Source organism: Quercus robur, chromosome 9, assembly GCF_932294415.1.
Source record: "Quercus robur chromosome 9, dhQueRobu3.1, whole genome shotgun sequence".
Lineage (NCBI taxonomy): Eukaryota > Viridiplantae > Streptophyta > Magnoliopsida > Fagales > Fagaceae > Quercus > Quercus robur.
In genome coordinates, this window is record NC_065542.1 from 53,870,316 (window position 1) to 54,158,673 (window position 288,358).

The 288,358-nt window shown below is 33.9% G+C and overlaps 10 protein-coding genes, 2 long non-coding RNA genes and 1 pseudogene across 69 annotated transcripts; 8 read left to right on the forward strand and 5 right to left on the reverse strand.

The window, feature by feature from the left end:
- Positions 1-3,899: 3,899 nt before the first annotated feature.
- Positions 3,900-11,408, forward strand: LOC126699123 (uncharacterized). Of its 4 annotated transcripts, XR_007646685.1 has the most exons (5): positions 3,900-4,428; positions 8,181-9,605; positions 9,776-10,084; positions 10,235-10,275; positions 11,270-11,391. XR_007646685.1 is itself a non-coding variant. In XM_050396711.1 (3 exons), exons 1-2 carry the CDS (start codon positions 4,190-4,192, stop codon positions 9,571-9,573), a joined length of 1,632 nt encoding a protein of 543 aa, XP_050252668.1. In that variant the 5' UTR covers positions 3,900-4,189; the 3' UTR covers positions 9,574-9,605; positions 9,776-10,220. The 4 variants fall into 4 exon arrangements, 2 of the variants coding, with proteins under 2 accessions (XP_050252668.1, XP_050252667.1); XR_007646686.1 differs by lacking the exon at positions 10,235-10,275 and having other exon boundaries at positions 11,270-11,408; XM_050396711.1 differs by lacking the exons at positions 10,235-10,275; positions 11,270-11,391 and having other exon boundaries at positions 9,776-10,220.
- Positions 11,227-16,878, reverse strand: LOC126699121 (membrane protein of ER body 2-like). 3 transcript variants are annotated; one of them, XM_050396707.1, is made up of 9 exons: positions 16,624-16,875; positions 15,231-15,638; positions 14,862-14,900; positions 14,321-14,422; positions 13,868-13,990; positions 13,412-13,534; positions 12,868-13,083; positions 12,140-12,201; positions 11,227-11,780 (listed from the first exon to the last, which is right to left on the reverse strand). In XM_050396707.1, exons 1-9 carry the CDS (start codon positions 16,775-16,777, stop codon positions 11,307-11,309), a joined length of 1,701 nt encoding a protein of 566 aa, XP_050252664.1. In that variant the 5' UTR covers positions 16,778-16,875; the 3' UTR covers positions 11,227-11,306. The 3 variants fall into 3 exon arrangements, with proteins under 3 accessions (XP_050252664.1, XP_050252665.1, XP_050252666.1); XM_050396708.1 differs by lacking the exon at positions 13,868-13,990 and having other exon boundaries at positions 16,624-16,877; XM_050396709.1 differs by lacking the exons at positions 13,868-13,990; positions 14,321-14,422 and having other exon boundaries at positions 16,624-16,878.
- Positions 16,879-30,710: 13,832 nt separating this feature from the next.
- Positions 30,711-75,571, forward strand: LOC126699129 (ankyrin repeat-containing protein BDA1-like). Of its 2 annotated transcripts, XR_007646688.1 has the most exons (3): positions 30,711-31,525; positions 34,394-35,211; positions 75,477-75,571. XR_007646688.1 is itself a non-coding variant. In XM_050396761.1 (2 exons), exons 1-2 carry the CDS (start codon positions 30,881-30,883, stop codon positions 35,129-35,131), a joined length of 1,383 nt encoding a protein of 460 aa, XP_050252718.1. In that variant the 5' UTR covers positions 30,711-30,880; the 3' UTR covers positions 35,132-35,410. The 2 variants fall into 2 exon arrangements, 1 of the variants encoding a protein (XP_050252718.1); XM_050396761.1 differs by lacking the exon at positions 75,477-75,571 and having other exon boundaries at positions 34,394-35,410.
- Positions 47,097-143,057, forward strand: LOC126699130 (ankyrin repeat-containing protein BDA1-like). Of its 5 annotated transcripts, none has more exons than XM_050396762.1 (3): positions 47,097-47,926; positions 83,241-83,453; positions 142,330-143,057. In XM_050396762.1, exons 1-3 carry the CDS (start codon positions 47,282-47,284, stop codon positions 142,846-142,848), a joined length of 1,377 nt encoding a protein of 458 aa, XP_050252719.1. In that variant the 5' UTR covers positions 47,097-47,281; the 3' UTR covers positions 142,849-143,057. The 5 variants fall into 5 exon arrangements, 4 of the variants coding, with proteins under 4 accessions (XP_050252719.1, XP_050252722.1, XP_050252721.1 ...); XM_050396765.1 differs by lacking the exon at positions 142,330-143,057 and adding an exon at positions 129,211-129,866; XM_050396764.1 differs by lacking the exons at positions 83,241-83,453; positions 142,330-143,057 and adding exons at positions 51,332-51,544; positions 129,211-129,848 and having other exon boundaries at positions 47,099-47,926.
- Positions 102,376-105,065, forward strand: LOC126699132 (uncharacterized). Its single transcript, XR_007646690.1, has 3 exons — positions 102,376-102,646; positions 104,485-104,628; positions 104,750-105,065. It is a non-coding gene; the product is annotated as an uncharacterized LOC126699132 (long non-coding RNA).
- On the reverse strand, positions 114,339-182,388 carry LOC126699125 (membrane protein of ER body 1-like). 44 transcript variants are annotated; one of them, XM_050396715.1, is made up of 19 exons: positions 182,017-182,384; positions 178,303-178,647; positions 177,198-177,236; positions 176,130-176,174; positions 175,970-176,014; positions 175,454-175,498; positions 175,321-175,365; positions 175,057-175,101; positions 174,921-174,965; positions 174,788-174,832; positions 174,661-174,705; positions 174,525-174,569; positions 174,391-174,435; positions 174,264-174,308; positions 174,128-174,172; positions 173,839-174,048; positions 172,926-172,987; positions 171,692-172,009; positions 114,339-114,550 (listed from the first exon to the last, which is right to left on the reverse strand). In XM_050396715.1, exons 1-19 carry the CDS (start codon positions 182,243-182,245, stop codon positions 114,404-114,406), a joined length of 1,890 nt encoding a protein of 629 aa, XP_050252672.1. In that variant the 5' UTR covers positions 182,246-182,384; the 3' UTR covers positions 114,339-114,403. The 44 variants fall into 44 exon arrangements, with proteins under 44 accessions (XP_050252672.1, XP_050252671.1, XP_050252673.1 ...); XM_050396714.1 differs by having other exon boundaries at positions 114,339-114,474; positions 171,616-172,009; positions 182,017-182,383; XM_050396716.1 differs by lacking the exon at positions 171,692-172,009 and having other exon boundaries at positions 114,339-114,868; positions 182,017-182,388.
- Positions 121,133-126,375, forward strand: LOC126699133 (uncharacterized). Of its 2 annotated transcripts, XR_007646691.1 has the most exons (5): positions 121,133-121,369; positions 121,635-121,718; positions 122,471-122,530; positions 123,639-123,819; positions 126,150-126,375. It is a non-coding gene; the product is annotated as an uncharacterized LOC126699133 (long non-coding RNA). The 2 variants fall into 2 exon arrangements; XR_007646692.1 differs by lacking the exon at positions 126,150-126,375 and having other exon boundaries at positions 121,151-121,369; positions 123,639-124,263.
- Positions 182,389-190,626: 8,238 nt separating the features above from the next.
- On the forward strand, positions 190,627-191,253 carry LOC126701213 (uncharacterized). The gene has a single exon (XM_050399324.1). It carries the CDS (start codon positions 190,627-190,629, stop codon positions 191,251-191,253), a length of 627 nt encoding a protein of 208 aa, XP_050255281.1.
- Positions 191,254-203,684: 12,431 nt separating this feature from the next.
- LOC126701214 (probable LRR receptor-like serine/threonine-protein kinase At3g47570) lies at positions 203,685-214,613 on the reverse strand (annotated as a pseudogene).
- Positions 214,614-223,394: 8,781 nt separating this feature from the next.
- Positions 223,395-228,437, reverse strand: LOC126699136 (probable LRR receptor-like serine/threonine-protein kinase At3g47570). The gene is made up of 3 exons (XM_050396767.1): positions 225,624-228,437; positions 224,906-225,319; positions 223,395-223,660 (listed from the first exon to the last, which is right to left on the reverse strand). The coding sequence occupies exons 1-3, from the start codon at positions 228,325-228,327 to the stop codon at positions 223,647-223,649; spliced, it is 3,132 nt and encodes a 1,043-aa protein (XP_050252724.1). The 5' UTR covers positions 228,328-228,437; the 3' UTR covers positions 223,395-223,646.
- An 18,904-nt stretch (positions 228,438-247,341) lies between these two features.
- LOC126699138 (glutathione S-transferase T3-like) lies at positions 247,342-254,030 on the forward strand. 2 transcript variants are annotated; one of them, XM_050396770.1, is made up of 3 exons: positions 247,342-248,550; positions 249,373-249,801; positions 249,901-250,564. In XM_050396770.1, the coding sequence occupies exons 2-3, from the start codon at positions 249,376-249,378 to the stop codon at positions 250,381-250,383; spliced, it is 909 nt and encodes a 302-aa protein (XP_050252727.1). In that variant the 5' UTR covers positions 247,342-248,550; positions 249,373-249,375; the 3' UTR covers positions 250,384-250,564. The 2 variants fall into 2 exon arrangements, with proteins under 2 accessions (XP_050252727.1, XP_050252726.1); XM_050396769.1 differs by lacking the exons at positions 249,373-249,801; positions 249,901-250,564 and adding an exon at positions 252,558-254,030.
- A 10,079-nt stretch (positions 254,031-264,109) lies between these two features.
- LOC126699137 (probable LRR receptor-like serine/threonine-protein kinase At3g47570) lies at positions 264,110-269,115 on the reverse strand. Its single transcript, XM_050396768.1, has 3 exons — positions 266,271-269,115; positions 265,583-265,996; positions 264,110-264,306 (listed from the first exon to the last, which is right to left on the reverse strand). The coding sequence occupies exons 1-3, from the start codon at positions 268,966-268,968 to the stop codon at positions 264,293-264,295; spliced, it is 3,126 nt and encodes a 1,041-aa protein (XP_050252725.1). The 5' UTR covers positions 268,969-269,115; the 3' UTR covers positions 264,110-264,292.
- Positions 269,116-274,027: 4,912 nt separating this feature from the next.
- Positions 274,028-285,325, forward strand: LOC126699139 (oleoyl-acyl carrier protein thioesterase 1, chloroplastic). Of its 3 annotated transcripts, none has more exons than XM_050396773.1 (8): positions 274,028-274,678; positions 275,945-276,078; positions 276,168-276,281; positions 278,518-278,613; positions 280,333-280,420; positions 280,496-280,564; positions 283,915-284,199; positions 285,062-285,325. In XM_050396773.1, exons 1-7 carry the CDS (start codon positions 274,337-274,339, stop codon positions 284,191-284,193), a joined length of 1,122 nt encoding a protein of 373 aa, XP_050252730.1. In that variant the 5' UTR covers positions 274,028-274,336; the 3' UTR covers positions 284,194-284,199; positions 285,062-285,325. The 3 variants fall into 3 exon arrangements, with proteins under 3 accessions (XP_050252730.1, XP_050252729.1, XP_050252728.1); XM_050396772.1 differs by lacking the exon at positions 285,062-285,325 and adding an exon at positions 284,577-284,675; XM_050396771.1 differs by lacking the exon at positions 285,062-285,325 and having other exon boundaries at positions 283,915-284,621.
- Positions 285,326-288,358: the final 3,033 nt, after the last annotated feature.

A 288,358-nucleotide genomic window follows, 5' to 3' on the forward strand; every position in this document is an offset into this window, starting at 1 on the left:
AACTTGACCAGAACCACCAAATTCAGCAAGCCATGTCTCTGATAAAGAAAATTTTTTATTCTGTTTGGGCAAAACAAATTTCTATGGGTTCGACCATTACCAGCTAGCCAAAATGATCAATTATTGACCATCTCTATTATGCTTATTGATCAAGGCTTCATCAAGATTTCTTTTAGGCATTGTATCAAACACTTTGCGAGAAAATTTTAATGTTACAGTTTAAAAATTTTAATGACATTTTTATGTGGAAAATAAATAAATAGAGAAGTCCAATTATTGTTGTGAATGTAGAGAAGTCCAGCTTTCTTTCAATGAGAATGAAATGTTACAGAGCAAGAAACAACAAAATTACAATCACAACTGAAGACTTAATACCACTTTAAAAAACTGAAGGCTTGTTATAATCACAGCCAGAAAATTTTACAGAAATTTGACCCATTTGGCTAACTTTTATTGTCAAAAAATGAAAATGAATGATGAAATCTTTAATCTTTTCACCATTTTGCATCCTAAGAAACAAAAATACCCAAGCAGCAGTAAAATGGGTTCTAAAAAAAAAAAAAAATCATTCCCTGCCATAGTGTTCGTCTAGTTTGAAAACAAATGGTGATTTACTAGGATTCATATTCTTAACACTTCACCCATCAGAAACCCACAAAACAAATACAAAACAGAAAGAGAAAAATTACTTCTCTGTCGTAATCCCATTTTTCGACGATGTGCGACGGCGGGGAGAAGAAAGTGAGCGTCTCTGCCTCCGCCTCTGCCCTCTGCCCTTTGCCTGCCCTCCGCCCTCTGCCCTCTGCCCTCTGCCTCCGCCTCTGCCCTTTGCCTTCGTCTCCGCCTCCACCTCCGCCTCCGGTGTGTGACAGTAATATTCTTCTTTCTACAAAACCCCTAAATCTGCTTATGTTCTGAATTTCATCTAATCGTTAGTTTTGTTTTCTTAATCTTTTTATTTTTTTTTTGTTTTCTTTTCCTAGTCAGATTATTTAAGTTTTCCAAGTCAGATTATTTAAGTTGTGTTTTGTGACTTGATAGTGACAGGTAAGTAATGTTGTAAAAATGTTGTAGAATTGTTGTAGACGTAGCATTTCTTTTAAAATATTATTAAAAAAATTTTGTTAGCATTTTTTAAATGCCACATCAACATTTTATTTTATTTTTTAAACTACATCAGAGAATTTATTAAAAAAAAAAAACTAGTATAATATTTATTTTTATGCCTATTATATTCATTGGGATAAGTACTTTTTTGGCAAAAATATATTTTTGATTCCTAAATTTTAGGTAAATTCTTGCTTTGATCCCTAAATTGATTTTGTTTTTAAGTCGATCCCTTAAATTAGAAAATCAATTATATTTTGGTCTTTGTCAACCCAATAATAGAAAATACATATGTATCAAACAGAATGCACTGTTGGCATGTTATATGCTGATGAAACTAATAAAATAATAATAAAAAACCACATCAGCATGCCGTGTCATCATCTAAAAATAAGAAGACATAATAAATCCTTTGTGCAACCTGTGCCCTATCTTTTTTTACTTTTCTTTTTTTGGCTCTTTTTTTTCTTTTTGAAGGAGAAACATATCTATTTCCACTCATTTGTTTGACACAAAGGCATAGTTGTTATGCAAAGATAGCCTGTTTGGTAATGTTGTTCTAGTAACGTTGTTTAAGTGTTATGGAAATACATGTGAGTAAAAAAAATATTGTGAAAATACGAGTGAGTAAAAAGTGTTGTGTTGTTTAAATAACGAAATCTGTTATTTAAACAACACAATCAAACAACCCATAAATTTAAGGAAATATCATTTCAACCTCGTAGTTAGCACGTCCCATGCACTAAATGCTAGGGGATCTAAGGAGAAATAGTTCGAGTTGTAGGACTAATAACATAATGTAATTATCTATAAATAAATAAAATAAAAAAACCATGTATTTTCATAATTAATAAATTAAACTAATTTTAAAAAACAACAAATTAAATCCTATTTGTTCAAAAGTGACAAATTAAAGCTTTAGATTTTAAAATGTAACAAATTAACTCATCATCAATTATTTTTGAGGTTTAAATGTAAGTTGAAAGTTTAATTTGTTACTTATAAAAACTTTTAATTTAATTTATTACTTTAAATTATAAAATTTAACTTATTATATTGCTTAAATTTTATTGTTTAAAATGAAAGTTTAATTTGTTACTTTTTGAAATTGTGTTTTTAAAACACGATTGTAAGGACACATAAATTAAATAGCCCAAGTCCATTTAGAATAGCGAGGGAGGTACAGCTCAACTAGGCCCAAATCAATATATTTGTAAAAGAGTGGATCAAACAAAAAGGGAAGGCTTAGCCCGAGGATAAAAACAAGGAAAAAAGACTAAGGATCATAGATTGAGTGGATAAATGACTTATTACAAGTTCGCCTGAGGAGGCCAATGATACTCAAAATAGTACATTGTTCATGCTCTTCTCTCAATATTCTTACTCTAACTCTTTTCTTTCTGATGCCTGTGCCTTCCTCCTCCTTAGTCTGGAGATTTCCTTTCCTTTTATTTACTCCTTTTTACTTCACATATCAGCCCCCCATCTTTACCTAACCAGACTCACCTCATGACACTTGTCCTCTTAAACATCTGTTGAAGGTGGTAGAATGAACTGCTTAACTGTGAACTACACTGTTCATGTCACTTTCTCATCAATGTAACTGATAAAGCTGTTACCAACAATTTAATGTGGAGACAACATGCTACTTCTCACTGGAAACTTCCCCTGTCCTCCACGATTCTCTCTCCTCACCCTGTCCTTCACAACTGGATCTCCTAATAGTCCTTTGCCTCTTCCCTTCCTCGGGTAGATTCCTTCTTTGGGCTTATGATACCTTAGTAATAATGATAACAACCCAACAATCCATTCCTCAGTCCTCGGCTCCCACAACTATTTTAGTTAAAATTATAAAATACAATTTTAGTCATTTGACAATGTGTATACTATAAGTGTTTAGCAAAGAGTGTGTCACTGTCAATGCTTTGAAATGAAATTTTATTTATTTTGTTGAACACACATATTCATGATACATGTAATGTATAAGAAAAAAGCCTAACACGACAAAATTTTTCACAATTTCTTACCACAACTATGACGTGATAGAGTGTAATTGATAAAGAAAAAATTGTGGGTTTATGTGTGGGTGATGGTTAACTAATAACCACTCACACTTTGCCACATTAAAATTGTGACAAAAAAATTATGGAATAATAATAATTATTATTTTTAGAATAAGGGTCTGTTTGAATACCGTTTATTTTGTTGAAACTGAAAACTTATTACTGAAAGTATTATAAATTAAGGTAAAAGTTAGTTAAAATAGTACAGTAGAGTCTATGAATAGTTGCAAAAATAAGCTAAATAGTGAAATAAATTATAATTTTTATTACTTCCCAAATGCACACTAAGCGTGTGTTTGGCAAAAATTAAAAGTCAGTTTATTTTATTATTCAGTTTATTTTTGTTATTATTTATGGCTCCATTGTACTTTTTAGTACTATTCATGAGTCTTACTGTACTATTTTAGCTAACTTTTATAATTATTTACAATACTTTTAATAGCAAATATAAACTAAATAGTAAAATAAGTTGACAAAAATAATTTTACTAAATAGACACTCAATAAAATAAACGGATCTCATATAGACTCTAAATTATAGAATAATTTGTGTTCCTAGAAGATTATTATTTACTGGGATATGATTTTCAAAAAAAAAAAAAAAAAAAAAATTACCGGGATATATAATCCAAAAATACAACCAGTCACTCGACCCAACACCACACCAACAGCACTCCCCACTTGTCTGTCCAGTTCCAAAACAAATATATGTCATCACTCATCATCTCTCTTTCATTACTCCCACTACTGTTTTACTTCTTTTACTCTCTCTCTCTCTCTCTCCCTATCTCAAAGACAACACTCTCTTTCACTTTATTCTTATAAAAAAAAAAATCCAGCTCGAACTGTGTAGTCTTTACTCATTTCACGACCATCTCGTCCTTCCTTTCTCTCTCTAAACGCAAACCCATCTCTAGTTTTTATTTTTATATACTGCTCATTACTGCAATGCCAAGTTTGGTCATGGTAGATCCACCATTCTGAGCAAAACCCATTATTTCTAAGACCATTTCCACAAACATGGGTGTTCTGGTTGAGTCTTGGTGTTTCTGCAAAGGTGTAGGAAAGTCTGAGAGAATGAAAGCTACCATTTTTACTAACAAAGCTTCTGCCATGGCCAGAATCTCTGACGGCACTGGCTTCTTGATCCACCGGAATCTCCTCTTGACCACTCATGCTAATCTTCCCTCTGTGACTTCTGCCGAGAGCTCCGAGATCCGCCTCCAAAATGGTGTCGCCGCCACTCTTGTTCCTCACAGGTATTATTGCCTTTCTGCCTTAGAAAAACGTAGTATTTCCGTTTTGGGTTATTTTTATTCTTCATTATTTTTTTTTCTGTGTTTTATGTTTATTGTGGGAATATGTGGTTATATGATGGGATTTGACCTTTTGAATTTTTTTTCCCTTTTGCATTGTTTTGTGTTTCAGATATACAACAAATTTCACAACTTTTTTCATATCTGTTGAGGTCGCAGGTTGTGATTGGTTTATGATAAAAGTGATGTCGGTGATGCTCCCATGTGAAAATTATGTTCCACTAAGATGTCGTGAAGAAATTTTTTAAATTTGCTGTATATTTAGGTTGGTTTATGGCAATAGGTTGAAGAACTTACTAAAAAAGGAATGAGCAAAGCAGTTATAGTAGGTGGCATAGTTAGAGTAGAGGTTTTTATTTTTGTGGGTCCCAAAAATTAAAATTTATAGGTTTATTTTGTTTGCATCAATGGGGATTGATATCTTTTTTTGTTTTATTAAGTGATTTTGTTTTCTGTTTCTTATGTCCATGTTTGTGTGTTTTACTGTGCGTATGTGTTTTTCTTTTTTTTGGTTAGGTTGTTGCTCTTTTTTTTTTACTTGAGATGTGAGTTGAAGTAATGGTCAAATTTATAATTATTAAAACTATTATTGTGATTTTGGAGTGTCCTGCTGGTATAAGGATCTTCTCCATTTGAAATCCATTTCATGATTCATATCAAATGTGCAAATCTAAAGGTGTATCTAGTGCCAAGTCATTTAAATTTGCACTTTGTAGCTTATTAAAAAAAAAAAAAAAAAATCACTTTGCAGTTTGTACACAGTTAGATTAAGGAAATAAAACTTACTGTGAAATGGACCTGCTTGAGTGAAATGAAGAGGATCCTGTGCTGCAGCTGACTTACTGGCTGTATTTGTATAGAATTTCGGTTGTACTATGGTCTCTGTCATTTGGTAAAGTATAAAACCAGATTCCAAAACCTTCTGCTTATCATAAGCTCATAAAAGAAAGTTGAGTGACTTGTGAAAGAAGAGTGGAAAAGAAGAAATCAATAGAATATAGAAAATGTATGCACAAAATTCGGTTTGGGCTTATGGTATAATATGAAGAGAAAGAAGATGGATTTCTAAATTGTTCGAATGCTATGACTATGACTTTTGAAGTTACTTTGAGCTATTAAAACACCCCTAATTCTGCACTGATATGTGATACCTTTTACTAAGTGTTGGAATTCGAGGTGGATCTAAGGAAATTCGCAATGGAACTATTTTAATAACTTTGCGTTGTATGGGGCGTCTTATTTTTTTCATTTGTGTATGTGTTGTGGTTTAAAATTTAAGAAATGAATGATTCTCCTGTTGTCAGTGGCATCTTACTGGATAGCCATTATTTGTTGCATATATCTTTTTCCAAAATTGTCAGTCATGGAGACATTGCATTGTAATTGTTTCTTTTTCATTACCCTCTAAATGTTATTCACGAATGTCTTCACGGTCATAAACAGATAAACTAGTAAATATTGACATAGCAATGGAATGTATCCATCAAGTCATATCTTTTACACTCAAGGCATGTTTGTTGGTTACATGTATTACTGTTGGTGTAACAAGACATATCCCACTCCATTTCTTATTTTGTGATGCATTGGATATGCTTCTAATATAGATGAATATACTAGGGTAATTGTATTGAAAAATAAGATATAAAAGGATCACAAGTAGCAGCTTTTTATGTAAGTGTTACCTATAGCACCTACTGCAAGCCAAAGAAAATCAATAGGAATCAGTGAAGCAACCTATCAAATGATATTTTTCTTTTTTGGTAAAGCATTACTACTTTCAGAATTATAATTGACCATTTATTAATTATAACTCAAACTTGGGTAATTGATGGAGTGTGGTCCAAGTGACTTTTTGTGGACAATTGAATGAGTTCTTAGCAGTAAAGCCTTTTTTCCCCCATTCTGTTTTAGATGAGTAGTAAAGCCTTTTTTTCCTATGAATAAATATTCTATTTGGATTCATGTCATATACCTAAGCACAACTTAATTTCTTTTGTCATCTGAACTTATATAAAGTATTAGTAGGTTTTTTTCCCCCTCTAGTGCATGTGTTTCGGGGTTTGTGCCAAAAAAAATGGTTTATGATGCTCTGTTGAGGATCCATAGCTGACACCAAAATTTTTGGGAATAAGGCTTGTTTGTTGTAGCTAACTATCTATAATGCTAATTTTCTCCAGTTCGAGATCACACTGCCATGCCTTTGAAGATATGGTAGCTTTGAATGCTTATGTCATACACATATGTAATATTTATGTACAGAAAGTCACTTGGAAGGAGGGGCTGGCTATAGCATTTTCAAGCTTTTTGCACAATGTTAGCTTCATAGCCCCACCAGCACCTTTACATTATCACCACTGCTATTACCACTCTTTAAACCTCTCTCATGATCGCTTTGACGGCAACATATGCAACTGCGTTATGCACCTGCTGTGTGCTCTATTTACTAGCCTAAAAATTAGGTTTAGTTCTTTCTTTGATTAGATATAAGCAAATATAGTTTTGACTTTTTTTAACATAGAATTTTGAATGTAGCAATGAATACAAGATAAAGAAGCAGTAACTGGTTCCTGGGTTAATTTAATTGGATTCTGCTCAGTCTTTGATTGATATTATAGACAGTGACAACCAATAGATTCATTTTCTTCTGGAATATTATTCTTTTTCAATATCATTGAAACATGTGTAATATGAGTGATAGAGCTGTTAAATTGGGTTAGACATGTGTTGATTGTAAATTCCTTGGTTATCCAAATTAAATAAATTCTTCCTTTTCTTTGCTATAAGTTCTATGAAAGAGACTAATATGACTTGTTTTTCTATATATATATATATATATATAAATATTTTTTAAATATGCAACAAAACTTCTCCATGATCATATGGAGTCATTGAGAGAGGAACTCTAATGTCAATCGGTATTCCTTGGCGGAGTCTTCAGGTGGGAAAAGACTACAAGGCCCATTGTTCAATCAGGACTCTGGAGGATTGTCTTTGTATATCTTTTGGGCCAGGGTTCTAACATTTCTTTGTACTATGATCACCTAGTTTAGCTTTTTGTTAGTAACTGTTATCGTAGTTGATGTTTTTCCCAATGAGTAGCTATATCAGAGTGTGCCTCCCAGAGTGGTGTCCCATTCCCAATATCTCTTAAATAAAATTTTAGATGAATTACAATTTACCTCACTGTAGGCTCAATAACAGTTTATGTCCTAAAACTTGAAAAAATTGCACTAGACTAGGTCTCCTTATTTGACATCCTATTACACAATCTTTCTTGTTCTTTTTCCTCAAATGGTTCATCCAAAATATAATAACTTAATACACTCCACAACAGCACCACGACAGTTGAGGAAAATGAAGAATGAATTTATAACAATTAAACCCAAACTATAAGAAGGCTTAACATAATTTTGTAAAAGTCAAGGAGGTAAAGTGTAATACAGCCCAACCACAGGAAGGTAAATCACTAATTCATAATGGAAAAGCATCATTAGCATTATCATAATGATGAAAGCCTCTTGCATAATGTGATGGATCATGCACGTCTGGTTCTCTTCTTGTAGGGCAAATGTAATGACTGGATAAATATAAAATATTTTGGTGACTTTCTACTGAATTTTGTTACGGATTATGCTAGGCTTAGTATTATTAGGAATTCTCCAATGTATTTTCTCATGTTTGTTAACTGGTTTCAGGTTTTTCGTAACAAGTTCTGTTTTAGATCTTACAATTGTGGGTTTAGATGCCATGGATGGAGATTCAAATGCCCAGGGGCAGCAGCCTCACTACTTGAAAACCTGTTCTAAACCAAATCTGGATCTGGGAAGTGTAGTTTACCTCTTAGGCTACACGGAGAAAAAGGAATTAACAGTTGGTGAAGGAAAGGTAGTGATTGCCACTGACAATCTCATAAAATTGTCAACAGAAGGAGTAATATGGAGTCCTGGGTCTGCTGGATTTGATGTACAAGGCAATCTTGCATTCATGATCTGTGATCCTATGAAACTAGCCACATCGCCAAATACCAAGTCTTCCTCAACTTCATCATCATCCTCATTGTCGTGGAAGAAGGATCTTCCTCTGCAATTTGGTATTCCTATTCCCATCATCTGTGATTGGTTAAACCAGCATTGGGAGGGCAGCCTTGATGAACTTAACAAACCAAAGTTGCCAATCATTCGATTAATGTCTGCGGGCCAGAGGAGTGAGCATTCTTGTGCTTCATTCACACTGCGTCAAGTATTTAAGTCAACCGAAAATGATAATGATGGAACCTCATCTTCATCCAATATAATCTCTAAAGCAAGGGATCAAACTGGGCCAACCTGTTCTGCTCCAGCAAACAATGCTGAAGGAGAAACCCTGACAAATGATTTGCATTCAACCCATGTGCAAGGAATTCCAACTCCAGAAATATATGAATCACCCAAGTTAACTTCAGTTCCTGTTAGGAAGAAAGAAAGTGTACAAATCCAGCTTTTAGATATTAATTTCCCTCCAAGGATTTCCAAAGCAGCAGCAGTGACACAGTCAGCCAAACGACTGCCACTTAGCTTCAATGATAATTGTGTTAATGAACTTCCTCCACAGAGCCCACTGAGAGAAGACCAAATCAAGCATAAAGGTGTCACTAGTGCTGGTGCAGATCCTGAGATTTCCTCAACAGCTTCTGTAAATGGGGTGCAAAGTGAGGTCCAGTCTAGTTCATCTCCAATAGAAGTTTCAGAGATGCAGCATGGGTATAGCAGTGAGGGAGAGACTATGTATTCTGCAGAAACTGCCGAGAGTCGAAACTATACAAGTCCTAGAGAGGGAAAGTTTCAGCAAGTGGGACGGAGCCAGAGTTGCGTAATTTACAATAGATCGGGGATTGTCCAAAGGAACTCAGTGGCTCGGAGAACATTACTAGAAAAGCAGAGAAGTTTTATCCATGGAAGGAAGATGTATTCACAAGCGACAACTTCTCAAAGGAGTAACGACTACTATAGCCCAACTGTATCCTCAATTATGAAGAAGCGGAACAACTCAGAGCAGCCCAGCAGACCCCGGCAAAGTGCTGTTCATTCTTCCCCAAGATGGATGTTTTAATTGATTCTTGAAAAGCGTGATACCACAAAGAGGTCAACAACAAAATTATAGTGTTTTTAGTGTTTTAATTAATGCTCATTTGATTTTGCACTTCGGTATATACTGTAACTAATTTGTTGTAACTGTGCAGAAACCTATTCAAGGTGAATAAGAAAATTCAGCCATGTTACTAGTAACTCTTACATTTTTTTTTGTTTTATAGACATAAAATTCCAGGTTGGTGATATTTATATCTGGATGCTTCAGAAATCTTAACAAAACCTGCTTGAACAATCTTCTCCAAGCAACTGTACATGGGGGGCATACTATACATGTTTACAAAGTAACTTGGAACTGGTGTATCGGATATAACTCAGGGAGTTGCTAGGTACTATAAAGATGAATTGAGGAGATGATTGGGAACAAGTAGGACTAGGCTATATGCCTGCCCTACAAGAGCTACACGGCCAAAACCATGGGCTTCTGACAGGATTGCCTTCCCACATTTTGTTGTTGTTGACTGGCTATTTAGGTATTGCACTTGGAAATTGTTTTAAAAAAAAAGTAGTTTTATGGTCTCCCTTATGATTTTTTTTTTGGGGCTAGCAATCCCTTAAGACTTGACCATGGTCTTTGCAGAGATTAAAATGCACATATCCAATTTTTTATTTCTCTTTTGCAGATAATATGTTTTACATGGTTAAGTGCTTAAACTTTGAACAGGTCAGTTTTAGAGAAAGTTACATGTTTGAAAACATGTTCTGTATTTTTCTTACTATTTTGTTATTCTTCTTCTCTGGGTTCATTCACAATCTGGCCTTGGTTCTCTGTCATGAAAAGGGAAGGAACTGGGCAAAAGGAAACTTTCAAGCATAGAATTTCACAATTATTTTAGGGTTGGAATGAGAGTTCTAATTGTTCTGTTTAGCAAATCCGGGTTCCTCTTTTCTCCACTTATTAGTAATCAAACAGAGCAGAAGCACATATTATGCTAGGAATTAGGGGGTCCTTAATTTTGGGCCAAAAGGTTATTGAGAAAATTCTTCAATGTAATCCTCTACCAACCTGTAGTCCTTGTTACTTATGATGCAGGCACAGTTAGGCTCTAGTTGATCTTTATTACCTGTACATGAAGTTTGTGTTGATTTCACTTGTGAGTATTGCTTAAGAACAAGATAAATGGGAGGATATAATAAATAATAAAAAAGAAGTAAAGCACATTAATGAACGTATGGATCCAAATAAACAATGAACTCACTCACTCAGTCCCTCTGAAAATGAAGAAGTGACCTTTGATTCTTAGAAAGTAAACTTGTGGCATTAGAATATTATTCAAAATCCACTGCAATAGCCAGTGCTATCACTAGGACACCATTGTGGCTCAGGATTGGCATCATACTTCACAACACCATGATAATAATACTTGATTACAGCCACCCAAAAAAAAAAAAAAATCATTAAAAAAAATACATTGTTAATGATGAATACAAAATTTTTTGTCCCACTTAGTATTTCACTTTATATTCCTTTATTCTTGTAAAAACCATGTGTCTAATTTTCTTCTCCTCTTTTTTTTTTTATTATTATTTTTATTTCATTTTGATTACTTTAATAAGAAAAAAAAATCTGTGTGTGAAAAATTGTAATTAGTAGAATATAAAGTGGAATATTCAGTGTGGAACAAAGAATTTTTATTTGCTAATGATGATGTTTGCAGCCACGTGGCATCAATAACATGTTTGGATCCCATGAAATCAGTAGGATGCCCAAGCAGGTTTCACTAAATTCATCTCAGGAAGGGACAGAGTGGCAGCTACATTTGACTCAAACCAACCGAGCTTCTCAATGAGTTTTCTAACCAAGTAACCTGCTAAGAAAGAAATGCCAGAGACCCCAAGCGCAATTGCCAAGTAGTACAATATATTTGTGATATAGTTGTACCAATCGGTTGGCTTTTGGATGTAAGCCTTCACAATGGCAAGTAGTGTGATGCATAAAAGAGAAGCTGCTGCAACTGCTGCAAGCTTAAGGTCCCTATTGTCACTCTCATAAAAGGAGAAGCCATAGACCACAGGGGGCACTAAGCCAAATACAAGGAAGGATAATATGGCAACTGAGGCATGAAGAATGAAATTCCTTTTCTGCCCCAATACTTCTTGGTACCGATCCACTTCTTCTTCTGTTCCATTCGAGGCCACTCTGGATGGATCATTCTTCAATTCCTTAAGCTGTAATTTTATAGTATTAGTTCAAGATCAAGGTTAAAAGCTATTCTTAAAGAAACAAGTTTCATACCACATAACATATTTCAAATTATCAGCTAAATTTAAGACGTGTTGTACAATATTTACAAAAACCTCTAATTAAGGATTTTTAATTGCATAACTTAACCGTATAGGAAAATTTATGTCAAGATTTAGAGAATTTCATAATGTATCATCTGAGGCATTACTGCAACTGTTTTGTTTATTGATCAAATTGAAGAAGTTTCTGGGGACAAAAATGGAAAGAAGGTGTATGAATTGATGAATTAAGCGATTTGCATTGGAAGTTTTGACAAAAAATTATACACAAATAAAAAACTCACATTATGACCAATGACGAAAAGTCCACCAACTAGGTTTGCCAATGCCAAGGCTATAATGTTCACTGCAGTTAGGAAATAGTTAATAACTAACAAACATATGCTAAATAGAAAAGTTTACTGCCAGAAATGAATGATAGGTTGGGGTAGATGATTCAATCAGAAACAAGAAGTTAAGATTAGTATAATAGTATTAGGCTCAATATGGATTAGATAAGCTACTATTTACCAATCTAACTTTTTATTATTATTATTATTAGTTTTAATTTTTTTAAATATTATAAATAATCAACAAACATATTTTGTTAAGTACAGGCAAATCCAAGAAGAGGAGTAAAACTTAGGTAGAGTTCCTTAGCTTCTCCAATTAAATCCAAACACATTGTTGCATTGAATTTAATTTTCTTTGAAAAATATAACATTGTCTTTGTTGCATTTGTCAATACAAACTTAATTTTACTTGTGTTTAAGCGAAGAATGGTTCAATTAAATTATAAATTATAAACGATGGCCAATTCTGTTAAATAAAGACATGAGTTGATATGATAGTTACATGGCAAAAGTATGACAGATATAATCAACCATATACCAAGTCACTATACTGGAAAAGTCCTAAAATCAGACAGAAAGTAGTTGCAATTGTTTCATATACTGAGTTTGCTTGTTTTGTTTTTGTTATTTGTTTTTACCACAATAAAAGAAGTAAAACAAACAAAATTGTAAGCACTTACTTGTAGTAGCATCAGCACTGGCTGCAGATGTCACAACACCTAAACTTGTGATTGACTCAGTTAAACCACCGAATACAATACTTTTCAGGATTTCATGCTTTACTGCACTAGCAGGAGGTGGTGGCGATGTCAACGGTGGAGATAGTGGTGGTGCTGTTTGCACTTGCACTTTATTATTTGCCATTTTGTCATCGGATGGAATCTTATGATCATTTTCTGCATAAGAATGTAAGGAAGATGCCATCTGAGAATTGTTGCTAATGATGAGAACACAACGTGCTTGAGATACAGCAATTTACTAGGATCATCAGAAATTTCAATTTAAAGATAAGAAAATATTGTGTTCTAGATTTTTTGGACCATTATGGGCCTTAGACATCATGACTAGTTTACCCTATGTTCTTTTCTTATAGATGGAGAGGGTCATTTAAGCTAAAGATTATTATAGAAGAAAAACCAATCTTGATTTGATTTTGAAACAAAATAGATCACTAGTTAGTCATTTAAGCTAAAGTTTATTACAATGGAAATGCTATGAGCTTACTTGAAGCAGCATCAGCACTTACTGCAGTTGGCCCAACACTTAAACTTGTGATTGAACCAGGTGATGGTGGTGCCACATTATTATTTGCCTTTTTGTCATCGCATGGAATCTCAGGATCATTTTCTGCATAATAATGTATGGAAGATACTGTTTGAGAACTTTTGCTAATGATGAGAACAAAACATGCATTGGATATAGCAATTTACAAGAATCATCACAAATTTCAGTTTAACGATAGAATTAATTTGATGTGTTCTAGATATTCTGGACCATTATAGGCCTTAAACATCATGACTAGTTTACCCTATTTTCTTTTCCTATAGAGGGAGAGGGTGTCATTTGAGCTAAAGTTTATTATAGTGGAAATCATTTTTGATTTGATTCCAAAATAAAATATAGCACTAGTAGTTGTCATTTAAGCTGAAGTTTATTATAGTGGAAATGCTAAGCGCTTACTTGTGGCAGCATCTGCACTGGCTGCAAATGGAACAGCACTTAAACTTGTGATTGCACTAGTTGATGGTGGTGCTGCATTATTATATGGACTTTTGTCAATGTGTGGAATCTCGCGATCATTTTCTGCATAATAATGTATGGAAGATACCATTTAAGAACCATTGCTAATGATGAGAACATAACATGCATGAGATATAGCAATTTACTAGAACCATCGCAAGTCTCAGCTTAAAGATAGAATTTGTTTGATGTGTTCTAGATATTTTGGACTATTATAGGTCTTAAACATCATGACTAGTTTACCCTATGTTCTTTTCTTATAGAGGGAGAGGGTGTTATTTAAGATAAAGTTTATTCCAGTGGAAATCACTTTTGATTTGATTTCAAAACAAAATAGACCTCTAGTAGTCATTTAAGCTAAAGTTTATTATAGTGGAAATTCTAAGAACTTACTTGTAGCGGCATCAGCACTGGCGACAGATATAACAACACCTAAACTTGTGATTGCACTATTATATGGCCTTTTGTCATCACGTGGAATCTCAGGATCATTTTCTGCATAATATTGTATGGAAGATACCATTTGAGAATGAGAACATAACATGAATGAGATATAGCAATTTACTAGAATCATCACAAATCTCAGCTTAACTATAGAATTAGTTTGATGTGTTCTAGATATTTTGGACCATTATAGTTCTTAAACATCACCAATCTTCATATATATAGTTAGTAGGCTTATAGCCCAATGGCACCTTCCCCCTACCCAAATGTAAAAGCATCTTATGAGATGGTCTCATGAGACCCTTCTCTCATAGCATGTGTGAGTGAGAAGATGGTACCATGAGGTACCCTCTCCACACACATCCCCCACCCCTGCCTACCCCCCAAAAAAGTTGGTAGAATTTCACAGAAAATTAGAAGTTGAAATTGCCTGAACCTATGAAAACAGAATATTTCCCAACATTCTGAAATATCACAGCATATGTAATACCTCGTTTAGAAGATTTCCACTCACCAAAGATCCATTCGCCTGTTAAAGTGAGATAATATAGTTAATAAAGTTGTTGTCTGTATTATATATAAGAATTAAAGGGAAAAAATGTCATAGCATGCCAAAGTCATTCATGAAATACATCAGAAGTGGAAATCGTGACACAATAGGGCAATTATTTTTTAATTTATAAGAAAGTAGTGTCTTAGCCTTTGGCTAAACAATTACACTCCATGTTTATAAGACACCCTAGAAACCCTGAATTACATGACCATCATGAGTGAACACAACACAACCAAACGTTGTTGATTAAATCTAGCATGTAGAAGGCAAATAAAGTTTTTCCAATGAGGTTAGAATGAAAATTACCTATAGGTTTGAGGAATTCGAAGCATGTTGGGCACTTCACTTCTTCACTACGAATAAGGACCTTGTCGATGCAAACTTTACAATTAGGGCAGTAGAAATCGTGTTTGCCAGGTTTCTTGTATAGTGTTTCAAGATACAGTTCTGTCTCTTTCAGTTCACTTTCTATTTTGATAGAAATATCCTTTGCATTTTGGTTCTGAAGTGAGTTCTGGGAGAGTGGTGGAGTAACAACATAGGTGTCTTCATTCTTACACTTATCCTCAACTTCAAGGTTAATTTCGCCACCATTTTGAATGCCAGAATTTTCTGCTGTGAGTGTAACATCCAGTGTGACATGTCCAGGACTTGTCTTAGAATCCCAAAAATCAACACCATTTTTCAATCCAGAATATCCCTTGGAAAATTCACCTGAAACCATGCAGCACATAAGCTTTTTATTAGCAATAAGGCTACAGACAACAAAAATTCATAAAAATTTCACAACATTCTCAGATTAGCATATCACCTCACACATAGGCCCACTACAATCTATAACAATCTCATGGAAAAATAAACTGGAGAATTTGGTGGTGGGAAGCTTGTGTGGTTGTTTTCTTTCATTACTTGAGTGGGAAATTGTTTTAAGAGGGAGATTAAGGTCCTCTTTATTTTTCCTGAAAGAAAATAGATGCATTTCATGGTTCAGAATATATTTTCATGAATTTAATGGTGTACATGATACCACATCATTTAGAATTTCATTCTATCAAATAAAGAATGATAATGGTGTAACACTATATTCATCCTTAGATTTATAAACCACCAAATCTTTACAATGAAATAGAGATATTCTTTGACAGGAAATGGGGCAGGAGAGTAGAGAGACAATGAACAGGCAGAATAAGAGAGTAATAAGAAAGAGTCATTTCAATTTTCAACCGTTAAGATGTTTTTGATTTTTTTTCTTTGAGAAGGAGACAAGTGAATATAAGTATTATAGGTCTTAAGCCAAACAATCTTCAAAAGAGATTTCAAACAAAAACAATCCTCAAAAGAATTATTTTCACATTCAAGGTAAGTTGAACACTAATGAACTCAAACCTTTTCATCACTCTTTAATAATGGAACTTAGCCAAATAGCTATGTGCAATTGACATAATTGATTTTGCATTAAAGAAATAGATATGCAGAGTTTAGACAATATATTTATGCACATAACATTATATCATGCGATAGTTACAACCTTGGGTACAGCAGGACTTCGTTTAAGTGCATATTACTCAAAAGAATCTAATGGCTTTGCCAGTTTGCTACTCAAGCCATTAGTGTTGCTTTTGCTTTAGAGTTCTGTTTCTTCTATTCAATCATGAGTGAGGAAAAAAACAAGAAAGAACTACTTTTGGTCTTTCTTTACCTGTTTTTTCAAGGAGAGACTCAGTTCCACCATTATGCTCTGAGGACAAACCATTGCCATTAGTGCTGGTAGAACCATGGTGATATGTTGGTGAGGCCACCTTCCTAGAAAACCCATTCTGGCTTTCAGTGCCTCTGCTTCCAACTTCCTCCATTGACCTTTGTGTGCCTGATTTCCTAAGAAAGCCTTGTTTCTATTTTCTACATGTCATTGCTGCTAGTAGTGTCTCACTTTATTAGCTGTATGTCATTGCTGCCAGTAATGTCTCACTTTAATAGCTGTGTGAGTGTGAGTGTGTTTTTTTGAAACCAATAGTTGTGTTTGAGTCAATGTTAAATAAAATATCAATTACAACTTGAATATGGGGCATTTTATTAATGGAAATATGGAATGGATGGACTCCTTAATTATTTATTTATATGGGTTTTTCATGTGACTACTTAAAAAATTATGCAAGCATTAAAAGTTGAAACGTGATCTTAGGCTGACAAAGTGAGATTTAGTCATTTAGGCCATGTGCCACCGTCTTCTGTTTAAGGCTTTAAGGTAGTATATCTCCAATAATAAATCTAAAATAATCCATGTATCTCTTATCCCTATCACTCTTTGACCCCAAAAAAAAAACTAAAATTAAAGTTGTGGTAGAAAATAATTAAGAGTCAGGATAACGAGGGCCCTTAGGGTATTGGTTAAGAATACAGTTATAGAAAGTTTTGACATCACTTTTATGGGAAATGAAAAAAATTGCCAAAACATTAATTGCTTTTTTTTTTTTTTTTTTTTTTTTTTTTTTTTTTTTTTTTATAAAAACTTTCTTTAATTGGATTCTTAACCAGTCCCTTAAGGGCACTCGTTAGCATTTTCCATTTTGACATCACTTTATGGGAAATGAAAAAAGCTGTCAAAACATTAATCGTTTTTTTTTTTCTTTTTCCATAATTTCTTTAATTGGATTCTTAACCAGTACTCTAAGGGCACTCGTTAGCATTTTCCATTTTGACATCACTTTTATGGGAAATGAAAAAAGTTGTCAAAATATTAATTGTTTTTTTTTTTTTTTTTTTTTTCATAAAAACTTTCTTTAATTAGATTCTTAACCAGTGCCCTAAGGGCATTTATTAGCATGACCCTTTATTAATAAATGTTGAGCCACCCCCCCATCAAGGCTCCTCCAATTTATCCTTGCTGGTACTGTTTTTACTCTACTCTCTAGTGCTGCTCTCTTCTTATGGTAATGATTAAGTTAAGAATAGGTTGGATTTTTAATTTTTTTAATATTTTATTTTATTATTATTAAATTCTATTTTTTTAGTTTTTTTTTTTTATTTTTTTTTAAGAAGAGAGTAATAGGTTGGAATTATTTTATTTAGGTTTCAATTAATTCAATTGGTAAAGTCTGTTGTCATCAAAGAGCGGAGGTTAAAAAAGTTTGAATTGTTTTAACAATTCTATATGTAAGTTGGACGCACCATTTGAAAAACATATTTAGGTTGGGAAATCTTAGGTTGACAAAATGGCTGATTGTAATTTTGTGTGTTTTTTCTTGGCAGTTCCCAAAAGAAAAATCATTTAAGCAAATCGTGGCCCTCCAATTAGAGCTTCACTTCTGAGTGTCTTTTTTAGTTATATTTAAAAGACGAGGGGAAGGGCCTAAACTATCTCAGAGATATTATAGGCATGTCCAAATTATAATGAGCAACCCAATTTGCTTAATTGTGGGCTAAGAAATTTAAATTTCAAGGTGCAAAGAAAAAGTCTCAATAAGGAAGGAAATTTAGAGAAGCATTAAGAATATGGAATAATTGGTAATAAACAAAGAAGAGGACTATAGGTCTATAACCCAAAGAAAATCAAACTTGAAGCAGACTTTCTGGAAAAATATATGGAGTATGGAGGTGCTCAGTAAGATTAAAAATTTAATATGAGTGAGCGTATAGAGAGGCTGATGTTAATGCTTTTAATGATCACTTTAGAAAAAATTTCTAAAGCTACCACTGATTTCTCCATCTAAACGTCTTTAACCTTTTTCAAATTTTCCAATGTTCATTTTTCCTAATGATTTGTTTTTAAGCGTCATATTTTTAAGATGGTCATACATTTGCATTTTGTAGTAAATTGTAATTTGAAATTTATCAAATTGGAGTTAGTTTTTGTGCTAATCCTTTAAACATTCCATGAATCCATGTAATTTGAAATTTGGAATGAATTTATGTAAGAGTAATTAAATTTTTGGCTTGTTTTATTTTATATTTCTAATACTTTGCGCATGTAATTGGTTTTGTTAGGTTTTTGGTTTCCAAAAGGGGCATAAATTACTAACTTTGGTGTCCATTGTGATTTTTGCCTAAAGTCATAGAAAGTGAGCGGAAAGACACTATCAATGTCCAACCAAATCTTTGTTAGTAAGAAATTTTGGCTATATATTGTGGATTCACATTTGAGATTTGAGTAACATGTGCCTCTCTAAAAGCTGGTGATATTGTTTTGTAGTTTTGTGATTTGAAACTTGGTTTGTTTTGACTGCAATAATAGGAAATTTCTTCTCTTTTTCTCTTGATTTCCATTTGATTCTTTTAAGTCTTTTAGTTCATTGTTCTTTATATGTGATTTTGGAAAGGAGATATTGAAAACGAGCCATAGGAAGAATCTTGGTAAACAGGCAAAATTTGCTGAACAACATCTTTTTAGAAAAATATTAGATAAATAGCATGCATCTGAAAGTATTTAGTTTTGGAACTCGAGTTTGTCAAACTCGAGTTCCAACCCAAAATCGAGTTTCCCAAACTCGATTTACTCTTGGATAGTTCATCTGACGTGGATTAACAAAAAAAAAAAAAAAAAAAAAAACACGTGGAACTCGAGTTCCATTTAAAAAAAATAACGGAACTCATGTTTACTACACTTGAGTTCCATCTGGGTTATCTTTTTAGTAAACTTGAGTTCCATGAGGTCTTTTTTTTTCCTAATCCCACGTCAGACTTATATTGGTCGGACCTCGAGTGTAGGAAAGTCGATTTTGAGGTGATCATTAGTGGTAATGTATTTAAGCTGGAGATCACAACGAAGCACACGCTCACGAACAAAATGGTAATCTACCTTGATATGTTTTGTTCTGGTGGAAGACTAGATTAGAGGCTATAGCCAAGGCCAAGACATTGTCACAAGAAAGCTTAGGTGGTGTAGTTAGAAAGATAACCAAATCTTTCAGAAGTTGGCGAAGCCAACATAATTCAACAGTGGTGGAAGCCAGAGCTTGATATTCCGATTGAGTGGAGGAATGAGAGACTGTCAGTTGTTTCTTTGCACTCTATGTAATTGGGCTGTAATCCAGGTAGATCACGAAACTAGTTGTGGAATGACGATCATATGGATCTCCAGCCCAATTAGAATCAGAAAAGGTAGGGAGATGGAATGGACTAGGTTGAAGAAAAACCCCAAAATTTGAAGTCCCATTGAGATATTTTAGAATCCTCTTAGCAGCAACAAGATGCACATTAGTGGGGCAAGACATAAATTGACACACTTGATGAACATCAAAGCTGACATCAGGCGTGTAAATGTAAGATAGTGCAAAGAACCTACCAAGCTCCGATAAGGATGAGGATTAGAGAGTGGAGTGCCGTTATTAGGAACAAGTCTCAAATGGGGAGCACAGGAAGTCTTAGCCGGCTTAGAGGTAAGCGTGTTGTGTTTGAAAAGTAAATCATGGGCATACTTAGTTTGATTGAGAAATTAGGCCCTTGGAAGTTCTGGTAATTTGGAGACCAAGGAAGTAGTGCAAATCGCTTAGTTCTTTGAGTTCAAAGCTTGACTAAGTTGGTTGATTGGAATATTAAGGAAGATAGTATTGTTGCCAGTGAGGACTATGTCATCTACATAGACCAGTAAATATGCCAGAATCTTGTCATGTCTATAGATGAATAATGAAGAATATGCCAAAGAGGCATGAAAACCCAAGTGCAGCAATAGTAGAAAACCTCTCAAACCAGGCCCTTGGGGCTTGTTTGAGACCATAGAGGGATTCTTGGAGTTTACAAACATATTGAGGATGATGTGTATTAACATACCTAGGGGGCTATACCATGTATACCTCCTCCTTAAGTACACCATGAAAAAAGGAATTTCGAACATCCAATTATTTGAGAGGCCAATTGAACTGAACTGAACAGCTAAAGAAAGAATGATTCTCACTGTAGGTGGTTTGATCACAGGGCTAAAAGTCTCATCAAAGTCCACCCATACTACTGGTGAAACCCTTAGCCACCAACCTAGCCTTGTATCTACTAATATACCCATCATTGTTATGTTTCAACTTGAAGACCCACTTGCAGCCAACTATATTTTGAGATGGGGAAGGAGGAACTAGAATCCAAGTTCCTTGCCTTTGTAAAGCATCAAACTCCTCATCCTTTGTAGAACACCATTGTGGGTATTGAGTAGCCACTTTATAAGTGGTAGGCTCAGTCAGAGTATGGTCTAGGGGAGCAATTTTAGTGACAAAGGCCTTTGGCTTGTAAATTCCATGTTTGGATCTAGTAATCATAGGATGAGAGTTTAGTGTAGGTGGAGGGTCAGTAGGATTGGTTGAGGGATTGGAGTTAGAAGGTAGAGCTGAGGAAGGGTTTGTATCAAGTGGAGAAGAATGAGAAGTAGAAACTAAATGTGATTCAGGAAGGACAGTAGATGGTGTTAGTGTAGGCATAGGAAGTTCAGAAAGTAGGGTAGGTATGACAGGAGGAGAATTGAGTGCAGTAGATGGTAGTGTAGAAGATGAGGCACTTGGGGAAGATAGCTGATTGCCTTGGGAAGGCTGTGATGGATATGCAAAAGATGGAGATGTATGCAAAAGAAAGGACAACCAAGCAGGAAAAGTGGAAAAATGTGATGTTGATGTAGATGCTAATGGACCATGGTAAATTAAGATGATTCAGGAGATAAAAACTCTTGTTCATTGAATAAAACATGCCTTGAGATGTATATACGAAGGATAGTAGGTTCAAGACAGATATAACCTCTGGAATAAGTTGGATAACCAAGAAATATGCAAGGCCTAGTGTGAGGTTGAAGTTTATGACTGTAATAGGGTCTTAATAGAGGTGTTGAATAGAAGCTCCCAAGGTGATTTTTGATGTAACAAAGTGGGAAGTCTATTAATGCTATGAGTAGTAGTGGCTATTGCATAAGACCAATAAGAGATTGGTAAGGTGGAATAAGATTGCATTGCGAGAGAGCACTCAATAAGGTGTCTATGTTTTCTCTCTGCAACCCCATTTTGTTGGGGAGTGTGAGGATAAGAAAACTGATGAATAGTACGATTGGAAGATCAAAAATTAGTGAAGGCTTTGGATGAGAAATCACCTTCACCATCTGATCTAAAGGTTTTGATTTTTAGATTGAGTTGATTTTCAACTGTGGCCTTGAAGTACTTAAAAATGTTAAAAACATCAGATTTGAACTTGAAAAGGTAAACCCATTTAAACTCAAAGAAATCATCATCAAGAACAAGGAAGTATTTAAAGTCATTCACAGAAGTTACAGGTGCTGGACCCCATACATCATTATGAATGAGTTCAAGAGGCATAGTAGAAATAGAAGTATATTTATTAAAAGGAAGTTGATGCATCTTGCCACTAAGACAATGTCTACAATGTGTTACAACATCATTGGTTTTATTGAGTACATCAAAAAGATTCAAGAAAAGATAAGGCTGAATGAAGAACCTTATCACTAGGATGACCTAGTCTAAAATGCCACAACTGCCATTTATTTGGTCTATTGACACTGAATGCAGAAAGTGAAGGAGATGAAGTTGCTTTTGCAGAAGAGGTATGTGTGAGAGATGAATGCTTTGGAAGAAGCTTTGAGTAGATAGGATAGACACCATTATCACTCAAGCCCTTGTAGAGAAGTCTCCCCTTGGAAATATCTTGAATTTTGAGTTCATTGGCATCAAAATGACAGGAAAAATTGTTATGGAAACAAAACTTATGGACAGATAAGAGATTCATAGCAATTCCGGGGACATGTAAAACATATTTGAGTAAGAATCTATGATATTTGGTGTGAATAGAAGAGTTACCTATATGGCTGATAGGGAGGGATTGGCCATTTCCAACTGTGACCGAGGGGTTAGATTGCTCAGACTAGCTATGAGATGATCTGAAGTACCAGAGTTAGCTAACTATGGATCTTGGTTGCTGGTGATGGCAGCATTAGAAGCTGTAGCCATAGCTACAAGTTTAGTTGCAGGATTTTTACCTTGATAGGCAAAATCCATTCTATGGTAACAATCTAGTGCTTGATGTCTAGATTTACCACAAATCTGACATATGGGACGATTACTATCATTCCTATAGGATTGATTACCAAACTGAAAGTTGGATTGATTCTGATGAGGAGAGTAGTTCTGGTGAGGAGAGTAATTCTGTGAAGGACCACAATTGTTATTACCATAGTTGTCAAAATCGCGATTTGGATTGTAGGATCGCACGATTTTACGATCCCACCTTACCAAAACGTTTAGGATCACATTAGGATTGTAAAAATGGTTGGATTGTACGTAGGATCGTATGAGATCCTACCGATCCTACCAAAAACAAAAATTTTTGGTTTTATTTTTATTTTTTTAATGAGATAAATTTTTTGTTTTGATGAAGTTTTAAGGGTTTTTATTTTTTTTCATGTTGTGATGGTATGATTTTTTTATTTTATTTTTATAAAATTATGTTAACCTAAGCAAATGTTTTCTAGTTTTTAGTTCACTTGTAATCAAAATGAATGAATGCTTCATCTTTTCTAAATGAAGAATTTGATGTTGGCTTTGTTGCCTTTTAAGCTATAATGTTATTAAATTTATTTGATCAATACACTAATTTGTGTTATAATATTACTAAAATATTTTTTTATATATAATTTTATCAGTTATGCTTGTATTTGTATATTGATTGATTGATTTTTTTGAACATGCTCTTTAATTGTTATTGAATGGTATAACTTAAATAGTTGAGTGTGAAATTGTATCTTGATGTCTTTTGCAGCTCTAGTATACAAATATATAATATCTACATAGATGATGAAATGAATGATGATGATGGGGAATGTAGGACGGTGGTTATAAGAACCTTAAAATGAGAATAATTAAATGTTTACTTCACCTTAATATTCATCTTACTTTTGGATTTCATATTATAGTTAGCTAGTTTCCGTTTACTAACTTATTTTGGATTTCAAACTTGGAACTTAAAATTTGGAAAATATTTTCCATATGTTTTGATAAATATTTTGGTATTTGGTTGCTAATTAAACATTTATTAGAATTATTAGATACATTGAGTCAAAACTTATATATATATATATATATATATATATATATATATATATATATATATATTTATATGTTTTGTTAGTATAAAGAAACTTGGAAAATGGGTTAGATGGATCAGATTGGGTAAGAAACTAGTCGTCCTAAATGCTATGTAAAACCTATAATCCTCATCTAACTTTTAAGGATTGAGTCAATTATGGTTTGTATTTATTTTAGTGTTTTAAAAAAAAAAAAATTGTATTGAAATGAATACAAAGACAATACTATCAAATTAAAGTTTCTTTTTTGATGATAATAATAATAATAATAATATTATTATTATTATTATTTTGGCATAGCGATGTATGACATGCATATTACATCATATGATGCAAATGTTAGTTTTTTTTATAAATGAATTTATAATTTACATGATTATTCAACATACAAAATCATTATCAATGTGTTTTTTGCTTTAAATCTGAAAATGTGTAAGATCTTACGATTCACGATTCACGATTCGATTCTACTATCTACGATCCTACATAAGATCCCGATTTTGACATCCTTGGTTATCATATCCATTTATACCTCTCCCTCTTCCATTGGAGCCATGTGTTTGAGTGCTTCCTCCATTATTCTTAGTATTTGATGCAAACATGGCAAGAGAATGAGGTATTGCCTCTGAATTCTCTACCATAGCCTGTTCTTCACTCTGCAACATGATTGAGAGTTGTTCATAAGTGATAGGATCACTTCTGGTACTGACTGCTGAGAAAAAGTGAGCACACTAGTCTAACTAATTCTGTTACTAACTGAACATCATAAACTACAAGTAGTTTTATATCTTGACACTGCTACAGATCGTCTTGGGTTTGGTCTCCTTCTGAACTTCTTTAGCATTCTGAGCTTTTAAATAATGGAGATTGTAGTTGAGGAGTATGGGCTAAAGATGGTGAAGTGGTGCTGGATGTGGAGGCAGTAGTAGAAGCAGTAGAAGCCATGGATAAAGGCTCTGATACCATGTGAGAAAGCTTTGAAGCTCAGAGAGAGAAAAGAAAGAACAAGATGGAAATGAAAGAACAGAGAAAGCTATATTGAAAAACTTTAATTGAATTTCTTAGCTTGAGAATACAAGCAGTACAGGGAGAGACTATATATAGAGCTCGAATAAATGAAAACATTGAACACGTGGGAAATTCCACTTCTAACAATCTCTATAAAAATCTTAGCTGGTTGTTACAAAAATATCTAACAGAAAATATCTGGATCAGTTCTAGAATGAAGAGCCTCGAAGCTTGATGTTGAAGAAGAGGCTGAGATGAAAATAGAGCCCCTTAGCTCCGATGATAATCGTGTCAAGGAATTTCCTCACTTTGTATATTCTGCAGAAACTGCCAAGAGTCGAAACTATACAAGTCCTAGAGAGGGAAAGTTTCAGCAAGTGGGGCAGAGCCAGAGTTGTATAATTTACGATAGATCAGAGATTGTCCAAAGGAACATTACTAGAAAAGCAGAGAAGCTTTATCCATGGAAGGAAGATGTATTCACTATTGGCAGCTTCTCAAAGGAGCAATGACTATTTCAGCCCAACTGTAACCCCGGCCAAGTGCTGTTCATTCTTCCCCGAGATGGATGTTTTAATTGATTCTTGAAAATCGTGATACCACAAAGAGGTCAACAACAAAATTATAGTGTTTTTACAGTGTTTTAATTAATGCCCATTTGATTTTGCACTTTGGTATATACTGTAACTAATTTGTTGTGACTAAAGGTGAATATGAAAACTCAGCCATGTTACTGGTTACTCTTACATTTTTTGTTGTTGTTGTTTTTCTTTTATAGACATTAAGTTTCAGGTTGGTGATACATGTATCTGGATGCTTCAGAAATCTTAACAAACCCTGCTTGAACAATCCTTTCAAAGTAAGTTGTGCATGGGTTATACTACATGTTTACAAACTAACTTGGAACTGGTGTATTGGATAACTCAGGGAGTTGGTAGGTGTTACAAGGATGAATTGAGGAGATGATTGGGAACAAGTAGGGCTAGGCAATATGCCTGTCCTATAAGAGCTACACGGCACCACGGGCTTCTAAAAGGATTGTCTCCCCACATATTTTGTTGATGGATGCTGTTTTAGGTATTCCACTAGGTTAAATTAAAAGAATTTAGTTTTATGGTCTCCCTTATGACTTTTTTTTTTGTTGTTGCTTGCGATCCCTTATGACTTAACAACGGCCTTTGCAGAGATTAAAATGCACATATCCAAATTTATATTTCTCTTGTGAAGATTATCTGTTTTGCATCGGTATGTGCTTATTAACATGTTCTTTATTTTCTTCTTATTATTTGTTATTGTTCTTCTCTGGTTTCCTTCACAATCTAGCCTTGGTTCTCTTGTCATGAAAACAGGAGGAACTGGGCAAAAGAAAGCTTTCAAGCATAGAATTTCATAATTATTTCAGGGTTGGAATGGGAGCTCTAATTGTTCTGTTTAGTAATTCCGGGGTTCCTCTTTTCTCCACTTATAAGTAATCAAACCAGAGTACCAGCACATATTATACTAGGAACTAGGGAGCCTTTAATTTTGGGCTAAAAAGGTTTTGAGAAAAGTCTTCATGGGAGTTTACAGTTAGACTATAGTTGATCTCTTTCTTTTTATTTTTTTATTTTTATTTATTATTTTATTTTTAATACAAGATAAAATTTCTACTCTAATATAATCTAAGTGTATATATGCGTGAAGCTTTCTCCTGGAGACTTGAATCCCGACTCTTGCATCTCATACCCTACAAGTACTTATACTTGTAGAGTGACTACCGCACCAAGGATATGCGATGGTATAGTTGATCTCTTTTAAACGTATAGTTTTGTTGATTTCACTTGTAAGTTTTGCTTTGGGATGAGATAAACAAGTGGATATAATAAATGAAAAAGGAAAAAACTGGGAGGAGCAAAGCACATTAATGAACTTATGGATCCAAAGAAACAATAAGCGAGCTCATTCAATCCCTCTAAAATTGAAACCAGTGACAACTGGAGGCTTAAAAAGTAAACTTGTAGCATTGGAATATTATGCAAAATCCACTGCAATAGTCAATGCCATCAATAGGACACAATGGTGGCTTAGGCCTTTGCCTCATACTTCACAATACTATGATAATAATAATAATATTTTTATTTTGGCTTCAAAAATTTTATTAAAAAAAAAAAATACAAATTTTTTGTCCCTCAGTGTTCCAGTGCCTATAACAACTGCAAAATTTCATGTCTATAATTTTTCTTTCTTCATTTTAAACTTTGATTATTTATCTTCTCAAAATAAAATTAAAAAAAAAAAACCTTTGGTTCTTTATAAGTAAACAAAATTTAAAATAAATGTGATAAACTGTGATTGATGAGATATAAAATAGAACGTAGAGAAATTTTATTCCTTAACAACGTTTTCAGCCATGCAGGGTAAATAACAGAGACAAAAACTTCAGGTTTGGATCCCATGATATTAGTGGGATCCCCGAGCAATTTTCACTAAACTCATCTCAAGAAGGGATAGAGTGGCAGCTACACTTGACTCAAACCAACCTAGCTTCTCAATGAGTTTTTTAACCAAGTAACCTGCTAAGAAAGAAATGCCAGAGACCCCGAGCCCAATCGCCAAGTAGTACAATATATTTGTGATATAGTTGTACCACTTGGTTGGCTTTTGGATGTAAGTCTTCTCAATGGCAAGCAGTGTGATGCATAAAAGAGAAGCTGCTGCAACTGCTGTGAGCTTAAGTTCCCTATTGTCACTGAGGCATGCACAATGAAATTGCTTAATTTTCTGCCCCAACACTTCTTGGTATCGATCCACTTGTTCTTCTGTTCCATTCGATTTCAAGGTCACTTTAGATTCATCCTTCCTCAATTCCTTAAGCTGTAATTTTATAATTTTAGTTCAAGATCATTAGGGTTAAAAACTATACTTATAGAAACAAGTTTCATACCACATAACATACTTCAAATTATCGGCTAAATCTAAGACATGTTGTACAATATTTACAAAAAATCTAATTAAGGATTTTTTAATTGTATAACTTAGTTAAAAAACACAATAATTGTTATCTCACACCTGTTAATGTATACTCTGTATGTACAATATCCACAATTTCACACATGATGTCCATATATATATATATATATATTTTATTGATGTTCATATTTAAAATGTGAAATAAGTGATGTGTATGTATGATGTACAATAATGAGTGCCTAAGAATCAATGCCCTAAACCATATAGACAATTTATGTCAAGATTTGGAGAATATCTGAATGTATCGTCAGAGGCATTACTGAAATTGTCTTGTTTATTGATCAAGTTGAAGGAGAAGTTTCTGGCGACAAAAATGAAAGGACCTTGTATGAATTGATGAATTGTGAGACTTGAAATGGAAGTTTTGACAAAAAAGTTATACATAAATAAAAAAAACTCACATTATGACCAATGACGAAAAGTCCACCAATCGGGTTTGCCAATGCCAAGGCTATAATGTTCACTGCATTGAGGAAATAGTTAATAACTAAAACCAACATATGTAAAATAGAAAAAGTTAACTGCCAGTAGTATTCATGGCTGAAAGGAATGATAGGTTGGTGTAGATGATTCAATCACAAAACAAGAAGTTAAGATTAGTATGAGGCCCAAATATGGGGTATGTAGATGATATATGCACCTATATGGTTTTTATTTTTTTTATTTAAAATTTTAATAATAATGAATAAAAATATTTTATTAATTAAATAGGTTTTTTTTTTTTTTTTTTGGGAAGTGAAATAAGTAGGCTAATCCAAGTACGTATGAAAATATAGAAGAGAAGAATAAAATTTAAAGAGTTCTTTAGGTTCTGTACCTTTAACTTCTCTAATTTAATTTCTAAAAAAAAAAAAAAAAAACTTCTCTTATTAAATCCAAATATATAATTATATTAAATTTAATTGTTTTTATTACATTGATCAATGCAACTATTTAGTCGGAAGTTGGTGTTGGGGAGAGAAACACATTTGGAAGACTTTAATTAAGTAGTTAATATAATATATAGAGACACATTTAATCAAAAAGCCTAAACTCATTAGGTATAAGCTCAACTATATTATATTAACCACTATTTATTTTCATTAGTATCTAATGTGAAAGCTTACTATTTTTTTTTTTTTTTGAGAAAATGAAAGTTCACTACTTAACCAAGCATATTACTCACATGTGAATATTCCAACCGTCAGAACTTTAATCTTACTTGTATTTGAGCCAAGAAATAGTTAAATTAAATTATAAATTAAAAAGATGGCCAATTATGTTAAATAAAGACGTTAGCAAAATTTCTCAGTTTCGAAGTAATCACCAAGTTTTAGTTACAATCCACACCACATATGGAAAACCATTAATGATAATGGGACTTTTCTTGCTGTGATAGCTCTTCCTATCTTAGCTATCTTTTATATTTGTTTTATTTACTTCTTTCGTGTCCTCTCTCTAATGACTATTGTGTCTGAAATATTGCACCCGAAAATAAAAGAAAAAAAAGCCAACTCCTAAAAACAAGTGGACAGAAGTATCAAGGTGAGAAGAATAGTTAGAGTTTTTTTAACTGACAAGACTCGAAACAAAGAGCCCCGGAGATTTCTTTGAAAAGACCCTCCACCAGTACAAGGGCATCAAAACCCAAATAACCAATGACAGTCCATCTTTAGACTTTATATAATGGACTTTATTAATTTCTATTTTTGAAATTTTTTTTTTTGAGAATTAAAAAAATAATGATAGTTTTTTCAATTCTAAAAAAAATATTTTTAAAAATAGAAAGTTTAATGTGTGCCCTAAAAGCACACATTAACCCGACCCTTATATAATATATGTCCAATATATCCAGCCTCATAAACAAACATTAAACCCAACCCAATCAGTCGGATCTTGAATCAATAATCTCCATGGAAGTACCTATTAAAAAAAGACATTTCACTTTCACTTCACTTTACTACTAATATATAATATATAATATTCTCAGCAATATATATATATATATAAATAGAATTGATATTGATGTTTATAAATAAATAAATAAAAATTGATATTGATGTATTAAATAATAAAGATTTTACTAAAATAGGCCTTAAATAAATAGTCCTAATCATTATACTTTTTTTTTTTTTTTTTTTTTGAGAAATCCTAATCATTATACTTGTAGTAGTGTTATGATGTGTGGGCAGAGCACACAAATCGAGTAAGTATTAAATAGTTATAATGTTATATAAAAAAAAAAAAAAAAGGGTAGAGTTTGAATTTTGGAATGATGTTCACGAAGAAATTCTGTGTGTTTTCGTTGAATGCTTGTTCACCCTCACATGCAGTGGACCGCACAAGTCATGCAACGGAAACACACTATACCATCCCCAAGTTCAAGTGGATTGTCAGTTACTTGTCACTGTTTGTCAATTGTCACCACACAAAACAACAAAAGTTAAAAATTAAAATCAAAAGAAACATCACTTCAAAAAATAAAAAGAAACATAAGAGGTAGAATAAAAAGAAGAAACATATGTCTGAGCAGACAAAGGAGGAGGAGAAAGAGAAGCTGAAGAGAAGAGCAACGTGGTGGTAAAAAAGAGACTTCGGGTCCACCGCTGGGCCTCGGGTCGGTCGGACCCGGTCGGTTTGGTCGGATCTTTTATCCGCTGGACAGCACTATGCAGCTTTTATAAAAAGAGACCCCTAGCTCTTGCAAAGAACATAATTTGCTGCTCATCTCCAGTCTGGCAACTTTTATAAAAAGAGAACCCTAGCTCTAGCAAAGAACATAATTAGTACTCCCATCATTTTGTTTTTATTTTATTTTATTATATAACCATTAAATTTTCATTATCTTCTTTCATACCAAGGAAACCCTAGGCCTTAATATATCAGCCTTCTCTATAAAATGGAGGATGAGAGAGTTGAGAAGTTGAACCAGGCTGCGAGAATTGAGAGGTTGAACCAGGCTGCTCTAGAGGGGAATATTAATGATTTTTACAACTTGATTAAGGACGATGTAAAACTTTTGGAGCACATCGATGAGCTACCATTTGTTGAAACTCCTTTGCACAAAGTTGCATCTGCTACGGAGACGCATATCCCATTCGCCATGGAGATGCTCAGATTAAAGCCCTCATTTGTCAGGAAGCTGAATCCAGATGGGCTTAGCCCCATTCACGTTGCTTTACTGAATGGGAAAACCCAGTTGGTGCGTTGGCTTCTAAAGGTTGATGGGGACCTTGTTCGTGTCAAAGGAAGGGAGGGTATGACTCCTTTGCATGATGCAGCAGCAACAGAGGATCACCTTGATCTATTGGCCGAATTTCTAAAAATCTGTCCTGATTCTATTGAAGATGTGACGATTAGAAATGAGACTGCTTTACATGTTGCGGTAAAATGCAAAATGCTAGAGGCTTTTAAACACTTGGTGGAATGGCTCCGACAAAACAAGTCTAAAAAAACCATGTTATGGAAGAGGAAAATACTGAACTGGAAGGATGAGGAAGGCAACACTGTGTTGCACGTTGCTGTATCTACAAATCAGCCCAAGGCAAGCTCTCTCCTTTTCTCAATTATTTACTAACCTGAAATTTGTGTTGTGAATGATATGAAGCAAGTGTCCTAGCCATTGCTATCCGGTATCCAATGATCAAAACCATAAATACATGTCAAAGATTTTAGAGCAGTGCTAATTATACAATATTTTTTACAACATATTTCAAAATTGACAAATTGAAATTTGTTTCTCCTATATATATGGATACATACATACATCATTTCGATGTTTACCATTTAAAACTTGCCACCTGAATGTTATGAAAAAATTTTGCCAAAGAAAAAGTTGAGGGTATAGATTAATTTGAGTATTTTGGCAACAGGTTTCTATTTTTTAAGAACCAAACCACTAGATTATTTTGGCAAAAAAGTCGTGGGTTAGATTTTGATGCTTGTTTTGGAATCAAAAGTATTTATTCTTAAAAGAATTAGGAGTTTCAATTAATAAAATATAAGTTCATTTGTTTTTTTAACACAATAATTATTACAATGAGGAATGAATGATTTGAATCTTGATTTTCTCCATTGGAAAAAAAAAATACCAATTATAAAATATTAATAAAATAAATAAAGTTTCATTTTATTTTTTTGTCATAACAAATATAATTTTTCATTGTATGATTTTATTTTAATCACTAATTAGTCTTCACTCAAAATAAAATAAAAATTTTGTTAGAAATTGTGAAATATTTGTTTTCCGTTTAATTATGCCATGTACTTGAAGGATCAACTATATTATCTTGTTATTTTATTTTCTCAAGTATATATGTTTGAAAATTATTCAATTTTTATTAGTAGATAATTTTTTTAATCAAGGTTACTATTTTTTACAAATTTATTTTATTTAGTTAATATCAAATTAGTTATGACATTATTGCGGTTGAACTCTGGTTAGATCTCAAAACTATCAACCTCTCCATTTTACAATTCTTTCAAAGATTTATGTTTTTTTAGACCTTGCTCTCATATTAGCATTTTTAGCAAATAAAGTTTTTTAAAAAATCATATAATATGGATACAAAATTAATGTAACTTTTCTTGTTCCCACTCAACTTCAAAGATCAATGTTAGCTAACTTCACGGGAAATCCAACAAAAATTAAAAGATGAGGAAAATTAAAGATAGATAGAAAATGAACTACATAAAGGTTTACCAAGAGATTAAGTGAGCGTTTGGATAGGAATTATCTTGCGTCTGGCATCTTGCGGTTTTTTTTTTTTTTTTTTTGATGCACGCGTTTCAGCTTTTAGAGACAAAGTGCACTGTTCACGCATTGTTCCGCACTATGCATGCGTTTCAGCTTTTAGAGACAAAGTATACTGTTCATGCATTGTTCCGCACTATTCATGGGACCTACAACCACTTTATTCAGAAAAAAAAAAAAATTAAAAATAGATCTCACGGTACTATTAACACATTTAAAAATTATTTTGCTACAGTACTTTTAATTTTCAGTAAAATAAACTGTATCCAAACGGACCCTAAATGAGAATTTAAAAATAAAACAAAGTGAAACAAACCTTTTGAGTTATTTGGTTATCCTGAAATAGGGCAAATTACAGATTACCCACCTGTGATTTGACTAGAATTTAAGTTGCCTACTTGTAGTTTAAAAATTGATACTTTATCCACCTAAGGTAAGTTCCGTTAAAGTTCCGTAACTCACCTCATTTATTTTTTCCTTAAAACATAAGATGAGGATGATAAGAGATGTGGTGATGGAAATAGAAACAGTGGTTCTTCTTTGTTCATTTGCTTCTCTCCAATTTCTCTGTTATTTATTTATTATTTTTTTGTGGGGTTTAATTTTCTTGCAAAGAGTTTGGAATGGTTTGTCTGAATTTTGAAGAAGCTTGTGATAGAGTAACGGTGGAGATGGGCTTGTGGTTTTCCTTTGAATACTGGGGGTTTTTCGAAACTTGGATTGTTTTCTTATTTTGCAGCTGCGATTTCTTATCTTCTCACGGTGGGGTGTGGAGCTTGATTTCTTGTCTTGTTTTAAATTTTGCTTGATCTAGATACAAAGTTGTTGTGTATACAGATTGTTATTGGTCTGTTTTTTGTTTTACCTCTTAATTGGATACAACTCATAACTTTTAGAGTTTATACTTTATATTGTTCGATTGAAGTTCATGAGCCCAAGTTTCTTTACAAATGCTACTTTGATCTTCTTTTCTTTGATTTTGTTATTTTTTATTTTTATGTTTGAACGGAAAAAGTAATAAGGTGGGGGCAATTTTTTTATTTTTTATTTTTATGTTTAAACGTAAAAGTAATAAGGTGGGGGCAATGTGTCAATTTTTAAACCACAAATAAACAACTTAAATTCAGGTCAAATCACATATGAATAACCTGTAATTTGCCCAAAAAAAATAATCTGACCATGTCACTATATGTCTTAACAAATAATTTATCATTTGTTGCATTTTTGGTACGAGTAGCTGACTTTGGGCTTTAAAGCTGAAAGGAAAATAAAAGTTAATTTTGTATAATTAGGAAATTTCAGTAACCTTCTTTAAAATAATTTTAAATTTTAAATAATTTCAAACATATTATACAAGAATAGAAAAATATAAGATAATATAGTTAATCCTTAAGATACTATAAGATAATATATATTTTTTAATTTAAAAATATCTCTTGCACTTTCCCGCTCTCGCTCTCTCTCAATCTTGCTCTGTTTATAGTGTACTGCCTACAGACTTTTTATTATTATTTATAATCTACTGCTACAGAGTATAGACTAATGGTTAAAAAGTTAATGCATTTGGATTAACAAAAGGGATGGTATCAACTATATATCAAGACTTGGATAATTCACATTGATGAAATTAGTGACGGTGTATCAGACTACATTATGCAGGCTGTGAGGCTGTCACTAGATTCTGGTGTTGATGTAAATGCCAAGAATTTAATGGGTGACACAGCAGGGGACATCTTGGTAAAACGACAAGAAGAAGAAGTAGAGTACAGCAGAAGCAGCATGGAGATCAGTGAAATGTTACAGCGTGCTGAAGTTACTAAATGTGCACGTTACCTACGTTCCATAGTCTTATCTCTCGAGGAAAGACGATTACTCCAGGTTGATAAATGGGCGAAAATATCGGACGACAGGCGCAATGTGGTTTTGGTGGTTGCTACCTTGCTTATGACAGTGACTTATCAAGGACTGCTGAGCCCTCCAGGGGGACTTTGGCAAGAGTACTACAATCCATGGAGCGATCTGCCCAATGCTACAAAACCATATTACAGAGGTTTCAATGAAACTTCTCCTTATATTCAAGACATGGCAGGGACAGCCATTCGCGGTACATCTTTATTTTTTTCGGTATTCCTGATAACAAATACTTTGACATTTATGCTCTCATACACAATAGTTCTTCTCATCATTCCATCCGGGTATGTTATACTCCGCGCAGCCCTTGGCTCCTTCACTCTCTGCTATATTACTTCGCTGGCAGTCATATTCCCGATTTCTTTTACATATACCTATTCTTTAATCCTTGTGATTCTGTTTTCTGTTATTTACGCACTATCTATATCTGCAATACGGTCGACGCTGCATGTCTTTGTGCTGATTCGTTCATGGAAGAAGAATTGATGGGAAAATAAAAATAAAGCCAAACTTGGACCTGAATGCAATTGAAAATGTGTGCGTCAAGGTTTATTTTTACTTTATAGGTGTAAAATAAAGCTTTTGTTTCGAAGGGTATAATTGAGGTTTGAGGTACGGGTACGACCCAATATTGTAATCCTCGAATGTTATTTATATTTCGATAAAGTTGTCTAATTGCCATCGGATTATTTATATAAGTTATGAATTTGTTAAGAATTTGTTATCAAATTTGTAATCTAAATGTTGTTACATTTATGGCTTTAATTAGCATGAGCAAAGTAGTCTTTTTGCACGTGATTAAATAATTTCTAGTAATTGTTATTGATTGTTCTTATCTTCCAAATCCCCTTTGGTCCTTTAAAGAATAAACTTTTTATTATTATTATTATTATTATTATAATTATTTTTTGAGAAACAAACACACACACATAAGAGAGAGAGAAGGGGGTTCTAATATAAAAGCATATCACAACTCTACTAAAAAACTATGGTAACTCTTTAGGGAGGGTCTTTAAAGAATAAGCTAATGGTGAGTTTGTGGCTGAAGTTTTTTTTTTTTTTTGAAAGCAAATACATTATATTTTAGTATTAATTATTAAATAAATTTAGTAGTAATATAGTTTATAAGTTGGCTAGGGAGAAGCTTGGTCCTCCATACTATAATAAATATATAAATAAATAATGAAAGGAAAAGGTTTGAAGATGAATCTTACAAATTAAAAGTGAATTTTAAAAATCTAATAATTGGATTGCATGTTTATTATGTTCATAACCCACATGTCAAATTGTGACTTGTTATGGTAAATAATGCTTTCATAAGGTCTTCTAATAAAATGATTTGTTTGTTTGTTTTTATATTATTTTTTCAATGTTTGATTATGACTCTAAAAATGACCTAATTATTTTATTTTATTTTAAGATTGACTCACATGAAAAACAATTAATATTTTATGTAGACATAAAAGTGACAAAAGTGATGGTGGTGGTGGTGATGGTAGTGTGTCAGAGTTAAAAGTAGTGTGGTGGTAGTAGCTGTAATTATGATGGTGTGCTAGTGGAGAACGCAATGGTGATTGTAGTAATGGAGATACTATTGATGGTGGCGGTGGAGGCCGTGTTGAAAATGGTGTTTATGTTGGCGACACAAAGTAATGATGGGGTGATCATCACTTGTGCCATCACCTAGAAAGCACCGACACGGCTACAGGAGTGCCGCACCAGCATCCGATGCAGCCTGACGCGAGGTGCGATGGGTGATGCCACTGTCGCGTTAGATTTTTTTTTTTTTCCTTTTCTGGATAGCACCGATTTAAGTCGAATTAGATCGTATCAGCTGGCCGAAACCAACTGATTCAGCCCGTATTGGCCAATACCGGCTTTGAATCAGCCAGAAATTCAAGTAAAAATTATTAAAAAAAAGAAAAAAGTGCAAAAACATCTTTAACCAAAAATACCCTAAAACCATCACTACCTCTTTGCTCTCTGCCTCTCTTTGCTCTCTGCTCTCTGCCCCCCTCCCTGTATTCTAATTTTAATGTTTTAGCTTTAAACTTATGAATTGTATTTAATTTATGAACATCATGTTTTAGTTATATCTACTATCGCTCTGAAATTTGGTATATGTTTATATAATGTGAAAAAGTATACTTAGCAATATATAGAAAATATAAATAAAAATATTTTTTATAATTTTTTAATCGCCATACCCGTACCTTACTTTTTCAAAAATTGCCAAGTCTCACACTCACACCCGAATCCAGAAACGCACCAGTGCTTCATAGGCCATCACCCAGTGATGGCACAAGTGACCGATGGAAAACATTTTCCTCCACTTAAAAGTGAAGTGGTTTTCAACTTCTTTGGAAAAAAAATGTTCCATCTCATTAGAGAATACTTTTCTGTCAATTGTATTTTATAATGTGTTATCAACCCATCAATCTTATAATCCTGAGGCTGGAACTTTATAAGAATGGAAATTGACTTAAATAATGTATGCAAACAGTTAAAACATTTGAGAATATGCATGACCTGGTTCAGAAGTTGCCGGCTTCCGAAATATCCAGTCTCCTGTTAAAGTGAGACAATTTAAATTAACTCGATTCCGTTAGTATTATAATAGATCAGCCATGAATTTGAAAAAAAAAAAGAAAAAAAAAAGGCGAAACTACACTATTGGTCCCTTAAGTTTACTCTGTGTGCGTAATTGGTCCCTCAATTTTCAAGTGAGCACAATTGGTCCCTCAAGTTTTCAAAATGAGCAATATAAGTTTTTCTGTTAACTTCTGTTAATAGTATTGCTTACGTGGCTGATGGTATAATGACCTGTCATTTTTTTAATGACTTGGTATTTCTTTTTATTAAAAAAATTACAAAAATGAATTTACACGTAAAAATATATATATATATATATATATATATATATAAAACTGTTTTAATTTAAGTCTTAATTCTAACCCGGTACCAAATTAAAACTGATTTGCAATCTGATTCACAAACCCACAAAATAGAGATTGAACAATTCCTAAGCCCTAGCCACTAGTGACACCGCTGCCCTCTGCTGGAGACGGTGGCCTTTGCCTCCCTGCTTCTCTCACACAAGGCATAACTATAAAATTTAGCAACTGTCCAACCCTGCAATAACGTACTTGAAAATGGCTTTCATATCTGCCAAATCCAGATTGTTTCTCAATAAAAATCACAATATAGAAAAGGAATTCTCCTCTAGCATCAACACATTTGGCGTTTTGTTAATGCTATTCCCAGTTGAATTATGACCTTCCCTTTACCGCCATAAGCCACACATGGCACCCCCATAATCACTACTATCATTGCCGGCCGTTTCTGGGACTAATCTTCTTGCTTGCTAAAAACTCCATCTAGATTTCTGGGTTCCAATACTTTTTAGCGGTCCTTCATATGTGGATTCTCTTTGGTAACCTCAACAGTCATATTGTCACCAGAGGCCCCATTAACAAAGTTGATAACAATCTTATTTTCCTCCACATGCATCATGTCTGGAGCTCTGTTTGAGACTTAGAGTTATACTCCAGTATTTGAGTATTAGCGGTAGAGCTTGGAACTGTTCAATCTCTTTCTCTCGTGGGTTTGTGAATTAGATTGCAAATGAGTTTAATTTGGTACCGGGTTAGGATTAAGACTTGAATTAGAACGGGTCAGTTTTTTTATTTATTTATTTTTTTATGTGTGAATTCTTTTTTTTTTTTAATAAAAAAATGCTATGTCATTAAAAAAAAATGACATGTTATTATTCCGTTAGCCATGTAAGTAACACTACTACCGGAAGTTAATAAAAGGACTTATATTGCTCATTTTGAAAATTTAAGGGACCAATTGTGCTTACTTGAAACTTGAGGGACCAATAGTGTAGTTTCGCCAAAAAAAAAAATGCAACTTCCTTGGCATACCAAAGTACATTAATAAATGAAAGAAAACTTTTTGTTGGTGATCACATTACATGCACATATCAGATACACAGTGCCCAAATGCGTGCCCAGTTAATAGAAAACTTTTTGTTCTTAAGAGCTTGAAATTTTTATATATTATGTGATCACGTGAAACCAGCTATGATGATGAAGATTTTTATCCATACGTGTTAGATATTACAAGAATTGCAAATTAAGTTGATGTGTATGTAATCAACGTTGGATAGAAGGATAAGTTTGAAGAAGAGTAAAAAAAATCATGCATCTTGAGAGCCAATGACATTATTGGAGTATCAATTATGAAAATTTTTAGATGTGTAGCTAGTAATTAGTAAATAATGGCTCCCTCTCACATTATAAGAGGGATTTGTACTGCTATTGTCTATTACTAAAGTATCATACACGGTAAATTATAAATTATATATATATATATATATATATAAATTATAATTTGACACCTGAGGAGCTTATTACAAACACACCTAGTAATATTAATTCTCTATGTAGAAGTATATTTTTAGACATGTATACATATAAATATATAATATTATATACACTTGTGAGCTTATTTGCCAACTTATAAGTTTCTTGTTGGCTTTTGTTAATGGGTGCTGCATAGCGCCCGTTAAGTCTGCATGATTTTTCTAAATTAGCTTGGGAAATCAAGAAAAACAACAACACATTAACGATGCGTGTCAGGCAGCATAAAAAACAACAAATATTGCATGCTTTTACTTAAATACCCTTTCAACCATTTTTACCATCTCCTTTCTATCTCTCCCCCATCCTTTGGTTTCTTCATTCATCCTTATTTTTTTATTTTTCCCCCCTTTCCTACACAGCTGTGTCAGGCGTAACATGAAGGTAACGTCAACCATTTGGTATTATTATTATTATTATGCTTTAGCCTCCAAAAAAAATAACTTTTTAAAAAAGAAATAAGACTCCTAAATTCAAATATTCATGAGATGGAACATTTAAAGAAAAAATTTATCTAAAAAAAGAAAAAAAAGAATGCATAGATAAAATTAGTGGCATAGTAAAAAAAAAAATTCAAAATAAACTTACATATTTAATCTCTTATAAACATACATGGCTCTGGTTATATATGTTCAATCTCTTGCAAGCACTCTCTTTTCAATATATATTATTAAAATTCACATAATATGCCTAAATATATTACAAATTTCTAGATTCTTCAAAACCAATTCTCAAAAATAGATCAAACTTAAAATTAAAATAAGGGTAACAAAATAAACTTAAAAATATGGTGGGTTGCTTTGAGTTAGATGAATTAAAAAAATTATCAATTCAAACTTGACACAACTTAAGACTTAGATTACATCCTTCCTATATACTTCTTTTACTTTGTCTTTAAATTGTAACTAGGAAAAAGAATCTTGCATTTTCTCTTATTTATGTTCATTTGTTTAACAAATAAACCAAAATTAAGCCAAATTTAAGCTTGACTATTAAACAAGCTAAACTCAAACATAATAATATATCTGTGAATAAGCTTGTGAACATAATAAAAGTTTTATAGTTAATTATAATTAATAATTCCATTCGTAGTAAAATTCATTGATTTGTGAAGGGGTAAAAATAGGTAGTCAGTGGTTTTACTATATATGAGAAAGGCTAAAGTATAAAATACACCCCTAAAATTTGGGGTCTTGTAATTTTTCTCCCTAAAGTAGGGCTACTTTAGTAAGACGACTAAGATCGTTCATGTTGAGGATTGTAAGTAGGATCGGTAAAATTTAACTGATCCTACATTCATGAAAGATCCTACTAAAAGCCCAAATTTGCTATAGGTTGGTTTAAAAAAACAAAAACCCAATCGACCTAATGGATAGAAATAATCCAATGGGCCTTAAACAATGTTGAAGTGTTGAAAATACCTCTATGTAAACTAAAAATATCAAAAACAAATTTCACTTTAAATTACAAACTTATTCCATATAGTCTTAGTTATGTGGGATCAAAAAATGATTGTCTTCCTAAGTATTTATTTATTATATGTTTATGTTGTTAGAAATGAGATAATTGTATTCTTTTGAGCTTAGCTATTGTGTGTCACTATAAAATAAGCATTTAAATTTTCTAATTTTTTTCGTTAGGATAGATGCATCAATTTATGGAATAGGAATTAAATCTTTTTTATGCAATTTTTTTGATTAATTCTATCAAGATCAGTTGTGCACAATGTTGTGAAAGAAAAGACCAACAATTGTATTATAGCTTGGTTGATTTAGTGGATAACTCTTTGTGTGAATTAAGATGGAAGAGATTAAGGTGGAGCTATTCCAAGAGGAAAAGAAGACTACTTGATTAAGGTAGGAGCTATCCCAAGAAGAAAGAAGATAGTTGAGGACAATTGATGGAATTTGAGTCAAGGTGGAGATTGTTGGGAAATTACCTCAAATTCCAATTGTGACATGGAAAGTCAATTAGGTTTTCTAGTTGAAGATGGAAAAATTAATTTGGATTTCCTTATTGTAGAAGGAAAGACTATTCCTTGGTGTGAAGGGGAAAAATTAATTTGGATTTCCTTGTTGTAGAAGGAAAGACTATTCCTTGGTGTGAAGGAAATCTATATTCCTTGTTAAAGAGGTAATGTATTCCTAATCCAAGAGGGAATAGATTCCTTATTAAAGAGGTAATGTATTCCTAGTCCAAGAGGGAATAGTAAAAGAGTCTTATAAATAGACAATACTACAAAGAATTTGATGGTTTTGGCCTAAGGGTTCTCTTTATGGGGAGAGGGAAAATAGAGCATGAAACCAAGAGAGAGAAAAGAGATTTTCGCTTGGGAGGAATGCAAGAGGAAAAAGAGTGCAAGGTATTGCCGCCTTTAAGAAGATAGCCAAGGAGGAGAGAGTAAAGGGTTGCCGCCTTCAAAAAGATAGCTGAGGAGGAGAGAGCAAAGTGTTGCTGCCTTTGAAAGAAATAATTAGTGTGTGTGAGAGAGCAAAGAAAAATAAGAGAGATTTTTCTTTAGCCATGAGACATACACAAAAATTATTATAATTGATTTGATTATAGTGAAATTATTCGGAGTTTGTCCTGCAGTTTTTTCCCTTCAAGAGAAAGGGTTTTCCATATAAATATTTGTATTCTTGTGTGTGATTGCTATTTTAGATTGCTAATATTTGTGATAATATTATATGGAACCCAACAATGATAATATGGCATGTGAGGCATGCACAGTGAAATTGCTTTTCTGCCCCAACACTTCTTGGTATCGATCCACTTGTTCTTCTGTTCCATTTGATTTCAAGGCCACTTTAGATTCATCCTTCCTCAATTCCTTAAGCTGTAATTTTATAATTTTAGTTCAAGATCAATAGGGTTAAAAACTATACTTATAGAAACAAGTTTCATACCACTTAACATACTTCAAATTATCGGCGAAATCTAAGACATGTTGTACAATATTTACAAAAAATCTAATTAAGGATTTTTTAATTGTATAACTTAGTTAAAAAACACAGTAATTGTTATCTCACACTTGTTAATGTACACTCCATATATACAATATCCACAATTTCACACATGATGTTCATATTTTTTATTTTATTGATGTTCATATTTAAAATGTGAAATGAGTGATGTGTATGTATGATGTACAATAAGGAGTGCCTAAGAATCAATGCCCTGAATCATATAGACAATTTATGTCAAGATTTGGAGAATATCTGAATGTATCGTCAAAGGCATTACTGAAATTGTCTTGTTTATTGATCAAGTTGAAGGAGAATTTTCTGGGGACAAAAATGAAAGGACCTTGTATGAATTGATGAATTGTGAGACTTGAAATGGAAGGTTTGACAAAAAAGTCATACACAAATAAAAAAACTCACATTATGACCAATGACAAAAAGTACACCAATCGGGTTTGCCGATGCCAAGGCTATAATGTTCACTGCATTGAGGAAATAATTAATAACTAAAACCAACATATGTAAAATAGAAAAAGTTAACTGCCAGTTGAGCTAGGACTTAGAGTTAGGGACGGCAAATGTATAAACATTTAAAAAAAAAAAAAAAAAAACTCCAAGTAAGCATTCATTTAGAAGAAAAATGTTATGTTCACAACATTTTTACTATATTTTCACAACAAATCATAAGTGGTAGGTTATTAACTGTTGTTATAAGTGAACAAAAAAGTAATTTAAGTTGTGGATTCAAATTAGAACCAATAACAACTTACCGCATGTGATTTGTTGTAAAAATGTTGTAAACGTAACACTTTTCAATTTAGAAAGTTAAGCTTTTTTTTTGGTGTCTTGTGTGTTGGTGTTCAAATGTGTGTGGGTGTTCACTTAGACTAGTTAGAATTGGCTTAGGAATTTTTTATTTTATTTTATTTTTTGTTTGTGTCTTGTGTGGGTTTGTTTTGGGGTGTTGTTTGGGATTAAGTTTGTTATTGGTAAATTTTTTTGTTAAGCTTGTTAAATTTATTTCAAATTTTAGATCAATAAAATTTTTTATAGCTTTTAAAAAGATCAATAATATTGTTGAGAGGGCAAAGAGCAAATTTATTGAAACAAATTACTAAAATTAATACACATATATATATATATATATATATATATACACTAAAAAATATTTGAAAAAATTTAGGTGGGGCCAGTGCCCCCCTAGTCCAACTATAGTTCCGTCACTGCTGCTAGTAGTATTCATCGCTGAAAGGAATGATAGGTTGGGGTAGATGATTCAATCACAAAACAAGAAGTTAAGATGAGTATGAGGCCCAAATATGGGGTATGTAGATGATATATGCACCTATATGGTTTTTAAAAAAAAAAAAAAATTAATAATAATGAATAAAAATATTTTATTAATTAAATAGGTTAATCTTTTTTTTTTTTTTTGGGTTTTTCATGTGACTCCTTAAAAAATTATGCAAGCATTGAAAGTTGAAAGGTGATCTTAGGCTGACAAAGTGAGATTTAGGCCATGTGCCACTGCCTTCTGTTTAAGACTTTTTTTTTTTTTTGGAAAGCGCCTTCTGTTTAAGACTTTAAGGTAGTATATCTCCAATAATAAATAAAAAATAATCCATATATTTCTTATCCCTGGGAACCTGTAACTCTTTGACCCAAAAAAAACTAAAACTAAAGTTGTGTTAGAAAATAATTAAAGGAAATTACACTTCTATCCAAAAATAAAAAATAAAAAATACGCTTGATTTAGAAAATAGAATTTTCCAATTTTTTTTTTCTTTATACAAGCACAGCATGATCATAATGGTACATGCCTACATGGGTAAGTTTTTGTTGCATTTAAAATTCCTCCATATCGTGACATAATAAGGTTGGCAGTTGGCACAATTAATAAGAATAGGATAACTGTTATCACTTATGAATTTATTATTATTATTATTGAGCAAATATTAACATGGATATGTCGTGGATCCAAATAAGTTAGTTTGTTATTCAGCCAAAAAAAAAAGTTAGTTTGTTCTTCTCAAAAAAAAAAAAAAAAAAAAGTCAAAACTAGCAAGTTTTTAACAAATTCAATAATGTATTATTACAAAACTTTTTTTTAATAAGAATATTAGTTTGGAAAAATGTCAGAGTTACAAAGCTTTTACAAATTACTGATGTGGTGAAAGATTATTAGTTAGTAAAAAAATAATATAAATAGTGAGCTCATTTGTGAACCAGTAAGAAAAGTATCAACCACTTGTTCTTCTGTTCCATTCGATTTCAAGGTCACTTTAGATTCATCCTTCCTCAATTCCTTAAGCTGTAATTTTATAATTTTAGTTCAAGATCATTAGGGTTAAAAACTATACTTATAGAAACAAGTTTCATACCACATAACATACTTCAAATTATCGGCTAAATCTAAGACATGTTGTACAATATTTACAAAAAATCTAATTAAGGATTTTTTAATTGTATAACTTAGTTAAAAAACACAATAATTGTTATCTCACACCTGTTAATGTATACTCTGTATGTACAATATCCACAATTTCACACATGATGTCTATATATATATATATATATATATTTTATTGATGTTCATATTTAAAATGTGAAATAAGTGATGTGTATGTATGATGTACAATAATGAGTGCCTAAGAATCGATGCCCGAAACCATATAGACAATTTATGTCAAGATTTGGAGAATATCTGAATGTATCGTCAGAGGCATTACTGAAATTGTCTTGTTTATTGATCAAGTTGAAGGAGAAGTTTCTGGCGACAAAAATGAAAGGACCTTGTATGAATTGATGAATTGTGAGACTTGAAATGGAAGTTTTGACAAAAAAGTTATACATAAATAAAAAAACTCACATTATGACCAATGACGAAAAGTCCACCAATCGGGTTTGCCAATGCCAAGGCTATAATGTTCACTGCATTGAGGAAATAGTTAATAACTAAAACCAACATATGTAAAATAGAAAAAGTTAACTGCCAGTAGTATTCATGGCTGAAAGGAATGATAGGTTGGTGTAGATGATTCAATCACAAAACAAGAAGTTAAGATTAGTATGAGGCCCAAATATGGGGTATGTAGATGATATATGCACCTATATGGTTTTTATTTTATTTATTTAAAATTTTAATAATAATGAATAAAAATATTTTATTAATTAAATAGGTTTTTTTTTTTTTTTTTTGGAAGTGAAATAAGTAGGCTAATCCAAGTACGTATGAAAATATAGAAGAGAAGAATAAAATTTAAAGAGTTCTTTAGGTTCTGTACCTTTAACTTCTCTAATTTAATTTCTAAAAAAAAAAAAAAAAAACTTCTCTTATTAAATCCAAATATATAATTATATTAAATTTAATTGTTTTTATTACATTGATCAATGCAGCTATTTAGTCGGAAGTTGGTGTTGGGGAGAGAAACACATTTGGAAGACTTTAATTAAGTAGTTAATATAATATATAGAGACACATTTAATCAAAAAGCCTAAACTCATTAGGTATAAGCTCAACTATATTATATTAACCACTATTTATTTTCATTAGTATCTAATGTGAAAGCTTACTATTTTATTTTATTTTTTTTGAGAAAATGAAAGTTCACTACTTAACCAAGCGTATTACTCACATGTGAATATTCCAACCGTCAGAACTTTAATCTTACTTGTATCTGAGCCAAGAAATAGTTAAATTAAATTATAAATTTAAAAGATGGCCAATTATGTTAAATAAAGACATTAGCAAAATTTCTCAGTTTCGAAGTAATCACCAAGTTTTAGTTACAATCCACACCACATATGGAAAACCATTAATGATAATGGGACTTTTCTTGCTGTGATAGCTCTTCCTATCTTAGCTATCTTTTATATTTGTTTTATTTACTTCTTTCGTGTCCTCTAGTCTCTAATGACTATTGTGTCTGAAATATTGCACCCGAAAATAAAAGAAAAAAAAGCCATCTCCTAAAAACAAGTGGACAGAAGTATCAAGGTGAGAAGAATAGTTAGAGGTTTTTTAACTGACAAGACTCGAAACAAAGAGCCCTGGAGATTTCTTTGAAAAGACCCTCCACCAGTACAAGGGCATCAAAACCCAAATAACCAATGACAGTCCATCTTTAGACTTTATATAATGGACTTTATTAATTTCTATTTTTGATTTTTTTTTTTTTGAGAATTCAAAAAATAATGATAGTTTTTAACCCGACCCTTATATAATATATGTCCAATATATCCAACCTCACAAACAAACATTAAACCCAACCCAATCAGTCTGATCTTGAATCAATAATCTCCATGGAAGTACCTATTAAAAAGAGACATTTCACTTTCACTTCACTATACTACTATTATATAATATATAATATTCTCAGCAATATATATATATATATATATATATAGAATTGATATTGATGTTTATAAATAAATAAATAAAAATTGATATTGATGTATTAAATAATAAAAATTTTACTAAAATAGGCCTTAAATAAATAGTCCTAATCATTATACTTGTAGTAGTGTTATGATGTGTGGGTAGAGCACACAAATCGAGTAAGTATTAAATAGTTATAATGTTATATATAAAAAAAAAAAAAAAGGGTAGAGTTTGAATTTTGGAATGATGTTCACGAAGAAATTCTTGTGTGTTTTCGTTGAATGCTTGTTCACCCTCACATGCAGTGGACCGCACAAGTCATGCAACGGAAACACACTATACCATCCCCAAGTTCAAGTGGATTGTCAGTTACTTGTCACTGTTTGTCAATTGTCACCACACAAAACAACAAAAGTTAAAAATTAAAATCAAAAGAAACATCACTTCAAAAAATAAAAAGAAACATAAGAGGTAGAATAAAAAGAAGAAACATATGTCTGAGCAGACAAAGGAAGAGGAGAAAGAGAAGCTGAAGAGAAGAGCAACGTGGTGGTAAAAAAGAGACTTCGGGTCCACCGCTGGGCCTCGGGTCGGTCGGACCCGGTCGGTTTGGTCGGATCTTTTATCCGCTGGACAGCCCTATGCAGCTTTTATAAAAAGAGACCCCTAGCTCTTGCAAAGAACATAATTTGCTGCTCATCTCCAGTCTTGCAACTTTTATAAAAAGAGAACCCTAGCTCTAGCAAAGAACATAATTAGTACTCCCATCATTTTGTTTTATTTATTTATTATATAACCATTAAATTTTCATTATCTTCTTTCATACCAAGGAAACCCTAGGCCTTAATATATCAGCCTTCTCTATAAAATGGAGGATGAGAGAGTTGAGAAGTTGAACCAGGCTGCGAGAATTGAGAGGTTGAACCAGGCTGCTCTAGGGGGGGATATTAATGATTTTTACAACTTGATTAAGGAGGATGTAAAACTTTTGGAGCACATCGATGAGCTACCATTTGTTGAAACTCCTTTGCACAAAGTTGCATCTGCTACGGAGACGCATATCCCATTCGCCATGGAGATGCTCAGATTAAAGCCCTCATTTGTCAGGAAGCTGAATCCAGATGGGCTTAGCCCCATTCACGTTGCTTTACTGAATGGGAAAACCCAGGTGGTGCGTTGGCTTCTAAAGGTTGATGGGGACCTTGTTCGTGTCAAAGGAAGGGAGGGTATGACTCCTTTGCATGATGCAGCAGCAACAGAGGATCACCTTGATCTATTGGTCGAATTTCTAAAAGTCTGTCCTGATTCTATTGAAGATGTGACGATTAGAAATGAGACTGCTTTACATGTTGCGGTAAAATGCAAAAAGCTAGAGGCTTTTAAACACTTGGTGGAATGGCTCCGACAGAACAAGTCTAAAAAAACCATGTCATGGAAGAGGAAAATACTGAACTGGAAGAATGAGGAAGGCAACACTGTGTTGCACGTTGCCGTATCTACAAATCAGCCCGAGGCAAGCTCTCTCCTTTTCTCAATTATTTGCTAACCTGAAATTTGTGTTGTGAATGATATGAAGCAAGTGTCCTAGCCATTGCAATCCGGTATCCAATGATCAAAACCATAAATACATGTCAAAGATTTTAGAGCAGTGCTAATTATACAATATTTTTTACAACATATTTCAAAATTGACAAATTGAAATTTGTTTCTCATATATATATGGATACATATATACATACATCATTTTGATGTTTACCATTTAAAACTAGCCAACTGAATGTTATGAAAAAATTTTGCCAAAGAAAAACTTGAGGGCATAGATTAATTTGAGTATTTTGGCAACAGGTTTCTATATTTTAAGAACCAAACCACTAGATTATTTTGGCAAAAAGTCGTGGGTTAGATTTTGATGCTTGTTCTGGAATCAAAAATATTTATTCTTAAAAGAATTAGGAGTTTCAATTAATAAAATATAAGTTCATTTGTTTTTTTAACACAATAATTATTACAATGAGGAATGATTTGAATCTTGATTTTCTCCATTGGAAAAAAAAAAAAACCAATTATAAAATATTAATAAAATAAATAAAGTTTCATTTTATTTTTTTATCATAACATATATAATTTTTCATTGTATGATTTTATTTTAATCACTAATTAGTCTTCACTCAAAATAAAATAAAAATTTTGTTAGAAATTGTGAAATATTTGTTTTCCATATAATTATGCCATGTACTTGAAGGATCAACTATATTATCTTGTTATTTTCTTTTCTCAAGTATTTATGTTTGAAAATTATTCATTTTTTATTAGTAGATAATTTTTTTAATCAAGGTTACTATTTTTTACAAATTTATTTTATTTTTTGTATTTAGTTAATATCAAATTAGTTATGACATTATTGCGGTTGAACTCTGGTTAGATCTCAAAACTATCAACCTCTCCATGTTACAATTCTTTCAAAGATTTATGTTTTTTTAGACCTTGCTCTCATATTAGCATTTTTAGCAAATAAAGTTAAAAAAAAAATCATATAATATGGATACAAAATTAATGTGACTTTTCTTGTTCCCATTCAACTTCAAAGATCAATGTTAGCTAACTTCACGGGAAATCCAACAAAAATTAAAAGATGAGGAAAATTAAAGATAGAAAGAAAATGAACTACATAAAGGTTTATCAAGAGATTAAGTGAGCGTTTGGATAGGAATTATCCTGTGTCTTGTGTTTTTTTTTTTTTTTTGATGCACGTGTTTCAGCTTTTAGAGACAAAGTACTGTTCATGGGATCCACAACAACTTTATTCAGAAAAAAAAATTAAAAATGGGTCCTACGGTACTATTTACACATTTAAAAATTATTTTGCTACAGTGTTTTCAGTTTTCAGTTTTCAGCAAAATAAGCTGTATCTAAACGGACCCTAAATGAGAATTTAAAAATAAAACAAAATGAAACAAACTTTTTGAGTTATTTGGTTATCCTGAAATAGGGCAAATTACAGATGAGAATTTAAAAATAAAACAAAATGAAACAAACTTTTTGAGTTATTTGATTATCCTGAAATAGGGCAAATTACAGATTACCCATCTGTGATTTGACCCGAATTTAAGTTGCCTACTTATTGTTTAAAAATTGACACTTTATCCACTTAAGTTAAGTTCTGTTAAAGTTCCATATCCAACCTCATTTATTTTTTCCTTATTTTTTTTTTTTTGATGGGAACATTTATTTTTTCCTTAAAACATAAGATGAGGATGATAAGAGATGTGGTGATGGAAATAGACACAGTGGTTCTTCTTTGTCCATTTGCTTCTCTCCAGTTTCTCTATTATTTATTTATTATTTTTTTGTGGGGTTTTAATTTTCTTGCAAAGAGTTTGGAATGGTTTGTCTGAATTTTGAAGAAGTTTGTGATAGAGTAACGGTAGAGATGGGCTTCTGGTTTTCCATTGAATACTGGGGGCTTTTCAAAACTTGGATTGTTTTCTTATTTTGCAGCTGCGATTTCTTATCTTCTCACGGTGGGGTACGGTTGTGGAGCTTGATTTATTGTCTTGTTTTTAATTTTGCTTGATCTAGCTACAAAGTTGTTGTGTATACAGATTGTTATTGGTCTCTTTTTTGTTTTACCTCTTAATTGGATACAACTCATAACTTTTAGAGTTTATACTTTATATTGTTCAATTGAAGTTCATGAGCCCAAGTTTCTAAATTTTTACAAATGCTACTTTTTGATCTTCTTTTCTTTGATTTTGTTATTTTGTTATTTTTATGTTTGAACGGAAAAAGTAATAAAGTGGGGGCAATGTGCCAATTTTTAAATCACAAATAAACAACTTAAATTCGGGTCAAACCACATATGGATAATCTGTAATTTGCCCAAAAGAAAATAATCTAACCATGTCACTATATGTCTTAACAAATAATTTTACATTTGTTGCATTTTTGGTACGAGTAGCTGACTTTGGACTTTAAAGTTGAAAGGAAAATAAAAGTTAATTTTGTATAATTAGGAAATTTCAGCAACCTTCTTTAAAATAATTTTAAAATTTAAATAATTTCGAATATATTATACAAGAATAGAAAAATATAAGATAATATAGTTAATCCTTAAAATACTATAAGATAATTTTTTTTTTTTAATTTAAAAATATCTCTTCTTCTACCGGCGTAGCCAGGGGGAGCCATGGCCCCCTAGTTTTTTAAAATTTTCCTTAGAGTAGGTAAAAACACTTGTAGCTTTAGAAGAAAATTTGCATACTGCCCCCTTGAAATTTTCGAATTTTGCCTCTCGAAAGGTAAAATTTAGATCAAGAGATTAATTGTCTTCTAAAAAAAAAAATCATAAGATTACTTTAGCACTTGAAATTTTTAAGCAGTCCAGAAAAGAAAACCCAAAGAACTAAGTTGGTACCAAAAGAATAAAATTAAATTAGTGCAAATAAGTACTATCCATATAATGGCCCATTCACCCTGGGCCCCTGGCTGTCCAAACACTAACAAGTACTCCTTTAATATATTCCAAATCACCAGAGGAAAAAAAAAAAAAAAAACCAAATCTGTCTAGTTACTGTGTTTGTAGTGGACCTGCTCCTTTCCGTCGCCAATCATATAACCGTGAATCTGTGTTCTTCTGGGCTCCGGCTCCAGTCCAAGCCGGCGACCACCATCGCCAGTACGGCGGTACATATCTCTTGCACTCTCCCTCTCTCGCTCTCTCTTACTCTTGCTCTGTTTATAGTGTACTGCCTACAGACTTTTTTATTATTATTTATAATCTACTGCTACAGAGAATAGACTAATGGTAAAAAAGTTAATGCATTTGGATTAACAAAAGGGATGGTATCAACTATATATCAAGACTTGAATAATTCACATTGATGAGATTAGTGACGGTGTATCAGACTACATTATGCAGGCTGTGAGGATGTTACTAGATTCTGGTGTTGATATAAATGCCAAGAATGTGAAGGATCATACAGCAGGGGACATCTTGCTAAAACGACAAGAAGTAGAGCTGCTGAGCAGCAGCAGGGAGATCAGTGAAATGTTACAGCGTGCTGAAGTTAATAAATGTGCACGTTACCTACGTTCCACAGTCTTATCTCTCGAGGAAAGACGATTACTCCAGGTTGATAGATGGGCGAAAATATCGGACGACAGGCGCAATGTGGTTTTGGTGGTTGCTACGTTGCTTATGACAGTGACTTATGAAGGACTACTGAGCCCTCCAGGGGGACTTTGGCAAGATTACTACAATCCATGGAGCAATCTGCCCAATGCTACAATACCAGATTACAGAGGTTTCAATAAAACTGCTCCTTATCTTGCAAACATTGCAGGGACAGCCATTCGCGGTACAACTTTATGTTTTTGGGTATTCCTGATAACAAATACTTTGACATTTATGCTCTCATACACAATAGTTCTTCTCATCATTCCATCCGGGTATGTTATACTCCGCGCAGCCCTTGGCTCCCTCTCTCTCTGCTATATTACTTCGCTGTCAGTCATATTCCCGATTTATTTTACATATACCTATTCTTTAATCCTTGTGATTCTGTTTTCTGTTATTTACGCACTATCTATATCTGCAATACGGTCGACGCTGCATGTCTCTGTGCTGATTCGTTCATGGAAGAAGAATTGATGGGAAAATGAAAATAAAGCTAAGTTTGGACCTGAATGCAATTGAAAATGTGTGCGTCAAGGTTTTTTTTTACTTTATAGTTCTAAAATAAAGCTTTTGTTTCTAAGGGCATAATTGAGGTACGGGTACGACCCAATGTAATCCTCGAATGTTATTTATATTTCAATAAAGTTGTCTAATTGCCATCGGATTATTTATATAAGTTATGAATTTGTTAAGAATTTGTTATCAAATTTGTAATCTAAATGTTGTTACATTTATGGCTATAATTAGCATGAGCAAAGTAGTCTTTTTGCACGTGATTAAATAATTTCTAGTAATTGTCATTGATTGTTCTTATATTCCAGATCCCCTTTGGCCCTTTAATGAATAAACTTTTTATTATTATTATTATTTTTTGAGAAACAAACACACACATATAAGGGAGAGAGAAGAGGGTTCTAACACAAAAGCACATCACAACTCTACTAAAAAACTATGGTAACTCTTTAGGGAGGGTCTTTAAGGGAATAAGTTAACGGTGAGTTTGTGGCTGAAGTTTTTTTTTTTTTTTTTTTTGAAAGCAAATACATTATATTTTAGTATTAATTATTAAATAAACTTAGTAGTAATATAGTTTATGAGTTGGCTATGGAGAAGCTTGGGTCCTCCATACTTTAAAATTTTATATAATAATAAATATATATGATGTGCAACGAAAATTCGCTAAGTCATCTCCCGTCCATATGCGTCGTCCAAAGGATAGACGAGGTAAGTCTTTGCTAACTCGTCCGTCTGTCCTTAAGGACAGACGAGCTCACTATCGTCCGTCTGTCCTTGAGGACAGACGGGCTTTTTAGCGTTCGTCCGTCCTTTAAGGACAGACGGGCTTTTTAGCGTTCGTCCATCTGTAAAGGACGGACGAGCTTGCTACCATCTCCTCGTCCATAAAGGACAAGGGAGGTTACTACGTCTCCGCCGAGTGGAAGAACGAACCGTCGCCAGTCAAGCCCAACCGTTGTGAAATACAAACTTCTACGTCAGTTACGGAAGTTACTTCCGAGCCTGTTGGATTCCTCAACTGTAGGAGCGGTTACTAAACAAGTAACCGCTTCCGCATACTATATAAGTACACGCCAATGAAAGAGTAAGGCATTCTGTTCTTGAGAAATTGAGTTTACATTTTTCAGTCAGAGACTAACTTCACCATCGGAGGGTTCTTGGCCGGCTTCCACCGGTCTCCTCTGAGTTTTTACTTGTTTTCTCAGGATCCAGTCGCAAGTTTATCAAGGCCCGGTATTTTCAGTCCACTGATATCCCAGAGTTCATCAATATAAATAAATAATGAAAGGAAAAGGTTTGGAGATGAATCTTTCAAATTCTTCATTGATTAAAAGTGAATTTTAAAAATCTAACCGTTGAATTGCATGTTTATTATGTTCTTAACCCATATGTCAAATTTTGACTTGTTATGGTTAATAATGCTTTCATAAGGTCTTCTAATAAAATGATTTGTTTGTTTGTTTTTATATTATTTCTTCAATGTTCGATTATGACTCTAAAAATGACCTAAATTTTTTTTTTTTTTTTTAGATTGACTCACATGAAAAAAAATTAATATTTTATGCAGACAAAAAAGTAACAAAAGTGATAGTGGTGGTAGTGGTGATGGTAGCGTGTCAGAGTTAAAAGTAGTGTGGTGGTAATGGCTGTAATTATGATGGTGTGCTAGTGGAGAATGCAATGGTGATTGTAGTAATGGAGATACAATTGATGCATGGTGGCAGTGGAGGCCATATTGAAAATGGTGTTTAGGTTGGCGACACAAAGTAATGATGGGGTGATCATTACTTGTGCCATCACCTAGAAAGCACACGCGGCTACAAGGGTGCTGCACCAGCGTCCGATGCGGCCTGACGCGGGGTGAAATGTTGGTGAGTTTAAAAAAGTTGTACAGATATTGTATCTAACAAAATGATAAGGCATTAGAGGTTTTACACCACCCGCGTCAGATAACACTATTCCTCATAGTCACATTTGGCAGGCAGAGACAAAATAATAGAACACCGTACGTACAAATAATATGATGCGCACATTTTTCTCATACCATGTAAAACAAAGCAACTATGGGCCACATAGAGGCACCAAAAGCTAAAGCCAATTTGTTTTTCAAGAGAGACAAATTAACTTATGCATATTGATGTAAAGAATTTAAGGTTAGTAACTTATTTAATAGCTAACCCATTTTGACACATGACACATATGATGACATGATATGTAATTAATTTAGCTAGTCTACAAATTAATTTGATTTTATGTATGTATACAAATATGTAAAATTATAGAAAACTAGTTTCTCAAAAAAAAAAAGATAACCCTGTGGGCTCTTTAAATGAGCTTTTATTGTATGATCATGGACTTTTTATGAGTTTGGGTTGGATAAGTTTACTAGTTTTATGAAAGTCTTTTGTGTGTGTGTGTATATATATATTTTTTGGTATTGAAATTTTTGTTCCAATTGGCAAATTGGAATGAACATTGAAAATATCTTTCTTGAAAATCTATCGGTAAAAAATGAATTTAAATTCTGAATATTGTTGTTGAAAATATAAATATTAATGTGTCAGTAGAGCTATAAAGTTCTTGATAATTATAGAACCGTAAATATTTAAGAACTGAATAATTATAAACTTATACTTAGGTTGAAAGTGCAGGATTTTATCTCTTGGATCTAGTAACGCATCAAGTATATAAACCTTTTTCATGTGAAAAGAGTCAAAGACCTAACTAATGTTCATTATTCTTAGGTTTCTATACTTGATGTGCTAGTTGATCCAAGAGACGTAAAACCCTGCACTTTCTTAAGAGTTTGAACTTGTATGTATACTTTTTCGCTTACAATTTTAATTCTATAATGAATATTCTTTTATTTCAAGTAAAGATACATATAATATATATATTTTTTGTTAATATAGGCAAGATTCATATTCAACTTTATTATTTAACGATAATAATCTTTATTTATTTATTTTTTTGAGAGACATAATAATCATTATTAGTTGAATTAACCGAAACAACTTCTTTATATTTACCTAACACACAAAAAATATCTTTCTCAAAAAAAGAAAAAACACATACAAAAAAATGGACCAACCATTCATGAAAATTGCTAGTAAAATGAAGGAGAGAAGAAATGTTGGTTAGTTTAAAAAAGTTGTACAGATATTGTATCTAACAAAATGATAAGGCATTAGAGGTTTTACACCACTCGTGTAAGATAAAACGGGATTGGTGGGATGGTTTATTCGTCCACTAGCCCCTCTTCTGGACAACACTACAAAAAAAAAGCCTATCAGCGACCTAGAATTTTTGACGGACCCAAAAAGCCCTTTCAGAAAATCTTATTTGTGATGGCAAAATAAAGCCCTCGCAAATACTTGGTGAAATGTGAAATATTTGTGACCAACAAGAAAAGCAGTCACAATTATGTGTTATGGCCGTCACAAATACTAATATTTTGGAGGGAAATTTTCCCTCCATATTATTTGTGAAGGACAATTAAAAATCTTTCACAAAATGTGTATTATTTGTGACGGTTAAAAAAAAGCCGTCATTAATACTAAATTATTTGCGAGGGATAGGATCGACCTTCACAAATAATCATTAAAATGTCAAAAATTTTGGAGGGAAATGTTCCCACCAAATTATTTCCAAGGGACAATAAAAATCCCTTGCAAAAAGTTTATTTTTTGTGTGGGTTAAAAATATGCCCTTACTAATACTAAATTATTTGTAAGGGCCATGATTGACCTTTGCAAAAAATCATTAAAATATTAATTTTTTTTTTGGAGATAAAAGTTAATCTAAAATTAAAAGAAAAATAAAAAGAAACTTATAAACATATAGCACTTTATACTCTTTAGATGAACCTTTTGTTTACGGTCTAAAAGAAAAACATTTTATATACATCCTATATAAGAAAGGTCAGTCCTTATTTTCTAAACAATTGTACCCATAAAAAAATAATAGCACTTTCAACTTCAAAATGGTAGCCTAAAATTCAAGAATTTCAGCATTTTGTACTCTCTCTCTCTCAAAAGTGAATAAAAACTTCTTCCAATTAAAATAATACATAAAGGATGAGTTTATAAATCAAATGGTAAATTACATCTGATTGGCATGAAAATTGGCATGCATGTTAAGAACACATAGAATATGTAATCCGATAGTTGGATTTTCAAAATATGAATTCAATAATAAGTTATTGAGTGATGTAACATTTTTTAGAGTACATCACGTGTAACTTGAACCCAACTCTATATTTCTTAATTCAATGTGAATTTTGACAAATCCACCGTTAGATTACATTATCTTCATATATTTTTCATGTTTATAAAATTTCAAGGTGATCAAATATTAATTGCCATGTCATCAATCATATGTTTAAATTCAAGATTTTGTAGCTTAAAATAATGCATAAAAGATGAGTTTATAGATCATACGGTAAATTACATCCGATTGACATGAAAATTGGCATGCATGTTAAGAACATATAGAGCATAAAATCCAACAGTTGGATTTTCAAAATATGAATTCAATAACAAGCTATTGGGTGGTGTAACATTTTTTAGAATTACGTTACGTGTAATTTGAACCCAACCCAATATTTCTTAATTTGATGTGAATTTTGACAAATCTACCGTAAGATTACATTATCTTCATATATTTTTCATGCTTACAAAATTTCAAGGTAATCAAAGATTAATAGTCATGTTATCAATCAATTGTCTAAATTCAAGTTTTAGTAGTTTTAAATAATGCATAAAAGATGAGTTTGTAGATCAAATGGTAAATTACATCCGATTGGCATGAAAATTGGCATATATGTTAAGACCATATAGAGCATGTAATCTAACGGTTGGATTTTCAAAATATGAATTCAATAATAAGCTATTGGATGATGAAACATTTTTTAAAGTTACGCCAGGTGTAACTCGAATCCAATCCTATATTTCTTAATTCAATATGAATTTTGACAAATCTACTGTCAGATTACATTATCTTCATATATTTTTCATGTTTATAAAATTTCAAGGTGATCAAATATTAATTGTCATGTCATCAATCATATGTCTAAATTCAAGATTTTGTAGCTTAAAATAATGCATAAAAGATGACTTTATAAATCATACAGTAAATTACAACCGATTGGCATGAAAATTGGCATGCATGTTAAGAACATATAGAGCATGAAATCCAACAATTGTATTTCAAAATATGAATTCAATAATAAGCTATTGGGTGGTGTAATATTTTTTAGAATTACGTTAGGTATAACTTGAACCCAATCCTATATTTCTTAATTTGACGTGAATTTGGACAAATCTACCGTGAGATTACATTATCTTTATATATTTTTCATGCTTACAAAATTTTAAGGTAATCAAAGATTAATAGCCATGTCATCAATCAATTATCTAGATTCAAGTTTTAGTAGTTTTAAATAATGCATAAAAGATGAGTTTGTAGATCAAATGGTAAATTACATCTGATTGACATGAAAATTGGCAGGTATGTTAAGACCATATAGAACATGTAATCCAACGGTTGTATTTTCAAAATATGAATTCAATAACAAGTTTTTGGATGGTGTAATATTTTTTAGAGTTACGTCAGGTGTAACTCGAACCCAACACTATATTTCTTAATTCAATGTGAATTTTGACAAATCTATTGTCAGATTACATTATCTTCATATATTTTTCATGCTTACAAAATTTTAAGGTGATCAAAGATTAATAACCATGTCATCAATCAATTGTCTGAATTCAAGTTTTAGTAATTTAAAATACCGGGAGAGCTTTAAGGCACTATGTTTGAAATATATTTTAAATATAAGCTTGGACATGTGTCTATCTCTTAGGCATTAATACATGTGTATTTTTGGAAGAGTTGCTATAATTTATTTTGTATGCAGCAAATCCTTGCCCTAAATAAAATTAAAAAAAAAGATAACCCTGTGGGCTCTTTAAGGGTGAGTTTGGTTCAGCTTTTTGAAAAAGTGCATAATGAAAAAGTGGAGTTTTGTAAAAGTGCATAATGAAAAAGTGGAGTTTCAAAAAGCTGAGTGTTTGGTAAAAGCTGTTAAAAAGTGCATAATGAAAAAGCTGAGTGTTTGGTAAAAACTGTTAAAAGTGGCTTTTTGAGGGATAAATGACCAAAAAGGACAATGTATATATAAGGGATATTTCAAACTTTTGTTTTTTTTGTTTTTTTTTTTGTGGATGTGAGTTTATTTCATACTTATTATAAATCATCTATTTCATATACTTACTAAACAATAATAATAATAATATTAATTAAATCTAAATAATTTCCATCAACATGAAGCACAAAATAAAAATGTAAAAAGATGATAAAATATACACCAATAATCTAAGTTTAAATTGTACTACATAAAAATGAGGAAGAAGAAGAGAAATCATAAAAATCATTACAGATATTGAAATATCAAGAAAAGAATAATTGCACTTTATTACATTCTCTTGGTTTATACTATACATCATTGTAAGGGTTTTTGTATACATAAACAGGGACACTCAAGTGTCAAAATTGAACGATACAACATAAAACTCAAGCAAGTCTTTTTTGTCTCATTACATGTTTCGAAGTAAAAAGAAGTTCACTCATATCAAGTCTAAAACTTTAATGACACTGGAGCTCTATGCTCTATCATCCTGCAACGTTAAAAAACAAATTTCAATCAATACAGTAACATCTTAGAAGACCAACCCTCTATTTACTTGTAAAAATCTTAAATGATTCGTTGGTTTCAAGTGAAATAAACCAACAATTTGACTGGAACTTGAAACATAATTGCTATATATAAGTACTTTTCTAGTGCCCCACACAGCCCACACCTTTTGAAATTAGAACAACCCTTATTTCAAGCTTGGCTAAGAACCGACAGAAATTTCCATGACAAAGACAACCCAACAGAAGAAAAACTACATCTACCAAAATTCAAAAATTTATCTATAATTTACTGCAATTAGAGCAAAAGTTAGCCTAGCTGCTGTATACTTGAACAGATGCACCCCCACCATTTGTAATTGCACTTTGAACCAACCAAGTGATGTAAGAAAACTGCCAACTTATGCTCAAATTGTAGTGGCAACCGAAGCAACTAAAGAGTCTAAGACAATGCATATCTCTACATTATTAACATTTGAGGAACTAAGGAGGCAATATTAACATGATAAATTCTAATATTTGGAAGAAAAATATCCTCTTTGCCAACAAATGGGATTTTCACAAACTTCACAATGTCAGGTAGTTGAACGGAAATAGTAGAAGAAACAGCCTTGTCTATGAGCACATTCTTGGCAAAATCAAGACCAAGTGTGATGCTTGCACATATATGAAGCCTTCCTCCTCAGATTGAATTTGAGTGTTATTAGGAGTTAGTAAAAATGATAGAACTATTAACAAATTAATGGGTGAAATTAATAAGAAAAACTCAAAAGACAAGTTGTTCGAAGGAAAACCAAGAACCCAAACACTCAAATTACAGTGATCTTCTCTTGAAGAAACTACGAGAGCAACACGTAGAAAATCAAAACAAAAATTTTCCAATTGGTACTACCAGTGACATCAACTACAGACGAAATTCTTCATTTTTTTTTTTCCATCCTAACCCACACAATCATAGAGAAAAACGAACAAGTGAAACTTAACCAAAAAAAAAAAAAAAACCCAATCCATAATTCCGAGCAAAACAATATACCCATCAACAATTTCTTGGCTCTTAGTACAAATCACCTCCGTGAGAATGAAAAATTGTAAAAAAAAAAAAAAAAAAAAAATCACAACTTTACCCAAAAAAAAACACCCAGATTAAAAGAACCCATAAATCCATAGCCAAAAAACCCACCATCAGATTTCAATGCCTAAGCTCAAAACCAACTTTTAAAAAATATATATATAAAAAATTGCAATGTCAATTTATTTTCTATCGTGTTCTCAATTTATTTGCAATGTCAATATATATTCCAATCAGCAAGATCCGAAAACAATACCCATTATATATTCATCAAACTAACACTTCATTATATATTCCAATCAGCAAAAACAAATAACAAAACAAGTAAAGGAACCCACACTCGGTAAAAAAAAAAAAAAATCAGATCAGTGTTGGTACCTGGTTTTTGGTAGCAGATCAGTGTTTTTGGTACCTGAGAAATCAAAACCCACACACCAAAAGTGAGAAATCAACCAAAGAACAGAGAAATCAAACCCAGATCCATGAGAAATCAACCAAAGAACAGAGAAATCAAAACAAAAAAAACCCAAATCAGACCCATGAGAATCAACCCCGGTTCGGTCCAAATCAAAACAACCCATACCCATGACAAATCAACCCAAAGAACACACAGAAAAATCATTACCCATAAAACAAACCACAATCCAAAACTACAGAAAGACTTACGGAGAGGAAGAACCAGAAAGAAAGAAAGAAAGAAGAAGAAGAGGAAGACGAAGCGGAAGAAGAAAAGGAAGACAAAGAAAAAAGACAGAGAGTAGAGAGACTTACGAAGGCAGAGCAAGGCAGAATTGTCGTTATGGAGGCGTCAAAAATGCGAAGGGAGAGCAGAGATCAGAGATGAGGGGCGAATGTGAGTGTGGGTATTTCGGTCTTTCAATGTGCTAGATTTATGGACAGCTGATGGTCCATAAATCAAGCGCGTTTTGTCTTCAGTATTTGTAAAAGTTGAAAGCGCAACTTTTATAAAAAAGTTGCGTTTTCAACTTTACCAAACGCAGAACGTGGCTGGGCTTTTTTGAAAACGCCCGTTATGGGCTAAAAGTGGAACCAAAAGTGGAACCAAACGGGCTATAAATGAACTTTTATTGTATGATCATGGACTTTTTATGAGTTTTGCTTGGATAAGTTTACTAGTTTTATGGAAGTCTTTTTTGTGTGTGTATATATATATATATATTTTGGTATTGAAATTTTTGTTCCAATTGGCAAATTGGAATGAACATTGAAAATATCTTTCTTGAAAATCTATCGGTAAAAAATGAATTTAAATTCTGAATATTTTTGTTGAAAATATAAATATTAATGTGTCAGTAGATCTATAAAGTTCTTGATAATTATAGAACCGTACATATTTAAGAATTGAATAATTATAAACTTATACTTAGGTTGAAAGTGCAGGATTTTATCTCTTGGATCTAGTAACGCATCAAGTATATAAACCTTTTTCACGTGAAAAGAGTCAAAGACGTAACTAATGTTCATCATTCTTAGGTTTCTATACTTGATGTGCTAGTTGATCCAAGAGACGTAAAACCCTGCACTTTCTTAAGAGTTTGAACTTGTATGTATACTTTTTCGCTTACAATTTTAATTCTATAATGAATATTCCTTTATTTCATGTAAAGATACATATAATATATATATTTTTTGTTAATATAGGCAAGATTCATATTCAACTTTATTATTTAACGATAATAATCTTTATTTATTTATTTTTTTGAGAGACATAATAATCTTTATTAGTTGAATTAACCGAAACAACTTCTTTATATTTACCTAACATACAAAAAATATCTTTCTCAAAAAAAGAAAAAACACAAACAAAAAAATGGACCAACCAGTCATGAAAATTGCTAGTAAAATGAAGGAGAGAAGAAATGTTGGTTAGTTTAAAAAAGTTGTACAGATATTGTATCTAACAAAATGATAAGGCATTAGAGGTTTTACACCACTCGTGTAAGATAAAACAGGATTGGTGGGATGGTTTATTTGTCCACTAGCCCCTCTTCTGGACAACACTACAAAAAAAATGCCTATCAGCGACCTAGAATTTTTGACGAACCCAAAAAGCTCTCTCAGAAAATCTTATTTGTGATGGCAAAATAAAGCCCTCGCAAATACTTGGTGAAATGTTAAATATTTGTGACCAACAAGAAAAGCAGTCACAATTATGTGTTATGGCCATCACAAATACTAATATTTTGGAGGGAAATTTTCCCTCCATATTATTTGTGAAGGACAATTAAAAATCTTTCGCAAAATGTGTATTATTTGTGACGGTTATAAAAAAGCCGTCATTAATACTAAATTATTTGCGAGGGATAGGATCGACCTTCACAAATAATCATTAAAATGTCAAAATTTTTGGAGGGAAATGTTCCCACCAAATTATTTCCAAGGGACAATAAAAATCCCTTGCAAAAAGTTTATTTTTTGTGTGGGTTAAAAATATGCCCTTACTAATACTAAATTATTTGTAAGGGCCATGATTGACCTTTGCAAAAAATCATTAAAATATTAAATTTTTTTTTTGGCGATAAAAGTTAATCTAAAATTAAAAGAAAAATAAAAAGAAACTTATAAACATATAGCACTTTATACTCTTTAGATGAACCTTTTGTTTACGGTCTAAAAGAAAAACATTTTATATACGTCCTATATAAGAAAGGTCAGTCCTTATTTTCTAAACAGTTGTACCCATAAAAAAATAATAGCACTTTCAACTTCAAAATGGTAGCCTAAAATTCAAGAATTTCAGCATTTTGTACTCTCTCTCTCTCAAAAGTGAATAAAAATTTCTTCCAATTAAAATAATGCATAAAAGATGAGTTTATAAATCAAATGGTAAATTACATCTGATTGGCATGAAAATTGGCATGCATGTTAAGAACATATAGAATATGTAATCCAATAGTTGGATTTTCAAAATATGAATACAATAATAAGTTATTGAGTGATGTAACATTTTTTAGAGTACATCACGTGTAACTTGAATCCAACTCTATATTTCTTAATTCAATGTGAATTTTGACAAATCCACCGTTAGATTACATTATCTTCATATATTTTTCATGTTTATAAAATTTCAAGGTGATCAAATATTAATTGCCATGTCATCAATCATATGTTTAAATTCAAGATTTTGTAGCTTAAAATAATGCATAAAAGATGAGTTTATAGATCATACGGTAAATTACATCCGATTGACATGAAAATTGGCATGCATGTTAAGAACATATAGAGCATGAAATCCAACAGTTGGATTTTCAAAATATGAATTCAATAATAAGCTATTGGGTAGTGTAACATTTTTTAGAATTACGTTACGTGTAATTTGAACCCAACCCTATATTTCTTAATTTGATGTGAATTTTGACAAATCTACCGTGAGATTACATTATCTTCATATATTTTTCATGCTTACAAAATTTCAAGGTAATCAAAGGTTAATAGTCATGTCATCAATCAATTGTCTAAATTCAAGTTTTAGTAGTTTTAAATAATGCATAAAAGATGAGTTTGTAGATCAAATGGTAAATTATATCCGATTGGCATGAAAATTGGCATATATGTTAAGACCATATAGAACATGTAATCCAACGGTTGTATTTTCAAAATATGAATTCAATAATAAGCTATTGGATGATAAAACATTTTTTAGAGTTATGCCAGGTGTAACTCGAATCCTATCCTATATTTCTTAATTCAATATGAATTTTGACAAATCTATTGTCAGATTACATTATCTTCATATATTTTTCATGTTTATAAAATTTCAAGGTGATCAAATATTAATTGTCATGTCATCAATCATTTGTCTAAATTCAAGATTTTGTAGCTTAAAATAATGCATAAAAGATGGGTTTATAAATCATACAGTAAATTACACCCGATTGGCATGAAAATTGGCATGCATGTTAAAAACATATAGAGCATGAAATCTAACAATTGGATTTCAAAATATGAATTCAATAATAAGCTATTGGGTGGTGTAATATTTTTTAGAATTACATTAGGTATAACTTGAACCCAACCCTATATTTCTTAATTTGATGTGAATTTTGACAAATCTACCGTGAGATTACCTTATCTTTATATATTTTTCATGCTTACAAAATTTCAAGGTAATCAAAGATTAATAGCCATGTCATCAATCAATCATCTAGATTCAAGTTTTAGTAGTTTTAAATAATGCATAAAAGATGAGTTTGTAGATCAAATGGTAAATTACATCTGATTGACATGAAAATTGGCATGTATGTTAAGACCATATAGAACATGTAATCCAACGGTTGGATTTTCAAAATATCAATTCAATAACAAGTTTTTGGATGGTGTAATATTTTTTAGAGTTACGTCAGGTGTAACTCGAACCCAACATTATATTTCTTAATTCAATGTGAATTTTGACAAATCTACCGTCAGATTACATTATCTTCATATATTTTTCATGCTTACAAAATTTCAAGGTGATCAAAGATTAATAACCATGTCATCAATCAATTGTCTGAATTCAAGTTTTAGTAGTTTAAAATACCGGGAGGGCTTTAAGGTACTATGTTTGAAATATATTTTAAATATAAGCTTGGACATGTGTCTATCTCTTCGGCATTAATACATGTGTATTTTTGTAAGAGTTGCTATAATTTATTTTGTATGTAGCAAATCCTTGCCCTAAATAAAATTAAAAAAAAAAGATAACCCTGTGGGCTCTTTAAATGAGCTTTTATTGTATGATCATGGACTTTTTATGAGTTTGGGTTGGATAAGTTTACTAGTTTTATGGAAGTCTTTTTTGTGTGTGTCGCATATACATTTTTTGGTATTGAAATTTTTGTTCCAATTGGCAAATTGGAATGAACATTGAAAATATCTTTCTTGAAAATCTATCGGTAAAAAATGAATTTAAATTCTGAATATTTTTGTTGAAAGTATAAATATTAATGTGTCAGTAGAGCTATAAAGTTCTTAATAATTATAGAACCGTAAATATTTAAGAACTGAATAATTATAAACTTATACTTAGGTTGAAAGTGCAGGATTTTATCTCTTGGATCTAGTAACGCATCAAGTATATAAACCTTTTTCACGTGAAAAGAGTCAAAGACCTAACTAATGTTCATCATTCTTAGGTTTCTGTACTTGATGTGCTAGTTGATCCAAGAAACGTAAAACCCTGCACTTTCTTAAGAGTTTGAACTTGTATGTATACTTTTTCGCTTACAATTTTAATTCTATAATGAATATTCTTTTATTTCAAGTAAAGATACATATAATATATATATTTTTTGTTAATATAGGCAAGATTCATATTCAACTTTATTATTTAACGATAATAATCTTTATTTATTTATTTTTTTGAGAGACATAATAATCTTTATTAGTTGAATTAACCGAAACAACTTCTTTATATTTACCTAACATACAAAAAATATCTTTCTCAAAAAAAGAAAAAACACATACAAAAAAATGGACCAACCAGTCATGAAAATTGCTAGTAAAATGAAGGAGAGAAGAAATGTTGGTTAGTTTAAAAAAGTTGTACATATATTGTATCTAACAAAATGATAAGGCATTAGAGGTTTTACACCACTCGTGTAAGATAAAACGGGATTGGTGGGATGGTTTATTCGTCCACTAGCCCCTCTTCTGGACAACACTACAAAAAAAAATGCCTATCAGCGACCTAGAATTTTTGACGGACCCAAAAAGCCCTTTCAGAAAATCTTATTTGTGATGGCAAAATAAAACCCTCATAAATACTTGGTGAAATGTGAAATATTTGTGACCAACAAGAAAAGCTGTCAAAATTATGTGTTATGGCCGTCACAAATACTAATATTTTGGAGGGAAATTTTCCCTCCATATTATTTGTGAAGGACAATTAAAAATCTTTCACAAAATGTGTATTATTTGTGACGGTTATAAAAAAGCCGTCATTAATACTAAATTATTTGCGAGGGATAGGATCGACCTTCACAAATAATCATTAAAATGTCAAAAAATTTTTGGAGGGAAATGTTCCCACCAATTTATTTCCAAGGGACAATAAAAATCCCTTGCAAAAAGTTTATTTTTTGTGTGGGTTAAAAATATGCCCTTACTAATACTAAATTATTTGTAAGGGCCATGATTGGCCTTTGCAAAAAATCATTAAAATATTAATTTTTTTTTTTTTGGAGATAAAAGTTAATCTAAAATTAAAAGAAAAATAAAAAGAAACTTATAAACATATAGCACTTTATACTCTTTAGATGAACCTTTTGTTTACGGTCTAAAAGAAAAACATTTTATATACATCCTATATAAGAAAGGCCAGTCCTTATTTTCTAAACAATTGTACCCATAAAAAAATAATAGCACTTTCAACTTCAAAATCGTAGCCTAAAATTCAAGAATTTCAGCATTTTGTACTCTCTCTCTCTCTCAAAAGTGAATAAAAACTTCTTCCAATTAAAATAATACATAGGATGAGTTTATAAATCAAATGGTAAATTACATCTGATTGGAATGAAAATTGGCATGCATGTTAAGAACACATAGAATATGTAATCTAATAGTTGGATTTTCAAAATATGAATTCAATAATAAGTTATTGAGTGATGTAACATTTTTTAGAGTACATCACGTGTAACTTGAACCCAACTCTATATTTCTTAATTCAATGTGAATTTTGACAAATCCACCGTTAGATTACATTATCTTCATATATTTTTCATGTTTATAAAATTTCAAAGTGATCAAATATTAATTGCCATGTCATCAATCATATGTTTAAATTCAAGATTTTGTAGCTTAAAATAATGCATAAAAGATGAGTTTATAGATTATACGGTAAATTACATCTGATTGACATGAAAATTGGCATGCATGTTAAGAACATATAGAGCATGAAATCCAACAGTTGGATTTTCAAAATATGAATTCAATAATAAGCTATTGGGTGGTGTAACATTTTTTAGAATTACATTACGTGTAATTTGAACCCAACCCTATATTTCTTAATTTGATGTGAATTTTGACAAATCTATCGTGAGATTACATTATCTTCATATATTTTTCATGCTTACAAAATTTCAAGGTAATCAAAAATTAATAGTCATGTTATCAATCAATTGTCTAAATTCAAGTTTTAGTAGTTTTAAATAATGCATAAAAGATGAGTTTGTAGATCAAATGGTAAATTACATCTGATTGGCATGAAAATTGGCATATATGTTAAGACCATATAGAACATGTAATCCAACGGTTGGATTTTCAAAATATGAATTTAATAATAAGCTATTGGATGATGAAACATTTTTTAGAGTTACGCCAGGTGTAACTCGAATCCAATCCTATATTTCTTAATTCAATGTGAATTTTGACAAATCTATTGTCAGATTATATTATCTTCATATATTTTTCATGTTTATAAAATATCAATGTGATCAAATATTAATTGTCATGTCATCAATCATATGTCTAAATTCAAGATTTTGTAGTTTAAAATAATGCATAAAAGATGAGTTTATAAATCATACAGTAAATTACGCCCGATTGGCATGAAAATTGGCATGCATGTTAAGAACATATAGAGCATGAAATCCAATAATTGGATTTCAAAATATGAATTCAATAATAAGCTATTGGGTGGTGTAATATTTTTTAGAATTACGTTAGGTATAACTTGAACCCAACCCTATATTTCTTAATTTGATGTGAATTTTGACAAATCTATCGTGAGATTACGTTTTCTTTATATATTTTTAATGCTTACAAAATTTCAAGGTAATCAAAGATTAATAGCCATGTCATCAATCAATTATCTAGATTCAAGTTTTAGTAGTTTTAAATAATGCATAAAAGATGAGTTTGTAGATCAAATGGTAAATTACATTTGATTGACATGAAAATTGGCATGTATGTTAGGACCATATAGAACATGTAATCCAACGGTTGGATTTTCAAAATATGAATTCAATAACAAGTTTTTGGATGGTGTAATAATTTTTAGGTGTTACGTCAGGTGTAACTTGAACCCAACACTATATTTCTTAATTCAATGTGAATTTTGACAAATCTACCGTCAGATTACATTATCTTCATATATTGTTCATGTTTACAAAATTTCAAGGTGATCAAAGATTAATAACCATGTCATCAATCAATTGTCTAGATTCAAGTTTTAGTAGTTTAAAATACCGGGAGTGCTTTAAGGTACTATGTTTGAAATATATTTTAAATATAAGCTTGGACATGTGTCTATCTCTTCGGCATTAATACATGTGTATTTTTGTAAGAGTTGCTATAATTTATTTTGTATGTAGCAAATCCTTGCCCTAAATAAAATTAAAAAAAAAAAAGATAACCCTGTGGGCTCTTTAAATGAGCTTTTATTGTATGATCATGGACTTTTTATGAGTTTGGGTTGGATAAGTTTACTAGTTTTATGAAAGTCTTTTTTGTGTGTGTGTATATATATATTTTTTGGTATTGAAATTTTTGTTCCAATTGGCAAACTGGAATGAACATTGAAAATATCTTTCTTGAAAATCTATCGGTAAAAAATGAATTTAAATTCTGAATATTTTTGTTGAAAATATAAATATTAATGTGTCAGTAGAGCTATAAAGTTCTTGATAATTATAGAACCGTACATATTTAAGAATTGAATAATTATAAACTTATACTTAGGTTGAAAGTGCAGGATTTTATCTCTTGGATCTACTAACGCATCAAGTATAGAAACCTTTTTCAAGTGAAAAGAGTCAAAGACCTTACTAATGTTCATCATTCTTAGGTTTCTATACTTGATGTGCTAGTTGATCAAGAGACATACAACCCTGCACTTTCTTAAGAGTTTGAACTTGTATGTATACTTTTTCGCTTACAATTTTAATTCTATAATGAATATTCTTTTATTTCAAGTAAAGATACATATAATATATATATATTTTTTGTTAATATAGGCAAGATTCGCATTCAACTTTATTGTTTAACGATAATAATCTTTATTTATTTATTTTTTTGAGAGACATAATAATCTTTATTAGTTGAATTAACCGAACCAACTTCTTTATATTTACCTAACATACAAAAAATATCTTTCTCAAGAAAAGAAAAAACACATACAAAAAAATGGACCAACCAATCATGAAAATTGCTAGTAAAATGAAGGAGAGAAGAAATGTTGGTTAGTTTAAAAAAGTTGTACAGATATTGTATCTAACAAAATGATAAGGCATTAGAGGTTTTACACCACTCGTGTAAGATAAAACGGGATTGGTGGGATGGTTTGTTCGTCCACTAGCCCCTCTTCTGGACAAGGAGGTTGCTTGTGTGAGTGGTGCCAGGTCCATCAATTATTATTATTTATTTTTTTTGGATGAGATGGTGCCATATCGTTATCAAATAATACAGCTAGCATGAAACATGTAAATAAAGTTTGTACAACAAGTCCAGAATGTGTTAAAAGGTACCTATAGGTTTGCGAAATTCGAAGCATGATGGCCAGGAATTCCTTGTTTTATGTAATATAGAAGAATTTTCAATAGACAAATTTTTGCTCTGAATCTTTACGCATACCATCTAGTCATTTTTTAATCTATGATATTTACTTAGGTTTTTCTTTTTTGGTAGAAACATTGACTTAGTTTTACCATAGCTTTTTATTGTACTTGATACTCTCTCCCTCATGCCGGTTATGTTAGGCCATTTGCTTTGCTTTAGCTCTTCCATTCTCATTTTTCAAGAGCCTCATAGAATCTAATTCTCCAAAACTTCTCTTTTCTGCTTATTTTATTTTATTTTTTTAAATCAAATTCTCCAAAACTTCTCAATGGAGAGACTAAATGACCTTTGTCCACAGGGGCGGAGCCAGGGGATTGAGAGGGGTTGGGGGGGGGGGGGGGGTGGGCAGTTGCCCTCCCTTCCGCCCAAAAAATGCCTTTAGTTATTTTGTTATTTTCCAAATATTTGTTGGTTATATTAATTACTATCCTGTTATATTTGTAGGTGAACTTGTATTTTGTTGTACCTGACGTTTATTATTGTTAGGCGTTTTAACTATTTATTTCAATCATTGGACTTGATCAGGTAAACTCACAAAATAGTCAATCAACCTTTTTCATTTAGTAACTTGGCTTTTAAATTGGCACACACGTTAAAAAGGTCAATTAATTTATCATATATAGACTGTTTTAAAGGGAGGGTTAAATTGCCTTTCTTGCTCTTTTTTATTGTTATAGTTTTGACACTTTTATATTGAGTTAATCTCACAGTTTATTTTGAGTACATTGATTAATTTCTTGAATTGTAGATAAATATATTGATTAATCTCTTCAATTAATTTTTATTTAATATGAATTGATTATATTTATTTATATATTATATAGTTATTTATTTATTTATTTTAATAATACAGACTAATATTTTTTAGATTAATTTTTTTTTCAATCATAACCTTGCCCCCCTTAAACTAAAATCTTGGTTTTGCCACTGTTTGTCCACAACAAATTTCTTCTTCTTGAAAAATGAAAATATAAGAAAATAAAGAAATTGCTAATATTTTCACTACCATGAATTGTATTTTATTAAAAGCCATTATCAAGCATAACTTTCAAGGAAGATGTTAAGTCATTTGGCATACCTTGACTTCAAATGTCCAATCCTTTGCCTCAATCTCCAGTCTTGCAGCTTCTATAAAAAGAGACCCCTAGCTCTAGCAAAGAACGTAATTAGTACTCCCATCATTTTGTTCACTCCTGCTAGCCGTTATATATAACCATTAAATTTTCATTATCTTCTTTCATACCAAGGAAACCCTAGGCCTTAATATATCAGCCTTCTCTATAAAATGGAGGATGAGAGAGTTGAGAAGTTGAACCAGGCTGCGAGAATTGAAAGGTTGAACCAGGCTGCTCTAGGGGGGGATATTAATGATTTTTACAACTTGATTAAGGAGGATGTAAAACTTTTGGAGCACATCGATGAGCTACCATTTGTTGAAACTCCTTTGCACAAAGTTGCATCTGCTACGGAGACGCATATCCCATTCGCCATGGAGATGCTCAGATTAAAGCCCTCATTTGTCAGGAAGCTGAATCCAGATGGGCTTAGCCCATTCACGTTGCTTTACTGAATGGGAAAACCCAGGTGGTGCGTTGGCTTCTAAAGGTTGATGGGGACCTTGTTCGTGTCAAAGGAAGGGAGGGTATGACTCCTTTGCATGATGCAGCAGCAACAGAGGATCACCGTGATCTATTGGTCGAATTTCTAAAAATCTGTCCTGATTCTATTGAAGATGTGACGATTAGAAATGAGACTGCTTTACATGTTGCGGTAAAATGCAAAATGCTAGAGGCTTTTAAACACTTGATGGAACGGCTCCAACAAAACAAGTCTAAAAATACCATGTTATGGAAGAGGAAAATGCTGAACTGGAAGGATGAGGAAGGCAACACTGTGTTGCACGTTGCCGTATCTACAAATCAGCCCGAGGCAAGCTCTCTCCTTTTCTCAATTATTTACTAACCTGAAATTTGTGTTGTGAATGATATGAGGCAAGTGTCCTAGCCATTGCTATCCGGTATCCAATGATCAAAACCATAAATACATGTCAAAGATTTTAGAGCAGTGCTAATTATACAATATTTTTTACAACATATTTCAAAATTGACAAATTGAAATTTGTTTCTCATATATATATATGGATACATACATACATCATTTTGATGTTTATCATTTAAAACTTGCCACCTGAATGTTATGAAAAAATTTTGCCAAAGAAAAAGTTGAGGGTATAGATTAATTTGAGTATTTTGGCAACAGGTTTCTATTTTTTAAGAACCAAACCACTAGATTATTTTGGCAAAAAAGTCGTGGGTTAGATTTTGATGCTTGTTTTGAAATAAAAAATATTTATTCTTAAAAGTATTAGGAGTTTCAATAATAAAATATAAGTTCATTTGTTTTTTTTAACACAATAATTATTACAATGAGGAATGATGGATTTGAATCTTGATTTTCTCCATTGGAAAAAAAAATACCAATTATAAAATATTAATAAAATAAATAAAGTTTCATTTTATTTTTTATCATAACATATATAATTTTTCATTGTATGATTTGATTTTAATCACTAATTAGTCTTCACTCAAAATAAAATAAAATTTTGTTAGAAATTGTGAAATATTTGTTTTCCATGTAATTATGCCATGTACTTGAAGGATCAACTATATTATCTTGTTATTTTCTTTTCTCAAGTATATATGTTTGAAAATTATTCATTTTTTATTAGTAGATAAATTTTTTAATCAAGGTTACTCTTTTTTACAAATTTATTTTATTTTTTGTATTTAGTTAATATCAAATTAGTTATGACATTATTGCGGTTGAACTCTGGTTAGATCTCAAAACTATCAACCTCTCCATGTTACAATTCTTTCAAAGATTTATGTTTTTTTAGACCTTGCTCTCATATTAGCATTTTTAGCAAATAAAGTTAAAAAAAAAAAATCATATAATATGGATACAAAATTAATGTTACTTTTCTTGTTCCCATTCAACTTCAAAGATCAATGTTAGCTAACTTCACGGGAAATCCAACAAAAATTAAAAGATGAGGAAAATTAAAGATAGAAAGAAAATGAACTACATAAAGGTTTATCAAGAGATTAAGTGAGCGTTTGGATAGGAATTATCCTGCGTCTTGCGTTTTTTTTTTTTTTTTTTTTTTTTGATGCATGCATTTCAACTTTTAGAGACAAAGTACTGTTCACGGGACCCACAACCACTTTATTCAAAAAAAAATATTGAAAATGGGTCTTACGGTACTATTTACACATTTAAAAATTATTTTGCTATACAGTGTTTTCAGTTTTCAATTTTCAGCAAAATAAGCTGTATCTAAATGTACCCTAAATGAGAATTTAAAAATAAAACAAAATGAAACAAACTTTTTGAGTTATTTGGTTATCCTGAAATAGGACAAATTACAGATTACCCATCTGTGATTTGACCCAAATTTAAGTTGCCTACTTATTGTTTAAAAATTGACACTTTATCCACCTAAGTTAAGTTCTGTTAAAGTTCCGTATCCAACCTCATTTATTTTTTCCTTATTTTTTTTTTTTTTGATAGGAACATTTATTTTTTCCTTAAAACATAAGATGAGGATGATAAGAGATGTGGTGATGGAAATAGAAACAGTGGTTCTTCTTTGTCCATTTGCTTCTCTCCAGTTTCTCTGTTATTTATTTATTATTTTAATTTTCTTGCAAAGAGTTTGGAATGGTTTGTCTGAATTTTGAAGAAGTTTGTGATAGAGTAACGGTAGAGATGGGCTTGTGGTTTTCCTTTGAATACTGGGGGCTTTTCAAAACTTGGATTGTTTTCTTATTTTGCAGCTGTGATTTCTTATCTTCTCACGGTGGGGTACGGTTGTGGAGCTTGATTTCTTGTCTTGTTTTTAATTTTGCTTGATCTAGCTACAAAGTTGTTGTGTATACAGATTGTTATTGGTCTCTTTTTTGTTTTACCTCTTAATTGGATTCAACTCATAACTTTTAGAGTTTATACTTTATATTGTTCTATTGAAGTTCATGAGCCCAAGTTTCTAAATTTTTACAAATGCTACTTTTTGATCTTCTTTTCTTTGATTTTGTTATTTTTTATTTTTATGTTTAAACGGAAAAAGTAATAAAGTGGGGGCAATGTGCCAATTTTTAAACCACAAATAAACAACTTAAATTCGGGTCAAACTGCATATGGATAACCTGTAATTTGCCCAAAAGAAAATAATCTGACCATGTCACTATATGTCTTAACAAATAATTTTACATTTGTTGCATTTTTGGTACGAGTAGCTGACTTTGGACTTTAAAGTTGAAAGGAAAATAAAAGTTAATTTTGTATAATTAGGAAATTTCAGTAACCTTCTTTAAAATAATTTTAAAATTTAAATAATTTCAAATATATTATACAAGAATAGAAAAATATAAGATAATATAGTTAATCCTTAAAATACTATAAGATAAATTTTTTTTTTTTAATTTAAAAATATCTCTTCTTCTACTGGCGTAGCCAGGGGGAGCCATGGCCCCCTAGCTTTTTAAAATTTTCCTTAGAGTAGGTAAAAACACTTGTAGCTTTAGAAGAAAATTTGCATACTGCCCCCTTGAAATTTTCGAATTTTGCCTCTCGAAAGGTAAAATTTAGATCAAGAGATTAATTGTCTTCTAAAAAAAAATCATAAGATTACTTTAGCTCTTGAAATTTTTAAGCAGTCCAGAAAAGAAAACCCAAAGAACTAAGTTGGTACCAAAAGAATAAAATTAAATTAGTGCAAATAAGTACTATCCATATAATGGCCCATTCACCCTGGGCCCTGGCTGTCCAAACACTAACAAGTACTCCTTTAATATATTCCAAATCACCAGAGGAAAAAAAAAAAATCTGTCTAGTTACTGTGTTTGTAGTGGACCTGCTCCTTTCCGTCGCCAATCATATAACCGTGAATCCGTGAGTCTGTGTTCTTCTGGGCTCCAGTCCAAGCCGGCGACCACCATCGCCAGTACGGCGGTACATATCTCTTGCACTCTCCCTCTCTCGCTCTCTCTTACTCTTGCTCTGTTTATAGCGTACTGCCTACAGACTTTTTATTATTATTTATAATCTACTGCTACAGAGAATAGACTAATGGTAAAAAAGTTAATGCATTTGGATTAACAAAAGGGATGATATCAACTATATATCAAGACTTGAATAATTCACATTGATGAGATTAGTGACGGTGTATCAGACTACATTATGCAGGCTGTGAGGATGTTACTAGATTCTGGTGTTGATATAAATGCCAAGAATGTGAAGGATCATACAGCAGGGGACATCTTGCTAAAACGACAAGAAGTAGAGCTGCTGAGCAGCAGCAGGGAGATCAGTGAAATGTTACAGCGTGCTGAAGTTAATAAATGTGCACGTTACCTACGTTCCACAGTCTTATCTCTCGAGGAAAGACGATTACTCCAGGTTGATAGATGGGCGAAAATATCGGACGACAGGCGCAATGTGGTTTTGGTGGTTGCTACGTTGCTTATGACAGTGACTTATGAAGGACTACTGAGCCCTCCAGGGGGACTTTGGCAAGATTACTACAATCCATGGAGCAATCTGCCCAATGCTACAATACCAGATTACAGAGGTTTCAATAAAACTGCTCCTTATCTTGCAAACATTGCAGGGACAGCCATTCGCGGTACAACTTTATGTTTTTGGGTATTCCTGATAACAAATACTTTGACATTTATGCTCTCATACACAATAGTTCTTCTCATCATTCCATCCGGGTATGTTATACTCCGCGCAGCCCTTGGCTCCCTCTCTCTCTGCTATATTACTTCGCTGTCAGTCATATTCCCGATTTATTTTACATATACCTATTCTTTAATCCTTGTGATTCTGTTTTCTGTTATTTACGCACTATCTATATCTGCAATACGGTCGACGCTGCATGTCTCTGTGCTGATTCGTTCATGGAAGAAGAATTGATGGGAAAATGAAAATAAAGCCAAGCTTGGACCTGAATGCAATTGAAAATGTATGCGTCAAGGTTTTTTTTTTACTTTATAGGTGTAATCCTCTAAGGCCATAATTGAGGTACTGGTACGACCCAATGAAATCATCGAATGTTATTTATATTTCAATAAAGTTGTCTAATTGCCATCGGATTATTTATATAAGTTAAGAATTTGTTATCAAATTTGTAATCTAAATGTTGTTACATTTATGGCTTTAATTAGCATGAGCAAAGTAGTCTTTTTGCACGTGATTAAATAATTTCTGGTAATTGTCATTGATTGTTCTTATATTCCAAATCCCCTTTGGCCCTTTAGGCTCCACTTGAGAGTTCATATGGGAAAGAAAGAGAATGGAATAAAATGATCATAAAAGAATGAGAATGAAATGTATATAAGTAAGGGAAAAGAATAGAAAAGAATGAAATAGAATGAAATTAAGTAACCTTGATTAGATGTTTTAAAATAAACGAATGGAAAGAAATGAAAATGAATGGAATGTAAGTAATCTTATTTAGGAGCAATATGGAGGGAATTAAATGGAATCATTTTATGACAATATTACTATTAGACCCCTTGTGAGAGTCCCTTTTTCGTGACACTCAGGCCCAAGGATCCTAGGCCTAAATGAAAAGGAGGATTTGGTGGACCGGGCCTTGACTCACCGCAGCTAATGAGCTGTTTAAGAATCAAGTGAAATACAGAGAATACTCCTGAAAATACAAACAAGATAACAAACAAGGATATCGTAGAATGCCAAAAATTAACAAGGTAAATTTAGGAGGAAAGAAACAGGATTAACTAAGCGATAAAAATTAGTGCTGTGGGGATCCTGGGAAATATGAAGCAAAGTTTCATTAATATATTGTCTGTTTGATTACAGAAAGCTCACTAGGACGTGCTACAAGGTTCAATCAAGCTCAAAAATTGCAGTCTTGAATGACTATTTCAGCCTTCAAAACTTGCAAAGTTTGATTCTCGTTTAATCCGAGTATGTGCAATAGTGGCTTTTACAGGATACCGGGAAGCAATATTTTGTTTTCCCTTAATATTTTCTCTTCACTCTTGATTTTTTTCTGATAGTTCTTTTTCTGGAGAATTTCTTCTTTCTTTCTCACTTTTTTCGCTGCCTCCTCTTCGCAACCCATCCCCTCCTTTTATAATAGAGTTTTCTGGGCCTCCCGGGGAACCATTGGTTCCCCTGTTTTGTTCTTTTGCGAACAGAGTATGTCTTGTCCCTGTTGTCTCGGTAAGTTCCTTTTCCGTTTCTTCTCATTCTTTCCTTCTCTCAGTTCTGATTCTTTTGAAAGCTTCTGGTTGGCCATTTTCTTTGGGAGTGCTGAGGTATGCCCTTCTCGGCATCCTCACTTCTGGCGCCTCCTATCTTTCCTATTTGGGCGGAATCCTGTTCTGCCTTTTTAAAGATCGTTTGTTATCATTCTTCTTCCCTGTCTTGGTTCCCCGAGGCCTCTTCTGTCTGTGCCATGAGAGGTCGCTCGCGCTCTTTTTTACTTTTGTTTTCTTGTTTTCATTTTTTCTGTCTTTTTTCTATCGAGCTGTCCCAGTCTTCCTTTCTTTCTTTGTGCCTGAAGGGATCCGCGCCTATTGATGGTTCCTGAGGATCCTTGCTTCTTATATTTTGCCGTGGTCTTCTCTCTCTTTTTTTCTTTGGATGCTTCTCTTTTCTGGGCTTCGGGATCCTCTGGGCCTTTCTTTTATTCCCTCATGGGTCTCCTGTATAATTACTTTGGGCTTAGTTTGAATTTTCCTTCCGGGTTGGGCTTAACTTATTCTTTTTGGGCTTATTTTACTATGATCTTTTCGGACCTCAACACCCCTATTTTAAAATAAAGAATTGAATATACAGGGGTATTTTGAGAGTTTTAGTAAAAAAATCATTAAATCTAATTTCATTCCCTCCCATTCCTCCCAATTTCGGAGGGAATGAAAATTTGAGGTTTTAAGGGAATAGAGAGGAATGAGTATTCCGTCCTACCCATTCCATTCCGACATACTTTTAAAGAATAATTTTTTTATTATTATTATTATTATTATTTTTTGAGAAATAAACACACACATAAGGGAGAGAGAAGGGAGTTCTAACATAAAAGTACACTACAACTCTACTAAAAAACTATGGTAACTCTTTAGGGAGGGTCTTTAAAGAATAAGCTATTGGTGAGTTTGTGGCTGAATTTTTTTTTTTTTGAAAGCAAATACATTATATTTTAGTATTAATTATTAAATAAACTTAGTAGTAATATAGTTTATGAGTTGGCTATGGAGAAGCTTGGGTCCTCCATACTTTAAAATTTTATATAATAATAAATATATAAATAAATAATGTAAGGAAAAGGTTTGGAGATGAATTTTTCAAATTAAAAGTGAATTTTAAAAATCAAATTGTTGGATTGCATGTTTATTATGTTCATAACCCACATGTCAAATTTTGACTTGTTATGGTAAATAATGCTTTCATAAGGTCTTCTAATAAAATGATACCTATAGGTTTGCGAAATTCGAAGCATGATGGCCAGGAATTCCTAGTTTTATGTAATATAAAAGAATTTTCAATGGACAAATTTTTGCTCTCAATCTTGACGCATACCATCTAGTCATTTTTTAATCTATGATATTTACTTAGTTTTTTCTTTTTTGGTAGAAACATTGACTTAGTTTTACCATAGCTTTTTATTGTACTTGATATTCTCTCCCTCATGCCGGTTATGTTAGGCCATTTGCTTAGCTTTAGCTCTTCCATTCTCATTTTTCAAGAGCCTCATAGAATCTAATTCTCCAAAACTTCTCTTTTCTGCTTATTTTATTTTATTTTTTTAAATCAAATTCTCCAAAACTTCTCAATGGAGAGACTAAGTGACCTTTGTCCACAAGGGCGGAGCTAGGGGGGGTCGAGGGGGGTAGTCGGCCCCTTGGTCCGCCCAAAAAATACCTTTAGTTATTTTTTTATTTTCCAAATATTTGTTGGTTATATTAATTACTATCCAGTTATATTTGTAGATGAACTTCTGTTTTGTTGTACCTGACGTTTATTACTGTTAAACGTTTTAACTATTTATTTTAATCATTGGACTTGATCAGGTAAACTCACAAAATAGTCAATCAACCTTTTTTGTTTAGTAACTTGGCTTTTAAATTGGCCTACATGTTAAAAAGGTCAATTACTTTATCATCTATAGATTGTTTTAAAGGGAGGGGTAAATTGTCTTTCTTGCTTTTTTTTTTATTGTTATAGTTTTGACACTTTTATATTGAGTTAATCTCACAGTTTATTTTGAGTATATTGATTAATTTCTTGAATTGTAGATAAATATATTGATTAATCTCTTCAATTGATTTTTATTTAATATGAATTGATTATATTTATTTATATATTATATAGTTGTTTATTTATTTTAATAATATAGACTAATATTTTTTAGATTAATTTTGTTTTCAATCATAACCTTGCCCCCTTTAAACTAAAATCTTGGCTTTGCCACTGTTTGTCCACAACAAATTTCTTCTCCTTGAAAAATGAAAATATAAGAAAATAAAGAAATTGCTAATATTTTCACTACCATGAATTGTATTTTATTAAAAGCCATTATCAAGCATAACTTTCAAGGAAGATGCCAAGTCATTTTTTAATGCTTGGCATACCTTGACTTCAAATGTCCAATCCTTTGCCTCAATCTCCAGTCTTGCAGCTTCTAAAAAAAGAGAACCCTAGCTCTTGCAAAGAACATAATTTGCTCCTCATCTCCAGTCTTGCAGCTTCTATAAAAAGAGACCCCTAGCTCTAGCAAAGAACGTAATTAGCACTCCCATCATTTTGTTCACTCCTACTAGCCGTTATATATAACCATTAAATTTTCATTATCTTCTTTCATACCAAGGAAACCCTAGGCCTTAATATATCAGCCTTCTCTATAAAATGGAGGATGAGAGAGTTGAGAAGTTGAACCAGGCTGCGAGAATTGAGAGGTTGAACCAGGCTGCTCTAGAGGGGGATATTAATGATTTTTACGACTTGATTAAGGAGGATGTAAAACTTTTGGAGCACATCGATGAGCTACCATTTGTTGAAACTCCTTTGCACAAAGTTGCATCTGCTACGGAGATGCATATCCCATTCGCCATGGAGATGCTAAGATTAAAGCCCTCATTTGTCAGGAAGCTGAATCAAGATGGGCTTAGCCCCATTCACGTTGCTTTACTGAATGGGAAAACCCAGGTGGTGCGTTGGCTTCTAAAGGTTGATGGGGACCTTGTTCGTGTCAAAGGAAGGGAGGGTATGACTCCTTTGCATGATGCAGCAGCAACAGAGGATCACCTTGATCTATTGGTCGAATTTCTAAAAATCTGTCCTGATTCTATTGAAGATGTGACGATTAGAAATGAGACTGCTTTACATGTTGCGGTAAAATGCAAAATGCTAGAGGCTTTTAAACACTTGGTGGAATGGCTCCGACAAAACAATTCTAAAAAAACCAGGTTATGGAAGAGGAAAATACTGAACTGGAAGGATGAGGAAGGCAACACTGTGTTGCACGTTGCTGTATCTACAAATCAGCCCAAGGCAAGCTCTCTCCTTTTCTCAATTATTTACTAACCTGAAATTTGTGTTGTGAATGATATGAAGCAAGTGTCCTAGCCATTGCTATCCGGTATCCAATGATCAAAACCATAAATACATGTCAAAGATTTTAGAGCAGTGCTAATTATACAATATTTTTTACGACATATTTCAAAATTGACAAATTGAAATTTGTTTCTCATATATATATATATATATATGGATACATACATACACCATTTTGATGTTTATCATTTAAAACTTGCCACCTGAATGTTATGAAAAAATTTTGCCAAAGAAAAAGTTGAGGGTATAGATTAATTTGAGTATTTTGGCAACAGGTTTCTATTTTTTAAGAACCAAACCACTAGATTATTTTGGCAAAAAAGTCGTGGGTTAGATTTTGATGCTTGTTTTGAAATAAAAAATATTTATTCTTAAAAGTATTAGGAGTTTCAATTAATAAAATATAAGTTCATTTGTTTTTTTAACACAATAATTATTACAATGAGGAATGATGGATTAGAATCTTGATTTTCTCCATTGGAAAAAAAAAAAATACCAATTATAAAATATTAATAAAATAAATAAAGTTTCATTTTATTTTTTATCATAACATATATAATTTTTCATTGTATGATTTGATTTTAATCACTAATTAGTCTTCACTCAAAATAAAATAAAATTTTGTTAGAATTTGTGAAATATTTGTTTTCCATGTAATTATGCCATGTACTTGAAGGATCAACTATATTGTTATTTTCTTTTCTCAAGTATATATGTTTGAAAATTATTCATTTTTTATTAGTAGATAAATTTTTTAATCAAGATTACTATTTTTTACAAATTTATTTTATTTTTTGTATTTAGTTAATATCAAATTAGTTATGACATTATTGCGGTTGAACTCTGGTTAGATCTCAAAACTATCAACCTCTCCATGTTACAATTCTTTCAAAGATTTATGTTTTTTTAGACCTTGCTCTCATATTAGCATTTTTAGCAAATAAAGTTAAAAAAAAATCATATAATATGGATACAAAATTAATGTGACTTTTCTTGTTCCCATTCAACTTCAAAGATCAATGTTAGCTAACTTCACGGGAAATCCAACAAAAATTAAAAGACGAGGAAAATTAAAGATAGAAAGAAAATGAACTACATAAAGGTTTATCAAGAGATTAAGTGAGCGTTTGGATAGGAATTATCCTGCGTCTTGCATTTTTTTTTTTTTTTGATGCACGTGTTTCAGCTTTTAGAGACAAAGTACTGTTCACGGGACCCACAATCACTTTATTCAGAAAAAAATATTAAAAATGAGTCCTACGGTACTATTTACACATTTAAAAATTATTTTGCTATAATGTTTTCAATTTTCAGTTTTCAGCAAAATAAGCTGTATCTAAACGGACTCTAAATGAGAATTTAAAAATAAAACAAAATGAAACAAACTTTTTGAGTTATTTGGTTTTCCTGAAATAGGGCAAATTACAGATTACCCATCTGTGATTTGACCCGAATTTAAGTTGCCTACTTATTGTTTAAAAATTGACACTTTATCCACCTAAGTTAAGTTTTGTTAAAGTTCCGTATCCAACCTCATTTATTTTTTCCTTATTTATTTATTTTTTTTTATGGGAACATTTATTTTTTCCTTAAAACATAAGATGAGGATGATAAGAGATGTGGTGATGGAAATAGAAACAGTGGTTCTTCTTTTTCCATTTGCTTCTCTCCAATTTCTCTGTTATTTATTTATTATTTTTTTGTGGGGTTTTAATTTTCTTGCAAAGAGTTTGGAATGGTTTGTCTGAATTTTGAAGAAGTTTGTGATAGAGTAACGGTAGAGATGGGCTTGTGGTTTTCCTTTGAATACTGGGGGCTTTTCAAAACTTGGATTGTTTTTGTATTTTGCAGCTGCGATTTCTTATCTTCTCACGGTGGGGTACGGTTGTGGAGCTTGATTTCTTGTCTTGTTTTTAATTTTGCTTGATCTAGCTACAAAGTTGTTGTGTATACAGATTGTTATTGGTCTCTTTTTTTGTTTTACCTCTTAATTGGATACAACTCATAACTTTTGGAGTTTATACTTTATATTGTTCTATTGAAGTTCATGAGCCCAAGTTTCTAAATTTTTACAAATGCTACTTTTTGATCTTCTTTTCTTTGATTTTGTCATTTTTTATTTTTATGTTTAAACGGAAAAAGTAATAAAGTGGAGGCAATGTGCCAATTTTTAAATCACAAATAAACAACTTAAATTCGGGTCAAACTGCATATGGATAACCTGTAATTTGCCCAAAAGAAAATAATCTGACCATGTCACTATATGTCTTAACAAATAATTTTACATTTGTTGCATTTTTGGTACGAGTAGCTGACTTTGGACTTTAAAGTTGAAAGGAAAATAAAAGTTAATTTTGTATAATTAGGAAATTTCAGTAACCTTCTTTAAAATAATTTTAAAATTTAAATAATTTCAAATATATTATACAAGAATAGAAAAATATAAGATAATATAGTTAATCCTTAAAATACTATAAGATAATTTTTTTTTTTAATTTAAAAATATCTCTTCTTCTACTGGCGTAGCCAGGGGGAGCCATGGCCCCCTAGCTTTTTAAAATTTTCCTTAGAGTAGGTAAAAACACTTGTAGCTTTAGAAGAAAATTTGCATACTGCCCCCTTGAAATTTTCGAATTTTACCTCTCGAAAGGTAAAATTTAGATCAAGAGATTAATTGTCTTCTAAAAAAAATTCATAAGATTACTTTAGCTCTTGAAATTTTTAAGCAGTCCAGAAAAGAAAACCCAAAGAACTAAGTTGGTACCAAAAGAATAAAATTAAATTAGTGCAAATAAGTACTATCCATATAATGGCCCATTCCGTCTAGTTACTGTGTTTGTAGCGGACCTGCTCCTTTCCGTCGCCAATCAAATAACCGTGAGTCTGTGTTTTTCTGGGCTCCGGCTCCAGTCCAAGCCGGCGACCACCATCGCCAGTACGGCGGTACATACCTCTTGCACTCTCCCTCTCTCGCTCTCTCTCACTCTTGCTCTGTTTATAGCGTACTGCCTACAGACTTTTTATTATTATTTATAATCTACTGCTACAGAGAATAGACTAATGGTAAAAAAGTTAATGCATTTGGATTAACAAAAGGGATGATATCAACTATATATCAAGACTTGAATAATTCACATTGATGAGATTAGTGACGGTGTATCAGACTACATTATGCAGGCTGTGAGGATGTTACTAGATTCTGGTGTTGATATAAATGCCAAGAATGTGAAGGATCATACAGCAGGGGACATCTTGCTAAAACGACAAGAAGTAGAGCTGCTGAGCAGCAGCAGGGAGATCAGTGAAATGTTACAGCGTGCTGAAGTTAATAAATGTGCACGTTACCTACGTTCCATAGTCTTATCTCTCGAGGAAAGACGATTACTCCAGGTTGATAGATGGGCGAAAATATCGGACGACAGGCGCAATGTGGTTTTGGTGGTTGCTACGTTGCTTATGACAGTGACTTATGAAGGACTACTGAGCCCTCCAGGGGGACTTTGGCAAGATGACTACAATCCAGGAAGCAATCTGCCCAATGCTACAATACCAGATCACAGACGACATAACATTGCAGGGACAGCCATTGGCGGTAGCTATTTATGTTTTTGGGTATTCCTGATAACAAATACTTTGACATTTATGCTCTCATACACAATAGTTCTTCTCATCATTCCATCCGGGTATGTTATACTCCGCGCAGCCCTTGGCTCCCTCTCTCTGCTATATTACTTCGCTGTCAGTCATATTCCCGATTTATTTTAAATATACCTATTCTTTAATCCTTGTGATTCTGTTTTCTGTTATTTACGCACTATCCATATCTGCAATACGGTCGACGCTGCATGTCTCTGTGCTGATTCGTTCATGGAAGAAGAATTGATGGGAAAATTAAAATAAAGCCAAGCTTGGATCTGAATGCAATTGAAAATGTGTGCGTCAAGGTTTATTTTTACTTTATAGGTGTAAAATAAAGCTTTTGTTTCTAAGGGCATAATTGAGGTACGGGTACGACCCAATGTAATCCTCGAATGTTATTTATATTTCAATAAAGTTGTCTAATTGCCATCGGATTATTTATATAAGTTATGAATTTGTTATCAAATTTGTAATCTAAATGTTTTTACATTTATGGCTTTAATTAGCATGAGCAAAGTAGTCTTTTTGCACGTGATTAAATAATTTCTAGTATTTGTCGTTGATTGTTCTTATATCCCCTTTGGCCCTTTAAAGAAGAAACTTTTTATTATTATTATTATTATTATTATTTTTTGAGAAACAAACACACACACATAAGAGAGAGGGAAGGAGGTTCTAACACAAAAGCACATCACAACTCTACTACAAAACTATGGTAACTCTTTAGGGAGGGTCTTTAAAGAATAAGCTATTGGTGAGTTTGTGGCTGAATTTTTTTTTTTTGAAAGCAAATACATTATATTTTAGTATTAATTATTAAATAAACTTAGTAGTAATATAGTTTATGAGTTGGCAATGGAGAAGCTTGGGTCCTCCATACTTTAAAATTTTATATAATAATAAATATATAAATAAATAATGAAAGGAAAAGGTTTGGAGATGAATTTTTCAAATTAAAAGTGAATTTTAAAAATCTAACTATTGGATTGCATGTTTATTATGTTCATAACCCATATGTCAAATTTTGACTTGTTATGGTAAATAATGCTTTCATAAGGTCTTCTAATAAAATGATTTGTTTGTTTGCTTGTTTTTATATTATTTTTTCAATGTTCGATTATGACTCTAAATATGACCCTTTTTTTTTATTTTTTAAGATAGACTTACATGAAAAACAATTAATATTTTATGTAGACATAAAAGTGTCAAAAGTGATGGTGGTGGTGGTGGTGACGGTAGCGTGTCAGAGTTAAAAGTAGTGTGGTAGTAGTGGCTATAATTATGATGGGGTGCTGGTGGAGAATGCAATGGTGATTGTAGTAATGGAGATACTATTAATGGTGGCGGTGGAGGCCATGTTGAAAATGGTGTTTATGTTGGTGACACAAAGTAATGATGGGGTGATCATCACTTGTGCCATCACCTAGAAAGAACCGACGCGGCTATAGGGGTGTCGCACCAGCGTTCGATGCGGCCTGACGTGGGGTGCAGTGGGAGATGCCACTATCGCGTTAGATTTTTTTTTCTTTTTCGGATAGCGCTAATTCAAGTCGAATTAGATCGTATCAGCTGGCCGAAACAGACCAATTCAGCCCGTATCGGCCAATATTGGCTTTTAATCAGTCCGAAATTCAAGTAAAAATTAGTAAAAAAAAAAAGAGTGCAAAAACATCTTTAAACCAAAAAAAAAAAAAAAAAAAAACCCTAAAACCATTATTGCCTCTCTACTCTCTGCCTCTCTCTACTCTCTACCCCCTTCCCTGTATTCTAATTTCAATGTTTTAGCTTCAAACTTATGGATTGCATTTAATTTATGAATATCATATTTTAGTTATTATCTGCTATCGCTCTTAAATTTGGTATATGTTTATGGCTTTTGTTAACGGGTGCTGGACAGCACCCATTGAGTTTGCATGATTTTTCTAAATTAGCCTGGGAAATCAAAAAAACAACAGCACATTAATGATGCGTGTCAGGCTACATAAAAAAACAACAAATATTGCATGCTTTTACTTAAATACCCTTTCAACCATTTTTACCATCTCCTCTTTATCTTTTCCCCATCCTTTGGTTTGTTCATTCATCCTTATCTTTTGATTTTCCCCCCTTTCCTACACTGCTGTGTCAAGCGTAACATGAAGGTAACGTCAACCATTTGTTATTATTATTATTATTATTATTATGCTTTAGCCTCCAAACAAATAAATTTTTAAAAAAGAAATAAGACTCCTAAATTCAAATATTCATGAGATGGAACATTTAAAGAAAAAATTTATCTAAAAAAAAAAGAATAAATAGATAAAATTAGTGGCATAGTAAAAAAAAAAAAAATCAAAATAAACTTATATATTTAATCTCTTATAAACATACATGGCTCTGGTTGGATTGGGTCGATTGGTTATACTAATATATGTTCAATCTCTTGCAAGCACTCACTTTTCAATATATATTATTAAAATTCACATAATATGCCTAAATATATTCCAGATTTCTAGATTCATCAAAACCAATTCTCAAAAGTAAATCAAACTTGAAATTAAAATAAAGGTAACAAAATAAACTTAAAAATATGGTGGGTTGCTTTGAGTTAGACAAATTGAAAAGATTATCAATTCAAACTTGACACAACTTAAGACTTAGATTACATCCTTCCTATATATTTCTTTTACTTTGTCTTTAAATTGTAACTAGGAAAAAGAATCTTGCATTTTCTCTTATTTATGTTCATTTGTTTAACAAATAAACCAAAATTAAGCCAAATTTAAGTTTGAATATTAAACAAGCTAAGCTCAAACTTAATAATGTATCTATGAATAAGCTCGTGAACATGATAAAAGTTTTATAGTTTATTATAATTAATAATTCCATTCGAAGTAAAATTCATTGATTTGTGAAGGGGTAAAAATAGGTAGTCAATGGTTTTACTATATATGAGAAAGGCTAAAGTGTAAAATACACCCCTAAAATTTGGGGTCTTGTTATTTTTCTCCTTAAAGTAGGGCTACTTTAGTAAGACGACTAAGATAGTGCATTTTCAGGATTGTAAGTAGGATCCTACATTCATGAAAGATCCTACTAAAAACCCAAATTTGCTTTAGGTTGGTTTAAAAAAACAAAAACCCAATCAACCTAATGGATAGAAATAATCCAATGGGCCTTAAACAATGTTGAAGTGTTGAAAATACCTCTATGTAAACTAAAAATATCAAAAACAAATTTCACTTTAAATTACAAACTTATTCCATATAGTTTTAGTTATGTGGGATCAAAAAAAATGATTATCTTCCTAAGTATTTATTTATTATATGTTTATGTTGTTAGAAATGAGATAATTGTATTCTTTTGAGCTTAGATATTGTGTGTCACTATAAAATAAGCATTTAAATTTACTGATTTGTTTTGTTAGGATAGATGCATCAATTTATGGAATAGGAATTAGATTTTTTTATGAATTTTTTTTTTTATTTTTTATAAATGAATTCACAATTTATATGATTATTTAACAAGCAAAGTCATTACTAGTGTGTTTTTTGTTTTTGTTTTTGTTTTTTTTGTTTTTTTTTTGTTTTTTTTGTTTTTTTTTTTTTTTTCTAAAAAAGGTATGATCTTACTAGCCACAATTCCACCAACCTCCCATAATCCTATTTAGGATTCCGATTTTGACAACATTTCCTAGAATGTCCCTGACATTTGGATTTTAATCCTTTCTCAACCCAATCAATTACATTTTTGCCCCTCTTTTTGTAACGTTGAACATGGACATCTTAGGTAACCATTGGCATTTGACTCTGTTTCAACCAACTTAGTAATATTTTCTTATTTTTTGGTTCATGTTGTTCATAAATTTTTTATTTTCCTTTTATTCTTTTTTTTTTTGCCCCACCTTTTGTCTTTTTCATCTTTTATTTTTCTGTTTCTTCTATTCAATGTTCGTTCACTTCATTGTTTTGGATTTTTGTGTGTGTGTGTGTGTGTGCTCATTTCAGAACTAAAAACCTATAAATAATAATTTAAATTTAATATTAGGAATATAATCAAAATTATTCATAATAATCTAAAATTAAGAAACTAATACAAATCATAAATTAAGATATAAATGTAGAAAAAGAGCAAAGAATGTACTTGTTTGTTTCCTCTATCACTTTGAGAGATGAAAGTGTGAGTATGTAACGAAATCCAGAACTAATTATTGTAGAAGAGAACAATGAGCTGAATTCATGAATTTAAGTACGCGTGAGAGAAGTTTTTATTAATTTTTTTGAAGTTAAAAAAAATAGTTTAAACAAAATGAAAAAAATAATTGTAAGGGCTGAAATTGGATTGGACCTAGTATAGGATTGGGTTTTAGCCTAACAAGCCCAAACAATGAATTTGTAGAGCGTGGGTGAAAGAACTAATTCTATTCCAAAAGGAAGACAATAATAGTTACTGATTTAATAGCATTAAACACAAATAAGATAACAAAATCTGTCCTCGGCACGGCCTGAGGAGCTATGTTATAATGTCTTGTTCATGAACAAAGTTACAAAAGTTCAAAGTATTATTACAAAGATTTTTTGGTTTTTCCAATCCCCTTCCTTTAGGCCACCTTTCCATGCTATATACTACAATCTTGGTATCATCTCTACCATATACGTGTAGGTTAGATTCTAGGAGCTCCTTCTTGTCCCATCCAACATCTCCCAGAACCATCAACTAGTAGCTGTAAGGCTATTTGACCACTGTTCAGGTATCACCTCCCCATTAATGCGGCCAGAGAGTTAGTTGGGAGGCATTTAATGTGAAGGTAGCAGTTATTGAAGATATTTGTTGCCTCCCTTTGCTCATCCCTTATCCAATGTCCGACTCTTAGTTGTGATGCAACCTTGAAGAATGTCCAGGATGATAAGACATTCTTACTGACCTCGGATCTCCGTTTCTGAGATGACTTTTCTTCTCAGACGTATTTTGGACTATCACATACAATCTTTATTTCTTCTTCTTATACCATTCCCATTATAACCTTATTTGACCATCCTCGGATTGGGCCGTAGGCCCAATTCATACAGTTTTAATAGTACTTTCTAGATAATTGGCCCCCCACAATAATAATGAAGAAATAATGCTTATCGGCATTGGCAATTGCCATAGGATTTAGGCATTCACATATGGGAGTAAACTTCACTCCAGATATATATAGGTAGAGTTCTACTTGATATAGAATTTAAATCCTATTGGAATTAAGATTTCTAATCAATGTGTTTTGTTGCTATCCCATAAAAAAGTGGAATAAAAAAAGTTCAAACGAATAGAAAAAAGGAAACGTTGATGTACGTACGTTATTTACAATTTATTTTTACTTTATCCAAAAGATAGTTTGGTTACAAATTTTTTTATTTTATTTTATTTATTTTATTTTTTTTACTTTATCCAAAAAATAGTTTGGTAAACCAGTATGAATAGATAAACTTGGGTTGTTGGGTTTTTTTTTTTTTTTTTTTTTTTTTTTTCTCTAATGAACTGTATACTTGTGTAGTAATATAATTTAAGTAAAAATAAATAGTAAAGATTTTGGATTGTAATATAAAGATTTTTAGTAACTTTGAAATTATAGATAAATTAATAATAAAAGGATTAGATGAAGAATTTGAATTGTAATCAAATTAAAATTTTATCATCTTAGAAATTATAGAAGAAGAAGATAATGACAAAATATATATATATATATATATATATTTTTTTTTTTTAAAAATCTAACAAAATTTCTGCAATTTAGTGAAGCTACTTGGCACAACCACGACTTCTAAACCTAACTTTTATTATATAGTATAATTTATATATATATATATATATTACTTTTTTTTTCTTTTCAATTTCGTGAATAATTGAATTTAGAATATCTAATTGACCACTTTAAATATATTATAAGATTTGTTATGAAAAAACTGTTTTCATTATATTTTTGTTTTAAAAATAATGGGAGCCTAGTATTACCCTTTAAAAAAAAGGAAAAAAGAAACGGGAACATCTACTCCTCTAGAAGGACAAAAAAATAAAAGTTAGTGACTTTAGATATAAAGGCATAAAGCTAATTGGTTTTAGATGAAGGTATTGGAAAAAATTAAAGGGTATTTTGGTTTGATTACAAAATAACTTGATTTCTCCAACAAAGTTGACACAGGTCTAACACATAGTTAGCTTTTTCCTACTACCCATAAAACATTAGTATTTTATTGAAATTTTATACCATGTTAACGGGTGCTGTGTGTAGCACGCGTTAACAAGACCCTAAAAATTATGATATATAATAAAAGTTAAGCTTAGAAGTTGTGGTTGTGCCAAGTGGCTTTACTATAACTTGCAGAAATTTTGTTAGATTTTAATATATATATATATAGTCCTTATCTTCTTCTTCTATAATTTCTAAGTTGATAAAATTTTAATTTGATTACAATTCAAATTCTCCATCTAATCCTTTTATTAGTAATTTATCTATAGTTTCTAAGTTACTAAAAATCTTTATATTACAATCCAAATTCTTTACTATTTATTTTTACTTAAATTATATTACTACACAAGTTACAGTTCATTAGAAAAAGAAAAAAAAGAAAAAAAGCAACAACCCAAGTTTATCTATTCATACTGGTTTACCAAACTATTTTTTGGATAAAGTAAAAAAAAAAAAAAAATTTGTAACCAAACTATTTTTTGGATAAAGTAAAAAAAAATTGTAAATAATGTACGTACATCAACGTTTCCTTATTTCTATTTGTTTGAACTTTTTTTATTCCACTTTTTTATGGGATAGCAACAAAACACATTGATTAGAAATCCTAATTCCAATAGGATTTAAATTCTATATCAAGTAGAACTCTACCTATATATATATCGAGAGTGAAGTTTACTCCCATATGTGAATGCCTAAATCCTATGACAATTGACAATGCCGATAAGCATTCTTTCTTCATTATTATTTTTTTTCATTTTGTTTAAGCTATTTTTTCTTAACTTCAAAAAAATTAATAAAAACTTCTCTCACGCATACTTAAATTCATGAATTCAGCTCATTTGCTCTCTTCTACAATAATTGGTTTTGGATTTCGTTACATACTCACACTTTCATCTCTCAAAGTGATAGAGGAAACAAACAAGTACATTCTTTGTTCTTTTTCTACATTTATATCTTAATTTATGATTTGTATTAGTTTCTTAATTTTAGATTATGAATAATTTTGATAATATTCCCAATATTAAATTTAAATTATTATTTATAGGTTTTTAGTTGTGAGATAAGCACCCAAAAAAAAAAAAAAAAAAAAACCCAAAACAATGAAGTGAACGAACACTGAATAGAAGAAACAGAAAAATAAAAGATGAAAAAGACAAAAGGTGGGGTGAAAAAAAGAAGAAGAAAAGGAAAATAAAAAAGTTATGAACAACGTGAACTTAAAAAATAAGAAAATATTATTAAGTTGGTTGAAACAAAGTCAAATGCCAACGGTTACCTAAGATGTCCATGTTCAACGTTACAAAAAGAGGGGCAAAAATGTAATTAATTGGGTTGAGAAAGGATTTAAACCCCAAATGTCATGGACATGCTAGGAATTGTTGTCAAAATCAGAATCCTAAATAGGATTATGGGAGGTTGGTGGAATTGTGGCTAGTAAGATCATACATTTTTTAGAAAAACAAAAAAACAAAAAACACACAAGTAATGACTTTGCTTGTTAAATAATCATATAAATTATAAATTCATTTATAAAAAAAAAAATTGCATAAAAAAGATTTAATTCCTATTCCATCAATTGATGCATATATCCTAACGAAACAAATCAATAAATTTAAATGCTTATTTTAAAGTGACACACAATAGCTAAGCTCAAAAGAATACAATTATCTCATTTCTAACAACATAAACATATAATAAATAAATACTTAGGAAGATAATCATTTTTTGATCCCACATAAATAAGACTATATGGAATAAGTTTGTAATTTAAAGTGAAATTTGTTTTTGATATTTTTAGTTTACATAGAGTTATTTTCAACACGTCAACATTGTTTAAGGCCCATTGGATTATTTCTATCCATTAGGTTGATTGGGTTTTTGTTTTTTTAAACCAACCTAAAGCAAATTTGTATTTTTAGGATCTTTCATGAATGTAGGATCCGTTAGATTTTAAAGATTCTACTTACAATCCTGAAAATGCACGATCTTAGTCGTCTTACTAAAGTAGCCCTACTTTAGGGAGAAAAATTACAAGACCCCAAATTTTTGGGGTGTATTTTACACTTTAGCCTTTCACCCGCCCTTTTATAATTATAATTCGATCAAGAACGGCCTTTTGGTTCTAATACAACAATGCGTGCATCGCGAATATTGATTATTTTCTTCTTTGTTCTCTTTCTTTCGTCGAAAACTATCGGCTAGTCTTACTTCTTACTGGACAACTAACCAAAAACATCTTCTACAAACACAAAAAGAAAGAATATTTTTTATATTTTGGATCTAATTGAATTGTAGGTGTAGGAGAATGGAATATGATAATCCCACTTGCGAATTATTTGAAAGCAACCCGTTGTATTCACATTTTATCTGATCTTCAGTTTCTAATCCGAAGCCGATAATGGAGAGAACCCTTATAATCAATGAATTTTACTACGAATGGAATTATTAATTATAATAAACTATAAAACTTTTATCATGTTCACGAGCTTATTCATAGCTTTATTATTATGTTTGAGCTTAACTCGTTTAATATTCAAGCATAAATTTGGCTTAATTTTGGTTTATTTGTTAAACAAATGAACATAAATTAGAGAAAATGCAAGATTCTTTTTCCTAGTTACAATTTAAAGACAAATTAAAAGAAATATATAGGAAGGATGTAATCTAAGTCTTAAGTTGTGTCAAGTTTGAATTGATAATCTTTTCAATTTGTCTGACTCAAAGCAACCCACCATATTTTTAAGTTTATTTTGTTACCCTTATTTTAATTTTAAGTTTGATTTATTTTTGAGAATTGGTTTTGATGAATCTAGAAATTTGGAATATATTTAGGCATATTATGTGAATTTTAATAATATATATTGAAAAGAGAGTGCTTGCAAGAGATTGAACATATATAAGTATAACCAGTCGACTCAATCCAACCAAAGCCATGTATGTTTATAAGAGATTAAATATATAAGTTTATTTTGAATTTTTTTTTACTATGCCACTAATTTTATCTATGTATTCTTATTTTTTTTTAGATGAATTTTTTCTCTAAATGTTCCATCTCATGAATATTTGAATTTAGGAGTCTTATTTCTTTTTTAAAAAGTTATTTTTTTGGAGGCTAAAACATAATAATAATAATAATAATAATAATAATAATAACAAATGGTTGACGTTACCTTCATGTTACGCCTGACACAGCCGTGTAGGAAAGGGGGGGAAAAATCAAAAGATAAGGATGAATGAAGAAACCAAAGGATGGGGGAGAGCTAAAAAGGAGATGGTAAAAATGGTTGAAAGGGTATTTAAGTAAAAGCATGCAATATTTATTGTTTTTTATGCCGCCTGACATGCATCATTAATGTGTTGTTGTTTTTCTTGATTTCCTAGGCTAATTTAGTAAAATCATGCAGACTTAACGGGTGCTGCACAACACCCGTTGACAGGACCCTTTTTTTTTTTTACACTTATTTATATTTAATATTTTACACTTTTTTTTTTCTTAAGGAACACATGCATATTTATAAATTATAACTACAGTAATATTCATATTTTAACACATAAAAGGTGATGTGAAAAAATGTAAAATAATAGATTTGTGAGAATTAAAACATATAAAAAAAATGTTTTTATTAACAAAAAATGGATTTGTCATGGCATTTTATTTTCCAATTGAACTCGAACAATTTGACTTTAAAAATGAGTAAAAGTTCAGTTAACTATACTGATAGATTTTTTTATTTTATTTTATTTTATTTGAATGGGATTACCACATTCAAAAAAAAGAGGAAGAAATTTATCTCAATTAAAAGTTACATATATACTTAGATTATTTTAGAGTAGAATTTCTATTTTATATAAAAAAAAAAATCTCATTTCTTTTTCTCAATTATGAAAATTCCATTACTTCTTTTATACATTATGTGCTGCCTTGCTGGCACATCGGTTAATTATTGCTGATATTCAATTCCTCCGTACCATCATGACAAAACAAGGTTGGCATATTTACAAAGAATGGGTCATTTGCCGTTTGGAAGGTTACTGCTATTTATTTTAACATAATAATTTATTTTTTCTAATTTACACAATCAATTTAAAACTCTTATATTAAATTATTTATTATACATTCTATTTTATTTAAATAATTATTTTTTAATTTTATCTTCATATAAAGAAAGAGAATCTGATAACAATGGCTGAGCCAGAGGGTGAGAGGGGGCAACTACCTCCCTTGACTGCTCCAGAAAAGTTTCCTTGTATGCTTAACCTATGTCTTGAGAAGATATGCCCCTCCTAACATAAATAATTACAAAGCAACACTCTTCAATTCTAAATAAAAACAACTAAAATTAAGCGTATAATTACTGGAAATATAAAAAAGGAATGAAGCTAGCATGGTACAAAAGGGAGCAAAAAGCTCCTACAAATGAAAATATTTTGTAAAATTTTTGTTTGTGACTCTAGAATTATTTCAATTTTTTATGTCTCATGCCATTTTAATTAATGGGTCCCATATTTTACAAAAAATAAAATAAAATAAATTTTGTTTGGCAGTTACATTAGTTTACAATTATTATTATTTTTTATTAATATTTACTAATATTTTTCAGATTAGCTTTATTTTTAATCTTGTCCCCCTTACACTAAAATCCTAATCCCGCCACTGTTTGATTAGACCAAGAGGTGGAAGAAAAAATATATTAAATAATGAAATACAAAATTACAATAACTGTGTATATTTAAAAGATTATTGTAGCAAATATCGAATTTTTTCATAATTTTACATTAGCTGATGTTGGAGGTTTTTGGGGTTAGTTGAGTAAAATGAGGGTTTTTTTTTTTTTTTTTTTTTTTTACAAAATTGAGGAATTTTTTTTGGAGTGATATTTTGGATATTTATTACAAATTTTACGATATATGTTTTATAAATTGACATGTCATCAATCATGAAAAAATAATTCAATCATTTGTATATATTTAAGCTCTTTGAGGTAAAATTTGTATTAATTTAGCATTTCTCTTTTTTGTGTATGGTCATGTGTAAGTTATTGGAAAATTAGTCATGTTACACTGGGATTTATTTAGAGATTCAAGCTCGAAACTCAATATTGGCAGTTATTGATGCACTTTTAAACCTACAAAAGAAACTAGACTCAAATCTAAGAAGGAAAGTGCGAATAATAATCATGTGTTTGGCTAGAGAATTTGGAATCGAAATTTGGGGAATGGAATTTAATAATTCCTTCGTTTGAAGATATTGCAAATTTAACAACGGAAAATAATTCTGGGATTTGCAGGTTACAAATTCTGGATTTATATCCTATTAAGATAGGAGTAATTTGATAAATTTGCTGAATGCAGGATTTGCTTTTGAGTGCAACAAGTTCGTGTTGGCGGTATTGCCTTCTTCAAGTGTTACCAGCCCAAATTGCCACTATTTATTACAGTTTTCTAGCCATCTAATTCCTACTTATTGCCGGCTGTTTTAGCAAAAATTATTAGGTGCTCTTAGAGCATAATGACTCAGTGCATGCTGCAAATAATTAGTTATATCCAGAGATGGCTCTATAGCCAGCCTAGGGGGTTCAAATGAACCCCCTGACCTGGCCAAAAAAAGAATTATACATATAATTTTTTTTTTTGTTTTGACCTCTAAAATAAAATTTTGAACACCCTAACTCTAAATTTTGTTTAATCCCAGTTGAAATAATCTTGAATATGATCATCTTAGTGCTACTTTCACAATATTATTTTTACAATAATTTTACAATAAAGGTTAAGTGGCAAGTTTTAATTGGTTTTTATTTCGACTCACAAATAACATCACTTTTTTACATATCTTTAATAACTTGCCACCTAGATTTTGTTATGAAAGTGTTGTGTTAGTAGCTTTACTTTGAAAATTGCTGTTTCGTTTTTAAAAATAAATAAATAAATAAACCTTCTCTCTGAACTCTAGCTTACTTTTCCATTGGTTACGGAATGAAATTGTTTTTCCCTGCACTTTTCTTCTTCATTAGCAAAAAATTACACCACTTTTAGCACACAAAAATTATAACACTATTGACCCCTTAGAAAAAATTCCTGGAACCTTCACTAGCAAGATCAGATTACAAGCATTCAAGTATAACCATTTTTACAAGCTGTCTGTCGTTACATTTACACGTAAATGATATCAAGCAATACAATACAAATCAAGCTTACACCCTTTCTATTAAAGCTAGTTGTCACACTTGTTGTCTCAAAAAACAAATCATGGTTTAACCTTTTTTTTTTTTTTTTTTTTTTTAATGAAAAAAAAAAAAGTAGAGGGGGGGACCAATGTGGCAATTTTACCTAGGTGTAACCATAGTAATACCCTATTCACTAGGTTTAAGGCCTTGTTTGGGTGCAGGGGGACTGCAGTGAGCCATAACTTCCCAACTTTATAAGAGACACTGGTGAACCTTGAGCTGTTGAGGGAGGTGATTAACGTGGCAATCATGTTTTAACCTTTCTATCACTACGAATGTGGGCGCCATATCGTACGCGTACCATTATTATGGGCTAGCATGGGTTTCGTGAATTAATTTTTGTGTGTGCTTAGAGCATTACCATCAGGTGTGTTAAATGCCAAAGACACACCTAACACCAAAAAATCACTCTCATGAGATGTTCTAAATGCCAAAATATTTGGCATGAATGAATAGTGCCATCTCAAATATAGAAGCATACGGACAACAATTGTAAAAGTTTTATTATTATTTTATTCTCTTTTCTCTCTCCTCTCTCACCTGTCTTTTCTCTCTCCCATTTGCCTGAGTCTCTCTTCCTCACTCATTCTCACTCTCAGCTTCTCCTTTCTTCCTTTCTCTAGGGCACACCACCAACCACCAACACAGCCACACCAACCCATCCCAACCCATGAACTTGACCACCAACATAGCCACAACAACCTATCCTAACTGCCATGACACAGCCATACCAACCCATCCCAACCCACGAACCCGACCACTAACACAACCACACCAACCCATCCCAACCACCACAACATAGCCTAACCAACCCATCCCGACCCACAAACCCGACCACCAACACAGCCACACGAACTCAACCCACCACATCCACAGCAACCCATGGCCTGATCACCATGCCATGCCACGCCGCTGAGCTTGTTGTGCCATCCACCACATCATCAGAACCTCCCACCATTAGATCTTTGTCAATTGGCCTGTAGTGGTGGGTTTTTCTTTTGGGTTTGTTTGATTTGGGATGGATTTTGAAGTTTGTGAATGTGATGGATTGTGGGTTAGTTGTGGCAATGGTACTGTGGTTGTGGTAGCAATTTGGTGGTTGTGGTGGTTATTTTTTGGGTTGTTGTGGATTTTTTTTTAAATTTTTTTATAAGGTGGTGTTGGTGGATGTGGGTTTGTGCTGGTGGTGGTTGTTAGTGTTGTTGCGGTTGTGGTTGTTGGTGGCCATTGTTGCGGCAGTGGTGGTTGTGCCATTGTTGTTGTTGTTGTTGTTGTTGTTGATGAGGAGGAGGAGGAGGAGGAGGAGTTAATATATTATTTTAATGTGTTGTAAATATTATTTTAATGTATAAAATTGAAGAATAAAACATGTGATGTGATGAATGAGATATTGTAAAATGATGTGGTAAAATAATAAAGTGGATTTTTGATGTGTCAAAATGACATTTTTATAGAAGAGCGGATGAGAATGCTCTTACAACGGCTCACCTCACTACCTAACTTATTGACATTTTTTGTGACCAATGGTCATTGTATTTATTGTATAGAGCTCTGACTTACTTTGTGAGTATATTTAATGAAATTATTATGATAATTCTTGATATTAGTACTTGATATGATTTTATTTGGATTGAATTGCCAAAAGGAACAAAATCTACTACCGGTACCTTTGAGATGTTTTTCTCATGCTTTGGACCCTTTTGGGTTCGGAGTGTGACACAAGCAGTGTGATGCATAAAAGAGAAGCTGCTGCAACTGCTGCGAGCTTAAGTTCCCTATTGTCACTCTCATAAAATGAGAAGCCATAGACCACAGGAGGCACTAAGCGAAAAACAAGGAATGATAATATGGCAACTGAGGCATGCACAGTGAAATTGCTTTTCTGCCCCAACACTTCTTGGTATCGATCCACTTGTTCTTCTGTTCCATTCGATTTCAAGGTCACTTTAGATTCATCCTTCCTCAATTCCTTTAGCTGTAATTTTATAATTTTAGTTCAAGATCTATAGGGTTAAAAACTATACTTATAGAAACAAGTTTCATACCACTTAACATACTTCAAATTATCGGCTAAATCTAAGACATGTTGTACAATATTTACAAAAAACCTAATTAAGGATGTTTTAATTGTATAACTTAGTTAAAAAAAACAGTAATTGTTATCTCACACTTGTTAATGTACACTCCATATATACATATCCACAATTTCACACATGATGTCCATATATATATTTATTGATGTTCATATTTAAAACGTGAAATAAGTGGTGTGTATATATGATGTACAATAAAGAGTGCCTAATAATCAATGCCTTAAACCATATAGACAATTTATGTCAAGATTTGGAGAATATCTGAATGTATCGTCAGAGGCATTACTGAAATTGTCTTGTTTATTGATCAGGTTGAAGGAGAAGTTTTTGGGGACAAAAATGAGAGGACCTTGTATGAATTGATGAATTGTGAGACTTGAAATGGAAGTTTTGACAAATAAGTTATACACAAATAAAAAAACTCGCATTATGACCAATGACGAAAAGTACACCAATCGGGTTTGCCGATGCCAAGGCTATAATTTTCACTGCATTGAGGAAATAGTTAATAACTAAAACCAACATATGTAAAATAGAAAAAGTTAACTGCCAGTAGTATTCATGGCTGAAAGGAATGATAGGTTGGGGTAGATGATTCAATCACAAAACAAGAAGTTAAGATTAGTATGAGGCCCAAATATGGGTTATGTAGATGATATATGTACCTATATGGTTTTTTATTATTATTATTTATTTATTTATTTAAAATTTTAATAATAATGAATAAAAATATTTTATTAATTAAATAGGTTAATCTTTTTTTCTTTTTTTTTTTGGGTTTTTCATGTGACTCCTTAAAAAATTATGCAAGCATTGAAAGTTGAAAGGTGATCCCGAAACTAAATAGCAATTACTGCTATTTTAGCTTACCGTTATACCAAAAACGGCCGAGCAGCAGTGGAGGCATAGGTATAAATTTTAGCTAAACTTGTAACGACCCAAGGAAAAGCGCTAGTCACATCTGCGCTATACCTCAAAAGGATTAGTCACACTTGAGGCTCCTTGCAGTTGTTAATAAAGCCCAGTTCAACCCAATAAATACCCGATGTGGGACTCATCACACACCCCACACACATCACACAATCAATTAAATTGGGGCATCACAATCTCCCCCACTTAAATCCCTAACGTCCTTGTTAGGGCCCACTTTGTGGGGTAGTGTCTCTGAGCCCACACGGGATTACTGAGCTGGCTCTGATACCATATGTAACGACCCAAGGAAAAGCGCTAGCCACATCTGCGCTATACCTCAAAAGGACTAGTCACAATTGAGGTTTCTTGTAGTTATTAATAAAGCCCAGTTCAACCCAGTAAATACCCGATATGGGACTCATCACACACTCACACACATCACACAATCAATCAAAATTGGGGTATCACAATCTCCCTCACTTAAATCCCTAACGTCCTCGTTAAGGCCCACTTTGTGGGGTAGTGTCTCTGAGCCCACATGGGATTACCGGGACGGCTCTGATACCATATGTAACGACGCAAGGAAAAGCGCTAGCCACATCTGCGCTATACCTCAAAAGGACTAGTCACAATTAAGGCTCCATGTAATTGTTAATAAAGCCCAGTTCAACCCAGTAAATACCCGATGTGGGACTCATCACACACCCACACATCACACAATCAATCAAATTGGGGCATCACAATCTCCCCCACTTAAATCCGTAACGTCCTCGTTAGGGTCTACTTTGTGGGATAGTGTCTCTGAGCCCACATGGGATTACTGAGCCGGCTCTGATACCATAAGTAACAACCCAAGGAAAAGCGCTAGCCACATCTGCGCTATACCTCAAAAGGACTAGTCACAATTGAGGCTCCTTGTAGTTGTTAATAAAGCCCAGTTCAACCCAGTAAATACCCGATGTGGGACTCATCACACACCCCACACACATCACACAATCAATCAAATTGGGGCATCACAATCTCCCCCACTTAAATCCGTAACGTTCTCGTTAGGGTCTACTTTGTTAGCGTGAACCTTTAACTCAAGTGGGGGCATGAAAGTGTTGGAACATTGACTTGGTTCTAGTTGGCTGGGAGTGATTGTGGCTTCTTTACTGGCTCGCCCATTCCAAGCCAGGAATTGAGCTCTGAGACTTGAGCGAAGGCTCTGGGTCTCGTTGCTTCTAAAGAAGACGGCACAGCGTGAGGCTGGACTCACAGAGCAGCGACTACCTCTCCTTCCTGGCAGTGGAAGGAAAACGAGCTAGTGCCACTCACACCCAACATGGCCTTATGGGCTGATCTCAATTGAACCAACTCTTTTTCATGAAGATTGTGATGCCCCAATTTAATTGATTGTGTGATGTGTGTGGGGTGTGTGATGAGTTCCACATCAGGTATTTACTGGGTTGAACTGGGTTTTATTAACAACTGCAAGGAGCCTCAATTGTGACTAGTCCTTTTGAGGTATAGCGCAGATGTGGCTAGCGCTTTTCCTTGGGTCGTTACATATGGTATCAGAGCCGGCCCGGTAATCCCGTGTGGGCTCAAAGACACTTCTCCACAAAGTGGGGCCTAACGAGGACGTTAGGGATTTAAGTGGGGGAGATTGTGATACTCCAATTTGATTGATTGTGTGATGTGTGTGGGTGTGTGATGAGTCCCACATCGGGTATTTACTGGGTAGATCTGGGTTTTATTAACAACTACAAGGAGTCTCAATTGTGACTAGTTCTTTTGAGGTATAGCGCAGATGTGGCTAGCGCTTTTCCTTAGGTCGTTACATATGGTATCAGAGCCGGCCCGGTAATCCCGTGTGGGCTCAGAGACACTACCCCACAAAGTGGGCCCTAATGAGAACGTTAGGGATTTAAGTGGGGGAGATTGTGATGCCCCAATTTGATTGATTGTGTGAAGTGTGTGGGTGTGTGATGAGTCCCACATCGGGTATTTACTGGGTAGATCTGAGCTTTATTAACAACTACAAGGAGCCTCAATTGTGACTAGTCCTTTTGAGGTATAGCGCAGATGTGGTTAGCGCTTTTCTTTGGGTCGTTACAGAACTGCTACAGTGCACATCTATCTTTAGATGTGCACTGTAGCAGACATCTAAAAAAAAAAAATTAATTGTTTATTCACCCCTAGATTAAAATAATATTGCTTTGGTTACTTTTTTCATTTCTTTTATCTCACCGTCCTCTCTCTCAGTAACTCTCAAGCTCCCAAAGCTCTCATCTCTCATCGCTCAGTTTACCGCCGTCCCAACCGCCGTGGTTGTGGTTTTCTTTTGTTTTTTTTGTTTTTTTTTTCCTATGTTGTGTTGTGGTTGCCGTGGTGGTTGTGGCCGGTGATGGTGGTGGGCTAATGGTATAGGTGGTTGTGGATGGTGCTGTAGATTTTTTTTTTTTGGTAAGATATATTATTTTATTGTAAATAATATATTATTTTAGTGTAGATGATATATTATTTTACTGTGATGTTTATATTATTTTATTGTGTTGAAAGTTAAAATAGATCCACTGCTGTAGCATGTCTATAGGTAAAATAGATAAAGTAACTTTTGGTGGAGTTAAAAAGCTAAATTTTTAACTCCACTGCTGTGAATGCTCTTAGGCTGACAAGGTGAGATTTAGGCCATGTGCCACTGCCTTCTGTTTAAGACTTTAAGGTAGTATATCTCCAATAATAAATCTAAAATAATCCATATATCTCTTATCCCTGGGAAGTGGGAACCTGTCACTCTTTGACCCAAAAAAATACTAAAAGTAAAGTTGTGTTAGAAAATAATTAAAGGAAATTACACTTCTATCCAAAAATAAAAAAATACACTTGATTTAGAAAATAAAATATTCAATTTTTTTTTCTTTATACAGCACAGCATGATCATAATGGTACATGCCTACATGGGTAAGTTTTTGTTGCATTCACAATTCCTCCATATCGTGACATAATAACACTACAATAAACTTGAGTTTTTTCAACATTTTTTTATTTACGGTTACTAAAAAATGTTAATAAAACCCCTAAGTCTCTACAGTTGTACTCAACTGTTGATCAAAATAAGGAAATTAACTTACTTATTTCTGCAGTTGGCACAACTGTTGAAACAAGTGTTAAAAAATATTAAATAAAAGTTTTATCCTCGGGTTTGATGAATGTAGAAGATAAACCACATCTTTTATCTACGGTTGTCAGTGTTGAAAATTAGAAACACGGAATTTATATAAAGCTACAGAACAAATCAAAGTTTGATAGATAGCTCTCACAGTTTCTCATTTTCTCTCTAGTAGCTCAAATCTCTCTCACACAAAACTTAGAAATTTCAAAGCCAATTTCATAGATTTGGGTAATTTTGTGTGATTCTAAGATGCTTCATTCACTGGTTATTGTGGATTTACCCATTCCCTCATGACTCGTTCCCTTGAAGCAATATTGATCGTGTTGATTTTTCATAAAGCTATCTCTCTGGTATTTTGAAATTTTGGGTATTTTGTTTTTAATAGTGTTATTTATTTATTATGGTAGTTGTAAATAGTTAGTTTTGTATTGGTTCAGTAGTTTTTTTTTTTTTTTTTTTTTTTTTTTGGGGGGGGGGGGGGGGTGGGATTATGAATATGGGACTGATACTATTTTTTATTGTGATTATTATTCGAACTTTCATAAGGTTTTATTGAAGGATTTGGTTTGAATTAAGGTTAGGATTTGGGGATATGGTTTGCTTTTGGGAATACTTGCTGTGGACCCATTGTGTTGACTTTTGTATATATTCAATATGGTTAATGTGCAAGAGGTGTTGGGTTTTGAATTGCCTTGCCAAGCTTATGATTGGTTGCTCTCTTATGACAATGATTAGGACTATGTGAAAGACGAGCAAAGAATGTATTTGACACTGCAAAGTTTTCAAATAATGAAATGGCTTGTTTTATTTTTTTTTGATTAAGTAATGAAGTGGCTGGTTTTATTGAAATGGATTTGTATACTTATTCTTGATGTTTACGCTTTCTTGGATTAGCACTTCCTATGCAATGTTTACTCTTCTTGGATTACAGGATTAGCGCTCTATATAATGTCCATAATTAGAATTGTTTATCAAGAACTCGGTAGGCAGAGTTTAAAGTTGGTAAAGTACATGAGTCAACTAGGCTATTCTTCACTTGTCCATTTCGTTGTTGTTGTGATTAAGGCTATAAGCTTGGCCTTGATTTTTGATTTGATTGGCTGTGTGAATTATTATCAGGCATGATTTAAAGTCGGTATTGTAAACGAGTTGAGAATGGATGAGGATAGGTTGATATTAGGTATAATATTGAATTATCTATTATTGAGTGGCATGACAGGCAGTTGTTTGACATGGGAAATTTGTTGCTTCATTCTTTTAGATTTATATGTCAAAGCTCTCTGTTAGTTTGGTTTGGATGTGCCACACTAAATTACTCCTGAGATGATTGCGTTTTCCGAGGAACCAGCAGTATATTTGTAATGATAGTATCTGAATGGGTATCATGAAAAAATTAAGTGTATTAGAAATCAATGCAATTTTAGTGTATTTAATCTTAATCTGCATTTGGTTGCTGCAGAAAAGTGAGCTCCATAGCTACATGTGGTGATGTTTTGTCCTATGCAGATTTTTTTTTGTCCCCTAATCTATGGACACCAAATAAAATCTTTTCTTAGATTTTGCTTTCATTTGAAACTGGCTACTTGGTTCTTCTAGTGAATGTTTAGGGCTGCATTAAAAAATTGTCCTATAACTGTATATTGACTTATACACACACACCAAAAAAAAAAAAAAAAAAAACCTGTATATTGACTTATATAATTTTCATTGTGAGGCTGGTGGTCTTCCTGGACAGAAGGCTGCTTGTAGAATGAACTCCAAACAGAGTAGAAATTATCTTGTAGTGGATGGAAATTGGAATTGGTTATGGGATAAACCTGCCCATTTATTGTGGTTGTTTAATTTTGCTAAAAATAGATTCTGAGTTGATATGGATCATGTTGATATGAATTAATGGAATTAAATGTTTCAAAATGAAGGTTTGGTTTGAATTATTTCTGTACTTTGGATAAAGTTGTTGACCATTTGATTTATTTTCCAATATCTACACTCAATACCATACTTTGAAGGCTTTTATTCAGTTAGTATGTTTTGTATCTATTCAAATGGTCTTTGCCTTTTCTTCCTAATGATATCCAAGAGTTTAGGATAGAGACTTACCTATTGGTTTCATCCTTCTAAAAGTTATTGATTTTTAGATTTGAATTTTTTTGTACTAGTTTAATGTTTGGATTTAAATGTTTGGCAGGTCATCCTGCTTTGATTGCACGCCACCGACCATTCCCTATCACGCATCGAGTTGCAGAGAGGTGGTTACATCACATGCAACAAGCATTGGATGGCACCACGGATATTGATGCTGACTCAAAAGTCAGAATGACGAATTTTTCAGGTATAAAATTTTCTGACTCAAAACTTTCTCTCATATATATTTCACATCTTGTAATATTAAATTTTCTTTCTTTTTGAGTTCAAATTTCATTACACTTTATGCCTATCTTTATGTTTTTCAGGCACATAGCATTCTTTCTTGTAGCTGGAGATGAGTTGAAGAGTCAGAACCAACAACCTCAATGTTAAGCATGGGACCAGCAACCAGACTCCATGTAAAAATTTTTAACAAATATTTCCTAATTCAGTTGTGAGAAGCAACAAAGTTACTATTATTCATCAAACCTCCTTAATGTAAAAGGAATACTTCCTTACACCCTTTTCTCAATAAATCTTATAATGTCTACATTCGCTTAACTGTTTTGTTATTATGCAAAATTCTAGTGTTTATATTTGCTTCATGGTGGTGAGCTCATGAAGTTGGTTCCCATTTCCCAGTAGTGTAAACTTGAAATTGCAACAACACACTGACAGTGGGAGTTGTGTAGTCTGTAAACAAATCTTTCCACCCAATGAGTTGCAAATACTTCAATATTCACATATCATAGTTAGATATTTGATTTCCTAGGGTAATCAATTATTTATTTATTTTTGAGAAAAGGCGAAGACCATTTGAATAGATACAATGGATAAGCAGAGATTATCCATTGTATTGGTAATTTTTTTTTTTTTTTTTTATTGTGTTAAAAGAGTAGTTGATTGGTTGTTGCAAATTTAATTAGGAATTGCACAATTGTGTTTACATTATATTTTGAATTAGGTTATTAAATTTTGATCAATGTAAAAAGTGCATCCAAATTTATTTATTTTAAAGAAAATACTTATTTCAACGTTTACAAACCGTTGAAATTTATTTCAAGATACCCTTTATCGACGGTTGAGTATGTAGAAAAAGTAATAAGCATCTTTATGTGTTTATGTTTCAATGGCTTTTAATAATACTTCGACGTTTATTAACCATTGATAAAAGTGTAACATTTTTTTCGACGGTTGCATAGGCCGTAGAAAAAAAATTTCGACATAGTTTTTAATGGCGGTTCTCGACAGTTACTTTAACTGTCGAAAATAGTATTTTCAACGGTTTTAGCTGTTGAAAGTAATCAAATTTCTTGTAGTGAGAGTGGCAGCTACACTTGACTCAAACCAACCTAGCTTCTCAACGAGTTTTTTAACTAACCTGCTAAGAAAGAAATGCCAGAGACCCCAAGTCCAATTGCCAAGTAGTACAATATATTTGTGATATAGTTGTACCACTCAGTTGGTTTTTGGATTAAGTCTTCACAATGGCAAGTAGTGTGATGAATAAAAGAGAAGCTACTGCAACTGCTGCGAGCTTAAGTTCCCTATTGTCACTCTCATAAAATGAGAAGCCATAGACCACAGGAGGCACTAAGCCAAAAACAAGGAATGATAATATGGCTACTGAGGCATGCACAATGAAATTGCTATTCTGCCCCAACACTTCTTGGTATCGATCCACTTGTTCTTCTATTCCATTCGATTTCAAGGTCACTTTAGATTCATCCTTCCTCAATTCCTTCAGCTGTAATTTTATAAAATTAGTTCAAGATCAATAGGATTAAAAAATATACTTATAGAAACAAGTTTCATACCACATAACATACTTCAAATTATTGGCTAAATCTAAGACATGTTGTACAATATTTACAAAAAAATCTAATTAAGTATTTTTTAATTGCATAACTTAGTTAAAAAAACACAGTAATTGTTCTGTCGCACTTGTTAATGTACGCTCTGTATATGTAAAGTTGTGATTTACAAATTTGTATTGTGTTGGCTTTTATTCCGTGTCAAATTTGATTATAATTTTATTCAATCTTTTGTACCCTGTATTTGTTGTGGGAATTTATTGTAAGGGTTGTGTGATAGTGAGAGAGAGTGTGAAGACTCAAGCTATTGAAGAATGAAGTGTTTTCGCAGGTAGCTCGCGACTTAGCATCCCACAAAGTAACTCATGTGCCTTGCACATGCTGGAATGCGAAGAGTCAAGCCAGGTGGAGACAACTGTGTCTCGTGAGTATATCGCAGGTAAGGCCTTCCCGCGAGACACCCGTGAGACATTCTGTTCTGCCAACCTGTCCATTCTGATACGCACTTTCTGTGCCTACACTATTTATACCCATATTACCCACAAATGCTTAAGAGAGCTTCTGAGAGAAAACCCTAGCTAAAACACTTGAGAGTTAGAAATTGTTAATCCAACAATTCTCTATACCTTTGTTTGTGGATTTTCCTCATCTCCTACCTCTCCATTTCCATACCATTGAGAGGTCAATAGCCCAAACACTTACCACACCTTTTAAGAGTGTCCAGTGAGGTTTTGGTGCTGCTGGGAAACATTGGAAGAAGCCAAACATGGCAGATGCAACATGGAGCTTGTTGCGGGATCCGGAGAGCTAGACAAGACACAGTTCCGATAAGCCTTGTTGAAGTAGGAGCTTGGAGGGCTTAGGTACAGAGGGTAGATTAGGCTTAGAGGGTTTCTTGCTCACCCATGTATCCCAACTAATTCTCTAGTGGATCGATTTCCGCTTGGAGGGCGGCGAAGAGGTTTTTCGCCGAGTTCTTCGGTTTCCTTTTCGATAACATGTCTCGGTGTTATCTGTGTTTGCATCTCTCTTCCCTACTCTTGTTTATTTTATTTTACTGCTGTGTTGATTTAAACATGAATTAGAGTAGTTTGCTTGCGTTTACACTATTCCGCACTTAGTATTAAAACAACCAAGCCGTAATTTGAATTGAGGGTCTAAACGAGCTCTAGTGTTTTCACACATTTCGAGCTTTCAGTATATACAACATCCACAATTTCACACATGATGTCCATATATATATATATATTTTTTTATTGATGTTCACATTTAAAATGTAAAATGAGTGATGCGTATGTATGATGTATAATAAGAAGTGCCTAAGAATCAATGCCCTAAACCATATAGACAATTTATGTCAAGATTTGGAGAATATCTGAATGTATCATCAGAGGCATTACTGCAACTGTTTTGTTTATTGATCAAGTTGAAGGAGAAGTTTCTGGGGACAAAAATGAAAAGACCTTGTATGAATTGATAAATTGTGAGACTTGAAATGGAAGTTTTGACAAAAAATGTTATACACAAATAAAAAAACTCACATTATGACCAATGACAAAAAGTCCACCAATCAAGTTTGCCAATGCCAAGGCTATAATGTTCACTGCATTGAGGAAATAGTTAATAACTAAAACCAACATATGTAAAATAGAAAAAGTTAACTGCCAGTAGTATTCATGGCTGAAAGGAATGATAGGTTGGGGTAGATGATTCAATCACAAAACAAGAAATTAAGATTAGTATGAGGCCCAAATATGGGGTATGTAGATGATATATGTACCTACATGGTTTTTTTTTTTTTTTTGAAGTGAAATAAGTAGGCTAATCCAAGTACATATGAAAATATAGATGAGAAGAATAAAACTTAAGTAGTTCTTTAGGTTCTGTACCTTTAACTTCTCTAATTTAATTTCTCAAAAAAAAAAAGTTCTCTTATTAAATCCAAATATATAATTATATTAAATTTAATTGTTTTTATTACATTGATCAATGTAGCTATTTAGTTGGAAGTTGGTGTTGGGGAGAGCCACATTTGGAAGACTTTAATTGAGTAGTTAATATAATATATATATATATATATATATATATTTTTTTTTTTAAGCTGTGATTTTTGACTTTTCCACCTGTGCACTATTCATGCACTATTCATAGGACCTACAACCACTTTATTCAGAAAAATATTAAAAATGGGTCCCACAGTACTATTCATACATTTAAAAATTATTTTGCTACAGTGTATTCAATTTTCAGCAAAATAAGCTACATCTAATCGGACCCTTAATCAAAAAGTCTAAACCTATTAGGTATGAGTTCAACTATATTATATTAACCACTATTTATTTTCATTAGTATCTAATGTGAAAGTTCACTACTTAACCAACCACACTACTCATGTGAATATTCCAACTTTTGGAACTTTGATCTTACTTGTATTTGAGCCAAGAAATAGTTCAATTAAATTATAAATTAAAAAGATGGCCAATTATGTTAAATAAAGACATTAGCTAAAATGATAGTCACATGGCAAAATATGACAGATTTAATCAACTCTATGCCAAATCATTATATTTGAAATGTCCAAAAATCACGCAAAAAGTAGTTGCAATTGTTTCATATGGAAAGTTTAGCTACAAAATTGGTTATAGTTGCAATTGTTTCATATGGAAAGTTTAGCTACAAAATTGGTTATAGCCTTAGGCTATAACCTTAATCTGATATAACTAAAGATTGAGTAGCTTTTCATATTTTTATTATAGATTTTCTTATTGTATACTTATTTGTCTTCACCAAGCATGTAGGGTTTCTCATTCTGAAGAATAAGGAATTGAACTTGAAGGCTGAAGCTAGCAGTATCACAAATCAGAAAGATGAAGCAAGAACTAGAAACGAAGAGGAAATGTGCTGAAGAGCTTAAGGACATAGAGGGGCATGCACACATGCATGCTAGAACTGTATGTACTATGTAGATTTGGAAAAAGAATTTTTTTTTCTTTTATAAATATCAAAATTTATTAACTTAAAAAAGAAATCATCATGTCTACTAGAAAAAAAAAAGGTCAATGCTAAAAGTTTTTTTTTTTTTTTTTTTTTTTTTTTTGAGAAACCAGACCCAAGGGCCTATTAGATTAATAAGAAAAGAAACTACAAAGTATCACGAGATACAAGAGGAGCTATATCGTCAGGAACGGATTCAATTCAAACCTGAAACTCATTACCAAACTTGGACTTTCTGGCAAGAAAATGGGCGACTAAATTACCTAGTCGTTTTACATGAGAGAAATTACAAAAATGTAAGTCACTAGCTAGGACAAGGGAGTCATTTTTGACATGACCGAACTCAGGATAGTTATGAACTCAATTTAGGGTGACTTTCTGTAATTAATCTTAAGACTTTTTATCCCAACTAATAAAAGAAGAGCCCTCATCACATAATAGGTACCATGCAATGCAGAGATCCACTGCCACTGTTGTTCAGTGTGTTCTAGATGATGTGGTGGAAGAAATCCTGGGTGGGCTAACAGTGAAAATTGTGAAATCATTAATCCGATTTACGTGCGTTTCCAAATCTTGGTACTCCATCATCACCCACCCATCTTCATTACCAAACACTTGAATCTCAACCAAACCTTAGCCAAATCATTAATATCCACTAACAATCACTGTGGTTATCTGTTACATGCTCCTAAAGTAACGGAAAATAATAGTTCATCTTCCAAAGAACTGTACAGGGTTTGTAGAAATAACGACCACAAATACAAACGGACCCAGATTTCTAAGTGCAGCATAGTTGGCTTTTCTAACGGCATTTACTGCCTAGCTAGTTATGGCAGAGATCGTAGTGATATATATTTGTGGAACCAAACATTAGAAAGTTGAAGAAGCTTAAACTAGCTACTCCCTGTCCTGACAAGTACAGTTATGTTGGTTTTGGGTTTGTATTTGATTCTCAAAACGATGACTTCAAGATTCTGAGACTTGTGGCTGCTTGTGTGAGCGAGATTTACACATTGAGTACGGATTCGTGGAGAAATGTTTTAAAATCGGGGTATGGATGTATTGATTTTAAAGTCACCCTTCATATTTTGTAATGGAGTTCTGCACACTATAGCACATACTAACTACTTTTTTCATTGTATTTTGTCCTTTGATTTCAATGATGAGAGGTTCCGTAAGATAATGGGGCCTCGTAGGTACTCATATGGAATAATTCTATTTTCTTTTCAACTAGTGGTTTTCAAGGGATCACTGGCTTTAATTACAACATATGGGTGATGGAAGATTATAGTGTGGCTAAGTCTTGGACTTAGAAATGTGTTGTATCAATAGATTGGGTTCATAAGTTCTATGGCTGCATTGACAAGGGTGAACTTCTAATTAAGAATGACATTGGTGTGGTTTCAATTTATCCGGAGAGTCTAAATCAGAACATTCTTGCAATTAAAGATGCTAATTGGTTGGCTTACATAGCTAATTCAGTGGAGAGCTTGATTTTACTTGGGGTGCGTTTGAATTGACTTCAAACTAATTCCGGAAATGATTTTCCGGAAAATTCGGTGTTTGGCTGTCACGGAAAATGTTATTTTCCGGAAAATCATTTCCGGTTGACCACGAATTTTCCCTTTGACCACGGAAAATGATTTCTGCCTTCATTTTCACTTCATTTCACTTCCGGAAAAAGAGAGAGAGAGAGAGAGAGAAGAGAGAGCCCAGATCAGAGAGAGAGAGGGACGATCGCGCCGACAAGCGGCACGATCGACGATCGCGCCGCTCGTTCGACGATCGCACCGCGCCGACGAGCGGCGCGGTGCACGATCGCGATCGTCGATCGAGCGGCGCGATCGACGAGCGCGATCGTCTCTCGTCGATCGACGAGCGCGCTCGTCTCTCGTCGATCGACGATCGCGATCGACGAGCGCGCTCGTCTCTCGTCGATCGACGATCGCGATCGACGAGCGCGCTCGTCTCTCGTAGATCGACGAGCGCGATCGACGAGCGCGTTTGTCAATCGCGATCGACGAGCGCGTTCGTCGATCGCGATCGTCGATCGACGATCGTTCGTCGATCGCGCTCGTCGATCGACGAGCGCGCGTTTGAATCGACGAGCGCCGCTCGTCGGACGCTGGTCGGACGAGCGTTTCGCCGGATTTGATGTATTTTCTGGTAAAATGATTAAATGAACCAAACACCAAAATTAATTTTCCGTAAAATGAATTTTGTGACAGCCAAACACATAAAAACGTTTTCCTTTCCGGAAAATAGCATTTCCGGAAAATAGAATATTTTCCGGAAATGATTTTACGCGAACCAAACACAGCCTTGATGACGGTAAGTAAATGTGAAAATTTACTTCAGCTATTATTTCGCTTTCAGTTTTTCCATCATCATTGTATACATAAAACTTGAATTAGTGGTTTTCCTATTCTATATAGTTTTTATTATTATTGTTTTTTTTTTTATATATATGTTAATGATACAACATCATTAATTAATTTTTTTGGCAAATAACAAAAAGTACTACATCCACAACATTTTTACAACAAATTATAGATGGTTAGTTAATATTGGTTCAAATTTGAACCTAACACTAAGATTACTTTTTTGCCTTAACAATAACAACTAGTAACAACCTCTTACTTAGAATTTATTGTAAAAATGTTGTGGACATATAATTTCTCTATTGAAATTATATCAGAAAAATATGTCAAGGTACTTATTTTTATTAAATTTGAAAAAAAAAAATAAAAAAACAAAAAAAAAAATTTATACAGTACTTGGCTTTCTAGAAATAAAGTACCGTGTAAAAAAAATTGAATAATATGCTAAAGATACTTTATCTCCCAGAAATCAAGTACCGGCGAAAAAAAAAAATTACATGGTACTCGGCTCGCTAAATATCGATTACTGTGTAAATAAAATTTAAATTGTAATCGATTTTCTAGAAGTCGAGTACCCTGTAAATAAAATTTAGATGGTACTTAGATCGACGTTCAAGTGAGGTCCAGTCTAGTTCATCTCCATTAGAAGTTTCAGAGATGCAGCATGGCTGCATGGGTATAGCAGTGAGGGGGAGACTCTGTATTCTGAAGAAGCTGACGAGAGAGGAAATTATACAAGTCCTAGAGAGGGAAAGTTTCAGCAAGTGGGACAGAGCCAGAGTTGTGTAATTTACAAAAGATCAGGCATTGTCCAAAGGAACTCAGTAGCTCGGGGAAAATCACTAGAAAAGCAGAGAAGCTGTTGCTGTGCAGAAACCTATTCAAGGTGAATAAGAAAACTCGGGCCATGTTACTAGTTACTCTTACATTTTTTGTTGATGTTGTTTTTCTTTTATAGACATTAAGTTCCAGGTTGGTGATATATGTATCTGGATGCTTCAGAAATCTTAACAAACCCTGCCCGAACAATCCTTTCAAAGTAAGTTGTGCATGGGTTGTACTACATGTTTACAAACTAACTTGGAACTGGTGTATTGGATAACTCAGGGAGTTGGTAGGTACTACAAGGATGAATTGAGGAGATGATTGGGAACAAGTAGGGCTAGGCAATATGCCTGTCCTACAGGAGCTACACCCAATCTTCTTGATTTTTTTTTTTTCAGCTAGGCTCAGGGTTTCCTTCTGCTAAGAACATGTGTCCTTGGCCCTGTTCTAATAATTCAACCTTGGAGTTCATACTATCACCAATGCTAATTTCTTCTCTGTTTCTTTTCTTTTCTTCGCAATCAAACAGTGACTGTGATAGTTAGAATTGTGGAGACAAAGTTCAATAATAATTAGCTTTTTTGTTTGCTTGATTTCATTCTGTATTGGCTTTGTTTCAATTCTCATTTTGTTTGTTTCCTTTTCTTTTTTTCTTGCTCTTGCCTCAGCCTGGTTGCTGAAAAAAATGTAGAGGATATCAGACAACAAAGAAGAAAGGAGCAGAGAATAAGAAGACTGAAAGGAAGAGTAAAACGACACTACAAATAAACTAAGCTACAAGCCTACTTAGAAGAGCAGCTAAACGGCATGTAGTCTTGGTTGATTATTTAACTCAGATTATGGCACACGTATTGTAACTAACTCCCGCACGTGTTGTAACTAACTCCATTAGCTCCTTCTCCCATTTCTGTTATTCTTTCTGTTATTCCGTTGCTCTCTGTTTTGGGTATTTGATTTCAGAGATGTATATAAGCTTGATGTATGTACAGATTCATTCAATACAGAATTTAGAGAAAGTTTCTTATCTCTTCTCTCAATTTCTCTCTCTGTTCTTCTTGTGTGTTCACACATCAGTTTCTTCCTTTATTTCTATTCTGTTATAGAGGAAATGATTGTTAAGTCAATGTTAATATTAGTTTCTGCACTACCAGTTGATCAAATTAACATCAGTAGGGGCTAGAGAGACTCTGGAGGTTTCAAATATTAATAGCTTCGCTGTGTTTTTGTACTGTATATAGGCAGGAGAATTGTTTACTTGTTTGTGCCCGTGTTTGGTGAAAGTAACTGTGGGTGGCAATGTGTATTGTTGAGTTTTGGGAAAATTTTCTTCGAGTACCATCTACTTTAAAAAAAAAAAAAAAAAAAAAAAGATTTTGTGCTTATTGCCCGGAATGTCCAGCAATTTTGTGTACATTGTAGGTGTTATTAGTGTCACAAGTAGCAATGAGACGCTTTCAGAGTATTCCACGGTACTTAGCAACTCACGAGATGTGCTCAAATGGATATTTCATATAGCTAAGCGATTCTGTTCTATTGTGCTTTTGCCATTGACCATTCAAAAACCCTTGGCTTGCTTAGCAATGCTTAGTTCCATTGCTATTTGTGATAGAATATAGTTGTCACATGTTCGCAATTGTCACTTGATGGTTGCACATTGCAACATGCCAACATGCTTTACGTAACCCTTGTGCCCAGTTACAATTTGATCTTCAGAAAGTAAATTTATGGCTTTAAAATATTAGTCAAAACCACTGAAATGCCGATGTTTCATATCCAAAGACATCAATAGGCACCAGTTGCTCAGAAGTCAGATCATACTTAACAGCACTGATGATAATAATATAGGACTACAACTTCAAAAAAAATAACAAAGGTGGAAAAAAAAAAAAACTAACTGCTAATGACAATGAATGCAACCCTGCAACATCAATAACAGAGTCAAGCTTCATGTTTAAAACCCATGATATTAGTAGGATTCCCACGCAAGTTTCTCAAAACTCATGGGCTGAATGGTAGCTACACTTGACTCAAACCAACCTAGTTTCTCAATGAGTTTCCTGACTAGGTAACCTGCCAAGTAAGAAATGCCGGAGGCCCCGATCCCAATAGAAAGGTAGTAAAGTATAGTTGTTATATAAATGCTCCACTTGGACGGCTTTTGGGTGTAAGCTTTCACTATGGCAAGTACTGTGATGCATAAAAGGCCAGCTGCTGCAGCTACTGCGAGCTTAAGGTTTCTGTTGTCACTCTGATAAAATGAGAAGCCATAGACCACAGGAGGCACCAAACCAAAAAAAAGGAATGATAATATGGCGACTGAGGCATGGAGAACAAAATTCCTTTTCTGTCCCAGCAATTCTTGATACCGATCCACTTGTTCATCTGTTTTGTTCAAGACCACTGTAGATTGATCATTCTTCAATTCTTGAAGCTGTAAGTTTATAGTATTAGTTCAAGAACAGTAATGTTAAGGCTATTTTAACAGAAACAAGTTCCATACCACAAAACATAGTTTAAATTATCGTCTAAATTTAAGTCATTCTGAACAACCTTTATAAAAAAAATCTAATTAATGATTTTTAATTTGATAATTTATTGAATTATCTCTAGTTCAATTTACTTCAAGATTTGGAAATATCTGCATGTATTTTCAGAGACATTACTGCAACTATTGTGTTTAGGCTAATACATAACCAATATATGGCATGGCATAGCAATATGTTGCAACCTAGTGAATTTAGATTAGATCCATCTGACAAAATAGATATTCCCACATAATGAATTTAGAATTGAAATTGGTAATTAATTTTGATGAAACTTTATCTTAAATAGTCACTTGATTGATTTAATGAGTAATTGATTGCACTTAGGGAGCATAGCTTAGTCTCTGCTATTTGTAATTCCATAGAGGGTGAAGGGGTTCTAGTTGGGTGGAATGGAAGACTGAAACAAAACAGCTACATTATGATACAATGTCTATTTACTGATGAATCTTGACTGGTATAGCAGTGGTTAAGTGTAGTGGCTTGAAAGAAGAAGATTTGAAGGAGTCCTAGTATGATGTTCAGCTGTCCAGCAATGCTATACTGATTTTATCTTCAAACTGTTTATATCAGTGTAAATTGATTTGAAAGTCGTGGCCTAGTGACATCATATACCTTTCTTTAATTATACATTATACATTATACATAAATTTTGGCCTAGTCAATATATGCAATATCTCTTTATACATTATGCAATACTGATTGTATATAAAGAGATATTGCATACATTGATCTGCTATCTGTCTCCCTTTCTTTATTTATTTTTTATTTTTTTGTTCCTACAGGTTGGATTTGCAAAATATGCTTCATAGAATATAGCTATCTGATACAGAGTTCAATGGGATTTCATGGCATGAATTCTTGGAGAAGCAAGTTCATAAAATAAAAATAATGAAATGATGATTCTGTATGAATTGATGCATTTGTGAGACTTTAAATTAAGTTATAAAAACAAAGGGCAAAAAGAGAGGTTTTGACAAAAAGTAAAGAAGTAAAAAAACTCACATTGTGACCAATGAGAAAAACTCCAGTGATCAATTCTGGATTAAAGTACCGGGAGAGCTTTAAGGTACTATGTTTAAAATATATTTTAAATATAAGCTTGGACATGTGTTTATCTAAGGCATTAATACGTGTGTATTTTTGTAAGAGTTGCTATAATTTATTTTGTTCGTAGCAAATCCTTGCCCTAAATAAAATTTAAAAAAAAAGAAAAAGAAGAAGAAAAAAAAAAAAAAGATAACCCTGTGGGCTCCTTAAATGAGCTTTTATTGTATGATCATGGACTTTTTATGAGTTTGGGTTGGATAAGTTTACTAGTTTTATGAAAGTCTTTTGTGTGTGTGTATATATATATTGTTTGGTACGGAAATTTTTGTTCCAATTGGCAAACTGGAATGAACATTGAAAATATCTTTCTTGAAAATCTATCGGTAAAAAATGAATTTAAATTCTGAATATTTTTGTTGAAAATATAAATATTAATGTGTCAGTAGAGCTATAAAGTTCTTGATAATTATAGAACTGTACATGTTTAAGAACTGAATAATTATAAACTTATATTTAGGTTGAAAGTGCAGGATTTTATCTCTTGGATCTACTAACGCATCAAGTATAGAAACCTTTTTCACGTGAAAAGAGTCAAAGACCTAACTAATGTTCATCATTCTTAGGTTTCTATACTTGATGTGCTAGTTGATCCAAGAGACGTAAAACCCTGCACTTTCTTAAGAGTTTGAACTTGTATGTATAATTTTTTGCTTACGATTTTACTATAATGAATATTCTTTTATTTCAAGTAAAGATACATATAATATATTTTTTTTGTTAATATAGGCAAGATTCATATTCAACTTTATTATTTAACGATAATAATCTTAATTAATTAATTTATTTTTTTTGAGAGACATAATAATCTTTATTAGTTGAATTAACCGAAACAGCTTCTTTATATTTACCTAACATACAAAAAATATCTTTCTCAAAAAAAGAAAAAACACATACAAAAAAATGGACCAACCAGTCATGAAAATTGCTAGTAAAATGGAGGAGAGAAGAAATGTTGGTTAGTTTAAGAAAGTTGTACAGATATTGTATCTAACAAAATGATAGGGCATTAGAGGTTTTACACCACTTGTGTTAGATAAAACGAGATTGATGGGATGGTTTATTCGTCCACTAGCCCCTCTTCTGGACAAGGAGGTTGCTTGAGTGAGTTGTGCCAGGTCCATCAATTATTATTATTTTTTTGGATGAGATGGTGTCATATCGTTATCAAATAATACAGCTAGCATGAAACATGTAAATAAAGTTTGTACAACAAGTCCAGAATGTGTTAAAAGATACCTATAGGTTTGCGAAATTCGAAGCATGATGGCCAGGAGTTCCTAGTTTTATGTAATATAGAAGAATTTTCAATGGACAAATTTTTGCTCTCAATCTTGACGCATACCATCTAGTCATTTTTTAATCTATGATATTTACTTAGTTTTTTCTTTTTTGGTAGAAACATTGACTTAGTTTTACCATAGCTTTTTATTGTACTTGATATTCTCTCCCTCATGCCGGTTATGTTAGGCCATTTGCTTAGCTTTAGCTCTTCCATTCTCATTTTTCAAGAACCTCATAGAATCTAATTCTCCAAAACTTCTCTTTTCTGCTTATTTTATTTTATTTTTTTAAATCAAATTCTCCAAAACTTCTCAATGGAGAGACTAAGTGACCTTTGTCCACAAGGGCAGAGCCAGGGGGGGTCGAGGGGGGTAGTCGCCCCCCTTGGTCCGCCCAAAAAATACCTTTAGTTATTTTGTTATTTTCCAAATATTTATTGGTTATATTAATTACTATCCAGTTATATTTGTAGATAAACTTCTGTTTTGTTGTACCTGACGTTTATTACTACTGCTAAACGTTTTAACTATTTATTTTAATCATTGGACTTGATCAGTTAAACTCACAAAATAGTCAATCAACCTTTTTTGTTTAGTAACTTGGCTTTTAAATTGGCCTACATGTTAAAAAGGTCAATTAATTTATCATCTATAGATTGTTTTAAAGGGAGGGGTAAATTGTCTTTCTTGCTTTTTTTTTTTTATTGTTATAGTTTTGACACTTTTATATTGAGTTAATCTCACAGTTTATTTTGAGTATATTGATTAATTTCTTGAATTGTAGATAAATATATTGATTAATCTCTTCAATTGATTTTTATTTAATATGAATTGATTATTATTTATTTATATATTATATAGTTGTTTATTTATTTTAATAATATAGACTAATATTTTTTAGATTAATTTTGTTTTCTATCATAACCTTGCCCCCTTTAAACTAAAATCTTGGCTTTGCCACTGTTTGTCCACAACAAATTTCTTCTCCTTGAAAAATGAAAATATAAGAAAATAAAGAAATTGCTAATATTTTCACTACCATGAATTGTATTTTATTAAAAGCCATTATCAAGCATAACTTTCAAGGAAGATGCTAAGTCATTTTTTAATGCTTGGCATACCTTGACTTCAAATGTCCAATCCTTTGCCTTAATCTCCAGTCTTGCAGCTTCTAAAAAAAGAGACCCCTAGCTCTTGCAAAGAACATAATTTGCTCCTCATCTCCAGTCTTGCAGCTTCTATAAAAAGAGACCCCTAGCTCTAGCAAAGAACGTAATTAGCACTCCCATCATTTTGTTCACTCCTACTAGCCGTTATATATAACCATTAAATTTTCATTATCTTCTTTCATACCAAGGAAACCCTAGGCCTTAATATATCAGCCTTCTCTATAAAATGGAGGATGAGAGAGTTGAGAAGTTGAACCAGGCTGCGAGAATTGAGAGGTTGAACCAGGCTGCTCTAGAGGGGGATATTAATGATTTTTACGACTTGATTAAGGAGGATGTAAAACTTTTGGCGCACATTGATGAGCTACCATTTGTTGAAACTCCTTTGCACAAAGTTGCATCTGCTACGGAGACGCATATCCCATTCGCCATGGAGATGCTAAGATTAAAGCCCTCATTTGTCAGGAAGCTGAATCAAGATGGGCTTAGCCCCATTCACGTTGCTTTACTGAATGGGAAAACCCAGCTGGTGCGTTGGCTTCTAAAGGTTGATGGGGACCTTGTTCGTGTCAAAGGAAGGGAGGGTATGACTCCTTTGCATGATGCAGCAGCAACAGAGGATCTCCTTGATCTATTGGTCGAATTTCTAAAAATCTGTCCTGATTCTATTGAAGATGTGACGATTAGAAATGAGACTGCTTTACATGTTGCGGTAAAATGCAAAATGCTAGAGGCTTTTAAACACTTGGTGGAATGGCTCCGACAAAACAAGTCTAAAAATACCATGTTATGGAAGAGGAAAATACTGAACTGGAAGGATGAGGATGGCAACACTGTGTTGCACGTTGCCGTATCTACAAATCAGCCCGAGGCAAGCTCTCTCCTTTTCTCAAGCATTTACTAACCTGAAATTTGAGTTGTGAATGATCTGAAGCAAGTGTCCTAGCCATTGCTATCCGGTATCCAATGATCAAAACCATAAATACATGTCAAAGATTTTAGAGCAATGCTAATTATACAATATTTTTTACAACATATTTCAAAATTGACAAATTGAAATTTGTTTCTCATATATATATGGATACATACATACATCATTTTGATGTTTACCATTTAAAACTAGCCACCTGAATGTTATGAAAAAATTTTGCCAAAGAAAAAGTTGAGGGTATAGATTAATTTGAGTATTTTGGCAACAGGTTTCTATTTTTTAAGAACCAAACCACTATATTATTTTGGCAAAAAAGTCGTGGGTTAGATTTTGATGCTTGTTTTGGGATCAAAAATATTTATTCTTAAAAGAATTAGGAGTTTTAGATAATAAAATATAAGTTCATTTGTTTTTTTAACACAATAATTATTACAATGGGGAAGGATGGATTTGAATCTTAATTTTTTCCATTGGAAAAAAAAAAAATACCAATTATAAAATATTAATAAAATAAATAAAGTTTCATTTTTTTTTTTATCATGACATATATAATTTTTCATTGTATGATTTTATTTTAATCACAAATAATCTTCACTCAAAATAAAATAAAAATTTTGTTAGAAATTGTGAAATATTTGTTTTCCATGTAATTATGCCATGTAAGTGAAGGATCAACCATATTATCTTGTTATTCTCTTTTCTCAAGTATATATGTTTGAAAATTATTCATTTTTTATTAGTAGATAATTTTTTTAATCAAGGTTACTATTTTTTACAAATTTATTTTATTTTTTGTATTTAGTTAATATCAAATTAGTTACGACATTATTGCAGTTGAACTCTGGTTAGATCTCAAAACTATCAACCTCTCCATTTTACAATTCTTTCAAAGATTTATGTTTTTTTAGACCTTCACTACAAAAAACGCGCTTTGGAGCTGCGTTTTTTAAAAACGCAGCTTCAGTATACTGTTTGAGCTGTGTTTTTTAAAAACGCAGCTTCAGGATACTGTTTGAGCTGCGTTTTAGAAAAACGCAACTCCACCATTGGACGTATAGCTGCGTTTACTAAAAAAACGCAGCTCTAGACCCATCCAGGAAATTTTTTTTTTTTTTTTTTCAATATTTCCTAAAGCTGCGTTTAACAAACGCAGCTTAAACTGATATAGAGCTGCGTTTTATTAAACGCAGCTTAAAAACGTCTGGAGCTGCGTTTAATCAAACGCAGCTTTATATAAATGTATAGAGAGCTGTCTGGAACTGCGTTTGATTAAACGCAGCTCTATAAGGCTGGGTTTGGATCCAGCTTTTTGCGTTTGCGTTTACGTTTCTTCACTACTCTTTTTTTTTTTTTTTTTTTTTTTTTCTGCTGCTGCGCACTCATTTAGGGAACAACGGCTACTGTTCATGTGAACAGTAGCCGGTAATTGTTGACTTCTCAGTCTTTTTATTAGTTCTGTGGGTCCCGTGAACAGTGTACGGAACCCACAAATCTCACTTTTAAGTAATTTTTTCATTAAAATTGGGTCCCATAATACTATTTACACATTTAAAAATTATTTTGCTACAGTGTTTTCAGTTTTCAGTTTTCAGTTTCAGCAAAATAAATTATATCCAAACAGACCCTAAATGTATAGAGCTGCGTTTGGTTAAACGCAGCTCCAGATATGTTTAAGTTGCGTTTAATCAAACGCAGCTCTAGAATTGCTATAAAATTAAAAAAAAAAAAAAAACCCCTAAATCTCAACACAATTGATCCGAAACCCTTGAAAAATCACTCTCAGCTCTCTCAACCTAGCTCCCCGATCTCTAATCTGGCCGCCGTGCCCGCACAACCTCTCGCCGCCGTGCACTCAACCAACCCACAAGCCTCACGCCTTTTAGCCTCCCTCGTCAATCGGTAAGCTCTCTCTCTCTCTCTCTCTCTCTCTCTTTCTCTCTCATAGATCCTCTCTCTCAATACCCATGTTTCTGTTTCTCTGTTTTCATTGACACCCTTCAGGAAAAATTTGATCTTTTTGTGCTGCATATTTGTTTTCTCCGATGGGATTTAGATCTGTGTGATTTAAAGGTATTTTTTTGATTTGCTAAATTGTGTAGTATGGTTTAATGGGTACTAATTTATGTTGGGTTTATTATTGTTTCTCGTTTTTGGATTGGTATAGGTGAGGATTCAATTGGGTCAGGGATCAGCAGGCTCGGTAGCGAGGAACATGCTTAAGGAGGAGGGCTTTGGTGCCTTTTACAAGGTTTGGTTCTACAAAATAATAAAAAGTTTGGATTTTTATACAATATGATCTGTTTATCTCAGCTATAAAGACATGTATGTGTTTTCAAGTATCGAACTTGGTTTTTGTTATTCAAGATCTGTATTAAAAAAATGGATCTTTACAATGATTTAGTTGAGGATTTAAATTTATCATATAGTGTGTACATTAGGGTGATATCCTCATTATTTTCAAATGAGCTATATGGTTTGGATTGTGTTAAGTATTTGCCCGTTGTTTAGTTTGGTGTATGAATTTATGTAGAGGGTGCTTGTTTAAATGTCAGAATAAGAGGCTAAAGTATCAAATTGTTTATGTAATATGCTTTAGATTTTATATAATTTCGTTGATTTTAATTTATGGTTTTTGTGTGATAAGAAACAAATAGGATTGGATTTTGATGTAATGACAAGTACTTTTTATCCAAATGATGATTTTTAATGTTCAAAGTTTGGAGTCAGATAACATCATAACACTATTTGCTTACCAATTTTTTCAAACCTCACACAAGTAGAGCCCTATCTATTGTCAAACTATTGTTGTTTTGCTCTCGCTGCATATGTTCTTAGGTCCACTCTGCCATCTTTTTCTTAAGTGTATTATGAATGGCTTTCATTTGTACTAATAAGAGAAGTATGATAACCAAGTTTTATATGTATTATTTTAGGTGCATCATCAATTCCTTATTAGAGTGTCTCAAATTCTTTTTTCGATATCGTGTTTGTGTGTTACAGCATTGTCTATATGTACTACTGTTGGAGATATGGCTCACAAACTTGCATACTTTGTGCCTGGTAAGCTCTAATTTTTATGTCAACTTGGGGTGAGAATCATATGCTCAGTATAGTGAAAAAAAACTGAATAAAGGTGGATAGCAGCCTTATATGACATGATATTCTTGGTCAATAAAACAATAGCATAAACAAATCTCAATAGAAGACCATCAAAACACTACAAAAAATATTAGAGCACCTCAAAATTCTGTTTAAGTATAAAGATAAACAACATGCTATGGCAATGCATTGTGTGGGATAATATTGTCACCAAGCTTATCAAGTGCTTTGACTAGAGTCAAGGTGGTTGAGCGATGAGGCATGGATTTGTTGATTTTTTTTTTAAAGAGATAGTTTTAATATATGGCATCCGCTCTTGATGATTGTTTTTATTGAATTCTTAAATTAGTTACGCTTAAGGCAAACAACTGATTTTTATACATAGTTGGGGTCTTCAAAAATTATCAACAAACTCAAGAACAATAAAAAAAATCCACCAGTCTTTTTTTACTTTTATTTTTTTGGTGAATTAGGTAGAACATGTAACTTTCCCCCAAAGTTTAACCAACACAAACCTGAAAAGAAAGATGTTTTATTTATCTTACTCAAATACTTTAAGGTGTTTCCCTACTTCTTTCAGATCTTTTGGTGCAATAGGGCGGTGCCACCTCTTTGGAATTTTATGCTATAGATGCCAACTTATCCAAAAGTTAATTGACTCAAATAAGCCTCAATTTTTATTTTATTTTTTGGGGGTGGGGAACCCTTTAGCGTTGGCTAGAACTTGTACTCAACAGCCAAGGATTGCACACCCTCTAATGAAAGCATCTTAAAAATCAACCAAATAGTTGCTATGTCACTTGAATTTCCATTCTTTTACATTTTGCATGAATTGTCTGATTTGTTGATCAAACTTTTGACTTTCCTGTTCCATGGGTCAAAATTTTGCATTAATATTCTGTTTAGTTGACAGTTCTGTGACTCTTCATTTCAGTTAGTTTAATTCAGTTATTAGTATTTATTGGTGTGCACCACAATTTTAACAGACTGTCAACATTATTTTGATGTGTGTGTGTGTGTCTAAGCTATAAAGTTTTAGTGTATTATATCATATTTATTGGTTTTGCAGATTCGATGTCAGTCTGGAATCTTCTTAGAGAGTTCCAAATCAGGAAAGTTCACATGTCTGTTGTCCTTAATGAATATGGTGGAACTGAGGGAGTGTTTGATGTGGATGCAAACACTTCGATGTGGATGCAAACACTTCTATTGATTAGCTTTCTGAAGATTTAAACGTCAAAATGCCTGAGGTATATTACAACTCTATTGATTTAAATTATTATTCTGAAAAGTAAAATGTCAGGGGTACATTATTCTTTTTTAAATGCTAAATTCTTTTTCTTGGTCTGCATTATAAAGTATCAGTGCCCATGCCTATTCCCTCCTGGTTTCTCTAGTCCAACTACAATTGGTTGAAGGAATCTATCTAGTCCAGCCATTTCTTTGTGGTAGTTCACCTGTTTAACCATTATTTATGAATTTGTTACTAATAGTTGTAACAATTGTTTCTCTAATTTTTAAAGATATATTCTTTTGGAAATGTCTAGTTGAAATGAGAATATTAAGAAGGATAAGTGAAAGTACAAGGAAAAATAGGATTTAAAATGAAGAAATATGCTTAAAGATAGGGATGGCCCCTATTGATAATGAAAATATTTTTTTGATAAATCTGTTGATAATGAAACTTTTTCCAATGGCTTTGTGTTGACTCCAACCAATCCTAGGTGTTGATTCCTAGGTTTCTATAGGGCTTGGTGCTGATTTTAAGCAAACCTAGGTGTTGATTTGTAGGAATTATATCTGATTGATGATGAATTGACACTGTTCCCTTCTCTAATAGCTCTTATGTCTTGATAACTTGAAATACAATAGGAGATGATAAAGTGAAATTCACACCTTTATTTTTAAAGCCTTTTTAGATGATAAAGTTAGTGCCTCCCTTTTTGAAACTGAATATTTTTGCTTTTCACAGATAGTATCTTGGTAAATCCTTAGTCCTACCTTGTCTGACTGTCAACAATCTTGGTAAAATTGTGTCTTCAATAATTCAATCTTGATTGGTTTTAATATTTTTTTTTTGTTATTATTATTTTTTTATAGGATTTTTTGTTATTATTATTGAAATTTGAGTATGTGATGGTTGATGGGTTTTAATGAGTATGGTCTGGTTAGTATGTGATGCATTTTATTTAATGTTATAACGTATAAATTATTGTTATTGGGTCTGATCATAATAGGGATCACCAAACTTCCAATTAACTTAAGAAAAAACATAGGAGAGATTTTGTTAAAGTGGAAATGACAAAAACAACTTCAGCCGTGGTTACCTACCTGGAGCACCATACACACACACACGCCACACTCCTAACTCTAACTCGAGCTCAGTTGATGTTTTATTTTCTTAGGAATTTAAATTCAGAATGAGGACAATAATGTTTGTGACTCATTGTTTATAAAATGAGTTATGTTTGCAAAGGAAGATGATACTGAGGAGCAAAAAATGGCAATGAAAGTATTGTGATTAGGCAATATTGGGATTGGGCTGGAAAAAAAAACTATAGCTGCGTTTTCTACAAAAAAACGCAGCTATAGGCAAAAATCTATGGGAGGCTGTAGCCGTGTTTCTAAAAACGCAGCCCAAAGCAGGTCTATAGCCGCATTTTTTATAAAAACGCAGCTATAGGTCTCAGCTTATGGGTTGTGTAAAAAACGCAGCCATAGGGTGTAGAAAACGCAGCTATAGACCCGGTTTGGGCTGCGTTTTTAGAAACGCAGCTCTAGGTCCCCGCAGGGGGCTATGGCCTCGCTGCATAGGCTGTGTTTGGAAACGTAACTATAAAAACGCAGCTATAGCCTATAGCTGCGTTTTTTATAGGCTATAGCTGCGTTTTTCAAATGCAGCTATAGCCCTCTTTTTTTGTAGTGCTTGCTCTCATATTAGCATTTGTAGCAAATAAAGTAAAAAAATCATATAATATGGATACAAAATTAATGTGACTTTTCTTTTTCCCATTCAACTTCAAAGATCAACGTTAGCTAACTTCACGGGAAATCCAACAAAAATTAAAAGATGAGGAAAATTAAAGATAGAAAGAAAATGAACTACATAAAGGTTTATCAAGAGATTAAATGAGAATTTAAAAATAAAACAAAATGAAACAAACTTTTTGAGTTATTTGATTATCTTCAAATAGGGCAAATTACAGATTACCCACGTCCATATGTGATTTGACCTGAATTTAAGTTGCCTACTTATAGTTTAAAAATTGGCACTTTATCCACTTAAGGTAAGTTCTATAACCCACCTCATTTATTTTTTCCTTAAAACATAAGATGAGGATGATGAGAGATGTGGTGATGGAAATAGAAACAGTGGTTCTTCTTTGTCCATTTGCTTCTCTCCAATTTCTTTGTTATTTATTTATTATTTTTTTATGGGGTTTTAATTTTCTTGCAAAGAGTTTGGAATGATTTGTCTGAATTTTGAAGTTTGTGACAGAGTAACGGTAGAGATGGTTTTGTGGTTTTCCTTTGAATACTGGGGGCTTTTGAAAACTTGGATTGTTTTCTTATTTTGCAGCTGCGATTTCTTATCTTCTCACGGTGGGGTTGTGGAGCTTTGATTTCTTGTCTTGTTTTTAATTTTGCTTGATCTAGCTACAGAGTTGTTGTGTATACAGATTGTTACTGGTCTCTTTTTTGTTTTACCTCTTAATTGTATACAACTCATAACTTGTAGCTTTAGAAGGAAATTTTCCTTACGAGTAGGTAAAAACACTTGTAGCAACTTAAAACTGAAAACTGAAAACACGGTAGTAAAATAATTTTTAAATGTGTAAAAAGTACCGTGGGACCAATTTTTCATATTTTTAATGCGTAAACATTGCTGATACAGTATATGAACAGTGCTGCTACAGTATATAAACAGTAATTTTTGTCTCTGCACAGTAAATTTACTGTTCACGCGCTGAAAAAAAAAAAAAAAAAAAAAAAGACGGAAACGTGAAATGAAAACGTGAACGTTAGTTTTAGCTGAAACCAAACGCTCACTTAGAGTTTATATTGTTCTATTGAAGTTCATGAGCCCAAGTTTCTAAATTTTTACAAATGCTACTTTTTGATCTTTTTTTCTTTGATTTTGTTATGTTTTATTATTTATTTTTTTATTTTTTTATGTTTGAATGGAAAAAGTAATAAGGTGGGGGCAATGTGATAATTTTTAAATCATAGATAGATAACTTAAATTCAGGTCAAACCATGTATGAGTAATCTGTAATTTGCCCAAAAGAAAATAATCTGACCATGTAACTGTATGTCTTAACAAATAATTTATCCTTTGTTGCATTTTTGGTACGAGTAGCTGACTTTAGACTTTAAAGCTGAAAGGAAAATAAAAGTTCATTTTGTATAATTAGGAAATTTCAGTAACCTTCTTTAAAATAATTTCAAACATATTATACAAGAATAAAAAAATATAAGATAATATAGTTAATCCTTAAAATACTATAAGATAATATTTTTTTTTAATTTAAAAATATCTCTTCCTCTACTGGCGGAGCCAGGGGGAGCCATGGGCCCCCAGCTTTTTAAAATTTTCCTTAGAGTAGGATAAAACACTTGTAGCTTTAGAAGAAAATTTGCATACTGCCCCCTTGAAATTTTCGAATTTTGCCTCTCAAAAGGTAAAATTTAGATCAAGAGACTAAGAGTGCGTTTGGGAAGCGCAAAACGTTTGCGTTTCAGATTTTTTTTTTTTTTTCCCAACAGTAACTTTTTGACTTTTCTTCTGTGAATAGTGTTCTAGTGCACTGTTTATGGGTCCCACAAATTACACTTTTCAGCAATTTTTTCATTAAAAATGAATCCTACGGTACTATTCACACATTTAAGAATTATTTTGTTACAATATTTTTTAGTTTTCAGTTTTCAACTGTATCACCCTAATTGTCTTCTAAAAAAAAAATCATAAGATTACTTTAGCTTCTGAAATTTTTAAGCAGTCTAGAAATCCCAAAGAACTAAAGTTGGTACCAAAAGAATAAAATTAAATTAATGCAAATAAGTACTATCCATATAATGGCCCATTCACCTTGGCCCCCTGGCTGTCCAAACACTAAGAGCATTCACATCAGCTCGTATAAATTTATCATCTATTTTACATCGAAAAAACTACATTTTCTATTTTACACATCTATTTTTACAAATTACCCACATCAATTAATCTATTATACATCATATTTTATATAAATAATATTTTTATATTCTTTTTTTAATATTATTTTACCTACTGTTTCTTTTTCCAATACATCCTTTTATTTCTTCTTTCTTTCTTTTTCTTTTATCTCTGCCGTTTCCTCTTTCTCTTCTTCCTCTTCTTTCTTCTTCTTTCTCTCATGGTCAAAACCCAGAGGCACCAGAGCAAGGACTCCATCAACACCACAGCCATCACAAGCACCACAACACCTCTCTAATCCACCAATCTCCGTCAACCCAGAAGCACCATCACAAGCACTCCATCAACACCGATCTCCGTCAACCCATCACAAGAACTCCATCAACATCGATCTCCAATAAAATCGAACTCCATCAACATCGGTCTCCATCAACCCATCACCGATCTCCATCAACACCGATCTCCATTAAAACCGATCTCCATCAACACCGATCTCCATTAAAACCGATCTCCATCAACACCGATCTCCATCAACCCATCACCAATCTCCATCAACACCGATCCAAATCGCCTCTCCAATCCACAATCTACAATCACCGATCACTGATCAAACGATTTTGTTCTAGTGGTTGATTTTGTTGTTGATTTTGTGGTTGATTTTTGATGTTTGTAGTTGATTTTTGATTTTGTGTCTGTGGGAGTGTGAATCAGAACAAGAAAGAACATGATGAGGGATGGTTAGTTGTGCAGATGGAGAAGAGAGAGAAAAAAAGGAGCGAATCAGAAATTATTAAAATATTGTATACACGAGCTACATGATTATACAAGACTTTGGAGCACTAATGTACAGCAATTTTGAGACAAAATGTGTAAAAATGGAGGTTTTTTCCTATTATACAAGAGTTTCCACCCACTGATGTGGATGCTCTAACAAGTAACAAAACCTAAATTACTCCTTTAATATATTCCAAATCGCCAGAGAAAAAAAAAAAAAAAAATCCCAAAACAAATCTGTCTAGTTACTGTGTTTGTAGTGGACGTGCTCCTTTCCGTCGCCAATCAAATAACCGTGAATCCGTGGGTCTGTGTTTTTTATTATTATTTATAATCTACTGCTACAGAGTATAGACTAATGGTAAAAAAGTTAATGCATTTGGATTAACAAAAGGGATGGTGTCAACTATATATCAAGACTTGAATAATTCACATTGATGAAATTAGTGACGGTGTATCAGACTACATTATGCAGGCTGTGAGGCTGTCACTAGATTCTGGTGTTGATGTAAATGTCAAGAATTTAATGGGTGACACAGCAGGGGACATCTTGGTAAAACGACAAGAAGAAGAAGTAGAGTACAGCAGCAGCAGCAGGGAGATCAGTGAAATGTTACAGCGTGCTGAAGTTACTAAATGTGCACGTTACCTACGTTCCATAGTCTTATCTCTCGAGGAAAGACGATTATTCCAGGTTGATAGATGGGCGAAAATATCGGACGACAGGCGCAATGTGGTTTTGGTGGTTGCTACGTTGCTTATGACAGTGACTTATCAAGGACTACTGAGCCCTCCAGGGGGACTTTGGCAAGATGACTACAATCCAGGAAGCAATCTGCCCAATGCTACAATATCATATTACAGAGATTTCAATGAAACTGCTCCTCTTGAAAACACTGCAGGGACAGCCATTGGCCTTAGACTTTACTTTTTTTCGGTATTCCTGATAACAAATACTTGACATTTATGCTCTCATACACAATAGTTCTTCTCGTCATTCCATCCGGGTATGTTATACTCCGCGCAGCCCTTGGCTCCCTCTCTCTCTGCTATATTGTTTCGATGGCAGTCATATTCCCGGTTTATTTTACATATACCTATGCTTTAACCCTTATGATTCTGTTTTCTGTTATTTACGCACTATCTATATCTGCAATACGATCGACGCTGCATGTCTCTGTGCTGATTCATTCATGGAAGAAGAATTGATGGGAAAATGAAAATAAAGCCAAGCTTGGACCTGAATGCAATTGGAAATGTGTGCGTCAAGGTTTATTTTTACTTTATAGGTGTAAAATAAAGCTTTTGTTTCTAAGGACATAATTGAGGTACGGGTACGACCCAATGTAATCCTCGAATGTTGTTTATATTTCAATAAAGTTGTCCAATTGCCATCGGATTATTTATATAAGTTATGAATTTTTTAAGAATTTGTTATCAAATTTGTAATCTAAATGTTGTTACATTTATGGCTTTAATTAGCATGAGCAAAGTAGTCTTTGCACTTAATTAAATAATTTCTGGTAATTGTCATTGATTGTTCTTATATTCCAAATCCCCTTTGGCCCTTTAAAGAATAAACTTTTTATTTTATTATTATTATTATTTTTTGAGAAACAAACACACACACATAAAGGAGATGGAAGGAAGTTCTAACACAAAAGCACATGACAACTCCACTAAAAAATTATGCTAACTCTTTAGGGAGGGTCTTTAAAGAATAAGCTAACGGTGAGTTTGTGGCTGATTTTTTTTTTTTTTTGGAAAGCAAATACATTATATTTTAGTATTAATTATTAAATAAACTTAGTGATAATATAATTTATGAGTTGGCTATGGAGAAGATTGGGTCCTCTATACTTTAAAATTTTATATAATAATAAATATATAAATAAATAATGAAAGGAAAAGGTTTGGAGATGAATTTTTCAAAATTTTTTTTTTGAGAGAAATGAATTTTTCAAATTCTTCATTGATTAAAAGTGAATTTTAAAAATATAATAGTTGGATTGCATGTTTATTATTGTAGGGACACGATTATTTAACGGCCCGGGAGTGACGTTGGGCTCGTACAAAAAAGATCCCTCACAATATGATTTGTAGAGAGTGGGCTTAAAAGGCCTGCCTTTGATCACTGGGCGATGGTCTGGTCCTGATTTTTAGGGGGACTAATGTAAAAAAGGGGTTCAGCCAGGACATCCAAGCCCTACAGCTTCGTAGCCTGAGGGATTGGACTCCTCGGACTTGGTCCGAGGAGCATTAAGGTCTTCCCCCGGTTACCCGGCGGTGGGTTTTTTGTGGTGTGCATACATCATTAAGGTGTTTTCACCCCTGGAGTATTTCTCCTGGAGGTGGGATGGGAGGCTCTACTTTTTGGCCATTTTTTCCAGCCCCTCATTCCTGATTACTCTACCTTTTCTTTTATATTAGCCTACGTTTGCTGTCTTTCGTCCACGTGTAGGGTCAACCTTTCCAAGACTGATATTTGTCTCGTCAGTCTAATCCCAGAATCGTTGGGGGTGGTCGAAAAAGCCGAAGAATCCGGTTCTGTTAGGTGCAGAGTCTTATCTGGGAAGGGTAGTAAGGGCAGCTTTCCCGAGATATTTTAGGCTTTCTTTCAAGTTTGTTCCTATCCCTTTTTTACCCCTCTTCTTAATGGAGCTTTTGGGTCTGCCGAGGACTGAACTGTCCTCGGTTGCATCTCCGGGCCATTTTGTGCTTTATATTATTGGGCTTGGGCCATAGCCTTCTTCGGCTTGGGTCTTTGGATTCCCCATGAGTAAGTGGGCCTGGCCCATAAATTATCGGGCCCCACAATAGCCCCTCAAAACCCTGCTGTCCGACCTCCTGGTTGGAGAGGGGGGTTTTGGTAATACCAAGCCTTTATTATGGCTCATTTAATTCAGCCTTTGACCGGCGTTGGCGATTCTTCGCCTGCCCAGGAAATGTACCGGTCTACGAGATGTTCCTCTTAATTTGTTCACGATGCGCTCATGCCGTTTGGTTATCCGGAGCGTATCTTTAATAGTTTCCTTTCACGAGACCCCTCATTTAATGGTTACTGATGGTGTGGGGGAGCGGAACGGGCATATTCTTGTTGGCGGATCTCCTTGGAGATCTGAACACATTAAGTACCCTCTTCTTCGTCCCTCATATAAAGAGAAAAAACAAGAGTTGGTTCTCTCATACCTGAATCCCTTAGATTCCTCCCAGAGTTTACTTTTACCCTCTGGCTATACCTTAACCTGTAATACGTTCACCATAGTAATAAGCAATGAAGAAACCATTCCCCTCCCAAAAACACCATGTTCTAGTAAAGCTCGAAATGGCTCGATCAGGGCAAGGATGGCGGAGACTCAAGATTTGTCTCACCTTCCTTTTAGCCAAAATCCGAAGCAGGGACTCGTCACGTCTCACTTTTGGCGTGACTGAGTCGAGGACACCCATTATCAGTTCCACCCGCTCTCTCATGAGCATATCTAACATGGCGCCAGTGTGTTAGGAGTCAGGACCGGGGCAGAGACTAAGTGCCCCTGCTTCTTCTTCTCTTCGTTCACTGGCGCCTCCTTTTGCCTCTCTTTCTTCTTCTTTCCACCACCAGATCCATCCTGGTGCTTTTCCTTCTCCCTCTTTTGCTCCTTTTTCTTCCTTTTCATCTCTTCCCTCTTTTTCTCCTCCTTCTTTTCATTCATCTCCTCCATCTTCCTCATTCATCTCCTCCATCTTCTTCTTCCTTCTCCTTCATCTTTTTCTAAAGAAGGTTCTTCTCTCAATATGGGCGATACTGAGGCAAAGATTGGAGAGACTTTGAAGACGAGTTTAAAAGACACCTGACTGTTTTCTTATCTGTATTGCTGATGTTATCGTTGTTTCGGCAGTTCACCTTTTGTATAGGCTTGTTTAAGCCCCTCTTTGTACGTTGTAATACATTTTTATATTAATAAAAATTGTTATCATTTTACTTCGCATGTTATATCTCTATGTTTCCAAAATGATGATGCAATGCATAGACATACAGTCTTGTAAATTCTTTTTATTTTTAAACCGTGACCGACGTCTAGGACCAAAGTTCCAGTCAATAAAAAGATCTTGCTCTGTGTTTATAAAAATAATCCTGCTCAATAATACTGAATCGAACAAATGATACTTAGGGCTGAAATTCCCATTAGGCAGGAACATAAAGGATATTATGATGAGCTTACTGAATCGGCCGAGCACAAAACTGGCGACCTTAGAGTACAATACTTGGGTCCTTAACCCCTTATCAAAGGGAAAGGCGTTTTTACGAAATTGTAAGTGCTGTTCGGCACAAAAATATAGCATTTGAATCAATGACAATTAGGGCCAAAATACTTGCTAAGAAATAGGTGTAACCATAACTTTAATAGAGTTGTTTGGCACAACAATGCCGACCTGTGAAGAATGATACTTTCCCCAAAACTAGCCGAGATGAGAACTGAGTGCTCGATGCAGTGTAGGAAGTAACCCTCCGAAGACATATCACCCGCAAAATGAACAGCCCCCTTAGGCTACTGAACAGTGGGACGTTTCGCCATCATCTTACACTCTTACTGGCCTTAACCGTTTACAGTATTTGAGCCGAGGACTTTCCCCATAGGCTTGAGTCCGAGGACCATGCAAGGCCTTGGTTTTGTCCAAAACTTATAGTTTTTTCTTTGCGTACTTGGTTTCCCCATAGGCTTGAGTCCGAGGACCGTGCAAGGCCTTGGTTCTGTCCAAAACTTATAGTTTTTTCTGTGTACTTGGTTTCCCCATAGGCTTGAGTCCGAGGACCATGCAAGGCCTTGGTTCTGTCCAAAACTTATAGTTTTTTCTGTGTACTTGGTTTCCCCATAGACTTGAGTCCGAGGACCATGCAAGGCCTTGGTTCTGTCCAAAACTTATAGTTTTTTCTGTGTACTTGGTTTCCCCATAGACTTGAGTCCGAGGACCATGCAAGGCCTTGGTTCTGTCCAAAACTTATAGTTTTTTCTTTGCGTACTTGGTTTCCCCATAGGCTTGAGTCCGAGGACCATGCAAGGCCTTGGTTCTGTCCAAAACTTATAGTTTTTTCTTTGCGTACTTGGTTTCCCCATAGGCTTGAGTCCGAGGACCATGCAAGGCCTTGGTTCTGTCCAAAACTTATAGTTTTTTCTGTGTACTTGGTTTCCCCATAGGCTTGAGTCCGAGGACCATACAAGGCCTTGGTTCTGTCCAAAACTTATAGTTTTTTCTTTGCGTACTTGGTTTCCCCATAGGCTTGAGTCCGAGGACCATGCAAGGCCTTGGTTCTGTCCAAAACTTATAGTTTTTTCTTTGCGTACTTGGTTTCCCCATAGGCTTGAGTCCGAGGACCATGCAAGGCCTTAGTTCTGTCCAAAACTTATAGTTTTTTCTGTGTACTTTTTTGTACTTATTTGCTTTTTCGCAGGTTAGCCCCTTGCCCGTGGCGGGGAGAGTTGGCTTGAGGCCGGAAGCCCCTAGAGCTGCTCGTGCCGTTGGCACTGCAGGACGTAGCCCTTGGCCGAAGTTTATGTCGGAACAGCAGCTGCATGTCACCGGAGGCGGGGGAAAAACCCGCGAATTTCTGCTTGCTAGAGAGTTGACTCAAACGCCACCTGTGCCAACGCGCAAGCCTTCCCACAGACGGCACCAATTGTAGGGACACGATTATTTAACGGCCCGGGAGTGACGTTGGGCTCGTACAAAAAAGATCCCTCACAATATGATTTGTAGAGAGTGGGCTTAAAAGGCCTGCCTTTGATCACTGGGCGATGGTCTGGTCCTGATTTTTAGGGGGACTAATGTAAAAAAGGGGTTCAGCCAGGACATCCAAGCCCTACAGCTTCGTAGCCTGAGGGATTGGACTCCTCGGACTTGGTCCGAGGAGCATTAAGGTCTTCCCCCGGTTACCCGGCGGTGGGTTTTTTGTGGTGTGCATACATCATTAAGGTGTTTTCACCCCTGGAGTATTTCTCCTGGAGGTGGGATGGGAGGCTTTACTTTTTGGCCATTTTTTCCAGCCCCTCATTCCTGATTACTCTACCTTTTCTTTTATATTAGCCTACGTTTGCTGTCTTTCGTCCACGTGTAGGGTCAACCTTTCCAAGACTGATATTTGTCCCGTCAGTCTAATCCCAGAATCGTTGGGGGTGGTCGAAAAAGCTGAAGAATCCGGTTCTGTTAGGTGCAGAGTCTTATCTGGGAAGGGTAGTAAGGGCAGCTTTCCCGAGATATTTTAGGCTTTCTTTCAAGTTTGTTCCTATCCCTTTTTTACCCCTCTTCTTAATGGAGCTTTTGGGTCTGCCGAGGACTGAACTGTCCTCGGCTGCATCTCCGGGCCATTTTGTGCTTTATATTATTGGGCTTGGGCCATAGCCTTCTTCGGCTTGGGCCTTTGGATTCCCCATGAGCAAGTGGGCCTGGCCCATAAATTATCGGGCCCTACAATTATGTTCATAACTCACATGCCAAGAAATAGTTAAATTAAAAAGATGGCCAATTATGTTAAATTAAGACATTAGCAAAATTTCTCTGTTTCGATGTAATCACCAAGTTTTAGTTACAATCCACACTACATATGAAAAACCATTAATGATAATGGGACTTTTTTTTGCTGTGATAGCTCTTCCTATCTTAGCTATCTTTTATATTTGTTTTATTTACTTCTTTTGTGTCCTCTAGTCTCTAATGACTATTGTGTCTGAAATATTGCACCCCCCAAAAAAAAAAAAAAAAACCATCTCCTAAAAACAAGTACACAGAAGCATCAAGGTGAGAAGAATAGTTAAAGAGTTTTTTTAACTGACAAGACTCGAAACAAAGAGCCCAGGAGATTTCCTTGAAAAGACCCTCCACCAATACAAGGACATCAAAACCCAAATAACCAATGACAGCCCATGTTTAGACTTTATATAATATATGTCCAAAATATCCAACCCCACAAACAAACATTAAACCCAACCCAATCAATCTGATCGTGAATCAATAATCTCCATGCAAGTACCTATTAAAAAAAGACATTTCACTTTCACTTCACTATACTACTATTATATAAGAGCATCTTCAGTAGAATATCTAAATTTTTATATTATTTGGAGAATAAATAGTAACTTTTACTTTTTAACTACTCATTTTTTTCAAATACACTTTCAACAGATTCTCTAACAGCTACACATCTTCCAACATTTTTTTATTCAACATCTAATTATTACAATAGGAAAAAAGCATTCGTTAAGTGAACGGTAGCTCAATAAAAATTGATGTTTATAAATAAATAAAAATTGATATTAATGTATTAAATAATAATACTAAAGTAGACCTTAAATAAATAGTCCTAATCATTATACTTGTAGTAGTGTTATGATTTGTGGGCAGAGCATACAAATTGAGTAAGTATTAAATAGTTATAACGTTATATTTAAAAAAAAAAAAAGGGGTGGATTTGGAATTTTCGATTGAAGTTTACTGGGTTGTCAGTGACTTTGTCACTGCTTGTCAATTGCCAAGCACACAAAACAACAAAAGTTGAAGATTAAAATAAAAAGAAACATAAGGGGTAGAATAAGAAGACGAAACATACGTCTGAGCAGACGGAGGAGGAGGAGAAGAAGAAACAGCAATAGAGGTTGAAGAGAAGATCGCCAAATGGGTTGCTTGAGGCAACGTGGTGGCTACAACGGCACTATGTTAATGACGGCAGTGACCCAAGAATAAACACTATTTCCAATATTCATCTCTTCTTGTCATTAATCGACAGACATTCAGTAGTACTCCTGAATGTCTGTAGTAGACAGAAATTACAGGAATGTGAATATGGAAATTGAACTCCCTTTTCAGTAGCACTCCTCTTTTCAGACTTCACGTGATGTACTGATAACTCACCTTTTTTTTTTTTTAATTTTTAATTTTTTTAATCATCTTAAACCATTGGTCGGATCGAATTTTATGGGTTTTTAACCTATGAACCGGCTACCCGAACCGACTAGTCAGGTTTTATGAGAGAGAAACCCGAATCCGGTCGGTTTGGTCGGGTCTTTTACCCGACAGCCCTATGCAGCTTCTATAAAAAGAGACCCCTAGCTCTTGCAAAGAACATAATTTGCTCCTCATTTCCAGTCTTGCAGCTTCTATAAAAAGAGACCCCTAGCTCTAGCAAAGACTATAATTAGTACTCCCATCATTTTGTTCACTCCTGCTAGCCGTTATATAAAGCCTCATTATCTTCTTTCATACCAAGGAAACCCTAGGCCTTAATATATCGGCCTTCTCTATAAAATGGAGGGTGAGAGAGTTGAGAAGTTGAACCAGGCTGCGAGAATTGAGAGGTTGAACCAGGCTGCTCTAGGGGGGGATATTAATGATTTTTACAACTTGATTAAGGAGGATGTAAAACTTTTGGAGCACATCGATGAGCTACCATTTGTTGAAACTCCTTTGCACAAAGTTGCATCTGCTACGGAGACGCATATCCCATTCGCCATGGAGATGCTAAGATTAAAGCCCTCATTTGTCAGGAAGCTGAATCCAGATGGGCTTAGCCCCATTCACGTTGCTTTACTGAATGGGAAAACCCAGCTGGTGCGTAGGCTTCTAAAGGTTGATGGGGACCTTGTTCGTATCAAAGGAAGGGAGGGTATGACTCCTTTGCATGATGCAGCAGCAACAGAGGATCAGCTTGATCTATTGGTCGAATTTCTAAAAGTCTGTCCTGATTCTATTGAAGATGTGACGATTAGAAATGAGACTGCTTTACATGTTGCGGTAAAATGCAAAAAGGTAGAGGCTTTTAAACACTTGGTGGAATGGCTCCAAAAGAACAAGTCTAAAAATACCATGTTATGGAAGAGGAAAATACTGAACTGGAAGGATGAGGAAGGCAACACTGTGTTGCACGTTGCCGTATCTACAAATCAGCCCGAGGCAAGCTCTCTCCTTTTCTCAATTATTTACTAACCTGAAATTTGTGTTGTGAATGATATGAAGCAAGTGTCCTAGCCATTGCTACAACCATAAATACATGTCAAAGATTTTAGAGCAATGCTAATTATACAATATTTTTTACAACATATTTCAAAATTGACAAATTGAAATTTGTTTCTCATATATATATGGATACATACATACATCATTTTGATGTTTACCATTTAAAACTAGCCACCTGAATGTTATGAAAAAATTTTGCCAAAGAAAAAGTTGAGGGTATAGATTAATTTGTGTATTTTGGCAACAGGTTTCTATTTTTTAAGAACCAAACCACTAGATTATTTTGGCAAAAAAGTCGTGGGTTAGATTTTGATGCTTGTTTTGGAATAAAAAATATTTGTTCTTAAGAGAATTAGGAGTTTCAATTAATAAAATATAAGTTCATTTTTTTTGACACAATAATTATTACAATGAGGAATGATGGATTTAAATCTTGATTTTCTCCATTGGAAACAAAAAAAAAATACCAATTATAAAATATTAATAAAATAAATAAAGTTTCATTTTATTTTTTTTATCGTAACATATATAATTTTTCATTTTACGATTTTATTTTAATCACTAATTAGTCTTCACTCAAAATAAAATAAAAATTTTGTTAGAAATTGTGAAATATTTGTTTTCCATTTAATTATGCCATGTACTTGAAGGATCAACTCTATTATCTTGTTATTTTCTTTTCTCAAGTATATATGTTTGAAAATTATTCATTTTTTATTAGTAGATAATTTTTTTAATCAAGGTTACTATTTTTTACAAATTTATTTTATTTTTTGTATTTAGTTAATATCAAATTAGTTATGACATTATTGCGGTTGAACTCTGGTTAGGGGTGAGTTTGGTTCAGCTTTTTGAAAAAGTGCATAATCAAAAAGTGGAGTTTTGTAAAAGTGCATAATGAAAAAGTGGAGTTTCAAAAAGCTAAGTGTTTGGTAAAAATTGTTAAAAAGTGCAAAATGAAAAAGCTGAGTGTTTGGCTAGCACCTATAAAAGTGGCTTTTTGAGGGGTAAATGACTAAAAAGGACAATGTATATATAAGAGAATTTATTTCATACTTTTTTTTTTATTTTTTATTTTTATGTGAGATTGTTTCATACGTAAATCAATTACTTCATCATACTTAAATCAATTTTTCTCTTTCTAAAAAAATTATTTTTTTCTTACCAATATTAGCTAATAATAACTTACTACTTAAGATTTATTGTGAAAGTATTGTAAAAATATTGTGATAAAAATTGATACTAATTTTAATTTAAACGTACTATTAAAATTATTTTTTTCTCTTTCTAAAAAAATTATTTTTTCTCACAAGTGTTAGCTAATAATAACCTACTACTTAATATTTATTGTGAAAATATTGTGATAATATTTCCTTCTTTTTCATTTTTTTTCTCCTCCACTCACTTACCGCATTTTCTTCTTTTTTTTCTTTTTTTTTTCCCTCTTTTTTTCCAGTCCACACACGTACCCACTCTTTTCCTTTATTTCCTTCTTTCCTTTCTTTTTCTAATATCTCTTCTCCAAGTTCCAGAACTCTCCAAGTTCCAGAACGTCCCAAAGAGTTCTCCATCTTCCTCTTTTTTCTTTTTTCTTTTTCTTAGCTCTTCGTCTGCATGATTCTTTCCCTCTATCCCATCAAAACACACAAACTTAAAGGTCACACACACCACACCATTTGATTCTCATCAAACGAAGATAGAGGGGAAATCCAAAAGGGAGGAATGGGTCAGATCGGTGCTTGATCTTTGCCTTCACCGCTGCCTGTCTTCCTCTCCACCGTTGCTTGATCTCTTCCCCACTGCCAACGACATGCGGCTGAAATGGGTCAGCTCGGTTTTTTTTTTTTTTTTTTTTTTGGTTATGATTTCATTATTGGGTTCCTTTGTAAAATTGTGTAAAATTGGTTTGATTTTGTTGATTTTGTGTTTGGATTATCAAATGTTGAAATGGGTTGTGGTGGTAGACCGGTGATTGTTGGGTGGTGCTCTGTTTGTATTTGGTTGACTGGTGTTGGTCTGTAACAGAGGAGCGGAGAAGAGAAAAGGGCAAAGTTTATTGGTGATGGGTATTTCGGTATTTTCAATATTGCAACGGTAATAATACAAAACGCGCAGAGCGCGTTTTCATTTATGGACCCTTAGGGGTCCATAAGCCATTCCGCGTTTTCCCTTAGTTTTTTCTAAAAGTTCAAAACGCAACTTTTATAAAAAAGTTGCGTTTTGAGCTTACCAAACGCAAAACTGGGTTGAGCTTTTTTGAAAAAGTGCTTTTTGGGCTTCAAATGCTGAACTAAACAGGCACTAGATCTCAAAACTATCAACCTCTCCATTTTACAATTCTTTCAAAGATTTATGTTTTTTTAGACCTTGTTCTCATATTAGCATTTTTAGCAAATAAAGTTTTAAAAAAAATCATATAATATGGATACAAAATTAATGCGACTTTTCTTGTTCCCATTCAACTTCAAAGATCAATGTTAGCTAACTTCACGGGAAATCCAACAAAAATTAAAAGATGAGGAAAATTAAAGATAGAAAGAAAATGAACTACAAAAAGGTTTATCAAGAGATTAAGTGAGCATTTGGATAGGAATTATCTTGTGTCTGGCGTCTTGCATTTTTTTTCAAAAATTTTATGCACGCGTTTCAACTTTTAGAGACAAAGTGCACTATTTACGCATTGTTCCGCATTGTTCATGGGATCCACAACCACTTTATTCAGAAAAAAATATTAAAAATGAGTCATACGGTACTATTTACACATTTAAAAATTATTTTGTAACAATGTCTTCAGTTTTCAATTTTCCGTAAAATAAGCTGTATTCAAATGGACCCTAAATAAGAATTTAAAAATAAAACAAAACGAAACAAACTTTTTGTGTTATTTGGTTATCCTGAAATAGGGCAAATTATAGATTACCCACATGTGATTTGATCTGAATTTAAGTTACTTACCTATAGTTTAAAAATTGACACTTTATCCACTTAAGGTAAGTTCCATTAAAGTTTCGTAACCCACCTCATTTATTTTTTCCTTAAAACATAAGATGAGGATGATAAGAGATGTGGTGATGGAAATAGAAACAGTGGTTCTTCTTTGTCCATTTGCTTCTCTCCAATTTCTCTGTTATTTATTTATTATTTTTTTTGTGGGGTTTTAATTTTCTTGCAAAGAGTTTGGAATGGTTTGTCTGAATTTTGAAGAAGTTTGTGATAGAGTAACGGTAGAGATGGGCTTGTGGTTTTCCTTTGAATACTGGGGGCTTTTCAAAACTTGGATTGTTTTCTTATCTTGCAGCTGCGATTTCTTATCTTTTCACGGTGGGGTTGTGGAGCTTGATTTCTTGTCTTGTTTTTAATTTTGCTTGATCCAGCTACAGAGTTGTTGTGTATACAGATTGTTATTGGTCTCTTTTTTGTTTTACCTCTTAATTGGATACAACTCATAACTTTTAGAGTTTATACTTTATATTGTTCTATTGAACTTAATGAGCCCAAGTTTCTAAATTTTTACAAATGCTACTTTTTTGATCTTTTTTTTTTCTTTGATTTTGTTATGTTTTTTTATTTTTATTTTTATGTTTGGACGGAAAAAGTAATAAGTTGGGGGTAATATGCCAATTTTTAAACCACAAATAGACAACTTAAATTCAGGTCAAACCACATATGAATAACCTGTAATTTGCTCAAAATAAAATAATTTGACCATGTCACTATATGTCTTAACTAATAATTTATCATTTGTTGCATTTTTGGTACGAGTAGCTGACTTTGGTCTTTGAAGCTGAAAGGAAAATAAAAGTTCATTTTGTATAATAGGAAATTTCAGTATCCTTCTTTAAAATAATTTTAAAATTTAAATAATTTCAAACATATTATACAAGAATAGAAAAATATAAGATAATATAGTTAATCCTTAAAATACTATAAGATACTAATATTTTTTTTTAATTTAAAAATATCTCTTCTTCTACTGGCGGAGCCAGGGGGAGCCATGGCCCCCCAGCTTTTTAAAATTTTCCTTAGAGTAGGTTAAAACACTTGTAGCTTTTGAAGAAAATTTGCATTCTGCCCCCTTGAAATTTTCGAATTTTGCCTCTCAAAAGGTAAAATTTAGATCAAGAGAATAATTGTCTTCCAAAAAAAAAAAAAATCATAAGATTACTTTAGTTCTTGAAATTTTTAAGCAGTACCGAAAAGAAAACCCAAAGAACTAAGTTGGTACCAAAAGAATAAAATAAAATTAGTGCAAATAAGTACTATCCATATAATGGCCCATTCACCCTGGGCCCCTGGCTGTCCAAACACTAACAAGTAACAAAACCTAAATTACTCCTTTAATATATTCCAAATCACCAGAGGAAAAAAAAAAAAAAATTGTCTAGTTACTGTGTTTGTAGTGGACCTGCTCCTTTCCGTCGGCAATCAAATAACCGTGAATCCGTGAGTCTGTGTTTTTTATTATTATTTATAATCTACTGCTACAGAGTATAGACTAATGGTAAAAAAGTTAATGCATTTGGATTAACAAAAGGGATGGTGTCAACTATATATCAAGACTTGAATAATTCACATTGATGAAATTAGTGACGGTGTATCAGACTACATTATGCAGGCTGTGAGGCTGTTACTAGATTCTGGTGTCGATATAGATGCCAAGAATTTGAAGGATCATACAGCAGGGGACATCTTGCTAAAACGACAAGAAGTAGAGCTGCTGAGCAGCAGCATGGAGATCAGTGAAATGTTACAGCGTGCTGAAGTTACTAACTGTGCACGTTACCTACGTTCCATAGTCTTATCTCTCGAAGAAAGACGATTACTCCAGGTTGATAAATGGGCGAAAATATCGGACGACAGGCGCAGTGTGGTTTTGGTGGTTGCTACGTTGCTTATGACAGTGACTTATCAAGGACTACTGAGCCCTCCAGGGGGACTTTGGCAAGATTACTACAATCCAAAAAGCAATCTGCCCAATGCTACAAAACCAGATTACAGAGGTTCCGATGCAACTTCTCCTTATCTTGCAGACATTGCAGGGACAGCCATTGGCGTTAGAGATGAATTTTTTTGGGTATTCCTGATAACAAATACTTTGACATTTATGCTCTCATACACAATAGTTCTTCTCGTCACTCCATCCGGGTATGTTATACTCCGCGCAGCCCTTGGCTCCTTCACTCTCTGCTATATTACTTCGCTGGCAGTCATATTCCCGATTTCTTTTACATATACCTATTCTTTAATCCTTGTGATTCTGTTTTCTGTTATTTACGCACTATCTATATCTGCAATACGGTCGACGCTGCATGTCTCTGTGCTGATTCGTTCATGGAAGAAGAATTGATGGGAAAATGAAAATAAAGCCAAGCTTGGACCTGAATGCAATTGAAAATGTGTGCGTCAAGGTTTATTTTTACTTTATAGGTGTAAAATAAAGCTTTTGTTTCTAAGGGCATAATTGAGGTACGGGTACGACCCAATGTAATCCTCGAATATTATTTTTGTCGGGTAATCCTCGAATGTTATTTATATTTCAATAAAGTTGTCTAATTGCCATCGGATTATTTATATAAGTTATGAATTTGTTATCAAATTTGTAATCTAAATGTTGTTACATTTATGGCTTTAATTAGCATGAGCAAATTAGTCTTTTTGCACGTGATTAAATAATTTCTAGTATTTGTCGTTGATTGTTCTTATATTCCAAATGCCCTTTGGCCCTTTAAAGAATAAACTTTTTATTATTATTATTATTATTATTATTATTATTATTATTTTTTGAGAAACAAACACACACACATAAGAAAGAGGGAATGAGGTTCTAACACAAAAGCACACCACAACTCTACTAAAAAACTATGGTAACTCTTTAGGGAGGGTCTTTAAAGAATAAGCTAACAATGAGTTTTTGGCTGAAGTTTTTTTTTTTTTTTTTTTTTTTTTTGTGAAAGCAAATACATTATATTTTAGTATTAATTATTAAATAAACTTAGTAGTAATATAGTTTATGAGTTGGCTATGGAGAAGCTTGGGTCCTCCATAATTTAAATTTTATATAATAATAAATATATAAATAAATAATGAAAGGAAAAGGTTTGGAGATGAATCTTTCAAATTAAAAGTGAATTTTAAAAATCTAACCGTTGGATTGCATGTTTATTATGTTCATAACCCACATGTCAAATTTTGACTTGTTATGGTAAATAATGCTTTCATAAGGTCTTCTAATAAAATGATTTGTTTGTTTGTTTTTATATTATTTTTTCAATGTTCGATTATGACTCTAAAAATGAACTTTTTATTTATTTATTTAAAAGATTGACTCACATGAAAAACAATTAATATTTTATGTAGACATAAAAGTGACAAAAGTGATGGTGGTGGTGGTGATGGTAGTGTGTCAGAGTTAAAAGTAGTGTGGTGGTAGTGGATATAATTATGATGGTGTGTTGGTGGAGAATACAATGGTGATTGTAGAAATGGAGATACTATTGATGGTGGCGGTGGAGGCCGTGTTGACAATGGTGTTTATGTTGGCGACACAAAGTAATGATGGGGTGTTCATCACTTGTGCCATCACCTAGAAAGTATCGACGCGGCTACAGGGGTGCTACACCAACGTCCAATGTGGCTTAACGAAGGGTGCGGGGGGCAATGCCACTGTTGGTTGCCGTGTTAGATTTTTTTTTTTTTTTCCTTTCCGGATAGCACCGATTCAAGCCGATTCAGGTCGAATTAGATCGTATCAGCTGGTTGAAACTGATCGATTTAGCCTGTATCGGCCAATATCGGCTTTGAATCAGTCCGAGATTCAAGTAAAAATTATTTTAAAAAAAAGAGTGCAAAAACATCTTTAAACAAAAAAAAAAAAAAAAAAAAAAAAAAAACCTAAAAACCATCACTGCCTCCCAGCCTCTCTACTCTCTGCCTCTCTCTGCTCTTTGCTCTCTGCCTCCCTTCCCTGTATTCTAATTTCAATGTCTTAGCTTCAAACTTATGGATTGTATTTAATTTATGAACATCATGTTTTAGTTATTATCTACTATCACTCTTAAATTTGGTATATGTTTATGGCTTTTGTTAACGGGTGCTTGACAACACCTGTTAAGTCTACATGATTTTTCTAAATTAGTCTGAGAAATCAAGAAAAACAACAACACATTAATGATGCGTGTTAGGCGGCATAAAAAACAACAAATATTGCATACTTTTACTTAAATACCCTTTCAACCATTTTTACCATCTCCTTTTTATCTCTCCCCCATCCTTTAGTTTCTTCATTCATCCTTATCTTTTGATCTTTTCCCCCTTTCCTACACGGCTGTGTCAGGCGTAGCATGAAGGTAACGTCAACCATTTGTTATTATTATGCTTTAGCCTCCAAAAAAATAACTTTTTAAAAAGAAATAAGACACCTAAATTCAAATATTCATGAGATGGAACATTTAAAGAAAATATTTATCTAAAAAAAAAAAGAATACATAGATAAAATTAGTGGAATAGTAAAAAAAAAAAAAAAAAATTCAAAATAAACTTATATATTTAATCTCTTATAAACATACATGGCTCTAGTTGGATTGGGTCGACTAGTTATACTTATATATGTTCAGTCTCTTGCAAGCACTCTCTTTTCAATATATATTATTAAAATTCACATAATATGCCTAAATATATTCCAAATTTCTAGATTCATCAAAACCAATTGACATATTCTTCATTGTGGTTTCTTCAAAGGCATTTTTCAAGACATCTCCAAGTAATCTTCTCATGCTTATCCAACCTCAAGCCTTCATCGAGCTTCCACCTTGAGTATGAGGGAGGGTGTTAGAGATATATATTAGACATATATTAGCCCAATGTAATAGGCCCAAGCCCAGTCCTACTTGTACTAGTAGTCTAGGGTTTAGTCGCCTATATATACTCATGTTAGGGTTCATTGTAACACAGGTTATTGTACTACACTCTTACACAATAAAGTTGTAACCCTTAAGGGATTTCTCCGTGGATGTAGGTCGACAAGGTTGAATCACGTAACCCTCGTGTTCTCGATGTTTCTATTCTATGCTTTCTCTTCCGCATCCATTCTAGCATATACAACATGATATAACACATCGCGTTGCTAATAATATATTTAACAACAGCAACCAAAACTCAAACAATAACCGAAACTTTCTTCAGCTTTTCAGTTTGGATTATTTCCAACCTTGACCAGAAGTGATGGCCTAATCAAAATCAAAATGCAAAAAAATAAAAATACATTGATAGGATCAACGATTTATTGGATTCTTTGATCTGCCACACCCTTTCATTCCTCCCAACCAAACATGCATTTGCCACAACAATCTTGGCAACAAGGTGGAAGCAGCTCTGGACTATGGTCCCCACTCTTGATTTCGGAGACGATGATTTTGTGTTCAGAGTTTTGGCTCTTCGCAAACCATTTCTTGTGAAGAAATTCCGACTTGTGCTCTGTCGTGTTGATGTTAATCAAAGCCATGTTCTTACATGGGTTTCTTATGCAATCAAGCATGGCGTCCAAGAACTCCACCTCTTGGTTAAAAGGAACAAAACTTGTGAGTTGCCACGTAGTATTTTCAACTACGAATCACTCGAGGTTTTGGAACTGAAAGGCTTAATTGTTCTTGATTGTCCTCCCTCTATTTATCTTAGAAAAATCGAGTACACAAAAAAAACAATCACCGAAACTTAAAGAAAACACATGAACCAAGCCTAGCAACCACCACGACACAGATCGCATACCCAAACCACAACCCACCACTGTACCAAACCTAGCAACCAACGCCACCACGAGACACTGATCTGCCACATCTCCACCACCCCACACACATCGATCTCAACACCATGATCTGCCAAACGCCTACGTCCCACGTCGGTAGACCCAATCTAGTGAAGAGTTTTGAGAATTGAGAGGGAGTTTGACTGAGAAGAGAAAAGAAAGAGTGAGATAAATTTTCACAAAACCCTCCTTTTGATCTTGTTTCTCTTGCATTTTTGTGCTATTTTTTGTTTTGGGAGGAGAGAGACATAAAATTTGAGCAAAAATACCGATTCACCCTTGATTTTAACAGAGGTGGGTTACAGAAAGCAAACGGAATATGCCTCAGGTGGGTAAAGTGACACTTTTAAACCACAGGTAGGCAAAGTGATTTTCGCCCAAACCACAGGTGGATTTAGTGTAATTACCCTTAATAATAATAATAATAATAATAATAACAAATGGTTGACGTTACCTTCATGTTACGCCTGACATAGCCGTGTAGGAAAGGGGAAAAAAAAATCAAAAGATAAGTATGAATGAAGAAACCAAAGGATGGGGGAGAGATAAAAAGGAGATGGTAAAAATGGTTGAAAGGGTATTTAAGTAAAAGCATGCAATATTTGTTGTTTTTTATGCTGCCTGACACACGTCATTAATGTGTTGTTGTTTTTCTTGATTTCCCAGGCTAATTTAGAAAAATCATGCAGACTTAATGGGTGCTGTGCACCACCCGTTAACAGGACTCAATTATAACTACAGTAATATTCATATTTTAACACATAAAAGGTAATGTGAAAAAACATAAAATAATAGATATGTGAGAATTAAAACATATAAAAAAAATTTATTAACAAAAAATGGATTTGTCATTGCATTTTATTTTCCAATTGAGCTCGAACAATTTGACTTTAAAAATGAGTAAAAGTCTAGTTAGCTATACTAATAAAATTTTTCTTTTATTGAATGGGACTACCACATTCAAAAAAAAGAGGAAGGAATTTATCTCAATTAAAAGTTACATATATACTTAGATTATTCTAGAGTAGAATTTCTATCTTAGAGATATATATATATATATATATATATATATATAAAATCTCATTTCTTTTTCTCAATTATGAAAATTCCATTACTTCTTTTATACAATAAGTGCTACCTTGCTGGCACATTGGTTAATTATTTGCTGATAATCAATTCCTCCGTACCATCATGACAAAACAAGGTTGGCATATTTACAAAGAATGGGGATAACACTAGGGTTTCCCTAATTGCAACCCTTTATGGGTCACCTGCCGTTTGGAAGGTTACTGCTCTTTTTTTAACATAATAATCCACTTTTTGTAATTTACATAGTCAATTTAAAAACTTTTACATCAAATTATTTATTATATATTCTATTTTATTTAAATAATTATTTTTTATTTTTATCTTCATATAAAGAGAGAAAATCTGATAACAATGGTAGAGCCAGAGGGTAAGAAGGGGCAACTGCCTTCCTTGACTATTTCAGAAAAGTTTCCTTGTATGCTTAACCTATGTCTTGAGAAGATATGCCCCTCCTAACATAAATAATTACAAAACAACACTCTACAATTCTAAGTAAAAAAAAAAATTGAGCATATAATTACTGGAAATATAAAAAAGGAATGAAGCTAGCATGGTACAAAAGGGAGCAAAAAGCTCCTACAAATGAAAATATTTTGTAAATTTTTTTTGTGACTCTATAATTATTTCAATTTTTTATGTCTCATGCCATTTTAATTAATGGGTCCCCTATTTTACAAAATAATAATTGTAAGGACTCAATTTGTAACGACCCCAAAATGATATTGGGTTCGCATGTTAGAAGGCCCAAACAATATAATTTGTAGAGAGTGGGTTTGAAAGGCTAGGCCTTGGTCACCAGACGATGGTTAGTCGTGGTGTTTATACGGAAATAAATTATGTTCGCTCGAGAAGTCTTTCTTCTCGGTACGGCCTGGGAGGCTCTGATTCTTAGCCTTTTTTCCTAGCCCCCTTTCTAGATTGCTTACTTCTCCTTTTATATTAGCTTGCACCCCTCATCCAACGTCCACGTGTAGGTTCGACTTTCCAGGACTGATACTTGTCCCATCAGCCCATACTCAAAGTGGTTGGGGGTGGTTGTAAAAGCTGAAAAGCATTGCTCTGTCTGACGCAGAGTATTCAATGGCAGTAATGGCAGCTTTTCTTTTGTCCTTTGTCACCATATTATCTAGGGTTCCTTTCTCTATCAACGCGGATATTTTAGGTTTTTCCCAAAACTGTTCCTATACCGTTCTGACCCTTTCCTTTAGGAGGGCCTTGGGGATGCTGAAGACAGAGTCATCCTCGGCTATGTCTCAAGGCTACTTGGACTTTTATTGTATGTCCTCGGCTATATCCCACCTCGGCTCGGGCCTTGGGCCCTAAGGTAAAATGGGCCAGGGTCACAATTTCTTTGGCCCCACAATAGCCCCTCAAAATCCTGCTACCCGACCTCTTGGTCGGGGAGGAGGGTTTTGGTGATGTTGGGCCTGTATCATGGCTTGCCCAGCTTTGTCCTTCATTAATATCGATGTCTTTTAGTTTGCTTGGGAAACGCTCCCCGTCATGAGACATTCCTTTAGTTTTACTCACGTCGCGCCTCTGCCGTTTCAGTGTACGAGGTGTATTTTTAATAAGCTCCATTCACGAGGCGATGCCCATTCAACGGTTGTAAACGGTATTGGGAATTGAGCGGGAATTATCTCGTTCTGAGCTTTCCTTGGAAATCTGTACAGATTAAATGCCACCAGTCTTGCCTTCTGTATAAGAAGCAAGGCAAGAGGTCACTTCCTTTACGCACAGACCCTTCAGTCTTTCTAAAGTCCTAAACCTCCAACAACACTCAAAGTTTTCCTTATCAGCATAATCAAACTTTAGAGTGTGATATGTTTGAGGCAAAAGCGGGGGTGAAGGAACCACATCCTCTCCAGAAGCACCGGGTCCCTCCGAAACTTAAGATGGCTCGGTCAGAGCAGGGTAGGCAGAGACTCAAGATATTTTTCCTCTTCCTTCAGCCAAAATCCGAAGCAAGTGTTAATCGCATCAAATTTTTGGTGCTACGGAGCTGGGGTTGCTCATCATCAGTACCATCCGCTCTCTTTCGAGCATAGCTAATATGGCACCTGCGTGATAGGAGTCAGGACTAACGCAGGGATTAAGCATCCCTGCTTCTTCCTCTCTTCCTTCATTGGTGCCTCCTTTCGCCTCCTCTCGCCTCCTCTTCTTCTTCTTTCCCATCACCGGATCCATCCTGGTGCTTTTACTTCTTCCTCTTCTTCTCCTCATCCATCAAAGGGGGTCACCCTCTCATACATAATCGCTACTGGAGCAGAGTTTAGAAAGATTTGTCGTTTCCTTGTATCTTTTTATTTTTGCTTTTGTAATTAGCTTCCTGTATAGGCTTGTTTAAGCCCCTCATTGTACGCTGTACTACTTCTTTATATTAATAAAAGTTGACATTATTTTATTCTATGTATTCTTTCTTTTCTGCAATAGTTATGCTGCGAATGGGTGTGCTATTATATGATTATTTTCTATTAATTTTTTTTTTATTCTGAACGATACTTAGGGCTGAAATCCTTTTAAAGAAAAAGATATTATTCTGAGCTTATTGAAACTATTCGGCACAATAATGCTGACCTGAAAAAGGTTACATACCCAAGACTAGCCGAGATGACAGCTGAATGCTCGGTACCGTGTAGGAGGTAATCATCCGAAGATGGGTAACCCAAAATGAACTGCTCATGCGGGTCGCTATGTATTAGGGTGCTTTGCCACCTTCCTAATAACCTTCATAACCTTAGCCATTTTTGGCATCCGGTCCAAGGACCGAAGTAGGACCATACCGAACTTTAAACGCTCGTTTGCATCAGTTCCCTTAGAACTGAGGATCTGAGGACAGGTCGGGATCTTCATTCCGTTTAGGACTTAATCCGACTTTCAGTAAATAATTTTCCCGTAGGTCTGAGCAATCTAGAATTCTCTTTAAGTGATTCGTTTCCCCATGGGTTTGAGTCTGAGGACCATGCAATACCTTGGTTCTATCCAAAACTTAGTATTTTTAAGTAGTTGGTTTCCCCATAGGTTTGAGTCCGAGGACCATACAATACCTTGGTTCTGTCCAAAACTTAGCTTTTTAAGTAGTTCGTTTCCCCATAGGTTTGAGTCCGAGGACCATGGAATACCTTGATTCTGTCCAAAACTTAGATTTTTAAGTAGTTGGTTTCCCCATAGGTTTGAGTCCGAGGACCATGCAATACCTTGGTTCTGTCCAAAACTTAGTATTTTTAAGTAATTGGTTTCCCCATAGGTTTGAGTCCGAGGACCATGCAATACCTTGGTTCTGTCCAAAACTTAGCTTTTTAAGTAGTTGGCTTCCCCATAGGTTTGAGTTCGAGGACCATGCAATATCTTGGTTCTGTCCAAAACTTAGTATTTTTAAGTAGTTGGTTTTCCCATAGGTTTGAGTCTGAGGACCATGCAATACCTTGGTTCTGTCAAAAACTTAGATTTTTAAGTAGTTGGTTTCCCCATAGGTTTGAGTCTGAGGACCATGCAATACCTTGGTTCTGTCAAAAACTTAGATTTTTAAGTAGTTGGTTTCCCCATAGTTTTGAGTCCGACGACCATACAATATCTTGATTCTGTTCAAAACTTAGATTTTTAAGTAGTTGGTTTCCCCATAGGTTTGAGTCCGAGGACCATGCAATACCTTGGTTCTGTCCAAAACTTAGATCTTTAAGTAATTGGTTTCCCCATAGGTTTGAGTCCGAGGACTATGCAATACCTTGGTTCTGTCCAAAACTTAGTATTTTTAAGTAGTTGGTTTCTCCATAGGTTTGAGTCCGAGGACCATGCAATACCTTGGTTCTGTCCAAAACTTAGTATTTTTAAGTAGTTGGTTTCCCCATAGGTTTGAGTCCGAGGACCATGCAATACCTTGGTTCTGTCCAAAACTTAGCTTTTTAAGTATGGGGGGATTAGCCCCTCGGCCAAGGTGCGGGACGTTGATCTGAGGTTGGAAGCCCCTAGAATCGTTCGCACTACTGACTCTTCGAAGCGTAGCCCCTAGTGGGACTTTATATTAGGGCACAACAACGGTCCCCTGGAAGTGATGGAGTGCCAACGCACAAGCCTTCCCACAAACGGCGCCAATTGTAAGGACTCAATTTGTAACGACCCCAAAATGATATTGGATTCGCACGTTAGAAGGCCCAAACAATATAATTTGTAGAGCGTGGGTTTGAAAGGCTAGGCCTTGGTCTCCGGACGATGGTTAGTCGTGGTGTTCATACGGAAATAAATTATGTTCGCTCGAGAAGTTTTTCTTCTCATTACGGCCTGGGAGGTTCTGGTTCTTAGCCTTTTTTCCCAGCCCCCTTTCTGGATTGCTTACTTCTCCTTTTATATTAGCCTGCACCCCTCATCCAACGTCTACGTGTAGGTTCGACTTTCCAGGACTGATACTTGTCCCATCAGCCCATACTCAAAGTGGTTGGGGGTGGTTGTAAAAGCTGAAAAGCATTACTCTGTCTGACGCAGAGTATTCAATGGCAGTAATGACAGCTTTTTCTTTGTCCTTTGTCGCCATATTATCCAGGGGTCCTTTCTCTTTTAACGCGGATATTTTAGGTTTTTCCCAAAACTGTTCCTATACTGTTCTGACCCTTTCCTTTAGGAGGGCCTTGGGGATGCCGAGGACAAAGTCATCCTCGGCTATGTCTCAAGGCTATTTGGACTTTTATTGTATGTCCTCGGCTATATCCCACCTCGGCTCGGGCCTTGGGCCCTAAGGTAAAATGGGCCAGGGTCACAATTTCTTTGGCCCCACAATAATGAACTACTTAATGTTCTTGTAAGACACAAACCATCATTATTTTATATTTCTCTTCCATCTCTTGTTTTCTTTATGGCTCCCTCCAAACTTTGGATTTTTGTTACAAACTCAAATTTTAAACACTTATAAGAGTAAAAAACAATTCAATTTATATTTTTTGAAAGCAATCAAGGAAAGTAAACTTATATACTATTTTGTCCTCTTAACACTTTTAGTCTTTTTTTTTTTTTTTTTTGAGAACTAACACTTTTAGTCTTTTAGATTGATAAAATATTACAATTTACATTTATATTAGATTTTATTTGGCAGTTACATTAGTTTACAATTGTTATTTATTTTGTTATTAATATTGACTAATATTTTTCAGATTAGCTTTATTTTCAATTTTGTTCCCCTTAAATTGAAATCCTAGTCCAGCCACTATTTAATGAGACCAAGAGATGAAAGACAAAGTTACAGTAATTGTGTGTATTTACAAGGTTATTGTAGAAAATATAGAATTTTTTCATAATTTTACATTAGCTGATGTTGGAGGTTTTTGGGGTTAGTTGAGTAAAATGTGGGGGGTTTTTTTTATATAAAATTGAGGAATTTTTTTGGAGTGATATTTTGGATATCTATTACAAGTTTTATGATATATGTTTTATAAATTGACATGTCACCAATCACGAAAAAATAATTCAACCATTCATATATATTTAAGCTCTTTGAGGTAAAATTTGTATTAATTTAGTATTTCTCTTTTATGTGTACGGTCATGTATTAGTTAAAGGAAATTTAGTCATGTTACACTTGGATTTTTTTAGAGATTCAAGCTCGAAACTCAATATTGGCAGTTTTTTATGCACTTTTAAACCTACAAAAGAAACTAGACTCAAATCTAAGAAGGAAAGCGTGAATAATAGTCATGTGTTTGATTAGAGAATTTGGAATCGAGATTTGGAGAATCGAGATTTAATAATTCCTTCGTTTGAGGATATTGCAAATTTAACAATGGAAAATAATTCTGGGATTTGCAGGTTACAAATTCTGGATTTATATCCTGTTAAGATAGGTGTAATTTGATAAATTTGCTGAATGCAGGATTTGCTTTTGAGTGCAACAAGTCCGTATTGCCTTCTTCAAGTATTACCAACCCAAATTGCCACTATTTATTACAGTTATCTAGCTATCTAATTCCTATTTATTGCCAGTTGTTTTAGCAAAAATTATTAGGTGCTCTTAGAGTATAGTGACTTGGTGCATGCTCGCTTCTCTTATATTTATGGTGCAAATAATTAGCAAGATCTAGGGACAGCTCTACAGCTAGCCCAAGGGGTTCAAGTGAACCCCTTGACCTGGCCAAAAAACAAAAATTATATATATATATATATATATATATATATATATATATATATATATTAAATTCTTTTGTTTTAACTCCTAAAATAAAATTTTGAATACCCTAATCCTAAATTTTGTTTAATCCCAGTTGAAATAAGCTTGAATATGATCATCTTAGTGCTACTTTCACAATATTATTTTCACAATAATTTTACAATAAAGGTTAAGTGGCAAGTTTTAATTGTTTTTTATTTAAAGCCACAAATAACATCATTTTTTACATATCTTTAACAACTTGCCACCTAAATTTTATTGTGAAAGTGTTGTGTCAGTAGCTCTACTCTTAAAATTGCTGCTTTGTTTTTATAAATAAATAAACATTCTCTCTACTTTGCCATTGGTCGCGGAATGAAATTATTTTTCCAAATACTTTTCTTATTTATTAGCAAAAAAATTGCACCACTTTTAGCACACAAAAATTACAACACTATTGACCCCTCTAGAAAAAATTCCGAAAACCGCCACTAGCAAGATCAAGTTACAAGCGTTCAAGTATAACCATTTTTACAAGTTGTCTGTCGTTACATTTACACGTGAATGATATCAAGCAATACAATACAAATCAAGCTTACACCCTTTCTATTAAAGCTAGTTGTCACACTTGCTGTCTTAAAAAACAAATCATGGCTTAACTTTTCTTTCTTTCCTTTTTTTTTTTTTTTGTATTTTTAAATTAAAAAAAAAAAAAAAAGGATAGGGGGGCGACTAACATGACAATCCTACCTGGACGTGATTATAGTAGCACCCTACTTATTGGCTCCGAGGTCCTGTTGGGGTGCAAGAGAGCCGTGGAGAGCTAGAACTTCCTAGTCTCACGAGGAACAATAGTGAACCTTGAATTGCTAAGAGAGGTGACTAACATGGCAATCATGGCTTAACCTTTCTTATCTAGCAATTTATAATTCGTAGCAAGATAAAATGTCAAGCCTTAAGCTTATCGTGATAGGTTTGTTTAGTATTGTTTAAATTCTAGCTAATCTCATTTGGACTTTTGGAACTAAGCTTTTTGCGGGTTGCAAGGTAAGTAGCTTTTTAATGGGATTTTTTGGAAACAACCATGTTGCATAAAACATTGTTTTTGGGTTAAACACATTTTAGGAAATTGTCATGGAAACTATATTTACCTAGAAAGTTTTGTGTTGTAACTTTAATGTATGTGATTTTTTGTGAAAAGGGGCATCATATTTGGTACTGCATATGGGGAAATGCATAATTTGTTAGCATAGAAAAGACAAGCATCTTTTATAAAATTCTTGGGAATGGATTTTATAAATTTATTGCATTATTTGCAAATTCTAAAGATGCTTTATCTTAGCTTGTATTATTTGGGAAATTCTCGCAAAATATTTATGACATGAAATAGTTTAGAAGACTTTGAGAATATTGTGGCTATTTGGTTATTGAAATATTTTATGAAACTACTTGGAAGTGAACTGTGTATTTCAAATACTTTAACTTGTGAGCTTTTGATGTGGTTTTGTCATAGTGCCATGATATTGGTGATTACCTCGTCTGTGTGACGCCCGTTTGTGTGACGACTTTGTCATGTGGCCTTAGGTGAGGTTTCTTGATTTGAAATGGTATTGGATATTTTATGGCTCACAATGAATAATATGTAGTTTCATAGTTACTTTAGGAAGTTTGGTGGTACAATATGTCTATCATTCTTGTCATGATGTTAAGGAAATTTATTTTGCAGAATTCAAATGGAAATTCCCAAATTTTAGCATGTCTGTAAAATGTTCATTAATATGAAACTTGCATTTCCCCCACCCCCATTAATTATGCTACTTAGGCTCTGTCTCATTCTATTATTTTACAAACTTTTTCAGAGTAGGCAACTATCGTTTTGAGATAGCTTTTTGGTGGTTAGCAGTAGTTAGACTAACTGCTGATGGAGGTTGACTTTTGTGATGGAGATAATTGATGATGTATAACTTAGAGTAGGCTTGACCCAATTCTTTTGTATTTAATAGTGGTTATGCCTTTATTTCCACTAATGGGACAAGTTGATGATATGTAATTATTTATTCAGACCTCCATTCTTTTGTGACCAATGGTCATTGTATTTATTGTATAGAGCTCTAACTTACTTTGAGAGTATATTTAATAGAATTATTATGATAATTCTTGATATTAGTACTTGATATGATTTTATTTGGATTGAATTGCCAAAAGGAACAAAATCTATAGGTACCTTTGAGATGTTTTTCTTATACTTTGGACCCTTTTGGGTTTGGGACGTGACACAAGTAGTGTGATGCATAAAAGAGAAGCTGTTGCAACTGCTGCGAGCTTAAGTTCCCTATTGTCACTCTCATAAAATGAGAAGCCATAGACCACAGGAGGCACTAAGCCAAAAACAAGGAATGATAATATGGCAATTGAGGCATGCACAATGAAATTGCTTTTCTGCCCCAACACTTCTTGGTATCGATCCACTTGTTCTTCGGTTCCATTCGATTTCAAGGTTACTTTAGATTCATCCTTCCTCAATTCCTTAATTGTAATTTTATCATTTTAGTTCAAGATCAATAGGGTTAAAAACTATACTTATAGAAACAAGTTTCATACCACTTAACATACTTCAAATTATCGGCTAAATCTAAGATATGTTGGACAATATTTACAAAAAATCTAATTAAGGATTTTTTAATTGTATAACTTAGTTAAAAAAAACACAGTAATTGTTATCTCACACTTGTTAATGTACACTCTGTATATACAATATCCACAATTTCATACATGATGTCCATATATTTTTTTTTTATTGATGTTCATATTTAAAACGTGAAATGAGTGATGTGTATGTATGATTTACAATAAGGAGTGCCTAAGAATCAATGCCTTAAACCATAAAAACAATTTATGTCAAGATTTGGAGAATATCTGAATGTATCGTCAGAGGCATTACTGAAATTGTCTTGTTTATTGATCAAGTTGAAGGAGAAGTTTCTGGGGACAAAAATGAAAGGACCTTGTATGAATTGATGAATTGTGAGACTTGAAATGGAAGTTTTGACAAAAAAGTTATACACAAATAAAAAATTTCACATTATGACCAATGACGAAAAGTACACCAATCGGGTTTGCCGATGCCAAGGCTATAATGTTCACTGCATTGAGGAAATAGTTAATAACTAAAACCAACATATGTAAAATGAAAAAGTTAACTGCCAGTAGTATTCATGGCTGAAAGGAATGATAGGTTTGGGTAGATGATTCAGTCACAAAACAAGAAGTTAAGATTAGTATGAGGCCCAAATATGGGGTATGTAGATGATATCTATACCTATATGGTTTTTTTTTTTTTTTTTTTTTTTTTTTTTTTTTTTGGGTTTTTCATGTGACTCCTTAAAAAATTATGCAAGCATTGAAAGTTGAAAGGTGATCTTAGGCTGACAAAGTGAGATTTAGGCCATGTGCCACTGCCTTCTGTTTAAGACTTTAAGGTAGTATATCTCCAATAATAAATCTAAAAAAGAAATGATAAGATCCACATGATGGACAAGTGATGCGGTCCACCATTCTACTAAAAAACTTCCACCTGTTTAAAATTGTTAGTTAGAAAATTTTTTTAAATAGAAATTAATTACTGACTCAACAATTTTAAACAAATTGAAGTTTTTTAGTGGAATGATGGAAAGTTGAAAGGTGATCTTAGGCTGACAAAGTGAGATTTAGGCCATGTGCCATTGTCTTCTGTTTAAGACTTTAAGGTAGTATATCTCCAATAATAAATCTAAAAGAGAAATTATAAGATCCACATGATGGACAAGTGATGCGGTCCACCATTCCACTAAAAAACTTCCACCTTGGACAAATGACGTCAGACGTGGTCCACCAGATGACTCTATAATTTCTCTACATGGGTAAGTTTTTGTTGCATTTACAAATCCTCCATATCGTGACATAATAAGGTTGGCAGTTGGCACAATTAATAAGAATAGGATAACTGTTATCACTAATGAATTTATTATTATTATTGAGCAAATATTAACATGGATATGTCGTGTGGATTCAAATAAGTTAGTTTGTTATTCAGCCGAAAAAAAAGTTAGTTTGTTCTTCTCAAAAATGAAAAAAAAAAAGAAAAAGTCAAACTAGCAAGTTTTTAACAAATTCAATAATGTATTATTACAAAACCTTTTTTTTTTATAAGAATATTAGTTTGGAAAAATGTCAGAGTTACAAAGTTTTTACAAATTACTGTTGTAGTGAGAGATTATTAGTAAGTAAAAAAAATAATGTCGATGGTGGGCTCATTTGTGAACCAGTAAGAATTTGTCATCTCAACAGTTTGTAAAAAGTTGTAAAAAAGTTAATAATTGTAGCATTGCTCTATTTTTTATTAGAAATAGATTTTACTTATGATATCCATTCCTAATGAACGCTCTTTATTATCAGATTAAGACACTAATTAGTTTTGAGTGTAAGTAGGGATCAAACCCTAAATCACTTATTTCACTATTTACCGTTGATCTAAAACTTGAAACATTAATTTCTGATCTTTTAAACATTAAACATGGTGAGTTGAGTTTTATAATAGAGTATTATACAACTTGAAACATTAATTTCTGATTATTTTAAGAATCTCTAAACACGTTGAGCACCTATGAAGTTGTTAGAGATCATTAATGAGAGTTCGACAATAATGTCTTTACCTTGTATTATACGTATGCTTTAGTAATCAATGCGAGTGGGAGTGGAGTAGCCCAATTTTCTTCTTTGTTTGATCTAATTTATAATCTCTCACATGTGCGATAAATCTTTAAGCATATTCTCCATTAATGTTTTGGTTGGTAAACAATTTATTAATGAAAAGGGATGGATTTGAATTGATTAATCAATAAATGTTGAGCCACCCCAATCAAGGCTAGCTCCTCCAATTTATCCTTACTGTACTGTTTTTACTCTACTCTCTAGTGCTGCTCTCTTCTTATGGTAATGATTAAGTTAAGAGTAGGTTGGATTTTAAATTTTTTAAATATTTTATTTTATTATTATTAACTTCTATTTTTTATTTTTTTATTTTTATTTTGAGAAGAGAATAATAGGTTGGAATTATTTTAGGCGTAAATGCTCTTTTCGTTCCTACATTTTGGGGTCATTTCTATTTTGGTCCCTACATTTCTATTTTACCACTTTTAGTCCCTAAACCAATTAACGCGTGTCATTTAAGTCCTTACCGTTAGCCAACTAACAGAAAAAGCTGACGTGGCTAACAGAACACCTTATTAGCTGACGTGACGCTGGCGTGGTGATTAAAATATTATTAAAAAAAATATTATTTAGCATTTTTATATGCCAGGTCAGCATTTTAATTTTTAAGAAAAAAGTTATTTTAGACAATTTAAACCAAAAAACAAAATAAATTAAAAAAACAAAATTAAACTCAATCCCAAGACCCAGAAAAATTAAACTCAATCCCAGGACTTGTCAAACCCAGAAAAACTAAACTCAAATTAACCACTCACAGCACTGCACGGCGAGTTGCTAAACTCAAAAACTAAACCCAAGACCCACGGCGAGCTGCTACCCACGGCGCCACGAACCCAGGTCCACCCACAATAGCACGACCCCACGCTGATGTCCACCGTGACAACCCAAAATCTCAGATCGACCACCACCAAAACCCAAATCGCAACCTACACGTCACGCTCCTCAAAACCTAGACCCAAATCAGTCATGCTCCTCCTCCTCCACAAATGAAAACCCAAACCCATAGATTGGCTTCACCGGCGACAGATCAAAGATGTTGGAGGTGGGTATGGCTTCGGAGAGTGGGGTGGAGTTGCGTTGGAGTGGCATCGGAGTGTGGGGTGGAGCTGCGTTGGAGTGTGGGTGGATGTCGGACCTTCAACGAAGTGTGGGGTGGAGCAACTTCGATCTGTCTTCGGTGCGTGGAATGGAAGCATCTTCGACCGAGTGTGAGTTTTGGGGCGAGCGAGAGTGTAGGGAGAGAATAAGCTCATTGAAGAAATGGAAGCAGCAACAGTAGCCATTTTTAGTTTTGGCTCAAACGAAATGAAAGAAGTGGCAAAGAAAAGTATTGGGAGTTTTTTAACCCAAACCCAGATCTGCTCCATACCCAGAAACAACGCCATTGGATCTGCTCCAAACCCAGATCTGCTCCTGATAAGAACATAAAAAAGGAAAGGAAAAAAAAAAACCATTCAGATCTGGGTTGGTGTTTGTGTACAATTGATTTTTGTGGAAAAATTTGTGTACAAATTTTGGAATATTTTGGGTTTCTATTCTTTTGTTCTTGGGATTGAATATTTTGGGTTTGTTGTTCTTGTGTGTTCATGATCAAGATGAATATGGAATAGGAGTTTGATAATTTGAATGTGAAATTTATGAGTTTATGGGTTTCTAATCTTATTGTTCTTGTTCAAGGATCTGAGATCTCCATTAATATGATTTTTTGTTTGTAATTCTGTTTGTAATTTTTTTTATTTAGTTAAAATTAATTTTTTTAATTTAGATGCTGATGTGTCTTTTTTAATGTCAAAATAGATTTTTTTTAATTATTATTTTAATGTGCTGTTAGCCACGTTAGCTTTTTCTGTTAGTTGGCTGACGGTAAGGACTTAAATGACACGCGTTAATTGGTTTAGGGACTAAAAGTGGTAAAATAGAAATATAGGGACTAAAATAGAAATGACCCCAAAATGTAGGGACAAAAAGAGCATTTACGCCATTATTTTATCTAGGTTTCAATTAACTCAATTAATAAAATCTGTTGTCGTCAAAGAGCAGAGATTAAAAAAGTTGGAATTGTTTAAACAATTCTATATGTAAGTTGGACGCACCATTTGAAAAACATATTTAGGTTGAGAAATCTTAGGTTGACAAAATGGCTAATTGTAATTTTGTGTGTTTTTTCTTGGTAGTTCTCAAAACAAAAATCATTTAAGCAAATCGTGGCCCTCAAATTAGAGCTTCACTTTTGAGTGTCTTTTTTAGTTATATTAATTTAAAAGACAGAGGGGAAGGGCCTAAACTTTCTCAAAAATGCTTAAATGCACATCCAAATTACAATGAGCAACCCAATTTGCTAAGTCGTGGGCTAAGAAATTTGAATTTCGAGGTACAAAGAAAAAGTTTCAATAAGGAAGGAAATTTAGAGAAACATTAAGAATATGGAATAATTGGTGATAAGTAGAAAAGAGGACTATAGGTCTATAACCCAAAGAAAATCAAACTTGAAGTAGACTTTTTGAAAAAATATATGAGGAGTATGGAGGTGCTCAGTAAGATTAAGAATATGATTTGGGTGAGTGTGTAAAAAGGCTAATGTAAATGCTTTTAACGTCCACTTTAGAAAAATTTTCTAAAGCCGCCACTGATTTCCTCTATATAAACGACTTCAACCTTTTTCAAAATTTTCAAGGTTTATATTTCCTAATAATTTGTTTTTAAGCGTCATATTTTTCAAATCGTCATACATTTGTATTTTGTAGTATAAATTGTAATTTGAAATTTATTAAATTGGAGTTAGTTTTTGTGCTAGTCCTTTAAACATTCCTTGTAATTTGAAATTTGGAATGAATTTGTGTATTAAATTTTCCAAAAAAAATTCACTAATTTTTGTTTAGTTATTATTTTAATATTGTTTAGATTATTTATTTATTCTTTATTAACTTAAAAATTATAATTACCCCTTCTAATTTTTGTCAAAAAAAAAAAAAAAACTATCTATTTTTTTTAATGGAAACCTGTCTAATATAAAAAAAACCACGTATTTTTCACTCTCAAAAAGAAAACAACTACTTTTCATTTACTTCACTACACGTTTCATTTACTTCACTTTTTTACTTTTTCGAATCAGAGAGAGAGAGAGGGAGAGAGAGAGAGATCGTTCATCACAGAGAGTCGATGCTGCAAGACCGGTGGAGAGATAAACCCTTGGACTGTCATGAAATCCCATTTTCAAGACTATCTTTGAATTGTTGATATTTTTTCTTTTATTTACCTTTGATCACAAGTAAAGATCAATATATGATATATGATATCATCTGACGAGTGAGTGATTTTTTGCCATCTGTAAATTGTTCATTCTTTAAATTTTAGACCATAGAATAGTGGCATCTAGGTGCCGCATTATGTTCTCCACCATGATATTTTGAGTTAATTTATACCTTAATGTAATGATTGGTCACTGTTTCCATCTGGTAGAGGGGCATTTTAACACTCTCTTAGTTGGACACAACGTATAGTTGCTGCAATAGGAGTAGCAAAGGGTATTCAATTTTTGCATATGGGGATCATGCCTAGTTTATATTCCAATAATCTTAAAATAACTGATATTTTATTGAATCAGAACCTTTTTGCAAAAATTTGCTGTTACAATCTGCCTTTACTGCCTTTATTAGCTGAGAACACGGTAAAGGTAACTTTTCTTTGTATTGAGTAGTGTATTCTTTTCCTTGGGGCAAAGCCCTTGAACTTATATTCCCCCTCTTCTCATCCTTGCAGTTTGGTCCTGGAATCTTGTCTAGCGGTTCTCAAACTTGGGCTGTGTTGACTGCAACAATAAGAAAAATTTTCTTATGTTGTCATTGGTCCACTTTTTCACTTATGTCTTTTAAATAAATGCTTCCTCGTATGTCATACTTTACCATTCCATGTTCAATTTATGATTTTGGTCCTCGGCAGCTCTTTTAAATGTTTCACTTATTAAATGTATGTCTCTTAATGATGGTTTGAAACGTGTGTTCCAATTCTTTTCCCTTTTTCTTGTTGTGTTGTTTAACTTTTAGTCCTTTGTTAGCAATCTCATATCAAATTTGAATGTAATGCCTCAAGTTGGTGTGGGGCAGTCAGATTAACAAAAGTGGATTATGATCTAAACATGGTTGCTGAGTGAAGAATAAGACTGGTTTTTGTTCTATATAGTCTTGATTGGCATTTGGCATGAGTAGGACTTTCTGTAAATTAAGTTTTTTTTAGCTTATTTCTTTGGTTTTGTTTTGAATGTTGATATGTCTACTGGCGGGGAAAATTTTATGTGGACTTTGCAATAGAGTTTGTGCTGTGTTAGCTGCAACAATAAAAAAAACTCTTAACCTTCTCTTGATTTCAGTTTTTGCTTATGAGTCTTTTGACACACGCCCCAATCTATAGTGATACTATTCCTCTGTTTATTTTATAGGTTTTGTTGCTTGGTTGCCTTTTAATGTCTTTATTGCAGAAAATTGGCTTCTCTAATTGGTTTTATTGAGTTTTATGGGAGTACAATTATATAAACTTTCCTTTTCTCCATTTTGTTAGGTGACTAGTGATTATGAGTTTAAAAATTTAAAATTCATTTTGTAAATGACAACTTCGTGCTTCCATTTTGTGTATTACAGGCTGCATTTGTGAGATTTCAACTATTTCCAGCACCCTCAAAATGTTCCTAGGTTTTTTTTTTTTTGCTTCTGCTACCATCTACTTACACTTATAAAACTTTAGTACCTATGTTTTTCAATTGTAATATTTGTCATTTGCTATACAACCTGTTATGATTTTTGGTGCACTAGTCAGCATTGTCATTTGTATGCTTTAAACATGGCTGTTCTTTTAAATGCTAGAGTGTGACATGAATATGTTTGTAGAGTGAAAACAACACTGGGTTTGCTTTCACTTCTCCTAGCATGAGTTTGTTGTTAACTTATTTCTCAATATTTGCATCATAATTTGTTAGGTTTGTTCTTTTTATTTTTATTTTCTGTTTTTGTGCTTTACTGAATGTATGTATATCACCCGTGTACCTGGGTAGCTTCCTTTCATCTTTTTTATTTTTTATTTTTTATTTTTTTTATTTTTAATCAATTATTTATTAAAAAAAAAAAAAAAAATTTTAGTGTGAACGCAGCAAAGGAGAGCTTGGTTATTGAAGCAAAATGAATTTATCTTATATTTGTTGGATTCGATTGACCCACTTCTTGTTTTGTGACACCTGCAATTCTTAATTCGATCCTGATATACATGTCTACTGGGATGGATATTTTTTTGTTAGCTTAGCCACGTAAGTGATTTGGTGATATAATCCCTTTTACTTCCGTTTTTATTACTCTCTTGCAATTGTAAGAGTAATTAAGTTTTTGCCTTGTTTTAATTAAATTTTTTTTTTTTCTAATACTTTGTGTCTATAATTGGTTTTGTTAGGTTTTTGTTTCCATGTGGATATATCATAAATTACATACTCCGGTGAGGGTTTGAAATCTAATTAAGGATTTTTTTAATTGCATAACTTAGTTAAAAAAATACAGTAATTGTTCTCTCACACTTGTTAATTTACACTCCGTATATACAACATCCACAATTTCGCACATGATGTCATATTTTTTTTTATTGATGTTCACATTTAAAACGTGAAATGAGTAGTGTATATATGAAGTAAAATAAGGAATGCCTAAGAATCAATGCCCTAAACCATATAGACAGTTTATGTCAAGATTTGGGGAATATCTGAATGTATCATCAAAGGCATTACTGCAACTGTTTTGTTTATTGACCAAGTTGAAGGAGAAGTTTCTGGGGGACAAAAATGAAAAGACCTTGTATGAATTGATAAATTGTGAGACTTGAAATGGAAGTTTTGACAAAAAAAAGTTATACACAAATAAAAAACTCACATTATGACCAATGACCAAAAGTCCACCAATCAGGTTTGCCAATGCCAAGGCTATAATGTTCACAGCATTGAGGAAATAGTTAATAATTAAAACCAACTTATGTAAAATAGAAAAAAAGTTAATTGCCAGTAGTCTTCATGGCTGAAAGGAGTGATAGGTTGGGGTAGATGATTCAATCACAAAACAGGAAGTTAAGATTAGTGTGAGGCCCAAATATGGGGTATGTAGATGATATATGCACCTATATGGTTTTTTTTTTTTTTGTTTATTTAAAATTTTAATAATAATGAATAAAAATATTATATTAAGTAAATAGGTTTATCTTCTTGTTTTTGTTGTTGTTCTTTAGGTTCCCCTTTTAAAATTCTGTTATGTGGATTTTTTCTTATGGAATGGAAGTGTATTTTTTAATTAATTAGTCATGCACATGACTAAATCTTAAGAGGAGAATTTAAGGAATAACACCTAAGGTATTGTACTTAAGTTTTGTCTAACTTAAGTAGTTTTTTAGGTTCTGTACCTTTAACTTCTCTAATTAAATTTCTCAACAGCAAAAAAAAAAATTCTCTTATTAAATCCAAATATATAATTATATTAAATTTAATTGTTTTTATTACATAGGTCAATGCAGCCATTTAGTTGGAAGTTGGTGTTGGGGAGAGAAACACATTGAGAAGACTTTAGTTGAATAGTTAATATAACATATAGAGACACGTTTAACTCAAAAGGCCTAAACCCATTGAGTATGAGCTTAACTATGTTATATTAACCACTATTTCTTTTCATTAGTATCTAATGTGAAAGTTCACTGTTTAACCAATTACACTACTTATATGTGAATATTCTAATGGTTGGAAATTTAATCTTACTTTTATTTAAGCCAAGACAAAGTTTAATTAAATTATAAATTAAAAACGATGGCCAACTATGTTAAAGAAAGACATTAGCTAAAATGATAGTCACATGGCTAAATATGACATATTTAATCAGCTTTATGCCAAATCATATTACACGGAAAGTAGTTGCAATTGTTTCATATTGAGGATTTAAAAAAAATTTATATATATATATATATTGTGGGGGTATTGGCCTAAAGGGACCTGAACGGCCCATCCACAGGGGTTTGGGCCTGAATGACAGAACAGTTCGCATGACTGAAGCTCAGGATTGTTGGGCAAGAACCATCCCATTGGGAGGCATTCCTAGATCGGGACACAATGGTCGGCAACACCTCTTTGACTGGGGTCCTGTCTGGCTCGGTGTAGGTACCGACCAGGTGGCCCGACAAGAAAACAAGGTTGGTCCAGGTCGGTGATCGAATGCTAGATAATGCCCTTGGGGAATTTGCCGCCGAACATTAGATGGCGTCTGGAACAAGTTATGAGGGAATCCTCTAAAATTATGAGGATCCATGGGGATTTACGTACAATCTCATCAGTCCTCCTAGTCAAGATTCCCCCCATCCCCAAATTAAATAAAATGTCATAATCCTATATCATATAATCCTAATCTTAATCTTATATGATATATCATATAAGTGCGGCTTGAGTGAAAGTTCAAATAGTGTATAAAACACCCTTGAACGTTTAGACCCCCAATTACAAAATAACAAATTCAAGCTTTATGACAAACAACTAGTGTGCGGAAAATGAATACAAGCTATAAATAGAATTGGTAAACAATCTAAGCTAATTAAAATCACATCCACAGCAGAAAATAAAAGGCAAAGATTAAGGGAAGAAAGATGCAAACACAAGGACAACACAACGATGTGTTATCGAAGAGGAAATCGAAACTCTCGGTGCAAAACCTCTCCGCCGCCCTCCAAGTGGTAAGTAATCCATTAGAAAATGTAATTGGGATACATGAACAGCAATAGACCCTCCAAGCCTAATCTACCCAGTATACCTAAGCCCTCCAAGTTTCTTGCTCTAATGAGGTTGCGCAAAACCTATTTCTTTTCTAACTTCCCGAATTCCGCTACTTGACCATAGCATCAACCAATGTGAAATTGGTTCCTTCCTAACTGCTTCCCAGAACACCAAATAGCCCTCTCACAGTAATGGACATGGTGAGAAAATGTTTTGGTAAAAGGCCTCTCAAGGATTTAACAATGGAGAGGAAGAGAGTAGAGGAATTTGAAGAGTCTCTTATGTGAAGATTGTGGATGAATCAATCTTGTTTTTCTCTAGGGTTTCTCTCTCAAAATTCTCTCTGGAAGCTCTCTTTCTTTCATGGGTATAAGGGGTTTTTATACTAGGGTGAGAATGGAATGTGAAGAGTCAGGTTTTTCAAAACAAGACTGGCTTGCGGCTTGACTGAGTCACGAGATCCAGCCGTGAGATAATTGAACGGTCAGTTGTCCGATTTTGTCCTGTAGTGTTCCAGCTAGCATGACGCTTCAACTTCTGGCATGCCTGGCACGTGTGCAGCTTCTGGCGGCTTGTAGCCGCGAGTCACCCGCGACATCCAGTCGTGAGTCTCTGTTTTTCTTGCACAATCTTGAGCATTTCTTCACACTATCTCATTCACTCCCCTTACAAAAATCCCACCTAAATACAGGGTTACTAATTGCTGAAATACAAGCAAATTTGGCACGGAATAAAGCCAACAAGATGATTGATTAAATTCAACCTTACATTGAGTATTGATAGAACTGATAGAAATTGCCTAAATTTATGAAAACATAACATTGGCGATTAGTCTGAAATATTATAGAAAGTGTAATACCCGGTCCAGGGCCAAAGATCCATTCACCTATTAAAGTGAGAGTGTGAGACCTCTGTTACGATAGATAAGCCAAAGTCATTCATGAAATACATGAGATTAATTTGAGAAGTGGATCATACATGATAACATGTCATCACATAAAAATTCTTGAAAAGTTGGGATACAGATCATTAATTAATCAGATATATATACCTTTAGGTATACTTTATTTATTTATAAACATTTTTAAGTTCATTATAAGTATATATTTAAAATAAATGACATAACTATCAAAATCAAAATCAAAATCAAAATCTTTACAAATTAACATACATAAAATTAAGAATTTTTTTTTTAAATATATATTTTTTCCCTCCCAATACAAAAACATGTAATTAGGAGTATCCTTAAAACCTCAGTCTATATATATGACACGGACACGTGTCCAACATGCACCGCCAAGTGGGAAGGTCTTGGATTTTTTTAATAAATTTTTTTGAGAAGAAGATAGAAGAATATGTAAAACACATCCAGTTTTAAAAAATATGTTAGCAATTAATATATATATATATATATATATGTGTGTGCGCGCGCGCGAGAATCAACATTATATAAGCATCATGTGTGAGCACAACACAGCCAACAGCGGTTTATTACAGCTGCAGGTAAACATGCAAATAAAGTTTTTTCCAAGAAAGTTAGAAAGGGTGATGGAAGATTATGGTGTGGCTGAGTCTTGGACTAAGAAATGTATTGTATCAATAGATTGGGTTCATAAATTCTATGGCTACACTGACAAGGGTGAACTTCTAATTAAGAATGACATTGGGGTGGTTTCAATTTATCCAGAGAGTCTAAATCAGAACATTCTTGCAATTAAAGATGTTGATTGGTTGGCTTACATAGCTAATTCAGTGGAGAGCTTGGTTTTACTTGGTGACAGTAAGTAAATGTGAAAATTTACTTTAGATATTATTTCGCTTTCAGTTTTTCCATCATCATTGTATAAGTTTATTTAATGCTGAAACTAAGGTTGTAATTGTTTCCATGCTTGAGTTCGAGAAAAATTCTCAATATGAATTGGTGACGTTGGCTGAATTACATTTGAGGATTGATAGTTGGAAGCATTGAATTGAAGTGAATCTTCTTGATAAGCTCAGGGTTTCCTTCTGCTAAGAACATGTGTCCTTGTCCCTGTTCTAATAATTCAACCTTGGAGTTCATACTATCACCTATGCTTATTTTTTCTCTACCTGGGATGTCGCTTGATTAGAAGGAGGAAGAGGTATGTAAAAAGTGAATTTGTTCAAATATAACTAATGATATGTTCATTTCATTAGCTTACTAATTTGTGAATTTGCACCACACTCCCAATTAGCTTACTAATTTGTTAATTTTGATACTAATTTTGGATGATAGTGTTGATATTATACATAAAACTTGAATTAGTGTGTTAATTACAAAAGAAAAATACAATATATACATATATATACAGAAAATAATCCTATTATATATAGTTTTTATTATTATTATTGTATTTTATTTATGGTAATGATACAACATCATTAATTAAATTTGTTGGCAAATAACAAAATATAATTATTCCATTTTTATTGACATTATATCAGAAAAATATGTCAATGTACTTATCTTTAGTAAATTTTTTTAAAAAAAAACCATAAATAAAGAAAATTTATACAGTACTTGATTTTCCAGAAATAAAGTACCATGTAAAAAAAAAATTATAATATGCTAAAGATACTTTATCTTCTAGAAATCAAGTAGCGGTGAAAAAAAATTTACAAGGTACTCGGCTTTCTAATTGTCGATCATCGTGAAAAAAAAAATTTAAATTGTAATCGATTTTCCAGAAGTCGAGTACCGTGTAAATAAAATTTTCATGGTACTCAGATCGACGTTCAAGTGAGGCCCGGCCAGTCTAGTTCATCTCCATTAGAAGTTTCAGAGATGCAGCATGGGTATAGCAGCGAGGGGGAGACTGTGTATTCTGCAGAAACTGCCGAGAGTCGAAACTATACAAGTACTAGAGAGGGAAAGTTTCAGCAAGTGGGACAGAGCCAGAGTTGTGTAATTTACAATATAATAGATCAGGCATTGTCCAAAGGAACTCAGTAGCTCGGGGAACATCACTAGAAAAGCAGAGAAGCTTTATCCACGGAACGAAGATTTATTCACAAGTGGAGCTTCTCAAAGGAGCAATGACTATTTCAGCCCAACTGTATCCCCAACTGTAACCCCGGCCAAGTGCTGTTCATTCTTCCCCGAGATGGATGTTTTAATTGATTCTTGAAAAGCGTGATACCACAAAGAGGTCAACAACAAAATTATAGTGTTTTTACTGTGTTTTAATTAATGCCCATTTGATTTTGCACTTTGGTATATACTGTAACCAATTTGTTGTGACTGTGCAGAAACCTATTCAAGGTGAATATGAAAACTCAGCCATGTTACTAGTTACTCTTACATTTTTTGTTGTTGTTTTTCTTTTATAGACATTAAGTTTCAGGTTGGTGATACATGTATCTGGATGCTTCAGAAATCTTAACAAACCCTGCTTGAACAATCCTTTCAAAGTAAGTTGTGCTTGGGTTATACTACATGTTTACAAACTAACTTGGAACTGGTGTATTGGATAACTCAGGGAGTTGGTAGGTACTACAAGGATGAATTGAGGAGATGATTGGGAACAAGTAGGGCTAGGCAATATGCCTGTCCTACAAGAGCTACACCCAATCTTCTTGATTTTGTTTTCTGCTAGGCTCAGGGTTTCCTTCTGCTAAGAACATGTGTCCTTGGCCCTGTTCTAATAATTCAACCTCGGAGTTCATACTATCACCAATGCTAATTTTTTCTCTGTTTCTTTTCTTTTCATCGCAATCAAACAGTGACTGTGATAGAATTGTGGAGACAAAGTTTAATAATAATTAGCTTTTTTGTTTGCTTGATTTCATTCTGTATTGGCTTTGTTTCAATTCTCATTTTGTTTGTTTCCTTTTCTATTTTTCTTGCTCTTGCCTCAGTCAGGTTGCTGAGAAAAATGTAAAGGAAATGATTGTTAAGTCAATGTTAATATTAGTTTCTGCACTACCAGTTGATCAAATTAACATCAGTAGGGGCTAGAGAGACTCTGGAGGTTTCAAATATTAATAGCTTCGACATGTTTTTTTACTGTATATAGGCAAGATAATTGTTTACTTGTTTGTGCCCGTGTTTGGTGAAAGTAATTGTGGGTGGCAATGTGTATTGTTGAGGTTTGGGAAAATTTTCTTTGAGTACCATCTACTTTTTTTTTTAAAAGATTTTGTGCTTATTGCCCGGAATATCCAGCAATTTTGTGTACATTGTAGGTGCTATTAGCGTTACAAGTAGCAATGAGACACTTTCAGAGTATTCAATGGTACATTGCAACTCACGAGATGTGCTCAAATGGGTATTTCATATAGCTAAGCAATTCTGTTCTATTGTGCTTTTTCCATTGACCATTCAAAAACCCTTGGCCTGCTTAGCAATGTTTAGTTCCATGGCTATTTGTTATAGAATATAGTTGTCACATGTTCGCAATTGTCACTTGATGGTGGCACATTGCAACATGCTTTACGAAACCCCTGGGTCTGTTGCTTTGTTTTGTTTGAATTTGAACTGGGCTTGGTACCTTTTGTGTTATGCACAAAATGCACAGCCTCGTTTCTTACAACTATTTCTTAGGTTGATATTACGATAGCCCCTGGATCTCTATCACATGAAACTGCAGACACTGTGTGTGTGTGCGCGTGTGTGTTTGGGGGTTGGGGGGGGTGGGGAGTTTGGTTGTTTACCTTGCACCTTTCACTCGCTTTTATATTATTAATATGGAAGAGACCTTTGTTGATCTCTTTTCCCTGTACAGGAAGTTTTGTTGATTTCTCTTGTGAATGTTACTTGGAACAGGATAAATGGGAGGAAGTAATAAATGATAAAAACAAAAAGGTTGAATTGCATATTTGGTGATTAATTGTTTCAAACTTGTTCTTATACTTCAAAATAACTCACTACTCCCTGTACTTTCAAATTTATTTCAAAGGGTTCATATTGCCATTTGATGGATAGAAAATGTTGATGTGGCAAATGGAATTATGTCATGTCATAGGCTCTATGTCATCAAAGTGACTTAGCTTTTATCAATTCCATTTGTTATGTTAGTATTTTCCATCCAAAAAATAAATAGTACAGATATATTTGAAACATTTTAAAGTATAAGGACAATTTGAAACAAAAGTCAAAGGCTGATGGCCAAATATGCAATTTAACTAAACAAAAGGAGCAAGCACATTAATGAACATATAGATTTAAATAAACAATAACTTGCTTACTTGATCCCCCTAATTGTGCCCAGTTACAATTTGATCTTCAGAAAGTAAATTTGTGGCTTTAAAATATTAGTCAAAACCACCGAGATGCCAATGTTTCATATCCAAAGACATCGATAGGCATCAGTTGCTCAGGAGTAAGATCATACTTAACAGCACTGATGATAATAATATAGGACTACAACTTCAAAAAAACATAACAAAGGTGGAAAAAAAAAAAAGAACTGCTAATGACAATGAATGCAACCCTGCAACATCAATAACAGAGCCAAGCTTCATGTTTAAAACCCATGATATTAGTAGGATTCCCACGCAAGTTTCTCAAAACTCATGGGCTGAATGGTTGCTACACTTGACTCAAACCAACCTAGTTTCTCAATGAGTTTCCTGACTAGGTAACCTGCCAAGTAAGAAATGCCGGAGGCTCCGATCCCAATAGAAAGGTAGTAAAGTATAGTTGTTATATAAATGCTCCACTTGGATGGCTTTTGGGTGTAAGCTTTCACTATGGCAAGTACTGTGATGCATAAAAGGCCAGCTGCTGCAGCTACTGCGAGCTTAAGGTTTCTGTTGTCACTCTGATAAAATGAGAAGCCATAGACCACAGGAGGCACCAAACCAAAAACAAGGAATGATAATATGGCAACTGAGGCATGAAGAACAAAATTCCTTTTCTGTCCCAGTAATTCTTGATACCGATCCACTTGTTCATCTGTTTCGTTCAAGACCACTGTAGATTGATCATTCTTCAATTCTTGAAGCTGTAAGTTTATAGTATTAGTTCAAGAACAGTAACGTTAAAGCTATTTGAACAGAAACAAGTTCCATACCACAAAACATAGTTTAAATTATCAACTAAATTTAAGTCATTCTGAACAACCTTTATGAAAAATATAATCAAGGATTTTTAATTTGATAATTTATTGAATCATCTCTAGTACAATTTACTTCAAGATTTGGAAATATCTGCATGTATTGTCAGAGACATTACTGCAATTGTTGTGTATAGGTTAATACATAACCAATATATGGCATGGCATAGCAATATGTTGCAACCTGATGAATTTAGAATTAATTATAATAGTTATTCCCAAATAATGAATTTAGAATTGAAATTGGTAATTCATTTTGATGAGACGTTATCTTAAATAGTCACTTGATTGATTTAATGAGTAATTGATTGCACTTAGGGAGCATAGTTTAGTCCCTTTGCTATTTGTAATTCCATAGGGGGTGGATGTGTTCTAGTTGGATGGAGTGGAAGACTTCAACAAAACAGCTATATTATGATACAATGTCTATCTACTGATGAATCTTGACTGGTATAGCAGTGGTTAAGTGTACTGGCTTGAAAGAAGAAGATTTTAAGGATCCCTAGTATGATTTTCAGCGGTCTAACAATACTGATTTTATCTTAAGACTATTTATATCAATGTAAATTGATTTGAAAGCCGTGGCCTAGTGACATCATATACCTTCCTTTAATTAAATTATACATTAATGGGATTTCATGGCATAATTCTGGGAGAAGCAAGCCAAAGCATGTTCATAAAATAAAAATAATGAAATGATGATTCGGTATGAATTGATGCATTTGTGAGACATTAAATGAAGTTAAAAAAAACAAAGTGCAAAAGGAGAGGTTTTGACAAAAGGTAAAGAAGTAAAAAAACTCACATTGTGACCAATGAGAAAAACTCCAGTTATCAGGTTTGCCAATGCCAGAGCTACAATGTTCACTGCAATCAGGAATTGATTAATAACCAGCTAAAAACCGATTTGGTGACCAAAAATGATATACCAGCCGTACCGTGTATTATATAAAAAAGCTACCAATAATCTTCATATCATAATAATGATAGTTTAGGTATATGATTCAATGGCACAGACACACAAATCTATAGGTTAAAAACTGGGAGTAAGCTATGCAAATAAAAGCAACCATAAGAATAAATCTGTACAGTTGATTTAAAAGTAAACCATCATGTATTCTAGTTTAAAAAGTACATGCGTACAATTTCTCAATGGATTAAACTGTTAAATCCATGTTTATTAAGTACTACATTTTGTAGGTGGTCTGTCAATCACTAACACTAATCACACGACTCACTTAACCAAGAACTCAAGATTAGCTTTAGGCTCGAATTTGATTAGATAGCTATGATGTACTTATATGCAACTAGAAATAAATTCATTAATCCCGTGGTTGGAAGTAGGAACTTTACCATGCTCGCAATGAATTATAAATTGGGTAATTACAGGTTTTCATTGTACTATCAATGTAAAGCTTACATTCTAGACTAAACAAATGTGTACAATGTTGTACACATTTGTTTAATTTACAATGTAAGAAATTTTTTTCTTATTAAAAAAAAAAAAAGAATTTTCTTTATAAATTTACTAATTCACGCTACTTGAATACATTATATAAGATTTAAGTTAACAATGCTCAAGTAAATATAATCAAATATATACCAAATCATTAGCTTAGAAAAGTCTTAACATCAGAGAGAAAGTAGTTGCAATTGTTTAATATATATACTGAGCTATTTCACAGTGAGAGAGAGAGAGAGAGATGCTAAATACTTACATGTAGTAGCATCAGCACTAGCTGCAGAGGTCACAACACCTAAGCTTGTGATTAATTCAATTAAACCACCATATACTAAACTTTTTAGGATTTCGTACTTCACAACACCTTGTTGTGATGGAGTTGTTTCTGGCAGTGGTGATGGATCAACTACAATTACCTGCTCCCCTTCAGTTGGCTTTGGTTCATCAAATGGAATCTCAGAAATTTCTGCACAATAATGTGTCAAAGACATTATCTGAAAAACATTGCTAATAATAACAAAACGTAATGAGATATAACGATTTACTAGAATCAGTAGGTTTTGCTCCATCGGGTGGAATCACGTAAATTCCTGCATAATAATGTGTTAAAGAAAGTTAAGAAACCATTTAAAAACCAATGCTAATGATGAGAACAAAACATGATGAGATATAGTGATTTACTAGAACTTGTTGGTTTTGCTTCGTCGAGTGGAATCTTGTAAATTCCTGCATAATAATGTGTCAAAGAAACCTTTCGAAAGCCATTGCTATTGATGAGAACAAAACATAATGAGATATAGCAATTTACTAGAATCAGTTGGCTTTACTGCATTAGATAGAATCTCGTAACTTCCTGGATAATAATGTGTTAAAGAAACCATATAAACATCATTGCAACTAATAATGTGGAAAAAAAAACATGATGAGATATAGTGAATTTACTAGAATTGGTTGGTTTTGCTTCAGCGGGTGGAATCTCATAAATTCCTACATAAAAATGTGTCAAAGAAAATTAAGAAACCATTCGAAAATCATTGCTAATGATGAGAACAAAATATGATAAGATATAGAAATTTACTAGAATCGGTTGGTTTTGCTTCATCAAGTGGAATCTCATAAATTCCTGCATCTTAATGTGTCAAAAAAACCTTCTAAAAACCATTGCTATTGACGAGAACAAAACATAATGAGGTATAGCAATTTACTAGAATCAGTAGGCTTGGCTCCATTGGATGGAATCTCGTAACTTCCTGGATGATAATGTGTTAAAGAAACCATCTGAATATCATTGCTACTAATAATGCGGGGGAAAAAACATGATGAGATATAGCAATTTACTAGAATCAGTTGGTTTTGCTTCATCAGGTGGAATCTTGTAAATTCCTGCATAATAATGTGTCAAAGAAAGTTAAGAAACTATTTGAAAACCATTGCTAATGATGAGAACAAAATATGATGAGATATAGCAATTTACTAGAACCGGTTGGTTTTGCTTTATCTGGTGGAATCTCGTAAATTCCTGCATAGTAATGTGTCAAAGACTCAAAGAAACTATCCAAAAACCATTGCTATTGATGAGAACAAAACATGATGAGATATAGCAATTTACTAGAATCAGTTGGCTTTGTATATATCAGATGGAATATCGTAACTTCCTACATGGTATTGTGTTAAAGAAACCATTTGAAAATCATTACTAATAATAATGTGAAAAAAATGATGAGATTTAGCAATTTACTAGAATTAGTTGGTTTTGCTTCATCGGATAGAATTTCGTAAATTCCTGCATAAATATGTGTCAAAGAAACCATCTGAAACCAAATCTAATTATGAGAACAAAACGTGATGAGATATAGGATATTGCAACTTACTAGTATCAGTTGGTTTTGTTTCATTGGATGGAATCTCATAACTTCCTGCATAATTATATGTTGAAGAAACCATCTAAGAACCACATTTAATGATGGGAAGAAAACATGATAGGATATAAAAATTTACTAGAATTAGTTGGCTTTGCTTTATCAGATGGAATCTCACAAATTCCTACATAATAACGTGTAAAAGAGACCATATGAAAACCATTGCTAATGATGAGAACAAAATAGGATGACATGATGGGATATAATATTTTACTAGAATCAATTGCCTTTGCTTTATTGGATGAAATCTTATAAATTTCTGGATAATAATGTATCAAAGAAACCATATAAAAACTATTGCTAATGATGAGATCAAAACATGATGGTATATAGCATTTTACTAGAATCAATGCGCTTTGCTTTATTGGATAAAATCTCTTAAATTTCGGCATAATAGTATGTCAAATAAACCATATGAAAACCATTGCTAATGATGAGAACAAAACATGAGGGGATAAAGCAATTTACTAGATTCAGTTGGCTTTGCTTCATTGGATGGAAGCTCTTGAATTCCTGCATAATAATTTGTTAAAGAAACCAAAATTCTTGCATAATAATTTGTTAAAGAAACCATCTAAAAATAATTGCTAATGATGAGAACAAAACATGTAGGGATTTCGCAATTTACTAGAATCAGTTGGCTTTGCTACATTAGATAGAACCTCGTGAATTCCTGCATAATAATGTGTCAAAAACCATTGTTAATGAATAGAACAAATCATAATGAGATATATCAATTTACTAGAATTGTGACATTTTAATGTAATAATAAGATTGATAAAGACTAGACTAAGAGGTTGAGTTAAGAGGCAAATAGTGGTATATATAAAATTTACTAGTTTGGTTTTTATCAGTTTTACATCACTCAATAACTTTTGATATTTTTATGTTGTCTCCTTATACCCTACATGCATGTAAAATATTAAAACTCAACTTATGTGATTTTTAAGCCATATACAAAATATGAGTTCATAGACCAATTATGTTGTTTGTTTTGATTGGAAAGTTACATGTGCACCTTATACCATATAGGTCTTAAAGACACTTTACCTTGTATCCTATTCTAATTGTGGAAGAAGGTGCCATTTAATCTAAAGTTGGTCAGTAGATATCACTACTTTTGATTTTTCTTTTCTTTTTCTTTTTTTTTTTTGATCAAAAACTTGGATAACTTTCATTAGACCGAAACTTGATACAAATTTGATACATCTTTGAGCACTTGGTCAACTAAAATGGGCAGAGTATCTTCCACCCATATTTTACAATCCTCTACTGATTTGGCCATTCTAGCCATCATGAGCTGCAACATTTCCTTTCCAAGTACTACTTTTGATTTGATTTCAAAACCAAGTACCACCATTATATGCTTGAGCACTACTTTTGATTTGATTTCAAAACCAAGTGCCACCATTATATGCTTTACTTGTTATGGTAAATAATGCTTTCATAAGGTCTTCTAATGAAATGATTTGTTTGTTTGTTTTTGTTTTATTTTTTCAATATTCGATTAAGACTCTAAAAATTACCCAAATTTTTTTTATTAGAAAATTATTTTCTGTCAATTGTATTTTATAATGTGTTATCAACTCATCAGTCTTATAATCCCGAGGCTGGAACTTTATAAGAACAGAAATTGACTAAAATAATGAATGCAAAGTATTACCAAACAGTAAAAACATTTGAGAATATGTATTACCTGGTTCAGAAGTTGCTGGTTTCCGAAATATCCAGTCTCCTGTTAAAGTGAGACAAATATAGTTAAATTTTAACTCGATTTCTTTAATTAATATTATGATAGATCAGCCATGAATTTGAAAGAAAAAAAAAAAGAAGCAATTTCCTTGGCATACCAGAGTACATTAATACATGACAGAAAAATAGGTTCCTAACATTTAGTTGAAAAGAAGTGTTTGTTTCAACAATCATTTTATTCACTTTGTTGGTGATCACATTACATGAACATATCAGATACAAGTGCCCAAGTGCGTGCCCAGTTAATAGAAAACTTTTTGTTCTTAAGAGCTTGAAATTTCTATATAATATGTGATCATGTGAAACCCATTATGATGATGAAGATTTTTATCCAAAGGTGTTAGATATTACAAGAATTTCAAATTAAGTTGATGTGTATGTAATCAACAGTCTACTGAGGAAAACATTGGATAGAAGGATAACTGAAGAAGAGTGAAAAAAATCATGCACCTTGAAAGCCAATGACATTATTGGAGTATCAATTATGAAAATTTTTAGATGTGCAGCTAGTAAATAATGGCTCCATTTCACATCATAAGAAGGATTTGTGCTGCTATTGTCTATTACTGTAAGTATCAAACACGGTAAATTATATTTTGATACCTGAGGAGCTTATTTTACAAACATAGTAATATTAATTCTATGTGTATAAGTATATTTTTACACATATATAGATATAAATATATAGTATTATATACACTTGTGAGCTTATTTATGAACATTAATTTATATTTGAGCTTAACTTGTTAAATAATCGAGTATAAATTTAAACTTCATTTTGATTCTTTTATTAAATAAACATACACACCTTTTACGAAACTGAGCTCGGACTATTTATAAACGTTTTAATTCATTTAATGCACTGCATTTATCTTCAATATATTTTTGGCCCACTTTGAATTATTTCGTCAACGTTATAAATCACCATCATGAGTTAATACCAACGACAATATGGTTGTTGTAGTGTCATATCATTATCAAATAATACAGCTAGCATGAAACATGTGAATAAAGTTTGTACAACAAGTCCAGAATGTGTTAAAAGGTACCTATAGGTTTGAGAAATTCGAAGCATGATGGGCACCTCAGTTCATAGTCGTCTCTTTCTCTTCTGCGAGGAATCAAGACATCTTCCGTACTCTGAAGAAGGACCTTGTCGATGCAAGCTTTACAGTTTGGGCAGTAGAAAGCATGTTTACCCGGCTTATTGTATAGTGCTTCAAAATACAGTTCGGTGGCTCTCAGTTCACTTCCATGTTCAGTTGTCTCAATGTTGATAGAAGGACTAGCATTTGCATCTTGCTCCTGAACTGAGTCCTTGGAAGCTGGAGGATTAGGATTAACAACAGGAGTGCTAATAATATCTTCAACTCCAACAATAATTTCTCTCGTACCTAACAATAACAGACAGAATACTAGTGATCAATTCGGGATTAAAGAACAGGGATAGATTTAAGGTACTATGTTTAAAATATAGTTTGTTATTCTTTTTTTTTCTTTCAAATTTGAAAAATTATTAGATACGCTATTCTCTCATATAAATAATGGATTTCATTGTAGTGTTAATAAGTGGGATCCATTGTCCTAGGAGAGGAATGAGTACTTAATAATAACCATGAAAAATTTATTAAGTAACGTTGGAATATTAGTTTTCTTGTACTTTTAACAAGAGTAGTGGATGTAACCACATGGGGGTGTGGTTACAATGATGGTCCAATAAAGTCTGTGTGGTAAACGTGGTATTAGTCATTATCATCACGTGACTTGAGATCAATGGGTCCGTACTAAAGACTTATAACAGAATCACACTGCATCTAATTGATGAGACCAATGCCATGAATTTTGTTTCGTTTCACCCAAAACGAGCAGAATTTTTTGTACCGATATATAAACTGGAATGAGAAACCCCATTGTTCCACCTCGGAGAAAATTTCGGACCATTTTGGTCTGTTTCTGCCATTTTGGGTTGTTTTAGGTGAATTTTGACGAAAGCCCGGATTTGGCTGGTATGAGTTTAAAAGCTCAACGGAATTGACACGGCATGCAAGTAATAGAGATTGGGTCAAGCATTTTTCGAAGAGATATTTGAACAAGTAGAGCATTCTTGTAGCTGAGCGTAACAGAGAGAGAGAGTAGCAGACTACTATCAGAGAGAAGATAGAAGTTTTAGACTGCTTGAGAACGAAAGTCCTAAAGAAATAGAAGAACTAAAGAGATTTTTTTTTTTGTTGAATAGACGGCTGGGATAGGATTTGGGTTTGTGAGAATATATTTTTTTTAATAGACGGCTGGGATGGGATTTGGGATTGTGAGAATATAAGGAATAGGATAGGGTAAAGTAGAGATAAGACTCAAAGGACAGAGGAGATACAGAAATAAATAATGAAAATAGAAAAGAATTGGGGAGAGGGAAACGGTTAGAGAGGAATGAATGAAGAGAGAGAAAGATAAATATATATATATATATATATATATATTTATATAAAACAAAAACATATAGAATAAGATAACTTGGATTTAGATAAGGTGCAATGTATTGCACTTGCACCTGATGTAATTATAATTAATGGTTAAAATTAAAAGTTGAGAAAACAACTTTCAATCTTAACTATTAAATAAAATATATTAGAGGAAAGTTAAAAAGTTAAAATTAAAAAGTAAAATATGTAAAAAAATTGTGAGAGAAAGTAGGTGAATTGCATCAGGTGCAATACCTCTCATTCCAGATAACTTTGTGGGTGATTATAAATAAATTAAAAAAAAAAAGAAAAAAAAAAGATAATCATGTAGGCTCTATATATCCACCCAAAAGAATTTATTTAAAAAAATACTAAACATTTTTAATACTCACACACGTGGGAGAGGAAAAAATATCTTAAAGAAATTAAGAGAATATGCACTTTCTTAAGAGTTTGAATTTGCATGTATACTTTTTTGCTTACGATTTTAATTCTATAAAGAATATTCTTTATTTTCAAGTAAAGATACATAATTGTTTTTCTCTTTTTGTTAACATGGGCAAGATTCAAATTCAACTTTATTATCTGAAGATAATAAACTTTATTAGTTGAACTAACTAAAACAACTTCTTTATATTTATTTAATATACAAAAAAATATCTTTCTCAAAAAAAAAAAAAAAAAAAGGACCAACCAGTCATGAAAATTGCTAGTAAAATGGAGGGAAGAAGAAATATTGGTGAATTTAAAAAAGTTGTACAGATATTGTACCTAACAAAATGATAAGGCATGAGAGGTTTTACACCACCCGTGTCAGATAACACGATTCCTCAGAGTCACATTTAGCACATGGAGACAAAATAATGGAACACCGTACAGATAATATAATGCACACATTTTTCTGAGACCATCATGTAAAACAAGGCAACTAGCTAGGGGCCACCTAGATGCACCAAAAGCTAAAGCCAATTTGTTTTTCAAGAGACACAAATTAACTTATGTATTGATGTAAAGAATTTAAGGTTAGTAACTTATTTAATAGCCCATTTTTAACATTTCATAGTCCAACGATTATGGGGGTAAAAGTCACAAATTAATTTGATTTTATGTATGTATACAAATATGTAAAATTATAGAAAACTACGTTAAAGTGTAAAACTTACAATGTAGTAATTGACCATCACCTCACATGAAAATATAAAAACGTTATCGACAGTTGACACAAATATTTCATTCACAAGATTTTAAGAAATTACATTTTTTTAAGAAAAGATTTTAAGAAATTACTGTTTCACGTTTCACGATATCTGTTTTTTTTTTTTTATATTTAATATTAAAAATAAAGTTGGTGAAGGTTTGTCAACATGTGTACGTTAAACTATATAACATTATTATTTAATAGTTCTAAGTTTATAAAAAATTGTAAGTCATATGACACATATAATGACATGATATAAATTTATAATTTTTTTTTTTTTTTTTTGGGGAAACATTTCAGTATCTACTATTGAGTTATATAATATGTATATTTCATAGTCCAAAAATCATAATTGTAAAAAATTGGTAGTAAACTTGAGACATAATGAAATATAAGACAATTCAACATTAATTATGACGTTTTTTTTCTTTTAAAAAGAAAATTGGATAGAAGTGTTTAGAGTTTATAGACGTTGGTCCAAAACAATCTTTAAAAAGAATATTTTAACCTTCAAGATAATTTAAACACTTATAAACTCATTAATTCTTCTACTCCATAATAATGTAGGAGTATAAGTTTTTTTTTTTTTTTTTTCTTTTAAATTTTAGAAACGGGACTATAAGTTAGTGAAACTTTTTTTTTTTTTTAATAATTTGACAGTTACAATAATTTGATAGTTGTGTTTATAAACTTTTTTTTTTTATATATAATAGATTTTGCATTCAAAAATAGATATGTAGAATTTTAGACAATAATTTTTTGCACATACAATATATAAAGCCATATATAGTTATAAGCTTGTGCAAAGTACTTGAACTGTAAAAACCTGATATGTATGGCATTGCCACATAAGTTCTCATGCCATGTTGGTATAGATTTTTTGAACTTCAGCTTTCTTCATTTTTTAAAATTTTTTATTCTAGTTTGAGGTAAAAATAAAATTAAAAAAAAAAAAAAAAAAAATCATCTAAAGCCCTATGTCCTTATGTGCTATTAGAAGAATTAAAATAAAACACCTAAAAAAAAAAAAAAACTGTATCTATATATGCATGGCATATTGGTATATGTTAGATAAAAATAGTATTCCATTTGGTCTTTTTCCTTACCTCTTTCAATAAGGATAGCCTCATCTCCAACTGATTGCTCCGTGAACACACCATGGCCAGTGCCATTACTGGCGGTAGTGGTGCTGAAACGTTGGAAACGCCACCTTTCTACCAAGCCCCCTTCAGCTTCAGTTTCAGCTTCGGCTTCGGCTTCTGCTGTCTCGGCCTCTTTTTCTATCTTCACTTCTACCTCCCTCAATTGACCTTCCCTTTCCCTCTCCATTTCCATTCTTGGTTAAGAAAGGCTCGACTCTATATACCACTGTTGCTAACTTCTCACTTTAATATTATATATGTGGATATTAAGTCAATGACATTGTTGTGTTCTCTCTAGCAAAATTTTTTAGCGTTTGACCTTGAATGGCAGAAAATCACATGTATATGCCAACTAGCTACATATGGAAAGTTTTTTTTTTTGTTTTTTTTATTTTAGAATATTAAGTATTTTTAATACAAACAAGGGACGAGAGGAGACAGGCTGGCTCAACAAATTTTGGGGTTAGGCGAAAATTTTAAATGGGGCATTTTTATAATTAAATATTAATAAAATAAAATATATTTATATATTGAATTTTTTATTTAAAATCTATTTTTCTTGCTTTTTGAGATGCAAAATTACTAATTAAGTTTTTGTATTTAAGTTTCTCTAACATTTCTTTTTCAATTGATAATATAGCTAATCCACTTAATCTTTTTTGTGACATAGTAGACCTTAAATAAGATTTTATTAATTTTAATTTTGAAAAACTTCTTTATGTAGATGCAACCATAACAGGTATTGTTAGTAATATTCTATAAGCAATATATACATTTAAAAAAGAATTTAGTCTTTTTAAATAATTAAGTGCATTAATTGGAGTATTTTCATCTATTTGTACAACTTCTTTTAAAACTATTAGTTCTGAATATAAATCTAAGCCATTAATATCATAATAAACATCATATTTGAGAAAACTTTCAAAATTAAGACAATAATTTTTCAAACTAATATCATCTAGTACTTTTAGTTTTTCAAATTTAAATAAAAAACCAAAAATATCCTCATACATCAAATTATTAATTGACATAATAATTTATAATAATAGATAAAGTGTCAGATTAAAAAAAAAAAAAAAAAAAGTTGAGAAACCGTCGGACCAAAGTGAATAACTGTGGTCTTTAACCAAAAAAAAAAACTGTGTTGTGGTCAGTGGTTTGTCACGTGACGTGACAGACCACTGACCACAGTACTCCTATTAAAAAAAAATTGAGAACCATCCAGCCGGATCAGCCTTTTTCTCCAATTTCTATGGCTAAGTTTTAAAGTATATAAAGGTCCACAGAGGGGCAGAACAAAAAACGTGTCCCATCCCATCTAACTGTTGTGCAGTGCAGTGAATGGGTGAAACAAACTAAAAATATATATGATATAAGTTAAAGAAATAGATGACTCTTTAGTCTTTATTTTCGGAAAGACAATATCTTCGGAAAGACAAAGAGAAAGTGGGGAAGAAAAAACTGAAGCAGAAAAATGCCTTCTGCGACTGCCGGCTGGTGCTGGGTAGAGTGGTATGCAGGAATCAATAAAGAAAAATTTTAAGCTAGAGGGGCTGACTGATTTGTGAAATATTATGTGAATGTATTAATGTGGACGGCTTAATATTATGCACCAGCGGTTATCAAAAAAAATATTATTCACCTGAGAACTGTGATATTAGGTTGACAGAGTGAGGGCCATGTTTGCATTTTCATGTGAAACACAGGCAGGACCACGGTCTCAATGGCAAAATCTCCCAGACCCCCACGGACCCACCCTTCACACACGCTCACACAATACTAAATAATTATTTTTACACTTATTTATATTTACTATTTCACACACATGTTCATAACTACACTAATATTCATATTTTAACACATAAAAAGTAATGTGAAAAAATGTAAAATAATAGATGGGTGAGAATTAAAACATATATAAAAAATAAAATAAAAAATTTGTTTGCATTAACAGAAAATATAGATTTGTCATCACATTTTATATTCCAATTGAACTCGAACAATTTGACTTTGGAAATGAGTAAAAGCTCAGCTAGCTAGACTGGTAATTTTTTTTATTATTATATTGAATGGAACTTACCACATTCAAAAAAAAAAAAAAAAAAAAAGTCTTATTTCTTCAAACCCTCCCTGGGTCCAAGAAGCTCTCCTCAATATTCAAATTGGTGGGTACTTTTCAAGAATGGGAAGTTGAGACAGCACTAAAGCAAATGACTCCAATGAAAGCACCAGGTCCTGAAGGACTGCCTCCATTATTCTACCAACATTTTTGGCCAATGGTAGATGGTGATGTAACAAGCTCCATCCTTTCTTGGCCCAACACAAGTACATTACCCTCACTTGTAAACCATACTTTTATTATCCTCATTCCTAAAGTTGATAGCCCAAAGTTAGTTACTGATTTTCGCCCAATTAGTTTGTGCAATGCTTTGTATAAGGTTTTCTCAAAAGTCCTAGCAAACCAATTGAAACAATTTTTACCTAGCCTTATTACTGAGAATCAATCAGCCTTTACAAAAGATAGGCTTATTTCTGATAATATCTTGATCGCTTTTGAGACTTTGCATAGCATTAGCATAAAAAATTACAAATCTAGAGGAGATGGATTCATGGCGTAAAATTGAATATGAGCAAAACTTACGATAGGGTTAAATGGGAGTACTTGGAAAGACTTATGAGTAGAATGGGTTTTTGTGACCGGTGGATCAATCTCATTATGATATGTGTAAAAACTGTAACTTATTCCATATTGGTGAATGGTGAACCTCAAGGCATTATTCAGCCTACTAGAGGAATTAGGCAAGGTGATCCACTGTCTCATTTCCTATTTCTGTTATGTACTGAGGGATTGCATGGGCTAATCACAAAAGTAGCAGCTAATGGTGATATAAGAGGGTTCTCTATATGCAGACAGGGCCCTAAAATAACTCATATGTTTTTTGCAGATGATAGTTTGTTATTTTGCAGGGCAAACTCCATGGAGTGTGAGAAAATCTTAGAGGTGCTACCTAGGGATGGCAATTTTTCCCCGTCCTGCTTAACCCGCCCCTCCTCGCTTCGCCCCGCACGGGTTTTTCCCGCCCCACAAAGGCGGTGGGGCAGGGACGGGGTAAGATTTTAGCCCCGCACCACAAGGCGGGACGAGGATGGGTTTAGACTTTTTAGACCCACCCTGCCCCGCCCTGCATTACTAATGATTATAATTGTAAAATTTTCATACCCTAAAACCCTACTATTTAAACAAACATATTAATATTAGCATATTTTATTCTACCCAATGTGATTTTTTGCCTTTATTTTGTTATGTGTTATACTATGAGATTTTTATTTATTTATTTATTTTTATGATTATCTTGTTAAACACTTGGATATATTATTCAATTTTTTCTAAAATTAATTTGATTTTATAAGATAAATCTAGTTGTAATTTCAAGTATATTTTTATTAATAAAATAAGTTTCATTAAAAAAATTGTATTAGTAGTAGGGTAAAGTAACAAAAAGTAGAGTTTTACGGGGTGGGGCGGGGCTTCGCGGGACCCCAAGGAGTGGGGATGGGGTGAGAAAGTATTCCCCATCATGCGGGGCGGGGCGGGGATGGGGCAAAACAAAACCATGCGGGGTGGGGACGAAGACCCCATCCTTTAGCCCCGCCCCGCCCCATTGTCATCCCTACCATTGTATGAGTTTGCCTCGGGGCATAAAGTAAACAAGGAAAAAACGGCCATCTTTTTCAGTAAGGCGACTCCTTTGGCTGCAAAAAATATGATTAAAAGTTTGCTCGGTGTTCAAGAGATCAAGTTTTATGAGAAATATCTAGGACTACCATCTTTGATTGGGAAGGGCAAGAGAGCAAGCTTCAATTATATCAAAGAAAGAGTTTGGAGGAAATTACAATGGTGGGAAGGAAAGCTACTTTCACAAGCTGGAAGAGAGGTGCTCATCAAATTAGTCATGCAAGCAATTCCCACCTATGCTATGGGTTGCTTCAAATTATCAAAGGGGTTGTGTCATGAAATTGAAGCCATGGTGAAAAAATTTTGGTAGACAGCGTGGGGAGAGAAGAAAGATACATTGGATCCAGTAGGAGGAGTTAACAAAATCCAAGGTAATTGGTGGAATGGGTTTCAAAGACTTAGCCATGTTCAATGATGCTCTACTAGCCAAACAAACTTGACAACTTCTCTCCAACACTGATTCACTCGTCTATAAAGTCCTTAAGGCCAAGTTTTTCCCTCATTGCTCTATCTTGGAAGCTAAGGAGTCAAGTGCAGGTTCATATGCTTGGAAAAGCATCCTCAAAGGGCAAGATATTATTCTTGATGGAGCTTGTTGGCGAGTTGGAGACGGAAGGTCTATCAAAATTTGGCAACATAGATGGCTGCCAATTAAACATCCACCAAAAATTAACTCACCTATCCTAGATTCAATGGCAGAGGCAACGGTGGACTCCTTGATAATCTCGGAAACTAGAACTTGGAACCATGAGATGATTGATGGAATTTTTGCTCCACAAGAGAATGATTTGATATATATATATATATAATTCCCTTAGCAAAACAAGCAGCAACAAAGTATAAATAAATTTCACCCTCCCCACGACATTCACATCAACCTTGTCAAACCCACTATCTCAAACAGAGATGGCAATTTCGCCCTGCGCAAGTTTTCTCTACCTTGCAAAGGTGGTGGGGCAAGGAGGTGGCAAAATTTTAGCCTCGCATTATAGGGTGGGGCAGGGATGAGTTTAGATTTTCTAGACCCACCCCACATTGATAAAAGATATAGACTTTTTGGATTATTTTGATATATGTTGTGATATTGCCTTGTTAAATATTTGGATAATATTGTTCAATTTTTGCTAAAAATTAGTTTGATTTGATATGATAAATTTAGTTGTAATTTCAAGTACATTTTTAGTAATGAAATAGGTTTTATTAGAAAAATATATAATAGTTGTGGAGCAAATTGACATCTAGAGTTTTATAGGGTGGGGCGGGGCTTTGCAGGGTCCCTTGGGGTGGGGATGGGGTAAGAAAATTTTCTCCATCTTATGGGGCGGGGCAGAGATGGGGCAAGCCAAAACCATGTGGGACGGAGACGAAGACCCTTTCCTTTGGCCCCATCCTACTCCATTGTCATCCCTAATCTCCAACCCAAAGATCTCATTCATTGTCCACAAATCCTAGATCATGCAACCAATTGACACTGCCCGAGCTACAAAAATCAAATACCTATTCCCATACTTAGTAGCTATTTCTTTGTTTGGCCAAAACCAGAATCAAAGAATAGCTCCCATGTTAACAAATAAAAGCCATCCATTTCGCCACACCTAAATCGGCCATCTCATCTCTCAAATCCAACTACAAAACCCTTCACTCCGTATCTTAATGCTCCCCAATCAATTTCAAAGTGAAGTGTCGACCATTTGCACAAAAACACTTGAAAAATTTTATCTTTTGACAAGGGAAGAGATAGAAGTGAAAGAAAGTTTGAAGGGCATTTCTTTTTCTCAGTTTGAATATACTTTCCAATGATAAATTACCAATTATTCCAAAAACTTAATTTTATAGAAATTTAGGAATTTAGTCACTTAACCATTGTTGATGGCCATTTTGGAAGCCCAAGTGGAAAGGAGAAGCCCAGCAACACGGACAGAAAAAAGTTGGCTAATGGATAGAAAATCTATTAAGCCCAAGTGGCAGGAATAATGGATCACAGGTCCATAAGATAAACAAATGGGCCTTGAGGAGGTAAATGGGCTTAAAGGAGCCTGAAAAGAGAGAAAAAGCAAACCATGGGCAGTATATGATGTGGAAAAGTGAGAATGGGTCATGGCAGGCTTAAAGTAATGAAAGTAAAGAAAGTAAGGAGTTGATGGCAAGCCCATGAACCCTAAGGATGAGGGATAATGTAATTGGACTGGGAAAACCCAAAGAATTCAGTAAAAGCCCATGGGAATGCAAAGTTAAGAAAAGGGTCAAGGAAGCCTAAGGAAATCAAACGGGTCTAGGACGCCCAAGGGAAAACAAATGGGACACAGGAGCCTGCCAATGATATAGTAAAAGAACTAATGGCCGTACTGGGCCATTGGGAGAAGAATAAACGGTAGGCTCAAAAAGGCCTAGCAGGATTGAGGCAAACAACTTCACAGTGAGAATGATAGAGTGGCATGACAGGAGATGGTAGCAGGAAAAATGGTGGGCTGAAGAAAAGCAAAGTCCATCGTTAAGCAAGGCCCAGTCCCTAAGTAGGGTAAGCCATAAAGAAAAGGGGAACCAGAAAATAGTCAAAAACAGACAGCAAACTGTGCAGGCCAACCATGGCAAACGCATGAGCAGCAGGTAGATTTTGGACATATATGGAAGAGAGGCACGCGCAAGGCCCAAACCTCGCCAACCTATACCCATCCAATATAGGACACAGTGAGGTCATGGGTCAGAGGTAAGAGGGCATTGTTTGGAGTGGGGAGAGGGGAAAAACCTATTTTAAGAATCTTGCAAAAGCTATTTTGGGGGAAGTGTCCTGCTGGGATGACATATCACCTAAAGGAGCAAAGCTGAGTTGGAACCACTAAGTGCATGCCATGAGGGATAAGGAGAGATAAGTCACCCACACCATAGCAGGAAAGGGTGTCATGGCAGACAAACAAACAAAATAGTTTTCTTTTGTTTGGCGATGGGGAGTGGCACACAGACGAACCAGTGGTGGTCAGCAAGTACACCAAGACCAGACAAAAGTAGTTAAGGGCTAAAATAGTAAAATCTGGTCACGACAGGCACTATAAAAAGGCCCTTGCCGTGTACAGGAACAAGGACGACACAAGCACCACGGTATTAGAAATTTGAAAATTAGGAAATAGAAATCAAGTATTAAGAAAATTAAGTAGAAAGAAAAAAAAAAGATAAGAAAGGGGAATATTAGAATAGAAGGAAAGAAAAAGATAGAGAGTTAGAGCGGCAGGCATGCACCAATAAGTTGATTCCCCCTCTCCCTCTCAAAGTCCTGTTCTTTGCCGGAAACAAAGAGTCCTCTTGTGTACCAACCATTCAGGTCCGCTTCCCTCAAAGTGATTAATTTCCACGGCAGGATCTCCCTGAAAGATTATTCACTTTGAGAAGAAGCGTTCTTCCCTCTTTGGTTTTGGTCTTGCGGATCAGATTTAATTTGATTTATTTCCTCTTTCAATAAACCTATATACTACCCACTTGTTTCCCTTACTTTTCTTATAAAATAATTGTTGTTAAACTGTGATTATCTTTTCTTAAGTAGGGATTATCTGTTTACTTTAATAAAGATGTCAAAGTACTTTATTTTATCTTCTTATTATCATATCTGCCTACCGCAACTCATTTGAAACAGTTCTGCCCGCCGTAAGCATGCTCCTGGCAGACAAGGCATAGTTTGCGCATGAGTCAGACCAAATTGAGTTGTAATTGGATCGATCTTAACTCCCTTACTCAGAATATTTGGACTTAGTACCGCAATAGGCATCCCAGTCCGCTTTAACCAAAAAGGCCCACTACAACCATAATTTTAACATTTTCTTTCACATGTGAGACCAAGCTCTACACTAATAAGTGAGGCCTAACATGTGAGATTTTTAAATATTTTAAATGAAAGGTTGAATGGAAATGAGAATCGAATTGAAAACTTCCTACTCTAATATTATGGTAAATGGTTGATTGTCCTAATAGCCTAATTAAGCTGTTAGGAAATAATAAATTTAATCACTTAACCATAATTCTAACATTCAAAAATTACTAATCTCTTTTCCAATTGCTCTTTGTGTTTTTTAGCCTTTTGAAATCAATTTCCCATTACTCTAAAATGGTCTAAGTGTCTAACTAAGGTGAAAAACAACTTACGCTCTTGTTTTAACATTAACATGTTCTAAACAATTAGTAGTTCCACCCCTGCTTGAGCATATGGAAGCTTTATTGTGCACTTGACGTTATATAAATGGATTTAAAAGAATTTTAATTCATTAATAGAATAGACATTGTTATAAAAATTTATACTTTATTAACTCACCTTCATATATTTAAGTTATATTAAAATTTTGTATTGTAAATGTAAATACTGACGAAATAATGAACCAACTTGAGATGCAATTCTCAACTATCAATATTTCCACTACTGATCTACAATTAGGGTTGAGTAGATTGAGGTATAACTCATGTACAATATTTACATTTTTTTTTACCTTATATGTTATGTTTTATTCTTATAAAGCTTTTTTTATTTAGAAATCCTTCTAAACAATTGAACTTTATTATTATTTTACATACAACATGTGCACTTGAGGAGGTTAACAATTTGATGTGGTCCACGACATCTAGTTTTTATTTTTTATATGGTGATGAAATCATTAATGACTTTAGATTGTATATTTGTAGGAAATTAAGAATTTATATATATTATATAACTTTTACTTTTTAAGTATTTTTTTTATTTGAGTTGGATGTCAGATGCTCGGTTCTCTTTTCTTTGTGCTTATCATTTTTCTAACTTCGGTGATCTGTTTCAGTTTTTATGTAAGCAAGGTTCCTCTAATCTGGTTGCTATGTTCGCTATGGCTGCTTGGGGTATTTGGGAGAGGCGAAACAGAGTGAGGGAGGGGCAGAGAACTTGGGGTCCAAATTTGGTGATGCACCGAGCTTCAGAGCTTCTGCAGGAGTATCGGGATGTTCAACCGGTGAATCCACGGATGGCTACCCGAAGTATGGATCTGCGTTGGAAGCCCCTTGATTCAGGTGTATACAAATTAAATTTTGATGGGGCTTTATTCCTGGAACAGAGGTGCGCTGGCTTAGGGGTGGTTGTGAGGGACTCGGCTGGGCTTGTTATGGCTGCGTTAAGTCAGAGAGTGCGGCTCCCAGGTTCGGCCGATGTGGTGGAGGCTTTGGCAGCTCGAAGAGCCATCTGCTTTGCTCAGGAACTCAGTCTTCACAATGTGGTGATTGAAGGTGATTCTCTGAAAGTTATTGAAGCCATTAACGATACTAGACCAGTGCAGACTTTGTATGGGCATATTATTGATGAGATAAGACTGTTATCTTCTTCTTTTATGTGTAATTTTATGCATGTTAATCGGAGGAGCAATAAGTTAGCTCATGCACTTGCTAGACGAGCAGTTTTATCTGCTGATATCGATGTGTGGATAGAAGAACTTCCACGGGACTTGGAGAATATTGTTTAGTTTGTTTTTCCAGCAATAAAGCTTCTTTTACCTTTTCCTCAAAAAAAAAAAAAATATAACTAAAGCTTCTAGAATCTTTTACAATTTTCCACGCCATGACAATATTTAAATAATATTATCATTTTATTTAAATAAAATTATTTTTGTTTAGTCTAAACTTAACAAGGAGTTAAACTCTATCTCTTTAACAAGTCCAACTTAAACTCAAACTCAAACTCATCATTTTTAAAAAAAAAATTATTTTTGTTTAATCCAAACTTAACAAGAAGTGAAACTCTATCTCTCTAACAATTCCAACTTAAACTCCAATTTTGAGATAAATATGAAACCTTAATTATTGTTCCAATCCTAAAATCAGTAACGTTGAAGTGCATGTCATAATTTTTCCCTTTATTATTTTTGTTTAAATGTTGAAGTGTCAAATTTTTTTTATATTTTATTTTTACATAGAAATACTATCTTTAATTTTTTTATCAACTTTTCTTCTACGTATTACTTTAGCAAATTTTTAGATATATATATATATATATATATATATATATATATATACACACACACACAACATTTTACTCTACTACTTTATCCACTTTTTGGATAGATACAAAAGGTAATCAAATTTTTTTTTCCTTCACATCGTCTTTTTCTATGCTAAAATCAATAGCTATTAGGTAGAAAGTGTCACAATTTTTTCCCTAATACACGTTTTCCTTTTTTCATTTATGTTGAACTGTCACAGATTTTATTTATTTTTTTTAGTTTATTTATTCTTCTTATCGAACTTTTCATTCCACCATTATCAATAATTCTCCTTCTCTTATAATTCATATTAATTAGAAATCTAACTACTTTACAATTTGAAATTTTATACTAGATGAAATTCTTCAAAATTGATTTAAAACTGAAGCCTTTAATGCTCTCACATTTGTCCACGTCAGCACAATATTTAAATAAAATTATTTTTGCTTAGTTCAAACTTAACAAAAAGTGAAATTCTATTTCTCTAATAAGTCCAACTTAAACTCAAACTCATCATTTTTTTTAAACAAAATTATTTGTGTTTAATCCAAACTTAACAAAGAGTGAAACTCTATCTCTCTAACAAGTCCAACTTAAACTCAAATTCAAATATTGATAATTTATCTCAAAATTTGCGAGATTAATCATGAACACTATAAAAGCAATGCAAACCCCAATATTATTTTTTAGAGCCGAGTAGAGGTATGAGCTCTTCTTATATTATTTTCTTCTCCTCTACTTTGTTTAAAAAAAAAAAAAAAAACTTATTTTATGGTTTTTTATGTATTTTTTAAAAAGTAATTTTCTTACATGAACCACCAAACTTTCTTTAGCAGTTTTTTACAAGATAAAAATGCTTGCAATAATTGAAATTATTCTTTTGAATGTAACTCATATTTCTTTTATATTTCTCTATTACTTAGTCATATATATATATATATATATATATATTTTTTTTTTTTTTTTGTTTTGTTTTAATAATTTCTAAGCAATGAATCATCATATTCTTTAATATTTTTTGGTCTTTCAAAAGTTTTAATATCTGAATTTTTGAGTTATTTTTTGTGCAAAATCTAAAATTGTCTGACAAGTTTTTTATAAAACATTGCACGTTTAAGTAATGGCTTCTTCATCAAATTGTAACACAAATTGAAGTCATACAAGAGCAAATCATGCAATGGTGTAGTTTCTTAATCAATTTCAGATTTTATAAAATTATTTTAGTTTACCTCATAGAGAAATAGGTTCTCATGCACAGCATGGGTTAACGACTAGTTATTATTATTTGCTTGTAAAATATACAAATCAACGTGTAACCCAATACATTCTCAAAAAATAAAAAACATGTAACCCAATTGAACTGACTTGTATGCAACCTATTTAGGATGATTTGTGTTGTGTCAGTGGCTTATATTGGTCAAGGTATGTTGATAGAGTCCTTGCTAGATGAGGACTTTGTGTGACCGACTTTAATAAGTGTTGTAGCGAACCTATTGCCTAGCGTGTATGTTAGTATATAAATACACGTAGGTTCTCCCATATTGAGTGAGCTGCATATTAAGAGAAAGGATGTTTCAATAGTAGAGCAAATACGATAGAGTGTTCTCTATTTTTTATGAAAGAGAGCCAATGGTGTATTTGGGGTTCAAGTCTTGTGAGAGAGTATGTGTGTTACTGTTGTCTTTTTATTTTATAATGGAACTTTCTCTTGGTGATACCCGTGGATTTAGGCATATTGTCAAACCACATAAAATTTTTGTGTCTATTTTGCTTAACTCCTCTTTAACCTTGCGTAAATGGATTATTTTAATAACACTTGTTTCTGGCTTGAACCAGATTTGACTCAGGACACTTGGTTCCAAGCAAAAATATAACCTTCATATATCTACTCTAACGCCTCGTTTGGGAGGAGGGAATGGAATGAAATGGAAAGGAATGAAAAGATTCATTTTAGAATATTCTTCTATTCCCTTGTTTGGGAGTTTTAATGGAGGGAATGGAAAGTCCATTCCCTTGTTTGGGAGTTTAAGTAGGAGGGAATGGAATGGATAGGAGGGAACACTCATTCCTCTCTATTCCCTTAAAACCTCAAATTTTCATTCCCCCCGAAATTGGGAGGAATGGGAGGGAATGAAATTAAATTTAATGACTTTTTTATTAAAACTCCCAAATTACCCCTATATATTCAATTCTTTATTTTAAAATAGGGGTCTAATAGTAATATTGTCATAAAATGATTCCATTCCATTCACTCCATGTTACTTCCAAACAAGATTATTTACATTCCATTCATTTCCATTCCTTTATTTTAAAACATCCAATCAAGGTTACTTAATTCCATTCCATTTCATTATTTTCCATTCCTTTCCCTTACTTAAATACATTTCATTTCATTCTATTCCTTTCCATTCCCTTATGAACTCTCAAACGGAGCCTAAGGCTCTGTTTAGTTATAGCTGGGGTGAGGGAAGAGAAAGGTAAAAGAAAATAATTTTCCTTAGGTGTGTTTAGACACAATAAGGAAAGAAAAGAGAAAGAAAAATATAGAAATCTTTCCTTTGTTTGGTTTATTAAGAGAAGGAAAAGGAAATATGTATGTTTTTACATTTATACCCTTATATATATTTGACATGTTTTAACTTTTTGGTTTGAAGCCACTAAATGGTATATTTGAAAATTTATCCCAAATTATTTTGAAATTGGTCAGCCAACAATTTGCCTTATTCGGCTTTCCTTGCTCTTCCGCCCAATTTGGGAAGACAAGGAAGGGCCCAAGAGAAACCTTTTCTTCAATTCTCTCACATTTTCTTCTCACCCTTGAAACCAAACAATAGAAATATCTTCCTTCCGCTTCTTTCCTTTTTCCTTCTGCCAATCCAAACATAAAATTTATTGAGCATATAATTTTTATAGTTTTTTTTTTTTTTTTAGGCCAAAAAAGAGTCTTCGGTGTAAATTCACTGACCCCACGCCCCACAGGTTGTTGTAACTTGTAACGAGTCAATGGATACCACTCAGCAAGCCATCATGGGACTACCCGGACACCTCAACCCCAAACTAGATAAGTTAGGGGAATATAAGTGCCACTACTCAAATCACAATGCCTATACCCGTAAGCGTGATGGAACTATGGCTCCCACCACTAGGCCACACCCTTGGGTGGTTAATTTTTTTAGGATCTCTATTGTGAATAGATTTCACTATGAAATCTTATTCAATAGTACACTAAAACTCAAAGATATTCAATAAGTAAAATTTTACAAGCTTGATACAAAAGGAAAAAAAAAAAAAAAAAAAAGTAAGTCTACTATAGGGAAGCTACAAAACTGATTATTTGTTCCAACGCTGTATATCATAAACTTCGAAAATCATGTGGACAACCTTGATAATAAGTCATCATCCTCGTGTACCTATAATGAAGGAAGAAACTTTCAATGAGAATAATAAGTTTAGGATTTTCAAAAAATTACTGTATACTAAATTATGTTTTCCTAATGTAAAATGCATTCAAAACATTCATTATTAATAATTTAATTTGTAGATTATATGTTCTATTACGTTTTTACTAGTAAGAAAATTCATGATGTCTCAACTCATTCAATATTTTTTGAATTGGTATCAATTTACTTATATTTTTTGTAGAATTTTACATATGCAACTAGCCAAATAGATTCAATAACTTTAACTTTGTAGCCATCAAATTAGTGGTGGACTCAGAAAATTTTCTTCAAGGGGCCCTGGTTAACCTTAATATTATATATTATTTATTATGAATTCAATTCAATTACAATGGTCTAAAAAGAATAAGTATCACAAAAGCATACGAGATTTATTGTCAAAATAAAATTTATTTTAAAAATAACCTGATTGTACTATGATATACTGCTTCACCAAAATTGTTACAACGTATATTCTTATTCTTAAAAACTTTTTTTGGGTGTAATATTTAAATGGTTATAAACTTATAATAGATAAAAGAAGTTAAAATGCACCCCTATTCATCCAACTTTGATTATTTTCTAATAACATCTAATAACACTACCTTCATTTTACTATTATTTTAATCTGAATGTGGGTTTTTATTTTTTGCTTCGTTTTTTTAAAAGCATCAGAGCCATGTGACTTGGGAATTATTTTTATTTTTATTTTGAGAAAAAATGTGACTTGGGAATTGGGGTTGCCTTAATCACACTACTTTTTTCCATTATTTTTGAAATATTGTCATTGGAATTCATGTAACTTATAAACCAATAATTATTTGATGTAACTTTAACCAAAAAAATAATCATCTTTATTATTTATATTCAAAATAAGTAAAATAATTTTTTAATATTTTATGTTATTATTTTTAGATATTTTTATACGTAAAAGAAATTTATATAAGTAGAGATTTTATGTCTTAAAATACATGTCATGTATCAATTATTTATAAGTCACATGAGTAATATTTAAACACTTTCTTTAACAATTTGTTGACAACAAATTATACCAGGATTTTGACAAAATAAATTCTAAAATTGTAGAGTCATTATCAAAATATTTGACACTAAATTGAATAATAAATAAGGAATCAATTTACAAGAAACATTATTATTACATTTTGCACAAAAGCAATTACGCTTAATTTATATTCTAGTACATTTTCTATATATTTATATATAGAAGGTTATATTAGAGTGAGAAAATCAGAGATAGAGTTTTGAGAACCATTAATATATTCAATATCAAAATATATATATATATATATATATATATGTAAGGACACAACTCGTAACGACCTGTAATCGTGTTGGGTTCGCACGTAAAAAGGCCCAAACAATATTATTTGTAGAGCATGAGTTTGAAAGGCTAGACCTTAGTCACCAGGCGGCGGGTCTTTTCGTGGTGTTCATGCATGGTTAAGTCATTTTCGCCCTAGGAGTCTTTCTCCTGGAGGCGGGCTGGGAGGCTCTGGTTTTTGGCCATTTTTCCCAACCCCCTGTCTGGATTCCAATCTTTTCCTTTTATATTCGCATGCGTTCCTTATCCTTCGTCCACGTGTAGGATCGACTTTTCCTAGACTGATACTTGTCCCATCAGCCCATACCCAGAGTGGTTGGGGGTGGTTGTAAAAGCTAAAGAGTATGGCTCTGTCAGGTGCAGAGTATTGAATGGCAGTAAGGGCAGCTTTTCCTGGTTGTTATACTTTCCAGCGTATCCTTCTTTATTGACTCAGATATTTTAGATTATTTTCCAAGTTGGTCTTATACCGCTTTTGCCTTTCTTTCCGGTGAGACCTCGGACATGCCGAGGACTGAATCACCCTCGGCTCTATCCTAAGGCTATTTCGTACTTGTATTGCCGAGCATGGGCCATAACCTTCCTCGGCTTGGGCCTTTGGATCCCAACGAATAAATGGGCCTGGCCCACGAATTATTGGGCCCCACAATAGCCCCTCAAAACCCTGTTGTCCAACCTCTTGATTGGAGAGGAGGGTTTTGGTAATACCAAGCCTTTATTACGGCTCGTTTAACTCAGCCCCTTATTAGTGTTGGCGTTTCTTCATCTGCCCAGGAAATGTACCGGTCTACGAGACATTCCTCTGAATTCATTCACAACGCGTTCATGCCGTTTGGTTATCCAAAACGTGCCTTTAATAATTTCCCTTTACGAGACCATTTAAATTCAATGGTTATTGATGGTGTGGGGAAGTGGAACGGGCATATTCTCATTTACAGATTTTCTTGGAAATCTGAACAGATTAAATACCTTCCGTTTCACCCTTCATATAAAAAGAAAAAGCAAGAGGTTATTTCTCCTGTACATAAACCCTTTTAATCCCTCTGAAATCTGAAACCCTTAGACTCCTCCAGAGTTTACTTTACCCGCTAGTTATACTTTAACTTGTAATTCGTTCGTAATAGGAGTAAGTAATGAAGGAGCCATACCCTTCTTAGAAATTCCATGTTCTTATGAAGCTAAAAACGGCTCGGTCGGGGCAGGGATGGCAGAGATTCAAGATACTTCTCACCCTCCTTTCAGCCAAAATTCGAAGCAGGGGCTCGTCGCGTCAAACTTTCGGCGCGACTGAGCTGGGGTCACCCATTATCAGTACCAGCCGCTCTCTTACTAGCATAGCTAACATGGCACCAGTGTGTTAGGAGTCAGGACTGACGCAGGGACTAAGTGCCCCTGCTTCTTCCTCTCTTCGTTCACTGGTGCCTCCTTTTGCCTCTCTTTCTTCTTCTTTCCACCGCCAAATCCATCCTAGCGCTTTTCCTTCTTCCTCTTCTTCTCCTCCTTCTTTCCCTTCATCTCCTCCCTCTTCTTTTGAAGAAGGTCCTCCTCTCAATATGGACGCTACTGGGGCAGAGTTTGGAAGGACTTCGGAGACGAGTTTTAAAAAGACATCGGACTGTTTATTTGTTATATTGTTGTTGTTTTCCTTTTATTATTTTTGTAATCCACCTTCTGTATAGGCTTGTTTTAAGCCCTTCTTTGTACGTTGTAATACCTCTTTATATTAATAAAAGTCGTTATTGCTTTATTTCACACATTCTATCTTTTTATTTCTGAAATGGTTACGCCGTGAATAGACATACTATCTTGTGAATTCTTTTTATTTTTACACTTTGACCGATGTCTAAGACCGAAATCCTAGTTAATAAAAAGATCTTACTCTGTGTTTATAGACACTATCCGACTTAATACTACTAAATCGAATAAGTGATACTTAGGGTTGAAACCGCTATTAAGAAGAAAAAGAAAGGAACATTATGATGAGCTTATTGAGGCGGCCTGGCACAATACCGCCGACCTTAGAGCACAACACTTAGGGCCGAAATCCCTTATCAAAGAAAAAGACGCTATTATGAACTTACGAGTGCTGTTCGGCACAATAATACAGACTTGAACTAATGACACTTAGGGTCAAAATTCTTGCTAAGGAAAAGATATTATCACGACTTTAATAGAGTTGTTTGGCACAACAATGCCGACCTGCGAAAACAACACTTACCCCAAAATAGCCGGGATGACAACTGAATGCTCGGTGCGATGCAGGAAGTAATCATCCGAAGACATATAACCCAAAAAAAATGAACAGCCCCTCCAGGTTGCTGAGTAATAGGGCACTTCACCATCTTCTTAACAACTTTAATAGCTTTAACCTTTTATGGTATTTGAGCCGAGGATTGAGTAACTTAGAATTTTTATTAAGTAGCCGACCTTACGAAACTCAGTTTTTCTTCCAAAACTCAGTTTTCTCATCTAAGTAGTTGGTTTCCCCATAGGTTTGAGTCCGAGGACCATACAATACCTTAGTTCTGTCCAAACCTCAGTTTTCTCATCTAAATAATTGGTTTCCTCATAGGTTTGAGTCCGAGGACCATACAATACCTTGGTTCTGTCCAAAACTCAGTTTTCTCATCTAAGTAGTTGGTTTCCCCATAGGTTTGAGTCCGAGGACCATACAATACCTTGGTTCTGTCCAAAACTCAGTTTTCTCATCTAAGTAGTTGGTTTCCCCATAGGTTTGAGTCCGAGGACCATACAATACCTGTGTTCTGTCCAAAACTCTGAGGACCATACAATACCTGGGTTCTGTCCAAAACTCAGTTTTCTCATCTAAGTAGTTGGTTTCTCTATAGGTTTGAGTCCGAGGACCGTACAATACCTTAGTTCTGTCCAAAACTTGATTTTGATAATTTGGGGGGAATTAACCCCTCGGCTATGGCATGAGACCTTGGTTTTGAGGGAATTAGCTCCTTGGCCAAGCCCCTAGAACCATCTGCGCGGCTAACGCTACAAAGCATAGCCCCTAGTAAAGAAACATAGCCCCTAGTGGAACTTTACGCTAGAACACAACAACCGGCCGCTAGAAATGACAAGGGAACTATCTCGACCTACCGCCTATGCCAACACACAAGCCTTTCCCACAGACGGCGCCAATTGTAAGGACACAACTCGTAACGACCCGTAACAGTGTTGGGTTCGCACGTAAAAAGGCCCAAACAATATCATTTGTAGAGCGTGGGTTTGAAAGGCTAGGCCTTAATCACTAGGCGGCGGGTCTTTTCGTGGTGTTCATGCATGGTTAAGTCATTTTCGCCCTAGGAGTCTTTCTCCTGGAGGCGGGCTGGGAGGCTCTGGTTTTTGGCCATTTTTCCCAGCCCCCTGTCTGAATTCCAATCTTTTCCTTTTATACTCGCATGCGTTCCTTATCCTTCGTCCACATGTAGGATCGACTTTTCCTAGACTGATACTTGTCCCATCAGCCCATACCCAGAGTGGTTGGGGGTGGTTGTAAAACCTGAAGAGTATGGCTCTGTCAGGTGCAGAGTATTGAATGGCAGTAAGGGCAGCTTTTCCTGGTTGTTATACTTTCCAGCGTATCCTTCTTTATTGACTCAGATATTTTAGATTCTTTTCCAAGTTGGTCTTATACCGCTTTTGCCCTTCTTTCCGGTGAGACCTCGGACATGCCGAGGACTGAATCGCCCTCGGCTGAATCCTAAGGCTATTTTGTACTTGTATTGCCGAGCATGGGCCATAACCTTCCTCGGCTTGGGCCTTTGGACCCCAACGAATAAATGGGTCTGGCCCACGAATTATTGGGCCCCATAATATATATATATATATAAATAAAATAAAAACGCTTAAAATAGTTTGCCACCTGGCAAAAATATGTTTTGAAGCAATGTTTTCAACATCTTTTTTTTATAACATACTTAGCACTTCTTATACTTCTGAAGCCCTAGCTGTGTGCGCAAGATCATGTCTACGTACGCATGCAGTGGCTCACGTACACAGGTCGTGACCCACATACGTAGGTCAAGGGCTACTTTAGTCAAATTATTTCCAAAAATAGATTTTTGCTCATTAAAAGGTTATATTTTCCATTTTAAAACTCCTTAAGTCAATTTAATATCTGATTGGACTCTAAATTGGCCTTGGGCCTTAAAGTTTGAGCATCATTGAGGAACAGGAGTCTGAGTCATAAAGGATATAAAATGCGGTGTCTACAAGTGTGTATACAAAATTTGTCCCCCCAAATCACACGTTCACATAATCAATTCAAAGTTTGGCAAGAAACCAAAAAAAGAAAAAAAGGGACCTAGGTGAGAAATTTGTTTTTCACAATCTACTGAATCCAACATTTTCAAATGTGCCTAGAGCAACTTATATTGTTGGAAAATATTGCAAGTGAAGTCTTACAAATTAGAAAAAAAATGAAGTTTTCAGTAGCCAAAGACTAGAAAACAAAAATGGCTTGAACCAATGTTTAGATGACTAAATAGTCATCTCTATTAGTTATGTTAAGAATGAAAACACTATAATAAATAATTTTGGATACATCAAACTTATAAGTTATGGGTTTGATGAAGATTGACTTTTCGTGAAACATGATAGCATAGTAATACTTCAAGTCTTTACTAGTATTTTCAAGACTCCAATGAAAGTTTAGAGGAAAATAATCTTTAGCAAATTTTTTGGAGATTTGCAATCATAGCCCTGTTGGGTTCAATAGAAAACAATTTTTGGCAATATTGTTTTTTGACATAACTGGAAGCATTGGAATTTCTTGGAAGAGCAGTTTGAATGGGATGAGTAGTAGTGGTTACCGCATATGGATCATATGAGGATGCAAGAATAGTTGAATAATTGGGTTTATGAACAGTACCAAGGGTAGTAAAGCAACTAGCAACTTCAACTGGTGAAGCAGGTTCATGCTTGACCAGCTGTTTACCAATAATTGTAGTAGGTTGTTTATCTTTTGATCTTCGGCTTGCCATTATGGCACTGTAAAAATTCACGGGTGAGAAACTTAGGGATGGAGTTTTGAGAACCTTTAATATATTCAATATCAAAATAAAAAATGCTTAAAATAGTTTGTCAATTGGAAAAAAAAATGTTTCGAAGCAATGTTTTCAACATCTTTTTCTATAACATACTTAGCACTTTTACGATCAATACATAGTAAAAACTTTTGGTTTAGTAAATCACATTGAAATTTAGAAATGCATAGTACTACAGATAAAATTTTCTTTTTAATAGTACTGTAATTAATTTGTGCAGAATTAGTAGGGATTTTGTAGTGTGCAGGTTAAATGTTTTTGCTTAGGTGAATGAACGTGATTGTTATGGTTTTCTTAGCATCCATGTTAGGTATTAATGCATGCACAAAAATTTTAAATTTTAGATAAGACACATGTGGCAAGATTAGCTATCCAATTTAGAATTTAAATTATATTTTCTCTAGCTTTGATTTTAAATATATATATATATATATATATAGAAAAAAAATTGAGAAACACACACACTTTAATAATTTATTATTATTACTATTATTGCAATTGAAAAAAATATGGATCAACACTTAATCGAATGGACCCGATCCATGTGCAACCTATTTGCACTACAAAAAAAGGGGTTTATAGCCGCGTTTCAAAAAGGGGTCTATTTGCAATTGGGATGACCTATTTATAGCCCAAACTTTTACAAGTCAAACTAAAGCCCAATCCACCTTACCCATTTGCCATGACCATAATAGAGAGAGGGTTGCATAATAATTTAATTCTATAGGGTACTTCTTAATTCTAAAAAATAAAAAAATAAAAAAAATAAAACTTCATATATCATCTCTGTTGGGAAATTTAGACCCTGGTTGATAGAATTAACAAGTTTTAAACCCAAGTTGTTAATTAGATCTATTATGCATAAACCTTGTTCAAATAAACAAACATCAATATCAAGTCAAAATCATGCACAATGGAATAGTAAATAAGACAAGATATGATAATCTAGGAAAACCAATGAAACAAACTAGTTTCACAGTAAAAAACCTGGGGGGAAACCTTCCCAAAAAGCAATCCACTATAATAAAGAGAAGTTTCAGATCTAGTATAAAATCTTTGTCCATAAACTCGACTATCCCAGTAGATAAACTTACAGCAGAAACCCTTTACTGCTTTAGAACCTCTGAACTCTCCAATATATGAATGCTCCACCCACAATCACAATTGATACCTCCAACTGATTTAAGAACCTCTTGAAGTTTTTCTTCACAGTAGCAAGTTTGTGGTGGTTGCTATGACTTCAGCTTCTTCACCAATGGAATCTTCACATCTACTTTGAAACTCTTTGGTTTACTAAAACAGAGAAACTTAGTTACGAAATCCTAGCCGCATAAACAGAGTGTTTCTCTCTCTAAAAAGCCTTCTAATAGATGACTTATAATGTCCTTTTAATACTGGTTCAAACGGATCTCAATTCGAGTTTCAAACGAATAAGTTATGAGCTTTTTCGCGTTGCTGATTTTTACTAATCAGTGATGCTCGATTGATCAAGCTTGTGTCGAACTTGTGTCGAGGAGGCAATAAGTTTCTAGCTTCTATCAAGTAAGTGTCAAGCTGCTATTGAGGTACATGCTAAAAATGTGCTGAAAATGTAATTTTCTTGAGCGAAGTTTGTGTCCTCAACTTGGTCTTCAATTACAACTTTTAGACACATCAAAACTCAATAAAAGACACATAATTTGGCATAGTTTAATAATACCAAAACACATGATCCTAACAATCTCCCCTTTTGTCAATTTATGACAAAACCTCAAGTATAAAAGTAAGCACAATACATTAATAACCTGAATACAATGAATGAATCCTTATTCAAATAAACTAGCCTATCTAAAAATAACCAATCCTGAGAAATCATAGCACGAAATAGGATTGACTGTTTTGATTAGCTCCATATCTATTTCTCCTGAAAGTACTTAATGAACGTGTTATGCACACCACGTGGAAGACAATGACAGATAATAAATAAGTAAAGCGTGTTTTGTCATAAAATATGCCAATTACATATATATATATATATATATATATATATATATATATATGTAAACCTAACAATCTCTAAAATTTATTGAGCATGTAAATTCTATAGGATCCTTATTATGAATAGCTTTTGCAATAAATATTATTCAATAGTACATTAAAGTAGTATATCATAAACAAGCTTGATCATATTACTCAAAGTTAATTAATGAAGAAAATTTTACAAGCTTGATATCGAAGGAAAAAAAAAACAAAAATAACATGACTGCTATGGAATTGATACAAGATGGATAAGTTGCTCCAATGCTGTATATCATAAACTTCGACAACCTTGTGGACAACCTTGATAATAAGTCATCATCCTTGTTCACCTATGATGGGGGAAGAGAATTTCAACATATTACAATTAACAAGTTTAGGATTTTAAAAAATTACAGTATGCTAGATTAAGTTTTCCCTAAAGTAAAAAATAATTCAAATATTCATTATCAATAACTTAACTTGTAGACCACAAGGTACAATCAAAGTTGTCTGTATGTGACCTGAGGTTTCTCTGTAGCACCTGAGGTTGACTTCCAACAGCTAGTGCACAGTAGAATTTGTTTGTCCCTTCTTACAGAAGGTGGTTAGAGTGTTTCCTTGGGGTAATAAGATTACTCCTAGGCTAGTGGGGTGTTTTTTTTCAGGGGGTAAGGGAAACAGGAAGGAGAGCTGAAAGGTTTTTTGGTAGAATACATGGAGGATATCACACAGAGTTGGGGTCGCCTCTCACTGTCCGAGAGGGAGGGACCCGGTTGCAGTCTTACTAACGAGGATCAGAACTCGGACTATGCCATCATAGCAAAGTTTCTTACTAAAAGAGCGCTCAATATGGAGGTAATAGCAAGAACTTTTAACCCTTTGTGGAGGGTGCGCAATGGTTTCAAGATTCAAAATCTTGGTAACCATATCCTTCTTTTTACTTTTGATAACCAGAGAGAGGTTGACAGAATCCTCTCAAGTGAACCTTGGAGTTTCGATAAGCATCTGGTGGTGATGCAGCAACATGACAAAGAAACACCGGCCAGTGAAGTGAAGTTTGATAGGGCTAGTTTTTGGGTCCAACTCCATGGAATTCCACCACGATACATGACGGTGGAAGCAGCTTTGAAAATATCTAATGTGGTTGGAGAAGTAGAACGTCCCAAGGATTTTAATGAAATTGATGGAGGCAATTTTTTGCGACTCAAGGTGAAGCTGGACTTATCTCTCCCATTGTGTCGTGGAAGGTTAATTTCATTAGAAAGTGGAAAGCAAGTTTGGGTAGGCTTCAAGTATGAAAGATTACCGAATATATGTTACTGGTGTGGGCGTCTCACTCATGATGATAAGGATTGTGATTTGTGGATTGAGAGTGAGGGAACTTTGAAGAGTGAGGACAGGCAATTCGGATCGGGATTGCGAGCTCCAGCCTTTGTTATGACACGGAAGCAGGGGTTGACAGTGCCGAGCTATTATGAGGGGAGGAAAAAATCAGTGTCAAGCTGCTCTCAGGTGGCCATGGAAACAGAGACGGCTACCCAAACGACGGTGCACCTCCGGAATACGGCAGAACAGGGCAGTCTGATGCGGACGCAGGTAACCGTTGATGAAACAGGGGACATTAATTACAAGGGGTGTAACGGAAATTCTGGAATCAATGAAATTAAGGTGGTGCAGTCAGAGTTAATGAAGGACAGCCCAAATGATAACATTACGGTTTCAAAATCCCCAACGGTCAATGACGCAAATTATGGACCCTCAATTACAGCTGAGTCCCAAAACGGTATGTGAAATATAATGCACCAGAACGTTGGCATGCATTTAAACCGAGTAAAAGCGGATGAAACAAATCCGGAAAGCCATGAAGAGTCCAGCGCACGTGTCTCACTAAGTCCCACAAGCAATGGCCAAGTTAATGACCCACGTGACCTCCAAAACACCCCTAGGGTTCCCACGCCAACAACTCAGCGCCGTGTGCTACCAACCTGGACTAGGAAAGTAAGAGCGGCAATAACCAGTACGGTAGCACAATGTGAACAGATTGTAGGGAAGAAAAGAGAAGCTGAGGCAGAGGGCAGTCAGTCACAATTACCTTCCAAACGCCAACAAGTTTTCCATGGTGACAATAATGATTTTCTTGAAGTGGTGGAGGCTGTGGAGCAGCCCCACCAGACGCAATGAATTGCATAAGTTGGAACTGCCGTGGTTTGGGGCAACCACGTGCAGTTTTAGAACTCACCGAGTTGGTGAAAAACAAATCGCCCTCAATCCTCTTCCTCATGGAGACAAGATCTAAGGAGCAGTATTTGAAGAAACTTTGTTCGAAGCTTAAGTTAGAAAATGTACACATTGAGCCTCGGATGAATACAGGTGGTGGATTAGCACTCTATTGGAAGAACGGGATTGACCTTAAAGTATTAGATTCTTCACCAACATTTATCGATGCAGTAGTTAATCCTGGAATGGATGACACCTGGCGATTAACGGGTTTCTACGGAAACCCAATAACAGCCAACCGGGAACATTCTTGGGCGCTACTAAAACACCTTTGCCTGAAAATGGATATACCTTGGTTATGCATGGGGGATTTCAACGAAATACTCAAAGCGGAAGAGAAGAAGGGTGGTGCAAACAGAAGGGAGAGACAGATGAGGGAATTCAGAGAAGCCTTGGATTTTTGTGGTTTTCGAGATTTGGGGTTTGTGGGTAACCCTTTCACATGGTGTAACAACCAATTTGATGGAGAGGTGACTTGGATTCGTTTAGACCGAGGGGTGGCAACACCGTCTTGGATACAAATGTTTCCCACAGTGCGAGTGCACCATGTGCAAGGTACGCTATCAGACCATTGTCCATTATGGGTTTGTTCAGATGATGAAAATATTAGATTCTACAATAAATTCAGGCCATTCCGCTTTGAGGCTGTATGGTTGAGAGATGAAGGTTGTGAGGGCATCATTAGAAGTGTATGGCAAGAGGAAAATTCAGATGACTCCGTGGGCAAATTGATGGGGAAGGTGGAGGCTTGCAGATTACGCTTAAAGTCATGGAGTAGATTATCTTTTGGTAATATACGCCGAATGTTGATGAAAAAAAAAAAGGAGCTAGCAGCAGCCGAACAATTATCCATGGCAGGGATTAGTCATGAGCAAGTGCGGATTCTAAGGGGTGAGGTGTATGAACTCTTGGCAAAGGAGGAGTGCTTGTGGCAGCAAAGGTCACGGGTAGAATGGTTGAAGGGAGGGGATTTGAACACAAGCTATTTCCATGGCCGAGCAACCCAACGGAACAAGAGGAATTTTATATCCAAGCTACTTTTGGATGATGGGACGGTGGTGGAAGAACCAAAACTTATCGGTGAGACTTTTGTGGACTACGTCAAAAATATTTTCACTTCATCCAATCCTTCAAATTTTGATCAGATCCTCCAAGGTATTGATTCAAAAATTACCCCCTCTATGAATGATGATTTAATCCATGATTTTACTGCACATGAAGTTGAACAAGCTTTGAATCAAATGAAACCACTAACGGCTCCAGGACCAGATGGACTACCCCCTATCTTTTTCAAATCTTGTTGGGATATTGTTGGCCAAGATGTCATTGCTGCCTCTTTAACTATACTCAATTCAGGGGTAATGCCAGAAAACCTAAACCACACATTCATATCACTCATACCAAAATCGAAAAATCCTGAAAAACCCACAGATTTTCTCCCCATAAGCTTGTGTAATGTCCTATACAAAATTGTGTCTAAAACCATAGCCAATAGACTCAAAAAAATTTTACCCAAATTGGTGTCGGAGTCACAAAGTGCTTTTATGTCAGATAGACTGATTACAGATAATATTCTTATAGCCTTTGAAACACTACACCATTTAAAAAATAAGAGGAAAGGAAAAGAAGGGTTCATGGCTTTAAAACTTGATATGAGCAAAGCCTATGATAGGGTGGAGTGCATTTTTCTAGAGAAATTAATGGAAAAGTTGGGGTTTGCAACTAGATGGATATCCCTTATCAGTTCTTGTATCCGCTCAGTCTCCTTTTCTGTCTTGGTGAATGGTGAACCACATGGTCACTTCACACCAAACCGAGGCCTCCGTCAAGGGGACCCCCTATCACCTTATTTGTTCCTTTTATGTGCTGAAGGATTACACTCACTTATTAAACAAGCTGAAATTGCAGGCACTATCAAAGGAGTCTCTCTTTGTAATGCAGGTCCTAAGGTCTCCCATTTGTTCTTTGCAGACGATAGTGTGCTATTTTGCCTTGCAACTACACAAGAATGCAGCTCCATACTTGATATTCTGAATAAATATGAAGTATCTTCGGGGCAGCAAATTAACCAAGGAAAATCACAACTATTTTTCAGCCCAAACACCAACCCACATGTGCAGCAAGAAATCAAAAATCTGCTTGGAGTTGGAGCAGCCACAAATTATGAAAAATACCTTGGACTACCTTCCTTGGTGGGTAGAGCAAAGAAGCAAAGTTTTAGTTACATCCGCGAACGGATTTGGCACAAAATGCAAGGTTGGAAAGAACGTCTCTTATCACAAGGGGGAAGGGAAGTACTTATTAAAGCAGTCCTCCAAGCGATGCCCACTTACACCATGGCATGTTTCAAACTCCCAAAGAGCTTATGTAAAGACATTGAGTCCCTAATTCGTAAGTTTTGGTGGGGATATAAAGGGGAGGTGCGGAAAATACATTGGGTGGCTTGGAAAAATTTGTGTAAACCGAAGTGCCAAGGGGGCTTAGGTTTTAAGGATATTGAAAATTTCAATCTAGCAATGTTGGGGAAACAAGTATGGTGATTGCTTCATAATAAAGACTCTCTCTTCCATAAGGTCTTTAAAGCAAAGTACTTCCCTAATTGCTCTATCCTAGATGAGGGAGTGAAGGTGAAGGGGTCCTATGCTTGGCAAAGCATTCTTAAAGCTTGTAGGGTTGTGAGGATGGGGGCGAGATGGAGAATAGGGGATGGGAGGTCAGTCTTGATTCGTGGGGATAAGTGGCTGCCAGATGAGTACTCAAGCAGGGTGGTATCACCACAGAAAAATCTGCCTAATAATGCACGGGTGTGTGCCCTCATTGATGAAGAAAATGGGAGATGGATTGAAGATAGAATTCAGAATGAATTTGTGCCCCATGAAGCAGCTGCAATTCTCGGCCTACCACTGAGTTCCACGCACGCGGAAGACAGACTCATCTGGACAGCAACAAGCAAGGGAGTCTACTCTACCAAGACAGCATATCAGCTCCTTCAAAATGAAGCTGAAGTGAAAGCACCAGGTCCCTCAAATGCAACGGAAAATAAGCAGTTTTGGCTAGACATCTGGGCCCTCAATCTGCCAAATAAATTAAAACATTTCCTCTGGCGTGCAGTGAAGGACTCTCTCCCAACTAAGCTGAATTTAATGAAGAGAAACATCACAGCAAACTCTATATGTGACCGCTGTGGCTGTGAAACAGAGGATACAATCCATGCGCTTTGGGACTGCATAGAGGTGAAGAACGCATGGTGGGAGCTGGTGGAGTGTAGACTTTTTTTGGGTGAAAAACTGGCAAGTTTCAGTGACTTATTTCAAGGCATACTTGCTCGGAAATCATCACATTTGGCAGAGACGTTTGTTTACATTGCTTGGGGTATTTGGCATAATAGAAATGCCAAGCGAATGGGAGAGGTCACGGTACCCTTGGAGAAGTTATATGCTGATGCGGTGGATCGACTACAAGAATACCATGCTGCCCAAGACTCCCCAGTGCAGCAAAGATTGTTGGACTCCCCAGTGCGTTGGTTACCCCCCCCCCCCCCCCCACAACCTCAATTCAAAGCCAACAGCGATGGTGCAATTTTCCAGGACACGGGAACAGCAGGCATTGGAGTGGTGATAAGAGACTCTGAAGGAATGGTGATTGCAGCGCTGTCGGAGCGCATCTCGCTTCCATCCACAGTCGAAGATGTGGAAGCTCTAGCTTGCAGGAAAGCTATCTCCTTCGCCATTGAGATTGGCCTACAAGATGTAATTTTTGAGGTCGACTCCGAGATCATTTACAGACACCTGGTTTCGGAATCAATCTGCATGACTGCTTTTGGCCACATCATTGAGGATTCACGCAGGCTAATCACAAGTTTGAGGAAGGTGTCTTTCTCTCATGTTCGGCGGAATGGAAACAGAGTAGCTGACAAGCTTGCCAAGTTAGCAAAATACTTGTACGAACCACAAGTTTGGATAGAAGACATCCATAGGGATGTAACAGATTATGTAACTCTTGACAGGAGTTTTATCCTTTCGTAATAAAATGTTCCTTGAATGGACTCTCAAAAAAAAAAAAAAAAAAAAAAAAAAATTAACTTGTAAATTAAACGTTCAATTTTGTTTTTACTAGTAAGAAAATTCATGATGCAAGAATGCCCATTTGTGGAATGAAAAATCTCAACTAGCTCAATATTTGTTGAATTGGTATCGATTTACTCAGATTTATTTAGACTTTTAAACGAGTAAACTTCCCAAACAAATTCGTTAACTTTGACTTTGTGGCCTCAAATCAGTTGTGAAGTCAGAAAATTTACTTTAAGGGGTCATGGTTAACTTTAGTCTTATACATTAATTATGAATTGAATTCTATTACTCTGGAGTCTGGAATAAAAGAGTAAATATCACAAAACCATATGATATCTATTGTCAAAATAAAGTTTGTTTAATAGAAACTTATTGAACTATAATTAATTACTTTGCCAAAATTTTTACAATGTATTTTGTTATTCTAACAAAATTATTTTTTGGTATGATATTTAAATGGTTATGATAAATAAGTAAAATGCACTTATATCCCTCCAACTTGGAATTTTTTTTTTTAATTTCACTCCATATTATTTTAATCTGAATGTGGTGTTTTTATAGCATCAAAACCATGTGGCTTGGGATTGTTTTAAAGGATAGAAACCAAATATGTAGTTTACCCTTTTTTTTAGTATTATATATATATATATATATATATACACACTTATACAAACAAGAATATTGGGAAAAAAAGAGATTTTTTCTACCATGTATAATAAAAAATCTTAAAACATTTTGGGGGCCTCTATATAGATCCGACTATGCTTCAAATGCCTAAGTATAATTTAGTACAATTGAAATTCATTAAAAAAAATCTTATGTCCTCGATAGAGTCCTCTACATCTAGAGTAATAAGATGTAGAGCCAATTTCTTGTCTTCAACGACAAAATTCACCAGATAGAAAATAGATTTCAATGGCATATTATGCGTTAGGTATCATAGAAAGGTAATTGGGCTTATTCTCATACTAACTATAGCACAAAGACTTTCTCAAAAAAAAAAAGAAAAAAAAAGTATAGCACAAAAAGTTTATAAAATTTCAAGTGGCATCAATCTTTTCAGCTTTGCAAGAATATATATATAATAATAATAATAATAATAATAATAAATAAATAAATAAATAAAAACTAACATAAAGGCATTTGACTACTAATCGCTATATGAATGTCCCTTTCTTCCCTTAAAACATTTGGAGTGCAAATTAGATCATGCAGTAATTAGAGGATATGCTACCAAATTATAACATTTACCAAGAAAAACAAAATTTACCTGTAGCTTGAAACCTTTGTCTGTGTATATTAATTCCAAGAAGTTTTTTTTCGAATTGAGTGTAGCTCAATTATCACAGCACCCATGTTCATCCTTTCTCTTGGAAATTCAACGGAACAAGCAACTCCAATTTCAAGTATAAAAATCAAGCATTCTAGACTCTTCGGACTTCCATTTTGGCTCTCATTGCAAGTAATGTCATTCACTCTGTTCTCTCCTTCTCCTTCCCAAAGAAGGATAGGATCTATAATGTCAATTACTCGTTCCGGTAGGGCTGCTTTAACAAAATCATGAAGGTTTAAGTTATCTTGAAAAATGTTATCAGTTGGCTTTTTTCCCGTGAACATTTCTAACAATAATATGCCATAACTATACACATCGCCACATATTGACACCTCGTTTCCCACTCCATTCTCTGAAAAACACATAACAAATATGTAATATGTACATAGTTTTGTATCAAATGAAAAATGGGAAAGATATATAACCTAGTGGTATTAATGGAGCTTTTACAATGGTATGTAATAAGAATTAAAATAAGTAAGATAAGTGAAAAATTTTGGTATATAAGATTCTATCTTCTAGATACAACACATCCTTTTTGAAGTCGTTTTTTCAAGCTTTAAAAAATAGTAAATGACTAAAAAAAGAGGAAAACAATTAAATTTAAGAAAGGATAATGATAATTACTTGGAGGAGTATAACCAACTGTTCCTCTTACTCCAATTGAGCTTGATTGGTTAGTAGAAGAATCTTGGGTAGCATTAAAAAGGAATCTTGCCAAGCCAAAGTCACCTACGTGTCCAATCATTTCATCATCAATAAGGACATTGCTAGGCTTGAGATCACAATGAACAATTGGTGTTTGGCAATGGTGATGAAGATAATCCAATGCATTGGCAACATCAATGGCAATATTCAACCTTTGAAGAAGACTCAAACTTCTTGGTTCCTCAAGAGTCTCATTTATTCTTGGAGTTGGATGTAACCATTCATCTAGGTTCGTTTCCCATGAACTCCATTACCAAAGCCTTAAAATCATGGCCTTGATAGTCAATACTAGAACATGATGTGAGGACCTTTACAAGATTTCGATGTCTAATATTTCGTAAAGCTTCACATTCTATTTTGAAACTTTTGGAAGCTCCACGATGTGAAAGGTTGAGAACCTTAACAGCAATTGTCTGTCTACCTTCATCAAGAATTCCTTTATACACGTACCCAAAGCTACCCACACCAATTAAATTGGTAGAAGAGAACCCATCAATTGCCTTTAGGAGACCTTGGTAAGAGAGATTCAAAAGAAAATTTCCTAAGTCACTTGAGATATTTTCTTTTCTTTTCTTTTTTAAACAAAAGAGAAGTAGAAGTGATAGGAGTAAACATACTCCAATAAGCCCAAAAAATATAGAGATCATTAATTTGAAGGTAAAGGTCAACTTTCTCTTTTTGGATTTTTCATATTTACATTTAGGAAGCTAAAACTTAGGTATGTCCCCGCAAAGCTTACCATTTCTCCTAATTGAAGTTGCACTCATGTTCTTGAAAACTCCTTTTGATGGTACCTCACCCTCAAAATGATTGTATGATAGATTCAAAAATTTCAAAGACAAAGTCCTCCAAAAATTTTGGAATTTTTCCAGAAAAATTATTGTTAGAAAGATTTAGAGATCTAAGGCCTCTTAATGATGCCAAAGACGGTGGAATAATCCCTTGGAAGTGGTTTCTTCTCATGGCTAGAAATTCCAACTTTATGCAACTACCCAGACTTTCTGGAATTTTACTAAACAACATGTTTTCAGAAATATCCAAATATGCTAAATTTTTGAAATTCCGTAATTCCGTGGGAAGGACACCAATAAATATGTTGGCAAACAAATCTAGACTAATTGGTGAGAATGAGAGACCAATGACTTGTGAGGATATCGAACCATTGAGATTGTTATTAGCAAGATGCAAATTAACCAAATTTTGGCACTTGGCTAGACTTAGAGGGATGTTGCCTTGAAGATTATTCTTGAATAAATACAAGTCTGTCAAGATGGTTAAATTTCCAACAGAAAATGGAATGTTCCCAGAGAGATTGTTTTCATTTAATACTAAAATTTGTAGCATTTGAAGCTTTCCAATTTCAAAGGGAATATTACCTGATAATTTGTTCTGCCATATATCAAGTCTCTCCAAACTGATCAAATTTCCTATTTCGGTAGGAATATTTCCAGATATTTTATTAGTTTCTAGAAGCAACTAGTTAAGGGTAGTTGACAAATTGCCAACGCATTTGGGCAATTCTCCCCCAAATTTATGATATTTAAAGCCAATACGGTTAGATAGGTGGTATTTGTAAAAGAACAGAGAAAATTCAAGTCATTTGCCCCTCCAGTTCCAAGATTGTTATTGGTAGCTAGCGCTAAACCATGAAAATCTATTTAGCTTCTCCAAAGAAGGAACTTTTCCACTTAGTTTATTCCCATCCAATTGAAGTATATCTAGATTTAAGACGTTAGAAATTGAAACTGGGATAGATCCAATAAACTGGTTATTGAAAATGCTTAATATTTCAATATTTGGTAGGGTGATACCTATGTCCAGTGGAAGACGTCCTTGGATTTGGTTTAATCCTACATCAAACAATTTTAACGATGACAAATTGAAGATTGAGGGAGGAATTTTTCCAAAGAACCTATTTGCACCAAGTAAAAGTTTTTGAATCTTGATCAATTAGCCAAAAGAATCTGGAATAATCCCACGCAAGTTATTATATGGTACAACAAAAGCTTTTAGAAAAGATAAGTTTCCAAAAGAAGGTGGGATACTTGCTGTCACATTATTTTTGCTAATAGCAAAAACTCGAAACTTTGACAAGGTGCTAAGCATTGTAGGGATTTCTCCGGTCAAAAGGTTGATACTGACATCAAGGATTTCTAGGTTGGAGGAACTAGATATATTGCTTGGAATTTTGCCACTAAATGTGTTATTAGATAACAGTAAGAACTGCAGTCTGCGCAAACGACCTAATTCTGGAGGGATTTCATTTTAAAAATTGTTGTTTTGGAGGGTTAGATTCCTCAAAAAACTTAAATTTCCAATATATGGTGATATGAAGCCTACCAGTTTTGAAGATTGTAGGTCCAACACAGTCACCCTCTGATGTCGGCGACCACAGATGACGCCTTGCCATTGACAAAAGTGGAAGCTGTCATTCCAAGAGCTCATAACTTGAAGAGGGTCATGAGTGATCTTGGCTTTGAACTCAAGCAACGCCAACCGGTCCGTCTCATTATTCCCACCAAGCACAGAGGTGACTAAGAAGCCACACCACAAGAGAAGGATAAAAGTACGCGTAGGAAAAGATGAGGATGGTGGAGCTGAACTCAACTGTGAAAGCCCCATGCAATAAAGTCGAGCTTGCCGCTTGGTGCTATTGGGTATTGTGGTATTGGATTGTCAAAGCAAAACGAAGGGTTTGATTTCGCTGGTTTTTTCTTTTTTGATGTGGGAGGTTTGGTTTCGCTGGTTAGAGCACAAAGAACAGAACATTTATATATAGGTGAAGATTGGAGGAGAACGAACATAGTATGTAGTGCGGGACCCAACCCGAAAGACTACCCGGAATTATAATCCGAGCATGATAAATCAAAATTTGTTACTGTAGATAGTGTTTCTTTTATTATATATATTTTTTACAAAATTCTTTTATTATAAAATTTTTTTTTTTGATAGTTATAATTTTTTTTACTATATTCATATTATAATTTATACTGTATATTTTTTTATCTATACATATTTTTTTAAAATTATAAAAGCCTACAAAAACATATGAATATTGATAGAAAAATTATGAAAAAAAATAGAGGAAAACAAAATAATTTTTAGAATTATATTTTTTTTAGAAAAATTAAAATTATGGTTAAATGATTAAATTCACAATTTTTTAATAGTTTAAACTTTTTGAACAATTGATAATTTGAAAATAATTAATAAATCTAAAAAAATTCTCTTGAAAAAATTACTATATTCATATTATAATTAAATTTCAATCTTTTGGTTCTTTAAAATTATACCCAGTAATGCTTTACCATACATTTATGCTAATTCAAATTGAAATATACCCATACGGCCATACCCAATAATGTTCAATTGTCTGGGGAAGTGGTCTATGTCTCTCCAAAAACAAAATGAAATCATCATACAAGCATCTCTTGACAACCACTCACCATCAAATTCAAATCCACTATTTTACCTATAATCTTAATCTCACGATTCACAGTTAAAGGAAAAAGGTTTTTTTTTTTTCATATATTATAATTCAAATCGATCCCCACCTTCAATAAAAAGAAAAAGGAAAATCCTATACAGTCCTTATAAGAACTCCATTAGTGACCAAAAAATATGTAAGAAGCTCTAAATTCCCATTTTTGGTAAGCAAATAACTATGAATATAAGATTCAAAAATCAAAACTTTTTTGTTTTGTTTTTTGTTTTCGTATTTGTTTTTGTTCTTTTTTTTTTCTTTTTCTTTTTGCAACAGATTTAAAATCAAAACATGATTGTCTTATCATGTTCATTTTCCCTGCAACCAAAGAAAGGGTACAGCTATAACAACTCATTTAGTCAACAAATAAGCAAACGGCTCAAGATACCCAAAATGAACAGCCATAGAAGATCGTACCTTGCAGAATCGGGTTTAAGTCTCTCTCAGCTTTTTCTGATTTCACAGAGAGAGAGAGAGAAAGAGACACGAGACACAAACTTTGTCCATGCGATGACGGTGGGGTGTGAGGGCTTGAGATCAGAGAAATGGAGGGTGAGGGTTGAGATCGGAGATGGAGGGTAAGGGTGAGATCAGAGATGAAGGGTGAGGGTGAGGGCTTGAGATCGGAGATGGAGGCTTGGAGGGTAAGGATTGAGATTGGGCTCTTGAGAGATGGAGGCTGATGTGTGGGAGAGGCTAGGGTTGAAAATGTTTGACCCAATAGTATATATACAAAGCCTAAAGCCGCATTTTTAACCAGCGGCTATAGGCAAAATCTGAGGCCGTGTTTAAGAAATATGGCCCCATCCCAAACTAAAGCTGCATTTTAAACACGCGGCTTCAGACCAAATTTAAAGCTGCATCTATAAAACGCAGTTTTAGGCAAGTTAGAGCCGCATTTTATAAATGCGGCCAAAGTTAAGGGAAAAAAAATGGTTTTCCAAAAAAATATTAAATACAAAGGTCCTATAGCCGTGTGTTTTAAACGTGGCCATAGCTCCACCCCCAAAAATGCGGCTACAGCTCAAAAAAAAAGGCTTTAGAACCCTTCTATGGCCGACTTTTGTTTTTTCTTTAAGCCGCGTTTTTCAAAAACGTGGCTTCAGTCCGTCTGGGGCAGCGTTTTTACAAACATGGCCTAAAAAAACGCGGCCTAATACCCCCGCGTTTTGTAGTGTGTACATGAACATTTCTAATGGTAACTTGATTTTAAAAGTGAATCCGTCTTTGCCTGTAAAGCTTCATTAATATTGGGTGATTTTATTAATAAGTAAAGGGAAATGTTAACCAATGCCCTTAGGGTATTGAATTAAGAACTATTTTTAGAAACATTTTATCGGGAGAGTAATAAAATAATAAATGTTATTAACAGCTTTTTATATTTCTTATGAAAGTAGTGTCAAAACTTTCTTATTATGGTTTATTAACAATTGCTCTAAGTGCATTCGTTAACATAACCCATAAGTAAAACTGCAAAAGTGCTTTTGATAAATCACGTTTTGTTATTCTAACATTATTGTAGTTATATTATAATCGATATTAGAGAAATTTTTTTTAAAATATTTTTTAATTATAAAAGTATACTAAAAAATCATATGAATATTTGTATAAAAAACATGAATTATATGTGGTCGATTGATTTTTTATTTTTCTATATCATGTATCATGTATCGTATTGTAAATCGTAAAATACACAAACATCTAGAATTTTTAAAAAAAAATTATAGATATACTTATAAAATATTTATTAATTATAAATTCAAAATATATTCAACTAATAACTAATTTAATAATTACTTAGGTAATAATATTTTAAAAAACTAATTAAAATCAAATTAACACCTATATATAAGCTACACATTAAAATTGATTAAACTAAACAGTGAAAATACATGACATATGAGCCAAAAAAATTAATTTATATTCATCAATCATCATCTTGTCTAATAAACTCCATCTAAGTCAATGTTATCACAATGTTCATCATCCTGCAAAATTATTTCTTCATTGAAATTTTTTTCATCAAGGAAGAAAAATAATAATTAAATCAATAGCAATAAGTCATTTTTAAAGAGGCTCATTTATGGAACATCTCATTGAATCTCGAAAAAGATCTATATGAGAAATTTGTTACTAGCAAATTTGCAATAAAAAAATATAACAAAAATAATAGAGGAAATTTTTAATGGTTTACATTTATTGTCAAAACTACAAGTTATAAAAGAACTTTTACAAATGTAGGGAAACACTTCTCAAGTCAAATTATTTCCAAAAATAGATTTTTGCTCATTAAAATATTATATTTTCCATTTTAAAACTTCTCAAGTCAATTTAATATCTTATTGGACTCTAAACGAGCCTTGGGCCTTAAAGTTCGAGCATCATTGGGGAATAGGGATCTGAGTTGTAAGGGATACAAAATATAGTGTCTACGAGTGTGTATACGAAATTTGTCCCTCCAAATCACACGTTCACATAATCAATTCAAAGTTTGGCAGGAAACCAAAAAAAGAAAAAAAAAAGGGACCTAGGTGAGAAATTTGTTTTTCACGATCTACTGAATCCAATATTTTCAAATGTGCCTAGACCAACTTATATTGTTGGAAAATATTGCAAGTTAAGTCTTACAAATTAGAAAACAACTGAAGTTTTCAGTAGCCAAAGACTAGAAAACAAAAATGGCTTGAACCAATGTTTAGATGACTAAATAGTAATCTCTATCAGTTATGTTAAGAATGAAAACACTGTAATAAATAATTTTGGATACATCAAACTTATAAGTTATGGGTTTGATGAAGATTGACTGTTCGTGAAACATGATAGTAGAGTAATACTTCAAGTCTTTACTAGTATTTTCAAGACTCCAATGAAAGTTTAGAGGAAAATAATCTTTAGCAAATTTTTTGGAGATTTGCAATCGTAGCCTTGTTGGGTTCAATAGAAAACAAGTTTTGGCAATATTGTTTTTTGACATAACTGGAAGCATTGGGATTTCTTGGAAGAGCAGTTTGAATGGGATGAGTAGTAGTGGCAATTGCATATGGATCATATGAGGATGCAAGAATAGTTGAATGGTTTATGAACAGTACCAAGGGTAGTAAAGCAACTAGCAACTTCAACTGGTGAAGCAGGTTCATGCTTGACTAGCTGTTTACCAACAATTGTAGCAGGTTGTTTATCTTTTGATCTTTGGCTTGCCATTATGGCATTGTAAAAATTCACGGGTGAGAAAATCAGGGATGGAGTTTTGAGAACCTTTAATATATTCAATATCAAAATAAAAAATGCTTAAAATAGTTTGTCATTTGGAAAAAATATGTTTTGAAGCAATGTTTTCAACATCTTTTTCTATAACATACTTAGCACTTTTACAATCAATACATAGTAAAAACTTTTGGTTTAGTAAATCACATTGAAATTTAGAAATGCATAGTACTACAAGTAAATTTTTCTTATTAATAGTATTGTAATTAATTTGTGCAAAATTGGTAGGGATTTTGTAGTGTGCAGGTTAAATGTTTATGCTTAGGTGAATGAACGTGATTGTTGTGGTTTTCTTAACATCCATGTTAGGTATTAATGCATGCACAAAAATTTAAAATTTTAGATAAGACACATGTGGCAAAATTAGCTATCCAATTTAGAATTTAAATTATATTTTCTCTAGCTTTGATTTTCAATATAAATATATATATATATATATATATATATAGAAAAAAAATTGAGAAACACACACACTTTAATAATTTATTATTATTATATTATTTGCAATTGAAAAAAATATGGATCAACTGTTAACCGAATGGACCCGATCCATCTGCAACCTATTTAGGATGACCTATTTATGGCCCAAACATGTACAAGTCAAACTAAAGCCCAATCCACCTGACTCATTTGCCATGACCATAATAGAGAAAGGGTTGCATAATAATTAAATTCTATAGGTCACTTCTTGTGGGGCCCAAGTAATTTATGGGCCAGGCCCATTTACCCGTGGGGAATCCAAAGGTCCAAGCCGAGGAGGGCTATGGCCCAAGCCCGATAGTATAAAGCACAAGATAGCCTTGGGATACAGCCGAGGACAGTTCAGTCCTCGGCAGAACCCAAGGTCCCACCGGAAAGAGGGACAAAAACGGTATAGGACTAAGCTTGAAAGAAAATCTAAAAGATGGAACTTCGTAAGGTTGGTTGCTTAATAAAAATTCTAAGTTACTCAATCCTCGGCTCAAATACTGCAAAAGGTTAATGCCAGTAGGAATGTTAAAAAGATGGTGAAACGCCCCACTGTTCAGTAGTCAAGAGGGACTGTTCATTTTGCGGGTGATATATCCTCGGATGGCCACTTCCTACACCACATCGGGCATTTAGCTATCATCTCGGCTAGGTTTGGGGTAAGTATCGTTTTTCACAGATCGGCATGGTTGTGCCGAACAACTTTATTAAAGTTATGGTGATATCTTTTTCTTAGCAAGTATTTTGGCCCTAGGTGTCATTGATTCAAATGCTATGTTATTGTGCCGGACAGCACTTGCAAATTCATAAATAGCGCCCTTCTCTTTGATAAAGGATTAGAGTCTCCAAGTATCGTACTCTAAGGTCGGCGATATTGTGCCAGGCCGACTCAGTAAGTTCATCTTAATGTCCTTTCTTTTCCTGCCTAATGGGAGTTTCAGCCCTAAGTATCATTTGTTCCATTCAATATTATTAAGCCGGACTGTTTTTATAAACACAGAGCAAGATCTTTTTATTAACTGGGACTTTGGTCCTAGACGTCGGTCGCGATTTAAAGATAAAAAGAATTTACAAGATTGTATGTCTACGCGTTGCGTTATCATTTCGAAAATATATAGAGATAGAACATGTCAAGTAAAGTGATGACAATTTTTATTAATATAAAGATGTATTACAACGTACAAAGAGGGGCTTAAACAAGCCTATACAAAAGGTAGATTGCCAAAATAATAAAAAAAAACTACAAATACATTAAGTAGACAATCGGATCTCTTTTTAAACTCGTCTTCGAAGTCCTTTCAAACTCTGCCTCAGTAGCGCCCATATCGAGAGAAGGACCTTCTTCAGAAGAAGATGGAGGAGATGAATGAAGAAGATGGAAGAGATGAAAAGAAAGAAAAAGGAGCAAAAGAGGGAGAAGGAAAAGCACCAGGATGGATCTGGTGGTGGAAAGAAGAAGAAAGAGAGGCAAAAGGAGGCACCAGTGAACGAAGAGAGGAAGAAGCAAGGGCACTTGGTCCCCGTCTCAGTCCTGACTCCTAACACACTGGTGCCATGTTAGGTATGCTCATGAGAGAGCAGTTGGTAATGATGATAGGTGTCCTCGACTCAGTCACGCCGAAAGTTTGACGTGACGAGTCCCTGCTTCGGATTTTGGCTGAAAGGAAGGTGAGATAGATTTTGAGTCTTCGCCATCCCTGCCCTGATCGAGCCATTCCGAGCTTTATTGGAACGTGGTGTTTACCGGGGGGGGGGGGGGGTATGGTTCCTTCATTACTCACTGTTATGGTGAACGTATTATGATTTAGTGTATAACTAGTGGGTAAAGTACACGCTAAGGGAGGCTAAGGATTTCAGATCTCAGAAGGATAAAAGGGTCTCTGTACGAGAGCGATAGCCTCCTACTTGTCTTCTTATAGGAAGGGCAAAACGGAAGGTATTAAATTCGTCCAGGTTTCCAAAAGAATTTGTAAACAAAGATGTATCCGTTCCACTTCCCCACCTCATCAAACAAACCGTCGAATGTAAATGAGTCTCGTAAATAGAAGTCATTAAAAGTGCGTTTTGGATAACCAAACGGCGAGAACGCGTCAGGAGTAGAATCAAAAGAATGTCTCGTATGTCGGTACATTTCCTGGACAGATGAAGAACCGCCAGCATTAATGAAAGGCCGAATTAAATGAGCCATAATAAAGGCTCAGTATTACCAAAACCCCCCTTTCCAACCAAGAGGTTGGACAGCAGGGTTTTGAGGGGCTATTGTGGGGCCCAAGTAATTTATGGGCCAGGCCCATTTACCCGTGGGGAATCCAAAGGTCCAAGCCGAGGAGGGCTATGGCCCAAGCCCGATAGTATAAAGCACAAGATAGCCTTGGGATACAGTCGAGGACAGTTCAGTCCTCGGCAGAACCCAAGGTCCCACCGGAAAGAGGGATAAAAACGGTATAGGACTAAGCTTGAAAGAAAATCTAAAATATCAAGGGAAAGCTGCCCTTACTGCCATTCAATACTCTGCACCTGACAGAGCCGTATTCTTCGACTTTTACAACCACCCCCAACGACTTTGGGTATGGGCTGATGAGACAAGTATCAGTCTTGGAAAGATTGACCCTATACGTGGACGAAGGACAGTGAACGTAGGCTAATATAAAAGGAAAAAGAAGCAATCCAAAGAGGGGCTGGGAAAAATGGCCAAAAACCAGAGCCTCCCAGCCCACCTCTAGGAGAAAGACTCCAGGGGTGAAGAAAACTGAACCACGTGTGAACTCCACGAAAATCCCACCGCCTGGTGACCAAGGCCTAGCCTTTCAAACCCACGCTCTACAAATGATATTGTTTGGGCCTTTTTACGTGCGAACCCAATACTGTTTAGGTTCGTTACAAAATCGTGTCCTTACACTTCTTAATTCTAAAAATAAATTATAAAAAAATAAAACTTCATATATCATCTCTGTTGGGAAATTTAGATCCTGGTTGATAGAATTAACAAGTTTCCAACCCAAGTTGTTAATTAGATCTATTATGCATAAACCTTGTTCAAATAAACAAACATCAATATCAAGTCAAAATCATGCACAACGGAATAGTAAATAAGATAAGATATGATAACCTAGGAAAACCAATGAAACAAACTAGTTTCACAATAAAAAAAACCTAGGGGGAAACCTTCCCCAAAAGCAATCCACTATAATAAAGAGAAGTTTCAGATCTAGTACAAAACATTTGTCCCTAAACTCAACAATCCCAGTAGATAATCTTACGGCAGAAACCCTTTACCATTTTAGAACCTCTGAACTCTCCAATATATAAATGCTCCACCCACAATCACAATTGAAACCTCCAACTGATTTTAAGAACCTCTTGAAGTTTTTCTTCACAGTAGCAAGTCTGTGATGGTTTCTATGACTTCAGCTTCTTCACCAATGGAATCTTCACATCTACTTTGAAACTCTTTGGTTTATCAAAATAGAGAAACTTAGTTACAAAATCCTAGCCACATAAATGAAGTGTTTCTCTCTCTAAAAAGCCTTCTAATAGATGGCTTATAATGTCATTTTAATATTGGTTCAAACGGATCTCAATTCAAGCTTTAAATGAATAAGTTATGGGCTTTTTCGCGTTGCTGATTTTTACTAATCAGCGATGCTCGATCGATCAAGCTTGTGTCGAGGTTGTGTCGAGGAGGCAGTAAGTTTCTAGCTTCTATCGAGTAAGTATTAAGCTGCTATTGGGGTACATGCTAAAAATGTGCTGAAAATGTAATTTTCTTGAGCGAACTCTGTGTCTTTAACTTGGTCTTCAATTACAACTTTTAGACACATCAAAACTCAAGAAAAGACACATAATTTGGCATGGTTTAATAATACCAAAACATATGACCCTAACAATCTCCCCTTTTGTCAATTTATGACAAAACTTCAAGTATAAAAGTAAGCACATTACATTAATAACTGGAATACAATGAATGAACCCTTATTCAAATAAACTAGCCTATTTAAAAACAATCAGTCCTGAGAAATTATAGCACGAAATAGGATTGACTGTTTTGATTGGCTCCATACGTGTTATGCACAACATGTGGAAGACAATGAAAGATAATAAACAAGTAAAGCGTGTTTTGTCATAAAATATGCCAATTACATATATATGTAAACCAAACAATCTCTAAAATTTAATGAGCATGTAAATTCTACAGGATCCTTATTATGAATAGCTTTTGAAATACATATTATTCAATAGTACATTAAAGCAGTATATCATAAACAAGCTTGATACATATTACTCAAATTTAATTAATGAAGAAAATTTTACAAGCTTGATATCGAAGGGAAAAAAAACAAAAACAACATGACCGCTACGAGATACAAGATTGATAAGTTGCCCCAATGCTGTGTATCATAAACTTCGACAACCTTGTGGACGACATTGATAATAAGTCATCATCCTTGTTCACCTATGATGGGGGAAGAGAATTTCAACATATTACAATTAACAAGTTTAGGATTTTAAAAAATTACATTATGCCAGATGAAGCTTTCCCTAAAGTAAAGAATAATTCAAATATTCATTATCAAGAACTTGTAAATTAAACGTTCAATTTTTTTTTACTAGTAAGAAAATTCATGATGCAAGAATGTCCATTTGTGGAATGAAAAATCTCAATTAGCTCAATATTTGTTGAATTGGTATCGATTTACTCAAATTTATTTAGACTTTTAAACAAGTAAACTTCCCAAACAAATTCGTTAACTTTGACTTTAACTCGGGAGTCTGGAATAAAAGAGTAAATATCACAAAACCATATGATATTTATTGTCAAAATAAAGTTTGTTTAATAGAAACTTATTGAACTATGATTAATTACTTTGCCAAAAAATTTTACAATGTATTTTGTTATTCTAACAAAATTATTTTTTGGTATGATATTTAAATGGTTATGATAAATAAGTAAAATGCACTTATATCCCTCCAACTTGGCCTATTTTTTAATTACACTCCATATTATTTTAATTTGAATGTGGTGTTTTTATAGCATCAAAACCATGTGGCTTGGGATTGTTTTAAAGGATAGGGACCAAATATTTAGTTTACCCTTTTTTTTAGTATTTTATATATATATACCTATACAAACAAGAATATTGGGAAAAAAATAGATTTTTTCTACCATGTATAATAAAAAATCTTAAAACATTTTGGGGGCCTCTATATAGATCCGACTATGCTTCAAATGTCTAAGTATAATTTAGTACAATTGAAAGTCATTAAAAAAAATCTTATGATCGATAGAGTCCTCTACATCTAGAGTAATAAGATGTAGAGCCAATTTCTTGTCTTCAACAACAAAATTCACCGGATAGAAAATAGATTTCAACGGCATATTAAGTGTTTAGGTATCATAGAAAGGTAATTGGGCTTATTCTCATACTAAGTATAGCTCAAAGACTTTCTCAAAAAAAAAAAAAAAAAAAAAAAAAAAAAAAGAAGGTATAGCACAAAGAGTTTATAAAATTTCAAGTGGCATTAATCTTTTCAGCTTTGCTAGAATAAAATAAAATAAAAACATAAAGGCATTTGACTACTAATCGCTATATGAATGTCCCTTTCTTCCCTTAAAACATTTGGAGTGCAAATTAGATCATGCAGTGATTAGAGGATATGCTACCAAATTATAACATTTACCAAGAAAAACAAAATTTACCTGTAGCTTGAAACCTTTGTCTGTGTATATTAGTTCCAAGAAATTTTTTTCGAATTGAGTGTAGCTCAATTATCACAGCACCCATGTTCATCCTTTCTCTTGGAAATTCAACAGAACAAGCAACTCCAATTTCAAGTATAAAAATCAAGCATTCTAGACTCTTCGGACTTCCATTTTGGCTCTCATTGTAAGTAATGTCATTCACTCTATTCTCTCCTTCTCCTTCCCAAAGAAGGATAGGATCTATAATGTCAATTACTCGTTCCGGTAGGACTGCTTTGACAAAATCATGAAGGTTTAAGTTATCATGAAAAATGTTATCAGTTGGCTTTTTTCCCGTGAACATCTCTAACAATAATATGCCATAACTATATACATCGCCATATATTGACACCTCGTTTCCGACTCCATACTCTGAAATACACATAACAAATATGTAATATGTACATAGTTTTGTATCAAACGAAAAATGGGAAAGATATATAACCTAGTGGTATTAATGGAGCTTTTACAATGGTATGTAATAAGAATTGAAATAAATAAGATAAGTGAAAATTTTTGTTATATAAGATTCTATCTTTTAGATACAACACATCCTTCCTTTTTAGATACAACACATCCTTCCTTTTTGAAGTTGGTTTTTTCAAGCTTTAAAATATAGTAAAAGACTAAAAAAAGAGGAAAACAATTAAATTTAAGAAAGGATAATGATATTTACCTGGAGGAGTATAACCAACTGTTCCTCTTACTCCAATTGAGCTTGATTGGTTAATAGAAGAATCTTGGGTAGCATTAAAAAGGAATCTTGCCAAGCCAAAGTCACCTACGTGTCCAATCATTTCATCATCAATAAGGACATTGCTAGGCTTGAGATCACAATGAACAATTGGTGTTTGGCAATGATGATGAAGATAATCCAATGCATTGGCAACATCAATGGCAATATTCAACCTTTGAAGAAGACTCAAACTTCTTGGTTTCTCAAGAGTCTCATTTATTCTTGGAGTTGGATGTAGCCATTCATCTAGGTTTCCGTTTCCCATGAACTCCATTACCAAAGCCTTAAAATCATGGCCTTGATAGTCAATACTAGAACATGATGTGAGGACCTTTACAAGATTTCGATGTCTAATATTTCGTAAAGCCTCACATTCTATTTTGAAACTTTTGGAAGCTCCACGATGCGAAAGGTTGAGAACCTTAACAGCAACTGTCTGTCTACCTTCATCAAGAATTCCTTTATACACGGACCCAAAGCTACCCACACCAATTAAATTGGTAGAAGAGAACCCATCGGTTGCCTTTAGGAGACTTTGGTATGAGAGATTCAAAAGAAAATTTCCTGAGTCACTTGAGATATTTTCTTTTCTTTTCTTTCTTAAACAAAAGAGAAGTAGAAGTGACAGGAGTAAACATACACCAATAAGCCCAGAAAATATAGAGATCATTAATTTGAAGGTAAAGGTCAACTTTCTCTTTTTGGATTTTTCATATTTACATTTAGGAAGCTGAAACTTAGGTATGCCCCCACAAAGCTTACCATTTTTCCTAATTGAAGTTGCACTCATGTTCTTGAAAACTCCTTTTGTTGGTACCTCACCATCAAAATGATTGTATGATAGATTCAAAAATTTCAGAAAGACAAAGTCCTCCAAAAATTTTGGAATTTTTCCAGAAAAATTATTGTTAGAAAGATCTAGAGATCGAAGGCCTCTTAATGATGCCAAAGATGGTGGAATAATCCCTTGGAAGTGGTTTCTTCTCATGGCTAGAAATTCCAACTTTACGGAACTCCCCAAACTTTCTGGAATTTTACCAAACAACATGTTTTCAGAAATATCCAAATATTCTAAATTTTTGAAATTTCCAAATTCCATGGGAAGGACACCAGTAAATTTGTTGGCAGACAAATCTAGACTAATTGGTGAGAATGAAAGACCAATGACTTGTGAGGATATTGAACCATTGAGATTGTTATTAGCAAGATGCAAATGAACCAAATTTCGGCACTTGGCTAGACTTAGAGGGATGTTGCCTTGAAGATTATTCTTGAATAAATACAAGTCTGTCAAGATGGTTAAATTTCCAACAGAAAATGGAATGTTCCCAGAGAGATTGTTTTCATTTAATACCAAAATTTGTAGCATTTGAAGCTTTCCAATTTCAAAGGGAATATTACCTGATAATTTGTTCTGCCATATATCAAGTCTCTCCAACCTGATCAAATTTCCTATTTCAGTAGGAATACTTCCAGATATTTTATTAGTTTCTAGAAGCAACCAGTTAAGGGTAGTTGACAAATTGCCAATGCATTTGGGCAATTCTCCCCCAAATTTATTGATATTTAAAGCCAACACGGTTAGATAGGTGGTATTTGTAAAAGAACAGATAAAATTCAAGTCATTTGCCCCTCCAGTTCCAAGATTGTTATTGGTAGCACTAAACCATGAAAATCTATTTTGATTCTCCAAAGAAGGAACTTTTCCACTTAGTTTATTCCCATCCAATTGAAGTATATCTAGATTTGAGACATTAGAAATTGAAACTGGGATAGGTCCAATAAACTGGTTATTGAAAATGCTTAATATTTCAATATTTGGTAGTGTGATACCTATGTCTGATGGAAGACGTCCTTGGATTTGGTTTAATCCTACATCAAACAATTTTAATGATGACAAATTGAAGATTGAGGGAGGAATTTTTCCAAAGAACCTATTTGCACCAAGTAAAAGTTTTTGAATCTTGGTCAATTGGCCAAAAGAATCTGGGATAATCCCACGCAAGTTATTACCTGATACAGCAAATGCTTTTAGAAAAGAAAAGTTTCCAAAAGAAGGTGGGATAATTCCTGTCATACTATTTTTGCTAATAGCAAAAACTTGAAGCTTTGACAAGGTGCCAAGCATTGTAGGGATTTCTCCGATCAAAAGGTTGTTACTGACATCAAGGATTTCAAGGTTAGAGGAACTAGATATAGTGCTTGGAATTTTGCCACTAAATGTGTTATTAGATAACAATAAGAACTGCAGTCTGCGCAAACGACCTAATTCTGGAGGGATTTCATTTTGAAAATTGTTGTTTTGGAGGGTTAGATTCCTCAAAAAACTTAAATTTCCAATATATGGTGATATGAAGCCTACCAGTTTCGAAGATTCTAGGTCCAACACAGTCACCCTCTGATGTCGGCGACCACAGATGACGCCTCGCCATTGACAAAAGTGGAAGCTGTCATTCCAAGAGCTCATAACTTGAAGAGGATCATGAGTGATTTTGGCTTTGAACTCAAGCAACGCCAACCGGTCCGTCTCATTATTCCCACCAAGCACAGAGGTGACTAAGAAGCCACACCACAAGAGAAGGATAAAAGTATGCGTAGGAAAAGATGAGGATGGTGGAGCTGAACTCAACTGTGAAAGCCCCATGCAATAAAGTCGAGCTTGCCGCTTGGTGCTATTGGGTATTGTGGTATTGGTTTGTCAAAGCAAAACGAAGGGTTTGATTTCGCTGGTTTTTTCTTTTTTGATGTGGGAGGTTTGGTTTCGCTGGTTAGAGCACAAAGAACAGAACATTTATATATAGGTGAAGATTGGAGGGGAACGAACTTAGTATGTAGTGCGGGACCCAACCCAAAAGACTACCCGGAATTGTAATCCGAGCATGATAAATCAAAATTTGTTACTGTAGATAGTGTTTCTTTTATTATATATATTTTTTAGAAAATTCTTTTATTATAAATTTTTTTACTATACTCATATTACAATTTATACTGTATTTTTTTTTTACATATTTTTTTTAGTTATACATATATATTTTTTAATTATAAAAGCCTACAAAAACATATGAATATTGATAGAAAAATTTAAAAAAAAAAAAAAGAGGAAAACAAAATAATTTATAGAATTATAGTTTTTTTAGAAGAATTAAAATTATGGTTAAATGATTAAATTCACAATTTTTTAATAGTTTAAACTTTTTGGAAAATTGATAATTTAAAAATAATTAATAAATCTAAAAAAATCTCTTGAAAATTTTACTACTAGCAATAAACCAAAAAAATAAAATAAAAATAATGGGAAATTTTTCATTTTTTGGATTTATTTTCAAAACTACAAATTACATAAAAGAACTTTGTGGATTAAATTTTGTGGATTCAAAACTACAAGTTACATAAAAAACTGTAAGTGATGACCGTTAAAGTCTGTAGTTTATAATTTTACATTTAATTTAATTTTTCATTTTTGGTAAAATTTGGTATTGTAAGGACACGATTCGTAACGACCCGTAACAGTGTTAGGTTCGCACGTAAAAAGGCCCAAACAACATGATTTGTAGAGCGTGGGTGTAAAGAACTAGGTTAACTGTGATATATTAAAAAGATTCACTCTCACGTACATCGAAGGTCTAAAGTTGGTACAACGATCGTTCTCTTTAGTGATCCATACAATTCTTTTTCTCTCTTTCTGTTCTTCTTCTTTTGTCTGTGCTTTTCTCTCTTTTTCTTTTTCTGTTCCGATCCCCTTTCTGCATGCTCTTCTTTTAGTTTATATACCCTCCTTTGTGTTCCATCCTCATCGCACACGTGTAGGTTGGGTTCGGAGGGTTTTTTTTTGTCCCATCTAGCACCTCCTGGAACTTCCTATGGGCAGCTGTAAGGCTGCTTCCTTACTGTTCAGGTATCACCTCCACATTAATGCGGCCAGAGAGTTGGTTGAGAGGTCATTAATGCGGAGGCAGCTGTAGTTATAGATATTTGTTTGCCTTATCTCTTTCATCCTTGGTCGGTTATTCTATCTTTTGTGGTGACCTAATTCTGAGGTCTGGTTGTAATAAAACCACGTCCTGATCGTCCTCGGACGCATACTGTCGAGGAGTATGGTGTCCTCGGACGGATACAGAACTCTACCCTTGTAATATTGACTACCGTCCCCTTCAGTAACTACCTTATGACCTGACTCGACCTCCTCAGACGGATATGCATCCTCGGATGGGCCACAGGCCCAACAATCCTAAACTTTATGGGCCTATTGATCGAACGGTCCTCACAATAGCCCCTCAAAATCCTACTTTTCGACTCCTCGGGAGAGAAGGTGGATTTTGACGTCATAAGCCTGTACCTGTGCGTGTTTTGGGGCATGCCCCTGACACTTCAGCATCCCGATTTTGGCAGCATTAAATTTTGACAACACCCTTGTCTCCCACATTCGACGGTGAGATCTAAATCAAACGGCAGAAGGCTTCCCTTGTTCTGTGAGCGGGAATTTCACCGCTCACAATCCTCGCATGACTATAAAGGCGTCCCCTAATTAAACCTGTACTTTACTTTCGATGATTAAATGGTTCCAGAGCTCATACATTGAACCTGCCTTTTTCCAGTCTTCGTTATTCTTCTGGCGACTACAAATAATCGTACGTTGTCCGAGGTCCTTCCCTTGAACCTGTAAGTCCTCTTGAAGTTTTTACCACTTTCGTTTCAAGCTCAATAGTCCTTTCTACTAAGTTTTTTAGAAAAATGGGGAAACAAAAGAATCCATTTCGATGTCTCGTTGAGTCCGAGGAGGGTATTAGAAACTTTCGCTCTAAGTATAAGATCCCCCCAACGGTAGGGATGAGGTATGCAGCCCAAGGGGAGTGGGTTGATGCCAGGCAAACTGGGGAAGTAGTTATTCCCATGATCGCCTTTATTGAGGGCGGGATGACTATCCCCATGGGTAGTATCACTAGGAGTTACCTCAACTTCTTTAGGCTATCCCCCACCCAGTGTGCTCCAAATATGTTTAGGGTCTTGGGAAGCATAGACGCTCTGAATAAGAGAATGGACCTAAAGCTAACCTATCATGACGTGAATTGGGTGTACAATCTTCATCACCTAGCTGACCAGGGATATTATCTTAAGTCGAGATATCCGGAAGTAAGGCTAATTCAGTGCCTTCCCACTTCAAATAAGAACCTAAAGGAGGATATCTTTATTTTCTCTAGGGAATGGCACGATGGTTTGCCTTGTCCGACAGTAGAGGGAACACCAGGTGGGCGCGTAGTTATAGATCTATACTACTTAGTTTGTGAACACATTTTGTTTACTTTTATTATTTTTGTATCCTACAACTTTAATTTTAGAATCAACGGTTTTGCAGATAGGCGCTACACGAAGCCCAATCTCGGGTTAGTCAATAAGGCAAGCCTAGATAGGTTATTGAAGGCTGAAATATACGTGAACGAGGCTGACAGTCAGCTCCGGGCAGCACATTTAATTCTCGGCTATACCCCCCTTTCTTTTGCCTTTCAGGCGCCGAAGTGTGTGATTAGAGCACGCGATCCTCGGCTTCACCGTATCAGTGTTGCCTACGAAGGGTTTATTGTTCCAGAAGGTATTCCGCTTCCCTAGTACACATCTCGCACAGAGCCTCTTTTCGTAGCCAGCGTCTCGGCGGGAACTTCTTCACCCTTACCTTCCCTCAGGAGAAAGGGAACAAAAAGGGGAAGGAAAAAGGAAAAAGGCGAGGAAACCGTTGTAACAGTATCTGAGTCCTCGGACGATTTCGGGATTTTTGATCAACCCACAAGCCCCGAGGAAGACCCTGACGAGATGGGGATACAAAGGAAACCTCAGAAGAGCTTGCTGGAGCTGATGGAAGTTCAGCCAGGAAAGTCTGCACCTGTAAAAACAATACCATCCCAGGCTTCATCCCTTCCAGCTAGGTCTTCTCCTCCTGCCCCTCGCCACCCTCCTCGTTCATCTCTACAACCAGCGCTTCCCAGCACTACTGAGCAGAAAAGGCGCAGAGAACAGAAGGGCAAGGAGGTGGCGGATACGAGCAAGTCTCATCCCACTCGAGAGGGGGATGACCAACGAGCTGCAAAGCAGCAGAAAACTAAGCACCCAGCCACACAGGGCCAAGATAAATCTGATTCCCCACATCCTGAGCCACAAGCATGGTTGCCAGCACCTATGCATGGTGGGGAGCCCCTGCGAGATGATGCTTCTATAAGGAACTTTAACGACGGCATAGGGTGTCACGTAGCCTCAGCCATAGAGGAAGCCTTATTGCTCTCGAAAGACATGGCTGAAATAAAGAATATGAGGAAGAATGAACTCATCCTCGACAACAAACGATATTTGGGCATGGTAAGAAGTTATCTTTTATCCTTTTTCATTCTATGACTGTTACTCACTAATATGCACTTTTCATTGGCTATAGTGTTAACCCCTTTTTTTTTTTGTACAGGTTATCCAAAATACTTTCAAGCTTGATGAGATGCTCAATGCCTGTTCCGATTAGCTAGATGGCGAAAGGAAAAGACGGGCAACGGCTGTACAGACCTTGTCCAAATCTGAACAGGACTTGGCCGACGCAAGGAAAAAACTACAGGTCGAAAAACAAGCTCGCAAGAGCGCCGAGTCGGCATCAAAAGGCTACCAGAAGCAGGCCGAGGACCAAGCAAGGCTTCTGCGCGAGGCGAATGCTGAGCTAAAGAAGACTCAGGAGCAAGCTCTTGTTCTTAAGAAGCACCTGGAGGAAACTCAGAAGCTAAGGGAGCGAGCTGAAGAGGTCAAGGACCAAGCCGAGAAAGCGAAAATCAACGCTGAACAGGCAATGAACGAAGCTGAGCAGAGAGGCTACGAAGTTGGTATAGCTGAAACTGAGAAGGCTTTGAGAGCCGAGGTTCCGGAGGTATGCCGTATCTACTGCGCAAGAACTTGGAGCGAGGCTCTTAACCGTGCTGGGGTTGGAGCCTCATCTGAGTTACGTAGGCCGGAGAGCATATTCTATCCCGAGGCGATACGCCCCTCAGTTCTTCAACCCCAGCAGGCTGATGCTCTTTCTCCAGTTATTAACCTAAACGAGTAGGTTTTGCCTTGCAATTCTCCTCCTCACGGCCAACCGGAACCAGTTATACTTGCCCCTCCAGGAGCTTCCCCAGACGAGACCATCACCGCTTCGGAGGCAAAGACGGCCTCCCAGGGTTTTCAACGGGAATTGGCCTCCACAGTTCTACCAACTGGGGGCACTACCAAAGCCAAAGATGGAATCATAACTTCGGAGGCAGACTTACCCGCCAGCCAGAACCCACAGATCCAGTTGAAATTAAAGAAGTAGAACCTATTTTGTAACTTAATTAGACACTTAATAGAGGATTTCCTTGCTTATTTTCTTATCGCTCTTGTGACTCTATGTTATTTTTGCACTCGTTCACTTTGTCATTGTAATTCTGGGTGGGTTCATTTCAACCAACTTCTTGGTTGTACGCCCACCTGCGTCCAAAGCTCTCTCTCTGACTCCTCAATGAATGTTATAGGGCATTATTTCCCGTCAAGTTTATGATTAGAAGATCTATCACAACTCTGTTACCGTTCAATAACTCAATACACAACATAGAAGGTCAATTTCTACCAAGTTTGCGGTCTGAGGACCTGGCATAACTTGGCTTCTGTTTCACGTTTTAATATGCATTATAGGATGTTAATTTCCACTAAATTTGCGGTTCGACGACCTGGTATAACTTAGTTTCTGTTTAACATTTCAATATAAATCATAGGATGTTAATTTCCACTAAGTCTGCGATCCGAGCACCTGGCATAACTTAGCTTCTGTTTAACATTTAAATATACATTATAGGACGTTAATTTCCACTAAGTTGGCGATCCGAGGACCTGGCATAACTTAGTTTCTGTTTAACATTTCAATATACATTATGGGATGTTAATTTCCACTAAGTTTGCGATCCGAGGACCTGGCATAACTTAGTTTCTGTTTAACATTTCAATATACATTATGGGACGTTAATTTCCACTAAGTTTGCGATCCGAGGACCTGGCATAGCTTAGTTTCTGTTTAACATTTCAATATACATTATGGGACGTTAATTTCCACTAAGTTTGCGATCCGAGGACCTGGCATAGCTTAGCTTCTGTTTAACAATTCAATATAAATCATAGGACGTTAATTTCCACTAAGTTTGCGATCCGAGGACGTTAATTTCCACTAAGTTTGCGATCCGAGGACCTGGCATAACTTAGTTTCTGTTCAACATTTCAATATACATTATGGGATGTTAATTTCTACTAAGTTGGCGATCCGAGGACCTAGCATAACTTAGTTTCTGTTTAACATTTCAATATACATTATGGGATGTTAATTTCCACTAAATTTGCGATCCGAGGACCTGGCATAGCTTAGCTTCTGTTTAACAATTCAATATAAATCATAGGACGTTAATTTCCACTAAGTTTGCGATCCGAGGACCTGGCATAACTTAGTTTCTGTTTAACATTTCAATATACATCATAGGACGTTAATTTCCACTAAGTTTGCGATCCGAGGACCTGGCATAACTTAGTTTCTGTTTAACATTTTAATATACATCATAGGACGTTAATTTCCACTAAGTTTGCGATCCGAGGACCTGGCATAACTTAGTTTCTGTTTAACATTTCAATATACATTATAGGATGTTAATTTCCACTAAGTTTGCGATCCGAGGACCTGGCATAACTTAGTTTCTATTTAACATTTCAATATACATTATGGGATGTTAATTTCCACTAAGTTTGCGATCCGAGGACCTGGCATAGCTTAGTTTCTGTTTAACATTTCAATATACATTATGGGATGTTAACTTCCACTAAGTTTGCGATCCGAGGACCTGGCATAACTTAGTTTCTGTTTAACATTTCAATATACATTATGGGATGTTAATTTCCACTAAGTTGGCGATCCAAGGACCTGGCATAACTTAGTTTCTGTTTAACATTTCAATATACATTATGGGATGTTAATTTCCACTAAGTTTGCGATCCGAGGACCTAGCATAGCTTAGCTTAGCTTAGCATAGCTAAGTTTACGATCGTTCTCTTTAGTGATCCATACAGTTCTTTTTCTCTCTTTCTGTTCTTCTTCTTTTGTCTGTGCTTTTCTCTCTTTTTCTTTTTCTGTTCCGATCCCCTTTTTGCATGCTCTTCTTTTAGTTTATATACCCCCCTTTGTGTTCCATCCTCACCGCACACGTGTAGGTTGGGTTCGGAGGGTTTCTTTCTGTCCCATCTAGCACCTCTTGGAACTTCCTATGGGCAGCTGTAAGGCTGCTTCCTTACTGTTCAGGTATCACCTCCACATTAATGCGGCCAGAGAGTTGGTTGAGAGGTCATTAATGCGGAGGCAGCTGTAGTTATAGATATTTGTTTGTCTTATCTCTTTCATCCTTGGTCGGTTATTCTATCTTTTGTGGTGACCTAATTCTGAGGTCTGGTTGCAATAAAACCACGTCCTGATCGTCCTCGGACGCATACTGCCAAGGAGTATGGTGTCCTCGAACGGATACAGAACTCTACCCTTGTGATATTGACTACCATCCCCTTCAATAACTACCTTATGACCTGACTCGGCCTCCTTGGACGGATATACATCCTCGGATGGGCCACAGACCCAACAATCCTAAACTTTATGGGCCTATTGATCAAACGGTCCCCACAGGTATCTTGCCACCTAATCTCGTGGTTAGCGTGAATTAGGGTTTTGGATGTTTTTCTAGTTGTCTTAGGGTTTTATCTTTTTAGTATTTATATGTTTTGTAACCTTTAGAGTTTTTCTCTATTGTTTTCTCTTGTGGATTACAGGTTTATCACTTTGTGGATTAAAGGGATTCCTCGTGGATTTGAAGTTTACTAAGAAAGCGTCGTGTGTGCTTTCTTCTGGATTCCACAACATCAATTAAATCTCAAAAAAAGATCTCTTGAGAAATTTATTACTAGGAATAAACTAAACACAAAAAAGAAAAATAGATGAAATTTTTCATGGTTTGGATTTATTGCCAAAATTACAAGTTATGAAAGGACTTTCACAATAGAGGAAAACAATCTATTGACAAAGTTATATAAAAAGGAGTATATTATTTATTTTTCAAATGTAATTATTGTTTATAGAATTTATTGTATAAAAGGAAAATTTTCAAAAACTAAGTTGATAAAATTTTACATAAGATTTACTTTGTTTCAAGAAGAAAGACTAATAAATTTACCATATTATCGTTTGCAAAAGAGAGATACTACGTCTACAACATTTTTACAACAAATCACAAGTTATTAGTTGTTATTGGTTCAAATTTAAAACTAACACTAAGATTACTTTTTTGCCCCAATAATAACAATCAATAATAATCTGTCACTTAATATTTATTATAAAAATATTATAAATATATCATTTTTCTGTGTAAAAAGAGTTTAATCTATAATGAGAGTATATGCAGCGGCGAAATTTGTCCCTGCCTTTCACGTTCACACAATCAATTCAAAGTTGGCAGTAAACCAAAAACCAAAAAAAAAGTGGGACCAACGTATTGTTGGAAGAAAATACAAGTGGGTCTATCGAATAAGAAATAGTTGGAACTTGGAAGTCTTCTTTGCCGCAAGCCTTGGTGCAAAGTCAAGATGGACAACATTAAGTTTGCTGGGCCACTGTTGAGTTACGACGAAGACTAAAAATGGCTTGAACCAATGTTAAGATGGATGACTAAAAAAGTAAGATTGATTGGCTTGCATTAGTCAATCACGAGTGTGGAATTTTGGTATTAAAAACAGAGCACCATTAATAACAACAAGGAGTGAGGGTCCATTTTGGAGCGCGCTGAAACACTGATGAAAGGTGATTGGAAAGCTAACAACGATTTTGTCACGCACTATTTGTTTTTTTTTTTTTTTTTTAAGAAGTGTCACGCACTATTTGTTGATATCACAATCAGGTAACTTTTTTTTTCTTTTTTCTTTTTTTTCTTTTTTTGAGATAGGTACATAGGATACTCTTGAATCCCTTTTCCAGACCCCAAATCTCTTGGCAATATCAAATGACTTAATAATTTTTTATTCAATGATTTTTTTTTCTTCTCTTTTTCTGATGAGAAATACTTTTTTTTTAATTTTTTTTTATATTGACATATCCAGCGGTGGGTTACACTCTCTTTTATGCTTCTTATGCTTGTACCCTTGCAAAATATCAAGAATTTAAAAAAATTAGCAGCTATCTCATTTATATAATAATTAAATTTCAATCTTTTGGGTCATTGAAATTATACCCAGTAATGCTTTACCATACATTTATGCCAATTCAAATTGAAATATACCCATACGGCCATACCCAATAATGTTTAATTGTCTGGGGAAGTGGTCTATGTCTCTCCAAAAACAAAATGAAATCATCATACAAGCATCTATTGACAACCACTCACCGTCAAATTCAAATCCACTATTTTACCGGTAATCTTAATCTCACGATTCACAGTTAAAGCAAATAATTTTTTTTTTTTTTTTCATATATTATACTTTATTGCTGTGAACATTTCTAATAGTAACTTGATTTTAAAAGTGAATCCGTCTTTGCTTGTAAAGCTTCATTAATATTGGGTGATTTTATTAATAAGTAAAAGGGAAACGTTGACTAATGTCCTGGTATTGGATTAAGAACTATTTTTAGAAACATTTTATCGGGAGAGTAATAAAATAATAAATGTTATTAACAACTTCTTATATTCTTATGAAAACTGTGTTAAAACTTTCTTATTATGATTTATTAACAATTGTTCTAAGGGCATCCATTAACTTGACCCATAAGTAAAACTATAAAAGTGTTTTCAATAAATCACGTTTTGTTATTCTAACATTATTATAGTTATATTATAATTTATATTAGAGAAAGTTTTTTTTAAAATATTTTTTAATTATAAAAGTATACTAAAAAATCATATGAATATTTATATATTAGAGAAAGTTTTTTTTTAAAATATTTTTTAATTATAAAAGTATACTAAAAAATCATATGAATATTTACATAAAAAAAGTGAATTATATATGGTCAATTAATTTTTTATTTTTCTATATCATGATTATAGCTAATTTAATAATTACTTAGGTAATGATATTTTAAAAAACTAATTAAAATCAAATTAACACCAATATATAATCTACACATTAAAATTGATTAAACTAAACAATGAAAATACATGACATATGAGCCAAAAAAAATTAATTTATATTCATCATCTCGTCTAATAAACTTCATCTAAGTCAATTGCGGGGTCAAAGAGCTTGTGACCCCGGCCCACTTTGCTTTAGGGCCCAAGGCCCGAGCCGAGGAGAGGTATTGCCGAGGACATACAATGAAAGTCCAAATAGCCTTGAGACATAGCCGATGATGATTCTGTCCTCGGCATCCCAAAACACTCCTAAAAGAAAGGGAAAGAACGGTATAGGAACAGTTTAGGGAAAAATCGAACACATCCACATTGATGGAGAAAGGACCCCTAGACAATTTGGCGACAAAGAATAAAGGAAAGGCTACTATTACTGAAATTAAATACTCTGCGCTAGACAGAGCAATGCTTTTCAGCTTTTACAACCACTCCCAACCACTTTGGATATGGGCTGATGGGACAAGTATCAGCCCTGGAAAGTTGAACCTACACGTGGACGTTGGAGGAGGTGTAAAGGCTAATATAAAAGGAGAAGTAAGCAATCCAAAAAGAGGGGACTAGGAAAAAAGGCCGAGAACCAGAGCCTCCTAAGCCATGCCGAGGAGAAAGACTTCTTGAGCAAACATGGTTCATCTCTTTACAAGTACCATGACCACCCACCGCACGGTGACGAAGGCCTAGCCTTTCAAGCCCACGCTCTACAAATTATATTGTTTGGGCCCTTAACGTGCGAACCCAACATCATTTTGAGGTCGTTACAAATTGAGTCCTTACATCAATGTTATCATAATGTTCATCATCTTGTGAAATTATTTCTTCATTGACATTTTTTTCATCATATCAGCATTTACTATATCTTCTTATACTTTTGTCTTAATAATTTTTCTTTATATTTTTTTCTTAGCATTTTAGCTTTTTAGACTTATAACAAAAATAACAAAATAAAAAATAATTATATTGTCAATTAATATCTTATTCATAGTATAGAAAAGAAATTTGCAAATACAAAAGTTAAGTGTAAAGTGTGTAGTCCAAATTTTAGAGAGAAAGATAGAAGAGTGAGAAAAAAATCATGGACATGTTATTTTATTGGGTACAATTAAGTAGCCCAATAATTTTGTATTAAAAACAAGTCAAAAACATGTTGGACTCAAATAAAAGAACAAATTTTAGCCCTAAAAAAAAAAAAAAAAAAAATCATTTTAACCCACTTGTTTATATATTGTTCAATATGTACGATTCTACAATATATATTTACGGTACAGAACTTTTTGTACACGATACGATATGAATCATACAATACGTATCGATACAAACAACTGTGCTAGGAATAAACAAAATATAACAAAAAAAATTGGAGAAATTTTTTAATGGTTTAGACTTATTGTCAAAATTACAAGTTATCAAAGAACTTTTACAAATAGAGAAAAACACTCTGTTGAAAAAAGAGTAGAATAATTCTTTTCAAAAGGTATATATTGCTTAAAGAATTTCATTGATGTATAGTACCTATTAAAGGTGCTATAGAAAAATAAATTTTTTTAAATTAAAATTGATAAAATTTTATATAAGAATTACTATGTCACAGAAAAGACTTAAAAATTAACTATATTATTAATCGAAAAAAAAAGTTTAATCTATAACGAGTGTATATGCATGACTGGACGAAATTTGTCCCTGCATTATTACACATTCATATAACAAATTCTAACTTGGCAAGAAACCAAAAAACAAAAAAAGTAGACCTATATACGTGAGCTATTTGTTTTCCTATCATATCCATTGATGAATCCACCAATTTCAACTGCACGTGGACCTACTTATTGTTGGAAGCTATTGCAATTCTGTTGAATCAGAAACAGTAGTTGAAGTGTTCTGTGGGCAAAGACTTGTGCAACATCGAGATGGACAGGTCTTCGCGGTCTTGTCATTTCTCTTTGTTTTGCCACCGTAAGTTACGCCGACAAAGACTAGAAATAGCTTGAAGATTCGAAGCAATCTTAGGAAGACTAAGAAGAAGTCCTTGCACTGCTCAATCACGAGTGTGAAATTCTTTTTTTGAGAAACAGATACACACATATACAAAGGAGAGAGAAACGAGTGTGGAATTTTGGTATTGAAAATGTAGTACCATTAATAACAAGTCAAGGAGTAAAATGCAAGCAAGGATTAACAACACACTATTTTTAATGTTACAATTTTTTTTAAAAAAAAAAAGAAGTTTTGTTGTTAAAAAAAAAATGTTTTGTTGGATGCTTTTTTTATTTTATTTTATGCCATATCCAAATGTGGATTACGTCATTACATTATATCTTGAATATTTTTTATACTTACAAAATTAATAACTATCTCATGTTTCAAATGATTAAATATCAATTTGTCACATTAATATTGTAAAAAAATTGAAATTTTTTATGTCTATGGACATTGCCTAGACTTATGATGTGGTTGTAAATCTACATATAAAGCCAAAGTTGAGAAAATTCAATTAGATTCTCAATTTTGCATTATATGACAATTTAATTTTTTTTTAATCAAGTGAGTTATTGGGTTCAAAATTCAAATATATTATCCATAGTTTTGATCTACAATCCCTAGAAACAAATTTTCTCTCTCTCTTGTGCCCATTGATCTCTAAAGGGATTTTTTTTTTTTTTTTTTTTAACCTTCTTCATGCTTATCTACAAAGGTTGTCCATCTTCCCATCAAATACAAATACCTAATATTTCTCCATCTCTTACCTCTTTCAAGTGCCAAAGGTCTCCACTCCATTTTAAATTATAACACATTACTATTGCTAATAGAATAAGAAATAGTCTCCGAAAACCCAAAACACGACTCAAATATTATTACCCAAAAAAAAAAGACTAAACTACTTTAATTCGACGCATTCTATTTATATATATTTTTTCTCTCTTTAGGAAAATAATATTAATAACATTTAACAAATTTTGCACATTGCACAAGTTACAAGTTACATGATAGTAAGCTATAAAGTATAAAGTACATTTACACCTTCGAAGTTGGGCATGACTTCTAAATTGGTCTCATAATTAAAGAAATTTGCAATTTACATTCTCAAGTATGACATTGATGTCATTATACTCTTTCCATCATGCTTGGATACAAATTCACTTTTAATCCACCTACAAAAAAACATTATTTTTACCCAAAAATAAATAAATAACACATAAGAAGATAGAAAATAATTTTTTTAAAAAATACATTAAAGAAAAAAAAAAAAAAAAAAAAAAAAAAGAGTTCCTCCCTCAATACAGACGATTATTTATGGTTTCCAACTTCCTGATGACACCCACATCAACATTCAACAATATATATCTAACCTAAAGACCGCACACATCCCAAGTTCATCGCATCTCTAGTCAAAACATTTCAACATATATACCCAATCAAAAATAACTTCTTCTTTTTCTTTTTCTTTTTTTTTTTTTTTTTTTTTTTTTTTTTTTGGTAATTTGATTCTTGTGATAAGAGATGGGAGATTTGAATATTAGATTTTGACACATTAGAAGTGTAGGGACATGAATCTTTAGCGGCCCAACAACGATGTTGGGCTCGCACGTGAAAGATCCCTCACAATAATATTTGTAGAGAGTGGGCTTGAAAGGCCAGCGTTGGGTCAAAGGGCGTTAGTTCAGGCCAGACTTTAGGTGAACCAAGACAAGAAAAGGCTTTAGTCTGGATATTCAAGCCTTACATCTTTGCAACTTGAGGGATTTGGCTCCTCGGATCATGTCCGAGGAGCACTAATGTTTTCTCCGGTTACCCAACGGTGGGTTTTTCGTGGTGGTGCGCATATATTATCCGGGTATTCTCCTTCCTGAAGTTTTTCTTAGGAAGTGAGATGGGAGCCGCTTCCTTTGTTACCTTACGTTTTCTTTTATACTAGCTTACGCTCGTTGTCCCTCGTCCATGTGTAGGGTCGACTTTTCTAGGACAGATATTTGTCCCATCAGTCTAATCCTGAAATTGTTGGAGACGGTCAATAAAGCTTAAGAATCCGGTTCTGTTAGGTGCAATGTCACATCAGTGAAGGGTATTAAGGACAACTTCCTCAAGATATTTTCTGATATTTCAAGTTTGCTTGTATTCCACTCTAATCCATGAGACTTTGGGTCTACCGAGGACTAAGCTATCCTCGGCAGTATCTTCGGGCCACTTTGGGCTTCCTATTTTTGAGTTTGGGCCCTGGCCCCCTTCAGCTTGCGGCCTGTGGACTCCCCATAAGCGAGCGGGCCGGGCCCCTAAACTATTGGGCCCCACATTAGCCCCTCAAAACCCCGCTGTCCAACGTCATGGTTGGAAAGGTGGGTTTTGATAATATCAAGCCTTCATTGCAATTCATTTAATTCAGCCCTTGATCAACGTTGGTGACTCTTCACCAACCGAGAGAATGTACCGGTCTACGAGCCGTTTTCCTGAATTTGCGTACGTTGCCATTATGTCGTTTGGTTATCTGCAGCGTGTCTTTAATATCTTCCCATTTACGAGACCTCCCAGATCTAACGGTTACTGATGGCGTGGGGGAACGAAACGGCGCGTTCTTCTTTATAGATCTCCCTGGGGATATAAACGTGTTATATACCCTTGTCTTCGTTCCCTATATAAAGAGAGGAGACAAAAAGCGATCTTCTCATATCTGAATCCCTCAGGCCCTTCTCAGAGTTCACTTCTTCCATCTGGTTATTCCCTATCCAATAATACATCCACCATAGTAGTCAGCCATGACCAAACCCTTCCTTTCCCAGAAACGTCATGCCCTAACAAAACTTGAGATGGCTCGGTCGGGGCAAGGATGGCGGAGACTCAAGATTTGCCTCCCCATTCTTTTAGCCAAAATCCGAAGCAGGGACTCGTCGCATCCCACTTCCGGTGTGACTGAGTCGAAAACCTCCCTTGTCATTTCCATCCGCTCTCTCATGAGCATATCTAATGTGGTACCGGTGTGCTAGGAGTCAAGACTGGGGCAGGGACTAAATGCCCCGGCTTCTTCCTCTTTTCGTTCACTGGCGCCACCCTTTACTTTTCTTTCTTCTTCTTTCCACCACCAGCTCCATCCTGGTGTTTTTCTTTCTCCCTCTTTTGCTCCTTTCTCTTTCTTTTCATTTCTTCCATCTTCTTCTCCTCCTTCTCTTACTCATGTCCTCCATCTTCCTCATTCATCTCCTCCATCTTCCAATTCTTCTTCCTTCTCCTTCAAATTCTTCTAAAGAAGGTTCTTCTCTCAAATATGAGTAATACTGAGGCAGAAATCGGAGAGACTTTGAAGATGAGTCCAAAAGACACCTGACTGTTTACTTATCTGCATTGCAGTTGTTATTGCTGCTTCGGCAGTTTTTTTTTTTTTTGTATAGGCTTGTTTAAGCCCTTCTTTGTACGTTGTAACAATTTTCCATATTAATAAAAGTTGCTGTTGTTCTATTTCGTATTTTTTGTTTATATGTTTTAATAAATTTGCAAGCACTGCTCGGTACAATAGTATAGCATTTGAATCAATGACAACTAAGGCCAAAATACTCGCTAAAAAAATGTCACAATAACTTTAACAAAATTATTATTCGACATAACAATCCGACCAGTGAGGAACGAGACTTACCTTAAGATTAGTCGCGATGGGGACTAAGTGCTCGACAAGGTGTAAGAAATAATTATCCGAGGACATGTCACCATCCCAATGAACAATTTCCTTAGGCCAACGATTATCAGTTCGTTTCGCCATCTTCTTGACACACTGGCCTTAACCTTTTCCAGTATTTGAGCCGAGAAACCTCTCCATCCGAGCAGTTGATTTCCCAAAAAGCCTGAATCCGAGGACTTCGCAAAGCCCGGGTTTTGTTTAGGACTTATGCTTTTTCTTTTATGTACTTGGTTTCCCTATAGGCTTGAGTCCGAGGACCATGCAAGTCCTAGGTTTTGTCCAAGACTTATGTTTTTCTCAGTACTTGGTTTCCCCATAGGCTTGAGTCCGAGGACCATGCAAGTCCTAGGTTCTGTCCAAGACTTATGTTTTTCTCAGTACTTGGTTTCCTCGTGGGCTTGAGTCCGAGGACCATGCAAGTCCTAGGTTCTGTCCAAGACTCTGAGTTCGGATCCCCCTTTTTATCAGGCATTTCCCGAGGCACCGAACAGGGTGTCCCTGGGCCCTCACGCAAAGCGGGCCTGGGCCACGAATTCAATTGGCCCACGAATTAGGAGATATTTCTGCAACCTCTGGCCACGAAGTACTCTCTGACGTCCCAATGATCGAAGTGCGCCTTTACGAGGCTCCTTTAATCGTGTGGTTGCAGTTGACGTTGGAAGTTGAGCCAAAACCACTTTGTCCGTAGCGTTCCTTAGGACGCCGCGTGAGTTGACTGCCATCATCTTGTCTTTTCAAATAAATAGGAGGGAGGGAGAGTTGCTTTATATACGCACCAATCCTTTAGTTTTCTCCCACATCATAAATCCCATATCTGGTGCTATCCTCCCTTAGCATAACATGTTTGAGGTGAGGATTGGGAGGAAAGAACTCTCCCAGCCACAGAAGCGTCGTGTCCTCATGAGACTCAGAATAGTAAGGTATGAGCACAGGAAGCACAAGTCCAGGAGAGTACTCCATTTCGACCGAGGGGGAAGGGTGTCTCTCCCTCTTTTAGCCAAATTCCGAAGCAGGTTCTGCTCATGCCAGAATTTTGGTGTGTCAGAAGAAAGGTTCTCCGCCATTATCGCCTCTGCCTTATGGCAGGCGAATATTTAGAGAAAGCCCCTCAACTTCTCACTCCCTGCACCTTTCCTTCAACGGTGTCAGGTTCAAGTTGGGTTTCTTTTGCTGCCTGAGCTATGGGCATGTAAAAGCACGGGGGAAGAATAAGGTCTTGGAGCTGTAGCCAACCTATCCTCTGACCTACCTCCTCGGCTTTCTCTCACTTTCTTGTATCTATCTTTCTTTTTTGTTTATGTAGTGAGCTTTGACGTAGACTGATTCCAGCTTTTCATTGTACGCCGTACTATTTCTTTGTTTTAATAAAAATAGAAATTTATTTACATGTTTTAAGCACTGATCTTTTGGGAAATATTACTTTGTGAATGAGTGTGTTCCATGTATGTGTTGTTTCGAGAATATTTAGAGCAAGATACCTTGAAGCATAATCTAACTAATTCTAATTTACCAGCACTATCTGGCATTATATCGATAATTCGTAATAAATCAAACTTAGGAAACTGACCGAGGTAGAAGTTGAATATTCTGTGATAAACGCGTGAACAACGCCCAAGCATGATGACCTCCTAATAATCCATCCGAGCTATCGAATGGGAAGTAGGGTACTCCGACTGTGCTTTTGTGTATTCGGTTTTTCTTTTGTGTACTTGGTTTCCCCATAGGCTTGAGTCCGAGGACCATGCAAGGCCTTGGTTCTGTCCAAAACTTATATTTTTTCTTTTATGTACTTGGTTTCCCCATAGGCTTGAGTCCGAGGACCATGCAATGCCTTGGTTCTGTCCAAAACTTTTTTGAGTACTTGGTTTCCCCATAAGCTTGAGTCCGAGGACCATGCAATGCCTTGGTTCTGTCCAAAACTTTTTTGAGTACTTGGTTTCCCCATAGGCTTGAGTCTGAGGACCATGCAATGCCTTGGTTATGTCCAAAACTTTTTGAGTACTTGGTTTCCCCATAGGCTTGAGTCCGAGGACCATGCAATGCCTTGGTTCTGTCCAAAACTTTTTTGAGTACTTGGTTTCCCCATAGGCTTGAGTCCGAGGACCATGCAATGCCTTGGTTCTGTCCAAAACTTTTTTGAGTACTTGGTTTCCCCATAGGCTTGAGTCCGAGGACCATGCAAGGCCTTGGTTCTGCCCAAAACTTCTTTGTTTTTCTTTTGTATTTATTTGTTTTTCGAAGGTCAGCCCCTAGACAATGGCGGGGAGATTTGGCTTGAGGCCGGAAGCCCCTAGAGCTGCCCGCGCTGTTGACACTGCAGGGCGTAGCCCCTAGCAGAAGTTTGTGTCGGAGCAACAACTGCATGTCGCCGGAGATGGAGGAAATCCCACGAATCTCTGCTTGCTAGAGAGTTGACTCAAACGCCACCTGCGCCAACGCGCAAGCCTTCCCACAGACGGCGCCAATTGTAAGGACACGAATCTTTAGCGGCCCAACAACGATGTTGGGCTCGTACGTGAAAGATCCCTCACAATAATATTTGTAGAGAGTGGGCTTGAAAGGCCAGCGTTGGGTCAAAGGGCGTTAGTTCAGGCCAGACTTTAGGTGAACCAAGACAAGAAAAGGCTTTAGTCTGGATATTCAGGCCTTACATCTTTGCAACTTGAGGGATTTGGCTCCTCGGATCATGTCCGAGGAGCACTAATGTTTTCTCCGGTTACCCGACGGTGAGTTTTTCGTGGTGGTGCACATATATTATCCGGGTATTCTCCTTCCTGAAGTTTTTCTTAGGAAGTGAGATGGGAGCCCCTTCCTTTGTTACCTTACGTTTTCTTTTATACTAGCTTACGTTCGTTGTCCCTCGTCCACGTGTAGGGTCGACTTTTCTAGGACAGATATTTGTCCCATCAGTCTAATCCTGAAATTGTTGGAGACGGTCAATAAAGCTTAAGAATCCGGTTCTGTTAGGTGCAATGTCACATCAATGAAGGGTATTAAGGACAACTTCCCCAAGATATTTTCTGATCTTTCAAGTTTGTTTGTATTCCACTCTAATCCATGAGACTTTGGGTCTGCCGAGGACTAAGCTGTCCTCGGCAGTATCTTCGGGCCACTTTGGGCTTCCTATTTTTGAGCTTGGGCCTTGGCCCCCTTCAGCTTGCGGCCTGTGGACTCCCCATAAGCGAGCGGGTCGGGCCCCTAAACTATTGGGCCCCACAAGAAGTATCATTCAGTTGAATTATAAAACTCTTAGCAAATAACATTCATTTAGTATTAACAAACTATAAAAAAAAAAAAAAAAAAAAAAAAAAAAAAAAAAAAAAAAAGAACACAAAATAATTGTTTCTTAATAGATTACAATGCATTTATCGTTGCTCAAATTACTTACTTTGCTAGGTAAAAAATAATACAAGAAAATAAAAAATTCAAAGTCAATTGTACGTACGATTAAGATTATTGTTAAGATTAATTATTATTACTAAATTAATTATTTATGTCTAGTAATTTTCTTTGTCTTTTTAATATAAAGATGATATCCAAAAAACAAATGCTCAACTAACTTCATTAAAATATTCAGCAAGTCACCGACCATTAGATAAAGGCAATCAATAAAATGCTCAACTAACCATTAGCAATTAGTAATTATCCAACTTTATTTTTTTTGAAAACGGAAAATTCATTCATTCGTTAAGATGTAAAGAATCTTGATACAAAGCAGTTACAGAAAGTGATAGTGAGTCCTCTAACCAATACATTTCATCAAAGATATTCCTAGTATATTGAGCCAACGAATGTGCTACCATATTTTCCCCCCTTCTAAGAGCACCCACAGTAGATGTGGGATATGTGCCAAATGCTAAATATTTGGCACATATCCCACACCAAACCCATTTTATGCCCAATTATCAGATGTTGTATATGTTAAATTTTTTACAACGTGCTACAGTAAAATCACAAATATACAATCGTACGGACTGGCTGTGGTATATTGGTTTATTATTTTTTATTGCTCCTTCAACCCTCATTTCTCTTTCATTCCTCATTTCTCTTTCATTTCTCCTTCAGCTCACCGCCTCCATCTCCATCTCCACTCTCCCATTCTTTTTCTTCTTCCCTCTTCCCCGTTGCTCCATCTCCTTCAGCTCACCATCAGTTTCGTTTCTACCATCACTGATCTAATAACCACATAAATCCGGTTTTTTTTCCCCTTTTGGTTCGCTCTGTCCTCTGTTCTACCGGCGTCGGTCTGGTTCTGAGTCTCCGTTTTGGTTGTGATTGCTCGCAAATCTGAAAGGGATGTTTGTGCTTCCGCCGAAGATTCCAGCAGCACATTGATCTCGAAGGAACTTTCAGTCCAGTTGGAGCTTGATGAAAAACGACTCAAAAGCGAAACGGAGCCAAAACGAAGGTTGATTCCAACGGAGCCAAAACAGAGCTGGTTGTGGGTCTGATTTTATTTTCCGATTGTGATCGGCGTGGGCGTAGGCGTTTGGGTTGTGAGTCTGGTTTATTTTTCCCCTTTTGGTTCGCTCTGTCCTCTGTTCTACCGGCGTCGGTCTGTTTCTGAGTCTCCGTTTTGGTTGTGATTGCTCGCAAATCTGAAAGGGATGTTTGTGCTTCCGCCGAAGATTCCAGCAGCACATTGATCTCGAAGGAGCTTTCAGTCCAGTTGGAGCTTGATGAAAAACGACTCAAAAGCGAAACAGAGCCAAAACGAAGGTTGATTCCAACGGAGCCAAAACAGAGCTGGTTGTGGGTCTGATTTTATTTTCCGATTGTGATCGGCGTGGGCGTAGGCGTTTGGGTTGTGGGTCTGGTTTATTTTTCCCCTTTTGGTTCGCTTCCTCTCTGTTCTATCGGCGTCATCTGGTTGTTTTTGTCTCCGTTTTGGTTGCGATTTCTGATTGTGGGTCTGCTCTTTGAATCAATTCTTGGCGCAAGAACTTTGTGAGTGGACTTCCGGTTTCGTGAAAGAGGCCCTGGTGAAATCTGTGCACGAGAAACACGACAGGATTAGCTCACCATACAGGTATTTCATCCGTCTTCTCTGTGATTCTCTCGGTATTTCAATGTCTAGTTTTGATTCTCTCTATATTCTGTTCATATGTGCTGTTTGGTGTGTTATGAATTTGTTCTGCCTAAAGTTTAGTAATGATATATGAAATTGTTTATATGAATTTGTTTGCTATATGAAATTCCTAATCCCCAGTATCATCAATTTCACCATCATTTTTGTTGTTGTTGAGGCTTTGCCTGTTTGATTTACCTTGTCTAAAATTTTAGCAACTTAGCATGTGTTAAAACACAGCAAAAATGAAGTAATTTACCATATAATCCCTAAAACCATGAAAATATGAAGGATGTACAGAAATGAATTCTTTAGGCATGCAAAGAACAAAATCAAATTACAAGCTTAATGGCCTTTTTTTTTTTTCAATATAAATGATGATATATATGTTAAATTATTTGTAAAGTAATATTGTTTTAAACTTAATTTGCAAAATAGTCTTTTTCTTCAAACTCATCTTTTGGAGAGGTGAGTTCTACTTCTTTTATGTTGACATGGCTAATGTGATGCAGAACTTGTCTTTCCTTAATACAAGTTTCCTTTAAAACAGTGAAACTGGTCTTTCTTAAAGATGAGTATGCTTGGACTCGCATGCAAAAACTATTCTCCTTCACAAAAAGTCTATTTTGCAATTACTTTCTTAACTGTTCTAGTTCCAATTACTTTCTTGACAATGACATAGGAATGGATGGTTGAGCTGACATGATACATTGACAAAGTTTAGTAATGATATATTTTGTTGTAATTAACAAACCATAACAAGCAGTCTCCGTATCTATTTAGAGCATGGACTCAAGGAATTATTCATCATTCATTGATCTCGTACGGGGGAATATTAGTCTTGAGGATGAAATTTTCGATGTATCTGAAAGTAGTCCCCTGTTAGTCGAAGATTCTCCAGTGAATGATGAAGTTGCCACTTCTAAGAAAAAACAAGCACGTGGTGTCAACTTCAGTGTTGAGGAAGATAAGCTGCTTGTAGCAGCATGGCTCAATACCAGTGTTGATCCTGTGTATGGTAATGAGCAACATAAAACAACATTTTATGGTAAAGTTGCCAAATACTTTATGGACCAAAAGACTGATTCTACACGTAGTGTTGCATCCCTAACAACCCGATGGGGAACAATTAATAGGGAAACAGTTAAATTTGTTGGGTCCTTAGCTAAAATTGAAGCAAAGAATGAAAGTGGAACCACGGCTCATGACAAGGTATAAATTTTGCAATGGTCTTTAATTTTTTTAGGTTTACAACACAAATGAATTGTTTGAAGAAACTAATTATATTATATTTATTTAATTTTTTTTTAGATTGAGAAAGCAAAGGAATTGTTTAAAGAAATTCACGGTTCCGTTTTTCAATTTGAACATTGTTGGCTAATCTTGAAGGATTATCCAAAGTGGGCATCTACTATGCCTAGGGGAGATTCAAGAAAAGAAATGCCTCAAACTCCAGATTTAATAGATCAAGGAGTGGGGGTTGAAGGCATTATGGATTTTGAGAGGCCAATAGGTAGAAAAGCTGAAAAGGCTAATCGAAAAAGAAAAGATGATGGGAAAGATATTGCAACGCAATATTTGAAAAAGAAAATGAAAGTTCTTGAAGAAGGTTGTGTAGCCGAAAAAGAGAGAATACGTATCAAAGCGGAAAAGGTTCGCTTGCAAGAGTTGAAAGAGAATGAAAGAATTATGATGCTAGACACAAGTGGCATGAATGAAGACCAAAAAGCTTTTTATGATGGACTCAAAAAGGAAATCCTTGCAAAACAAAGATCAAGTCATTCGTTGGGTTGATGATGTTGGTGATATCTTGTTCCAACCTTATTTTGGTAGTAACTAATTCTAGGTCTAGGCCGTGATATGTATTTTGTGGCATTTTTTGGTTGTAGCTAACTTTAGGCCTTGATATGTATTTTGTGATCTTACCAAAAGGTCTTGACTCTTTTATTATGTAATTTTGTTGTAAATTCTAGTAGGCCACTGTCATGTAAGCAATCTTGACATTTTAGCTTATATAAAATGTTATGTATTTTCCATTTTGTTATGGTTTGAGTATTTGCCATGGAATTTCTGCTATTGACTTATTATTATTAGTTTATGGTTTTTTGATTGTCAATTGGTAAGTTGCAAAAGGTCGTAAGGCATCTAAAATGATGTTTGGTGTGAGCAAATGCTATATATTAAAAAGTTATACAGTCAACTTCGAACCATATATGTGGTATATAGAAGGTTTGAATAATGGAGACAAAAATTTATAATAGGTTGAGAATTGAAAGAAGATTACTCACCGAAACAGATGGTAGAGTATTTTTTTTTTTGCTTTCTGTTTCCCTTGATGGTAGAGTATTTAACTCAAGGCTCAGAGCCTTAGATAATCATCATGTTGATTATATATTATTATGATGAAAGCAAAGCGGTTGGTATTAACCTTTGGCACAATGTAACTTGTTAAAAGAATATGAGATTGATTCAGTTTTATTTATTTATTTTTAACTTCTAAAAACTAAGCAGTGGTAAATCTCCCTTTTTCCCCTAATTAGATTTTCAGATTTTCACCTGAAAATCTGAAAGAAAACCTAAAAAAGAAAAGAAAAAAAAAAAGTAACCACTCGATTCAACACAACCTGTTCATGGTTCATGGTTCTATTTGAGAACACAAAAAGAAGGAAAAATAAAATTAGAAGTATGATAATGTTTTACCAAAAAAAACGTTTGTGTTTCATATTGTTAAACAAAACTAATAAAAGAATGGATGTTACTGTCAGCATGCCTTTTAGAGTTTTCCAGAAGAACACCAAATTGGACCCCATCCCATGTGGAATTGAAAATACTTTCTACCTAGTTGCTTGATAAAGAAAGAATAAAGAATTAGGTTTGAACTACAGCCCACGTGACAGACTAGTCCTTAATTTTTTTTTTTTTTTTTTAAATTATAAATAAGTTTGACCATTTTATTTTCTTCTCTTGTTGAAGTGGTGCTACATCAGTTTTTGTATCAAAGCTTGTTCTTATACATAATTCTATCTAGATTTGTTGTTCTTTGTGTGATAATGTCTAGACTTGATGTTTGTTTATTTATGATTGGAGCTCTGGAGAGCTGCCTCTTATTAATATTACCTCTCTAGTGATATTTTGGATTGTATGTTAGAGCAGAAATATGTACATTTTGAAAATAAATTATGTTAGTTTGAGGGATTGGAGAGTGTGTTTCTCGTAGTTGTTCTAATGGCCATTGATTTTGAATCATATCCCTAGAACAACTTTGAAAACTAGGATTCAATGTCTAGGGAGGTTAGGAGTGAGTGAAACTGATGTGCTGTGATAGACATACCAGGTTCAAGCTTTCATATTGAGATTAGATTTGGCTACCAGATTTGACCTATTGTGTTGTGCATGTTTTTTTTTTTTTTTTTTTTAATATTTTTATTATTAAAAGGATTTGGGACGTTGTTTTGGACATGTGCTTGATGAAAAGGGAAGTTGGTGACCTGTGTTATGAGTAGTTTTTTGCAACATGTTGCTAATGTTAGATAACCTCTCATAGCATTGTGGATTTATATATGTAGAATTCACATATACTATAAGAGAGAAATTTCATGAGCTAATGTTAGATAACCTCTCTTTCTGAACTCCCCACTAGTTGAGCTACTATAGGTCTCTACAAAACAATAGTCAAAAGATAAAATGAATCAAATCTATATGGGGGCTAGTTTTTTTTGCAACATGTAGATTTTTTTTTTTTTTTTGGGTTCTTTTTGGTGTATTCTCCTTGAACACAAAATTGTTTTCTTTCCTTTTCTTGATAGTCAAAAGTAAGCAATATAGAGCATTGTGAAAGTGTGCAACTAAGCTGATAAAATGTAATGCTTACACATTCCCCTAATTTTTAATACTGACTTGTTTTGTTTACATTCCTACAAAATATATGGCATCTATATTGATAATTGCTTTCTAATGTTTTCTTATAGTTTATCTCCATGGGTCGTTCTTTTTTTCGTAAATTGCTTGATGATGACTCAGATGAAGATGAGATAATTATAAAACTTCTCACGGGTTCGACACCACAACGTAAGCATCGTCGGTATATCGAACGTAATCATTTGGCAGGCCATAGAAGGCTTTATGATGACTACTTTGCCGAAGAACCTGTATATCCTCCCAACTTATTTCGAAGGAGATTTCGAATGAGACGTTCTCTTTTTCTCCGAATCTTATCTAGGGTAGAAGCTTATGAACCTTACTTTACCCAAAAAAGAAATGCTGCCAAAAAGCTTGGTCTATCTCCCCTTCAAAAGATGACCGCTGCACTTAGGATGCTTGCTTATGGAGTAGCGGCTGATTTTATGGATGAATATGTGAGAATAGCAGAAACCACTGCAATAACTAGTTTGAAAAAATTTGTTGCAGCAGTGGTTGCTATTTTTTCAGAGGAATACTTGAGGTCACCAAACAATGAAGACATCGCTAGATTGTTAGCCCATGGCCAAAACCGTGGATTTCCAGGCATGTTGGGAAGTATTGATTGCATGCATTGGAAATGGAAAAATTGTCCAACTGCATGGAAAGGGATGTATTGTGGTCATATTCGTGAGCCAAGTATTATTTTGGAAGCAGTGGCTTCATATGATCTTTGGATATGGCACTCATTTTTTGGGTTACCTGGATCAAACAATGATATTAACGTGTTGGAGCGGTCTCATGTATTTTCTGAACTTGCACAAGGACGTGCTCCTGCAGTTAATTACTCAATTAATGGTGAGGATTACACAATGGGATATTATCTTGCCGATGGCATATATCCACAATGGTCAACATTTGTGAAGACAATCCCAAGGCCACTATTAGCAAAAAGAAAATTATTTGCAAAAGCTCAGGAGGCATATAGGAAGGATGTAGAGCGTGCATTTGGAGTGCTTCAAGCACGATTTGCTATTGTACGTGGACCTGCACGGTTTTTCTATCATGAAACACTACATGACATTATGAAAGCGTGCATAATTCTTCATAACATGATTATTGAAGATGAGCGAGATGAAGCTGAAGCAGTGGACTTAGATTATGAACAAATTGATGAGATTTCATGTACACCAATGTCACGTGAGCCAACAAATGAATTTACGGAATTCATTCAAGTTCATCAATGCATTAGGGATCGAGAAGCTCATTCTCAACTCCAAATGAATCTCGTTGAGCATTTATGGCAATTACAAGGAGAGTCATGAAAACTTTTGGTTTTGTTTATTTGTAATATTTTCTTTATGGAGTTGCCATTAAAACTTTTGATTTGGTTTATTTGTTTCATTTTGTTTTTATGAAGCTACCATTAAAACTCATTGGCTATGTTGTTTTGTTATGTTAAGTTTAGTATTAGCCAATTGTTTTGTTGTATTAAATTTAAGTACTATTTGTCATCAAGTATGTGACAAGCTCAATTATGTTTAATTCAATGGGTTTTGTGTGAGTTAATGTTATTGGATATGAGTTATTTGTGTAAGTTATTTGTGTGAGTTAATGTTATTAGATATGAGTTATTTGAGTTATTGGATATGACAGGTTCTAAGTATTTGAGTTAAAATGTTATTGGATATGAGTTGTTTGAGTTATTGGATATGATAGGTTCTGAGTTATTTGAGTTATTGGATATGACAGGTTCTAAGTATTTGAGTTAAAAATATGATAGTTGAATTAAGAGTATTTTTAGTTTTCAGTATTTTGTTATGCATGTAATACTGTGGCTGATGCTCACAATTGGCCAAACTTTGTACAAGGCAGTAGGTGTGGCTGGATTAAATCCCAGCTGACATTGCACCTCTAGTTTCATTTGATGCCCATTGAGGTTCTCTCAATAAAGTCCAGGCTGGCTGGTTTCAAAAAAAAAAAAAAAAGAGAATTAAGAGTATTGTTCAAGCCCAGCAGGTTGGCCGGTTTCTTAATAAAAAAAAAAAAAAAAAAATTAACAATATAACAATATTGTTTGAAGCCCAGGCAGGCTGGCCGGATTCTTAAAAAAAAAAAAAAAAAAAAAAAAAAGAAGATTGAAGAGTATTGTTTGAAGCCCAAGCAGAGGCTGGCCGGTTTCTTAAAAAAAAAAAAAAAAAAAAAAAACAGTTTTGTTTGAAGCCCAGGCAGGCTGGCCGGTTTCTACCAAAAAAAAAAAAAAAAAAATTAAGAGTTTTGTTTGAAATGTTACCGTTGAAATTTGAAAGAGAGTGGAAATGTTACCGTTGGAGCAAATTATAAAGAAAGGATAAAATAAGAATTAAAATATAATATTTAAATGAAGTGGTAAAAATATAGAACATCTGATAAATGAGATGTTGTAAAATAATGTGGTAAAATAATAAAGTAGGCTTTTGATGTGGTAAAATGGCATAATATTTAGCACGGCTGCTACGGATGCTCTAACCCAACTAATGGAAGCCGAGTGCAGCCTATCAAGATAGCTACAAATGTCTTCATATATGTGTCCCAACAGAGATTTATTAGCTAAAGGAATCGAGATTGCCCTCATCACGTTCGCATTGTCACCCTCAATCACTAACTCTGAAAAACCAGCTTCAACAGTGAATTCTATCACCTTTCTGCATGCTTAGACTTCAGCTTCTTCACTATCATTCACATAGGGTCCCTTAACAGACATGCCAGCCATTACCTCGCCAGCAGCATTTCGAATAATTGCCCCAAAACCAGAGCATTTCAGGTCTGAAAATACAGCTGCATCGAACTTTATTTAAATGTTATATTCTACACTTTAGTTACTCTATTCATTCTCCTCAAAAAAAAAAATATAGTGACCGGATCAGTTCCAATTTAGGTTTTTTTTGTTTTGAATTTTTGGAAAAATATTTTGACCAAAAAAATATTTTGACTAAATAAATATGATGGGTTTTAGTAAATGTTTGGTCTTACACATACTGTTCGTTTAATTTTTGTTAATGGATTGTTGTTATTGGGCCTTTTTTTGGGTTTGGTTTAAGGAGGCGAAGGACAATATCAGGGGACGCCATCAGCTTTATTGGGCCGAATTCTAAAATAGGCCTACACAGTAAAAGGGATTTTTGAAAAGCTAAGTGGCCATGGTCCCGCTGTGGCTCTGTCCCTGTCAGTTGCCATACTTATTTCTATGTTTGGAAAAAATACGAATTAAAGAATAGCTCCCACAATACCAAATAAAAGCCATCTATTTTGCCACACCTAAATCTGTTGCCTCATCCTTCAAATTCAACTATAAACCCTTGGTGAAAATAGCCAAATAGCACATTTTCACAAATTATGTTGCAATCTACTACTGTTTCGAAAATATGTAGGGATATATCACTTTTTAAGTACTCGAATTTGGTGAAATCGAGTTTTTTATAGTACTCGAGTTTATGGAACTCGAGCACCATAAAAAATTTTCAAAATTTTTCAGAGTATATTTTTTCAAAAAATTCGAGTTTTTGAAACTTGAGTTTTACAAATTCGAGTTTCAAAAAAATTGTAGATCCTTATATATTTCCAATACAGTGGTAGATTGCTAAATTTTTTGCTAAATAGTGGTAGGGGGCCATTTTTGCCATAAACCCTTCCACTCTTCCCATATTAATGCGGAATGTGAAAATGACAAGAAGCAGAACATGATAGGAACCAACAAGTTCTATCTAGAATTGGGAATTAGAGAAGAAGAAGAAGAAGAAGAAAAAGAAGAAGAAAAGAGAGAGAACAAGAATGGAATTGTCTTGTTACATTCTGGATGATGTTACAATCTTTATAGCTCCCCAATATATGCATTACAATATGATACAATCAATACCTACACTAACTTTCAGACAGCTCATCTAATTGCTTTTCCCTCCAATTTAGCAACTAATCCTTATTCCCTCCAATCAGTAACTAACTAACTGACATACCTTACTAACCAATACCGATCAATACCCCCCAATCAAAACACCTTGCACTCAAGGTGAGGGAATTGATGCTGCAAGTTATAGAGAGACTCCTAAGTAGCAAAGTCCTGATCTTGACCTTGCCACTGGACTAAGGCTTCAGTAATGAGTCTGTTTTTGGGCTGTTTAGACCTATGTTGTAAGATAGCAATAGGTTTTGGTTGCAAGAAACTAGTAGAATCCACGGGAGGAAGAGTAGGAATAAGTGTGATTTGGGCACCTAGCTTCTTCTTAAGAAAAGAAACATGAAAGACAAGATGGAGAAGACAGTCAGAAGGAAGAGCCAGCTTGTAAGCAAGAACCAAGCTTTTGCAAAATTTGAAAAGGACCAAAAAAATCTAGGAGAAAGCTTGTTGAACTCTTTGGGCCTCAAGGAAAGCTGCCTATAGGGCTGGATTCTCAAATAAACCCACTCCAAATTGAAACTCATACCCAATAATGTTTTATCGTTGGAAGTGGTCTATGTCCAGCCAAAAACAAAAGGAACTCATTTGCCATTCCACTCTCTCTCTCAAATCCACTAGTTATCTCTTTTACCCGTAATTTTATATAATTATACTTCATACCCAATTTTTATGAACATTCCTAATATTAATTTGATTTTCAGTGAACCTATCTTTACTCATGAGGGTTGATATTACTGCGTAATTTTATCAAAAAGTAAATTTGCAACTGTGCATTTAATAAATCAAGTTCTGTTATTCCACACTTTACAATTTATTTTATTATAGTCATATTATAATTTTTATTTTAGATAGTGTTTCTTTTTCTTTTTTTGCTTATTTTTCATTTATTAAAGTCTACCAAAACATATGAATATGGATATGAAAATTTTAGAAAAAATAAAGGAAGAAAAATAATAATTAAATCAATAGCAATAAGTCCTTTTTAAAGAGGCACATTTATGGAACATCTCATTGAATCTCGAAAAAGATCTATCAGAGAAATTTGTTACAAGCAAATTAGCAATAACCAAAGAAAAATGATATGTTTACAATATTTTTACAACATTTTTACAATAAACCCTAAATGGCAGGTGTAAGGTGACGAATTTGGGGTTCAGGCCCAACAGGTGGGAGATTCTGGCCCAAAAGTCCCTCAACAATGAATTTGTAGAGAGCAGGTTATAGAACTAGGTCTTTGACAGGTGAAACGAAGTTACGACCAAGCCATGCAACCAGTTGGACGTAGGGATATTCCTTCGAGCTTTTGGAGTAACGGTCCCTGAGGCTGTTCCTGCTACTTCTCTCTCTTCTATCCTTCTTCTTCCTTTCTTCTTTCTGCTTGCCATCCCTTTTCCATGGGGATCTCCTTCCCTTATATAACACCCTTCCTGAGATCATATCCCTACACTTGTCAGTCATCCGATCCTCCACTCGAGTGCCTGTCCCATAAGTCATCCTCCCTCCTTTCTGTGAGTTGCAATGGCCAAGGTCATTCTGCGTTCCTGTCCCTTCCACATTAATGCGGCTGGAAAAGTAGTTCCTTGGCATTTAATGCGGCAGTTGTGATTGTCCCCTCCTCCTTCCTGAGTGTCACGCATTGTTTCTTCGTATTGGGCGACCTTTCGCTAAGTATGGGGTGCAAATTGGATGCTTACTGGGTGAGTCCGAGGAGGTGTTCCTCCTCGGACGCCCCTTAGCAGGCCCGGCCCATCATGATTGAGACGGGATATCCTACGCCCATGCCTTTTTCTTCTTTATCGCGGCTGGGCTTGGTACGTGAGTTACGGCCCAACATCAACTGACAGACTTTACCCACCACAGCAGATTATTACTGATTGTTATTGTTAGGACAAAAAAGTAATCTTAGTGTTAGTTTCAAATTTGAACCAATAAATGACAAAAATATTAGAGGAAATTTTTAATGGTTTACATTTATTGTCAAAACTACAAGTTATAAAAGAGCTTTTACAAATGTACGGAAACACTATTGATGAAGTTATGCATCACACGTAAAACAATTTAATCTATGATAAGGTTTTAATTTTTTAATTTTTTTTTATCTAAGATAAAAATCTTATTCTAACCTAATTTAAGTATATGTGTGTGAAACTCTCACATTAAGACTTAAACCCTACGAGCATTCACATCCCAAAATTCTATCATATCCTATTTTACCATCCCAAAAAGTTACTTTATCAATTATACCATACCATTTTACAATACTCTCAGCACATAATAAAATAATATATCCCAAAACCCAAATAAAAACAAAAACCCAAAACCCAGTGAGAGAGAGAGAGAGAGGAATTGATAAAGTGAATAAAATATTATTTTTCTTTTTTTTTTTAAGAATTGAGCAACAGTGCAATTCTACCTTTGAACCTTTAGAATTGCACTGTAGCATTATTGCAAATTTTTTTTGCAATAGTTGGTCTTTGCAAGTCCCAATGCTGGGCTTGTTTGGTGCATTAATGCTAAAATTCTCTTACATATAGTATTTGCAATACCAAATGCGAATGCTCTAACCCTTACTCCTCCCACTTCATAAAAATTTATGCATATGAAATGATTGTCATGCTAAATTTTCGTGATGATGAACCTATAATAAATGTGTATAGAATGGGTAAAATTTATCCTCGCATCATACGTTTACATAATCAATTCAAACTTTGCAGAAACCAACAACCAATAAGACTAGAAAATAGAAATTGCTTGAACCAATGTTAGGATGACTAAAAAGTCAGGTTTCGTTAGCTTACAGTAGCCAATCACAGTGTGGAATTTTGGTTTTGAAAACAGAGCACCATAATAAACAAGGACTACAATACAGAACCTAGAAAGGCTCTCAACTCTCAAGCCGAACCCAGGCCCAGGTCCTTTATCTCTGGGCCTGAACTTGACCAGATGCATTAATTGGAGGTGGAGCAAACTGAACAATACTACAGTGTCTGAAATTGTTTAACCAAGTCATCATCATGGCTGACTATGACTTGCCTTGTACAAGTTATAGCTCTTTCCTTCAGCTAAAATTAGCAGCATTGATTACAAGACTTTCAGCAAAATTTTGATTTTCAATAACAAGACTTTTAGAAATTTCAGTTCCTCAGTCAAATGACCCACAAATGAGAAAATTCCTCCCTGTGTTTGTAATTCGTGCATAGTAACAAGAATTTCTTTCCAAAAAATATTTCTCTAAAGACTCAAATCTCTAGCAAACAACAAAGCTATCATGTAAACTGCTAATCAACACCGTTTTGGGGACCCCAAACCAGGACCCAATCTCTCGACCCAACCCAAATTCTTTGTTTCTCATTTGTTACTAACAATAAACAAAATATAACAAAAATATTAGATTAATATATATATATATATATATTGGTTTTCATTTATTGTCAAAACTACCAGTTATAAAAGAGATTTTACAAATAGAGGAAAACATTTAATTGATGAAGTTATATATATATAAAGGGTCATAAATTAATTCTTTTCCAACAAATATATTTATTGCTTATAGAATTTTATTGATAATATAGTACATGTTAGTATGTTAGAGTTGCTTAAATAGAAAGAAAATTTTCAAAATTAAATTGATAAAATCTTACCTATGATTTATTATGTCACAAAAAAGACTAATAAATTAACAATATTACCAACTGAAAAAAAAAAAATACTAACAAAATTGGCTACGTTTGGATAGGGCGTTTGCGTCTACGTTTTCCCCCTTTTTTTTTTTTTTTTTTTTCATGCGTTTTTGAGCTTTTTGAGTGCTACGGTTACTGTTCAATGAACAGTAACCGCAAATTTTGACTTTTCCCGTTTGTTTCAGCCAATCACAGCACATCGTGTACTGTTCACGGACCCACAAATTTCACTTTTTAGCAACTTTTTCATTAAAAATGGGTCCCACGATACAATTCACACATTTAAAAATTATTTTGCTACAGTGTTTTTCAGTTTTCAGTTTTCAGCTGTATCCAAACTGACCCTAACAAAATTTGAATACAAACACTTTATTTTGGCGTACAATTACAAGCTCAAGTGTCAAACCATTGTCATGATCCAGTTTGATTTCTATTTATACCTTCTTTTTATTTTAATTTTTTAAAATAATTTGTTAGTTAGGAATGTGGATTAAAATCCAAAAAGTCTTTGTTGAAAAAAACCTAAGGGTACGTTTGGTACGCTGTAATAGCTCCTATAATGGAATAGTTATTTATGTGTAATATCAATTTGGTCATTTGATTGCATCTTTATTACATGGATTAGTTATTACATTGGAATAACTATTCTTTAAATTGAAGAATAACTATTCCTCTTTAAAATGGATATAATAGTTATTCCTTAGTGTATATAATAGGTTTTAAAATCAATATATTTCCAAAAATATAAAAATTTCCTTATACATCATCTTTTATAAGTTTTCCATATGTAACAACCAAACTTATGAATAGTAATAGTTATTCCATTACAATGTCTTCTATTCCCAGTAATAAAGATTACTATTCCTAATGTAATCTACATTCAATGTACCAAACGTACCCTAAAAGTTTTAGTTGAGTTACAAGACTCTTAGCTTATTCTTTATGTATGTGTTTTTGTCGTATTCTTTATGGATTTTTCCTACAACTTTCTGTTTTACCATTTATTAATTCTCTTCTATGGTTAAATTTATGCATCAAGCTTAAAATAGTTTAATCTATATTGAGTGTGTATACGAAATTTGTCCCCCCAAATCACACGTTCACATAATCAATTCAAAGTTTGGCAGGAAACCCAAAAAAAGGGGGGGGGGGGGGGGGGGTGGGGACCTAAGTGAGAAATTTGTTTTCCACAATCTATTGAATCCACCATTTTCAAATGCGCTTGGACCAACTTATATTGTTGGAAAATATTGCAAGTGAAGTCTTATGAATCAGAAAATAGCTAAAGTTTTTAGCGGCCAAAGACTAGAAAATAGAAATGGCTTGAACCAATGTTAAGATGACTAAATAGTCATCTTATTAGTTATGTTATGAATGAAAACACTATAATAAATAATTTTGGATACATAAAACTTATAAGTTATGGGTTTGATGAAAATTGACTTTTCATGAAACAGTAAAGTAATACCTCAGGTCTTTACTGGTATTTTCAAGAATCCAATGAAAGTTCAAAGGAAAATAATCTTTAGCAAATTTTTGGGGATTTGCAATCATAGCCTTGTTGGGTTCAATAGAAAACAAGTTTTGGCAATATTGTTTTTTGACATAACTGGAAGCATTGGGATTTCTTAGAAGAGTAGTTTGAATGGGATGAGTAGCAGTGGCAACCGTATATGGATCATATGAGGATGCAAGAACAGTTGAATAATTGGGTTTAGGAATGGTACCAAGGATAGTAAAGCAACTAGCAACTTCAACTGGTGAAGCAGGTTCATGCTTAACCAACTGTTTACCAACATTTGTAGCAGGTTGTTTATCTTTTGATCTTCGGCTTGCCATTATGGCACTGTAAATTCACGAGTGAGAAAACCAGGGATAGAGTTTTGAGAACCTTTAATATATTCAATATCAAAATTAAAAATAAATAAATAAATAAAAACACTTAAATTAATTTGCCATCTAGCAAAAAATATGTTTTGAAGCAATATTTTCAACATCTTTTTCTATAACATACTTAGCACTTTTCCAATCAATACCAAGTAAAAACTTTTGGTTTAGTAAATCGCTTTAAAATTTAGAGACGCATAGTACTATAGAAAAAATTTTCTTTTTAATAGTAATGTAATTAATTTGTGCAAAATTGGTGGGGATTTTGTAGTGTGCAAGTTAAATGTTTTTGCTTAGGTGAATGAACGTGATTATTGTGGTTTTCTTAACTTCTGTGATAGGTGTTAATGCATGCACAAAAATTTAAAATTTTAGATAAGACACATGGCGCAAAATTAGCTATCCAATTTAGAATTTAAATTATATTTTCTCTAGCTTTGATTTTAAATATATATATATATAGATAATATATATATATATATATATATATTTTTTTTGGTTAGAAACACACACTTTAATAATTTATTATTATTACTATTATTTGCAAGTGAAAAAAATATGGATCAACCCTTAACCGAATGGACCTGATCCATCTGTAACCTATTTAGGATGACTTATTTATGGCCCAAACTTGTACAAGTCAAGCTAAAGCCCAATCCACACCCATTTTCCGTGACCATAATAGAGAGGGGGTTGCATAATACGTTAATTCTATAGGGTACTTCTTGTTTCTTAAAAAAAAAAAAAAAAAAAAACTAAAACTTCATATATCATCTCTGTTGGGAAATTTAGACTCTGGTTGATAGAATTAACAAGTTTTAAACCCAAGTTATTAATTATATCTATTTTGAATAAATCTTGTTCAAATAAACAAGCATCAATATATTAAGTCAAAATCATGCACAACTAAATAGTAAATAAGATAAAATATGATGACCCAGAAAAACCAATGAAACAAACTAGTTTCACAGTAAAAAACCTAGGGGGAAACCTTCCCAAAAAACAATCCACTATAATAAAAAGAAATTTCAGATCTAGTACAAAACATTTGTCCCTAAACTCTACAATCTTAGTAGATAAACTTACAGTAGAAACCTTCACCGCTTCAGAACTTCTTAACTCTCCAATATGTGAATGCTCCACCCACAATCACAATTGAAACCTCCAACTGACTTCAAGAACCTCTTGAAGGTTTTCTTCACAGTAGCAAGTCTGTGGTGGTTGCTATAACTTTAACTTCTTCACCAATATAATCTTCATATCTACTTTGAAACTCTTTGGTTTGGTGAAAGAGAGAAACTTAGTTACAAAATCCTAGCCGCATAAATGAAGTGTTTCTCTCTCTAAAAAGCCTTCTAATAGATGGCTTATAATGTCCTTATAATACTACTTCAAACGGTCTCAAATTGGGCTTCAAACGAATAAGTTATGGACTTGCGTTGTTGATTTTTGCTGATCTGCGACGCTCGATTGATTGAGTTTGTGTCAAGGAGGTAGTAAATTTCTAGCTTCTATCAAGGAAGTATCAAGCTGCTATTGAGGTACATGCTGAAAATGTGCTGAAAATGTGTTTTTCTTAAACTTTTCTTGAGCAAACTTTGTGTTTTCAACTTGGTCTTCAATTACAACTTTAAGACACATTAAAACTTAATAAAAGACACATAATTTGACATGGTTTGACAATACCAAAACACATGACCCTAACAATCTCCCCTTTGTCAATCTATGACGAAACCTCAAGTACAAAAGTAAGTCCAATACATTAATAACCCGAATACAATGAATGAACCCTTATTCAAATAAACTAGCCTATCTAAAAACTACTAGTCCTGAGAAATCATAGCACGAACTAGGATTGACTGTTTTGATTGGCTCCATATCTATCTTTCCTAAAAGCACTTAACAAACATGTTATGCGCACCATATGAAAGACAATGATAGATAATAAACAAGTAAAATGCGTTTTGTCATAAAATATGCCAATTATATATATATATATATATATATATGTCAACCTATCAATCTCTAAAATTTATTGAGCATGTAAATTCTATAGGATCCTTATTGTGAATAGCTTTTGCAATAAATATTATTCAATAGTACATTAAAGCAGTATATCATAAACAAGCTTGATACATATTACTCAAAGTTAATTAATGAAGAAAATTTTACAAGCTTGATATCGAAGGGCGAAAAAAAACAAAAACAACATGACTGCTATGGGATCGATACAGGATAGATAAGTTGCTGCAATGCTGTATATCATAAACTGGAAAACCTTGTGGACAACCTTGATAAGAAGTCATCATCCTTGTTCACCTATGATGGGGGAAGAGAATTTCAACATATTATAATTAACAAGTTTAGGATTTTTAAAAATTACAGTATGCCAGGTGAAGTTTTCCCTAAAGTAAAAAATAATTCAAATATTCATTATCAATAACTTAACTTGTAAATTAAACGTTCAATTTTGTTTTTACTAGTAAGAAAATTCATGATGCAAGAATGTCCATTTGTGGAATGAAAAATCTCAACTAGCTCAATATTTGTTGAATTGGTATCAATTTACTTAGATTTATTTAGACTTCCTCAAACCAGTTGTCAAGTCAGAAAATTTACTTTGAGGGGTCATGGTTAACTTTAATCTTATATATTAATTATGAATTGAATTCTATTACTCTGGAGTCTGGAATAAAAGAGTAAATATCACAAAACCATATGATATTTATTGTCAAAATAAAGTTTATTTTATATAAACTTATTGAACTATGATTAAATACCTTACAAAAAAATTTACAATGTATTTTGTTATTCTAACAAAATTATTTTTTGGTATGATATTTAAGTGGTTATGATAAATAAGTAAAATGCACTTATATCCCTCCAACTTGGACTATTTTTTAATTACACTCCATATTTTTTTAATCTGAATGTGGTGTTTATATATAGCATCAAAACCATGTGGCTTGGGATTGTTTTAAATGATAGAGACCAAATATGTAGCTTACCCCCTTTTCTTTAGTATTGTTTATATATATACTTATAGAAACAAGAATATTGGGGAAAAAAAATAAAAAAGTATTTTTTTTCTACCATTTATAATAAAAAAATCATAAAACATTTTGGGGGCCTCTATATAGATCTGACTATGCGTCAAATGACTATATAATTTAGTACAATTGGAAGTCATTAAATCTTATGTCATCGATAGAGACCTCTACATGTAGAGTAATAAGATGTAAAGCCAATTTCCTATCTTCAACGACAAAATTCACCGAATAGAAAACAGATTTCAATGGCATATTATGTGTTTAGGTATCATAGAAAGGTTCTTCTAAAAAAAGGTATCATTGAAAGGTAATTAGGCTTATTCTCATACTAAGTATAACACAAAGAGTTTATAAAATTTCAAGTGGCATCAATCTTTTCAGCTTTGCTAGAATAAAGAAAATACTAACATAAAGGCATTTCACTACTAATTGCTATATGAATGTCCCTTTCATCCCTTAAAACATTTGGAGTGCAAATTAGATCATGCAGTGATTAGAGGATATGCTATCAAATTATAACATTTACCAAGACAAAAAAAATTTACCTGTAGCTTGAAACCTTTGTCTGTGTATATTAGTTCCAAGAAATTTTTTTCGAATTGAGTGTAGCTCAATTATAACAGCACCCATGTTCATCCTTTCTCTTGGAAATTCAACGGAACAAGCAACTCCAATTTCAAGTATAAAAATCAAGCATTCTAGTCTCTTCGGATTTCCATTTTGGCTCTCATTGCAAGTAATGTCATTCACTCTATTCTCTCCTTCTCTTTCCCAAAGAAGGATAGGATCTATAATGTCAATTACTCGTTCCGGCAAGGCTGCTTTAACAAATTCATGAAGGTTTAAGCTATCTTGAAAAATGTTATCAGTTGGCTTTTTTCCTGTGAACATCTCTAACAATAATATGCCATAACTATATATATCACCATATCTTGACACCTCGTTTCCCATTCCATACTCTGAAATACACATAACAAATATGTAATATGTACATAGTTTTGTATCAAATGAAAAATGGGAAAGATATATAACCTAGTGGTATAAAAGGAGCTTTTACAATGGTATGTAATAAGAATTAAAAAAAGTAAGTGAAAATTTTTGTTATATAAGATTCTATCTTCTAGCTACAACACATCCTTCCTTTTTGAAATGGTTTTTTCAAGCTTTAAAATATAGTAAAAAACTAAAAAAAGAGGAAAACAATTAAATTTAAAAAAAGATAATGATATTTACCTGGAGGAGTATAACCAATTGTTCCTCTTACTCCAATAGAGCTTGATTGGTTAATAGAAGAATCTTGGATAGCATTAAAAAGGAATCTTGCCAAGCCAAAGTCACCTACGTGTCCAATCATTTCATCATCAATAAGGACATTGCTAGGCTTGAGATCACAATGAACGATTGGTGTTTGGCAATGATGATGAAGATAATCCAATGCATTAGCAACATCAATGGCAATATTCAACCTTTGAAGAAGACTCAAATTTCTTGGTTCCTCAAGAGTCTCATTTATTCTTGGAGTTGGATGCAGCCATTCATCTAGGTTTCCATTTCCCATGAACTCCATTACCAAAGCCTTAAAATCATGGCCTTGATAGTCAATACTAGAACATGATGTGAGGACCTTTACAAGATTTCGATGTCTAATATTTCGTAAAGCCTCACATTCTATTTTGAAACTTTTGGAAGCTTCACGATGCAAAAGGTTAAAAACCTTAATAGCAACTGTATGTCTACCTTCATCAAGAATTCCTTTATACACAGACCCAAAGCTACCCACACCAATTAAATTGGTAGAAGAGAACCCATTGGTCGCCTTTAGGAGACTTTGGTAAGAGAGATTCAAAAGAAAATTTCCTAAGTCACTTGAGATATTTTCTTTTCTTTTCTTCCTTAAACAAAAAAGAAGTAGAAGTGACAAAACCAAAGACACTCCAATAAGCCCAGAAAATATAGAGATCATTAATTTCAAGGTAAAGGTCAACTTTCTCTTTTTGGATTTTTCATATATGCAATTAGGAAGTTGAAACTTAGGCATGCCCCCACAAAGCTTTTCATTTCCTCTAATTGAAGTTGCACTCATGTTCTTGAAAACTCCGTCTATTGGAACCTCACCCTCAAAATTGTTGTAAGATAGATTCAAAAATTGCAAAAAGACAAAGTTCTCCAAAATTTTTGGAATCTCTCCAGACAAATTATTGTTAGAAAGATCTAGAGATCTAAGGCCTCTTAATGATGCCAAAGATGGTGGAATAATCCCTTGAAAGTGGTTTCTTCTCATAGCTAGAAATTCCAACTTTACGCAACTACCCAGACTTTCTGGAATTTTACCAAACAACATGTTTTCTGAAATATCCAAATATTCTAAATTTTTGAAATTCCCTAATTCCATGGGAAGGACACCAGTAAATTGGTTGGCAGACAAATCTAGCCTAATTGGTGAGAATGAAAGACCAATGACCTGTGGGGATATCAAACCACTGAGATTGTTATTAGCAAGAAACAAATTGATCAAATTTTGGCACTTGCCTATGCTTAGAGGGATTTTGCCTTGAAGATTATTCTCGTATAAATACAAGTTTGTCAAGATGGTCAAATTTCCAAAAGAAAATGGAATCTTCCCAGATAAATTGTTTTCATGTAGTGCCAAAAATTGTAGCTTTTGAAACTTTCCAATTTCAGAGGGAATATTACCTGATAATTTGTTCTGCCACATATCAAGTCTCTCCATGTTGATCAAATTTCCTATTTCGGTAGGAATCTTTCCGTATATTTTATTAGTTTCTAGAAGCAACCAAGCGAGGCTAGTTGACAAATTGCCAATGCATTTGGGCAACTCTCCCCCAAATTTATTGATATTTAAAGCCAATACGGTCAAATAGGTGGTATTTGTCAATGAACAGAGAAAATTCAAGTCATTTGCCCCTCCATTTCCAAGATTGTTATCGGTAATGACAAATCTTGAAAATCTATTTAGCTTCTCCAAAGAAGGAACTTTTCCCCTTAGTTTATTCCCATCCAATTCAAGTGTATCTAGATTTGAGGCATTAGAAATTGAAACTGGGATAGATCCAGTAAATCGGTTGTTGCCAATGTGTAATAGTTTGATATTTGGAAGAGTGATGCCTATGTCTGATGGAAGATGCCCCTGGATTTGGTTGTCTCCTATATCGAAGAAGTTTATTGAAGAAATATTGAAGACTGAGTGAGGAATTTTTCCAGACAACTTATTTACACCCAGACCAAGTTGTTCAAGCTTGGTCAACTGGCCAAAAGAATCTGGGATAATCCCATGCAAGTTATTATATGTTGAACCAAACAGTTCTAGAAACGATAAGTTTCCAAAAGAAGGTGGGATTCTTCCTATCAGATTATTGGCGCTCACAGAAAAAACTCGAAGTTTTGACATGGTGCCAAGCATTGCAGGGATTTCTCCCGTCAAAAGGTTGCCACCGACACGAAGGTCTTCAAGGCTAGGGCAATTGGATATATTGCTTGGAATTTTGCCACTAAAAGTGTTATTGGACAATAGTAAGAACTGCAATCTGCGTAAACGACCAATTTCTAGAGGGATTTCATCATGAAAACTGTTGTTTTGGAGGGTAAGAATTCTCAAAAAACTTAAATTTCCAACATGTGGTGATATAGAACCTACCAGTTTTGAAGATTGTAGGTCCAGCATGGTGACCCTCTGATGTCGTCGACCACAGGTGACACCTCGCCATTGACAAAAGTGGAAGCTGTCATTCCAAGAGCTCATAACCTGGAAAGGGTCATTAATGATCTTGGCTTTGAACTCAAGCAACGCCAATCGGTCCGTCTCATTATTCCCGCCAACTACAGAGGTGACTAAAAAGCCACACCCCCAGAAAAAAATAAAGGCACGCATACAAAAGGATGGTGGAGCTGAACTCAACTGAGAAAGCCCCATGCAAGGTCAAGCTTGGTACGATTGGGTGGGTATTAGACTATTAGTTTGTGGAAACAAAACAAAGGGTTTGATTTCGCTGCTTAGCGCCCAAGGAAAAGCACACATATATATAGTTGAAGATTGGAAGGGAACGAACTCTGCATGTAATGGTCAATGGTCAATGGTCCATATACTCATTTCCTAGCATACTTTTATATCAATCCAAATTGAAATATACCTAACACCTAATAATGTTTTACCATACTTTTGCAATCCAAATTGAAACTCATCATACCCAGACCCAGACCCAGTAATGTTTTATCGTTGGAAGAAGTGGTCTATGTCCAGCCAAAAACAAAAGGCACTCGTTGGCCATTCCTTTCTCTCTCTCTCTCTCTCTCTCTCAATTTTTGTGAACATTCCTAATATTAATTTGATTTTAAGTGAATCTATCTTTACTCATGAGGGTTGATATTATTGCGTAATTTTATCAATAAGTAAATTTACAATTGTGCATATAATAAATCAAGTTTTGTTACTCCACACTTTACAATTTATTTTATTATAGTCATATTATAATTTTTACCTTAGATAGTATTTCTTTTATTTTTTATTTATTAAAGTCTACCAAAACATATGAATATGGATATGAAAATTTTAGAAAAAAAAAAAAAAGGAAGAAAAATAATGATTAAATCAATAGCAGTAAGTCCTTTTTAAAGAGGCTCATTTATGGAACGTCTCATTGAATCTCGAAAAAGATCTATCAGAGATGTTACTAGCAAGTTTCTCAAAAAAAAAAAAGAAAAAAAAAAAGAGATGTTACTAGCAAATTAGCAATAAACAAAATGAAACAAAAATATTAGAGGAAATTTTTTATGATTTACATTTATTGTCAAAACTACAAGTTATAAAAGAGCTTTTACAAATGTAGGGAAACACTCTATTATTGATGAAGATATGCATCACACTTAAAACAATTTAATCTATAATAAGTGTTTTTTTTTTTCTTTTTTCTTTTTTCTAAAATAAAAATCTTATTCTAACTTAGCGTTAGTTTGGATACGCGTTTTGTTTGCTGCGTTTTAGTTGCTGCGTTTTGCCTTCTTTTTTTTTTTTTTTTTTTTTTTGGGAGCACGCGTTTTACCCCAACGCAGTTACTGTTCATGTACTGTACATGAACAGTACTTTTTTTTTTTGGGAGCACACGTTTTACCCAACGCAGTTACTGTTCATGTACTATACATGAACAGTAGCCGCAACTTTTGACCAATTTTGTGTGAACAGTGCATCTGTGCACTGTTCACGGACCCACAAATTTCATTTTTTATCAATTTTTTCATTAAATATGGGTCCTACAGTACTATTTACACATTTAAAAATTATTTTGCTACAGTGTTTTCAGTTTTCAGTTTTCAGTTTCAGCAAAATAAGTTCTATCCAAACAGACCCTTAATCTAAGTGTATGTGTGCGAAACTCTCATGTGAAGACTTGAACCTTGACCCTTACTTCTCCCACCCCACAAAAATTTATACATATGGAATGATTGTTACGCTAAAGATGCGTGGTAATGAATCTATAATAAGTGTATATGCAATGGGCAAAATTTATCACCGCATCATACGTTTCACATAATCAATTCAAACTTTGCAAAAACCAAAAACCAATAAGACTAGAAAATAAAAATTGCTTGAACCAATGTTAGGATGACTAAAAAGTCAGGTTTGGTTAGCTTGCACTAGCCAATCACAATGTGGAATTTTGGTTTTGAAAACAAAGCACCATCATAAACAAGGACTACAATACAGAACCCCGAAGGCTCTCAACTCTCAAGTCTCAAGCCGAACCCAGGCCCAGGTCCTTTATCTCTGGGCCTGAACTTGACCAGATGCTTTAATTGGAGGTGGACCTAACTGAACAATACTACAGTTTTAGCTTATTCTTTAGGTATGTTTTTTGTCGTATTCTTTATTGATTTTTCCTACAACTTTCTGTTTTACCATTTATTAATTCTCTTCTATGGTTAAATTTATGCATCAAGCTTAAAACAGTATAATCTATAATGAGTATGTATACGAAATTTGTCCCCAAATCACAATTAATTCAAAGTTTGGTAGGAAACCAAAAAAAGAAAAGAAAGGGACTCACGTGAGAAATTTGTTTTCCACAATCTATTGAATCCACCATTTTCAAATGCGTCTGGACTATTGTTGGAAAATATTGCAAGTGAAGTCTTAGGAATGAGAAAACAGTTGAAGTTTTCAGTGGCCAAAGACTAGAAAATAGAAATGGCTTGAACCAATGTTAAGAATGACTAAAAAGTCAGGTCTGGTTAGCTTGCACTAGCTCACATCACATAGCACCACTAATATTTTTTTTTTTTTTTTTGACAATTAGCACCACTAATAATAATGACAAAGACTAAAACTCAAATTCCTTTGATATTTTTGATGAACACAAATTCCATTGACGTATATGTTTTTTAACAACAGAAAGTTATTTTGTTAAACATATATACCTCTCTCTATTTACGCTGTTGAATTTATTCTGGATAGTTTTATGTTTAAAGAGATCCACATGTGGACATAATTATGCCAAATTACGATATGGTACATTATTATAATTTACAATTAAGATTGTAAATGCCAACTTTAAGAGTAATTATTGAATACTCCTGGAGTACTTCCCACTTACATAACAGTAAGTTCCACTAATTAAATTTATGGTAGGACCCACTACTCCCGGAGTATTCAATAATTTTCTCAGCTTCAATACAAATACAATTTTAGACTGAGTATGTTTGGTAACTGTTTTTTCCTCTTATTTTCTGTTTTCAAAAATAGTTTTATATTTTTAAGACTAAAAAACTTGTTTGGTAACCCAAAATGGATAGAAAACAAAAATTGTTCTCAAAACTCAATTTGTGAAGGAAATTGAAAACATGCAAAAGGCCGTTTTCAGTTTCTAATTTTTAAAAGTCAATGAAAAAGCACGTTTAATTTAATGAACCTGACTCATTTAACGAGTTAGCATTAGAGTTCAAATCCTAGTAATAACATATTTTAGTATTTTCTATTTTTTTTTCAAAAAACTATCTTTTAAATTTTTGAAAATAGAAAACAAAAATGGTTACCAAACATAACCTGATCTTCTTCTCAAAAAAAAAAAAAATGTTCTCTGTTTTCAAAATAACATTGAATAATAATAAATAATAGGAGTAGAGTAAATAATAAGAAATTGATATTGATTAGAGCTGAGCAAAGACCTAGAAAACCTAACTCAATCACCCTACCCAACTTGACCAAAAGGTCTTGGGCGGATTAAATGGCTGTTTAGGTTGGATCCGAGTTAAACTGATGAGTTTCCTTCAGATTTCAAGTTAGTTTCGGGTTTAGCCAACTTTAACCGACCCACTCAACCTAAGAGAGGGGGTGAAAAAAAATCACTAATTAGATTTATCAATATGAAAATTTTATAAGTTATGGCAAAGACTTTTTACTTTCATGAAGAATGATATTCTCCATGATTGCAAATTCACTAGGTTCATAACTTCTATATTAATAATGTCATAATATTTATTTATTTTTCTCAAAAAAATATTTTTTTATTTTTTATTTTTATGTATTTTTTTACCCCAAATTCATATTTAAATTCTCAAATAAAAAATCTATAATTTTTTTTTATTAATTTATAGATTTTTTTTTTAATGTTAGGTAAATTTTATAGTTGCTCAGTTGGTCAAGCACTCCCAAGAAATAATAATAATAGTAGTAGTAGTAGTAGTAGTAGTAGGTGAAACTTAAATTAGAAATCCAAACTAGAATTCCAATTTTGTGCCATGTGTCATAAATTATTTATTCTTAAAGATTTTTATTTCTTAATTTTAGAATATATTAATAGGCAAAGCTAAGAAAAAATCCAATTACGTTCTAAATTGGATTCTAATTGTTGTCTAATTTTGCGCCATGTGTCCTATTTAAGTTTTTTTTTTTTTTTTTTTGGGTTCTAGATGAGTTAATGAGGTGCAAAAGACGAAGAGTCTAATATAAATAAATTATCAAGAACTCAATAAAAAAAATAATAGCATGTTACAGTGATTTGCTACTAGCATGTTACTATTTTTATTTTTATTTTTAGCTTTAGCACCTTTGATATTACATGCATTTTGGTGTTTGAAGTGCTAAACATAGGTTTTTAGTGGCTTTTCAACCACAGTCATGAATACTCTAACTATTAGGAGATAAATTAGCTAATAGTTATAGCTAGGTTGGCTGTCAACACTGTAAGTCGAAGCTCTACTAAGAACTAACCTAGCTAATAGTTATAATTAAGCCGGCTCTCAACACCAAAAGTCAAAACTCTACTAAGAAATAGACTAGCTAATAATTACAATTAAGTTAGCTCTCAACACCAAAACTTGAAGCTGAAATTTAGCTAATAGTTACATCTAAATTAATTCCCAACACTATAAGTCAAATTTGAAATTAAAGAGGCATAATTGAGAAAACAAAACAAGTGGCTAGTTCCTATCAAAAAAAGAAAAGAAAAAAGAGGCTAGTTGTACCCTAAGAGATTAGAAAGGGTGGCTGACTGATTGGTTTAAGAGTAGAGAGTGACTGACTTTTAGTCCTCAGAGTAAAGGGTGGCTAGGAGAGGAGAAATTTTCTGTTTACCTTTTTTTTTTTTTTAATCATTAATTAATTCAACTACTTTAAATAGGTTGGAGTATTTTAGTAAACACAGTATAATTTATGAAGAATAATGCTAGGGACACATAATTTGTCGTAACTCACCACTTAACGAGTTGTGATTAATAAATGTATGATGGTGAGTTATTTGAGACACTTTTACCAATCACATGACAAATTGTGACATAATATTATGACAAATTATGTGTCTCTAGCATTACTCATTTACTATAGAAGAGAGGGCTTTGCTGGATAGCCTATAAGAGGATAGAGGTTCGCTACATCACAAAAGCAAGCAAAACGTGCTTGGTTGGTGGTGCCTTTGCTTATAGAGACGGTTCCATGACTCTCCACTTATCTCACTTGTCTATTTAAAATTTAAAATCCCAACACGCAGTTTTCTCCGTCTCTTGTTCCAATCCAAAGTCCAAACTCTTCTCAAGTACAGTTTGGTGAATGGCATCCTCGTTATTTCCCGCCAACCCCAGTGGCATTTTCCTCTCTCCAACTCCTTTCTCCTCGGTCTCATCGACCAAACTTTTTATAGTAACCTTTTAAAAACACAGAGTCAGAGACCCAAAAAAATCACTAAAAAAAAAACACAGACATACGCTCTCTCTCTCTCTCTCTCTCTCTCTCTCTCACACACACACACACAAAAACACAAACACTTTGTGTGCGTACGAAAAGAGAGAGTAAAATGTTGAAGGTCTCGTGCAATGTGTTGAGTGACCAAAGCCAAGCGATAACCCAATGTGGGTTTATGGGCCGAGGGCCCATTTTGACACGTGGGCACCGGAGAAATGCCGTCGTTTTAGGCTCTGGTTCTGGTTCTTCGTACAAAGGTCCAATTATGGCTGTGGTGTCTGACCGGGTTATCGGATCCGGGTCAGGGTCAGGGTCGGGGACTCTGGCGGACCGTTTGAGACTTGGGAGCTTGACGGAGGATGGATTGTCGTATAAGGAGAGATTCATAGTGAGATGCTATGAAGTTGGGATTAACAAAACTGCCACTGTTGAAACCATTGCTAATCTCTTGCAGGTTCTTTCGAAAATCCCACATTTTGTTTTTGTTCTTTTCAATGAGTTTTACTTTGAATTGATTCAATTTTGGGTTTTTGTTAATGGGTTTATCGGTTGGGATTTGTGGGTTTTGGGTTTCTGGGTTTGATGGTACTGTTCTCTTTGACATGCATTTGCAACTTGTTCTAACATTTTTGTGGGATCTTCTCAACTGGGTATTGTCGGTTTTGGATGTCTGGGTTTGATTGTGATTGTTTTGTTCTCTGTTACATGCACTTGCTACTGATTGTTTTGAATTTTCAAGATTGAGCATCCACAGATGTGCTAAATGTGCCAAATGCCAAATATGTTCTAAATCTTAAAACTTTTGCCACATATGAACAGTACCGTTGCATTTTGCAACGGTACGGCCGAGAATGCTAAAAAAAAAAAAAAAATAGTTTTTTATTCATAGTTTGTTGTTTGTTGTTGATATTGTTGGTGGTGATGACAGAGAGGAGATAATATATTATTTTAATGTGTATTAAATATTATTTTAATGTATAGAATTGAATGATAGAACATACGATAAATGAGATATTGTAAAATGACGTGGTAAAATAATAAAGTAGGCTTTTAGTATGTAAAAATGACATTTTTTTTCAACATTTGATGTGGATGCTTAAGTTTTTTCATGGGATTTTCTCTTATTGTTGGTTTTACTATTTTCATGGGTTTTACTATTTTCTCTGTCACTGTCCATTTCTTTGTCATGTAAATTTCTGAATTTTAGCGCCTGAGTAATGTTGCATGGCTTTGTTGTTGACTTGCTTAGGCTGGTCACTGTGCTCTGAAAACATTCCACTCTGCTTTCTATTATTATCTGTGTCAAGATGCATGCTTGTTAGGTACTAGACTCTACATTCATTTGAATGCTACCATGCTGGAATTTGAATTCTTTTGTCTTAGTATCTCTGATTTGGATCAAGAAATTGTCAGTGAGCATTGAATTCTCAGTAACTCTTAGTTAGGGGGCTGCTCATTAGTTCAATATCTAGAGATTAATAAATGGTAAATTGTTAATTCAGAAGTTACAGTTCCATTGTTTAGAAGTTAACCATATTATGAATGAAAAGTTGGTTTCCATTTTCAGAAAGCTAAAAAAAGAGAGAGAGAAAATCAATATGCAGTTACTCATTTCATCTTATTGGACAGGGGAGAGATACCTTCTACCTTAAATGAAACTTATTGAAGGATTGGCTCTTCTCAAAGATCTTCAGTATAATAATTTCCTTGTGTGATGTAGGAGGTTGGATGCAATCATGCACAGAGTGTAGGATTTTCAACAGATGGCTTTGCAACCACCCCTACCATGAGGAAACTGCATCTCATATGGGTTACTGCTCGCATGCACATTGAAATCTACAAATACCCAGCTTGGTGAGTTTTCTTCTTCTTTCTTATTTTGTGAGTTTAGTATGGGATTCTTACATGATAAACTCCATTTTGATACATGGTTGGTGGTACAGGAGTGATGTGATTGAAATTGAAACTTGGTGCCAAGGGGAGGGAAGAATTGGAACCAGACGAGATTGGATACTCAAGGACCATGCTACTGGTCAAGTTATTGGAAGAGCAACAAGGTGCATATTAAGCTACTCTTTCTTTTTTACGTCCTTTCCCTTGCAAAAGAGACTTATAAGGTAAAATAAATGAAGCAACAATTTTGAAAGAGAGGAATCTTTTTTATAATCTTAAATGGGGAAAATGTTTTTGACACATGCATCACTAATTCAACCACATTTCACTTGTTTATATGATTTTCAAGTCCTGAGTGTCACTTTTTTTATGATTATAGAATGCTCTTCTGGGTGATTTTGATGTATGTTATAAACTCATGTATCAATTAGTCTCTTGTTGTGGTTTTGGGAAACTGCCCTCTTTCTCCATTTCAGTGTCATCTAATTTTAAAGCAATTTTGTTAATAAATCTCATGATTTCATATAGCTGTTGCTCAAACTACCCATTATAGCCTTTTATTTTTATTTTATAAGTAATAAAGTTTCATTAATAACAAAAAAATCAAGTCACCAAGTATACGAAGTATATGATTGGGGACCATACAATCAATTAATTACATAAATCTTTCAAATCAGTAATCGAACAAAGAATTGACTATGTAAAAATCCAACAAAGTTCTAAAGAAAAAAGTTTTAGATCAGGAATAGATCTCTTTGTATCTTCAAAGCACCGGGTATTCCTCTCTCTAGAGATACCACATCAAGCAATGCAGGGTAGCCATCCAAATAGACCCATTCCTTTCCTATGACACCCAAAATGGCCTTTGCCAACCAACTTTCAAAATTATTTATATTTCCGAAAATTTTGAGGTGCCTTTGAAGGAGAAGAATAAGAATGCACTATAGTCCGTAATTTCCTTTATCTTAATCTTTATTTTCTGGGTAAGTGACTTGATCATACTGTTATGTTATTGCTAAGTTAATTTATTATATTGATATGAAATTCCCCCAAAAGTGATGCATAAACATGAGTTTCTACCTAAAGTTGCCGTGATAGAACCATATATTAGATCATTCACATCCAGTTCTGCGAAATCTTTTCATATTTTGAAGAAATTACCCACTTTTCTACCTAGCAAAAAAAAAAAAAAAAAAAAACCCAATTTTCTATTTTAGCTAGCCGCTTTTTAAATACACCTTACATCACACTCTTCATTTTCGATACGCTTTAAGTGGGCAAGGGGGTTTCAAATCCTAGATGTTTTCATTGGAAACACTAGGAGATGATGCCGATTGGCCTAAAGGTTGTTGGCATCCCACCCTTAATTTTCTTATACATCCTATTAAATATTCAAATAAATTCTTTTTGTTTTTTCCTTTCTTCCCATCACTTTTTTCACTCCTTCCCCTATTCTCACCCCCTTCTGTTAGGCCCCTCTCCTAGGCTCCCCCTACAATGTTTGACGACACCAATTTGCCACCGCACTGCCAAATCAGCAGCCTAATGGCCAGATCAGCCACCCACCAACAATACCAAGTCCAAGTTGGCCCCCAACAACTGGTGAAGCCAAATGGCCAACAACATCAGCAGATCACTTTGCAGATGAGAGAGAGAGAGAGAGAGAGAGTAGCATATAAAATATGATGCAGTGCTTGGTATGGCTAACAATTATTGTAGCTTTTTTCAGAATTTTGAATAGTAATGAGTAATGATGAGCAGGGTGTGGAGAGCCTTTTTTTTTTTTTTTTTTTTTTGGTGGTGATTCCTAGCTACAGTACTCAACAATTTAGCTAAAAAGATCATTCGCAAAACTGGATGTGACTGCTGTTATGGGGATTGAAGAGCGACCATGGATTTATATGTATTTTGTTGCATTTTTTCTTTCTTTATAATATTCTGAAAAAATATATATTCTACTCTAAGATTAAACATTTCAATTCCTTCCTGTAGTAGCTTCTTTGCAAATCAGAAAATAAATGAGGCCACTATAAATATAGATCAAGGGGTTATCCTGCTGGAACACAATTATTCATAAATTTAATGCTTCTCTTGACCATTGACAAAAACTATGCTAGTCTGGTGTGTGCCAGAATGTGCTTAAATTATCCATCTTAATATTTTACTTTTTTTACTTCATAATTTACGACCCCCCTGCACACTTTTTTTTTGGTTAAAAATTCTGTTTATTAATTAATCAATCTCATCTTGATTCAAAGATCACCTTTGTGGAAGCTATCGAACATTTGTTGTCAGATTAACTCAACAACTTGACTTAGCAATTCTTGCAATTATTTCTAACTTTGTCTATCTGATTTGAGATGCATTGTCAAAGTTTATCATGTGAACCTTATGTTTCAGCAAGTGGGTGATGATGAACGAAGACACCAGACGTCTTCAGAAAGTTAGCGATGATGTACGGGATGAGTATTTAGTTTATTGTCCGCGAGAACCCAGGTAAGGATGCCTTGTTTTCTCTAGGTATAAAATATCTGATTTTCTTGTAAATGGTTTTATACAGTTTACAAAATGTAATTCACATGGCATATTGGCTTCATCATAATTAACACTTGCAAGATGGCATGATTTTGCTTGGCATATTTTTATGTGCGATGGTCGAAACCCTTTTGCTCACATCTTTGTCATATGTGTGATTGGACATTGTAAATAAGATAATATTCATCAATATATTAAAATTTGATAGGAACTAATTTATTTAATGAGATTGGGGGAATAGATAGTTTTACAATACATAGGTTCAAGGTGCTACCTGTTCTTTTGTAGGTTTGTATGAGGCACCAAATTTCATCACAGTAAATTGTCTTTTGCAAGCTTGAGAGAGAGCATTTTGAAAATGTAGAGTACACTGTTGGAAATGCATTAAATCATAAGCAATCTAATTATCTAAAGCAAGAGTGTGAGAAATATTTAAGCTTGTATGATAAACTGACTAAATTATTAATGAAGGTTGTTGAATATTTTTACATTCAAAAATATCAGAAGATGTTAGTGTAGAGCTGGAGCAACTATGTTATTGAATCTTGCTCTACAATTGCAAACATTTAACAAAGCTTGAGTTTACATGTAACAAATTGAAAAAGTAACGGAGATTGATAAATGTGTAATGTTTATAGCAACATTTAATGAAGCTTGGAAAAAATTTAGTCATGCGAGGTATAATGTTTTATCGTAACATTTAATAAATTTTCACTTATCAAAAAAAAAAACATTTAATAAATTTTGAGTTTTTTTTTTTTTTTTTTTTTTTTTTTTTTTTTTTTTTTTTTTTTTTCAAGTAATGATGATTTAGTTTTATGTAAGTAACAAACTCAAAAAGATGAGAGTTGCTTTATATGGTTTCCCTCACTTGCAAAGGAGAGTAATTAATTCACCAATTAAGGAGTTAGTTGATTTAGGTCGATGGAACAAGAGAAGGTAGAGGAAGACCTAAACTAACATTTAAATGCATGCATTCCTATTTTTATATACTATGAGTAAGCATAACAAAAAAAGAAAAAAATAAAAAATAAAAAATAATTTCATGCATGGAAAGGGCATAACTTCAGAAAGGTTGAAAGGCTCAAGAATTAAGTTTTGAACTCCTCCCCCAAGAAAAATGCCATTCTCTTAATGTTCTTTCTTTTTGGGTAAGGTCTCAATTTTCCTCAAATCAATGGTTTTACCTGGTATATTGTTGAAATAATCATTTGCAACAATAAATGGTCAATCCTTTATTTATTTTTTATTTTTTGACCTGAAAAGCTTTACTTTTAATAAAAGATTTTACTAACATGGAAGCAGTGCCATTTTTTTCTTGATATACCGTGTAGGACCTACTCTTGTTAAATTCTTCTGTTACTGGAAATTGTCTACATTAAGGACTGTGACCTTTTTTTTTTTTTTTTTTTTTTTGGAAGAGTGGGGGAGGGATTAGATGGGGATCTAATTTTATGCAAAATGAAATAACTGAAGATTGTGGTAGATATTTTTACATCACAAGATATAATTGGAAACATCCCAGGTGAATATAATATGGGGTGTATAGATTACTTATAGCTTAAGTTGATAAATTCTGATCATCTCTAAACATCTCTATATTTTATACTACTGTTATTCTCATTATTGACTTTGTTTGATATTTTTAATTTTTATGTTTTGTCGGTTTGGCTTTTCTAGATTAGCAATTCCTGAGGAGAACAGTAGTAGTTTGAGAAGAATACCAAAACTGGAAGATCCTGCTGATCATTCTAAGCTGGGACTTGTGGTAAGATCATTTGGTTGATCTAAATTATTTGAACAGTTTTTCGAGGTCCCACATCTCAGTATTGATTTTTTGCAGCCCAGAAGAGCTGATCTGGACATGAACCAGCATGTTAATAATGTCACCTACATTGGATGGGTTCTGGAGGTTGGTTGAAGCCATCTTTTATTAATATTAGCAGTACTCTTGTTAAACAGATGCCAAAGCTTCTTAATCCCCCCCCTTTTTCCCCTTCTTTCTTTTAGTCACTGACTTTTAATTAAAAGTATCCTTACAATGGAGCCACTTTCTAGAGCCCTTCAGCACCCATAATTTGTATAGGGTTGGAGAGGTCCGTAGTATATTCCATGCCTTTGTTTCCAGGTAGGGTGCCCTGTAAAGCGGGTGAAATAAATGGTACCAAGAAAAACTCCTGCTGAAAAACTGCTTTACTTCTCAGATATGGGTGGAGAGTGCCTTTTCAAGCTTCTGAATTCCTTTTGTTTCTTCAAAAGGAGGACCACAAATTAAAGAACTAAAATTAAATTAAAAGGGGAAACTTTTTACATAAAAAGCTTGGTAGTGATAATATTTCTTATTACTCATCAACAATTGAAAAAAAAAAAAAAAACCAAACAAACAAACAGGATAGCAGACTTATCAGGAAAATAAAGTAATAAACTCTAGATAAGGTGTCTTTACATAAATATGCCTTATATAAATGGTCTCCCTAAAGTGACCATTGAGGGGAATGCAAAGTCATGCATGGATTCAGCGATACATCATGCTATTGAGAAAGCCTATGATCATGTGAAGTGGGAGGCTTTACTTGATTTGTTGAAGAGAATGGGATTTGGGGTGAGGTGGTGTAGGTGGATCCGCACATGCATATCTATTGTCCAATTCTCGGTCTTGTTTAATGGGTCTCCAGCTGATTTTTTCGAGAGTTCGAGGGGATTGAGACAAGAGGACCCGCTATCTCCCATATTGTTTTTGGTTATGATGGAGGTCTTCAGTAAGGTGATGAAAAGAGCTGAAGGGGCTGGTTTACTTCGAGGCTTTAGGGCCGATGGTAGACGGGGTGGAGGGGTATGTGTCTCGCATCTTTTGTTTGCAGATGATACGATTCTGTTTTGCGATGCAAATGAGGAGCAAATTCTATATGTTCAAATGCTTCTTCTTTGTTTGGAGGCAGTGACAGGTTTAAAGGTTAATGCGTTGAAGAGTGAGATGATTCCCATTGGGGAGGTTCCTAATGTCCATGTCTTGGCAGAGATTTTGGGGTGCCAGATTGGGTCTCTGCCTATGACCTATCTTGGTATGCCATTGGGGGTGTCCCACAAGTCTCCCACTATTTGGAATCCTATCTTGGAGAGAATTGAGCGCAAGTTGGCCGGTTGGAAGAAGATGTATTTGTCTAAAGGGCGAAGACTAACGTTGCTTAAAAGCACATTAGCTAGTCTCCCCACTTATTTTTTATCTCTTTTTACCATCCCTACACATTTGACCAATAAAATTGAGAGGTTGCAAAGGGATTTCTTGTGGGAGGACTCCAAGACTCATTTGGTGGGATGGGACAAGGTGTGTGCACCTTTGAAAAATGGTGGGTTAGGAGTAAGGAAATTAACTACTTTTAACAAAGCCTTACTAGGGAAGTGGTTATGGCGGTTTGGGATTGAGCAAACAAGCCTTTGGAGAAGGGTTATAGCTCTCAAGGTTGGGGAAGAATGGGGGGGATGGACTTCCAAGCTAGGTAGAGGGGTTCATGGGTGTGGCTTGTGGAGAAGCATCCGCATGGGGTGGGAGGATTTTAGAAAAAATATTCGCTTTGTGGTAGGGGTGGGAGATAGAGTTAAACTCTGGACAGATCAATGGTGTGGGGATTCTCCACTTCAATTTGACCTTTCTGAGTGTGTATGGGATTGCATCCAACAAAGAGGCATCAGTGGCCTCTTCTCTTGAACGGTTGGGGTTAGAGGATCGGATAAGCTGGAATGTTCATTTTATTCGGAGACCAAATGATTGGGAAATGGCTGGTGTGGATGAATTTCTTTGTACTTTGGGTTCAAATCTACCTCCCACTGAGAATGGAGATCATATGCGATGGAAGTTGACAAAGAATGGGGTTTTTTATGTTCGTTCATTTTACAATAAGTTGAGAAGCCCCTTGCCCATTATTTTTCCTTGGAAAGGTGTTTGGAAGGTTAAGGCTCCTCGGCGTGTTTCCTTCTTTGTGTGGACTGCTATATGGGATAGGATCCTTACAGGTGACAATTTGAGGGATAGAAGGATGGCTTTTGTTGACTGGTGTATCATGTGCCGTTGTAATGGGGAGACAGTGGATCATTTGTTACTTCACTGTGGTAAGGCTTATCGGCTGTGGAATTTGGTATTTAGATCTTTTGGGATTTTTTGGGTCTTGCCAAGATCGGTTGCGGATACTCTATTTGGTTGGTGGAATTGGCCTGGAAAGCATGTGTCTAGGCATTTGGAACTTAGCTCCATTATGCTTGATGTGGTGTCTTTGGAGGGAGCAAAATAGTAGGACTTTTGAGGACATGGAAAGTTCGGATGACCAGTTATTGGCCTCTTTCAGTGGCTCTCTGTTGGACTGGTTTAGGGCTTGGGGACTCACCTCTAGTGATTCCCTCCCTTTGTTCCTTAGCTCTCTCCTGTGTAATTAGTATCCTTTCCTTTCTTTTTTCTTTTTTTTTCTCTCTTTCCCATTGTATTTTTCTCTCTGCCTTATGTTTTTCTGCATAAGGTAGTTTCTTGAATATATATCTTTATTACTTATCAAAAAAAAAAAAAAAAATTATGCTATAAAGGCTAGTCTACAAATAAAGAATATCGTTCACGAAGTCTAGACCTTAGCAGCACTGTTTGATTTTCTTAGTTTTTTAACTTCTCATTGGGTTAAAAGGGAGGCAAACTTGTATGCAGTCTACCAACTTGTTTGCTCCCCCAGAGCGGTCGAGTTGAAGCCCTTAGGAGGATTCTTGCTTGTAATTTATATGTTTTTTTTCCATGTTTAATGAATTTCATCTATATAGCCCCCACAAAAGAAAAAGAAAAAGAATGATGGCATTATTCACATTTTGTTGTTTTATTAGTAAGTTACCCTCTCCTAGTCTGTTTTGAACTCACAACCTTGCCCTCCACCCATTATTATGGGAGGAGGAAGTACTGTTATTTTTAATGATGACTTTACATATGACAAATTCATTGCTGATTTGACCCAGTTCATCCAATTATTTCTTCCTAATTTTGGAAATCAATATGAATGTAATGATTAACATCTGATAGAAAATTATCTTTTTATTGTTACGAGTGTTGAAAGGTTTGAATTCATTAGAATTTATGGGGATCTTTGTAGCCTTCCCCACCCACCTAAAAATATCTGTACGCTGCATCATTCTTAAGTGACTTATTATGGCTCATGTTTTTGTTATTGATGATACTTCCTGTTAATATTATAAAGCTGGTTGAGTAATACATTTTTTTTTTTTATACCACAGAGCTTGCCTCAAGAAATCATTGATAGCCATGAACTGCAAACTATTACTTTAGATTACAGACGGGAGTGCCAACATGATGACATAGTTGATTCACTAACCAGTGTGGAACCAGTAGAGGATGCCGAAGCAATTTCTAAGATTCAAGGAACTAATGGGTCTATAGCTGCAGCAGAAAACAATGAAGATTTACGTCAGTTTCTACATTTACTGAGAGTGTCAGGTGATGGGCTTGAAATAAATCGAGGACGCACTGAGTGGAGAAAGAAACATGCAAGATGATACATAGTTAGTTGACTTTACTTTTCTATTGCTTTCAATGGTTCGTATTCAATCTTTCTTCTCGTGTATTTTTTACTTTTCAGCTCAATGGATTTTGCTCCAAAATTGTCTTTGGAGGGAGTCAGTTTCTTATGCATCCATTGCACACAACAGATGTCTCACAGTAAACCGGGAGGGGAAATGCGGAAAATTGTGGATCTCATCTGTTGTCAGACATCAGTTGCCTGCAATGGATGCACTAGAGACTAACTCCGTTGGATCATGCATGCAGATTGCTTTGAGAGACTCCACGAGCCATTTGATGTATTTTATTTCTAGTTTTTCTTTGATATTTATAAGCTCAATGTTCCATGTATTGTGTTGATATTTAATAATCTTGGCAGGGATATGCCTCCATTCCATCCCTGCCCACCAGGCCATTGCGAATAGACTCTTAGTGTTTTCCACAGGTTTATATATGTAGAAAATGATTTGTGAACAAATCATTGCTCAAATGGGTCGGTAACTGTTATACTGGTCCCAAATATGGTAACTGTTATACTGGTCCCAAATATCGAGCGGCAGAGTCTCTTCTTTAACCCATTACATTGGGGATTTTATAAGACTAATTATGTGTATAATTTAAATAAGTCACATTACTTATTAAAAAAGTTATGTGACCAAAACTATGCATGTATGGTCTTTTCAATTGTCATATAGCAGGTTCAATGGAGTTAGCTTCAAGCCAAATTAGAGTTAAATTTCTTCTGATTATTTAAACGAGATAATCCACATTAATAAAGCTTGAATATCTATCTTTTCTCTCAAATAAATAAATAAAGCTTGTACAGGTTAGGGTTTGTTGTGGCTTAATGAAGCTTCAATTCAGGTTAATCTTGAACATGGACAGTCTCGCTAGCTAGAAGGCTTATGATTTGCAATAGACGTCTTGCATTCTCACTTCGGTTGACTGTGTTGCAGACATCAAAACATGTGCTACTTTATGTTAGTGTCTGAAATATAAAACATATAGTGTTAGCATTTGAAAGACGAACTGTTAAAATACTCAACGAATACTACCTTTAAACATATATTTGTATTATAATATTATATCTTTGATTAGTGAAGTTCCATTATTGTTTTTTTTCCCCAAGTTATTAGAGCTGTTATATCCTCATATATAGCCATCAATTGGCACAACTCTTATTGGAGACAGTTTGTTTGTATTGTTGCTCAGATACCAATATTTGAAACAAAAAACGTATATGCACAAGTAGAATTGATTAATTCGATCACATAATATCAACAACGAAGGCAAGACACAATGAATCACACTCTAAGGTGCCTATGAACCCTTCCACACAAAGTAGAAATAGAGAGTAGTTTTCCTTCTCTCATATTCACATTCACACACCCACTTCTATCAATTATCCAAATGGGTAATGCTACTACTATTTATAGATTTTTGTCATGTGTAGTTATATAGTTAATTACTGGTTGAAAATCAAGAGAGGCCACTCTTGATTAGGAGCTACAATTGTATCTAATGTATAAAGCTCTCACTTAGGAGAAGTAATTGGCAGGCTACCTCATACCCCGTGATTGTCTCATGGAAATTTCATGAACCATTGTTACTAGTTTCATAATAAGGTTAATTTGAGCAACATCTCATCAATGGAGTCCACCACTGACCACATTTATCATACATTAATTACAAGTTACAACATGTTACGTCAGCAATTATGAAAATGTTGTATCAAACATAAGATTTTCAGCCATGAGGCCAAATGTTTTACCTACACGCTACACCTGCTCAACTTCTCTACCTATGCTCTGATCCATCATATTATTCCACTTAAAAATTATATGCTTGAAAATGATTTTGCAACCTGACGCATTAACTTTATGGGTTCATGAATCATGATGCTATTAGCAAAGACACAACTATTGGAAGATTAAGAAAATCTACTGCCAAAACAATTAAGCAAATGTCCATGCAGATTTAATTTATCAACTGTATTACGTTAAGTCACCTCATCATTCTTTCTAAAATAACCAAGCCTCCCATGCATAGAACATTAAATTTCATCCCCATATCAAGTTTAGTAAGAAAACCTCATTTTCACAAGTTTCACTATAAATTCGAGTGGCCATGAAGCAATTCACTCCGTACTAAAAACAAAGACAAAAGATAAAAATATAATGGAGAAGACTACTAAGGCATTGCTCGTTTTCACTCAATTTGTTATGGCATTTCTCACTGGTGCTGAAGGAGGAAGAGATGTGCCAATGAAAGATGATCAGGTTTACCAGCCTCAAAATTTCGACTTCGGCTTTACTTGGCCATTCTTATTCCCTTTCAGTACTGGATTCTGTATTTTTGCAGGCATTCCTGGCTCAGGTTATCTTGGAGGCTCTCCTGGTTTTTGTTCTGCAGGTCCTGGTATTGGAGGAGATGGTGGCAATGGGGACATTCCTAATGCTGGTGTTGGAGCTGGAGCCAACTCTCCCTGATCAATCAAATGGAACTAGCATGTTTCGAAGGTGTTCAATATAAGGGTGTGTTTTATGATAATAGTAAATAAACAATGAGCCTCCAATAGGCTGTGTCCTATTTGTGCTTGTTCAATCATCTTCTATACATATGGCTAGTGATATGTAATGAAATAGAAGTGTGCTTTAGCTATGTTATCTCCTCATGATCAACACTCTCAATAAATTAGGACCCTGTCTCAAGGGGTCATTCCTCTTAGGAATTTAATGTGATCATTGTCTCACTCTTACACTCCCATTTCACACCACACCTGATGTCCATCTGTAGATTATGTGAAATAGACAATATGAAATAACAGTTTTCCTTCCTATCATTGTGCAACTCAAAGTACAGTCCAAAGCTTTTTTTTTTTTTTTGAATAATCCCTCTTGAATTTAATCCTTTTTGAATAATGTTAAAACCCTACCAATTTTAATGCAATCACGATGTTAAAGAAATGACATAACCTGTTGACTGTGAATACTAAATGTGAATGTGTTACCAATTTTTCTTCAATGATGAAATGAGTCCTCATTTTGAGTAGTTTTACGTCTTCTTATATTTAATGAAATCATAAACTGTACATATATAGTATAAATGATGAAAATTGCATTGAAAATGTGAAATTATTTAAATGGTGTAATAATATTTTAAATTTCTTGAATCTTTGGTAGTAGAGATTTACATAGAGCAAACTATATTAGTAATTAATTTAATAGGCTAATTGTAACAATTTTGACATGTATTTTATCTTTATTTCCTGATTGAACCGTAAGAAAATAAATTACTAAAATTTTGTGATATCATCTTGGCTTATGTACAAATAAATAGTCATATTTTTTTTTTTTTTAGACTCATACCAAGTTATTTAAGGAAAGATCCACTTGAAGATCGATGACCCCAAATTGCTAGCAAAAAGTTTTGAACATAGAATTTCATATATATCACAAGGTTTAAGAAACCAACAAATAGTCATAAATTAAAAAGGAGGATTAGTGATTTTCAAAATTGTTAGGACATGCGAACCATGTTAGGAATATATGTTATTTAGAATTAGCTAATTCTATGACAAAACGCACTTTACTTGTAATTTGATAGATCTAGGATGTGTTTAATACTTCAAGGAACAAGAGTTCAAGTCCAAATGTTAAAGCCATGCAAATCTGTCTAAGAAACAAGTGAAGAAGTGCTGAATTTTAAAACTTGACAGCTAACTCAACAGATAGCATCTATCAAGGTATAAAAGGCTGGTTTAGCCCGATGCTCGACAATTGCTCGATAGATAAACTATCTATCAAGATCTATTAAAATCAGTTTTTCAGATCTGATTTCACACCAATCCGTGTATATTTGTTTAGGCTTTCTTTTCTCACAACCCTAAACATATATAAGGATTATTTTAAGGGCCGTCACAACTGATGCAAGTTGATGCAAAGGTTTTTCACAAGTATATTGTGATCGTAGACATATGCCCTTGTTCATCTTTCTCTTGAAGAAGCTTCTACGTTTGTACGCCGTAAGGTTTTGTAATTAAAGAGTTTCGTGATCTTCAACGTGTTAATGAACTGAAAAACTTTGCAGCCAACATCCTTCTCAAGTTAGTGGTTGGTCACGTACTGGGAGCTATGCATTGAAAATGAGAGATTGTCACTA

Bases quoted from the DNA above. Each gene is read 5' to 3' on its own strand.
- LOC126699123 (XM_050396711.1), top strand. From the start codon at position 4,190: ATGGGTGTTCTGGTTGAGTCTTGGTGTTTCTGCAAAGGTGTAGGAAAG. The intron at 4,429-8,180 runs GTATTATTGCCT...AACTGGTTTCAG, and splicing joins GCCACTCTTGTTCCTCACAG to GTTTTTCGTAACAAGTTCTG.
- LOC126699121 (XM_050396707.1), bottom strand. From the start codon at position 16,777: ATGGAGGAAGTTGGAAGCAGAGGCACTGAAAGCCAGAATGGGTTTTCT. The intron at 14,423-14,861 runs GTATTACATATG...AATATTATGCAG, and splicing joins GTGGAAATCTTCTAAACGAG to AAAATGATCCTGAGATTCCA. The intron at 12,202-12,867 runs GTAAGTGCTTAC...TCCTAACTGCAG, and splicing joins CAGTGCTGATGCTACTACAA to TGAACATTATAGCCTTGGCA.
- LOC126699129 (XM_050396761.1), top strand. From the start codon at position 30,881: ATGGAGGATGAGAGAGTTGAGAAGTTGAACCAGGCTGCGAGAATTGAG. The intron at 31,526-34,393 runs GCAAGCTCTCTC...TACATTATGCAG, and splicing joins TATCTACAAATCAGCCCAAG to GCTGTGAGGCTGTCACTAGA.
- LOC126699130 (XM_050396762.1), top strand. From the start codon at position 47,282: ATGGAGGATGAGAGAGTTGAGAAGTTGAACCAGGCTGCGAGAATTGAG. The intron at 47,927-83,240 runs GCAAGCTCTCTC...TACATTATGCAG, and splicing joins TATCTACAAATCAGCCCGAG to GCTGTGAGGATGTTACTAGA. The intron at 83,454-142,329 runs GTTGATAGATGG...CGATTACTCCAG, and splicing joins AGGAAAGACGATTACTCCAG to GTTGATAAATGGGCGAAAAT.
- LOC126699125 (XM_050396716.1), bottom strand. From the start codon at position 182,245: ATGGAAATGGAGAGGGAAAGGGAAGGTCAATTGAGGGAGGTAGAAGTG. The intron at 174,570-174,660 runs GTAAATTTCTAT...ATTTTTATGTAG, and splicing joins AGCAAAACCAACCGATTCTA to GAATTTATGAGATTCCACCC. The intron at 174,049-174,127 runs GTAAATCGTTAT...ATTATTGTGCAG, and splicing joins AGCAAAACCTACTGATTCTA to AAATTTCTGAGATTCCATTT.
- LOC126701213 (XM_050399324.1), top strand. From the start codon at position 190,627: ATGGCTGCTTGGGGTATTTGGGAGAGGCGAAACAGAGTGAGGGAGGGG.
- LOC126699136 (XM_050396767.1), bottom strand. From the start codon at position 228,327: ATGGGGCTTTCACAGTTGAGTTCAGCTCCACCATCCTCATCTTTTCCT. The intron at 225,320-225,623 runs GTAAATATCATT...TGTGTATTTCAG, and splicing joins AGTTGGTTATACTCCTCCAG to AGTATGGAGTCGGAAACGAG.
- LOC126699138 (XM_050396769.1), top strand. From the start codon at position 252,567: ATGGGTCGTTCTTTTTTTCGTAAATTGCTTGATGATGACTCAGATGAA.
- LOC126699137 (XM_050396768.1), bottom strand. From the start codon at position 268,968: ATGGGGCTTTCTCAGTTGAGTTCAGCTCCACCATCCTTTTGTATGCGT. The intron at 265,997-266,270 runs GTAAATATCATT...TGTGTATTTCAG, and splicing joins AATTGGTTATACTCCTCCAG to AGTATGGAATGGGAAACGAG.
- LOC126699139 (XM_050396773.1), top strand. From the start codon at position 274,337: ATGTTGAAGGTCTCGTGCAATGTGTTGAGTGACCAAAGCCAAGCGATA. The intron at 276,282-278,517 runs GTGCATATTAAG...CTTATGTTTCAG, and splicing joins GTTATTGGAAGAGCAACAAG to CAAGTGGGTGATGATGAACG. The intron at 280,565-283,914 runs GTTGGTTGAAGC...TTTATACCACAG, and splicing joins ACATTGGATGGGTTCTGGAG to AGCTTGCCTCAAGAAATCAT.